Here is a 288,358-nt window from a genome sequence, read left to right on the forward strand (position 1 = left end):
ACATCTGAAACTCGTTTACACGAGATGAGGCACAGCAGAGTCGCCAATTTAGCCGATAACTGCTTACGTGAGAGGTACTGATTATCCGGCCAGGAGGACAAAAGACGCAAAACCTGGTTAACATCCCACAGGGACGAATACCTGGGTTCCGGAGGTCTGGTCAGTCTAATGCCTTTTAGGATTTTGCACACCCACGGATGTTCCCCAACCGGGCACTTATTAACCGGGGGATGACCCGCTGATATTGCGGATCGGCTCGAGTTAATCGAGCAATACGACTGGCCGGAAGCCGCTAGATCGGCTAAGAAATTTAAGACATCTGTAATCTGGGCCCCAATGGGATTGATGTGCCTTCCGACACACCAACGAGCCCAGCGGTTCCAGGCCGATCTGTACCTCTTGCAGGTACATGGAGCCCATGCCTGTCTGATGAATCTCTCAGCCTCCTGTCAAAGTCTATGGTCCGTCCAACGATCCCGGAAATCTTCCAGGCTACCAGCGAGAGATGACCCTGAAGGACCAGTGGGTGAACTTGTCCCTCTGGATTCAGCAGCATGGTCGGGCTGATCGGAAGTGGGATTGGAAGATCGCAGGAGAGCTCCGGAAGGGAGGGGAACCATACCTGAGACCGCCAAAGCGGGGTGATCAAGATCACTGTCGCCCCTTGGCGACGAATCTGTGCTGTCACTCTCGGGATCAAGAGGAAAGGGGGAAACGCATAATTCTGATCCCGACCCCAATACTGAAGAAAAGCGTCCACTACCGCCGCCCCGGGATCCGGACGCCAGCTGAAGTACTGGGGTAACTGAGCGTTCCACCTGGACGCAAACAGGTCCACGGAACAGGGGCACCACCGATCCAGAAGAGCTAGGAACACCGCTCTGTCCAGGCGCCAATCGCTGGGATCCTCCAGATATCTGGAGTTCCAGTCCGCCAGGGCGTTCTGGGATCCCGGAAGATATTCCGCTGTCACCGAGATTTGGCGTTGGAGGCAGAAGTGCCAGAAATCCTTTGCCAATTCCGCCAGAGCTTTCGAGCAGGTACCCCCCAAGCGGTTTATGTACTGAACCGCCGAGATGTTGTCCATTCTCTAGAGGATGCAACAAGAGACCTTGTCCCGCATCAGGGATCTGATCGCGAAAGAACCCGCTAGGAGTTCCAGACGGTTGATGTGGAGGCTGAGTTCCCGTTGGGTCCAGCGTCCCCCGAAAGAGACATCCCCACAGCGAGCTCCCCAGCCGTAACGACTGGCGTCCGACTCTATCACAAGATCCGGCGAGGCTCCGAAGATCGCCCTGCCGTTCCACACCTCCATATGATCCAGCCACCACTGGATCTCTGTCCGCGCCTCCTCGGGAAGAGCTACCAGCTCGGAGTAAGAGAGGCCGCGTCACAGATGATGAGCCTTGAGGCGCTGAAGGGCCCTGTAGTGGAGCGGTCCCGGGAAGATGGCCTGAATCGAGGATGAGAGGAGTCCCACCACTCTGGCTAACTGCCGAAGGGAGATTCTGTCCTGTCTCAAGTCCTTGGACAATTCCTTCTTGATCTTCGTAATCTTCGAGCCTGGGTGACTGAGGGAGGCCGCCTGGGAGTCGATGAGGAACCCCAGAAAGGTCATGGACTGCGAGGGAAGCAGTTCCGATTTCTGTGAGTTTACCACGAACCCCAAGTCCTGCAGGAGCTGAATAGTTATGTTCGCATTGGATATCAGCCGAGCGCGCGACTGGTCCATCAGGAGGATGTCGTCGAGGTAAATATTCAGGTGGATCCCTCGAGACCGTAGGTACTCCACTACTGGTTTGAGTAGCTTCGTGAAGGACCACAGTGCTGACGACAGTCCGAACGGGAGGGACGAGAATTCGAACACCTGATCCCTCCAAATGAACTGCAGGAACCAGCGGTGAGGGTGAAAGATTGGGACCGTAATGTAGGCGTCCTTGAGGTCCAAACGAACCATCCAATCCCCGTGTAACAGGAGATCCCTGAGCATGTGTATGCCCTCCATTTTGAAGTGGCGATAGACCACCCAATCGTTGAAGGCTTTTAGATTGATGACAGGCTGGAAGCCCTTGTCTTTCTTCTCCACGAGGAAGAGATTGCCCACGAAACCTCTGGGGTGAATGGTCGATGGGCAAATTGCTTCTTTTTGTAGAAACCCCTGGACCTCTGTGTCTATCAATGCCGAGTCTGACTCTGAAAAGACTAAGGGCCGCGGAGGGGAATCCTGAACCGGAGTCCCCCAGAACTCTATGTGGAACCCCAACACCATCTGCAATACCCAAGCGTCTGACGTTAGTTGGGCCCACTTGTGCGCAAAGAGCCGCAGCCTCCCTCCGAGAATACGAGGGGAAGCAATGGTAACACTCACCGTTGGCGCCTCTGGGGGCGTTAGCTCCACCTCGTGCGGCCCTTCTGGTCTTACCCCTACCCCGATTGGGGAAGAAGGCACCCTGCCGTCCATCTCTCCATCCGTTGTTCCGTGTTGGGTAGGGACTGGGAACTTGCTGGAACGCACCGCCGGAGGAGCTACCCCTGCCTCTTCCGGCCCCGCCAAAAACCTTGCCCGGGAAGATTTTCTTGATCGAGCTCTGCGCCTTATCGAGCGCTGAAAAAGTAGCAACAAACTTGCTCAATTCCTTTACAAAAGGATCACCAAACAAGTTCCCCTGGGCCACAGCCCCAGCCTCTGAGTTGGAGAGTTCTCCTAACTTAGGGTTGATTTTTATAAGAAGGGATCTTCTCCTCTCCGTCAAAAGTGCACAGTTAGCATTCCCTAACAGGCAGACCGCCCTCTGAGCCCACCCAGCAACGATATCCGTGGGCATGGGAGAATTGGTACGCTTAGCATGCTCAGCAAGCTGGATTATCTGCGTGAGGGGTCCCAGGACGTCCAATAATTTATCCTGGCACCCCCTCCAGGAACAGTCAATGCCCTTCTTGGGATCTTTAACGTATTTCCCAAAGAAAGTGCACATTTTAGGGTCTAACTCGGGTGTTGCCGCCACTTTATCTGGTAGTGTAGGGCGAGGGCATTCCGCCCGCAACCTGGCCCGAACCTCTTTTTCAAGTGGTTGGCGGATTTTGCTGGCAACATAGTCTGCCACTTTCTTGTCCGGGTGCCATTCTGAGGATCTAGGGTGATATAAGTCCTCTGGCTGAAGCATCTCCGACTCGGAGTCCTCAGCTCCTGGCGGGTCTGACAAGCTAGAAGCCGGACGCCAAGGACGCCCCGAATCCTGGTCCTCCTCTGAGGAGGTATCCCCGTCTGTGTCCCCCTCGACTGGCTTGGGGGACCCCTGATCAGGGTGCGGTATAGTGTGAACCACTTCACTGGTCTCTCCGGGTTCAAAACCCTCCCGAAAGGGTAGACGCTTCAGCGTGCGTGCACTCTTACAGAAGGCTCCAGTAAGAATACCAAAGCCTTCCAGGTGCCCCGTGTCACGCTTGCGAAATTTCTTGGGGACTGCCGTTCCCTTCAGGTCAGTGCCCGTCCCCCCAAACGTGCCTGTCCCCTTGAATACATGCTCTGACAATCTGGCCACGCTATCTTTTAATGGACCCAGGGCCCTGCTGATGGCCTGCGTCAAAAGGAGGTCCACCTCAAGGGGCAGAGTCCGCTGAGAGGAGCCCTCCCCGGAGACAAGGTGGGGAAATTCTCGTGGTCCTGAGAGGACTGCGTGGGGACACAGAGGGGAGAAATCGACAGGAAAAACACCCTTAAACACTCTCAGGGAAGGCCCCCCGCACTCCTGTCCAGATAAAAGTGCCCCCAAGGCAATGAGGCCTCGACGCTCGATCCGCACGTTGAATAGCACTGAATTCCTAATCAACCGCCAAGGGGTGTCTTGCGGGGGTTGGAAGGGTCAAAAGTGAGCAGGGAAACTCACTTGAGACCCAAAAGCGTTGTCTAAGGCGTTCGAGCGCGTTACGCGACTCGAAACGCTGAAGAAAATGCTTGGGAATACCAGAGCGCACAAAAGAGCGCCCTCTGGTGGACCCGACAGGGATGAAAAGAAATACCGCGCTCGGGGAAACAAATGCCTACCACGCATCTCGTTGCTATGCAACGACACGAAACAGCGCGCGCTCAGCAAGAAATCGATTACCAAGATCAACAGTGGTCAAATACCAATAACAGAGACTTTCCAACTCTACAACTCAGAGACAGAAAAGGGGGACTTATCTGTATCAGAGAGCAGTGAAGCAAGAGGAAGGACGTCAGCATTTATATGGACAGTCGGATGGCAGTGTGATTGGACATTGGTTACCATGGGGATGGGTCCCACGGGTGTTGTAGTTTATTTTGTTGAACTTTGAACCTGCTGTTAAAAAAAAGTGAAGAAAGATGATGCATAATCCTCGCCTCCGGTCCTGACTTAGAATTTAGTGGAATTCTACGTAGAATGTATTGGTGTTCTCGAGTATATATGATGTGATAGAATGTGGCAAGCCAGAGAAAGAAGCGGAAGCCTGCAGATAAGGCTGGCTGTATACATCCATGAATGAAGAGCAATAAATCTTTAAGAAACACGGTTCCTTCCGGAGTACATCGTTACTACACAACTCTAGGTGTAGTAGCAGCGATTAGCTCAGTTCAACTATTAACGAGAACGTGTAAAAAGTATTTCGAAGTGTTTAAATCAAAATAAGCACTTCATAGTGAAATGTTTACAACAGTGCCACCCCACCCCGCTCAATTTTTTGAAGAATTTAGTTTCTTCACAGCACCCAATCCAAAATAGGAGCAAACTATTCATGTATGTTTCTTTTATTTCCATTGTATTGACCGAAAGCCTGTCCCTCCCCCGGAAGTCGGTCCCGGAAGTACCCGTTGTGTTGCTGGGAGAACTCATCTCCCGTTTTGAACGAAATGGCTGAACCCCCGGTTGCCACCCGCTCGCAGTGGGTGAGGTTGAACGTGGGAGGCACTTGCTTCATAACCAGCAGAGAAAGCCTTAACCGAGAACCGCGCTCCTTGCTTAGCCGGCTGTGCCTCGAGGGGGCGGGTCCTCAGGTAAGGCGGGGCTGCTGGTGAGGGTGGTACTACGCAGTGGGGATGGGGCGGGGCGATTTTTTTTAACTCAAAAAAGTTAAAGAGAGAAATTAGAGATGTGGGAAAAGGGATAGGTACAGATGAGCAGCTGAGGTGGCTAGGGTGTTGAGGTTGCTACTCGGTAAAGAATGCAAAAGAGAAAAAACCACCCTACATGGCGAGAATGCAGTCTTCCCATAGGAAGCCTTGCCCAGAGAGATGCCAGCAGAGCGCAAGTTGGGGGTAAACCCAGTTGCCCCCCTATTTTAGAAAGAAGCCCCCTTTTCCCGAGGTGGCAACTTGTGGTCACAGCACTGCAGCTGCTTGGATTTCAGAGCATTATGCTTGTACCCTGGCTTCAGGAAATTTGAAATCCCTCTGTTGCTTTATTCAAAGCAAGTCTTGTGTTTTCGAGATGGATTATGACAGCCAACAGGAAACAAAAACGCTTTAACAGCAAAGTTAAATGTGTTTAAAAATACATTCTGCTCATTTTGTCAACTCAACGAACAATTTGAAAATGTAATTTGCAAGATCTACGTGTCTGTTTAAAATATTGTCACTTTCAGCCGTTCCCGAGCTCAGTTACAATTGATATATGATATGTTTAGAAGGTATAACCCAAAAAGTTCCTTTCACAATTATTTGTGATTGTTCAAATGTTTTTGTAAAATAGGTTCTTGATCTTTTAAGTGAGGAATATCATCAAGGCATCTTGACACTTTTTTTTTGCGATATCATTGTGAATTGCATATAATAATTAGTCCTCCCACCCCCTATTTCATTAGGATTTGTATTCCCGATCCCAGTCGGATTAGCTCTCCTGGACAAACCCTCTAAATAAGGGTTGAATCAATTCCCTCAGAATTACCCACGCAGCCTCCTCGTACAACTACCTCTTTCACTGTCTTCAGTTACTGGACAGGTGCCTTTTCTTCACCACGCTCCAGCCATTGCCTTTACATAAGATCAGACGCATACGAGGGAAGTAATCCAAAAGTGACCCTTGTACCCAGGACCTTCCTAACTTTCTTTATATGTTTGAAAGTAATGCAAACGGGTATTGGAATACGGGTACAACAACCAGAGGGAAGGCCTAGTGTGATACTCCTCATAATAGTCCATATGCATATGATGTTAAAACGATCTCTGTTTTCTTCTCTGATTTTGAGTTATGCTGGGAATCTATAACTTTATCAGCCCCGAGCGACGTGTGTATATATTTTGTACACAGCACCAACACACAACCTTTCACAAAAGTCACTATTCACCTTCTCTGCGTTTTTTGGTGCACTTGCGATGTGATACATGGTGAAAAGAACTTTATTTAGTGAATACAATTAGCTGTAAAGTCACAATTTATTGTTTTTTTTATTTCTACTACTCTGCATAGGAGATTTAGGCTTAAATCCTCCCCGAAGAAAACAATTGTTTTCTTTTGCATTTGTCAGCCCAGGTTCCCAGGATTGCCCCATAATAGTTTGTTCATTCCCATTTCTCATTTAGCACCAGAAAAACATCTAGGGCATTAATGACTAAGGATCTGTGGATTTGTGATATCCCTCCTTTACCCAGTGGACCCATCAGAATTTTGGCTTCCAGGTGTCTGTGTTCTGGTGGCTCAGACAGGGAGACTTGGTGGAAGAGTGTCCGAGCTGATGATATTTGCAAATTTGATGCCTGCTGAGTTCAGACTGTGACTTGAGGTCCTGAAACAACATATGCCAACCCTGCCAGACATCACTTAATTTTGTGATCCTAATGAGGTCTCTCCTGTTAAAGCTCTCCATATGGGCACTGTGTCTGAGCTGTTTCCCTTTCCATAGGGGAGTATCCATTGTAAGCTTTTGGTCCCATGTGATCCAGTACAAGACCGACCGCCAGGCCAGAAGAACTACTGTAGTTGCTTCCAGAAGTAAGCAGGTGATTGGGAACCCATGTAACAACCCCATTCTATTCTCTTGAGGATTAGAGAAACTTCGTCCTGGAATGCTGGGCCTTCTCATCCACCACTCAGATAGACATTCAGCCCAAGGATTTGACATGCACAGTAATACAAGCACAAATCAGACACGGCCACACCGCCTCCATAGTTATATTGCTTACATTTATTAAATGTCATGCATGGGGTTTGGTTTACCCATAGGAAGGAACACACACTTACCAGAGGACCTGGCCATTAGGTCTTTAAACAACTTTTGGGTAATTATTAATGGAAAGATTTGTAGGGTGTAGAGGAATCATGACAGAACCATCATTTTGAAGCGGGCCGCTCTATCCAGGATATTAGGTGGACGCTTGGTCTTTCTAATAAGGTCTCTTTGTACTGGCCAGTAGTGGGGTAAGATTAAGGCTCTACTTAAGGTTAGCTGCCAAGGCGATGTGCATGCCTAAGTATTGAATGTTAAACCTACTTATTGGAAGACAAGATTGTCAATCTGTAATGTCCTTATCTCATTTAGGATGGACCAAGAGAGTTTTGGACCATTTAACCAATTGCTTCACTGTAGAGGTCAAGCATTGTTTAAGTATTTAGCAGTTATATCTGACATTCACAGGTTCTTCATGCTGGCCGTAGACCTACATCTTAGCAGGAAATGTAGAACGTGCAACAGACCTAAACAAAATATCGTACCTTTTAAAGAGAGCAGTGGCACTGGATTTGCTAAAGAAACATCCATCCAGTCTACTAGGTGCTTCTAAAGCAAATGCCTAAACAACATAAGTGTGCCCCCTCTGTACAAAGGTATCAGTTTGTCACCAGTGTAGTGAGGAAAGCTTTAAAATGTACGTGAACTACTAGATCCTTTCTTTCTACTAAATTTCCCTGAATTCCTTTTTGATAATTACTGCGAGGGATCCCTGTAGCTTATGTTTTTCCAGCCTCCACCAAAATTATTTATCATTGGAGATTATCTTCGGGTTACTATCAGAATAAATGTTTTTAGCTAACAGGAGAATATTTAGGGGGCCCAGAAGTATTATACAGAAAAAATATTTCTAGTCACCAAATGTTGTAATATAGTATTACTCCTCATCACAAAATCCCTTCTAGGTGCTTTGATATAAATACCTAAACACAAACAAGTGCATGCTTTTGTGCAAAGCAAGCAGTTTGTCACCCATGCAATGAGGGACCAATTCTCTGTCCTCTTTATGCTGAGTTTCCAGGATTACTTTTGACATTGGCAGTGAGCATTTCCCTCTAGCTCATGATAGTTGAGTCTCAAGAGTGGCTTGTCTGTGTGGATAAACTTGACCACAAATCGAAATGAAAAGGTGTTTGTTTAGAGGAGAATGGTCAGGGGTACCCTGGAGCATTAGTGAGAAGAAGGTGTTCAAGTAACTAGATTTGTGAAGTTAGTATGAGTCCTCCATCATCAAATACTTGTGGTCTTTCACAGCTTTATTTCGTACAGTTTTGTGTACGATCCTGTGCACCATGATAACGTATTCCAGTTTGTACATCACATAAAATCATACACTTTGATACAATTCTAGCAGTTGGAATTCTTAGGTTACAATTGAGAAAGAGTGGTTGGTATGTGATGTTATGTGATGTGCATTTAACCCTTCAACTCCTACATAACAATGTAGATTTTCCTAGTAATTTATGACGGAAAGTCTTAATTTTATTAAAGACACGGAGGCGAGTATTATGCTTCTCTTACTTGCTTTAATTTAAACAGCAGCAGTCAAGAAAACTACAACTCCCAGAAGGCTCATAACACAGAAGCCAATGGGAGAACAAAACGTAACAATTCATACACCAATCAGAGACCGTAGATGGTATGTGTAACCAAGCTTGACTGCGACCAGCCCTCTTTCTTGATGCGAGAAGGCTAGGAGTTACTAGAAAACAGTGGAAGAATTGCAAAGATGATAGCAACTGCTAAAGTCAGAGAACAAAAGTCCTGAATCAAAGATAGACAAAACTGTAGCGAAGCAGGTATTCTGGTGGAAACCAAGGAAAAACTTCTAAGGAAGTCCGATCGACCATCTGCCAAGTTGGAATTTGACCCAAACATCTTCTGATCATGTCGAAGGTTGAGCTGGAGTGGAGTTAACTGCAAGGGAGGGAAAAAACAAGAAAAATCAGAGATATCCCCTTGTTGAGGCGGGATAATACTCGCCTCCGTGTCTTTAATAAAATTAAGACTTTCCGTCATAAATTACTAGGAAAATCTACATTTTATGTCAAGAACGGAGGCTCCTATTATGCTATTTTAAAGCATATTAATCACGATTGATGTAGCAGTATGAACTGGTTTACAATAGAATGTTCTGAACACATTATCATTGGACCAATCAGCAGATCTCAGAATGTCCTCTAACCTGGATCCAACCCAAAAGGCCTTGGAGGCCATTGCACCTCTAACTGAGTGAGCTCCAAAAACGGAGGTATCAATACCTGCAAGGGACATAACCCATCGAACCCATCTGGCAAGAGTTGCTGCAGACACGGGATTGTGAGGTTTCTGAAAGGAAATCAATAGTTGGGAAACCGAGGACTTTCTGAGATCAGCTGTCCGTTCCTCATAACATTTGAGACATTGTCCTACACAAAGCTTAGGTTGATCTGGAAAATATGGATAAAAGACTGTTCGTAAATTAGTTTTGGTACGCTTATTAATAGAAAACAAGACCCCAGTGGGGGCAAACTGACGGGAAGTAACCTCCAGTGCTCTAACATCGGACAGACGTTTAATAGAAACTAAACAGAGTAACATGGTAAGTTTTGCGGAAAGCATTTTCAAGGACAAATCGACATTGTCTTGCCAAGACAAAAATAAATTCAGTACCAAGTTAACGTCCCCTAATTTAGAGTATTTAGGTAGAGGGGGAGATGAAAAACGTACTCCCTTCAACAGTCGACAAAGTAAAGGGTGTTCACCAATCGGTTTTCCGTTGACTTGGGCGTGATACATGGAAATAGCAGATCTATAAAGATTAATCGTCCTGTAAGACTTACCTGCACTGGCTTGCGCCGCAAGAAAGTTTATTACATAATTTAAATCTGCTGAAACGGGATTGAGGTCCCTTCCCATACACCAGCTAGACCAAAGAGACCAGGCGGAAGAGTATGCTTTCCTGGTGCCAGGAGCCCAGGCCTTATTGATGAAGTCTGAAGCTTCATCCGAAATTGGGATGGAAGGTGGGGCATCCCTGAGACCTTCCACCCAGAAAGGGTGAGAGAGTTGTTGAGAACCAACGGATGAGGATTCCCGAAGGGATCCAACAAAAGGGAAGGAAAAGAGGGGAGGAGGATGGGAAAGTCGATTGCCAGTTCCAGAAGAGGAGGGAACCAAATTTGAGATTGCCAAAAGGGTACCACTAGGACGAGAGTCGCTTTCTGGCGTCTGACTTGGGCCAGCACTCTGGTGATCATGAGAAAAGAAGGAAAGGCGTAATTGATTGCTTGGGACCAATCCTGAAGGAATGCATCGGAATCTAGCGCAGAGGGATCTGGGCGCCAGCTGAAGAAGAGAGGAAGTTGGGTGTTGAGACGGGAGGCAAAGAGGTCTATACTGAAAGGGCCCCATTTGTGAAGAATAGATTGAAACGCTGAAGGATGAAGTCTCCAATCGCTGAAGTCCCTGAGGAAACGAGAGTGCCAATCCGCTGTCTGATTTAAGGAACCGGGAAGATATTCTGCTGTGAGCGATATTTCGTTGTTTAGACAATATTCCCATAGACTTTTTGCGAGGTCTGCCAATGGTTTTGACCTGGTGCCTCCTAGATGGTTTACGTATCGGACAGCCGAAACATTGTCCATACGGAGGAGGATGGAACACTGAACTCTGCCTTTTGCTAGACTCTTTATTGCAAAGGAGCCTGCAAGCATCTCTAAATAATTGATGTGCAATCTGGACTCCCTTAACGACCATGTACCGCCAGTCGAGATTGGTCCACATCGGGCGCCCCAGCCCGTCAGACTTGCATCGGACTCTAACACAAGATCTGGGGCTGACGGAAAGATAGTTCTGCCATTCCAGGCATCTAAATGGTCTATCCACCATAGAAGCTCTAAGCGGGATTCCTGATCTAGAAAGATCAAATCTGAATATGCTAGACCTTTTTTGAGATGACGTATTTTTAATCTCTGAAGAGCCCGATAATGTAAAGGGCCGGGGAATATGGCCTGAATTGAAGAGGATAAGAGGCCTACAATCCTGGCCAGGGATCTTAGGGAGATCTGAGTTTTCCGAAGTGTTCTCCGAATCTCCGATTTGATGGAGTTCACTTTTTGAAGGGGAAGGTGAAGGGAGGCGGAAGAGGAATCTATTTCGAACCCCAGGAACTGGATTCTTTGAGAGGGAACCAAACATGATTTTTCTTCGTTGACTTGGAACCCCAATTGGGAGAGGAGAGAACAAGTCAGTTGTAGATGGGAAAGAAGAATGTCGCGATTCTGGTGTAAAATGAGAATATCGTCTAGATAGATCAAAAGTCTGATGCCTACAGACTGAAGGTGTGCCGCAATTGGCTTCATTAATTTTGTGAAGCACCAGGGTGCTGACGAGAGACCGAATGGAAGAGAAGAAAACTGGTACGTCAGGCCAAGCCACTGAAATTGAAGGAACTTGCGATGATCCTGGTGAATGGAAACGGAAAGGTATGCGTCCTGAAGATCTAAACGTACCATAAAATCCAATGGGAGGAGAATATCTCGTAAATGGAGGATAGTTTCCATTTTGAAATGTCGATAAACGACAAACTGGTTGAAGTATTTGAGGTTTATGACTGGCCTGAATTTTTTTTTTCTTTTGGACTAGGAATAATGAACTGAGGAAACCTGATGGATCTGGGGAAGAGATTTGAATAGTGTCCTTGGACAGAAGGGACTTTACTTCGTCTGAAATAAGAAGACACATTTCCGCTGAGAAAACAGGTGGAGGGGGTAAATAAACTTGGAAGGGTTGAGAATAGAATTCTATTTGATACCCCTGAACCGTATTCAGAACCCATGGATCGGTAGTTAGAGAGTGCCATTTTTGAAGAAAAAATCTCAGTCTGCCCCCTATTGGTAGAGGGCCAGAGGTAAGGCTTACCTTGGGTTATGATATGTCTAGCTCCACATTGTCCACGACCCCTGAATCCCCTGCCTCTTTGAGGATAGAACTGGGGTCTGTAAGGCTGATACCCGTAGTTGGAATATGAATATGAGGAGCCTCGGAACCCCTGTGGATGGGAGAAGCGGCCGGTAGAGCGGCTCCTGCCTGTACCGGCCCTGCCAAAAACCCGTTGATTAAAGACTTTTTAAATATTTTGTTGGGCTTTGTCGATCGAAGAGAAAGTTGCCACAAACTTTCCCAAATCCTTAATAAAAGAGTTCCCAAAAAGCTGACCTTCGGCTTTCAAACCAGGATCCCTGGACGCAAGATTAGACAATTTGGGGTCTAATTTGAGCAATAGTCCCTTTCTTCTCTCATGGATAATGGCAGCATTAGCATTGCCCAATAAACAGAATGCTCTCTGAATCCAAAGGGATAGTTCTGAAGGATCAATGTCTGTGTTATCTGATTTGGCTGATTCTGCAAGATCGAAAATACGAGCAAGAGGACCCACCAAATCGAGGAGCTTATCTTGGCAATTAGACCAGGCCTTATCAACCCCTTTCCGGGGGTCCTTGCCAAATTTAGAAAAGAAAGTCAATAATGATTCATCGATTATAGGGGTAGAAGTAATGTTGGCAGATAAAGAGGGTCTGGGATACTCGGAACGTAATTTGGCTCTTGTTTGCTTGTCTAAGGGCAGCCTTAATCTGGCCGCAATATATTGTCCCACATGATCTGCCGGCGTCCACTCTGTCGAATTGGGATGATGAAGGTAGGAAGGGTCGAACATAGGATTACCTTCTGAATCTAAAATGATCTTAGCGGAGAAGGGGGTAGGTTTCCCCAATTTAGGCTTTTTTAAGGGAGAGGCTTGAGAGAACGAACCCCCCGTGTCGGACTCATCATCGTCCTCGTCCATATCACCGAAATCATCATCGGTATCAGAAACATGTGTATTTGTAATTTGTTTAGGTGCTGAAAGAGAGTTCTTTAATTTGGACTTTCTTTTTCCAGAAACGTTATAATTATTACTATTATTATTCCCCTCCTGAACAGGAGGCCTGGGAGGAATAACATCCTCAATCAAGGGTGAAGAAATTTCACCAGTCAAAGCACCTTCTTTTTGCATTATTAAATCCTTGTTTTTTCTTTTTCTGCTATCCCCCGCAGAATGGGCCAAAAAGGATTTAAAAACCATATCTTGTACTGAATTTTCAATGTTCTTAGACATTTTGCTCATAGTGGCTGACATAGCCTTAGTAACAGCCTCATTAATAAAGGCTCCAATTTCCTTAGAATTAGGTAAGTCTGAAAAAGGGTCCTGCCCTTCCATAGCCCTGTAACAAGGAAAACAATGAGCACGAAAAAACCTGCCAAGAAGGGGTTAAAATATGTAGAAGGCTGAGGGAGGAAAGAACACGCCCAGGAAAGGCGTGTCCTAAAGTCGTCTGAAGACCGGAGCGTTTCTGCCTCGTAATGCGAGGTCGGGAATACCGGAGTGTTTCTGCCTCGAAATTCAAGGTCTACGAAGGAGGAGGAAAGCGGTCTGCCGCAGCACCAAAAGCCGACACCCAGAAGGAGCCGGTAAGCGTCGAGACTGTGCAGCTGAACCCGTTCAACGGACGCGTCTTGAGAAGAACGCGTCCGTTAGAACGTTCAGAATTCAACTGTGCAAACGCGCGCTAGCACAGAAAAACCGCAACCGGGACCCCCGACTCGGGGAAAACAACAGCGCGCCGCCGGGCACACAAAAGGACAATAATAATACAGTCAAATACACTAATACAAAATACTGAACAGTTATGGCAAAACAGTCACCGCAATATAAATAAAATTGTAAGGAAAGAAAGACCGTGACTTATCTTGACTGCGAGCAGCAAGAAAGAGGGCTGGTCGCAGTCAAGCTTGGTTACACATACCATCTACGGTCTCTGATTGGTGTATGAATTGTTACGTTTTGTTCTCCCATTGGCTTCTGTGTTATGAGCCTTCTGGGAGTTGTAGTTTTCTTGACTGCTGCTGTTTAAATTAAAGCAAGTAAGAGAAGCATAATAGGAGCCTCCGTTCTTGACATAAAATTAGTTCTTGCTATTATACATTGATGTGTTATTCCTTTTGCCATGTTATCTTCTTGTTTCACTTAAGTTGAATTTTTAAATTCATTTTGTAAACTTTGCTTCTTTGTATGATATATAGGATGAGACGGGAGCTTACCTGATTGATAGAGATCCTACCTACTTTGGGCCAATCCTCAATTACCTGAGGCACGGGAAGCTGATCCTCAACAAAGAACTGTCTGAAGAAGGTAGGCAGTGCAACGTCGGGTACAATCCTTATTTAAATGAGAAAGCTTTGCGCACAGGGTACAAACACACATATTTAGGTGCATAATGTTGTGATATTTTCAGCCGCTGACAATAACAAGTACAGGAATCAGTAAGATGAACTTGTTTATTCTTGAAAGATCGCAATGTCGAACAAGTAGTTTCCTTACGAAATAATAGCCCCAGCTGCACACGGACCTGCCACCTCTTCTCCAATCGTTTCCGTCTCAACCACCCACGAATTTTCCCCTACATTCATCCCACAACATTCACTCCTCAACATTCTCCCGTTCGTTGGCTCGCGCTTATTGCGCGCGAGCCTAATACACACAACAAGGATTTTATTTACAATACAACACATAAGTGCAAACTAACATTGTTTTCCTACTTTCTTTATATGGCACTCGTCCCCACAGTCTTGCAGCTTAGTAGAGCTGCTAAAATAGTTGTTAAAATGCCTTAGGTTTTCTGAAATACCTGTAAAGTCATGTCACACATCTTTTTTTTATTAGAAGTCAGTTACCATTTCAGAACTCAGTTGTAATAAATGATTACAGGTTATTTTGACGTCACAGTATCCTCTAGCGCACACCTCCCCCTTGCCTGTTCCCTCATTAATTTAATGGGGAGTGACGTCAAGGGGATGATTAATCTTCCTTTTTACTTTAATTTTCCTTGGAAACTGCAGCTGTTAAACTGGGCACGATTCAGAAATATTTTCTATGACCAGGTGCGGTGTGCACTTGAATTCCAGGAATAAGCTATGCCTGCTCATGCTGAAAAGATTTCCGTATCGGGCCTCATGTCTCTTGCTACTGTGTCTCATTGTTTTGGTCTGACTTTCAAGCTCATGCTGAACATATTTAACATATTAAGAAGCAGTGGTACTCATGACCTTAACCCTTTCGCTGCCAGGCCTTTTCCCCCTCAGGTGCCAGGCCTTTTTTTGGCTATTTGGGACAGATCGTGCTTAGACCCTCATAACCTTTTGTCCACATAAGCTACCCACGCCAAATTTGAGTCCTTTTCTCCAACATCGTAGGGATTCTAGAGGTATGTAGTGAGTTCCCCTGTGGGAGCCCAAGAAATTAGCCAAAAAACAGCTAAAAGTTCGTTTGTTTCAAACAAATGGGTAAAAAGGGCTGCAGAAAAAGGCTTGTGTTTTGTCCCCCAAAATTGGCATCAACAAAGGGTTTGCAGTGCTAAAATCACCATCTTCCCAGCTTTCAGGAACAGGCAGACGTGAATCAGAAAACCAAATTTTTCAACACACTTTTGGCATTTTACTGGGACATACCCCATTTTTAATATTTTTTGTGCTTTTAGCCTCCTTCCAGTTAGTGATAGAAATGGGTGTGAAACCAATGCTGAATCCCGGAAAGCTAAACATTTCTGAAAAGTAGGCAGCATTCTGAATTCAGCAAGGGGTCATAGTGTAGCGCCTGCAAGGTTTTCCTACAGAAAATAACAGCTAAAATAAAAAAAATATTGAAATTGAGGTGAAAAAAACAGCCATTTCTCTCCACGTTTTACTCTGTAACTTTTTCCTGTGGTGTCAGATTTTTGAAAGCAATATAACATTAGGTCTGCTGGACTCTTCTGGTTGCAGGGATATATTGGGCTTGTGGGTTCATCAAGAACCCTAGGTACCCAGAGCCAATAAATGAGCTGCACCTTGCAATCGATTTTCATTCTTTACCGGGTATACACCAATTAATGTGCTTAAATATAAAGAGTGAAAAATAGGTATCAAGGAAACCTTTGTATTTCCAAAATGGGCACAAGATAAGGTGTTGAGAAGCAGTGGTTATTTGCACATCTCTGAATTCCTGGGTCCCCATACTAGCATGTGAATTAAAGTGCATTTCTCAAATAGACGTCTTTTTTACGCACTGTCTTACATTTGGAAGGAAAAAATGTAGAGAAAGAAAAGGGGCAATAACACTTGTTCTTCTATTCTGTGTTCCCCAAGTCTTCCGATAAAACTTGTACCTCACTTGCGTGGGTAGGCCTAATGCCCACAACAGGAAACGCAACGTGGACACATCACATTTTTACATTGAAATCCAAAGTATTTTTTGCAAAGTGTCTCGCTGTGGATTTTGGCCTCAAGCTCAGCCGTCACCTAGGGGAAACCTAACAAACCTGTGCATTTTTTAAAACTAGACACCTATGGGATTCCAGGATGTGGTGACCTGTGGGGCTCTCACCAGGTTCTGATACTCAGAATCCTTTGCAAACCTCAAAAGTTGGCCAAAAAAACACTATTTCCTCATATTTCTGTGACAGAAAGTTCTGGAATCTGAGAGGAGCCACAAATTACCTGCCACCCAGCGCTCCCACAAGTCTCCCGATAAAAGTAGTACCTCACTTGTGTGGGTAGGCCTACTGCCCATGAAAGGAAATGCCCCAAAACACTATATGGACACTTCAAAATTATCAAATACTAAACTACCTGTGTTTGCAAGGAGGGGGGCATGCATTTTTGGTCCTGGGCTCAGCAGCCATATAGGGAAATCTACCAAACCCAAACATTTCTGAAAACTAGCACCTGAGGGAGTCCAGGGAGGTGTGACTTGTGTGGATGGATCCCCCAGTGTTTTCTTACCCAGAATCCTCAAATTTAGCTAAACAAAATCAAATTTTTCCCACATTTATGTGTGGAATCACTGCCCCGGGACACATTTCCTACCACCCAACGTTCCCCTCCGTCTCCTGGTAAAAATGATACCTCACTTGTGTAGGTGGGCCAAGTGCCTGTAACAGGGAAGAGCCAAAAACATGTCGAAATTGAGAGGTAACCAAAGGGGGGGTCCAAAAGGCCAGTTTGAAAACAAAACACTTTTAGGCTGACAAGTAGGGCAGAATTGTTATCGGTATAGATGAGACAATGCTGGGTGGTAGGAATTTTGTAGATTCCTGCAGATTCCGGAAGGTTCCATCACAAAAATGTGGGAAAAATGTGTGATTTCCAGCAAAGAAAATTGTGCGGGTGCATGTGAAGCACACCAGCCTGTACCCACCCAGATGTTTAGTTTTCAGATGTGTCTAGGTCTTGTGGATTTTTCTACAAGGCAGCATCCCAAAGTCCAAAAAATGCAGCCCTCACCATTCCAAGTGGGATGATTTTGAGAGTTAGACAAGCTCTCATGGCCCGAATGTAAAACCAAAACACAAATTAATCAAATGTCCTCTTGCTTGACGTGGGATAAGATGTTTTAGTGTCCGGGGGGGGAGAGCTGAAAGACTGTTAACCCCTTCACTTGTGGTGGGGGCATAACCATGCCCATAGTGGTTGGTAGCCACAACCCCACTATTTTGTTTTTTATATTCCCTGGCATCTAGGAGGTTTTCTGCCCCTCCCCAGGGAGTGAATTGGGGGTAATTGCCCCATCTGCCCACCGGTGGGCAGAACAACTTTGGCCCCATTTATTTGGGATGGGTGTATGGCCATACCCCACCTTCGTTATTTTGAAGAAAAAAAACCTTCTCTGGTTGGCTTTCTGCCCCCCTTGGTGGCAGATGGGCCTTCCAGAAATAGGCCGATCTGGCCAACAGTAATGTGCCCTAATGGGCAGTGACCCTTGCCCAAAGAGGCTGCGCCCCCAAACTAAACACACACACCAATCCCTGGTGCCTAAATGGTTTCTGCCCCCTTGGGGCAGATCGGCCTAATAGCAATAGGCCGATCTGCCCCAAGGGGGACAGAAATGGCCTAATTTAAATCCCTCCTCCCCACCCCCCGGGGAGTGAGCCTAAGGGGTCACTCCCCTTGCATGAAATTGGTGCAAAAAAAATCCCTGGTGCCTAGTGGTTTCTCCCCCCCTTGAGGGCAGATCGGCCTAATAAACATAGGCCGATCTGCCCCCAAGAGGGGGCAGAAAAGGCCTAAAATAAATTTGTCCCCAAGGGGAACGACCCTTACCTAAGGGATCGTTCCCCTTGTGTGAAATTGACGATAACAATAAAAATCCCTGGTGTCTAGTGGTTTCTTCCCCCCTTAGGGGCACATTGACCTAATAAAAATAGGCCGATCTGCCCCCCTTGGGGGCAGAAATGACCTAAAATAAAATTGCCTAGGGGAGCGACCCTTTCTGAAGGTGTTGCTCCCCATGTGTAAAAAAAAAAAAAAGAAGAAAAAAATCCCTGGTGCTTAGTGGTTTGTACCCACCTTTGGAGCAGATCGGCCTAATTAAAATAGGCCGATCTGCCCCCAAGGGGGGGCAGAAATGGCCTAAAATAAAATTGCCCCCAGGGAAGCGACCCTTGCCTAAGGGGCCACTCCCCTAATTATATATATATATATATATATATATATATATATATATATATATATATATATATATATATATATATATATATATATATATAAAAATAAGCTGATCTGCAAAAATAAAAAAATCCCTGGTGCGTATGCCGATCTGCCCCCAAGGGGGACGGAAATGGCCTAAAATAAATTTGCCCCAATCACCCTAGGGGAGCAACCCTTGCCTAAGGGGCCACTCCCCTAATTATATATATATATACATATATATAAAAATAAGCTGATCTGCCCCCAAGGGGAGCAGAAATGGCCAAAAAACAATTTCGTCCCAGGGGAGTGACCCTTGCCTAAGGGGTTGTTCCCCACACGAAAAAAAACAACAACAAATTTTCCCTGGTGCCTAGTGGGTTATGCCCCCCGGGGGCAGATCGGCCTAATTTAAATAGGCTGATCTGCCCCCGGGCAGAAAAGCACCCAGTAAGCTACATTGTGCTTCGAATTTAGCATTGTACTGAATTTCATATTTTTAAATGCATTTAATTAATGTTAAAACAGATCAAGACAGTTTGCTGAATTAACTGTTTTACCTTCACAGAATACTCTTTCTTTACTGTTTGTACTGGAGATGCTCCTTTATCAATTGTTATACTTGAATGTGTCCTAAGATTGTGAGTTTATCTGTGTGAGTTTTCATACTGCATCTAACCTTTTTAATTGAGAATTTGCATATTTCATTGTCTCGCATTCTTTTCTATGTATGATCGTATGGTATGGGTTGTGTAGAAAGCATTGGATTTTTGTACACAGAAGAGGGTATAAGGTAGAGTTTTATAGAGAACGGGCATGAGCGAATGTATGCAGGGTTTATTGTTAACAGTTAAGCAACCTTATTGATCTTACCTTCACCTGGCAATGCACCAAAGACTATTAAACCCGCAGTGGCTTGTCCCTGAGCTTAGGCACAAGTCACCAATGAGCCCCACCATACACCTGCTTGTATCTTTCATAAAGAAAGACTGCCATCACAAACTGCATCACCAAACCAGTGATGTCTCCTATACTTGCAGTTGTATGGCTAGCACACCTACCCCAATGAGCTTTCTCCAAAGGCATTTCTGTGAGCAGCATATTTCGAGTAAACATGACCATGATACAGAAGATTGGCACGTTGCTAGATGATAAGAAGCTTAATGCTCTTGTCACCTCGTTCATCATTGTTAGGTGGCAGATTCTAGTTGTGGTAATTTCGCTAGTACCAGTTGCTACACTGAGTGGGCTTCACTGTTTATTTCATCACAGCATGAGAACACCAAGGGGCCATTCGGTGCCTATGTACAATGCCTGATTCTACAGGAATACAAAGAATATTAAGAGGAAACACCTCACCTGCAGCTGCCCCTGGCCCTTTTTGTAGGGTGATCCCCAATCTTTTTGCCTCCTTCCTCCTAATTTTTCTGACCAGTTTTCGTTGGCTTTAGGACTCTGGGCACTTTACCACTACTAATCAGTGCTAAAGTGCATATGGTCACTGTGTATATTGTATAGTTGATTGGTCTATTCCTTATTGGCATATTTGGTTTACTAGTAAGTCCCTAGTAAAGTGCACCAGAGGTGCCTAGGGCCTGTAAATCAAATGCTACTAGTGGGCCTGCAGCACTGGGTGTGCCACCTACATTAGTAGCCTTGTAAACATGACTCAAACCTACCACTGAAGTGTCTGTGTGTGCAGTTTTAAACTGCCAATTTGACCTGGCAAGTGTACCCACTTGCCAGGCCCAAACCTTCCTATTTGGTACATGTAAGGCACCTCCAAGAAAGGCCCTAGGTAGCCCCATGGGCAGGGTGCAGTGTATATAAAAGGTAGGACATGTACTGGTGTGTTTTACACGTCCTAACAGTGAAATACTGCCAAATTCCGGTTTCAGTGTTGCAAGGCGTATTTCCCTCATGAGTTAACATGGGGGCTGTCTTTAAATAACTTTAAAGTGCAGATTCCCTTTGAGGGCGGATAGAAATATGGAGTTTGGGGTCTCTAAACAATTTAAAAATACATCTTTTAGTGAAGTTGATTTTTAGATTGTGAGTTTGAAAATGCCACTTTTAGAAAGTAGGCATTTTCTTGCTTAAACCATTCTGTGACTCTGCCTGTTTGTGGATTCCCCATCCGGGTCAGTTTAACAGTTGGGCTGTTCACATTTCTCCTCTAGACAGTGACACAAAGGAACCTAGGGTGTAGCCTGCATATCTTGATGAGCCATCTGAGCTAGAGTGGAGGGAAGAGTGGTCGCCTACACCTGAAAGGACTGTGCCTGCCTTCACACAATGCAGTCCCCAACCCATTGGTCTGCGTCTGGGGACTGGCCTGGACAAGGAAGGGTCTTGCAAACACTTGAGACTTTGCTTTAAAATTTGCCAACTTCAAAGGCAGAAGGGGGTATACGAAGAAGACCTAAAACCCCAGACTTATAGAATCTTTCTGGAATCAAGAGGAACCAACATCTGCCAAGGAGGAGAGGTGGAGGAGGAGTACTGTCCCTTTGCTGTGCTGCTTTGCTGGACTGGCCTGCAGTTGCTGTTTCTGCCTGAAAGGAGTGCAAAGGGTGAACTTTGCTGTGTGTCCTGCTTGAGAAAGTTCTACAAGGGCTTGGAGGAGAGCTTGCCTCCTGTTGGACGTCTCAGGGACACCAAAGACTTCAGTTTCCTCAACCTGCAGCACTGGAAACTGTGTGTTTTGTGCTGTTCAAGAGGAGAAACCACCACAACGCCGGCAACGATGCCGCTGGCCTGCACCGTGACTTGCCGATGCTGCACCGAGTTGCATTGCCCCACTTCGCACCGCAGCCCTGGTCTCAACGACGCCGTCATCAGACGACTTCACTGAGCCGCTGCTCGCACCGCAACATGTGGGCCCCGCACTCCGGCATTGCCTGCTCACACTGCAGCCTAGGCATCCCAGACGCTACCGCTCCTGCTGACACCGGCGCCGCTGCCTGCACCGTGGCCTGTGGACACCACTCGTGAGGAGAACGAAGCACCGTCCTGCACCACAGCCCCAGTCCACCGACACTAGCACCATCGACTCCAGTGTCGTCACCAGGTATCCCTGCTCGCACCGTGGCCTGCGGACACCGCTCATGAGCCTTGGGAAGCACTTTCCCGTCCCGCACAGCTGGCTTTGGCCTACTGAAGACATCGCTTCAGCAACAACGCCGCCGCTGCCTACACCGTGACCTGTGGACGTCGCACCGCCCCGCTTCACACCGCAGCCCTGGTCTCACCGACGTCGCTGGATGACCGTCACTGAGCCGCTGACTGCACCGTGACCTGTGGGCACCGCACGTTGCACCGTCTGGCTTGGCGCTGCAGCCCCGATGCCATCCACACCAGTGCTCCTGACTTCATCAGCCCGGAGTTCGATCTGCAACGCGTGTGACTTCAAGGGCCTGACAACTCCCGCACTGACTCCAGGACCAACACCGTGACACGAGCGACGCCGCTCTCCAGGGCTCACTGCGAGGATCATGACGCCCTGTAATTTCAAAGATACTGTTTATGAGTCTCCCGACACCGTAGCTGGCCCGCGACGTCGCGGCCGGCCTGAACTGTTTGTTTTGTTGATCACTACGCCATGATAGCCCCAGCTGGAGCTATCGACTTCAAGGAATTGTATTTTTGAGTAAACCTTGCAAAATTCATATCTTTAACACTGTAGGTTAGATTTTTATCGTTTTGGTCTTATTCTACACAGATAAATATTGGCTATTTTTCTAAAACTGGCGTGGTGTCCTGTAGTGTTTTCACTTATTACTGTATGTTATGTGCAAATGCTTTACACATTGCTTCTGAAATAAGCCTGGCTGCTCGTTCCAAGCTACCAGGCGGTGAGCAGGGGTTATTGGAGCGGAAATCTCCCTTATCCATACTAGAGTGAGGGTCCCTACTTGGACAGGGTGCAAACCCACAGCTACCTAGAGACCCCATTTCCAACACCCGCCAAATGGTGGCATGCTTCATCATTGGTGTTTCCTCTCACCCTGGTAGGACATTACCACCTAGGTGGGCTCAACCAAGACTGGGAGGTCTTCTATATGTTGTTTTCTGGACAGTTAAGGTGATCCAGTTGGTTATGGGCAGGCCCTACATTTCTTTATTTAATTGGAACCCATACCATGACTAAAAACGACTTTTTGGGATGCCAATAGGAAAATCCATGTTTCTAGCATGCTAATCCAGCCTACATGTTTCATAGGGCTTCAAAATGCCTTGTCGGTCACTGCTATCGTCAGGGCTTCTAAACCTTCCTACCTGCACTTATTCTAAAAAGGTGTGTGAAAAGAGGAGGCAAAAGGCTCCTCTACCTTAATACTGGTGTAAAAAAAAAAAACATTTTCACAGTTTGCCACCAATCTCTGGAATCAGTGATCAGACTCTGTTTATTATCTAACAATGCCAGTAACATCCTTGAACTCATTATGGGCCCCTCATTCCACCTGCTGGTCAATACGGAGACCTGGTTTTCTGAAACTGAAATTGCCATCATCTCTGATCTCCACTCTTAAATACCCTGTATATAAAAAAAATGCCTCAGGGAGGGAGTTTGAATAGAGCTGATCGTTTGCACATGCCATCACTTACAGGGAGATCCCTGGCCCAGCTATGAATCTTTTGAGAACACTGGTAAAATGTATAAATTAATAACCATACTTGCTTGCTCTAAAGCTAGAGATGATTATGGTATAGATAATGCACATTTGAGGTGTTGCCCTTCAGAGGTGTTTTCTCTGTGGAGTCAGTTTGATAATGATTGCCCAAAAAAGCAGACCCTCCAATTAGCATCCACTTTTTGTTAGATAACTCTCTAGAAAAATGTTGAATTCTTAAAATACATTTGCCATTGAATGAAGAGCTTTGTGGTTGATACTATGTTCATCAAGATTATGGTGTCTACAAAATTCTCTATAAACATAGTTTTCCCTGGTCAGTAGCCTAGTACAAAACAACCGCCATGTCGGTTTAGTCAGTCACACCTTCTAGGGGACAATAATTAATACATAAATTAATGAATTAGTATCTTAGCTACCCCAATAATTTGCAAAATTGTTGGTCTGTGCTGATGTAGAATATGGTTTGTTTCATTCCTCCAGATACCAAAGATCGCAGTGTTGTCATCAGCAACTGGGTATGCAAAACCACCTTTATCCAGCTCAGATTTTCTTTCCAACATGTCTTTATTCTCAGACAATTCCACCATATATGAAACATTGTTCCATGCTCCTTCCCATAACTTGCCGGGGATGTCTCAAGGGTGGTTTCCCAGCATGTTTGTTACTTCTAGTTCCAGTTTGCTAACCTTTTGTCTAGTATCTTATGTATGTCTTAAATTAAGCCCTTTTTAGTGGTGTAAGTTTCCTTTCAGCTGTCTCCTTGTTTGGTGGGAGCAGTGGTGCATGTCTTTTCTGGATGTACATTTTTATTTTGGATTTGTGGATCAGGTCTAATAGTTATACGCCTCTACCCTTCCTCAAGCATCTGATGTGTTCCAGGTGTAGAACAGGAGTGAAGTGTGGGTTATGTATCAAAGGGTTTGATGATGGGAATGTCTTGTGTGCCCCCCCTCCCTCCTTTGGTGAACTGATTCTAAATATCTAGAGCAGTTTTCTGAGCAAGTGTGGGGTGGTCGCAGGTCCTTGGTTAACCATGCTAAATCCCACAGTGACCATTTCCCTAGTGCCTGGTCCACAAAGGGTCATTTTTTTATCTGACTTTGCTATCCCTTCAGCGATGATTATAAGATGGGCTGGATAGTTTAAAATATTGGTGCATGCCAGTCCTCTCCTTTATATAGGGGCCACAAAATGTGTTTATTTACTCATGTCCTTCCCTCTGCCCATACATAGCTTATTACTTTCTTTTATAAACTGTATAATTCGTCTTTTGATATAGATTCAGGTAGACCCTCAAGAAAGTATAGTAGTCAGGCAATATGTTCACTGTAATACAATTATTCTTCCTATTCAGAATATCCCTAGTTTTTGTCACTTTCTAAGGTGTTTTAGTATTTGGTATCTTGGTATAGACCAGTTCATTGAGGCCTAGTTAAGTTTATTCATAAATATTTTATTGAAGTGTTTACCATCGGAATGGTATTTCTTCAGCGTGTCTGTGACAGAAAAAATAACCTTACAGATTTCCCGATATTTCTTCAAATTGTTCTCGTTTGTTTGCAAGAATCTTGGTGAAAATTGTTACTATGGAATTTTTGAAGGCGATGGAACTGTATGAGGTACATTCAGTTGAGTTCTTCCCTAGTTTCAGAATCATGGTTATGTCAGCCTCGGCCATTTTGGGGGTAACTGTTCCTGTGAGGGTAACTTGATCGATGAGGCCAACTAAGTGTTCTTTGATTTGTGAGAGGAAAAAGTTATAGAAAGGCAAGGGAATGCTATCCGGGCCTGGAGTTTAATTTGAGTGCGTTTCTTTTATTACATTTATAACCTCGTCAATAAGTTGGTCTAAATCTTCGGCCCAGTTAGGAGGGAATCACATCAGTTGGCCTGTGTCTAACTATTCCTGTATCTCTTTATTTCTCTCACCTCCTGGGGAGTGTATTTTCATAGTCGCATTTAAAGATCTCTATGTTGTCTGCTTTTCTAGCAGCCCAATTACCAGTTTGGGCATTTAACTTTTTGCTACACAATTTCTTGTTCGCTGTGCCTGTAATCTGTTTGCTAAATTAGTTCATATTTTATGTCCTTTTTTCATAGAATTGTTGTCCTCATTTTAACATTGTCAGTTAAACTTTGCTAGTTCTGATGAGGTTAAGTTGCCCTCTTGAAAACTGCAAGTTGTCATTTAGTCCGTATAGCGTTTTTGCTTGTTTACGGTTTCTAAGCTTGACTGTTAATTTAGATATTTGTAGTCTTGTGTTCTGCACTATTCTAGCTGAAATGGACAAAGCTATCTCATATTACTGCCTTTATGGTGTCCTAGTGTATATTTGATGAGATGTCAGTGAGTTAATTCTACTCAAATTATTATTTTATGGCTTTTATCATTCAAGGCCTTTTTGCCGGCTCCTGGAATGGTCTAGTATTCAGTCTCCAGCACACGATATTAGGCGGGCTTCGTGATGTATTGGACATACTGAATGAACTTCTTCTCTTATACTATTTTAGTGACCTTGATATAATAGTGAGTTTGAGAAGGATTGCAAACATCACCCTTTTTTGTGGGCTGAGGCGTAATTGCACAAAATGACCTCGATTGTGTGAAATTGAGTGTAATTATGCGAAATGCATGTTACACTTCAAAAATTACCGAAACGGTCCGTGTATAAATTCAGCTCGAAAATGTAATTTGGAGTTGATTTCTGATTGCTCACATTCAGATTTATAGTTTTGCGCTCAACAAGTACTCAAATGATCTGCTTGGGTAAAAAAAATCTACCGGAGAGGTCACTCACATTAAAAAATTACCTCAAGGGTACATCTTGCATTCTCCCCGAAATCACGTAATGTGTCACAATGCAATAATCTTGGCTATCTTGCATAATTACACCAGCCTAATTAAATTTTTTCGAAGCGTAGCTCAGAACCAGTATTGTCTTGGAAAGTGTCAATGTTTCATGCAGCACTGATTGCTTGGTAGTAAGTGTGATTCCTGTAGGCATATTATGTATGGGTCCTGAGGGGTCAGATGGTGCCATATTTTGTTTCTTTTATTTGGGACTTTAAGCCTCTTAACATTGAGGAAGATAAGCTTGAATTGTGTTTTTTGAGTTGTGTGCTCTGTATTGCTCACCATTTTGAGTCTTTGTTGTTCACAGTCGTAAGCTAAGTGGTGTCTCTCCCTCATCCCCCTTAATGTATTGTGACTTGTAACTAAGTGTGATGGCTAACTGGCTTGGGCAGAACGTTCTATGTGCACCTCTGAGTGAGTTTGCTCTTTTGTGCATATTTCTCTTATCTCTGGTGCCATATGGCTTTTACTTGTGTGGGCCTTTGAGCTCATCAGGTCTAAAGTGTGTTTTTAGTATTTTCTGGCATCTCGTCCCCCTGCCTACTCGCTCCCCCACTCCCCTCTTACTTGACTCTTTGTTGCCCTGGATTATGGTTTGGCTTGTTCTATGTAGTTCATGCAAGGCCTTTCCACAATTCTGCGTGGTTACTTTTTGTATTTTCTGTTAATGTAGGGGACATGTTGCTAGATGGAGCGTTTAGGGCCTGTTTGCTTAATATTGTTGCAGTGATTGTAAAGTATTTGTTTGTCCCCCAGTGTTTGGCTGTTCCTTGGCTTATTTATGGCCTTACTGCTGTGGGCATGTCTTCTGGGTCACCACAGGACTGGAATGATGGCGGTTTTCTGGCAAGCTAACCTCCCTCTTTAACCAGGTATGTACTCCTTCAGAGTACACAAGCATATACTTTTTTCACATTGCTGCTTCTGTGGGATGGATTGTGCCTTTGCTCTAAAGCCCCAGTTCAGGCTCTTACACCCATCTGGGTGCATTTTAGGGCGGGTCACCCCTTCCTTCCACCCACTACACAAGCTTCTTATTACTTATCTTCCGGCTGATGTGAATAGGTCTCCAAGCATCTCTAGTACTGGTGGTTGGGGGGTGGGGGCGTGTGGTCTGAGGGGTTCACCGAATAAGAACAGGGCCTTTGTTTACATGCTTGTTATGGGAGCTTTCTATTGTCCCTCGCCTGCAGGCCCATACAGAGGAGGTGGCCGCCATGTTGTCAGTCTGTACAATGTCCATCTGTGGCATTTCAGTGGTGTTGGGGGTGCCTTTCTGTGGGGTTCAGGGTATAGTGTTATCCTAAGGGCTCCTTAGATCTGCTGCATCACTTTTACCTGATCCACATCGGCAAATGTGTTTGTATTTGTCCAAATGGGCAGGTGGAACAATGTACTAGAGCTAAAACAATTTCACCATCTTGGCCAGAAGACCATGTTGTCTATTTTAATAAAGTAAGCAAATGGATTAACAGGAGAGTAAAACAAAGTATTGCTGTTGTATGCACTCTTTATAAATGTGAATGAATGAAAAAAATGTATGTGAAGGCCTTCCTCACAAAAAAGACTGTACACCCTATAGGTAGGGGCCTTTGTAGGAGTCCTAAACAGTCATTGGTTGTACTGTAATTTGCCGCTGTTACAGAAGGCCTTTTGTACCATGGCACAGTAGTACTCCACTTAACTCTGTAAAAGTGCTGTGATCTACTCCCAGAGGTGGCAGGGGATTAAAACTTGGATACTGTATGGCACAAGTAATTATACTCCGTCTCAATATCCAGTCACAAACTTTGAAGAAGAAGAAATCTTGTATTACATACAGGAAAGGCAATTAAACTTAAGAACGATACAAGAAGCCAGAGTCTGGACACATTTAGCATCAAAGATACAACCGCAAATACAATCAGAATTTCGAGCTGTAAGACGCCATAATTGAAATAACCTTTGCACTGTTACTAATGTTAATAAACGGGTAGAAATTTGGCCGTGCTCTTTGATGTTTTCAAGTTTAACATAAGCAATGTTTACAGTGTTTAGTGAGCGGGACAGAGATGTTGAATAGAATGTTAAAGTTTATTCAAATTTCTATAATACCTCTCTCCCCAGGAGTGTGAGAATCCATAAAAAAGTCCAGAAACCCAAATCATCCAAAATCCCACCACTAAGGGAAACAGGAGTTCCCCCAAGTCCTGGATGATAATACAGGGTGATAAAGGCCTTTTTCAGAGTTTCAGTTTTTTGTTAAAAGGCGTACTAGTGATCCACTGGCTTTTCAGTTATGCTGGATACAGTTCTTGGGGAATCCAGCCATGAGTCAAAATGATCTCGTAGTCAAAGTTGTGCAAGTCAACTACTAGAACAAACCGAAAATGAGATTGTTTATGTAGTTCTGTGAGATTTTTTTTATGTTCACTAGCAGTTTAGCCTGGGCCCTCATTGTGATGACCCACTGTTGATTCCTCTAACATACAATACCAAATTCATTTTGCTGTGTCACGATTCATTTAACCTGTCTGGTGTCCCCCAACACATAGTACTCCCAGACCACGTATAGTCCTACTTAGTGGTGTGAATAATGTGCTAAGTAACATAAAATGGTATGAGCATAGATCTGCTCACCTCAGCTAGCTTTGTACAAGAGGAGAAGTTTGGGTTGGATGAAAAAAGAGAGCAGATGAGGGCTTTTTGTCATGGGGGTAGACATTTGTCACAGCCCAGTCCATATGCCACTATTTCTCTAACTGCATCAATGTAGTCTACTGAGCAAAAGAGGAGATGTAGTAACCAAACTTCATTGTGGATATTGCATTTCTTATGTTATACTCGGGGTGCTGTGTCATTATAACACACATAATGGCAGGCAGCTGTTTTGTCTGGATTTAACAACACAATAATAGAAGGCCTATGAGTGCAGGAAGGCTCAACATCCAAGAAGAGGAATACTCCAGTGTTGGGTCATAGAGCAAAAGCAGAAGCACTGACTTAGTGCTGGACAGTGGTCCCCAACAACCAGCAAACCTCAAGTGTACACCATTGTCTTTGCTGATTGATGCTCCTTTGTTCCTCCTGACCATGGTTTTACTATCCACACCATTCATAGATATTTCTTTTAGGTGTCCTTTGTACCTCTGACCATGGTTTTACTATCCACACCATTCATAGATATTTCTTTTAGGTGTCCTTGAGGAGGCTGAGTTTTACAACATTTCCTCACTCGTCCGACTGGTCAAGGAGCGGATACGAGACAATGAGAACAGGACCTCTCAGGTGAGACACAATAACAGCCAGAGGCAATGTCTAAGATCGGTGTGATGAGTAGTGAAAAGAATGTATATTTTATTTACATGTTTTTCTGCTGTGCATACCAGGACTTGTGGGCATCAGAACGCTGCACAGAAACAGCATTTGTAGTGCATAGAAGACAGTGTAGTGCAAAAAAAGATCTTTGCAGACAGGTGTGCAATAAATACGGACAGGTAATAGCGGAAAAACATGTACCAACAATAAAGGATCAGTGAAATGTAAAGGCAAGCATGTACAGTTGCCCTAAATTACGTTGTGTCACTGACAGTAATTCTTTGAGTTCAAGGATGTCATCACTTTTCTATGCCTTTGGTGTTGTGATGACATACACGCATTATGATAATCTTGTTGGGAGTCTCAATGTTATCTCCATTTGTTGCACTAAACGGTTTGAGTAATTGACTATTAGCTCATAAAAATCCACCAGTAAGGAATAATGGCAATAAGAAGACACTGAAATGATAGCTCATTAACTGTGCCTCTACTCTCTCAAAGGGCTGCACTTCTCAGAATCAGGTCTATATTTTTGCACTACTTTGTTTGGGACCATGATGGGAAGTGAAGTACCAGACCAAAGGTATCCCTTTGCTAAAATATGTATTTTCCCAAAAATCTTGTTGCGGATGTGGGTTTCATTTTGTTTCTGAATACAGGACAAAGCCTGAAACACACATACTCTTTTCTGTGCCCTGCATACAGCTTGCTGCTTGCATTGTGGGAAATGCTCTGAAACTGGAATTTAGGAATTCAAGTTTTGTATCAGCATAAGCTCACTCAGTGAATATGGACAACTCCCTTCCTGCTTTCAGCCTAAATACCTAGGGTTGGCATTGGAGATGCATGCGTCCAGTGGCCCCATTATTCATTACTTTGTGTATTTTCAAGGCACTCTGCTATAGAATGATCAAAGATGGCCATTTGTTATGCCTTTCATTTTATATAAAATCCTGTGCTCATCATGCTGCTTGTGGGTCATTGCAAGTAAAATATAACTGCAGCATTCTAGAAGAAGGTTCGCTCTTGTATCATTGCTAACAGATGGTTCCCCCCGTTCTCATCAGGGACCGGTGAAGCATGTGTACCGGGTTTTGCAGTGTCAGGAGGAGGAGCTTACACAGATGGTCTCCACAATGTCCGATGGGTGGAAGTTTGAGCAGGTGAGTGAACCATATATTTGAATATGGCTGCGTGCTTGATCCTAAGGGTCTTTGAGTACACTTTTCCATTTTAAACGTTGTAGTTGCATGCAAAATGTAGAAATGCTTCAAACCTGCTTGAAATCACTTGACCTCTTTTGCCTTTACACCATACAGTAGACCTTTGTTTAAGACTACACAAACCTCCATTTTCTATTTTATTACATTCTCCCTGATTGAGAAGAGGAAGATAATTGAGACAAATAATCAGAGTACAGTTAACATAAGAATCCTTCATTTTGTAATGTTGGTAAGTGAGCCTGACCTGCTGTTGGAAATGGCCCTCTCTACCAGGTCACCCCAAACTTTTCACCTTCCTCCTCCTACTTTTTGCTGGATTTTTGCTTATTGGCCTTAGGACTCTGTGCACTTTACCAAAGCTAACCAGTGAAAAATCCCTGGTACTCACTCCCCTAAACATGGCTTGATTGCCAATATACACAATTGGCATATTTAATTTACATGTAGGTCCTTTGTACAGTGGTATACCATATACCCGTGGCTTGTAAATTTAATTCTACCAGTGTGCCTGCAGCACTTATTGTGCCACCCACTTAAGTAGCACCTTAAAACTTGTCCCAGGCCTGCCATTACAGCCTGAAGAGAGTGTCCCATTGCTATTTCGACTTGGCATTTAAAACCTCTTGCTAAGCCTTAAACTCTCCTTTCATTACATACAAGTCATCCCTTAGGTAGGCCCTAGGTAGCACGTAGGGCAGGGTGCTGTGTAATTAAAAAGGTAGGACATGTACTCTTTAGTTTTTAGTTTTAGTCCTAATTTGTTTTTTTCAGTACTTTGAGGCCTACCCCTCCCATAGGATAACACATGGGATTCCTTATTAAATTTAATAATTTGTAATTCCTACATTAGAGGTGGTAGATATGTCATGTTTGGTATCTATGAACTTGTAATGATAAACCTTCTCTCAGGGTAAAGTCAGATTTATCATTGCAAGTTTGAAAATGACACTTTTAGAAAGTTGGCATTTTCCTACCCTTAGCCCTCTGTGCCTGGACTCTGCCTTTGGTCACAAGACTGGTTGTAACCGACAGTTAAACAGTAGTGGGATTAGCAGAGCCTGGATGGGCCATTAACTGACTTGATGGAGGAGCAGAGCTGAGTACAGCCCGACTTACACCTGAATAGGCTGTGCCCTGCTGCAACACAATAGATTTAGCAACCCTGTATTGTCAGTGCAGCCAGCTAGGAGTCATGGCAGGGGAGGCAGGAAGCTCCTGGAACTTCAGAGAACTCATCTGGAAACTTCTCCCATCCTCTAGGAGCAGGGCACCAGGGTATAAAAATAGGGCTCTCAGACCTACTTCTTAGTTCACTACTGGACCTGCGGAAAGACTCTCAGAGGACTGCCTGCTGCTGTGACCTCCTGTGCACTCTACCAGACAACTGCTGTACCTGGAAGGACTGTTTTGCTGCCTGGAGCCTGCCTTGAACCGTCAGAGGCCAGCCCTGCTGTGGACCCCTACATCTTCACCTGCACCCAGTACTTCAGTAGTGACTCCAAGAGATAGTTTAGCTGGCCTCCTGTTTAAAGTCACAGGGACAAAACAGGCTCCCACCATCTTGAACCCGCACCTGGACCCAGCCCAATTAAATTTTTGAACCCACAAGAGGTCATGATCCACTCCTGGACCCTTGGTTGTGGTGCTAAAAGTGCCCAGGTGGCCATTCTCTGAAACTGAGGACTTGCTAATTATTGGATTTTGATGATTTTGGTGTCAAATAATTAATTTATTAAAATGTCCTCTATTTTTCTAAATTGGTTTTAGATTTTAATTGTGTTATGTTCTCACTGTATTGCTGTCTGTATGCTGCATAAATACTTAACACGTTGCCTCTAAGTTTAGCCTGACTGCTTTTTGTGCCAAGCTACCCAGGGTTAAGCACAGGTTAAATGAGTGACTTTTTGTGTCCACCCTGCAAGGGATTGGAGCTGTTGCTTGACCAGGGCTCACACCCTAGTCAACCAACAACCAAATTTCTTACACCTGCCTTCTGAATTATCCATAAAAGCAAAATTATTTCGGGTGATTCACAATAATATGTAGCAGCCAAAACCACCCAGGGAGTCAAATCACACCTTCATTGCACCTGACCTGCTCCAAATCTCGAAGTCACTCCACTTTTGTTTCTGATCCACTCTACCTCAGAATTGGATTCCTGCTGTTATTTAATCTCAAGATCTTCCACATTGCCTTTGTGGGTTATCTCTTACCTTACTTTGTGCTGAAACCCTCCGTTTTGGAAAGCCTTTTTTTCACCTCTTGCACTTTCATTTCTGTAATGACTGCTGCTGAGTGTAGATTATTGTAGTATTCTAATTCTCATCTGTTTGGAACCTGATTTTTTGCCAGTATTGCATATTGGTGATTTTTCATCCGTTTTCATTCCTAGTCTCTTGAAGGAAGACTGAATTGCCCTCTGTCCCGGGATACGTATTGAGAATTTGAAACCAAGTTGCTAGGTGATCCATTTGCAGACTTTCTTTTGGGTTGAAGACGTCTTCATTTTTGGCTCTTTTGCTAGACCTATGAACCCACACTATGGGTGTTATTATAGACAGGGACCAGGGGTTTGGGAGGGTGCCCAGCCCCATTGCGCATTCCACTGCCCTAATTATGGGCAGTGGAATGCACGACGTGTGCCACTGCACTAGCACATTGCAGCCGGCTCCATTAGGAGCCGGCTGCAATGTTAAGGCCCAACGGGGAAACCATAATAGGGCCGATGGGGTTCAGGCCACACAAGCGGCCTGATGGCGGTATGGCATTGGCTGGCGGCCAATGTCATAAAGAGGGCCTATATCTTTTTTGCTGCTTTTTCTTTCTTCGGCTAATGTGGATTCAATGCAAGGGGTCTTTCTGGGTTCAGTGGCAGGATTGCAAAGCTTTAGTTGTGCTACTGTAGTCTCCCGCCTTTCCTATCCTGTCATGTTACAACATGCCTATATGTTCCACCAAGGTCCTCAGCCCTAGACCGACAGGGTTCTCTCTCATGGCCGCAATCACTTTTCTGCACTACTAGGAACGTCTGTGGCTAGCAGGCTCACTGATTGTTATGAAACAGAGCCATGCCTTGACTAGTGCTGCAGGAGCTATCTCCTCTTTTGGAATTGCAGTGGGAACTTTCCTTGTTTGTCTGCTTTGTGACAAACATCAAAAACTCGATTGTTAAAAATGATATTTTGAAAAACCTTTTTATTGAAATCTTTCATGTGGAAAAAGTGTTTCAAAAATTATTTACCTAATTTTGAATTTTTTGAAACATGTAGAATTTTTAAGTTATTGTGCCTTTTTAGGTCTCACCTAAAATTGGACCTATTGTGGACAACACTAATGCTTAAAATGGTACATTCCATTGCTTATTATTGGTTGACTTTCGTGTCAATCTTATTTGCTTACTTAATATTCAGTAGGTTCCTTCCTCTCGTATATGTTCTTCCCCAGGAGCACACCTTTGTTACCCTGCTTTTAATTAGATTACTTGTATCCTTCTTCGACTGACTCTGGGGAACTACTTTCTTTACTTCTGTTTCTGCACTTCCTGGGTGTGCATGTCTTTTCTTGCTCTCCCTCCCCCATGTGCTGCTTGCTTCCCATTGAATACCACCATGTGGATTGTGTTGCACCTGTGGCTCATCTGATGTTTCCCCCACATTCCTTCCCACCCTATCACTTTTCTTGTTCCCTCTTGTCTGGCAGAATAAACCATATTCAGGCAGCTTTCAAGTAATATGAACCTGTGTGGTAAAGTGAACAGCCTGGTCACTTTACTTACAGAGAAGGAAAGAACTTTCCTACTGCTGTTTTCCAGGCTCCTGCTGCTGAGCTAGCAATTTGACAGTTGGCATCCTGCAGTAATTATATGTTTGTTTTCCTTTTATTTTCATGCAGAATTATTGTATGAGACACGTGTGCCATTTTTAGGTTGAGCCTCCAAGGAGCGCACATTTTTAGGTTGCGCCTCCAAGCAGCGCACATGCGCTTTTGCTTGGCGATGTATTGTATTTAAAAGGGGGCTTTTACCCCACCCACTACTTACCATTTGTTAGCATCATAATCATTCTGTTTGCTGTCTTCTAATTCGGCAGGGCATGTGAGACGCCACTTCCATCTCTCCCTTTCCCCCTCTCACCCTTTCTCCCCCCCCCCCCACCTTATTAATAACATTTTTCAGCCACTGCCTCAGGTGTGTGGGCAGCCGTTCTCCCTTTCTAGGAATGCTTCTCGGTGCTTAGATCCCATACACGCTTTCCTTTAATTTAGAAATCACTCGCTGTCCCAGCCTTGCAGGATACGCCACATACAGTAGTTAAGCGGAAACTTCTTTCAAGCGCATGGGTATGACTGGGAATAAAGGATGAGAGTGCCAATGGTAACTGCCCACGGTTGTTAGTTTTGTAAGAACAGGTTGTTTTATTTTCTGCTAGCCATAGGTAGTTGCAGTGTCAACAAGGAAGCAGCAGTTGAAGGAAACAAGGAGAATAATTAGATTATTACATGTACTGGTGCACTGCTCCGAAAAAGAGCTCATCCAAGTGATTTTTCTCTTTCTTTTTTTTTAATATCAGAAATCTTTTCACCCAGATATTAAATCCTCTGTACGGAGAGGGTGGGGACAAACTGCTGCACCCTCTTTTGCTTAGAACACATCTTCACTGCAGCAGGCTGAACCCCCCCACTGTTGCAGATTACAGTTTCTAGGAAAGCAACAATTAACATCAGGTTGAGTCTGTGACAACCAGCAGTCACTCTGCAGTATTATCATTCTGTAGCCAGGGAAGAGGATGTAGAGTAACGATCAGAGCTGCCTGCTTTGGGGCCGGGGAACCAAGTTCCAGTCCCGGCGCGTCAGCTCAAAATCCTGTGATTCAGGTCATACTACTTAAGCGCACCATGCATTAAAAAAACGCAGAACGAAAGTGAAGATGTCCTTGTGTAATGTAACTTGTGCTCATGTAAAGTGCAACAATTGGGACTGAGTTTGCACTATATGAAACTACTGCAAAAAAAAAAAAATAAAGAGAGTTCACTATCGGTGTGAATAAGTAAGGCTGTGTCTGAGAACAGGAAGCTTGACGCCCACCCTGCTACAGGAAGCCATATATAGAACTGTGACATTAATCAAATACAGAAAATAATACACACCACTCCTCACAGGAAAATGAAACCTACCCTCCCAATCATTAAATTAACATTTAATGATTGGGAGGGTAGGACTGGCTCCTGGATTCAAACCACTGAGTCAGAGTCTTGCATAGTGTCGGGCAATCTGCTGAATTTACTGTTTAAATTCTGAATGTGTGTTTGTAACCCTTCTCTTTTCCCTGCACCCTGCCATTCTTCTCTGGTCCCAGTAGGTTTTGTATTTGCACAGACAAGATTTTTAGAAAGAAGTAATGCGTTAGCACCATGACAGCTGTCTTCAAAACTGAGGTTCAAGTCCTGACATCCGCTCAACATCCTGTGATTTTGTGCACATCACTTGCTCTGTAAGCATGAATGTGGCCTTGTCTGTAAGCATGAATGTGGCCTTGTGTAATGTAACTGGTGGTCATGTAAAGTAAAGGTCATGTAAATTGCTGATGTAAAACACTCCAATGCCTGTGCGCAAAGTTTGCGTTGTATAAACACTGCAAAAAAACACAAACAACCATTTGTAATGCAATTAGTCTTGCATTTGCTAGTTAGAGCTATTGACGTTGTAAACTCAGAACTGGACTTTTCTTGCCACATAAATTGGTCAACCCCGCCTCATAATTTGGTATTTTCCTTCCGCACAATTCCAGTGGCCTTGCATATAACTAAAGTACTTCCATTTACCTTCTTCCTCTATCTGTAGCCAAAAATTAAAATGTTGCCATTTAGCATCCTAATTTAAATCTGTCTTGCTAATTCCAATAGAATACCACTTTCACCACCCCACCAAAAGAGTTGCTGGCTGGGTAACACAATTCCTCAAACAAGACAGCCACGGGGGAGTAACAAGAGTAATAAACTAGAAGGGTCACTCAAATATATCATGTGTTCAGTCATAGTGTAAGAAGGATGTTAAGTTGGCCTAAATCGTGGTCATAATTGCAATAAGGAGAGATTAATAAAACATATAGAATTATCATATAAACACAATAAAAACCTTTATCAGAAATAAACGTTTGGCATTAGACTCTAATACTCAGAATAGCCCCTAGAGGACACCACAATGAAAATAGCATTTGTAAGAAACATGGTAATGTTACCATGTAGTTAGCCCCTAGAGGGAATAACCACGTAAAAAAAAAATGTAACTATACATTTAGACCCTAAAGGGCATCGTGCATTGCACATTTTCAAGACGCAATGATTTTACAAACAAGACCCTTGATACACAAACTACTCTCAGCTGTAAAACAAACGTTTCAGCCATGAGAGAAGTGAAAAAGCCACTGAATGGAGGGAGGAGTTATTATTTTGTAGTCCCCACTAACCTAGTGTGAGGACCCAGAGATGATCTAGAAAGAAACAGTAGGTTGTGGTGAAAGGTTTGAAGGTGGCCCCATTGCCTAGGGCCACCATGGGCTGGGTTATGAGCAACAATGTTTTGTAAAAGAATAAACTGCAAAGCATTATGGGACGACTGAATGCAGCAAATATTGTAGTATGTGTACTGTAATGCTCAGAACATGCCCTTGAGGATACCACAATAAAAATATAATTTGTAAGAAACATGGTCATGTAACCATATAATTAGCCCCTAGAGAGCATAACCAGATGAAAATAGAATGCCTCAAAGTAATGTAGTGCAACCATATATTTAGTCTCTAGAGGGCGTAGTGCCTTACACATTTTCAGGCCTAGCAGACCTACTGCAATACCAAGGCCCTTAGAACACAAACTACTCCAGGCTGTAAAACAAAAGTTCCAGCCATATGAGAGCTTAAAAAGGGACTGAATGGTGGGAGGGGTTATTATTTTGGGGGCCCCATTAACTTAGTGTGGGGACCCAGAGATGACCTAGACAGAAAGAGTGTGTCACACTAACGTTTTGGTGGTGGTCCCATTGTCCTAAGACCACCACAGACTGAGTTATGGGAAAAATGTTTTAAAAAAAGAATGCTTGCAGAGCATTAAGGGGCGACTTTTCCTGAGTGCAGTGAATATTGTAATAGTATTGGCCCTCCCGCTGTGCCAGGAGAGCCGCATTGCAGATTTCTATATTTTTTAGTAAAGCATTTATCAATTATAAGTGTGTTTGGGAAAGCTATGGAGCGTGAAGTGGAGAGCCAAAAGAAATTACTGTGATTGGGTAACAGTGTGAACAGTGTGACCAGTGCTCCAATACTGCCAATGGAGTTTGCACTGTGAGGGTCATAGCTGCAGTGGAGCACGAAGCGGAGAGACAAAAGTAAAAAATAATTCACCCGCGCTGAAGTATATTGGCAATCATGCAATAATCCATGCAACAGGGTCAGTCTGCAAGGCGGTAACAAATCCGCCCTAAGGCGGGACAAACGTAAAGCAATTACCAATGACACTAAGGGATTTTTTAAAGGCAAGCCCCCGAATGAATGAAAGTGATGGATGTCAGGTGGGTGTGGTTAAAAGCCCACAATACTTACAAAAGGTCAAAGCGCTTGCCTATGTGTGATCTATTGACTTAGTCACATTTTTTTTTTTTTACCATGTTGTACAGCATGGCTAAAAGTACAAAATAAGTGCTATGACGTGGTCAACGCTGGCCTCTATATAGCACTTTTTAAAAAAATTTACTTACAGCCGTGCTGCACAGCAGCCACACAGCTGTGCAACATGGGAAAGAAAAAATTTCTTAGTACTTTTTACCACGCTATAATGCAGCTGCGCTACTGTACCACCTGTATTAAAAATTGACACTCTTTCGTGCTGGACTCAAACCGAACTCTGTGTGGTAGATGCCTCTACTCGCCAGCGGACTTCTTTCACATGGCATGGTCATGCCCCAGGATCCAACGATACTGGACATGCATCCTACATGAACTCTCCACTTTGTTGAACATCAACTTGACGGCCTCCCCCAGGGTCCCTTTACTAGGGATGATGGAGGACATTGGGGGTACCCGGGTGACTCGCACACTGGGGGGCACGGCCTTGCTTATTGCAAAAATGGACATTGCTAGATGCTGGGTATCCAAGACCCCTCCCTTGCTACAACAATGGAGAAGGGGATGGATTGGTGTGCTTAAATGGACCGATCCGTTTACCAGGCAAGGAGTTTTGAAAGCAAATAGCATAGGATTTGGGACATGTGGTTGGGCGCTACTCATCCATGAGCATTTAAACCTACCCAAGTGCTGAATGGCCTTGTTCATCCGGGAGTCTGTACCTGAATGTATTAATATGATAATGAAATGTGCCTTCTACCTTGCAACCTGGTGTTATGTTCATAAATCAATAAAAGTTGGTTATAACAAAAAAAAAAAAAAATTGGCAAAGCCAATAGATCTCACCTAGGTGAGACCTATTGGCTTTGCCAATCCTTGTAATTTTTAAATAATGGTACTTTGCTAGGTTGGTTGCTACTGTCTAGGCTCCCAACAAAGACACTGGTGCCATGTCTTGACTCTTCCTTGTTTGTGTTTCTCTAAATGAAATTAGCGCAGCAAGATAATATCATACAGCGTTAACAACACATTTAAGAACATTAAAGTAATAGCAAGAACAGCACCGTGGGGGGGGGGGGGGGGTTGAAGAAGGAAGTGGGGCAAATCTACTGCATGTGTCACTCAAATAATGTGAAGATAAATAATAAAATCTCAAAAATTAGGAATACGAATTACAAAAGTGGGGAGTGCAGAATAAAATTGGTATCAAGTGGATACTTCATGAGGAGGGCGGGGGCTAGCGCAGTAATATAAAGTGCTAATGTGGTCCCAGGTATAGGGGGAGGGCCAGATGTGTGTGAAATGTAGAAGGGTTGGGTTGTCTGTGTTCTAGCATGGGTGAGTATCCCCTCAGGGTGGGAGATCATCGTTAGCTACCATCTTTTTATGAGTAAGGCATCCCAAAGATCAGCGTTTGGGATTTGACAAAGCCCTTATTTCCTCTCTCCACAAGTGCCTTTCTCCTGCACCCTCAGTTGGAGTTCATTATGCCAAGATGACAGAGAGGGAAGTGCAGAGGACTTGCAACACCAGTTGATGGCTCAGCACGCCATGAAGAGGGCAAGGTCTATAAATCTCGTGTTAAGGTTAGCCCCTTCAGGGCTAGGGTAGCCACCCAGGAGGGTAAAATTGCAGAAGCAGTGAAGTGGTCGCCATGTGTGCCAGGTGAGTGTAAAGAATATTTCAGACTAGAAGTGACTGGCTTTCCACCAGACCAAAGCATGTGATTCATGTGGGCTGGTTCCGCCTGGCATTGGGTGCAATTCAGGGAGACTTTTGGGAATAGTGTGTGTAGTTTCATGAGAGTAAGAAATGCTCTGTGTAGTATACTAGTTTGTACATATTTAAACTAGACATTGTAGGGAATGTGTAATGGATACTGTAGCACTGCCTGCCAGTATCTGCTGTTAAATACAACCTGAAGTTCCTCTTTCCAGCTATGTCGGAGGGATTGTAAGGATATTTCGCATGTGTCTGAAGACCACTATACAGCTAGGTTATCAATTTTTTCCCGTGGTCGATTGTGTGAAAGGTTTGCAATTAAGTATATGTTCAGGGGGAGGGGGATCTGTGGGTGATCAAATGGATCACCCACAGAAGTTAGGCCAACAGGATCACAGGAGGCAAGTGGCCCAGGATGGGTCAGGAAGCCCAATACCAGAATAGCTGGTGCATAGGAAGGTGTAGGAAGCTGGCCTGGTATGTGGTGAGCACCTATGGTGTTATCACCTTATACCAGGTCCAGGTATCCCCTATTAGTGAGGTGTAGACAGTGTCTAGGAAGCCAGGGCTTTCTAGAGTTAGCTGTTGATGAGCAGCCAAGACTTATCTAGGAGACATGCAAAGCTTATGCAATACCACTACAGTCACACAGCACTTACACACACATGAAAGAACCACACAGTGTTACAAACATAAAGGTACTTTGTTATGGTAACACAAATACTGAAATACTGTATAGGCTATACACCATTAGAAGGTGAGTAAACACACTATTTTGTACACTTTAGAAGTCAGTGATTAGCATAGAAAGCAATACCAAATAGTAAAGCAATAGAAAACAGTGAAGGTCCTGGGGGAGAACAAACCATATACTAAGTAAGTGGAATGTAAAAGGCAGTCCCCCACCCAAGGAAGTGAACTCCAAAAGGTAAGTACCAGGGTGCCCCCTAGCGACCAGGAGAGAGGAGGTAAGTACCTGGCTTCTCCCCCAAACCCACAGGAGAACTTTGGAAAAGGACTATGCACGACCCAGACAAGACCGGAAGAAACCAAAGGTGGATCCTAACAGACTTGCAAAAGAAAGGAACCAAGTCCAGTTTAAGTTGGAGTGTCCACCTGTGGCAAGAGCCACTACCCACCCTTCTGTGGATGCAGGACCAGGTCGATGGTGGAGGAAGAAAGTTAGCATTGCAGCACAGGAGCAGAAGAGGAGTTCCAGAATTGATGCAAACGATGTCCCACATGGGCGGTCATGATTCAGTCAGTCAGTGGTGCTGGAAAACGGAAGAGTCAGTGAAGAAGGTTTTGCAAGGCTGAAGAGGCCCAGCAAGGCACAGGGGACTCGACCCAAAGGAGGGGAGTCCGAGGTGGCTCTCAGCAGCTGGGAGAGTCACAGGAAGAGGAGGCAGCCCTCACAGGCGACCCACAGGCAGCAAGCACAGAAGTCGCAGTGAGGCACACTCGGCACACCTGGAGAGGAGTCCTACATCGCTGGACCAGCAGGCAGGAGACAGTGCTTTGCAGGGACGACCAGGGCTACACGGAGTCTGAAGATTCTTTGGAGGAGAAACAAACAAGCCTTGGAGGCTGCAAGAGTAGCAGTGCACAGGGGTACTGTCCTGCAAGGAGAGGCAAGGGCTTACCATCTCTCAAGTTGAGCTGGAAGAGAGGACCACTCCAGACTACCACCTGTGGTGCAGGATCCACGCAGTTCCGGAGAAGAGAAGATCCACCAAGCCAGTTGTCGTTGCAGTTGGTGGCTGCGGATGCGGGGGTGTGACTCCTTAACTCCAAGGGAGATTCTTTCTTGTGCAGGCTGAAAACTCATCACCCTCAGAGGATGCACAACCAGGGAAATTTTGCAGTTACTGGAAGGAGTCGGAGAAACAATGTTGCAGAGCTGAGTCATCCCTGGAGTTGCAGATTGTTGGTTTCTGGAGGGTCCAGTTGCAGTCCCAGTGGCCAGAAGATTAAGTAAACGATGCAGAGGAGTCCTGCTGGAATCTTGCACGTTGACATGAAGACCCAACCTGGAGGGAGCCCCTAAGGGGGATTGGTCACCTAGCAGGGTGACCACCTATCAGGAGGGAGCTGTGACATCACCTGCCTGACCTGGCCACTCAGATGCTCCCAGGGGCCTCTGCCCACCTTGGATTCAAGATGGCAGAATTAAGTGGCCACCTGGGGGAGCTCTGGGCACCACCCCTGGGGTGGTGATGGACAGGAGAGTGATTACTCCTCTTTCCATTGTCCAGGTTGGCGCCAGAGCAGGGACCGGGGGTCCCTCAACTGGTGCAAACCAGTTTATGTAAGGAGGGCACCAAATGTGCACTTCAAAGCACACCAGTGGCTTGGCGAGACTACCCAAGCCATGTAACACCTATTTCCAAAGGATGAGGGTGTTGCCTCCCTGTCCCAAAGGAAATCCTTTGTTCTGCCTTCCTATGCTTGAGCTGGTCAAGCAGCAGGAGAGCCAAAACCCAAGAAGACTGGTAGGAGCATTGATTGCTGGGTGTCCCCTAAGGAGCCCCCAGAGTGCATAGAATCATACAACCAATACAAGCAACATTATTGGGGTATGATTCCGACATGTTTGATTCAAAACATGCCCAGGTTCAGCGTTACCATCATGTAGCTGGACATAGTCCAGGAAAATGGAGCTAGAGTTCATAGCGGCACATCTGCTCCTGCAGGGGTGCTCTCAAAAACAAATATGTGCACCCTGCCCTCTGGGCTAGGAGGGCCTGCCTTTGGGGCGACTTGCAGTGACCTGGTGCAGTGACCTTTAGTCTAAGGGTGCATGCACCTTTTCAAGCAGGCTGTAATGGCAGGCCTACAAGCACATTTTTATGGGCTCCCATGGGTGGCACAATAAATGCCGAACCCTTGGTGCCCTAATTCCTTGGGTACCATATACTACTTATATGGTGGCACCAGTATGCCAATTGTGGGGTGTGTTCTTAGTAATGAGCAACCAAATTTAGAGGGAGAGATCACAGTCATTGGGGTCCTGGTTAGCAGGATCCCAGTGAACACAGTTGGAACACACTGACAGCAGGCAAAAAGTGGGGGTAAGCATGGCAAAAAGAGGGTACTTTCCTACATAAGGGACAACTTTGGTGTACTTCAGAGACTTACAAAATGCAGGTGCATACCACTTCAACAAGTGGGGTGCAGATAAAAGGAGTTTTAGCCTACGGAAACAGTGCTGTGTGTAGTGCTCCAATTTTAGGCTTCAGCTAGACAGCGCATATACTTTGTATATACTTTGTGGGATTCTGCACATCCACAAGCTTACTATTTGCTGGCTCCATCGTCGCTCTCCTAATCTTTCTCCTCATTTGTCCAGGGCGTGCATTTGTCATGCCTCTTGCTATGTTTAGCACTCCCCGAGAGCACCAATCAAGTACTATATCGATACACTGGTCACCATTTTAATATCTGCTTAGGAATTACTTTTCTCTGTCATCTGAACCACTTGAGAGGAGTGCTTGTGGTTTACCAATCTCTGCTGTAAACAGAGATGTAAATCTTGTTATCTTGTCCCATTTGCTCTGTATTCAAAGACCGAGATCAAATGTCAGACGCGGTTTTCTGTCCCAGTGTTGCTTGTTTTTTTTTGTGTATTTTTTATGGTGTAACTCTGCCCTCTAGTGGTAGAATCTGGTTATTTTAAACCAGACTTCAACTGATGTCAACTGGACAACCACTAACTAAACCCTTAAACCCACAATGCTGCTTTCCATCATCTTTGCTTGCCTCCCCCTCCAGACGTAGCTTTATAGCCACCACCCTTCGACCCTACTTGCTTGTTTAACGAAGTGATAATTGCTCCCTTTGTAGTGACAAGCCCCTGTGAAACTACACAGGCAAATATCATGTAATGTGTGGCAGAAGCATGGCAAAGCTGTGTCATGTTCAACATTTATTTTTATAAAATAATGCTTTAATATGTATTGAGCACCGGGTAAAATAACATAGCCTCACTTCCAAACTCTCCTCTTCAAATGAATCATGGCACTTCCAGCTATTTCTGTGACTAAAGTGCACTTCCTTTTCACTGTGGTGTCCCTCATTGAAAGACCTGCCCAGTCTGTTTTTGTTGCATCCATCCACTGATATAGCAGAATATCCCCTGTCAGATGTGGCTATTTAATTCCCGCAGAGAAAGTTTTCACCCCTGTGTTCTGCTAATTGTAGACTTGCATTTGTTGGACCTGGCCCTGTTTGCGGGGTCATCTCCAAACTTTTTGCCTCCTTTCTCCTATTTTTTTCTGATTACTTTTTGTTGGCTTTAGGACTCTTGGCACTTTACCACTGCTTACCAGTGCTAAAGTGCATATGCTTTCTGGGTAAATTGTATTGGTTTATCCCTGATTGGCATATTAAATCTGCTGGTAAGTCCCTAGTAAAGTGCACTAGCGGTGCCCAGGGCCTGTAAATCAAATGCTACTAGTGGGCCTGCAGCACTGATTATGCCACCCACATGAGTAATACTATAGACATGTCTCAGACCTGCCACTTCAGTGTCTGTGTGCAGTTTTGCACTGCCAATTCGACCTGGCAGGTGTACCCACTTGCCAGGTACAAACCTTCCCTTTTTGTACATGTAAGGCGCCCCTAAGGTAAGTCATAGGTAAGCAATAGGTAGCTCCATGGGCAGGGTGTAGTGTATTTAAAAGGTAGGCCATGTTCTGGTGTGTTTTACATGTCCTGGTAGAGAAATACTGCCAAATTCGATTTTCACTATTGCAAGGCCTATCTCTCCCATAGGTTAACATGGGGATTGTATTTAAATTCCTCTTGAGTGTCATTTCCCATTGGGAGCAGATGGAGACATGGAGTTTGGGGTCTCTGAACTCACAATTTAAAAATACTTCTTTTGGTAGAGATGGTTTTTAGGTTGTCTGTTTCAAAAAGCCACTTTTAGAAAGTGGGCATTTTCTTGCTTAACCATTCTGTGCCTCTGCCTGCCTATGCAATCCACGTCTGGGTCAGACTGACAGTTGGGCTGTTTGTGAATTCTCTCGAGACATTGACACAAAGAGAGCTGAGGTGTGGCCTGCTTATCCTGATGAGTTTCCTGGGCTGGAGTGGGGAGGGAGGAACTGACACCGGCACCCGAAAAGGCTGTGTCTATCCTCACACAATGCAGTTTTCAGCCCCTTGGAGTGTGTCTGGAGCCAGGCCTGGGAACCGCAGGATCTTGAGAACAACAGAGAATTTCCTTTGAAGTTTGCCTACTTCAAAGACCAGAACTGGTATAAGTAGTGGACCCAAAACCCCAGACTTTTAGAAAACTTCTAGTTTAAGAGGAACCTCTGCCAAGGAGAAGAGCTGGAGGAGGAGTACTGCTCCTATGCTGTGTGTGCTTTGCTGGGTTGGCCTGCAGTTGCTGCTTCTGCCTTAACCCCTTCGCTGCCAGGCCTTTTCCCCCTCCTGTGCCGGGCCTTTTTTTGCCTATTTGGGGCAGTTCGCGCTTAGGCCCTCATAACTTTTTGTCCACATAAGCTAACCAAGCCAAATTTGCGTCCTTTTTTTCCAACATCCTAGGGATTCTAGAGGTACCCAGACTTTGTGGGTTCCCTTGAAGGAGGCCAAGAAATTGGCCAAAATACAGCGAAAATTTCGTTTTTTTCAAAAAAATTGGAAAAAGTGGCTGCAGAAGAAGGCTAGTGGTTTTTCCCCTGAAAATGGCATCAACAAAGGGTTTGCGGTGCTAAACTCAGCAGCTTCCCAGCTTTCAGGAACAGGCAGACTTTAATCAGAAAACCCAATTTTTCAACACAATTTTGGCATTTTACTGGGGCATACCCCATTTGTGCAATTTTTTGTGCTTTCAGCCTCCTTCCAGTCAGTGACAGGAATGGTCATGAAACCAATGCTGGATCCCAGAAACCTAAACATTTCTGAAAAGTAGACAAAATTCTGAATTCAGCAAGGGGTCATTTGTGTAGATCCTACAAGGGTTTCCTACAGAAAATAACAGCTGAAAAAGAAAAATATTGAAATTGAGGTGAAAAAACCATCAATTTTTCTCTACGTTTTACTCTGTAACTTTTCCCTGCAATGTCAGATTATCGAAAGCAATATACCGTTACGTCTGCTGGACTCCTCTGGTTGCGGGGATATATAGGGTTTGTAGGTTCATCAAGAACCCGAGGAACCCAGAGCCAATAAATGAGCTGCACCCTGCAGTGCGTTTTCATTCTATACCGGGTATACAGCAATTCATTTGCTGAAATATAAGGAGTAAAAAATTGCTATCAAGAAAACCTTTGCATTTCCAAAAAGGGCACAAGATAAGGTGTTGAGGAGCAGTGGTTATTTGCACATCTCTGAATTCCGGGGTGACCATAGTAGCACGTGAATTACAGGGAATTTCTCAAATAGATGTCTTTTTTACACACACTCCTATATTTGGAAGGAAAAAATGTAGAGAAAGACAAGGGGCAATAGTACTTGTTTTGCTAATCTATGTTCCCCCAAGTCTCCCGATAAAAATGGTACCTCACTTGTGTGGGTAGGCCTAGCACCCGCGACAGGATATGCCCCAAAACACAACGTGGACACATCACAGAAAACAGAGCTGTTTTTAGCAAAGTGACTACCTGTAGATTTTGGCCTCTAGCTCAGCCGCCACCTAGGGAAACCTACCAAACCTGTGCATTTCTGAAAACTAGAGACCTAGGGGAATCCAAGGAGGGGTGACTTGCGGGGCTCGGACCAGGTTCTGTTACCCAGAATCCTTTGCAAATCTCAAAATTTGGCTAAAAAAACACATGTTCCTCACATTTCTGTGGCAGAAAGTTCTGGAATCTGAGAGGAGCCACAAATTTCCTTCCACCCAGCGTTCCCCCACGTCTCCCGATAAAAATGATACCTCACTTTGGTTGGGTAGGCCTAGCGCCCGCGACAGGATATGCCCCAAAACACAACGTGGACATATCACAGAAAACAGAGCTGTTTTTAGCAAAGTGACTACCTGTAGATTTTGGCCTCTAGCTCAGCCGCCACCTAGGGAAACCTACCAAACCTGTGCATTTCTGAAAACTAGAGACCTAGGGGAATCCAAGGAGGGGTGACTTGCGGGGCTCGGACCAGGTTCTGTTACCCAGAATCCTTTGCAAATCTCAAAATTTGGCTAAAAAAACACATGTTCCTCACATTTCTGTGGCAGAAAGTTCTGGAATCTGAGAGGAGCCACAAATTTCCTTCCACCCAGCGTTCCCCCACGTCTCCCGATAAAAATGATACCTCACTTGTGTGGGTAGGCCTAGCGCCCGCGACAGGATATGCCCCAAAACACAACGTGGACATATCACAGAAAACAGAGCTGTTTTTAGCAAAGTGACTACCTGTAGATTTTGGCCTCTAGCTCAGCCGGCACCTAGGGAAACCTACCAAACCTGTGCATTTCTGAAAACTAGAGACCTAGGGGAATCCAAGGAGGGGTGACTTGTGTGGCTCGGACCAGGTTCTGTTACCCAGAATCCTTTGCAAACCTCAAAATTTGGCTAAAAAAACACATGTTCCTCACATTTCTGTGGCAGAAAGTTCTGGAATCTGAGAGGAGCCACAAATTTCCTTCCACCCAGCGTTCCCCCACGTCTCCCGATCAAAATGATACCTCACTTGTGTGGGTAGGCCTAGCGCCCGCGACAGGATATGCCCCAAAACACAACGTGGACATATCACAGAAAACAGAGCTGTTTTTAGCAAAGTGACTACCTGTAGATTTTGGCCTCTAGCTCAGCCGCCACCTAGGGAAACCAACCAAACCTGTGCATTTCTGAAAACTAGAGACCTAGGGGAATCCAAGGAGGGGTGACTTGCGGGGCTCGGACCAGGTTCTGTTACCCAGAATCCTTTGCAAACCTCAAAATTTGGCTAAAAAAACATGTTCCTCACATTTCTGTGGCAGAAAGTTCTGGAATCTGAGAGGAGCCACAAATTTCCTTCCACCCAGCGTTCCCCCACGTCTCCCGATAAAAATGATACCTCACTTGTGTGGGTAGGCCTAGCGCCCGCGACAGGATATGCCCCCAAACACAACGTGGACATATCACAGAAAACAGAGCTGTTTTTAGCAAAGTGACTACCTGTAGATTTTGGCCTCTAGCTCAGCCGCCACCTAGGGAAACCTACCAAACCTGTGCATTTCTGAAAACTAGAGACCTAGGGGAATCCAAGGAGGGGTGACTTGCGGGGCTCGGACCAGGTTCTGTTACCCAGAATCCTTTGCAAATCTCAAAATTTGGCTAAAAAAACACATGTTCCTCACATTTCTGTGGCAGAAAGTTCTGGAATCTGAGAGGAGCCACAAATTTCCTTCCACCCAGCGTTCCCCCACGTCTCCCGATAAAAATGATACCTCACTTGTGTGGGTAGGCCTAGCGCCCGCGACAGGATATGCCCCAAAACACAACGTGGACATATCACAGAAAACAGAGCTGTTTTTAGCAAAGTGACTACCTGTAGATTTTGGCCTCTAGCTCAGCCGCCACCTAGGGAAACCTACCAAACCTGTGCATTTCTGAAAACTAGAGACCTAGGGGAATCCAAGGAGGGGTGACTTGCGGGGCTCGGACCAGGTTCTGTTACCCAGAATCCTTTGCAAATCTCAAAATTTGGCTAAAAAAACACATGTTCCTCACATTTCTGTGGCAGAAAGTTCTGGAATCTGAGAGGAGCCACAAATTTCCTTCCACCCAGCGTTCCCCCACGTCTCCCGATAAAAATGATACCTCACTTGTGTGGGTAGGCCTAGCGCCCGCGACAGGATATGCCCCAAAACACAACGTGGACATATCACAGAAAACAGAGCTGTTTTTAGCAAAGTGACTACCTGTAGATTTTGGCCTCTAGCTCAGCCGGCACCTAGGGAAACCTACCAAACCTGTGCATTTCTGAAAACTAGAGACCTAGGGGAATCCAAGGAGGGGTGACTTGTGTGGCTCGGACCAGGTTCTGTTACCCAGAATCCTTTGCAAACCTCAAAATTTGGCTAAAAAAACACATGTTCCTCACATTTCTGTGGCAGAAAGTTCTGGAATCTGAGAGGAGCCACAAATTTCCTTCCACCCAGCGTTCCCCCACGTCTCCCGATCAAAATGATACCTCACTTGTGTGGGTAGGCCTAGCGCCCGCGACAGGATATGCCCCAAAACACAACGTGGACACATCACAGAAAACAGAGCTGTTTTTAGCAAAGTGACTACCTGTAGATTTTGGCCTCTAGCTCAGCCGGCACCTAGGGAAACCTACCAAACCTGTGCATTTCTGAAAACTAGAGACCTAGGGGAATCCAAGGAGGGGTGACTTGTGTGGCTCGGACCAGGTTCTGTTACCCAGAATCCTTTGCAAACCTCAAAATTTGGCTAAAAAAACACATGTTCCTCACATTTCTGTGGCAGAAAGTTCTGGAATCTGAGAGGAGCCACAAATTTCCTTCCACCCAGCGTTCCCCCACGTCTCCCGATCAAAATGATACCTCACTTGTGTGGGTAGGCCTAGCGCCCGCGACAGGATATGCCCCAAAACACAACGTGGACACATCACAGAAAACAGAGCTGTTTTTAGCGAAGTGACTACCTGGAGATTTTGGCCTCTAGCTCAGCCGCCACCTAGGGAAACCTACCAAACCTGTACATTTCTGAAAACTAGAGACCTAGGGGAATCCAAGGAGGGGTGACTTGTGTGGCTCGGACCAGGTTCTGTTACCCAGAATCCTTTGCAAACCTCAAAATTTGGCTAAAAAAACACATGTTCCTCACATTTCTGTGGCAGAAAGTTCTGGAATCTGAGAGGAGCCACAAATTTCCTTCCACCCAGCGTTCCCCCACGTCTCCCGATAAAAATGATACCTCACTTGTGTGGGTAGGCCTAGCGCCCGCGACAGGATATGCCCCAAAACACAACGTGGACATATCACAGAAAACAGAGCTGTTTTTAGCAAAGTGACTACCTGTAGATTTTGGCCTCTAGCTCAGCCGCCACCTAGGGAAACCTACCAAACCTGTGCATTTCTGAAAACTAGAGACCTAGGGGAATCCAAGGAGGGGTGACTTGCGGGGCTCGGACCAGGTTCTGTTACCCAGAATCCTTTGCAAATCTCAAAATTTGGCTAAAAAAACACATGTTCCTCACATTTCTGTGGCAGAAAGTTCTGGAATCTGAGAGGAGCCACAAATTTCCTTCCACCCAGCGTTCCCCCACGTCTCCCGATAAAAATGATACCTCACTTGTGTGGGTAGGCCTAGCGCCCGCGACAGGATATGCCCCAAAACACAACGTGGACATATCACAGAAAACAGAGCTGTTTTTAGCAAAGTGACTACCTGTAGATTTTGGCCTCTAGCTCAGCCGGCACCTAGGGAAACCTACCAAACCTGTGCATTTCTGAAAACTAGAGACCTAGGGGAATCCAAGGAGGGGTGACTTGTGTGGCTCGGACCAGGTTCTGTTACCCAGAATCCTTTGCAAACCTCAAAATTTGGCTAAAAAAACACATGTTCCTCACATTTCTGTGGCAGAAAGTTCTGGAATCTGAGAGGAGCCACAAATTTCCTTCCACCCAGCGTTCCCCCACGTCTCCCGATCAAAATGATACCTCACTTGTGTGGGTAGGCCTAGCGCCCGCGACAGGATATGCCCCAAAACACAACGTGGACACATCACAGAAAACAGAGCTGTTTTTAGCAAAGTGACTACCTGTAGATTTTGGCCTCTAGCTCAGCCGGCACCTAGGGAAACCTACCAAACCTGTGCATTTCTGAAAACTAGAGACCTAGGGGAATCCAAGGAGGGGTGACTTGTGTGGCTCGGACCAGGTTCTGTTACCCAGAATCCTTTGCAAACCTCAAAATTTGGCTAAAAAAACACATGTTCCTCACATTTCTGTGGCAGAAAGTTCTGGAATCTGAGAGGAGCCACAAATTTCCTTCCACCCAGCGTTCCCCCACGTCTCCCGATCAAAATGATACCTCACTTGTGTGGGTAGGCCTAGCGCCCGCGACAGGATATGCCCCAAAACACAACGTGGACACATCACAGAAAACAGAGCTGTTTTTAGCGAAGTGACTACCTGGAGATTTTGGCCTCTAGCTCAGCCGCCACCTAGGGAAACCTACCAAACCTGTACATTTCTGAAAACTAGAGACCTAGGGGAATCCAAGGAGGGGTGACTTGTGTGGCTCGGACCAGGTTCTGTTACCCAGAATCCTTTGCAAACCTCAAAATTTGGCTAAAAAAACACATGTCCCTCACATTTCTGTGGCAGAAAGTTCTGGAATCTGAGAGGAGCTACAAATTTCCTTCCACCCAGCGTTCCCCCAAGTCTCCCGATAAAAATGATACCTCACTTGCGTGGGTAGGCCTAGCGCCGGCGACAGGAAACACCCCAAAGCGCAACGTGGACACATCCTAAATTTTGGAAAAAAACAGAGGTGTTTTTTGCGAAGTGCCTACCTGTAGATTTTGGCCTCTAGCTCAGCCGGCACATAGGGAAACCTACCAAACCTGTGCATTTCTGAAAACTAGAGACCTAGGGGAATCCAAGGAGGGGTGACTTGCGGGGCTCGGACCAGGTTCTGTTACCCAGAATCCTTTGCAAACCTCAAAATTTGGCTAAAAAAACACATGTCCCTCACATTTCTGTGGCAGAAAGTTCTGGAATCTGAGAGGAGCTACAAATTTCCTTCCACCCAGCGTTCCCCCAAGTCTCCCGATAAAAATGATACCTCACTTGCGTGGGTAGGCCTAGCGCCGGCGACAGGAAACACCCCAAAGCGCAACGTGGACACATCCTAAATTTTGGGAAAAAACAGAGGTGTTTTTTGCGAAGTGCCTACCTGTAGATTTTGGCCTCTAGCTCAGCCGGCACCTAGGGAAACCTACCAAACCTGTGCATTTCTGAAAACTAGAGACCTAGGGGAATCCAAGGAGGGGTGACTTGCGGGGCTCGGACCAGGTTCTGTTACCCAGAATCCTTTGCAAACCTCAAAATTTGGCTAAAAATACACATGTTACTCACATTTCTGTGGCAGAAAGTTCTGGATCTGAGAGGAGCCACAAATTTCCTTCTACCCAGCGTTCCCCCAAGTCTCCTGATAAAAATGATACCTCACTTGTGTGGGTAGGACTAGCGCCCACGAAAGGAAAGGGCCCAAAACACAACGTGGACACATCACATTTTTTTATAAAAAGCAGTGCCTACCTGTGGATTTTGGCCTATAGCTCAGCCGACACCTGAGGAAACCTAGCAAACCAGTGCATTTTTGAAAACTAGAAACCCAGGGGAATCCAAGATGGGGTGACTTGCGGGGCTCTGACCAGGTTATGTTACCCAGAATCGTTTGCAAACATCAAAATTTGGCCCAAAAAACACTTTTTCCTCTCATTTCGGTGACAGAAAGTTCTGGAATCTGAGAGGAGCCACAAATTTCCTTCCACCCAGCGTTCCCCTAAGTCTCTCGATAAAAATGGTACATCACTTCTGTGGGTAGGCCTAGCGCCCACAAAAGGAAATGGCCCAAAACACAACGTGGACACAACATATTTTTTCACAGAAAACAGAGGTGTTTTTTGCAAGGTGCCTACCTGTGGTGTTTGGCCTGTAGCTCAGCCGGCCCCAGGGGGGGGGGGGGCAGAAATGCCCTAAAATAAATTTGCCCCCCCAACCCCCACCCTCCCCCGCCGGGAGCGACCCTTGCCTACGGGGTCGCTCCCCCTGCGTGACATTGGCACCAAAAAACAAATCCCCGGTGCCTAGTGGTTTCTGCCCCCTTGGGGGCAGGTTGACCTAAACTCAGCCAATCTGCCCCCAAGGGGGGCAGAAATGGCCTAAATACAATTTGTCCCCCAGGGGAGCGACTTTTGCCTGATGGGTCGCTCCCCATCTCTAAAAAAAAAAAAAAAAAAAAAGAAGAAAAAAAAGAAAAATTCCCCTGGCGCCTAGAGGTTTCTGCCCCCCCCCCCCCCCGGGGGGCAGAAATGGCCTAAAATAAATTTGCCCCCCCAACACCCACCCCCCCCCCGGGAGCGACCCTTGCCTACGGGGTCGCTCCCCCTGCGTGACATTGGCGCCAAAAAACAAATCCCCGGTGCCTAGTGGTTTCTGCCCCCTTGGGGGCAGGTTGACCTAAACTCAGCCAATCTGCCCCCAAGGGGGGCAGAAATGGCCTAAATACAATTTGTCCCCCAGGGGAGCGACTTTTGCCTGATGGGTCGCTCCCCATCTCTAAAAAAAAGAAACAAAAAAAAAAAAATACAAAAAAAAAAAATTGCCCTGGCTCCTAGAGTGTTCTGCCCCCCCCCCCCCCCCCGGGGCAGTTCGGCCTAATAATAGGCCGATCTGTCCCCCGGGGGGGCAGAAATGGCCTAAAATAAATTTGCCCCCCCAACCCCCCCCCCCCCCCCCGGGAGCGACCCTTGCCTACGGGGTCGCTCCCCCTGCGTGACATTGGCGCCAAAAAACAAATCCCAGGTGCCTAGTGGTTTCTGCCCCCTTGGGGGCAGATTGACCTAAAATTGGCCAATCTGCCCCCAGGGGGGCAGAAATGGTCTAAATACAATTTGCCCCCACAGGGGAGCGACCCTTGCCTGATGGGTCGCTCCCCATCTCTAAAAAAAGAAACAAAAAAAAAAAAAACAAAAAAAAAAAAATTGCCCTGGCGCCTAGAGTGTTCTGCCCCCCCGGGGGCAGTTCGGCCTAATAATAGGCCGATCTGTCCCCCGGGGGGGGGGCAGAAATGGCCTAAAATAAATTTGCCCCCCCAAACCCCAACCCCCCCCCCCGGGAGCGACCCTTGCCTACGGGGTCGCTCCCCCTGCGTGACATTGGTGCCAAAAAACAAATCCCCGGTGCCTAGTGGTTTCTGCCCCCTTGGGGGCAGATTGACCTAAAATTGGCCAATCTGCCCCCAGGGGGGCAGAAATGGTCTAAATACAATTTGCCCCCCCAGGGGAGCGACCCTTGCCTGATGGGTCGCTCCCCATCTCTAAAAAAAGAAACAACAAAAAAAAAAACACACAAAAAAAATTGCCCTGGCGCCTAGAGTGTTCTGCCCCCCCCCGGGGGCAGTTCGGCCTAATAATAGGCCGATCTGTCCCCCGGGGGGGCGGAAATGGCCTAAAATAAATTTGCCCCCCCAACCCCCACCCCCCCCGGGAGCGACCCTTGCCTACGGGGTCGCTCCCCCTGCGTGACATTGGTGCCAAAAAACAAATCCCCGGTGCCTAGTGGTTTCTGCCCCCTTGGGGGCAGATTGACCTAAAATTGGCCAATCTGCCCCCAGGGGGGCAGAAATGGTCTAAATACAATTTGCCCCCCCAGGGGAGCGACCCTTGCCTGATGGGTCGCTCCCCATCTCTAAAAAAAGAAACAACAAAAAAAAAAACACAAAAAAAAAATTGCCCTGGCGCCTAGAGTGTTCTGCCCCCCCCCGGGGGCAGTTCGGCCTAATAATAGGCCGATCTGTCCCCCGGGGGGGCAGAAATGGCCTAAAATAAATTTGCCCCCCCAACCCCCACCCCCCCCCGGGAGCGACCCTTGCCTACGGGGTCGCTCCCCCTGCGTGACATTGGTGCCAAAAAACAAATCCCCGGTGCCTAGTGGTTTCTGCCCCCTTGGGGGCAGATTGACCTAAAATTGGCCAATCTGCCCCCAGGGGGGCAGAAATGGTCTAAATACAATTTGCCCCCCCAGGGGAGCGACCCTTGACTGATGGGTCGCTCACCATCTCTAAAAAAAGAAACAACAAAAAAAAAAAACACAAAAAAAAAATTGCCCTGGCGCCTAGAGTGTTCTGCCCCCCCCCCCCCCCCCGGTGGCAGTTCGGCCTAATAATAGGCCGATCTGTCCCCCGGGGGGGCAGAAATGGCCTAAAATAAATTTGCCCCCCCAACCCCCACCCCCCCCCGGGAGCGACCCTTGCCTACGGGGTCGCTCCCCCTGCGTGACATTGGTGCCAAAAAACAAATCCCCGGTGCCTAGTGGTTTCTGCCCCCTTGGGGGCAGATTGACCTAAAATTGGCCAATCTGCCCCCAGGGGGGCAGAAATGGTCTAAATACAATTTGCCCCCCCAGGGGAGCGACCCTTGCCTGATGGGTCGCTCCCCATCTCTAAAAAAAGAAACAACAAAAAAAAAAACACAAAAAAAAAATTGCCCTGGCGCCTAGAGTGTTCTGCCCCCCCCTGGGGGCAGTTCGGCCTAATAATAGGCCGATCTGTCCCCCGGGGGGGGCAGAAATGGCCTAAAATAAATTTGCCCCCCCACCCCCCCCCGGGAGCGACCCTTGCCTACGGGGTCGCTCCCCCTGCGTGACATTGGTGCCAAAAAACAAATCCCCGGTGCCTAGTGGTTTCTGCCCCCTTGGGGGCAGATTGACCTAAAATTGGCCAATCTGCCCCCAGGGGGGCAGAAATGGTCTAAATACAATTTGCCCCCCCCAGGGGAGCGACCCTTGCCTGATGGGTCGCTCCCCATCTCTAAAAAAAGAAACAACAAAAAAAAAAAACACAAAAAAAAAATTGCCCTGGCGCCTAGAGTGTTCTGCCCCCCCCCCCCCCCCCCCCCCGGTGGCAGTTCGGCCTAATAATAGGCCGATCTGTCCCCCGGGGGGGCAGAAATGGCCTAAAATAAATTTGCCCCCCCAACCCACACCCCCCCCCCCCCGGAGCGACCCTTGCCTACGGGGTCGCTCCCCCTGCGTGACATTGGCGCCAAAAAACAAATCCCCGGTGTCTAGTGGTTTCTGCCCCCTTGGGGGCAGATTGACCTAAAATTGGCCAATCTGCCCCCAGGGGGGCAGAAATGGTCTAAATACAATTTGCCCCCCAAGGGGAGCGACCCTTGCCTGATGGGTCGCTCCCCATCTCTAAAAAAAGAAACAACAAAAAAAAAAAACACAAAAAAAAAATTGCCCTGGCGCCTAGAGTGTTCTGCCCCCCCCCCCCCCGGGGGCAGTTCGGCCTAATAATAGGCCGATCTGTCCCCCGGGGGGCAGAAATGGCCTAAAATAAATTTGCCCCCCCCAACCCCCACCCCCCCCGCCCGGGAGCGACTCTTGCCTACGGGGTCGCTCCCCCTGCGTGACATTGGCGCCAAAAAACAAATCCCCGGTGCCTAGTGGGGGGCAGATTGACCTAAAATTGGCCAATCTGCCCCCAGGGGGGCAGAAATGGTCTAAATACAATTTGCCCCCCCCAGGGGAGCGACCCTTGCCTGATGGGTCGCTCCCCATCTCTAAAAAAAGAAACAACAAAAAAAAAAAAAACACAAAAAACAAATTGCCCTGGCTCCTAGAGTGTTCTGCCCCCCCCCGGGGGCAGTTCGGCCTAATAATAGGCCGATCTGTCCCCCGGGGGGGCAGAAATGGCCTAAAATAAATTTGCCCCCCCCAACCCCCACCCCCCCCCGGGAGCGACCCTTGCCTACGGGGTCGCTCCCCCTGCGTGACATTGGTGCCAAAAAACAAATCCCCGGTGCCTAGTGGTTTCTGCCCCCTTGGGGGCAGATTGACCTAAAATTGGCCAATCTGCCCCCAGGGGGGCAGAAATGGTCTAAATACAATTTGCCCCCCCCAGGGGAGCGACCCTTGCCTGATGGGTCGCTCCCCATCTCTAAAAAAAGAAACAACAAAAAAAAAAAACACAAAAAAAAAATTGCCCTGGCGCCCAGAGTGTTCTGCCCCCCCCCCCCCCGGTGGCAGTTCGGCCTAATAATAGGCCGATCTGTCCCCCGGGGGGGCAGAAATGGCCTAAAATAAATTTGCCCCCCCAACCCCCACCCCCCCCCCCCGGGAGCGACCCTTGCCTACGGGGTCGCTCCCCCTGCGTGACATTGGCGCCAAAAAACAAATCCCCGGTGTCTAGTGGTTTCTGCCCCCTTGGGGGCAGATTGACCTAAAATTGGCCAATCTGCCCCCAGGGGGGCAGAAATGGTCTAAATACAATTTGCCCCCCAAGGGGAGCGACCCTTGCCTGATGGGTCGCTCCCCATCTCTAAAAAAAGAAACAACAAAAAAAAAAACACAAAAAAAAAATTGCCCTGGCGCCTAGAGTGTTCTGCCCCCCCCCCCCCCCCGGGGGCAGTTCGGCCTAATAATAGGCCGATCTGTCCCCCGGGGGGCAGAAATGGCCTAAAATAAATTTGCCCCCCCAACCCCCACCCCCCCGCCCGGGAGCGACTCTTGCCTACGGGGTCGCTCCCCCTGCGTGACATTGGCGCCAAAAAACAAATCCCCGGTGCCTAGTGGGGGGCAGATTGACCTAAAATTGGCCAATCTGCCCCCAGGGGGGCAGAAATGGTCTAAATACAATTTGCCCCCCCCAGGGGAGCGACCCTTGCCTGATGGGTCGCTCCCCATCTCTAAAAAAAGAAACAACAAAAAAAAAAAAAAACACAAAAAACAAATTGCCCTGGCTCCTAAAGTGTTCTGCCCCCCCCCCCGGGGGCAGTTCGGCCTAATAATAGGCCGATCTGTCCCCCGGGGGGGCAGAAATGGCCTAAAATAAATTTGCCCCCCCAACCCCCACCCCCCCCCCCGGGAGCGACCCTTGCCTACGGGGTCGCTCCCCCTGCGTGATATTGGCGCCAAAAAACAAATCCCCGGTGCATAGTGGTTTCTGCCCCCTTGGGGGCAGATTGACCTAAAATTGGCCAATCTGCCCCCAGGGGGGCAGAAATGGTCTAAATACAATTTGCCCCCCCCAGGGGAGCGACCCTTGCCTGATGGGTCGCTCCCCATCTCTAAAAAAAGAAACAACAAAAAAAAAAAAACACAAAAAATAATATTGCCCTGGCGCCTAGAGTGTTCTGCCCCCCCCCCCCCCCGGGGGCAGTGCGGCCTAATAATAGGCCGATCTGTCCCCCGGGGGGGCAGAAATGGCCTAAAATAAATTTGCCCCCCCACCCCCCCCCCCCCCCCCCCCGGGAGCGACCCTTGCCTACGGGGTCGCTCCCCCTGCGTGACATTGGTGCCAAAAAACAAATCCCCGGTGCCTAGTGGTTTCTGCCCCCTTGGGGGCAGATTGACCTAAAATCGGCCAATCTGCCCCCAGGGGGGCAGAAATGGTCTAAATACAATTTGCCCCCCAGTGGAGCGACCCTTGCCTGATGGGTCGCTCCCCATCTCTAAAAAAAAAAAAAAGAACAAAAAAAAAAAGACACAAAAAAAAAAATTGCCCTGGCGCCTAGAGGTTTCTTCCCCCCCTGGGGGCAGATCGGCCTAATAATAGGCCGATCTGCCCCCAGGGGGGGCAGAAAAGGCCTTCCCAAAAAATTGCCCCCCCTGGGAGCGACCCTTGCCAAAGGGGTCGCTTTGTTGCGTGACATTCGCGCGCAAAAACAAACTCCCTGGTGTCTAATGGTTTCTGCCCCCCTTGGGGGCAGATTGGCCTTATCAAAATAGGCCAATCTGCCCCCAAGGGGGGCAGAAATGGCCTAAATATATATTGCCCCGTAGGGGAGCGACCCTTGCCTAAGGGATCGCTCCCCACCTAAAAAAAAAGAATTCATCACAAAAAAAAAAAAAAAAAAAAAAAATGGTCCCTGGTGCCTAGAGGTTTCTGCCCCCCCTGGGGGCAGATCGGCCTAATAATAGGCCAATCTGCCCCCAGGGGGGGCAGAAAAGGCCTTCCTAAAAAAATGCCCCCCTGGGAGCGACCCTTGCCCAAGGGGTCGCTCCCTTTTGCCAATTTCAAGAATGAAAAAAATAATCCCTGGTGTCTAGTGGGGTTTCAAAAGCCGGATTGCAAGCAATCCGGCTTTTGAAACCTGTGAGAGACTTCAAAGGGAAGGAAATACATTTCCTTCCCTTTGAAGCCTCTCAGGGCCTCCCCCATGGGATTGAAAAAGAAATGCAAAAGCATTTATTTTTCAATCGCGCTGGAAGCTCTGCTTCCAGCGCGATGGGGGAGACCCTGTGACTAATCAGCGCGCGCTCGCGCGCTGACGTCACAGGGGGGGTTGGGGGGGTCGGGGGTGGGAGGGGAAGGGCTTCCCCTTCCATCCCTGACTTGGGGGGGGTGGGGGGGAACCCCACAGAGGGAGCGAGAGCGCTCCCTCTGGGCTCTGTGCACAGGACGTAATGGTTACGTCCTGGGCACAGCAGCACTGTGCCTCAGGACGTAACCATTACGTCCTGGGCACAGAAGGGGTTAAAGAGGGCAAAGACTGGACTTTGCGGTGTATCCTGCTTGTGAAGTTTCTCCAAGGGCTTGAAGTAGAGCTTGCCTCCTGTTGGAAGTCTCACAGATATCACATTCTTCAGATTCATATGCCTACAACGCTGGGAACTGTGTGTTTCGTGTTGCAACAGAAGAAAAACCACTGGGACGCCGTCAACGATGCCGCTGACTGCACAGTGACCTGATGTTGCTGCATAGAGCCATGCCCGCTTCACTTCGTAACCCTGGTCTCACCGGCATCTGATGCCATCACTGAGCCACTGCTTGCACCGTGACCTGTGGGCCCCGCACTCCGCGTCGCTTTGCTCACACTACAGCCTTGGCATCCCTGACGACTACGCTCCATGCTGACAGCAGCATCACTGCCTGTATCGTGGCTTGAGGACACTCTTCGTGAGGTACATGAGGCACTGTCCCGTCCCGCACCGCAGCCCCGGTCCACCGACGCTAGCGACTTCAGCATCGTCCACAGACGCCCCATGTTTGCACCGCGACCCATGGGTGCCGCATGGAGCCCGCCCCACACCACTGCCTTGGGATTACCGACAACATTGCTTCAGAAACCACAACAACGGTGCCTGCACCACGACCTGGAGACACTGCACGTCGCACCATCCCGCCCCGCTTCACACCGCAGCCCTGGTCTCACTGACACCACAAGACACCATCAAAGAGCCGCTGCCTGCACCGTGACCTCTGGGAACGGCACATTGCATCGTCCCGCTTTGCACTGCAACCCCGACGCCTTCCACACCTGTGCTCTTGACTTCGTCATCAGCTCAGAGTTCGATCTGCAGCGCATGTGACTTCAAGGACCCAAAGACCCCTGCACCGACCTCCGGAACCGACGCCAGTGATGCCACACTCAAGATCTCATGGTGAGGATCATGGCGCCCTACATTTCCAAGGTACTATTTGCGGAGTGTTCCTGACACCTTAGCTGGCCCATGACGCGGCAGCCAGCCTGAACTGTTCGACGGAGCTATTGACTTCAAGGAACTGTATTTCTAAGTAATTCTTGCAAAATTTATATCTTTATGTGGGAATTTTCTAGTTTTGGTCTTGTTTTACGTAGATAAATATTGGCTATTTTTCTAAAATGGCGTGATGTCCTTTTGTAGTGTTTTCACTGTTTTGCTGTGCGTTATGTGCAAATGCTTTACACATTGCTTCTGGGTTAAGCCTGACTAATTGTGCCAAGCTACCAAGTGGGTGAACAGGGGTTATCTGAGCTGGGAATCTCCCTTAGCCTGACTAGAATGACAGTCCCTACTTGGACAGGGTGTAAACAGACTGCCAACTAGAGACCCCATTTCTAACAGCATTTATATTGCATTTATATTAAGTAGGGGAATAGAGGAAGTAAAATTGCTGTCCATAATTGTAAAGAAAATTGCAGGGCCAGGTGAACTACTCAGACCCACCATATTCGTTTTGCGGTTTTATATGCACATGGTAACATGCTAGTGTAAGTTTAACCTTGTATGAAAATATTGTCGTCTTTCTGTTTAAATTATTGATTGGAGGGGATCTTTCATATGTACATGACCCGAAATAACTTGGGCTGGCATTCTAATGCGGAACAGCGCAGACTTGGGCCATCTATAAGAAGTATATTGGTACTACTTTTTACACCTCCAGTTGATTTATGTAGGTCAGAAAATCTGGTGGGAGGAAAAGTAGTTGTAAATGGTTGCTTTACTGCTGAACTTTAGTAGAATTTGGCTTTGGTGGAGCCACAGGCGTCTTAAAACTTTGGCATTACTTCAGCATTTGACAAAGATGCTTACTTCCTTTACCACAACGATGTGGCCTGGCATGATATCCAAGACCTCTTCAGTGTCTTATAAATGTATTTATGGAAAGCGGGCATCCGTTTTAGTACATATTCACTCCCGCTGTATCTTCATTCTTGTTCAAAAGCCTAGTTTAGTGGTGAGCGATACAGTACCATCCCGTGCCTATACTTGTGGCTTTGATGTGCCCTGTTTTCGTCTCTGTTTGGTTCCATGCTACAGCGCTAAAGGACTTGCAATGTGAAATGTTACCATTGCTTTCATGCTGTGCTATTTGCCTTCATGTGATGGACCGGGGCCTTGTGCAGCCCTACCTACACATCCTTCCTGCGTGGCTTTCGGGTTGTATTTAGATGTTCCACCACCAGTTGCATGGCTTCTATTTCCACCCTGGTTGTTATTACTAATATGATTGCCTCCCTGTTGTATGCCAGCAGCAATGAACCAACTGCTGAGATTTAACCACTGCCCATGGGAAGCAATATGAATGCATTTGGTGTTTTTAACAGGTTCCTTTTGAAGCATTGCTTCATATTTCAGAACTTATTTTGCTGTTTCCTATCTCCAGACCAACTTTTTAAGCACAGATGCAGATTGGTTCAAGAGATTAATGTTTTGTGCCTGTGAAAGGCCGAGAGGATTTCAACAAGAATCTGTTTGACACCTGTGTTCCATTAGGCCTCCCGGCCTTCCAAACGGTGTTGAAGTCTCCCCACAAGCGAGTCTGCGCCTCTAAAGTCTGCATCCTTTTGGTCTACATTTGTGCAGAGCCTCATAATCTGGTACTTTAGTCCAAATGCTTTCATTAAAGTATCCAGTAGGTTGACTTCCAGAACATAATAGTTAGCAATTAGGAAACCCAGTCCTAGTACGTGGTTACCCGCTGAAGAGGGTGTGAAATTTAATAAGTTTGTGTCAAGGGAATTTTAGGTCTGCTCAGTGGAAGTGCGATGTCTCTTGCGTTAGTCTCCTCGCTGCGTTTGGCCATGCTTTGGCACAGACACGAGGGTATGTAAGTAGTATAAAGGTACCAGATGCTAGTTAAATGGCTGCTCCAAGACACATGGGGAAGCACAAAATACTAGCCGAAAATTATATATTTATATAAAGTTTCATTTTTAGCATTTTTGGACAGAAGTCTTTATACTAAGCAAGAATACTCCTGGTGTTATTATGCTGGAAAATGTGTTTGGAATGAGAACATGTTGTGCATGGAATGTATGTTATGGTGTAGCATAAGCCAATGACCCGCAACATGCCACTGCCCAAGAGTGACTTTGCAGTCTTTACAATACTTCTGTGGAATATCCCTCTTTAGGCTCACAATAAGCATTTGAAGAAAGTATTTTATGGCCATTTTGACTTGGGTGTAGCTATCTTGAGTCATATAAACAAGTATTTTTGCATTAGGACTTCTGATGTGCATGAAATTAAGAAGAATCTGTCTGTTTTATAATTTTGAGAGTCTTTTGCAGCTCAGTTCAAGATGTTCAGGTTATTCTATGTTTTGGACCACAAAAATCAACATACGCCTCCTTCCAAGATGTTGAAGCAGCACCCTCAACATACTTGTACGAAATTTTCAACTTTTTTTGGGTGAAGGCAGAGTATAATCCTAAAGTATACAAAAAATGATGGATGGAAATCTTGAATTAATCTGAGCCACTTGTAATTATTCAGACTGCATCCTAGTCCATCGTTATTTTGCACACCTTGTCACCTCAGTTCGGACCTAGCTATTTGCAAATCAGTGTTGATGCTGCTCAGTTACTTTTTGATGCCCAGAAAATAATCATATACAAATAAAACAGATCACTGCCCCCTCATGGTCAGTGCTGACTCCGTCATACCGCTTTTCTTCTTAACCTTCAGCCGTGCTGTACAGCAGCTGCTCTGTTGGACAATTTAGATAAAATAAATTGATAAAGCCAGTAGCTCTCCCCTAAGTGAGACTTATTGGCTTTGCCAGTGCTTGTGAATTTGGCCTACTTTGAGGCCATTCTCGGCCAGATGGTGCCCTGCAAGCCAGTAGGTGGGCCATTGTGATTGTGCCAAACAGTAATAAGCCATAAAATCAAATCAAGGACACAGAGACCGCCAAGGTCATATGGGAGGAGAAGTTTGGGATGGGTAATCCTGCGCAAGCCCCTACTCCAGTTGAGTTCAACTAAGAGTGTTGAAGTCGCGAGAGAACTTAACCGTGACCAACAAAGTAATATTCATAAGGTACCAAAGCAGGCGCGGATGGACCACCATTTTTGTTCCTAGCTATGCATCCCATTACTGTGATCGGAAGGGTAGTCCAGAAGGCGACTTGGGCCCAAAGTGCCTATATCGTGGGCCCCAGATTGCTCTCAAGGAGGTCCGTCGGGCGTGGAAAATTGTGATACCGAGGTGTTTAAAAGGATTGCGCGGTCCCGTCTTAATGCACACATGACTGCTATTTCTTAACTAATCCCGAAAACGAGTTGATGGAATTGGGCTCATTTTACTGATCTGCCTAAACATTTTTACTACCTGTTGTGCATCTTTCCAAAAGTAGGTTAAGAAATAACCTGCATGTTCTCAGCACTGCATCCTCCATTCTGCGTTTTAATTCTTAATGATTTGTCTCTAGTTTGACATGCAGCCTTTGGTAGTTCGAATTAAGATGTGTGACACCAGAAATCTAGGCCTCCAGTACACAATATGATGTTCGAGATGTAAACATTCTGTTTGCTACCCACAGCCAAACTCTCCCTCCTTCCATTCACAAAGGAAATTGCTTTCATCAAATAATCTTACTAAGCGAAGGAGGTGTAGACAGACACCTGAACTTTTATATGTTAAATGCACATTTGACATGCACCAGGACTTAGTAATTGAGGGGACAAATTAAAACATGCCCTAAGTATTACTGAGTAATTGGACATATCTAAATGTGCAGTTAGGATTACTGAGTGATAGGACAGACCTAAACATATAAAATGATGACAATTATTGACTGTTTTGGACATTCTCAATGAAACGTTAGCCACATCTGAATACTACTTGCACGGCATCATGGTTGTAATTCATGACCTACTGTGCGGATTTTGGATACAGTTGGTCCCGATTCATATTGGCAGTCATGGCGTTTTATACATCAGTGCTACTGTTTCAGTCTCAGCCTGTAAGACTGCAGTCATATGTCTGCACTCACTTACTGAACTATTCATCAATGCACTCCTCAGTTTATCTATTCGTTCACTCGCATATGACCCTCATTATGCACTCACACCACATTCTCAAATAACTCACTCGCCCATTCACATGCCGAAAACTGCTAGATATTGACAAATCAATTTAATGTATAAAATAGTAAGCCTTTTGGCTTTTCCAGTGCTTGGTTTTTATTGTTGCCAACGCAGGACGTATATTGTCTTTTTCTTGTTGCTGCTGTCAGCATCAAGCATTGCCATAGCCAAAAGATGAGCTAAGGCCTCTAAAATGCGAGACCTAATGACTTTGCCAGTAATTGTGTTTGTGTTTTGTGTTTCACGTTTCATAAGAATTTGCAAGCATGCTGCGTTTTCTGGGTGCTTAGTTCTTGTGATGCTCTGCAGGCAGGTTATATTTCATTCAAATATTTTATTTTATTGTTTGTAATGTGTATCTTTTCGGGAGAGGGGAACGATGGCAACGTGGACTTAATTGTTTAATTTGTGTTTTTAAGGAGATTCGGATACATTCAATCGGTTTTCGTGCGCAAATCGTGTTTCTGACCTGTTTTGCACTCACTGCAAGCTTTCCCTTTTCTGACCAGGGAGTGGCAGTATCGTCGTTGCTATTTGTCTTTGACACTGGTCAAATGCCTTTTATTCTTATACTTGATCTCGTTTATACACTTGTTAGGGTCGAGCGCACAAGCGCTCTGGCCCGTTTTGTAATCTCTCTGTGGGCTTTTAACCACGCCCATATCACACCCATCAGTTTGGTTGGTTTGTGAGCTTGCCTTTTAAAATTCACTTGATTTCATTAGTGAAAGGCATGCATACGACATGCCTTTTCCGGTGTTTAGCCCTCCTCAAGAGTACCGGTAAACTATTGTAAACCTACGAGGCTCAGTGTTTTCCGAATGGCGTCTGGACTACTTTTTCTTTTATCCACTAAGCAGGATGATCTCGCTGGGCAGTAGTTGAGCGCTTTGCATGACATCGACCCTGTTACATGGATAATTGCACTTTTGCCATTTACATGGATAATTGCCCCTTTGCCAATATGTTTGACTGCAAGCGAACTTTTGTTTCCTTTTGTGTGTCTCCTACACGCTCATGGCAGCCGTCAGTTCGTTTATGTGAAACTTTTACTTTTAATTTTCAGTTTATGTGGTAAGAAAAGTCCAGTTAGTAGTTTACAATGCTAGTAGATGTAACTCGAGCAAATGCGAGACCCATTGCATTGCAAATGCTTGTTGTTATTTTGTTTTCAGTACTTCCATAGCTAGGCAGGCATTATTATTTAAACAGTATTGTCTGCAAGTCTGTTTCGCTTCTTCGTTTCTGCAAAGCAAGGAGGTCTCATGGTGCGATCCACCATTCTAAGCCCAGTACTGGAGTTCCTCTCAGGCTGACTGGACAAGGGGTGAGGGAGGGAACGACAAATACACACACCTACCTACACACACACACACACACCTACGTACACACACACCTACATACACCTACCTACCTACACACACACACACACGCACACACCTACTTACACCTACCTACACACACACACACACACCTACCTACACACACCTACCTACACACACACACCATCCTACACACACACACACACACACACACCTACTTACACCTACCTACACACACACACACACACACCTACCTACACCTACACACACCTACACCTACCTACACACACACACCTTCCTCCCCCCCCCACACACACACACACTTTGAAAGCTGTGGCTAATATGTACACACAGGAACTTCTGACTCACGGTTGCTGAATAACTCAATCCTGGCTCACACTCTTTTTTTTGTTTTTGTTTGTTTTCTTCTTTTTTGCAACTTTATTTTTATTGTCGTAACCTGAATTAACAGGGAACGACTACACAGCAAGCGGACAGAAATCAAGTACTGCTAACATTTCAACAGTCAGGTAGAAACAGCATTGATAGTTCAAATATATACATTTGGAAAAAGAGTGGTCTCCAATGGGCATTTAGGAGCAGACTATCCAGTCCTGTGGGTGGGTCACAGATATGACCGCATTAATGACCTGTGGAATGGGGGGGAGGGCTACGGGATCGCAGTGAGGAAGGGTGCTTTTACTCAGTCACATCAGAGTCTAGTCGCGCAGTGGCTGCCAGATATCTTTGGTTCAGGTCATGGTTGGCAGGAATGTGTTATATACTTCACTAGTAGGGCCTCAATATATCATGACTTTCAGCCATTGTGTTTCAGTGGGGGGTGTTTGCTGCTCAAGTGTAGCTCCAATCCCTGTTTCACAAGCAGTAGTGTAATGGCGGTAAATCTGCTGAAGCCTGTCAGGATATCTTTAACATGGCTGAGGAGGGCCACCAAGGGGTTAGATGCTAGGACAATTCCAATAATGGTAGATATCAGGGAGAGCACCTGTGTACAATACACCTGTATATGTGGACAGGTCCAGGACAGGTGAATGAAATCAGCATTATCTGCTTTGTATTCAGGGCATTGGGATGACCGGGTGGGGTCGATTCGGACCAGGCTGTGCGGTGTGGTGTATGCTCAATGCAGAATTTTATAATGCAACAAAAAATTGCAATCATGCCTATGATTAGGGGAAACAAGCTTTGTTTTGATGCAGCAGTAGCACCATGTCTTATCAGGCAATGGTGCCCCAGATCGCACTCCCATGCCGCATTAACCGGCTCATCGAGCTCTGGTTTTAATGCAGCGCATGCTTGGTACATAGCAGTCACGTCCCCTCTGTGGCGGTGATGTCAGTGGAGGGAAGTCAACCGGCGCCAGTGAGTAAGATGGCATCCTAGTACATCGCATGTTGTGCAAACGCTGGAGTATGAAATGGTACAGAGTGGAGTGGACATCGTCTCAGCGTGTGTTGACATGGCCATCTGGGAATAGGTCCCCAATGGTATGCAAGTCATGGTTTAACAGAGTATGTTGAACAAGTTTTTCTTGCATGAGGGGAAGCCAAGGGTTACATGTCAATTGAAGGGCAGGCAAATAGAGTATACTGCCGCCGAGATGACAGCAGAGTTTCCTCCCTTCCCAGCTGGTGGTTTACAGGGTCTGGCGGGGGGGGGGAGGGGACACAAACATCTGCATGATACCAGTGTGGTACTGCACCGCTAGAAAATACAACTGCGAATCTGGCATGCCAAATCTTCCCCTTTCATATGGGAGTGCCTATGGCCTGCCCAGATAAGACAGAGCAAAAGGCTCTTCAGAGTAGCAAAAAAGTTGTTAGTTAAGGAGATTAGTATGTTCAGGAATAAATAAAGCAAGGGATTTCTATCATAATAAGGGCGATGCGTCCTACCATGGATAGTGACAACTTAATCCATTGCTCAGGCTGCGTGGTCAGCTTGTCGATGGTTGGCCCATAGTTCAGCTGAATGATCATGTCTTTCTGTTAGTGCAGTATAACTCCCAAATATTTAGTAGATTTCCCACACCAGGGCAAGGAGTGATCCAGCACCCCTGATGTCGTAGCCTCTGTGAGTGGGAAAGTTCAGATTTGGCCCTGTTGATGGTGAGGCCAGATATGTCACTGAAACTAATGATCTCTTGTACGAGAAGGGCCTGATTATCCACTGGATGGCATACAAAATGATGTTGTCCACATACATAAACAGTAACAGGGCCAGTGCCAAATTGTAAACCTTGGTGGAGGTATTTATCCTGGTGGTGTCTAACCAGTGGATTTATGGCGATGATGAAGAGCAATGGTGACAGAGGGCACCCTTGACGGGGACCCCAGTCACTGAAAAATGGATCAGTAAGGAACCATTTACCCATTTACCCTCAGCCAAGTAGAGTAGCATAATGGGAGCAGTAAACCCACACAGCAACCCTAGCTTATTCAGCGTGGCCCTCAAAATAGTCCATTCTAATAAATCAAATGCCTTTTTGTCATTCAGAAGGGCAACTGCCACTGGGACGTCCGAGGAGATCCAATTCAGCACCACAAAAATAGAATGCAGATTTAGGGAGGTCGACCTGTGCGGGGCAAACCCGGTTTACATCAGTGATATACTTGGTTCTACCAGGAGAGCTAGCCATGTGGCGAAGATCTTGGCCAGGATGTTATTCTCAAGATTAAGTAGTGAAAGGGGAAGTTATGAATTACAAAGGTGGGGTGCCTTGCCAGGTATTAGGAGCAGAATAATCACAGCTTCCTGAAGCATGGGCTGGAGTACCTGAGTTTTTTAGGGCTTCGGTGTACACTTCCAGTAGATGCGGTGCAAGTAAGTTTTTATGCGCTTTATAAAACGCACTAGTGAGCCCATCGAGCCCTGGAGTGTTAGACAAATCAAGGGCTTTTATTGCCTGCATTATTTTGTCAGAGGTGATGGGTTCCCTCAAGAACTGTCTCCGCCCATCAGTTATCCAAACCATCACAATCTTGGTGAGGTACTCTGTGATCTCTGAAGTGATTTCCTCCGTTCGGGTGGAGTGCAGCTGCTTATATTATTGTGAAGCTCATTCAGTATACTCTCATTATCCATTACTCGCTCCCCACCATTTGTCAGTAGCTCAGTGATGTACCTGCTTTACCTATTAGGACACAGCAGGAGGGTAACAGTGTGGCCTGAGCGCTCTCCCACCCAGTATCGCTGGGCCTGAACATATTTCCCAAAGTAGGCCACCTCCCTGTCCACTAAATCCCGAAAAGTATCCATCAGGCCGGATCGGTGGGGCATTCGACTATCGCGGTGCAGTTGCGAATCCTCAAGATCTATGCTAAACAGTTCGGTCTCGATATGGGCCAGGCAGTTGTGTATAACGTGCAGCACAACTGCATTCTTCGAAATGCATACCCCGTGAATATACGCTTTAAAGACCGCCCATAAGGTGACCTGCATGTCGGCTGAGCTTGCATTGAGTTCAAAGTACTAAGTGATAGTCACCCACGTCTGTGTGAAAAATGTCGTCATAGAGAGTGGTATAAGGAAAGCACCACTGCTGTGCCAAGTCTCGCCCATAGGGCACACATAGCACCATCAGAACAACAAAGTGATCTGAAGGCGTACGGGAAAGGAGCGTCACACTCACCTGCCATAGGGATACGTACGCACGGTGGGGGGGGGGACCTGTAGCCAGTCCATGTCCATAGCACGTGAGGGGCGGAGTAGAACATATATTCTAAGGATGCAGCATTACATAACTGCCATGCATCCACAAAGATGTATGTACTGATAATGTCCTGGAAAATGCACAAAGCCCTCGGATTCCCCCCCCTTGTGCTGATGTGTCATGAGTGTGAAGAGGCTCGAAATGCGACATTTATGAACCATCGATGCCAGAGCTTCACAGCCAGTTGGCCATCTTTGTCGATGGCGTGGCCACGCCCCCCGCTCTCACTCTCTTAAATATATTGATGTACAGAGAGATGTGGTCGTGAATCTGTATGCAGATGTCATTCACTCTCGGCTGAGGTAGTTGTCCATGGAGGAGTGCGCCGTTTTGTTATTTGGGTGAAGTTGAAGAGTTTGTCTTAACTGCTTCAAAGGCTTAACTCTATCAAGACTGAGTTGCTTCCTGTTTCTCTTCACTTTTACCTCTTTTCGATCTAGATTGGCTATCTGCCTCTAACTGGTCTGGCATCACACTCCTATCTTCTGATCCACTTATCTGAAAATAAAACTTTTTTCATAAATTTCTACTGTGACATAGTGGTTTATTTTTCAATTATCTTCACAGACACATCAAGCCCTGCGTTTCTCTGACTTGCAGATCATCATTCATCCTTTGATTCATCCTTTGATTCATCCTACATTGAATGGTGATGTTGCTGTTTAGTTTGGTGGATTGTTTCAAATGTAGCCCTCCCTTCAGAACACAGATTGCACATCGCCTCAGTTGATAACCGGCACCCAGAAGTTTTTAGCACATTACTTTCATTTTGTTATACAAGTTGCCCCCACACCAGCGTTTTCATGTTTTCTGCATCATCTGTAAGATGATTGTCCTCAGACATCTTGTGTATTTCGACCGAAAGGTTTAGATCGGTGGGAGTCTAATTACAAATGTATGGTAGGTTATTGTATATAGTTAAACTCATAATATAATTGTGGGAAGACATTAAGAACTCAGTATTCAGCATCAGTTAACAAATTAAAAAAAGAAATACATTAAGAATAAAACTAATATTATGCATGAAAACATAAAATCACTAATTGCACTCCACTTAATGGCAACTTTTATGTTACATAATATTAAATTTCTAGTTCTGTTGAGATTTTAAGCACAAATGATGACAGTGCTCAATTTATAAATAAATAATAATAAAACAAGCATTTGCAATTCAATCGGTCCCGCATGTGCTTGAGTTAGAGCTATTGGCATTGTAAATTCATAACTGGACTTTTCTTACCACAACCAGAGTCCCTACTAACATAGTGTGGGGACCCAAATATGATGTAGACAAAAAGAGCATGTTGTGCTCATTGTCTTGAAGGTGATCCCATTGTCCTAGGACCATCACAGTTTGAGTTATGATCAACTTGTTTTGTAAAAGTATTGCCCTGCAAAGCATTATGGGGAAAGTTTCCGTGCCACAAATATTTTAGTATGTTGATGACTGTAATGCTTAGAACAGCCCCTAGAGAACACCGCAATGAAAATAGCATTTGTAAGAAACATGGTCATGTAACTATACAGTTATCCCCTAGAGGGCATTACCACTCAATAAGAAAATGGCAATAAATAATGCAGTGTACCCATATATTTAGCCCCTAGACAGTGTAGCACATTACACATTTTCAGGTATAGCAGGCCTATAGCAATGATATTACAATCAAGACCCTTAAAACACAAGCTATTCCCAACTGTAAAACAAAAGTTCCAGCCATGAGAGCGCTTAAAAAGACACTGAATGTTGGGAGGAGTTATTATTTTGGGGTCCCCACTAACCTAGTGTGGGAACCCAGAGATGACCTAAAAAGAATGTGTTGTACTGAACGTTCTGGTGGTGGAGCCATTGTCCAAGGACCACCACAGGCTGAGTTGTGAGCAAAATTATTTTGTAAAAGTAATGCCCTGTAAAGCATTATGGGACAAGTTTCCAGAGTGCAGTGAATATTGTATTATTGGCTCTCCCGCTGTGTCGCTTTCAGGATTTCTGTTTTACATAAAGCATTTACCAGTTTCAAGTGTTTTAAGGGGAAAGCCACAAGAAATTACTCTGATTAGGTAACTGTGAACAGTGTGACGAGCACTACAATACCGCCGATGAGTTCACTCTGTTGTGCCTGTTCGTGCTGTGAGCTCCTTGGCCAAAATGTAGTACAAAGGGAAGACACAAAAGAAGAAAATAGTTTGCCCACACTGCAGTATATTGGCAATCGTGCAATAATCCATGTAACAGTGGCAGTCTGCAAGGTGTGACAAAAGCAGCCTCAAGGCGGGACAAACATAAAGCATTTACCAATGACATCAAGTGATTTTTGAAAGGCAAGCCCAGGAACGAATGGAGCTGATGGGTGTGAGGTGGGCGTGGTTAGAAGCCCATACTTACAACAGGTCAAAGCGATTGGGCACTTGATCTAAAAATACGTGCCAGTACCCAAAATGTTCCTTGTAGGCTGCCACCCACTTCCATCCCTTGTACCACTGACTTTTGATAATGGTGTGGCCCACTTTCATGCCTGGTGCAAACTATTGCTTGTATGTACATCACCTAAGAACTTTGGTGCTCTGACTACCCTTTTGGCGACAATGGACTGAGGATGTGTGAGAAGGGGTGCCTTAAGTATCAGTTTGGAATCTTGAATGTTGCGCTGCTAGTTCACACTACAGATTAACACCTTAAATACCTGACAAAATGAAGTAAAGGATACTAACAAGTGAACTGTAAAATCTAGCAGCTTACTAGAGGAGTGCTGACTGCAGCAAGCCTTTACTTAGTTCTGTGGTGCAATAGCTGACATGGAAAGAACAAGCAAAGCCAGCCTCCTTCCAGCAGCCTTCAAGGGATTCTCCCCCCACAAGTAAATTTTGAAAAAAATGTCAAACGGTACATGTTGATGGGCCTGTGGAATGGCAGACGTTGAATGGTGATAATGATGCAAGTGGAATCTGAATGCCTGGATGGGTTTTGGGTAATGGGTATTCAGCTAGGATCATTTTCTAGTTTACTAAGAGAATAGGGACTGTTGCCTGTGGGACTACCTTGCAAAAGTCCCTTAAAAATAAGTGGCAATGGAGACTGCTGGCAACCATCAACACAAACTATTAGCATTTATGGTTATTAGCTTCTAAGGATATCACTCAAAGGTAGGATCTTTGTTGTATTAAAAAAAAGGGAATGTTCATTTTAAATCATGAGTGCAAGTTATACAGGCACACTAAGAGAGAGAAATTACGTTATGAGAAAAAAGAGGGAGGGAGGGTGTGGGAGAAACTGAGAGGGGGGAATGACTAAGAAGGAAGATTGTGTGAGAGATAGCATGCAATAAATTGTGTGTGTATGTGTAAGAGGGGCCGAGCAAGAAGGAGAGAGAAATGCGAGGCAGCAAGAGAACCAAAAGGAGATGGCCTGAAAGAGAGAGCATGTCTAGGATTACAGATGGAGTGAGGAGTCTGCGAGAGTGGAATGAGAGAAAGAATAACTTAGAAAGAGTTTGGACAAGGGGAAGGGGGACAAGAAGATAGCTCGCGGGCCCTGGAGACAGGTGTGGGCCGGAACGGACCAGTCAGGAGCAGTGGGCTAACGGTGGCCCTAGTTCTGAATTTGGGCGGTCACCTAAGGTAAACAGCCATTGATTGCTAGGTGATTGGCGGGTGCGCCTGGGCAGGCATCAGGGGCAGCCACACCAGTTAAATATTGGCCAGGCTACCTGACCGCCCCTTTTTCACTGCTTGCTGCCCCTGGTGACTGCGGATGCGCACCCGCCACCTTTTTCAGAACGGATTTCTTCTTTTTTCTTCTTTTGGGTTAGGTCCCTCTAGGGGCCTGCTTGAAGGTCGCCACCCGGGGGCTCCGGCTGCGGCAATGGGTGAAAAACCTTTTTCACGTAATGTTCAGAGGTGCCACTGGTTGCCATGTCGGGGACCTTGTAGGGAGGCGGCCGGTGCAGGAACAGAGGTGAGGTGGGGAAGGTTTGGCCGGGGGGCTGTATAGTTGATTGGGGAGACAGCGGTAGCGTCCCCGGGGCAGCGCAATGTTTCCTGTCGGGTCGGTGTTTTCTTTATTCTTCATTGATGCGTTGTCTTAGTTTGTATGTGCTCAAATTACTTCAGAGGGATGTTGGTTCCCTGTCTCATTTGTTCTGTTCTAGACACCATGTTATCCTTTATCCTGCCCCTTGATGGGCTATATGGTGTGAAGGAATTCAAAATGATATTGCTATCCTATTAAATAGAGGAATGGGGGGAGGGGAGAGCACCAAAAGGAGGCTATTATGAATGGTGAGTGCCACGAGTGGCGCATTGCAAAATCCTGCAGATATGTCAGGCAGCATCCCCCCTGCCTCCATATTAGTCAACACCACAGGCAGGCTGCTCACCAAATAACTTTGCACCCTTACTTAATATTGGACGGTTGTAACCCAGATAGTCAGAAACGAGGGTCAGTATGTGCGCCTTAACACAAAGTTGATACAATGGCTGCACATCAGTTATGACTTGTATTCTGTCTCTATCAGTTTTTTCCTTTAGGTCACATGGCCTACGCCAGTGCTTGGATCCTCTGTCTTTCCTTTGTTGGGAGTACAAGGTTAACATTCTCATCACCAGTTTATTAGACAGGCATGCTGTCAGGAGAATCTTAGTTGAAGCTTCGAGGAGAATGCCACAGCGGTCTAAAAGGTGTCTCGGCTTGGCCTTTGTGGGGACCCATGTCATCCCGAAGGATAGTCTGGAGGTGGGACTGATCTTCTGAAGAGCCTGAATGAATTGGATTAGTCCGGCATCTTGACCAAGCAACAGTTGTTAAAACATGGGTCGTAAAAGACGGTTTAATGGGGTGCCTCCAGGTGAGTTGTTCTTCACATAGATAGGGCGGCAAGTGGTCCGTGAAGAAATCAGTGTACATTTTTATGTTTGACATTGTCTACAATATACAGCAACATACAGGAATTTGGGGGGAGGCCTGGCTGGTAGGGAAACCACCCAGGCCTGTGGCGGAAGAGGAGTCATGTTCGGCCACAAAAACAGGTAGACAACCTTGGCATCAAGGATATAAATGCAGGCGAATTCAGGATGGAATCAGTTTTTAAGCCTTTAACTGAAGTGGTTACTGCAGTCATTATTGAAAGGCTGAGGACGTCCGCTACCGTGATTGTCCATAGCTGGCCAGGTTATTCCATTACAAGGCCCTGAGGATACTCTGGGATGTTGGGCTGCGCCAGGAGGTCCAGGTATGGCCCGGTTGACAAGGCCCATCTCCTAATGGGTGCCAGGAGGAGTCCCATGTATTGGGTTGCTCTGGCATGGTTGTTTGGGGGGACCAGCTGTCATGCTGGCCAAAGCTCCCCCTGTCTTGAGGGGACAACTGAGTTTGCCTTGTAAAGGGAAGCCTATTGAGGGACCAGCAGGGTTTCATCCCGGGTCCAAGTCAATGCAATCAGTCAATGCCACAAGTGGCCTGGGGAGTGGTCAACCATGACTCCTCATGTATTTGGTATTTGCTGGAAATTAGTCATATATTAGTACAGAATATTTGCTAGGAATTTCATGTATTAGTTATGTACACGTGATAATTACGATGCTATTCTGGACATATTGTAACTTGACATGAGAAAGAAAAATTTGTCATGTCTATGAGATGTAATAAATACGGCCGGAAAATGTATTATTCTCTAACACAATAATGGCATCTTGTATTTAGTCCTTGCAGAATCAGTCATGGATGTGTGGATGTATAATGTTTGAGTTGTTTGATATATGACTGGTCTTGTTTCGGTCTGCAACCTGTGGACAAGGGGACAAGACGGTAGCTTGCGGGCCCCGGGGACAGGTGCGGTACGGATCAGACCAGTCGGGGGCAGTGGACTAGCAGTGGCCTTGGTTTTGAATCTGGGCGGTCACCCAGGGTCCGCAGCCATTGGTTGCTAGGTGATAGGCAGGGGTACCTGGGCAGGCATCAGGGGCAGCCAAACCAGTTAAATAATGGGCAAGGCTACCTGATCGCCCCTTTTTCACTGCTGGCTGCCCCTGATGACTGCGGTCGCGCCCCCTCCCCCTTTTTCAGACCGGATTTCTTCTTTTCCCACCCTCCCATCCCTGTATTAAGTCCACTGGGGGAGGTGGAGGAGTCATGTTTGGCCACAAAAATAGGTAAACAGCCTTGGCATCAAGGATATAAGTGCAGGCGAATTCAGGATGGAATCAGTTTTTAAGCCTTTAACTGAAGCCAGGGCAGGGGTACTGCGGTCTTTATTGAAAGGCTGAGGACGTCCGCTACCGCGATTGTCTATAGCTGGCCAGGGTACTCCATTACACAGCCCTGGGGATACTGGGGGATGGTGGCCTGCGCCAGGGGACCGAGGTATGGCCCCGTTGACAAGGCTCATCTCCCAGTGGGTGCCAGGGGGAGTCCCATGTATTGGGTTGCTCTGGCATTTGTTTGGGGGACCAGCTGTCATGCTGGCCCAAGCTCCCTATGTCTTGAGGGGACAAGTGAGTTTGCCTTACAAAGGACAGCTTATTGAGGGACCAGCAGGCTTTCATCCCGGGTCCAAGTCAATGCCACAAGGGGCCTGGAGAGTGGTCAACCATGACTCCTCATGTATTTGGTATTTGCTGGATATTGTTCATATATTATCATTGAATATTTGCTAGGAATTTCATGTATTAGTTATATAGATGTGATAATTACGATGTTATTCTATACATATTGTAACTTAACATGAGAAAGAAAAATTTGTCGTGTTGATGAGATGTAATAAATACGTCCGGAGAATGTTTTATTCTCTAACATAATAATGGCATCTTGTATTGTGTCCTTGCAGAATCAGTCATGGATGTGTGGATGTATAATGTTTGAGTGGTTTGAGATATGGCCGGTCTTGCTGCAGTCCCCCACCTGAGACTGACAATGAGACTTGGAATACAGGAGACAATGGGTGTTATTGCCTTTGAATGGTCGTCCATTTGCAAAGTGTCGCCATCCGTGCACTGGAGACCTATGCTGCAGTAATTATAAAAGGTGTGTCTGGAGGAGGCTTCTGAATCTGTACAAAAGCAGACACAGCTGTACAATGGAAGACTATTCCATATGAGATTTGCCTAAACTGCCATCCACCAAATCTCTGACGAGCTAAGGTTCAATGGCACACACAAATGATAGTAGACCCTGAGGACTTGAGCAGGGACCTCGTAGATTTATCTTAGCCAGTCCTATAAGTATTATGCAGTACAGGTAGGGGCTTATCTATTGAGGCATGTAAAGCTAGGCTACTTTAAATGTGATATTGGCTCTTACAAAAGAGCAAGACAAAGGAGGATAGAAAGAGCCTTTGCTTGCTACATCTACCTCAGAGTGACGGGGCAAAAGCTACCATACTCTCTCTCCTCCTGTCAATCTCTGCTCTCTGTCTATACCTGAAAGAGAGGCAGTAGCAGAGTTGGCACGTCCCCTACCCGCCACAGGGAGTCCTCATACCCAACTCAGGAGAGGGACAGGTGCTTACAGATGCAAGCGGTTGCACTAACTACTATAGCAGTTTCTGTTGGCTGTTGTTATATTTTGATACATCCTAGGCAGACTGTTACAAAGACATTGCTCTCCTCCTCCAGCACTTTATTCTTTCCAGCAGTCCATCAGAGTAACGCCTCGTCACATCCTTTGCCCTGATGCTGTCTCATCCTCTGCATTATTGTAGACTGTCCAATCTTCCGCACACTGATACTGCTACATACTCAGCATCGTTTCACATGTTCCTAACCTCTGCACTCTTCCTGACTTTTTACACACACAGAGCCAACATATTAACAGGGAGAGCCGAGCCATCGGTCTATCTTGGATCATAGAGCTTATGCAGAAGCCAAGTCCTGAAAATATTTTCTATGTAAATCATACAAAAAAAATCACGTAAAGTATCATTAGGTCTCTTTAAAATTAAATAAAAAGTGTATTTCCTTACATATGGAAGCTTTGACAGTAATAGGACACACTGTAGCAGTGCAAGTACTTAGAAGAGTTTTTTTACAAGTGGTAGTGTGAATTCACATATTTGAAAGTGCTTTCTTAGCTATAAACGAGTTTTGGTAAAATAAAATATTTGCCTACGGTAACGCAGCTTACATGGGAAATCCACGATTTATCTAGGTTTTCTGGTATCACTTTGTACAAATCAGCCAGTAAATAGATTTCTATTTGTCAAAAGGGTTTGTTTTTACCTCTTAATGCATTTTTCTGCAGTTTTTTAAACGTCATGCAAACTCGACCCAACAGTATTGGAGCACTTTACATGAGCACCAGTTACATTACACACGGTCACATACATTGTTTATAGGTATGGGGGGGATTAAGGGCCTGATTTAGAGTTTGACTGACAGGTTACTCGTCACAAAAGTGACAGATATCCCATCTGCTGTGTTATGACCTCCATAGGCTTTAATGGGGTCATAATACGGCTGGCAGGATATGTGTCAAGTTTCTGAGTAGTAACCCCCTCTGATAAACTCCAAATCGGGCCCTAAGGGTTTTGCCCAGAATCACATGATTTTGATCTGATACCAATACTCAAACCTGATTCCCCAGTTCCATAGTCTGCAGCTCTGGCCCCAACACCACATCCTGGGAAGAGGGAGTACAGAAGGCAGAAACCACATGAAAGCCTGATTTGTAATGGGCTCGAGGTTTCAACAGGACCTCGAGCTGAGTCTGAGCTGGGCTTCAGACTCGAGCCTGGCTTGAGCTTTCAGTGGCTCGCCCAACTCTGCACATATACTGTTCTCTCCTAGACTGTCACATCCTGTACACTTTTTTAATCTTTCTTGTGCTTTGCCCGCTCTCAGGCTTTTCCATCCTCTGCAGTCCCAGGTTTTCACGTACAGTCACCTCCTGCGCTTTCACACACTTTGCACTCTTCCAGCCTTTTGCACATTCCGCACTCTTAGGCATTCTGATCCTCTTTGCTTTATCGGGCCTTCACATCCTTTGTACTCTCTCAGGCTGTCCTTGTAAAGTCACTGTACAATTGCGTTCGGGAGCCAGCCGGAGACTCACAGAACATTACTTAATATAGTGGGATGAAAAAGGGCTCTAAATGAGAGGTAGTTAAATAAACATTACTAGGAATCCTTCACTAGAGACTTGGACTGAAACCTGTAAAGCAGAATACTGACACAGTGTCACTAGACCAGTGTTTGGGTACCGCTGTCTGTGTACACCTAAAGAAGTCAGACCCATTAGCTTTACTAATGGTTCTTAACTTGTGCCATTTTTTGCAACTCGTTTCTTTCTGAAGTCGCACCATCTACACCTCACACATCAACTCCTTCCTCTCTGTCTTTTCACTCTTTTTCTGCATGACCTTCCTTTTGTCACCCCACTTCACCATAACATCCGTCACTTTCTCTCGCGCACTTTCCCTCACATACACACACACCACTCTCTCTCCCTCTCTATCTCTCTCCATTTACTTTCACTATGGATCTGTCAGTAGGTCGACAGTGTTAACTCTTTCACACACATTCTTGATTACAAGTGGCACGTATGTGCTCTGCAGAGAGACCAAACATTGCATGAGCATGTAGTTTGAACACCTTAATGACACAGTGACATACACCATGAGAAACTCGTATAGCTTACGGCCACAAATACACTGAATTTTCAGGGCACCCCATTGTGGAAAAAAGTCCACACTTTGAACTCACCGTGACATCTAGACATGACTCAGTTCGCAGTACATGCTATACAACACTCCTGTGTTTCATGAAATATAAAACTATGGAAACGGAACTAGGAAAAGGAGAGGCTCCTAGAAAAAATAACTAAAAACATGCAACATAAAGAAACGTGAAATGTAATGGATTTCGTCACGGACTTGCATTCTTTGAAGACTTCCCGCAAACACTGACACGTTTTTATACTAGGAAAGTCAAGAAGGCTGTCACGTTGGGTGAAGAGGGTAAGGAGTTAAGGCTGTCACGTTTGGTGGACAGGGTAAAAAGTGAAGAAAGCTGTCATGTTGGGTGGAGAGGGTAAAACCGAGGCCCAGCACACCACACCAGAGATAAAGCTGTATGTAGCCTGCTGCTCGACCCGTTTTGAGGAAGACTAGAGCAGGGCCAGAGCTGCACAACACTCACCTGCCTCCCCTTTCTGGACATGTGAGGCCTCCATTCCTTTGACGGTGTATCATGTAGAGACTGACTAGCGTGCCCCTTGAACTTAAACCTTGTAAGTGGCCACTCCAATTCTGAACGAAGCATTACACTTTTGGATGTGTTTGGAAGTTTTGACTGCAGTTTTTATTTATCACATGATTCACAATATGTACCCCCTGCCAAGTTTATTTGGGAGTCATAAGTCATCCTGAGTGTTCACCTGTCGTAATACAATAATTGTCACTTGTAATTGGCCTCATAAATCATGCCCATAGGCTAGCTTGTCATCGTACATCACGCCATAAACCAAAAACAAACAGGAATAATGCTGGCTAGTCATTGAGCCATAAATCACCCTGACGGTTAGCAATGTCAAATGGAACCTTTGAGCTGGAGTTTACTTTCTGTGTGTATGTGTGTGGGATGGGGTAGGTTCCATAATAGCTTAACTCGCTACCTTTGCCTACTTGGTGTGGGCCGCCATCCAGCGTACCTTGGCTGCAAATGCCGTGTTTAGTGCCCCTCCCCCACCCCCCACCGATGTCTTACTGCCCTATTGTAACTTTCTGATCCTACCAGACATATGCATGCACCAGGATGCTTCTTCTGAAGCAGCAGTTGCTCTCTACAATTATTTCTTGATTCTTTCATTCATGACTCTACTGTGAGACATCCCAAAGTAAGCAGCCTGGTCTGCCACCCCACCTTGGTCAGGTGTGGCCTTTCAAAACCCTCCTTAAGCTCAGTTTATTTATCTCCTTTACTGCCACACTACTCATAGGCTTACGTCCTCGGGCAGCTTCCTCTTTTGTTTTTTCGTTCGCTAGCAGCATCCCATCAGCACCATGCTGTAGATATGGCCCTGTCGGCTATATCGCAATAACACACAGACACTTGTCTGGTGTACTGGGGCAGAACTGCGTCAGCGCAGCCCCTTCTTTATTTATAGCCTCTGTTCCGCGCTCTGCCCGGACGCGCGGAACAGGATACAAAGTATAGGAGAGGCCGGATGGCTCTCTACATCACTCCCATGTTTTAGTTCACACGGGCAAGTAAAACAAATACACATACCAGACTATAACTAAACAAAATAGTCCAAAATGGAACACCTGAGACTCAAACAAAACGAGATAGCAATACAGAATAAAGAAAAGAATGATCAGAGAACAGAACTGACTCTTGTCCAGCATCCAACATAAGCAACCAGACATCGGATAACTGTCCCTGCTAAAGATGGGCAGCGGTTCACTCCAAACCCTGGAAGCAATTTTTCAGATTCCACCTTGCAATACCACAGGAGTGCCGTCACTGGACGATGACACCAGGACTTCACCTGTGACTAGTATAGATGACAAACAAAGTCTTTGAGTTGACAGTTCGGCATGGGATTAGGACGCAGATGATATCTTCCACCTCTTTTGGGCAACCCTTCAGGCTCGACATCCCTCCCCGATGAGTTATGCATACCCGGGATCAATACCATACCACTTTCAGCCCCTCCCGCATCACTGGGGAAGACACCAGACTCTTCATCAATCTCTACATCTTCCCCGGACGGGGTTGAGACTCCTGCTCTCCTGAAGTGTGACACATTTCTGGTGACTCTCTGCCTTCCTCGAGCTGCCGTTACCATGGCACCTTTTACACCAATGATCTGCCACGGTTCAGGTTCAAAAGTTGTTTGGAACTTTCCTCCTGGCCGATGACTTTTGACTACCACCATGTCACCTTTTTGAAAGTCTCTAAACCTACTTCGCCGTTTCTCCGTAGCTTTCTGGTTAGTGAGTTCTCAACGGCGCTGGGTAGCCTGGACATCTAGTTCTGGGGCCACCCAGTGAGGACCAGCCGGGATACAATCTCTTTGGGGAACTTTAAACGTCAACGCTACCGGGGCGCACCCAGTGGTGCTGTGCGGGGTCTGGCGATAAGCACCAAGGAACTGCTGCAAACATTTTTCACCTTCTTCTCTTTGTTCCACACCTATCCGTAGAGCTCGGTTTAGAGTTTGCATAAACCTTTTAACGTCACCGTTAGCCTGAGGCCAATAAGGCATGACCTTACGATGACGTATGGCCAGACCATCCAGATAAGACCGAAACTCTTGTCCATGGAACGGGGGTCCATTGTCGGTCCTGATCTCATCAGGTAGTCCAAGCATGGCAAACGTCCTTTGAAGTACGGGCCGTACATTCTCAAACTAAGTCGATGACACGACTTCAACAACAGGAAACTTCGTATACGATTCCATAAGGACGACTGTCAACCTCCCGTCTGGGAAGCTTCCGAAGTCCATGCTCACTTTCGTCCACGGCTTTTGACTAGCCGGCTCAGTGATGATTGGGCAGCTAAGTGGCTCTCCGGATGTGATAATGCATGAATGACACTTCCCCACCAGCTCATCAACCTGACCGTCCATGCCAGGGAACCACACTTTCGCACACAACCTCGCTTTGGTCTTGGCAGCACCCTGATGACCCTAATGGGCCAACTCCACCACTCGAGCCCACAGACTCCGAGGCAGTACAATTCTCCTTCCCCGAAGAATCAGCTCTTGACTATCCGTGGACAGCTCATCTCGCACCCTCCACATTCCCTGCATGGTCTCCTTGTTTTCCAGATTGGATACTTTTGTCTTTTCCAGGAAATGTTTCCATTTTCTGTGCTCTAAGGCTTCCCTGACCAGATTCAATACCACATCTGTTTTGGTGGCATCCACAATATCTACTACTCCAAGGGCATTAGGACATGCCGACTGCACAACCATGTTAACGAACACTTCCGTGCTCTCTTCATCCTGGTCCTGGTATTCATCGGACATTATTGGAGACGGGTGACGAGATAAGTAATCAGCTGGGTTGTTTACCCCCGGTTGATAGACCACAGTGAACTGGTAGGGTTGAAGCAAGACAGTCCACCGCTCTATTCGTGGAGGCACCAGACGCGGGCTTCCAGCAAATAAAGACACTAAAGGCTTGTGTTCAGTTACCACTCAAAATTCTTGTCCATATAAATACAAATAAAAATGTCTTCACGCCCATCGAATTGCTAAAGCTTCTCGCTCAATCTGGGCATATCTGGTCTCAACTGTAGACAACGCCCTGCTGGCGTATGCAACCGGAACCCACTCCTGATGATTCTGTTCCTGGAGGAGAACGGCACCAAGGCCTACGGGACTGGCATCAACCACGACCTCCGTCCGTCGGTGGGGATTAAAGTACGCCATGGTTGATTTATCTAACAGCGCTGCTTTGATATCTGTGAACGCTTTGTCTGCAGTCGGGCTCCACTCCCATCTATGTACTCCTTTAGTGAGTTTTCGGAGGGGTTCTGCCATGGTAGCGAGCTGTGGAATGAACCTCTCACAATAGGTTGCCATGCCTAGGAAACTTCTCACTTCCGTGGAATTCTTCGGAACCTTGGCTTGCCGAATGGCATCGGCTTTACATGGGTCTACTTGCAAACCTTCTTTAGAGAACACATAACCAAAAAACTCCACTGACGTTTGATAAAATGCAAATTTTTTCTTGTGGAGCGTCAGCCCTGCATCTGCCAGACTCTGCAGAGTGGCTCTCAAGTGATGATGGTGTTCGTCTCTTGTCTTAGAGTGTATGAGGATGTCATCACTCAGATTTATCACCCCTGGTAACCCAGACAAAGTCTCTCGAATAGCATTCTGGAAGACCTCTGCAGCCGAGGATACCCCAAAGCTCAACCTCTTATACCGCCGGAGCACCACATGCGTTGAGAACGTGGTGATGTTTCTACTCTCGGGATCCAATTCTAACTGATGATACCCAGCATTCAGGTCCAGTTTCGAAAACCACTGTGCCCCATTCAGGTCTGCTATGATGCCGTCCATGGTAGGTGTTATGTGTGTCTCTCTCTTGATGGCTTTGTTGGGTATGCGCATATCGACACACAGACGAATAGCACCAGGTTGCTTGGGTTTTGGAGCTACTACCAGAGGTGAAACCCACGGTGTTGGCCCTTCTACCTTTTCAATTACTCCTTGGCTTTCGAGCAGCTGCAACTCCTTTTCCACTGCAGGTCGCAAATGAAACGGCACACGGCGATGTCTTAAAGCAACTGGAGGGACACTTGGGTCTATGTGAAGTTTGACTTGTTTGCCTTTTAGCCGTCCCAGCCCTTGAAAGAGCTGTGGAAACTCCCCAACAAGCTGTTCAACATGGGACTCATATATTTGTCGCGCAAAGAACACCAATTCCAGCTCCTCCGCAGTGTGACACCCCAACAGTGTGCCTCGGTCTCCTGTTACCACATAAAATTTTGCTTGCGTTGAAACACTTCCACTGGCCACAGACACTTCCACCGTGCCTTAAAGCGGAAGCAGCTCTCGACCTCCGTAGTTATATATTTTAGTGGTGGTTGGGGTAAGAGATGGTGTCGGGACCAACTGTCGGAACAGGGTGTCATCCATTACGTTAACGGATGCCCCCGTATCGATGAGTACTGTTGCTGACCTGTCGTTAACTTGTATGTTGCTCATTGGTGGAGGTCACTTCTTTTGTTGTCTCCCACCGGTGAACGAGATCACAAAGATGTCTTCGTCCTCATCTTCTTCAAAGACGGGCGTCCCTTGAGTTGTGCTTTCTCTATAGTCATCATTGTCTTTACTCACACTCCTGACTTTGGCATCTTTTCCCTTCTGATCTACTGGCTTGTTTCGTCCTGACCTCCGCGCTTTAGCAAAATGGTTGTTCTTGCCACACCGGTTGCACGTTTTCCCTTTTGCCGGGCACCCCGCCGTTGTTCTGTGTTCATACCCGCAGCTTCCGCAGGTGCGTTCACTGGGCCTGAAAGAGTTTGGCCTGCGTCCAGATGGTGGACGAGTGTGAATGGCCTCTATCTGCTCCTCCTTTACTTCAATTGGACGTGTGGTTGACGCAGCTGCCAACGATTGACCTCTCACCGCCGCCATGGCATCCGCCCGCACCGCCGATAGTTCGTGTGATCGTGCCAAAACCAGTATGTCGTCAAGAGAGATGCCTTGCTGGCGTAAGATCAGTTTTCTCAGGGTGTTGGATCGGCACCCTTGGATGATCTGGGCTCTAATCTCCTCTTGCTGATTAAGCCCTACGCACAAACTTGCTAGCTTTCTCAGCCGCGCGTAAAACATGTCCACTGACTCAACATCAGTTTGTTGAGCCTGGCGAAGCTTGAAGCGTTCGTAGTCTGAGTTTAGCTGTGGGTCAAAATGTCTGTTCAATGCTACAACTGCAGCGTCAAAATCTGACTTATCACCTGTGTCCGGTTGTGAATCAAATAACTCTTGCAGCTCGTCTCCGCCCATCAGCAGCATAAGGGATCTGCGCACTGCTCCATCTGTTTCTCTTGTGGCGCAGAAGTAGTTTTCCAGACGATTCAACCATAGGCGCCATCTTGGCGCTGCAGTGGCCGGATCAATCAGTTGGCTGAATGGGGGCAGCGCGGTGACTGAGGAATGAGCACTGGTGTTCACTTGCGCAGATAGCTGAGGGTGTCTTGCTGTGGTGCACTCATCTTCCTTTTCCACTAAACTGTTGGGTCGTTTTTTTTTTTGTTTTTTTTTCTAGTGTCCTTGTTGCGGTTATGTCTCTTTAGTTCGCTCTTTTCTGCAGCTGCATTTATAGCTTGTTGTGTCCTTTTTTTTTCTCTGTGGGGCTCTAGTTCCCCTTTTCACTGCTGCTGCATTTATGGCGTGCTGTGTGTTTTTTTTTTTTTTTCTGTGTGCGCTGTAATTCCCTTTTCCACTGCTCTGTCGCTCCCCCTTTTCCTCTCTTTGTTGTTGGGGCCTATTTTGGGAATGTTTTACTACGATGTAAAATTTATTATTATTCTTTTTTTTTTTCGCGTCTCTTTTGTTTTCACGGAGCTCTTCCGCTCCTGGGAGTTAGACTGTACGGAGCTCAGGCGTTCCGAGACCAGCCAGCGCACCCCTCGCTCAGGGGAGCGCGGCCGCCCCCCATGTGGTATTTGCAGGCCTCGGATGGGAGCGCTGAAACAGACTCACCGTCCGAGGTAGGGCCGCCTCCTTCTTCCTTGGGTCCGCGTCAGCAACCCACACAGCGCCGATTAGCGAACCGGGCACTGATGGGGCAGTGACCCGGCAGGCACGCAGCGGCCCTCACCAGTGGAGCGGCGGGCCCACTCCGTTCCGGTAAGCCACGTAGCACACGTTCCTTTGTCACACGGCTGGGCCGGGGTGGGCGGAATCACCGGTCGTCACGGGCGCATTCGGGTGGGCTCCGAACTCGTCTTTTCCCCACTCCTGCGCGGCGCGGGGTTCATGGGCCCACTCGTCGCCAGTGTAGATATGGCCCTGTCGGCTATATTGCAATAACACACGGACACTTGTGTGGTGTACTGGGGAAGAACTGCGTCAGCGCAGCCCCTACTTTATTTATAGCTTCTGTTCCGCGCTCTGCCCGGACGCGCGGAACAGGATACAAATTATAGGAGAGTCCGGAAGGCTCTCTAAACATGCCTGCCAGTAGCTTGGCACAGAATACTTGAGTTCCTGCCTTCGAAAGGTGCACTCTGTCATCTCTGAAATATTACGGGCGCCTCAGGTTAATTAGGCCATGCCAAATGGCTTCCCACCCGTATGCCGTGCACTATTTGGTTACTGTCACGTTCAGCTTCTTTCAGGATTTTTTTCAGAGCCTGGGTGAACCGGTTCCCTCCTTTGTTGCCTGGGCACAGTTTCTGACCACATTTCACTGGTGTTGCCAAATAGCCTTGCAGACATAGTTAGGTCGTGTCTGATGTGCCCCAGCAGCTCCTTTCTGCCTAATTGCGCACGTTCATACCCACCTTGGTGCACGATAAGTAGGTCTGGTTCGGCTGGGTGCTTCTCATGCAGCTTCTCCAGCGTAGCCCCAGGTGTTACCAGCACAGCTACATCCAGATGTACAAGGCTTCAACCTCACCCCGTGCCTGCCACGTGTGGGTGGGTGACCCTCAGCTCATCTCTCTTCCGTCGGTCCTGAGTGGTCCAGCGATAACGTGGCTTTTCTCCACAGTGGTGGTTCTGCTCTATGTGCTGTCCATGCTCCACTCCTCTTCTGCCCGAGACTCCAGACATCTAGTGATGTCCGCAATGGCTCCCGAGCGGGCACTTCTTCTGGAACGGGATAAAACGGGCTGTCGGGGCCTCCTAGAAAAGCAGGTCTTCAGTCCATCAGACTCTACCGTCCTTCTTTTGTGAGTCGATCCTCTCCTTGATATGAAGCACGTCCTGAATCACAATGAGGGGACACAGGTGCTTGCAGCATTTGAAAAGGGCTTTGTTTACCCTGAGGGTAATCTTTGAATCTCTCCTGGCCCACGCACTGGTGGGCTGGATTTGTGCCTTGTGAGAAAACAGGGCTGATTGCAGAGGCCCCATAACTTTTTGCCCCCATTTTCCTCTTTTTGCTGGTGTTTTCCTGACTTTGATGGTGCCCTGGGTACTGCTAACCAGTCCCAGGGCCTGTGCTCTGTGTAAAATGGATATGCAAATTAGGCTAATTATAATTGGCTAAGTTAACCTACCTATAAGTCCCTAGTATATGGTAGGGCATGTAGGTTTAGGGACCACAGCATAGGTGGTGCACACCTAGGTGCACTGCTGAGGTGCCCAGTGTCATTTTAAAAGCAAGCCTGCCTTGCTGGCTGCTTTTAAATTAAAGTTACATGCAAATTCGACTTTGGAATTAAAGGTACTTCCAAAGTCTTAAACTACCTTATTTTTACATGTAAGTCACCCCTAATGTGTGCCCTATGTGCCCCTAGGGCTGGGTGCCATTTAACTATAAGCAGGGACTTTATAAAAATAGATTTATAAGCCCTGGTGAGGTAAAAACAGCCAAATTCGTTTTTCCCTCATTGAAGTAAATGGCCTTCATAGGCTAGAATGGGCAGACTTTATTTTAAATTTTAAAGTCTCCTTAAATGTTACATACCAAGAATTTGGTATCAAATTAATTGTGGTAATAAATCCCACAACTTCCAGTTGTGGGATTTAATATAACTTGTTCAGGTAAAAAGTTTAGACTTTACCTAAAAAGTTGCCAATTTCAGCTCTGCATTGTTTTTGCTGCTGTGCTCTGATTGGCCAGCCTGCAGCAGCTTCTGCCAGGCTGCCTTGATGAGGTGTGAAGTGGCCAGGCTTCACACAAAGGAATGTGCTTGGGGGAGAGAATCTCCCCTCAGCAGATGGTGAGGCAGGAAGGGGGAGGGCTGCCAAACTGGTCTTCAAAGGCAGAGAAGGACATTTGCAGCACCCAGCAACACCCCCACATCCTGCAACCCCAGACAATTAGGTGCCCCCTTGATTAGATTAGGAGAGGGCAGGAGAGGGGTGTGTTTATGATTTTTAGCCACACCAGTGGGTGGGCTCAGCCAGATGTAACCTCCAAAAATCAGATTCATCCATGTTGGATTTTTAGAGACTGTTGCCTTCTGGGATGGATTTTTGCCACACTTCCCAGGAAGTGGTCATCACAGGGGGACGACCCTGTCCCTGATTGGAGAACCAGGGCCCCCCTGCTTTTCACCCAGGAGCAAGGATAAAACTGGCAGACCTGCACCCACACCTCAGATCCCCACCAAATTTCAAGAAGAAAGAACTTAAGGAGAAGAAGGACTGCCCTGCTGGACCCCTGGCCTGCACCTGGACCCTGCACTCAGAAGGACTGCACCAGCTGCACACTTGGGCTTCACCACAAGAAGGACTTTGCCTGGCTTCAACTGGTTCAAGGAGGGACTCCCTGTTTGCTACAGGTGAAAAATTGCTAAACCAGAGTCCCCTGCACCAACTCCTGAAGAAAGCGACCAGCTGACCACTGTCCAGTGGCCAAAAAGGAGTTTGCGCCAGGTGCATTCTGGGAGTTGAAGTCCGCACCCCCCAAGGACCATCACAGAACTTCTCGACCCTTGGGGTGAGCTGTGGACCCCAAAAGAACCTTAAAAGAACATCTGGGTGAAGCCCCAGAAGTTTGGAAAAGATTGGAGAATTTTTGAAAAAAAGCTCCATAAAGTGACCGACCCGACGCGGAAATTCTAGCCGGCTTGCCTCAACCGCGACCCGGCCTGACTTCGTGGTTCGTCCCGGTAAAGAAAAACATCCAAAAAAGAGACTAAGTCCGAACGTAAAAAGTTGACCGGGACCTTCCAGCCATCGTATCCGAGAAGGGCTCCACGGACGTCGGATCAAGATCCAGGTTTACCCCGGTCGAAGGATTTTCATCTCGAAAAAACGACTAAGTCCGAAGGTAAAAATCACCACCGAGGAAACCGACTTCGCGTATCCGGACAAGGGCTCCAGGAGGTCGGATCCAACTGGCAGGTTCGTCCCGGGGAAGAAAAACATCAAAAAAGAGACTAAGTCAGAAGGTAACTTTTTAACCGAGGCCTCCCGCGACTTGTAGCCGAGCAGGGCTCCATCGCGGTCGGCCTGAAAGTTTGACTTTGCCCCGGTCCTGGTGCAACCAGATGACCCGATTGGCGCTTTTTGTTTCTAAGCGCTAGAAAATAATAATACTTTAAAAATTCATATCTCCGGTTCCCCTGAACCGATTTTAATCGTTTTTGTGTCATTTTAAAGATAAAAATATAAGCTATTTTTATAAATTGGTTTTGGATTTTTAAACTGTTTCCTGTGTTTTATTTAATTACTGTTTTGTGATATTTGAATGCTTTACACTTTGTCTCCTAAGTTAAGCCTTGACGCTCGATGCCAAGCTACCAAGGGTAGAGCTGGGATTAATTTACTGAGACCTAACTGTACTTATGTGGAGGTTTGTGGCTTGTTGCTAGGTGTAGGTACCTACCTGCCCTACCAATAACCCATTTTCCAACATGCCTGCTTTGGTGCCATTTCTCTTCACCCACCCCTTTTCCCCTTTCTTGGGGGTGCCATTTTCAGTTTTCTTTGTTCCTTCCCGGACCCCACATTCCCCGGCCTTTCCATGGTTTAACGTGCTGGCCCCTTCAAACCCCCTTTCCCAGACAGACCCTAACATGATGCTAAATGGACTGACATGTGCAAATGGTTTTCTGTCTGGGCCTCAGGCACAGCAAAGGAAGCCACAAAGATAGTCTCTTGTCTGTCAAGATGATCAGGAGGGCTGGCCTGGGGCTGATTTAAAACGTTTCGGTCCCCAAAAATAAATTCCTGTGGGGCTCACCGGCTTCCACCTGCACGTATTAAACCCTGCATAATTCCATTTACACACTTTCCCTACAATATCGCTCTGCAGTGTTCACAAGTACTGTTAGTTTAAAATGCAATTCACACTCTTTAGTCGGTCTCCCATCTAAATTTTGTTACACATTTGACAATATGTTTGATTTTGCCCATAAAACCTAGCGCAGCAGCTGATTCTTGGAGTCAAACATGATTCTTCTTTAAAAATAACATTGAAATAATGCAGGTTAAATGGCCAACATTTTCCAAGGCTTAGCGCGCAATGACAGCATAAGTGTATTAGGGGAACTAGCTATCCGGTGTATCCAACCCAAGAGAGTTGCCGTGGTAAAAGGTGGCAGATCATTACACTATATGAGGTAGGGGCTCTAGAGAGGGGCCAGGGGTGTGGGGCTTTATGGTGATATGTGTGGCCTTAAGCGTGGTGCATACAAGGGATGCACTGCTGAAGCACCAAGGTCTACATGTGCTAAAGCTTAATATCGCCGTTCAAGGAGTCCGGATATTATTTTTAGCTTTGCCCTTGATTATGAATTTGTCCCTGATCTCATGACCTGCCAAAACCAGAGCTCTGTCACTCAAGGAGTGGAATGCCTGTGACTCGGCCCTAGCCCACTGCTGCAGCACACTCAGCCACGTGTGAGGCAATATCCATTTATTAGTTGATTTCAACAAAGTGAAATCAGAAAACCTGGACGGATTGTGGCTTTCTCGCTTACATTGTGTTATAAGGCAAATTATTTATTTCACTAAAACTCTTTCCTTCATTATCACATATATAAGCACTTCCAACTATGTGAGTTAAGACTACCAGTTGTACAGAAATATAACGAGAGAGAGAGCGCACTTGAGCTTGCTGGAAGGACAACGAGAAAAAAGTAAAGTGCTGCGCCCTCCACCTGAGGGTAGGTACAGAGCACTGTTCGGGGAAGAGTCAGAGTCAGAACTAGAGGAGAGGCTTTATCGTGGGAGCTGAGCCACACTAGATCATCAGCGTAGGAGAGGGGCTGACCAGGATATAATAGACCAAGTAGCTTGGTGCAAAGTAAACTTAGATGCAGGAGAAACAAGATGGCACCGTTGCGTGTGATCGAGGGGAGCTGCGACGAAGATGTCCGCTGTTAGTGGCCCGAGAGGAAGACAAGATCTTTGTGTGGCCATTTTGTCACCTGCTAGCCTGCGAAGAGACCAGTACAAAAAACCCTGGCTGGAGGAGGCATACTTCGACCCAGAGGACATGGCCGTTGCGGAAGACTGTATCCGGCACGGAGGGGCAGATCCCAAGTGAAACTTCCCCTACACACAGGAATGTCTAAGAAGATGGGAACACTATTTTACGGAGAAACCAGTGGAGCTACCCAGAGCCAAAATGAACCCACAACTGCGGAAGGGCTCATCAGGGACCATCTAGTTGCCATTGCCTCAGATGGAAAAAGAAGAACAATGGACCAAATTGCCACCATTGTTGGATGGGGCAGGGAAATGGATCTTGTGTTTTGAGAATAACACTGTAGGAATAAACCCAGGGATAGGTGATGTCAAAAGTCTGCTAAGTAGTCTGAGCAGACTAACATGGTGTTCGTCCAAGCTCTCATCCCAGTAATCATGCCAACAAACACTGAGCATGACGGGGCCACATTTAATTCGCACAGGCACCAAATATTGACGGCCCTGAGGGAAATGTCCCCTGACTGCACAGATGTACGAGGGTTCATGTCAGAAACTATGAAGCCTGGGGAGACCATAACTGATTTTCTGGATATGATGAGGGAACGAAGGGGACAAGATCCAGGACAGCCATGGATTGACGTGGGCCCCCAGGTTGTATTCTTTTACAATGTCCTCAAAAAGGGGATGCCCTCCAAAATAGAAAGCAAATTGGACAGCGTAGTGGGCCCCAACACCATACCCTGGAGGAAATACAAGCTTACATATTACAGTCTCATAAAAAAGAAGCCAGCAAAGAACAGGGAAAGACAGGAGCAAGTCCAGAGAGATACCACTAAGTTGGTCCAACACAAATTGAAAAAGATGGCCCTTGAGGGGGCCGTGTTGGCCGCGAGCGTGTAAATCGCACCAGTTATGAAGAGAGATCCACTGTGAAACCCCTGAGAGTGTTTCAACCTAGCTACAATGGTGGAAACAAGGGAGGTTGGCAGCAGCCAGACCTTAGATAATGTTACAGTTGCCACAGAATGGGCCTCATGATCTGCAGATGGCGGCTAAAGGCATATCACGAACAGAGGTCAATGAGCCTGGGCCAATGCCAGAAAAATCTCTATCCACAAAACCAAGCCTAGGAAAACCCGAATGCACCTTACACTCAGCCGCGAGGAAGTCAGTCCACCACCACAACAGGAGTCAGATAGTGGGTCAAACATGAATCAATAGCAACCACAAACAGGGAACCCAGCCCAACAAGAACCAGGGCCACAACCACGGCAGGGACGGGTTAACTGTTTGGGGAAGTAATGCTGTCACACAAACACGGATCCCAAATGTGCAGTAAGTTAAAACCCCCAATGCAAAGCATAAATTTCACACACACCTCAAAACTCGCTTTACCAAAACTCAAAAGAAGGACCAATGAGACAACATTAGGGATTCAAGCCTATAGTTGGATTCGGGAAGCTCAGGGCTGCTGTACATGTTTTGTCGATTCAGTATCATCACTATAGTCCGCTATTCTGAGTGCCTGCTGGAACCTAGGCACGACTCTGCTGCTGACACTCCAGAGCAGTGTTGGCTGGCCACACCCCGGGGGGAGGGCAGTCTGGCAGAGGTGGGCAGGGTGGCTCTCCGACCAGTGCTCAAAAGCAGGCACTCAGGCACTTGCACCCACAAGTGAATTGGGACCGGCTGACCAGGTGAGAAAGTCCCATTCTCCGACACCCATCCCGGGGCCAAAAGTCCTTCATAGCGTCTGGTCCCAACCTTCCCCCCAGAAGCTAGTGGCCTCCAACCGAATGGAGGCCCCCTATTAGTTCCAAAACAAAGCTGTCCTGCAGTATCAGAAGCCAGCTTTCCCGTACTCCTGGCATAGTGAAGACCCCATAACCTCCACAGCACACTTACAAAATTTGACAGATTGCAAAGCACAGCATGGCGCTGAGTCAGTAGAGGGGGTTCACCAGAACAACCAGCCGTCCCAGTCCATTACCATATTTGGACAAATTTCAACAAGTTCTTGACCTTGCACAGGAATCTCCAGGCAGCGGTATTTTCCCTCTTCCTTTCCCTCAAAGATTTACAAGTAACCTAAGCTTGCTTACTGGGTCATGCCCCTCCAAAATAACGGAAAAAAACATGTCGCCGGTTAGAAGTCCATAGCCACAGCCGGGAACCACAGGTCTAATTATCTGAGGAAAGATGTGATCCGAGGGAGGCTGGGGAAAGAGAGTCCGAAAAGATCCATCAGAGCTCTGAGTGAGAAAAGAACGCAAAAATATGCTCGCCCCATATCTGGCCTAGAAATCAGCCAACTCACAAGACCTTGCACACACCGTTTGGAGAAAGCAATAATCCCAATCTCGGACAGTGCAATATCAGAGGCACATGGGGCCCTTGAAACAGCTCTCTGCCTCCCTCTGGTTCATGATAATTGAGATAACAGATCATGTGAAGATCTAGGGAAGCTTCCAAAGACCAATAAAAAGAAGCCAAAAGCTAGCCCAAAAGAAGTCTCTAGAAAAAAGGGTGTAGTGAAGGCACCTGGTGCCACTAGGGAAGGTCACATTGCACGCCACATTCCAGGATAAGAGGGGTATACACATGACCTCAGAGCATGTTGCGATCCCCAATCAACGTTTAGTTGTGACACGCCTTCTATTTATACATCGCCCCACAGACGTGTAGGTCAAACAACACCACACGCACCAATGGCATCCCCATGCACACACTATGAGAGATAGGATACTGGAGGGCTGACAACGCCCACAGAGCACTAGTTAATGAATGAAATCGCCCACATGCTCACGAGCTCCCCGTAAAAAAATGCTCTACTGCCTTACACCCAGTCAGTTACAGAAGGGAGGGGGGGGGCAACAACCCATAAAATTAATGCGTCCATAAACAATAACCCATTTTTTTCAAAATAGATGCCCCAAGTGGGGCCACTTTCCGGTGCCTCACTAAAATTGCGCAAATGAAGTGTGGAACAAACACTGCCCACCAAAGAAAAGCACAGGAACCTTTAATAAATGATTGGCAACAACGCATGCAAGGATGCAATGTTTTCTAAAATAACAAACCAAACGTAGCTCTTATCCAACAGATCTGCAATCGAGCTTCGAAGTGGACCACCTCACAGCTGACCATCACCTTTTTTCAGTGACCACATCAGTAATCCCAACAGGATCAAGTACTGCGAACTGCACAGTAAACCTTTTGTCTCAAACTGTCAAAACTAAGAAACTTCCATCACCAGAGGACTATACGCATCTCCCCTGGATTCATCTGAAGACCTGCAGTGCTCAACGAGTTATGTATTGTTGCACATTTGTAAATCCTCTGTTTACTATGGGTGCTGCATCATCCATGCATTGCCAAAGAACTTCCTAGTCATGGAGTCCACCCAGAAATTGTTACAGTGCTTGCGTAGGGACCTCTCCCATTTCATTTATAATTACTCCGAATCCATCACCAGCATTCCACATCTTCTATACAGCGTCCTCTTACGCAACACTTGGTACTAGCACATGACCACCATGGGTTCCAAGACATCAGCCAGTATATGTTACATCTGCTCGCTGATGCCGCAGGCAGTAGGCGAGGATAGGCTTTACTTGTCCCAAGAGATAGCCCCTGAAAAAGCAAATGCCTCCTTTACCTATACCTATGCATGATTAGGCCTAAGATACCACCCAACAGAGTAGAACCCAATAGACATAGTGAATCTGACTCGATATGAGACCTATACCACAGCACTGAACCTTTACACCAAGCAAAGCGATATTCAATCTGAGCTAGATAGGATGTTCAGGAGGGGCACAATAGGAGAGGATACTGTTTGGCCCAGGACTTCCCAGAACAGAGATTCAACGAGGTAGTAAAACCACCAAACCAGTGCATGAACATATCCGATCCTGCTTCCGTCTGTGGTCTCATGGTGGCCTTTAGCATATCTGGGGCTGTCTTCTTTAATAACAAAGGTACCCCAACTATGGAATTCTAGTGTAGGACCATCCACCTCGATGGGAAGAGTTGAATAACAGCATAGATACCCAATATGAGGAAATGTGGGATACTGAGGTGGATAAATATATGTGGTTAGAAGGGAAGGGACAACCCCTAATTGTACAGAAACTTACACTGTATTCCTTGTCTTTTATCGTTTTTGTGTGCTTTCCTGCAAGTGTGGGTTTCCTGCTGAAAAACGCAGCACTCAAATTGGGTAGAATGCAAGTAACTAGGGAAGTGGTCAAAACTAAAGAACTACAAGCCCCCAATAATATGATATATGAGTTAGATAGTGTACTTGAAAATTCAACTAGAGGGGAGAATGTTAATATTGAAAAAGTCAATGTCAACATGCACAATGATACATTCATATATAAAAACTAAATCGCATCACTATTATCAAATTCACCCATTATGAACTCTCCATCAACACCGACTCAGAAATACGTGGTCAGGTAGGCTCTGAGACCTAGGCCTGATTAGCAGGTCACAGGTGGGGTGGCATGTAGGCGGCAGACAAATGCACGAACAGGAAACTCAGATCAATTTCACTGATAGGCGCTGTGACACCGCAGTGGTCCGAGGAAATTAGCCCCAATAAAGCACACATGGCCAGAGGGGTGTACGCGTTCCCAAAACACCATAAGTTCAGATGCCACAAGAAGTCAGCTGCACATAGCCAATTAGAACACAGCACACACAGTAATACACAACGATCATACACCTCTCATGCTGGACATCTGGACACATTGCCCACTGGTCCTCATTGTGCCCACGCAAGGTCGAGGCCCACCTGCATTTGTTATCAGGGACCTTATCTATGACTCCAAGAAAACAACTCACATTCTTTACCTAAAAATAAATGCTGAAATTGTTTTATGATGCCCAGAGAAAATGTATAAAACACCGCTCAGATTGATTGTAGTTATAGACAGTCCTCAGACCCGGTTTCTGTAACTGTTCTCCCAGCTGTAGTGTTTAATTAAACCAACTGTTTCTGTTTTGCCAAATGCCTCTTGTCTTTTACTTTTTTCAAGGTAAATTCACATTCGAGCAACACAAGTCTAGTATATTCTGTATAGATACACAATATGATTTGGCCACAAGCTGTTTCATTGCTTTATGGGGCCAACAAAGCATGTTTTCAAAATATCTTGACTGTTGTTGATAAATAGTGCCATGGCCAGCTTTGAGATATTGTGCAATTCTCAACATGTGATAACTATTTAAAGCACTTCTAACCTCAGTCTTGCAGCTTCACGTTTTAATACTTCCCTAGTGCATTGGCTTTGGGATCCAATTACTTCTCAATTAGTCATCTTAGAATCAAAGCAACAGGAATACAATTCTTAACATTACTTCCAGAAGGCCAGTAAACTATGCAACTCAAAGGCAGATACTTCAAATGTTAAAAAGCCTAACCTTATTTAAAAAGTCTTTTGTATGAACTAATTCCATGACCCACTCTTGCTGTTAAATTTTGTTGAATCCTGTTGTGTGACAGAGGTCTTTAAAGCCACAGAGTAAAGTGTATTGAATGGAGGTTTGGTTCAATAAATTTAGTAGCAATTGATTTAATAGCAGCTACTTCAGTCACATTATTGGAATTTAGTAGTCCAAAATGCCTTTTGTGCTCACTCCCCTTTGCATCAACTCATTTTCGCACTTAGTTCTGCATTCAGTTAGACAAGTAGGTGATGCAGTGTCCCACACGTTTCCACTTCTGCACAGAGATTTGATGACTAAGTGCATGCACCTTCGGCAGCTACAAGAAACAACCAGAGCAGTACCAGATGTAACCGATCCTTGGCTGCTGCCCCCAGTCTGCTGCAACCCAGCACTTTTACTAACACCCCACTGCCACCCAGGCCAACTCGAGGTACCTGCTGCCTCAGGATAGGTGTGGTGGTGAAGCAAGTGATCTACTAGCAGCAGAAGAGGGCAAAGTGGCAGTAGCACATGCACATGCTGAGTAGTCACACCCACTTCTTGCTGCTTTCAAGGAGGAAACAGATGTGAGCACCCTGTCTCACACTCCAGCATGCAGTCAGCCCAATTGCATCATGGTAAATGCAGTACAAATTCGTTTTTACTCCATGAAGTAGTCTGTAGTTTTTCACCTTAGTAGGTGCAGCTAGTGCTGTATATCTCTGGACACGTGTTTCTGGGTTTAGCCCTTCATCAGCAGAGAGCAGCTTTTTCTGTGGGGTTGCTGGAAACGCTGCCAAAAGTCCTCTCAGGTTTCTGTACCACTCACTGGCATGCAGGTGCTTCAACCAGAGCTCGTCGACTCGCTGTCTCAAGGGAGCCTTCTCAAACAGGAAACAGATGGGAGCACCCTGCCTCACACTCCAGCATGCAGTTAGCCCAATTGCATCATGATAAATGCAGTACAAATTTGTTTTTACTCCATAAAGTAGTCTGTAGTTTTTCACCTTAGTAGGTGCAGCTAGTGCTTTATATCTCTGGACACTTGCTTTCAAGGTAATAGTGGCCCAGTGTGTCTCTCTAAAATCGCAAACACTATATGATCATCCCAAGTCTTTTCAGCTGCCACACCCACATACTGCAATTTATTACTTCACCAATTTGTCGTCGTTCCTGCCTGAGAACCATTCAAAATGTTTTGAATATATGCTGCATGTGTTCTTACCTTTTAAACAATGTTATTATTTCTTGTTTTTTTGTTGTTCTTGTTTACTGATTCCCCCCCTCCTCCTGTGACTATACATCTCTCTACCTGTCAAATGCCCGTTTCGCCCTTGAATAACCCACAAACCACCACTGTGTGACTGATCAGGTCAGATTGTCACTCTGCTAAATATTTTAAGTAAATACATGTTTTGCTTCACTAATGACGGAGCTGAAACACTCCTGCACTAACAAAAATCTCTGGAGTGCACTTCTTAGTCTAAAGAAGACATATATTAATTCACTTCGCAAGGTTCGTAACGGAAGGTCAGCATGCTGAAAGCACACGTTTTAAAATGGTCACAGCAATTAAATGAAAACATGTACAAATGCTTCTCCACTGCCATACACACAGCAAATATATGTATCCATATGTATGTGTGTATATATATATATATATATATATATATATATATATATATATATATATATACATGTTCGATGGCATGTGTAGCTGCAGATACACATGCTGTGCTGTGCACAGTCCGCCGTCTGGTGTTGGGCTCGGAGTGTTACAAGTTGTTTTTCTTCGAAGAAGTCTTTTCGAGTCACGAGACCGAGGGACTCCTACTACTTCGATTCCATTGCGCATGGGCGTCGACTCCATCTTAGATTGTTTTTTTTCCGCCATCGGGTTCGGACGTGTTCCTTTTCGCTCCGTGTTTCGGGTCGGAAAGTTAGTTAGAATCTCGGAAAAAAACGTCGGTATTGTTTGCGTTCGGTATCGGGTTAGTTAGAACAAATCGACACCGAATTTTGAAGAGCTCCGGTGGCCCTTCGGGGTTTTTTCGATCCCCCGTCGGGGCCTTGGTCGGCCCGGCCACGTGCGACTTTAAGGCTCATGGAACGGACCCCATTCCGTTTCTGCCCAAAATGCCATCACAAGTATCCGTATACGGATCACCATCTGGTCTGTAACTTGTGCTTGTCCCCCGAGCACAAGGAGGATACTTGTGAAGCCTGTCGAGCGTTTCGGTCGAGGAAGACGCTGAGAGACCAAAGAGCCAGGAGACTACAAATGGTGTCCACGCCGACAGGTCAAGATCGTTTCGAGGAGGAAGAAGAAGCTTTCTCCGTCCGCGAGTCGGATTCGGAAGAACTCGACGCCGAAGACACAACCAAAACCGTGAGTAAGACGTCGAATATCAAGACTCACGAGAAGTCTACAAAAGCCCAGGGGACGCCACCGCCAACAGGCCATGGCTTAACCCGAAAAATAGGTGACCCATCCAAAGCACCGAAAAAGGGCATGCTGGTGTCGAAGTCATCCGACTCCGGTCGAGATACCGCCACACAGCAACCTCGGAGCCGAGACGGCGGCTCCGAGAAACTTCGGCACAGAGACAGCGGCACCGAAGAATTTCGGCACCGAGACACGCCGAAAACAAAGAAGGTTTCTTCGGAGCCTAAAAAGACTTCCGGAAAGGTTTCGGTTCCGAAACAGCCAGCCTCGGAGCCGAAAACTAGTTCCTATACAGAGGAACAAGGACTAACCTCCCAATTACATCGATTTGGAGAGGAGCTTCAATCTGCAGAGCCTGACTACACACAAAGAAGGCTTCATATTCATGAGGACACAGGGAAGATAACCACTCTTCCCCCAATCAAAATAAAAAGGAACTTGCCTTTCAACAAAAGGACAAGCAACCACAGGCAAAGGTGGCAAAGAACACAACCCCACCACCGTCTCCACCACCATCAATACATGCATCACCAGCAACTACTCCACCACTGATGCACTCACCAGCTCATACCACAATGAGTCAGGATGATCCCGATGCATGGGACCTCTACGATGCTCCAGTGTCTGACAATAGCCCAGACTCTTATCCTACAAAACCGTCACCACCTGAGGACAGTACATCCTATACACAGGTGGTCGCAAGGGCAGCCGAGTTTCACAGTGTGTCCTTACATTCGGAACCAATTGAGGATGACTTTCTCTTTAACACCCTATCCTCCACCCATAGCCAATATCAAAGCCTTCCCATGCTCCCAGGAATGCTAAGACATTCCAAACAAATATTTCAGGATCCAGTTAAAGGCAGAGCCGTAACTCCAAGGGTGGAGAAAAAATATAAGCCACCGCCCACTGATCCAATATATATTACAACACAACTAACACCGGACTCAGTAGTTGTGGGGGCAGCTCGTAAGAGAGCCAACTCTCATACATCAGGAGACGCACCACCTCCAGACAAGGAGAGCTGCAAATTTGATGCTGCGGGAAAAAGGGTTGCAGCACAAGCAGCAAATCAGTGGCGTATTGCCAATTCACAAGCACTTTTGGCAAGATACGACAGGGCTCATTGGGATGAAATGCAACATTTCATCGAACACTTACCCAAGGAGTTCCAAAAAAGAGCGCAACAGGTGGTGGAAGAGGGACAAAGTATCTCAAATAATCAGATACGGTCTTCCATGGATGCAGCAGATACAGCTGCAAGGACAATAAACACTGCAGTCACAATACGAAGGCACGCATGGCTGCGCACTTCTGGGTTCAAACCGGAAATCCAGCAGGCTGTGCTCAATATGCCGTTTAATAAACAGCAATTGTTTGGGCCGGAGGTAGACACTGCCATCGAAAAACTCAAGAAGGACACCGATACAGCCAAAGCCATGGGCGCACTCTACTCCCCGCAGAGCAGAGGCACATTTCGGAAAACACCTTTTAGGGGAGGGTTTCGAGGTCAACCCACAGAAACCACAACCTCACAAACAAGGCCTACCTACCAAGGTCAATATCAGAGGGTAGGTTTTCGGGGGCAATTTAGAGGGGGCCAATTCCCAAAAAATCGAGGAAAATTCCAAGGCCCCAAAACCCCTCAAAATAAGCAGTGACTCACAAGTCACACACCCCCACCACATAACACCTGTGGGGGGGAAGACTAAGCCAATTTTACAAAATTTGGGAGGAAATAACAACAGACACTTGGGTCTTAGCAATTATCCAGCATGGTTATTGCATAGAATTTCGCCAATTCCCTCCAAACGTCCCACCGAAAACACACAATATGTCAAAACAACATATAGATCTTCTAGGACTAGAAGTTCAAGCATTGCTACAAAAGGACGCAATAGAATTAGTACCAACTCAACAAAAAAACACAGGAGTTTACTCACTGTACTTTCTAATACCCAAAAAGGACAAAAATCTGAGACCAATACTAGATCTCAGAACACTAAACACCTACATAAAATCAGACCACTTTCACATGGTCACGTTACAAGACGTAATACCCCTGCTCAAACAGCAAGACTACATGACAACATTAGATCTAAAAGATGCGTATTTCCATATACCAATACATCCTTCACACAGGAAATACCTAAGGTTCGTATTCCAAGGAATACATTACCAATTCAAAGTGTTACCATTCGGAATAACAACTGCGCCAAGAGTTTTTACAAAATGCCTGGCAGTAGTAGCTGCACATATCAGAAGGCAGCAAATTCATGTGTTCCCGTACTTAGACGACTGGCTAATCAAAACCAACACGCTAAAACAGTGTTCACAGCACACAAAATATGTCATACAAACCCTTCACAGGCTAGGTTTCTCCATCAACTACGCGAAGTCACACCTTCTGCCGCGTCAAACGCAGCAATACTTACGAGCGACAATCAACACAGCAAAAGGGATTGCCACTCCAAGTCCACAACGGGTTCAAACATTTCACAAAGTAATACAGGCCATGTATCCAACACAAAAGATACAAGTCAGAATGGTAATGAAACTACTAGGCATGATGTCTTCATGCATAGCCATTGTCCCAAACGCAAGATTGCACATGCGGCCCTTACAACAGTGCCTAGCATCACAATGGTCACAAGCACAGGGTCAACTTCTAGATCTGGTGTTGATAGACCGCCAAACATACATCTCGCTTCTATGGTGGAACAGTACAAATTTAAACCGAGGGCGGCCTTTCCAAGACCGAGTGCCACAATACGTCATAACAACAGATGCTTCCATGACAGGGTGGGGAGCACACCTCAATCAACACAGCATCCAAGGACAATGGGACATACATCAGAGACAGTTTCACATAAATCACTTGGAAATGTTAGCAGTATTTCTAGCACTGAAAGCATTTCAACCCATAATAACCCAAAAATACATTCTTGTCAAAACAGACAACATGACAACAATGTATTATCTAAACAAACAAGGAGGGACACACTTGACACAGTTGTGCCTCCTAACACAGAAAATATGGCATTGGGCGATTCACAACCACATTCGCCTAATAGCACAATTTATTCCAGGGATTCAGAACCAGTTGGCAGACAATCTCTCTCGAGATCACCAACAAACCCACGAATGGGAAATTCACCCCCAAATACTAAACAACTACTTTCAAATTTGGGGAACACCTCAAATAGATCTGTTTGCAACAAAGGAAAACTCAAAATGCCAAAACTTCGCATCCAGATACCCACAAGATCAATCCCAAGTCAATGCTCTATGGATGAACTGGTCAGGGATCTTTGCATACGCTTTTCCCCCCTCTCCCTCTCCTTCCATATGTAGTAAACAGGTTGAGTCAAAACAAACTCAAACTCATACTAATAGCACCAACATGGGCAAGGCAACCTTGGTACACAACACTACTAGACCTGTCAGTAGTACCTCATGTCAAACTACCCAACACACCAGATCTGTTAACACAACACAAACAACAGATCAGACATCCAAATCCAGCATCTTTGAATCTAGCAATTTGGCTCCTGAAATCCTAGAATACGGACACTTGCACCTCACACAAGAATGTATGGAGGTCATAAAACAAGCTAAGAAACCTACTACTAGACACTGCTACGCAAACAAGTGGAAAAGATTCGTGTATTACTGCCAGAATAATCAAATTCAGCCATTAACCGCATCTCCAAAAGATATAGTTGGATACTTACTACATTTGCAAAAATCAAATCTAGCTTTCTCTTCCATAAAAATACATCTCACCGCAATATCAGCTTACCTACAAATTACTCATTCAACTTCACTATTTAGAATACCAGTCATTAAAGCGTTTATGGAAGGCTTAAAAAGAATCATACCACCAAGGACACCACCTGTTCCTTCATGGAACCTCAACATTGTCTTAACAAGACTCATGGGTCCACCTTTCGAGCCCATGCATTCTTGTGAAATGCAATACTTAACGTGGAAAGTTGCATTTTTGATTGCCATTACATCTCTAAGAAGAGTGAGCGAGATTCAAGCATTTACCATACAAGAAACATTTATTCAGATACATAAAAATAAAGTAGTTCTGAGAACAAATCCAAAATTTTTACCAAAGGTTATCTCACCGTTCCACTTAAATCAAACAGTAGAATTACCAGTGTTCTTCCCACAACCAGATTCTGTAGCGGAAAGAGCACTACATACATTAGACATCAAAAGAGCACTAATGTACTACATTGACAGAACGAAACTAATTAGAAAAACAAAACAACTATTTATTGCCTTTCAAAAACCTCATACAGGAAATCCAATTTCAAAACAAGGCATTGCTAGGTGGATAGTTAAGTGTATTCAAACCTGCTATCTTAAAGCAAAAAGAGAGCTGCCTATTACACCAAAGGCACACTCAACCAGAAAAAAAGGGGCTACCATGGCCTTTCTAGGAAATATTCCAATGAACGAAATATGTAAGGCAGCAACATGGTCTACGCCTCATACATTTACCAAGCACTACTGTGTAGATGTGTTAACTGCACAACAAGCCACAGTAGGTCAGGCTGTACTAAGAACATTATTTCAAACTACTTCAACTCCTACAGGCTGAACCACCGCTTTTGGGGAGATAACTGCTTACTAGTCGGTGCACAGCATGTGTATCTGCAGCTACACATGCCATCGAACGGAAAATGTCACTTACCCAGTGTACATCTGTTCATGGCATGAGTCGCTGCAGATTCACATGCGCCCACCCGCCTCCCCAGGAGCCTGTAGCAGTTTAGAAGTAGATCTTGAACATTTGTACATTTGTACATATATTACTTTAACCTTTATTATGTACATACGTATTCATTCCATTGCATGGGCACTATTACTAATATACACAACTCCTACCTCACCCTCTGCGGGGAAAACAATCTAAGATGGAGTCAATGCCCATGCGCAATGGAATCGAAGTAGGAGGAGTCCCTCGGTCTCGTGACTCGAAAAGACTTCTTCGAAGAAAAACAACTTGTAACACTCCAAGCCCAACACCAGATGGCGGGATGTGCACAGCACAGCATGTGAATCTGCAGCGACTCATGCCACGAACAGATGTACACTGGGTAAGTGACATTTTCCATATATATATATGTTCGATGGCATGTGTAGCTGCAGATACACATGCTGTGCACAGTCCGCCGTCTGGTGTTGGGCTCGGAGTGTTACAAGTTGTTTTTCTTCGAAGAAGTCTTTTCGAGTCACGAGACCGAGGGACTCCTCCCCTTTCGGTTCCATTGCGCATGGACGTCGACTCCATCTTAGATTGTTTTTTTTACGCCATCGGGTTCGGACGTGTTCCTTTTCGCTCCGTGTTTCGGGTCGGAAAGTTAGTTAGAATCTCGGAAAAAATCGTCGGTATTGTTTCGTTCGGTATCGGGTTAGTTAGAACAAATCGACACCGAATCTTGAAGAGCTCCGGTGGCCCTTCGGGGTAATTTCGATCCCCCGTCGGGGCCTGGTCGGCCCGACCGCGTGCAACTTCAAGACTGATGGAACGGACCCCGTTCCGCTTCTGTCCTAAATGCCATCACAAATATCCGTATACGGATCAGCATCTGGTCTGTAACTTGTGCCTGTCCCCCGAGCACAAGGAGGATACGTGTGAAGCCTGTTGAGCGTTTCGGTCGAGGAAGACGCTCAGAGACCGAAGAGCCAGAAGATTGCAAATGGCGTCCACGCCGACAGGACAACATCGGTTCGAGGACGAAGAGGAAGCGTTCTCCGTCCAAGAGTCGGATTCGGGGGAATCCAACGCCGAAGACATAACAACTGTGAGTAAGACGTCGAAAATTAGGACTCACGAAAAGTCCACAAAAGCCCAGGGGACACCACTGCCAACAGGCCATGGCTTAACCCAAAAACTAGGTGACCGAGCCAAGGCACCGAAAAAGGGCATGCTGGTGTCGAAGTCATCCTACTCCGGTCGTGATACCGCCACACAGCAACCTCAGAGCCGAGACACCGGCTCCGAGACAATTCGGCGCAGAGACAGCGGCACCGAAGATGTTCGGCACCGAGATACCACGCCGAAATCAAAGAAATCTTCTTCGGAGCCTAAAAAGCCTACCGAAAGGGTTTCGGTACCGAAAAAAGCCTCGGAACCGAAAATTAGTTCCTATACAGAGGAACAAGGACTAAACACCCAATTGCATAGATTTGGTGAAGAGCTTCAAACTGTAGAAACTGACTACACTCAAAGGAGGCTTCACATCCAGGAAAACACAGGGAAGATAACCACTCTTCCCCCAATCAGGATGAAAAGGAAACTTGTTTTCCAACAAGGGGACAAGCAACCACAAGCAAAGGTGGTAAAGAAAGTAACACCACCACCTTCTCCACCACAATCAACACATGCATCACCGGCGCAAACTCCACCACTAACGCACTCACCAGCTCATACCACAATGAGTCAGGATGATCCCAATGCATGGGACCTCTACGACGCCCTATTGTCTGACAATAGTCCAGACTCATATCCAACTAAACCGTCACCACCTGAGGACAGTACATCATATGCACAGGTGGTCGCAAGGGCAGCCGAATTCCACAATGTCTCACTACATTCGGAACCTATTGAGGATGACTTTCTCTTTAACACCCTGTCCTCCACCCATAGCCAGTATCAAAGCCTTCCCATGCTCCCAGGAATGCTAAGGCACTCAAAACAAATATTTCAGGAGCCAGTTAAAGGCAGAGCCATAACTCCAAGGGTGGAGAAAAAATATAAGGCACCTCCCACAGACCCAATATTTATTACAACACAACTAACACCGGACTCAGTAGTTGTGGGGGCAGCTCGTAAAAGAGCCAACTCGCAGACATCAGGCGACGCACCACCTCCAGACAAGGAGAGCCGCAAATTTGATGCAGCAGGAAAAAGAGTTGCAGCACAAGCAGCAAATCAGTGGCGTATCGCCAACTTGCAAGCACTCTTGGCAAGATACGACAGGGCTCATTGGGATGAAATGCAACATCTCATCGAACACCTTCCCAAGGAGTTCCAAAAAAGAGCGCAACAAGTGGTGGAAGAGGGACAAAGTATCTCGAACAATCAGATACGGTCTTCCATGGATGCAGCTGATACAGCTGCAAGGACAATAAACACTGCAGTTACAATACGGAGGCACGCTTGGCTGCGCACTTCTGGGTTCAAACCCGAAATCCAACAGGCTGTGCTCACTATGCAGTTTAATGAACAGCAATTGTTTGGGCCGGAGGTAGACACTGCCATTGAAAAACTAAAAAAGGACACCGATACAGCCAAAGCCATGGGCGCACTCTACTCCCCGCAGAGCAGAGGCACATTTCGGAAGACACCTTTTAGGGGAGGGTTTCGGGGTCAACCCACAGAAACCAACACTTCACAGACCAGACCACCTACCTACCAGGGTCAATATCAAAGGGGAGGTTTTCGGGGACAATATAGAGGAGGCCAATTCCCAAGAAGTCGGGGAAAATTTCAGGGTACCAAAACCGCTCAAAATAAACAGTGACTCACAAGTCACACAACCCCACCACACAACACCAGTGGGGGGAAGACTAAGCCAATTCTACGAATCTTGGGAAGAAATAACAACAGACACTTGGGTCTTAGCAATTATCCAACATGGCTATTGCATAGAATTTCACAAATTCCCTCCAAACGTCCCACCGAAACACACAATATGTAAAAACAGCATATAGATCTTCTAGGACTAGAAGTTCAAGCATTACTACAAAAGGATGCAATAGAATTAGTACCAAGCCTACAGAAAAACACAGGAGTTTACTCACTGTATTTTCTAATACCAAAGAAGGACAAAACTCTGAGACCAATACTAGATCTCAGAACACTAAATACCTACATCAAATCAGACCACTTTCACATGGTCACATTACAAGACGTTATCCCACTGCTCAAACAGCAAGACTACATGACAACATTAGACCTAAAGGATGCGTATTTCCACATACCGATACATCCTTCCCACAGGAAATACCTAAGGTTCGTATTCAAAGGAATACATTACCAATTCAAAGTGTTGCCATTCGGAATAACAACTGCGCCAAGAGTCTTTACAAAATGCCTGGCAGTAGTAGCTGCACATATCAGAAGGCAGCAAATACACGTGTTCCCTTACTTAGACGACTGGTTAATCAAAACCAACACGCTAACAAGGTGTTCACGTCACACAAAGTATGTCATACAGACCCTTCACAAGCTGGGTTTCTCCATCAACTATGCAAAGTCACACCTTTTGCCGTGTCAAACACAGCAATACTTAGGAGCGACAATCAACACAACAGAAGGGATAGCCACTCCAAGTCCACAAAGGGTTCAAACATTTCACAAGGTGATACAGGCCATGTATCCAATACAAAAGATACAAGCAAAAATGGTATTAAAACTCCTAGGCATGATGTCTTCATGCATAGCCATTGTCCCAAACGCAAGATTGCACATGCGGCCCTTACAACAATGCCTAGCATCACAATGGTCACATGCACAGGGTCAACTTCTAGATCTGGTGTTCATAGACCGCCAAACATACATCTCGCTTCTATGGTGGAACAGTACAAATTTAAACAAAGGGCGGCCTTTCCAAGACCGAGTGCCACAATACGTCATAACAACGGATGCTTCCATGACAGGGTGGGGAGCACACCTCAATCAACACAGCATCCAAGGACAATGGGACATGCAGCAAAAGAAGTTTCACATAAATCACTTAGAACTGTTAGCAGTATTTCTAGCGTTGAAAGCATTTCAACCCATGATAACCCACAAATACATTCTTGTCAAAACAGACAACATGACAACAATGTATTATTTAAACAAACAGGGGGGGACACACTCGACACAGTTGTGTCTCCTAACACAAAAAATATGGCATTGGGCAATTCACAACCACATTCGCCTAATTGCACAATTTATTCCAGGGATCCAGAACCAGCTAGCAGACAATCTCTCTCGGGATCACCAACAAGTCCACGGATGGGAAATTCACCCCCAAATACTGAACACTTACTTTCAAATTTGGGGAACACCTTAAATAGATCTATTTGCAACAAAAGAAAACGCAAAATGCCAAAACTTCGCATCCAGATTCCCACACCATCAATCCCAAGGCAATGCTCTATGGATGAATTGGTCAGGGATATTTGCATACGCTTTTCCCCCTCTCCCTCTCCTTCCATATCTAGTAAACAGATTGAGTCAAAACAAACTCAAACTCATACTAATAGCACCAACATGGGCAAGACAACCTTGGTATACAACACTACTAGACCTGTCAGTAGTACCTCATGTCAAGCTACCCAACAGACCAGATCTGTTAACACAACACAAACAACAGATCAGGCATCCAAACCCAGCATCGCTGAATCTAGCAATTTGGCTCCTGAAATCCTAGAATTTGGACACTTAGACCTCACACAAGAGTGTATGGAGGTCATAAAACAAGCTAGAAAACCTTCCACTAGACACTGCTATGCAAATAAATGGAAAAGATTTGTTTGTTACTGCCATAATAATCAAATCCAACCATTGCACGCATCTCCAAAAGATGTAGTAGGATATTTACTACATTTGCAAAAATCAAATCTAGCTTTCTCTTCCATAAAGATACATCTCACCGCAATATCTGCTTACCTGCAGATTACTCATTCCACTTCCCTATTTAGAATACCTGTCATTAAAGCGTCTATGGAAGGCCTAAAGAGAATTATACCACCAAGGACACCACCTGTTCCTTCATGGAACCTCAACATTGTCTTAACAAGGCTCATGGGTCCACCTTTCGAACCCATGCATTCTTGTGAAATGCAATACTTAACGTGGAAAGTTGCATTTCTCATTGCCATCACATCTCTAAGAAGAGTGAGTGAGATTCAGGCATTTACCATACAAGAACCATTTATTCAAATACACAAGAATAAGGTAGTTCTAAGAACAAATCCAAAATTCTTACCAAAGGTTATCTCACCGTTCCACTTAAATCAAACAGTAGAATTACCAGTGTTCTTCCCACAGCCAGATTCCGTAGCTGAAAGAGCACTACATACATTAGACATCAAGAGAGCACTAATGTACTACATTGACAGAACAAAACAAATTAGGAAGACAAAACAACTATTTATTGCCTTTCAAAAACATCATACAGGAAATCCAATTTCAAAACAAGGCATTGCCAGGTGGATAGTTAAGTGTATTCAAACCTGCTAGCTTAAAGCAAAGAGAGAGCTGCCTATTACACCAAAGGCACACTCAACCAGAAAGAAAGGGGCTACCATGGCCTTTCTAGGAAATATTCCAATGAACGAAATATGTAAGGCAGCAACATGGTCTACGCCTCATACATTTACCAAGCACTACTGTGTAGATGTGTTAGCTGCACAACAAGCCACAGTAGGTCAGGCTGTACTAAGAATATTATTTCAAACTACTTCAACTCCTACAGGCTGAACCACCGCTTTTGGGGAGATAACTGCTTACTAGTCTATGCACAGCATGTGTATCTGCAGCTACACATGCCATCGAACGGAAAATGTCACTTACCCAGTGTACATCTGTTCATGGCATGAGTCGCTGCAGATTCACATGCGCCCACCCGCCTCCCCGGGAGCCTGTAGCCGTTTAGAAGTAGATCTTGAACAATTGTACATTTGTAAATATATTACTTTAACCTTTATTATGTACATACGTATTCATTCCATTGCATGGGCACTATGACTAACATACACAACTCCAACCTCGCCCTCTGCGGGGAAAACAATCTAAGATGGAGTCGACGCCCATGCGCAATGGAACCGAAAGGGGAGGAGTCCCTCGGTCTCGTGACTCGAAAAGACTTCTTCGAAGAAAAACAACTTGTAACACTCCGAGCCCAACACCAGACGGCGGACTGTGCATAGCATGTGAATCTGCAGCGACTCATGCCACGAACAGATGTACACTGGGTAAGTGACATTTTCCATATATCACAATGCAAAGCAGATAACAAGAATTAAAAAGTATGCATCACATCACCATGAGGCATGGGCACATCTGCTTCATCTCCCTCCTATCAGCATCGGATCGCCAGATCCCAGAATCAATCGAGGAGAGAGAGAGAGAGATCAATTATCCTCAAGGGAAGGATGACAGACCTCAGCGTCCTGAGCATGTGTGAAATCTGAATCGCTCCCCAGTCCATCTGGTCCCGGCCTCTTATACTTTGAACAAACAAGAGAGGAAAATTCTAGACACTCCCTCTCATAAGTTTATTATTTAAAAAAAAGCTGATTATTTTAGGCCAGCTTTGAAAAGAACATGTCCGGGCTTGGCCAAAATCCCAAGGTGCCCCTTCAAAACAAAACCGTTCCCTGCCATCCTAGTACATTCTTATCAGCCTAAGCCCTTGATGGGAAAGAACACCAAAACAAGCAGAATAAAAACATGACAACGTGGAAAACTACTTGCAGCTTTTAACGTGGCAGTGGCTAATGCTAAAATAAAGTCAATAGGCAAAATGAAGCTGGTGGTCACTAATGTGACGGTGTGCTGCTAGGCTAAGTGCAACATGGAATCAATTGTCAAAACACAAATATCTTTACAATACAATGAAGTTCATCTCTGAGTTTTGTATGGTGGCACCAGCTTGAACGGTACAAGTCCAAAAGAATTACCCCAGGCAGAAAAAATGCTCTGGGTTCAGATCCACCGTAGGCAAAAGCATTGACTGTATGATGCTATCCTAAAGGATCTGAAATCCATTTAAATCACTGCTCTGTCATTTTTTCAGTGGTTCACCAGACAGGGTTTGTTGGCTTGCTGCAGTTTTTCATACATAGTTCTGTCTTTTTGTAGTATTTACTTCCTTTCAAATTTTTTATCATCAGACCTAAAAACAAGCACCAGTGTGTGTTTACAAATGATCACTTATCTTGATCATTTGTAAATGCGTTAAAATGTATACTGGGCACAGGGGAGAGAGCTGTAGCTCTGTCCTTGTGGTCATTTTCTGTTTTGAAGCTGTTCCTATCAATAACCTCTGGTATATTTACCAGAATATCCACATTCATTAAACATTTCCATTTGTTTTACATAAAGGTTTGTCATTTCATACCTTAGTGGGGACTTTACTAAAATCAAGTTAGGCATATACACTGGAATGCTGCAATTGGGCAAATCTTTCACCCCACCCCTATTTTTGCTCCTCCCTTCACTGGATTTTTGTCCCCAAACGTGCCTCCTTCAGATCACTTTGCCTCATGTACCATGCCTTCTATCAGCTAGGACCCATTTATTGTTGGTGCAAATTTTCCAACATTATCTCTCTCAACTACTGTACTTGTCCTTGCACCGTTTGTTTGCTTGGGCTAACCTTTGTCTTTGGTGGACGTTCCTTTTTCTTTCTAGCTTCTAAGTTCTAGAATGCCCTTTCTTTGGACACCACTTTACTCAATGCTGTCCTAGCTTTCCACAAATAACTCAAAACCTTTCAACTTAGTGTGCCAGAAACCCAGCTTAGCTTCTCTTTAATAGCTCACTGCCTTTCGTGTGTTTGTTTACTTATTACACCTTTTTATGTAGCAATGAATGAGATAGCTTTAATAGCACAGCTGCACCAAAAATGGCCTGAATGTACTTTAGCTTGGAAGACTGTTGGGCTGCAAGTATTTGTTTGCCTTATGAGTTACATTTTCATGTCTGAGGTATACTTAATGAAGACATTTGCTAGCTTAAGTGACACTTAATCACTTCAATTTACCCTACTGTGATTATTGTTTGATAGATCCCACAAGTCTCTTAGATCAGGACGCAAACGTCATGCCCGTCATTGTCTTTAACTTCCTTCAAAACAACCTCTTCAGTAGCTATGGGTTGTAAGAGCGATACAGTGGCTTCACTGTACAGCCTAAAATTGCCCCATTGCCCACAACCTTGACTGCGGTGTCCTGTATGAAGGAGCGTTTATCTTCTGTCTACTCATCAGGTCCCTTTTCATATGCCACCCAATCTTCTGGAGCATACTTCCGACATTCTTCCTCAACAAGTTCCTCTATGACAACATTTCCACTGTTCTTATAGAACACTGCCCGTAATACTTTTAAATCTCTAAAACCTTCCCAAGTTCTCCTAACATGCTAAATGCAAGTCTATAAAGAGATATCACAGGTGCAGGAAGAAAACAACAAAGAAGAAAATGTAGGTAGATGACACACTGGAAAGAGATTTCAGATTGACTATGACAAAGTTTGCTTTTTTAGATCTCGCTAAGACCTACTGTTAGCTGTCCATGACCACCAACTGCTTACCATTGGTTGGCTTTGTCCATTTCACTTGCTTTCTTTTTATTTGTTAACGTGTGGTCTTCCCGTCCTCTTCTCCTTCTCCTAGAGAATGGCCTTATTAGGAGTGTCATTCTACTGCTTACTTTTCATGCACTACTTTTTCTCATTTGTTAAGCACTCCATGAGAATGCATATGTTTTACGTCGGTTTCCTTTGTGTATTTCTCTTCCTCCTCTCCGCCGGACACCGTGTTGTCCGCTCTCACCCTTGTGCTTCTCCCCAACCTGACTCCATGGTGAGCTCACCCTCGTGTGTTTCTCGTTGTTACTTTCATGCCCCTTTACTTCTGTCACCCAGCTCCTTCCGCTTCAGCCATGCTGCATATCATCACTAAAAACTATTGGCAAAGATGAGTCCTACTGGCTTTCCCAATGCTTGTTCTTGTTTCAAATAAAATTAATTGACAACCTTGTTTTGGCTTTCAAATGGCATTAGCTGTGAATTTTGACTAAAATGTAAATGTGCCTTCCCTGTGCTCAAAAGGACAGTAGCGTTTGACACTGATCCTAAACTAACAGGGACCACTTGATATAATGCTACTACTGACAAAGCTGTAATGTGTGGTCACAGCATGAAAATGAATGTGGGTTATATTTTTACTAATCCTAAAGGAAAACTAACCTATTGCTTTTCCAAATAAACTAGTTGTGTCTCCCTGGCTTCAGCTACAAGATGATTGCACCAGAAAAGTCTAACTTACTTAATTTGTATCATGCACTGCTTTACAGAGTCCGAGGTTTCTCCACTGATATTCCCATCCATATCAGGAAGTAGGTAGTTTCCACGTCCCTTTGTATGGTCTGGCTTGACAGCGCAGCTGTCGTCAGACAACTATGTGAGCATCACTGGAGAGGGGCTTTGGTTCCACCTACATATCGTGAGCCAGGAGTACATGTTTTGATTGGGCATCAGTTTGTGCTTCCACAAAAAGTGCTTGCCCTCCACACAGCTGGGATAATTTTGTTTATCTAACTGCCAGAGGATGAAGTTTATGGGGAACACAAATAATGTAATGCTATTTAGGTGCCATAGATAACTAGATAATTTATGGTGTTTTTCCTCTGACAGCAGCACAGATGGGAGGAGGGCAGTCATTAACCTATATTTATTGTTAGTTCTGGCTAAATTGTGCTTTCATAAGCTTGACTTATTGCCATTGCTTGTTCTAATTCACCCTGATTACTGGAGTCTCTTTGCTTAGCTTACATTACAGTTTTTTCCAGAACAGGTGAGCAGCTCTGCTGGTGTGTAGGAAAACAAACACCTTTGCCTCAAAGCAGCTATAATGGAAAAATGTTGTAGCTTTCGTAACATAAAGTTTCTATTCTGTTAAGGACACGGAGACAAGGATTACACATTTATCTCTCCGCTTTATTAAACAGCTGCCAAGCAGAGGTGCATAAACTACATTTCTCATAGGCACTTGGGAAATAAACAGAAACAAAAAGCAGTCAACATTCCAGTCCTGTCTTCAACCAATCAGCAGTCCATCTTCTCCACGAAGTCTGTCCTCGCTGTCTGCAACTCCTCCTTCTTCCTGGGACTTAACTCAGGTGAATTCCTCTTCAGTCTTGTTTGGACCCTTCAAATTCTGCAAGAAACCAGACAACAGGAATCATATATCTATAATCCCCAACTCACTGAACAATTTCAAATTGTAACTTTACAAGTTGGTAATAGAAAACGTCTCCACAGATAATCATCACAACAATACTATCACCAAAACAGAGGATGCTCAAGTTTACGATGAATAATCAGACAGGAGGGGGGGGGGATCTGAAAGTCATTCGCGAGGGGAGGGAGCAGAGAGCGGGAGGAGGGAGAGGGGGGTTAATCCTTGCCTCCATGTCCTTAAAAGAATTCAAACGTTCCGTTATGAAGGCTAGGAAAGTTTTAGTTCTATGTCCTGACCTGAGGTGAGGATTATGCTAGTTTAAAGCTTCCCCACCACCAATGAGGCCATATGGGAAATAGGTTTGAAGTAAAAGCCCTTAAATGTCAAATCAGAGGACCAATCAGCTACATTAAGTTTGTTCTCTAGGCGTGCCCCTAATGAAAAAGCTTTGGAGGCCATGGCCCCTCTGAATGAATGGGCTCCAAAACCTTTTGTTTTCGTTTCCTGCATCACCCATCTCGCAATAATTGACGCCCGGGACATCTTGTTTGGGGTCAAGGGCAACAAGTTTTTATGTTCACTTTGTCCTTGGGACAAGTAGGCCCAACCCTCTGCAGCACAAACCCTTTGGCTGCCTGTTTACAGAGAGTAGAACTCTCTGCAGTTGAGGTAATGTGTTTCCAAAAGATAATGCTGTTCGAACTTGTATTTATGGTTCATTATTTGAAAACCTTCATTATTAGGGTGAGTGCTGTAAATAAATATTTTAAGGTCACACTTCACTACGGACGTTGGTTCCAATACAAAAAAAAACAAACGTTTATACACATGTTTGAAACGTTTAGGCTATGAGGCTAAGTATAATGCTCCCAGAATGCTCTCTGATTAGATGCAAATGAAGTGTCATGTAGTAAAATGTTTTGATGCATGCTAGTATTTCCCAAAAATATTTCTAATGGAAAATCAGTGTAACCATTTTCAACAAGATTATGGGAAGCATGAAAATAAACAAACACTGACAAAGCCAACTGATCTGACATATTTTTATAAGTCTTTTAGTTTCATCAATGCGTGTCTTGTTTTGACATGGCTTTTGTAACACTTTATTGTTGTGGGAGCTACCAGGCCCTCAACATTGTAACAAACACTGGCAAAAAAAACCAAAACGTTTTTGAACTCTAAAAGCACACGTTGCCACCAGTGGCATAACAAAGGCCCCGCAGCCGCCCTCCAGGGGGCCCCTTCAGCACAGCACCTGCCCTGAGTGAGTCTGGAGAGGGGGCTCCTCCATGGTCTTTGCAAAGGGGCACCCTCCAGTTTCGTTACGTCACTGATTGCCACTGTTGTTCCTGACACTGAACAAAACTACTTTGTGTGCCAATATGCTCCTTGTGGAAGAGAAGAATGCGATCACTCACAGTAAAGCCAGCCAAAAGAGAGAGAAATAGAAGTTTAATAAAAACAAAATGTCTTTGTTAACACCAGACCTAATTAGGGACCAAGACCCACATGTAGGTAGCTTTTTGCATGTCGCAAACAGCGACTTTCGCTGTTTGCGGCGTGCAAAAAGCACATTGCGATGCACAAACCCAGTTTTGCGATTCGGTAACCTGGTTACCGAATGGCAAAACGGGTTTGCGACTCGCAATTAGGAAGGGGTGTTCCCTTCCTAATTGCGACTTGTAGTGCAATGTAGGATTGTTTTGCGAATGCGGGCGCAAACCAATCGCAGTTTGCACCCATTTCAAATGGGTGCTAACACTTTCACAAAAGGGACCCCTTCCCCATTATGAATGTCACTGTAAACATTTTTTCAGAGCAGGCAGTGGTCCTGCGGACCACTGCCTGCTCTGAAAAAATGAAACGAAAACGTTTCATTTTTCGTTTTTGTAATGCATCTCGTTTTCCTTTAAGGAAAACGGGCTGCATTACAAAAAAAAAAAAAAAGCTTTATTGAAAAGCAGTCACAGACATGGGGGTCTGCTGTCTCCAGCAGGCCACCATCCCTGTGAGGCCGCCATTCGCAAGGGGGTCGCAAATTGCGACCCACCTCATGATTATTCATGAGGTGTGCATTTGCGAAGCCCTTGCGAATCACAGATGGTGTCAGGGACACCATCCTACATTCGGATTTGCGACTCGCAATTTGCGGGTCGCAAATCTGAACCTACCTACATGTGGCCCCAAATTCTTAAAGAAAGTCACAAAAGTGCACCCATGGTATATGTCGTACCCCTATAAAATATTTGTGAACTGTATTTTAGCATGGGTAAATACGCATGTGTAGATTTTCTCATGTGAAAATCTATTGAGCGTTTGCAAGTTCATTTTCCCTCCAGCCACTTTCTTCCCAACCCTGGAAGAAGTTCTAATTCTGCCATTGTCAGGAGTAAATGTCCAACCTTTCTTATTATGGGAAAATATTAGAGAGAAGCTGGTGAAAATCTTTAAAACGTGCAGGTTAGTAGGTTTGCAGACTCAAAGGCATTCCAGCCCTGGAACTATTGCTTACTGCTTCCTCCAGCCACAGTATGCAGATCTGCAGAAAGGTGGAAAAATAGGGAAATTGCTACAGTAGGGATTGAAACTGCAAGTATTCAACCCCTACTATGGTAGTAGCCCTGGCATAATCAGAGAGGCTATTATCAGAGCTCTTACATAATGGGATTGCTGCCATAATTTGGCGCCACACTACATGGCACTAAAGGGACAAGTAGATCTTTTTACAGGACAAGTACATTTGAGAAGCAGCCTGTCCCGTGGACAAGTAGATATTTTAATAAATTCCACACCCCTGATACCCTTATAGCTCTTAATACATCACACTACACATAATTTTGGGGAATCTGGAAAGTAAGGAAAAGAAACCACACGAGAATTAAATTTGGTTTGCCTAGATATGTGAAACGTCACTCCGTCCGGGGTGAATACTCTACCTGTAAAGTCCAAAGACTGTATGTCAGAGACTCGTCTACATGACACCAAGCACTGGAGAGTGGCCAGTTTAGGAACAGGTTTAGAACCTTGTTAGCATCCCAGAGCGCCGAGTATCTGGGTTACGGTGGGAGCGTAAGTGGATTCCCCACATCAGTTTCCTCAGTAAGGGGTACTCCCCCACTGGTGCATGCCCACCTGAAATAGAGGATCTAAAGGTGTTTATTGTCATGTAGGCCAAACCCTCAGAGGCCAGTTGAGCTAGAAAATTCTGGATCTGGACAGCATTGGCCCCACTAAATCCAGGTGTCTGCTGTGACACCAGCCCAACTATCAAGCCCAAGTGGAAGTATAACGTTTGGTGGTGTTATCAGCCAACGCCTTGGACAAGAGAGGCAGCTTGCGATTAAATGCCCGGGACATTTCATTGTTCCCGGAAATCCTCCACCCCATAAGTCGCAGCGAGCCTTGTACCACCAGAGGGTGTGGCTTCCCTTCAGTAATACCATGAAGTTAGATTAGTTACTGATTGATACTTTTTAAGTATACACAGTAGCCATTTTAGGGCAGCCCCCTAGGTGGTGCCCCAGGTATACCTTAGGTCCAAACAAATGACCTCTGACCCACCTAGGGGTAAGGAATTTAATTTTGCCACTGTAGGCTGTCATGAAGTGAGCCAAAAAAATGTCCACCACGGGCAAAACTGAATTTCACTAATGCCCCTGTTTGTAGGGAGACCCTACTATTTATAGTTTTCAGGTGGGTCCCCGAATATTAGGTAATGTAAGCCGTAAATATTTGTATTGGCTCACTATCTCAATCTGTGTCCGGTCAAGGTACCATTTTAAATTCTTTGCTTTTTTCCCCCAAAGGGCAATGTCTTTGTTTTCTCCATGTTTATTTTTAATGTTGGTTACTGGGAACAGTGCATGATCTCATTTGCCTTAAATGATTTGTTGGTTATTTGCACAATGAGTGTTTGCTTGTCATGGTGAGACTCTGTCACAATCTTGTTGGGATTCACTCACTGTTGGATCAGCAAGGAGGTGGGTTGTGGAGGGTCACAGACATGAAGTTCTATTATTGGTGAGCAGAGAGGCGAAGTGATATTTCTGTTTTTGAGAAGACCATCTGGTCCAGTCGAGATATGTATCTTCAGATTTCCTTTAGTTCTTTTAGTTGTTCAAACCTGACTACTTGGCATTCTCATTCTTATTTCATCATGTATGCATTCAATATGGGTCCTATTGACTTTGCCTCCACAGTGCAACACAGATGCCAAATATTTCCTGTAACTTTGCTGGCTCCTAGACATTTTTAACTGATTCTTTACTTAGCTCCTTCAGTTATTTTTCTTTATGCATTTGTAGGCGATTGTTTTACTCACTAACCCTTTCTGACGAACACCCCGGCCATCCGACTAATTGTTCATTGTATCGTACCAAACCCACACTGTTCTCTCTTGATAAATCTTGGTCTTGTGTTCGTGCAGCAAACGAAGTAGACACATGTAGTACGTTTCTATGCATCCTCTTAGCAAGGGAAGCACATTAAGGCTAAGATATGGGGTGCAAAGCACACCACAAAAGTGAAATACAAAGATTAAGAATATATATGGTATTTTTCAGTCTTGTTAACATATTTTGTCAAAATCCACCTTATTGCAGCTGACATTAATTGATCGTATTTCCCAAAGACTTATATTACGATTGTAAACTGAATTAATTTGTATCACTAACTCATGATGCCTTTTACGTCAAAATGTGCTATTGTTTCATCTTGTACAAAAGTCTAAAAAATCGAATTTCCTCTGCTAATATTTACTTCTCTTCGATGCCTACATTTTCCTCTGTTTAGCCTATGAACATTAGTGGTGCATGTAATGAAGTACTTTGTTCATCTATATGCAGACCAATAAACCCAGCCGTAATTTAGTCAGTGTGTTCGTGCAGTTATGGATATTTGTTCCAGTAACTTGAAATTAATCACCTTCTCCTGGCTTATTGGTCCATTGCACATCCATATTGACTTTTTATCTTTTTGCTGTTTTATTCATCCGCCTTAATACAGTGCCACAATGAGATCCACTCTTCTTTAGTGTTGTGTTTTGACTGATGAATCCAATGGAACACATATTATTTCCTCCCTTACTGTCTAATCTGATGATTGCGTTTTATACCCACATTCTTGTTATTCCTTTCATCTTAAGTGTTGTGTTTTCCTACTTTAGAACAGTTTTTCTGTTCCACTCCAGTAGCACATTTGAATGGACATAAATATAAAGTACCTTTGCTGCTTGTTTTAGTATTTAGGGTGTGTTTTCACCCCTTCTTATACTTTCAACTCACACACCTCTTAATTATTATTCATCTCACATCCCTTCTATTGTGATGATTCCAGCAGAGTGCCCCAATATGGTTAAAGAAATAGTTCCACTGCCTCCAGTATATGCAGTGGCACCATGATGTTGTTTGGTTTCAGTTAGCTTGTGTAAGAGAATGTCGATGTAGGAGCTTCCTACAGTCCGGAGTAAAGGAATGGCTTACCAGCCATTAGGTGTGAGGTGATCTCAGTTCATTTCTGTCTGTAAGCAGGCTGTTCAAACACAGCTACTCGCAGTTTGGCACATCTTTGCTTCGACTGTCAGCCTGACAATTAATATATACAATAGTCCCATAAATACATACATTTAAAACAGATACGGACAACATCCACCAACATATCAACCTGCAAGTGCTTTATATATGTTACAATAAAAAACATGTTTTAGTGTGTATCTAAAATTCATTACAACAGAATTTAACGTTTGAAAATTGTAAAAACATAAATCCACTGTCTTTTTATTGATACATATTTCCACCATCAGTATAAGCGACACCAGCAGGTTGGGACAAGTAGATTAGACTTGTTACCGCAATATTCAAAGCACAGCTTGGCAAGTTTATATACAAATTTAAAAGCCCCTCCTTACTGGATCACGATTAGTCAACTAAACAATACCATGTAAGTTTGTTTATGCTGATAGATGGTAATTTGTTAGTGCCATATGTACAACTGCTATACATTTAGGCCTGTCCATCTTCCCCCAGTTAATTTTTTGCGACAGCTAACAATTTTTTTCATGCATGGGAAAACTGACCATAAAAACGAGGCTAGAGAGTTCAAAGTAAATTGATCATCTTTCCTAAGGCAGAACGATGGTACAGACCCAATGGATCTACTCTCATACAATCTAAACAAGGGCAGAAGCCACCTTTTGCTTGTTTGTACATATTTTGTGCACAAAAACAATAAGTGCAATAAATTGTCCTTTCCCCCAAACATAGTAATGAACTTCTCTTTCTTTAACAAGCATTGCACATTTAACAAGATATTCTCTGGTAGGCAGGATCCCAAACCTTGACTTAATGTAAAACGTATGTTTCTGCTCAGGATGAATCAAATCCAGATATAGCTTGCTACCTGTCCATTGTTCATATTCTAAGTAATCTCCCGATATGGTGCCTGCATTTATTAACGAGAGCGTCATCTCCTTACACATAACAGCACTCCTTTGCAAGGCAGCACCCCAGCCTACCATGCTTGGATCAGCCCATAAGTGTCCTAGTTGGATCCCAGTCCATGTACTGTTCACATGAATCAGCCATCTCTTCCGACTCTTGCAACCGGAACTAGCAGCATCTTCCAGATAAGTTTTGTCTTTGGGTTTCTCACTAACCTGATCCAAAACAGCACTTGTTTTAAGGCTGCTTGTTCTCTAATTGACATGAAGCCAAGTTCTGCATGTAGTGCTAATAGGGGAGGTACCAGGGCTCACTCTTAGCAGCACTCTTAGGAAGTTGTTTTTCGCTACCTGCAGGGGGGCATACATTGAAGTACACCAGAGCCCAGCCCCATAAAGGGCAGCCGCTATTGATTGCGGTAGATTTGAAGTGTGGTGTTAATGCTTTGTGCACCTGCCTTGTGTATACATTTTGAGACCGCCCCAGAGGACTGTGTCAAAACCGTGCATGTTTTCAGTATCTGGTCTCTCCAGTTTAGTTGTTCTGTGAACCGTATCCCCAAGTAATCCTCTTATTTGACACTCAGTATGCTCACCAGTTATCATTAATCTTCTCTTAAACCTAGGGAATGTTTTTAACACCACGCCTTTCATATTATTACAATTAATGGTCAGCACCTTCTTTTGGCTGTGGTCAACATATTTTTTGAGCAGCCTACGCAATGTGTTTTCTGTTTGAGCCAACAGGTCTGCATCAATCCGCAAAAAATAAAATTGGAACCTTATGTCCAGGAATGATAGGGACATCAATAGGTTCCACCATTACATGAACTACAACTTCATTTAAAAAGAGTAACAAGTGGGGGGCTAACACACAGCCTTGTCGCACACCTTTTGTGACAGGGAAAGTCTTGCTGCATTCAACGTCCGAACCACACCTGACTAGCTGTATTGTTGGTGTGGAGTGCCATTATTTCTTGTACAACAGAGGTCTCTATCCCTTGCTTTACCAGTGAACTCCATAACTTTGTTCCATCCACAATGTAAAAGGCTGATTCGAAATCAACGAAGATTAAATATAACAATTATTTCCTTTTGATTACATACTTATAGCAAATGATGTATGCGAACTGCTTGGTCTTTAATTCCAACCTAGATCTAAAACCAGCTTGAACCTTGGTTAGAATGTTCTCCTTGTCCACCCAACCTTGCAGTTGATTTAATATGACTTTACCAAGGATTTTTCTGGTTCCATCCAGGAGGGAGATTGTCTGTTTATTGGAGGGACAACTCCTATCACCCTTTTTGAATAGGGGGACTAGCTGAGCGCCAGCGGATTGAAGGCTATTATTTACCAGAGAAGAATTTAACACTTTTGTAAAAACTCTAGCCCACAACTGTGGATTTGCCTGGTAGAGATCAATTGCCACTAAATCTGGACTTGGTATTTTATAGTTTTTAATACTGGTCAGTGCCCTTTCTACTTCTGGTCCTAGAACAGTCATTACACAATTATTTTTGCTGGGCACCTGTAATGACATGCACCATTAATGCCATCCTTTCATAGGTTCCCAAAATGTTTCACCCATACTTTTGGGCCAATGTGGCACTCTTGCTTACTTACCGACACTCTCTCTAAACAGGTGACCACTTTGCCTAAACATTCTATCTTGGAGCATAACTGGGCTAGTCGGTAGATTGGAGGATGGTGATTGGATACCATTTGTTAATAATTGTGCAATATGGTTCTTCCAGGAAACCTGGGCTCTGTCTGAAAGCAATGTAAATGAGTTTATGGACTCAACATCTACTCATAAAAGGTGTGTGTAATGGAGGGAATGAGTCTATGGACTCCTGACATTAGTCCTTACTACTAAAGTGGACTACATTCCCAAAACCCACTTTTACAGAGGGTTCTCCCCTATCTACCTTTGCATGCCACATTACCTGATTCAGCCCCTTCACCATGTGCAGTAGGTACCCTGTTAACACAGTCCAAAACCCAGGACCAATTTGTCTTTACAGTTGTAGGTTACTATCCCACAGTCCAACACAACACAATAGAAATACAACTCATCCACTACAGTGAATACGCACCACACATTCCCATTCACTTCAGTGACATTTACTACTACAGTGCATACCATAACACATTAAAACTCACCATAAATGTATTTAAATTTACTTACACAAATGTGTGTGTGTGTGTGTGTACGTATGTGTATATATATATATATATATATATATATATATATATATATATATATATATGTTCGATGGCATGTGTAGCTGCAGATACACATGCTGTGCACATCCCGCCATCTGGTGTTGGGCTCGGAGTGTTACAAGTTGTTTTTCTTCGAAGAAGTCTTTTCAAGTCACGAGACCGAGGGACTCCTCCCATTTCGACTCCATTGCGCATGGGCGTCGACTCCATCTTAGATTGTTTTTTTCCGCCATCGGGTTCGGACGTGTTCCTTTTCGCTCCGTTTTTCGGGTCGGAAAGTTAGTTAGAATCTCAGAAAAAACAGCGGTATTGTTTGCGTTCGGTATCGGGTTAGTTACAACAGATCGACACCGAATTTTGAAGAGCTCCGGTGGCCCTACGGGGTTTTTTCGATCCCCCGTCGGGGCCTGGTCGGCCCGGCCACGTGTGACTTCAAGGCTGATGGAACGGACCCCATTCCGCTTCTGTCCAAAATGCCATAACTAGTATCCGTATACGGATCAGCATCTGGTCTGTAACTTGTGCTTGTCCCCAGAGCACAAGGAAGATACTTGTGAGGCCTGTCGAGCGTTTCGGTCCAGAAAGACGTTAAGAGACCGAAGAGCCAGAAGACTGCAGATGGCGTCGACGCCGACAGGACAAGAGCGTTTTGAGGAGGAAGAGGAAGCTTTCTCTATCCACGAGTCGGACTCGGAAGAGCTCGAGGCCAAAGAAATGCCGAAAACCGTGAGTAAGACGTCGAAACATAAGACTCACGAGAAGTCAACAAAAGCCTAGGGGACGCCACCGCCAACAGGCCATGGCTTAACCCAAAAAATAGGTGACCGATCCAAGGCACCGAAAAAGGGCACGCTGGTGTCGAAGTCATCCGACTCCGGTCGAGATACTGCCACACAGCAATCTCGGACCCGAGACATCGGCTCAGAGAAATTTCGGCACAGTGACAGCGGCACCGAACAAATTCGGCACCGAGACACCACCACGCCGAAAATTACAAAGGTTTCTTCGGAGCCTAAAAAGACGTCCGAAAAAGTTTCGGTTCCGAAACATCCAGCCTCGGAGCCGAAAACAGGTTCTTATACAGAGGAACAAGGATTGTCCTCCCAAATGCAAAAACATAGATTCGGAGAGGAACTTCAAGCAGTAGAGCCAGACTATACTCAAAGGAGGCTCCACATTCAACAAGACACAGGGAAGATAACCACTCTTCCCCCAATTAAAATAAAAAGAAAACTTGCCTTTCAAGAAAAGGACAAGGAGCCACAGGCAAAGGTGGCAAGGAAAACAACTCCACCACCGTCTCCACCACCATCAGTGCACACATCACCAGTAGCAACTCCTCCACTGATGCACTCCCCGACTCATACTACCATGAGTCAAGATGATCCCGATGCATGGGACCTTTACGATGCTCCAGTATCGGACAACAGCCCAGACTCGTACCCTGCCAGGCCGTCCCCACCTGAGGACAGTACATCTTACACACAGGTGATCGCAAGGGCAGCTGCTTTCCATAACGTCACCTTGCATTCCGAACCAATTGAGGATGACTTTTTGTTTAACACGCTATCCTCCACTCATAGCCAATACCAAAGACTACCTATGCTCCCAGGAATGCTAAAACATTAAAAACAAATCTTTCAGGATCCTGTTAAAGGCCGAGCCATAACTCCAAGGGTGGAGAAAAAGTACAAGCCACCGCCAACAGATCCAGTTTATATTACAACGCAGTTAACACCAGACTCAGTAGTTGTCGGGGCAGCTCGTAAGAGAGCAAACTCTCATACCTCGGGGGACGCACCACCTCCAGACAAAGAGAGTCGCAAATTTGATGCTGCGGGCAAAAGGGTTGCAGCACAAGCAGCAAACCAATGGCGCATTGCCAATTGACAAGCACTTTTGGCAAGATATAATAGAGCTCACTGGGATGAGATGCAACATTTGATAGAACACTTACCCAAGGAGTTCCAAAAAAGAGCACAACAAGTGGTGGAAGAAGGACAAAGTATCTCTAATAATCAGATACGGTCTTCAATGGATGCAGCAGATATGGCTGCAAGGACAGTAAATACTGCAATAACAATAAGAAGGCACGCATGGCTGCGCACGTCAGGGTTCAAGCCGGAAATTCAACAAGCCGTGCTAAATATGCCATTTAATGAACAGCAGTTGTTTGGGCCGGAAGTCGACACTGCTATTGATAAACTCAAGAAAGACACTGATACAGCAAAAGCCATGGGCGCACTCTACTCCCCGCAGAGCAGAGGCACATTTCGCAAAACACCTTTTAGGGGAGGGTTTCGAGGACAACCTACAGAAACCACAACATCACAAACAAGGCCCACTTACCAAAGCCAATATCAGCGGGGAAGTTTTCGGGGGCAATATAGAGGGGGACAATTCCAAAAAAATAGAGGAAAATTCCAAAGCCCCAAAACTCCTGAAAATAAGCAGTGACTTACAAGTCACACATCCCCATCACATAACACCTGTGGGGGGAAGACTAAGCCAATTTTACAAACATTGGGAGGAGATAACAACAGATACTTGGGTACTAGCAATTATCCAGCATGGTTATTGCATAGAATTTCTCGAATTCCCTCCAACAGTCCCACCGAAAACACACAGTATGTCAAAACAACATATAAATCTTCTAGGATTAGAAGTTCAAGCATTGCTCCAAAAAGAGGCAATAGAATTAGTACCAAAACAAGAACTAAACACAGGAGTTTACTCACTGTACTTTCTGATACCCAAAAAAGACAAAAGTCTAAGACCTATACTAGATCTCAGAATATTAAATACATACATCAAATCAGACCACTTTCACATGGTTACATTACAAGAAGTAATCCCACTGCTCAAACAACAAGACTACATGACAACACTGGATCTAAAGGATGCATATTTCCATATACCAATACATCCTTCACACAGAAAGTACCTAAGGTTTGTATTCCAAGGGATACATTACCAATTCAAAGTGTTGCCATTCGGAATAACAACTGCGCCAAGAGTTTTTACAAAATGTCTAGCAGTAGTAGCTGCACATATCAGAAGGCAGCAAATACATGTGTTCCCGTACCTAGACGATTGGTTAATCAAAACCAACACGCAAATACAGTGTTCACAACACACAAATTATGTCATAGAAACCCTACACAAACTAGGTGTTCGATGGCATATGTTGCTGCAGATACACATGTTTGGCACAGTCCGCTGCCTGGTGTTGGGCTCGGAGTATTACAAGTTGTTTTTCTTCGAAGAAGTCTTTTTGGTCACGGGACCGAAGGACTCCTCCCTCCTCGGCTCCATTGCGCATGGGCGTCGACTCCATCTTAGATTGTTTTTTTCCGCTGTCGGGTTCGGACGTATTCCTTTTCGCTCCGTGTTTCGGTTCGGAAAGTTAGTCAGAATCTCGGAAGAAAGCGTCGGTATTGTTCCGTTCGGTATCGGGATAGTTAGGTACATCGACACCGATCATCGGAAGACTTTGGGGTAGTTTCGATCCCCCATCGGGGCCTGGTCGGCCCGACCGCGTGCGACATCGAAGCCGATGGAACGGACCCCGTTTCGTTTCTGCCCAAAATGTCACAGTAAGTATCCTTATACAGATCAGCACTTGGTCTGTAACTTGTGCTTGTCCCCCGAGCACAAGGAGGATACCTGTGAAGCCTGTCGAGCCTTCCCGTCCAGAAAAACACTCCGGGACCGAAGAGCCAGGCGTCAACAAATGGCGTCCACGTCGACAAAACAACGTTTCGACGAGGAAGAGGAAACATTCTCGGTTCCGGAATCAGAATCCGGAGACTCCGACGTCGAACAACAGCAACAAACTGTGAGTAAGACGTCGAAAAGTAAATCCATCGACAAACCGAAAGCCCAGGGGACGCCACTGCCAACAGGCCATGGCTCGACCCATAAAACAGGCGACCCGTCGAAGGCGCCGAAAAAGGGCACGCCCATAGCGAAGACACCCGACTCCGGTCGAGGGACCGCCATGGAGCAACCTAGGAGCCGAGAAAGCGGCTCCGAGAGACAAAAACAAGATACCGGCACCGAAAAACATCGGCACCGAGAATCCATGCCGAAAGGAACAAAAATTCTGTCGGTGCCGAAACCGAAAAAAGATTCTCTCTCGGCGCCGAAAAATACCACACCTTCATCCTACTCAGAGGAACAAGGAATAAGTGGCCAAATGCACAGATTTGGACAAGAGCTCCAAAGTGTAGAATCGGACTACACACAAAAGAGACTGTACATCCAGCACGACACAGGGAAGATATCAACCCTTCCCCCAATCATGAGGAAAAGAAGGATATGACTTCCAAAGGATGACGCACAACCACAAGCCAAAGTGGTTAAAAAAGTCACGCCTCCGCCCTCTCCACCACAGGCATCGCCGGCACAAACACCGCCACAAATGCACTCACCAGCGCAAACTACCATAAGTCATGACTATCAGGATCAAGACGCTTGGGACCTGTATGACACCCCAGTGCCGGACAATGATCCCGAGTCATACCCCACAAAGCCGTCACCGCCAGAGGACAGTACCTAATACTCGCAACTGGTGGCTAGGGCAGCAGAATTCCACAATGTCCAACTGCATTCCGATCCTATAGAGGATGATTTTTTATTTAACACCCTCTCGGCTACACACAGCCAATATCAATGTCTCCCAATGCTACCAGGGATGTTACGGCACGCAAAACAAATTTTTGAAGAGCCCGTAAAATCAAGAGCCATCACCCCAAGGGTGGATAAGAAATACAAACCACCACCCACAGACCCAGTGTTTATTACTTCGCAGTTACCACCTGACTCCGTGGTAGTAGGGGCAGCTCGCAAGAGAGCAAATTCACATACATCTGGCGACACCCCACCTCCGGACAAAAAAAGCCGAAAATTTGATGCGGCAGGGAAAAGAGTAGCATCACAGGCAGCCAACCAGTGGCGCATCGCAAATTCACAAGCGCTGCTGGCCAGATATGACCGCGCACACTGGGACGAGATGCAACTTCTCGTAGACCATCTTCCCCAGGAATACCAAAAAAGGGCGCAGCAAATAGTGGAAGAGGGACAAACGATCTCAAACAATCAAATCCGCTCTTCACTAGACGCAGCCGATACTGCAGCAAGAACAGTCAACACTGCTGTCACCATAAGGAGACACGCTTGGCTACGCACTTCAGGCTTCAAACCTGAAATCCAGCAGGCTGTCCTTAATATGCCCTTCAACGAGAAACAACTTTTTGGCTCTGAAGTGGATACAGCCATTGAAAAACTTAAAAAGGACACAGACACGGCCAAGGCCATGGGCGCACTCTACTCCCCGCAGAGCAGAGGCTCTTTCAGAAAAACTCCATTTGGCCAACCCACAGACACCACCAGCCAACAAACAAGAACCACACCATATCAGGGTTCCTTCCAAAGGGGAGGTTTCAGGGGATATCGGGGGGGTCAATTCCCAAGGAGTAGGGGAAGATTCCAGACTCCAAAAACACCTCCACCTAAACAGTGACTTTCAAGTCACGCAACCCCTTCACTCAACACCAGTGGGGGGAAGACTAAGCCAATTCTACCAATCTTGGCAACAGATTACAACAGACAATTGGGTATTAGCAATAATCCAACATGGCTATTGCATAGAATTCCACAACTTCCCACCAAACATCCCCCCCAAAACACGCAAAATGTCACCACAACATTTAGAACTTTTAGGACTAGAAGTTCAAGCACTACTGCAAAAGGATGCAATAGAGTTAGTACCAGTACAACAAAAAAACACAGGAGTTTACTCCCTGTACTTTCTAATTCCAAAAAAAGACAAAACATTAAGACCACATTAGACCTAAAGGATGAATACTTTCATATACCAATACACCCTTCTCACAGAAAGTACCTACGGTTCGTATTCAAAGGAATACATTACCAATTCAAGGTGTTGCCATTCGGAATAACAACTGCAACAAGAGTGTTCACAAAATGTCTAGCAGTAGTAGCAGCACACATCAGGAGACAACAGATACATGTGTTCCCTTACCTAGACGATTGGCTAATCAAGACCAACACAGTAAAAAAATGCGCAAACGACACCACATTTGTCATACAAACCCTTCACAAACTGGGGTTTTCTATCAACTATACAAAATCACACCTAGAACCGTGTCAAACACAACAATATCTAGGAGCAACCATCAACACATCAAAAGGAATTGCCACTCCAAGTCCACAAAGAGTGCAGGCATTCCACAAGGTAATAAGTGCTATGTTTCCAAACCAAAAGATACAAGCAAAACATGTGCTAAAACTTCTAGGCATGATGTCATCATGCATAGCCATTGTCCCAAACGCAAGACTACACATGCGACCCTTACAACAGTGTCTAGCATCACAATGGTCACAGGCACAGGGTCAACTTCAAAATCTGGTGTTGGTAGACCGCCAAACATACCTCTCGCTTCTATGGTGGAACAGCAAAAATTTAAACAAAGGGCGGACATTTCAGGACCCAGTGCCTCAATACGTTATAACAACAGATGCTTCCATGACAGGGTGGGGAGCACACCTCAATCACCACAGCATTCAAGGACAATGGGATATACACGAAACAAAATTTCATATCAATTACCTAGAACTGTTAGCAGTATTTCTAGCGTTAAAAGCCTTCCAACCCATAATAACACACAAATACATTCTTGTCAAAACAGACAACATGACAACAATGTATTATTTAAACAAACAAGGAGGAACACACTCAACACAATTGTGCCTCCTAACACAAAAAATTTGGCAGTGGGCGATTCACAACAACATTCGCCTAATAGCACAATTTATTCCAGGAATACAAAACCAACTAGCAGACAACCTTTCGCGAGACCACCAACAAGTCCACGAATGGGAAATTCACCCCCAAGTTCTGAACAAGTACTTTCAAATTTGGGGAACACCCCAGATAGATTTGTTCGCAACAAAAGAAAACTCAAAATGCCAAAACTTCGCATCCAGGTACCCACACCGCGAATCACAAGGCAATGCTCTATGGATGAGTTGGTCAGGGATATTTGCGTACGCTTTTCCCCCTCTCCCTCTCCTTCCATATCTAGTAAACAAGTTGAGTCAAAACCAACTCAAACTCATACTGATAGCACCCACATGGGCAAGACAACCTTGGTATACAACTCTACTACACCTTTCACTAGTACCGCATGTGAAACTACCCAACAGGCCAGATCTGTTAACACAACACAAACAACAGATCAGGCATCCAAACCCAGCATCATTAAATCTGGCAATTTGGCTCCTGAAATCCTAGAATTCGGACACTTAGACCTCACACAAGAATGCATGGAGGTCATAAAACAAGCTAGAAAACCTTCCACTAGACACTGCTATGCATCTAAGTGGAAAAGATTTGTTTACTACTGCCATGCCAATCAAATACAACCATTACATGCCTCTACTAAAGACATAGTAGGATACTTACTACATTTGCAAAAAGCAAATCTCGCTTTTTCATCTATAAAAATACACCTCGCAGCAATATCTGCTTACCTACAAACTACTCATTCATCGTCTCTATTTAGAATACCAGTTATTAAAGCATTCATGGAAGGGCTAAAAAGAATTATACCACCAAGAACACCACCAGTTCCTTCATGGAATCTTAACATCGTCTTAACAAGACTCATGGGTCCACCTTTCGAACCCATGCATTCCTGTGAAATGCAATATCTAACCTGGAAGGTCGCATTTCTCATTGCAATCACATCCCTCAGAAGAGTAAGTGAAATACAGGCATTTACCATACAAGAACCATTTATTCAAATACACAACAATAAAATAGTTCTAAGAACAAATCCAAAATTTCTGCCAAAAGTAATCTCACCATTCCATTTAAATCAAACAGTAGAATTGCCAGTGTTCTTCCCACAACCAAATTCTGTGGCTGAAAGGGCACTACATACATTAGACATCAAAAGAGCACTAATGTATTACATTGACAGAACAAAGCTAATCAGGAAAACAAAACAACTGTTCATAGCTTTTCAAAAACCACACATAGGAAATCCAATCTCTAAACAAGGCATTGCTAGATGGATAGTCAGATGCATTCAAACATGCTATCTTAAAGCCAAAAGAGAATTGCCTATTACACCAAAGGCACACTCAACCAGAAAGAAAGGTGCTACAATGGCCTTTCTAGGAAACATTCCTATGAGCGAAATATGTAAGGCTGCAACCTGGTCTACGCCTCATACGTTTACTAAACACTACTGTGTAGACGTACTAAATGCACAACAAGCTACAGTGGGCCAAGCTGTACTAAGAACATTATTCCAAACTACTTCAACTCCTACAGGCTAAACCACCGCTTTTAGGGGAGGTAACTGCTTTATAGTCTATGCCAAACATGTGTATCTGCAGCAACATATGCCATCGAACTGAAAATGTCACTTACCCAGTGTACATCTGTTCGTGGCATTAGTCGCTGCAGATTCACATGTACCCTCCCACCTCCCCGGGAAGCCTGTAGCCGTTTAGAAGTAGATCATAAATCTTAAACATCTGAACATTTGTAAATAATTATTAGAAACTCTTAACGTACATACATATTCACTCCATTGCATGGGCACTATTTATACCAAACAACTCCATCCTCACCCTCTGCGGGGAAAACAATCTAAGATGGAGTCGACGCCCATGCGCAATGGAGCCGAGGAGGGAGGAGTCCTTCGGTCCCGTGACCAAAAAGACTTCTTCGAAGAAAAACAACTTGTAATACTCCGAGCCCAACACCAGGCAGCGGACTGTGCCAAACATGTGAATCTGCAGCGACTAATGCCACGAACAGATGTACACTGGGTAAGTGACATTTTCATTCTCAATCAATTACTCAAAGTCACACCTTCTGCCGTGTCAAACACAGCAATACCTAGGGGCAACAATCAACACAGTAAAAGGAATTGCCACTCCAAGTCCACAAAGAGTCCAAACATTTCACAATGTAATACAAGCCATGTATCCAAACCAAAAGATACAGGTCAAATTGGTAATGAAACTGCTAGGCATGATGTCTTCATGCATAGCCATTGTCCCAAACGCAAGGCTGCACATGCGGCCCTTACAACAGTGCCTAGCATCACAATGGTCACAAGCACAGGGTCAACTTCTAGATCTGGTGTTGATAGACCGCCAAACATACATCTCGCTTCAATGGTGGAACAGTATAAATTTAAACCAAGGGCGGCCTTTTCAAGACCCAGTGCCACAATACGTAATAACGACAGATGCATCCATGACAGGGTGGGGAGCACACCTCAATCAGCACAGCATCCAAGGACAATGGGACATTGAGCAAAGACAGTTTCATATAAATCACTTAGAACTGTTAGCTGTGTTTCTAGCGCTGAAAGCATTTCAACCCATAATAACCCACAAATACACTCTTGTCAAGACAGACAACATGACAACAATGTATTACCTAAACAAACAGGGAGGAACACACTCGACACAGTTGTGTCTCCTGACACAAAAAATATGGCATTGGGCGATTCACAACTACATTCGCCTAATAGCACAATTTATTCCAGGGATTCAGAATCAGTTAGCAGACAATCTCTCTCGGGATCACCAACAGATCCACGAATGGGAAATTCACCCCCAAATACTGAACACTTACTTCTGAATTTGGGGAACGCCACAAATAGATCTATTTGCAACAAAAGAAAACTCAAAATGCCAAAACTTCGCATCCAGGTACCCACAACATCAGTCTCAGGGCAATGCACTATGAATGAACTGGTCAGGGATATTTGCGTACACTTTTCCCCCTCTCACACTTCTTCCGTATCTAGTAAACAAGTTGAGTCAAAACAAACTCAAACTCATACTAATAGCACCAACATGGGCAAGGCAACCTTGGTACACAACCAACACTACTGGACCTTTCAGTAGTACCTCATGCCAAACTACCAAACAGACCAGATCTGTTAACACAACACAAACAACAGATCAGACATCCAAATCCAGCATCGCTGAATCTAGCAATTTGGCTCCTGAAATCCTAGAATTCGGGCACTTAGACCTCACACAGGAATGTATGGAGGTCATAAAACAAGCTAGAAAATCTACCACTAGACACTGCTATGCAAATAAGTGGAAAAGATTTGTTTATTACTGCCATAATAATCAAATTCAACCTTTACATGCATCTGCAAAAGATATAGTAGGATACTTACTACATTTGCAAAAATCAAAACTAGCTTTCTCTTCCATTAAAATACATCTTACTGCAATTTCAGCTTACCTGCAAACTACGCACTCAACTTCATTATTTAGGATACCAGTCATAAAAGCGTTTATGGAAGGCCTAAAGAGAATTATACCACCAAGAACACCACCAGTTCCTTCATGGAACCTCAACATTGTCTTAATACGACTCATGGGTCCACCTTTTGAGCCCATGCACTCTTGTGAAATGCAATACTTAACGTGGAAAGTTGCATTTTTAATTGCCATCACATCTCTAAGAAGAGTGAGCGAGATTCAAGCATTTACCATTCAAGAACCATTTATTCAAATACACAAAAATAAAGTTGTTCTACGGACAAATCCTAAATTTTTACCAAAAGTAATCTCACCGTTCCACTTGAATCAAACTGTAGAATTACCAGTGTTCTTCCCACAACCAGATTCTGTAGCTGAAAGAGCACTACATACATTAGACATCAAAAGAGCACTAATGTACTACATTGACAGAACAAAACTAATTCGAAAGACAAAACAACTATTTATTGCCTTTCAAAAACCTCATACAGGAAATCCAATTTCAAAACAAGGCATTGCTAGATGGATAGTTAAGTGCATTCAAACCTGCTATCATAAAGCTAAAAGAGAACTGCCTATTACACCAAAGGCACACTCAACCAGAAAGAAAGGTGCTACCATGGCCTTTCTAGGAAATATTCCAATGAACGAAATATGTAAGGCAGCAACATGGTCTACGCCTCATACATTTACCAAGCACTACTGTGTAGATGTGTTAACTGCACAACAGGCAACAGTATGTCAAGCTGTACTAAGAACATTATTTCAAACTACTTCAACTCCTACAGGCTGAACCACCGCTTTTGGGGAGATAACTGCTTACTAGTCTATGCACAGCATGTGTATCTGCAGCTACACATGCCATCGAACGGAAAATGTCACTTACCCAGTGTACATCTGTTCGTGGCATTAGTCGCTGCAGATTCACATGCGCCCACCCGCCTCCCCGGGAGCCTGTAGCCGTTTAGAAGTAGATCTTAAACATTTGTACATTTGTAAATATATTACTTTAAACTTCATTATGTACATACGCATTCACTCCATTGCATGGGCACTATTACTAGCATACACAACTCCTACCTCACCCTCTGCGGGGAAAACAATCTAAGATGGAGTCGACGCCCATGCACAATGGAGTCGAAATGGGAGGAGTCCCTCGGTCTCGTGACTCGAAAAGACTTCTTCGAAGAAAAACAACTTGTAACACTCCGAGCCCAACACCAGATGGCGGGATGTGCACAGCATGTGAATCTGCAGCGACTCATGCCACGAACAGATGTACACTGGGTAAGTGACATTTTCCATATATACATATGTACACACACACACCCACATATATATATATATATATATATATATATATATATATATATATATATAAACAAAAGAACAGAGATTATGAAGCCCAAGTCCAGTGCTGCATAGCATTTTATTCCATCATGTTTAAGCAGCATTCTCTGTATCCTTTTATCAAACAGCACGTTTCATTTCCAATCTTATTATCTTATTTCCTGACGCGTTTCAGCTCCGTAGAGCCTTGTTCACAGGTGATTCTATTTTTATAAAGTGATTGCGTGCTGGTAACCAAACTGTCACGTGATAGTAATATTAAAGCATACATCTCCCATAGTGCACTGCCAAGCATAATCGGATATATCTTTGAAGGCAGAATAGATTTTAAATACAGCATTATTGCGTTTCAACATCCTGCATGATGTAAAAGTTTCATATTGTTCAGTGCACCAATATGTGGTAGATGCATCTCGTGATTTCATAAATAAACAGTCCGGTTAAAACATTTTCTCAGTCTATTAGGTAAAATGCTGCAAATGTAATATCTCGGAATGCTAGCAGCCTGGAAAAGTCGAAAAGAGAGTATTCTCCTCTCATTCCCTTTCTCACCTCCACGCTATCAATCACAGGGTAAATCCTTTTCACTGCGTGAAGGCAAGCGAGTCATGCTCCCAAAGTTAATTCCAAAAATAACCTCCGAAAAAGGGAGCCCCCAACTCTGCAGGGCGGCCTCATCATATGGGTACGGAGCAACCCATAAATTCACAAACAAAAGAACAGAGATTATGAAGCCCAAGTCCAGTGCTGCATAGCATTTTATTCCATCATGTTTAAGCAGCATTCTCTGTATCCTTTTATCAAACAGCACGTTTCATTTCCAATCTTATTATCTTATTTCCTGACGCGTTTCAGCTCCGTAGAGCCTTGTTCACAGGTGATTCTATTTTTATAAAGTGATTGCGTGCTGGTAACCAAACTGTCACGTGATAGTAATATTAAAGCATACATCTCCCATAGTGCACTGCCAAGCATAATCGGATATATCTTTGAAGGCAGAATAGATTTTAAATACAGCATTATTGCGTTTCAACATCCTGCATGATGTAAAAGTTTCATATTGTTCAGTGCACCAATATGTGGTAGATGCATCTCGTGATTTCATAAATAAACAGTCCGGTTAAAACATTTTCTCAGTCTATTAGGTAAAATGCTGCAAATGTAATATCTCGGAATGCTAGCAGCCTGGAAAAGTCGAAAAGAGAGTATTCTCCTCTCATTCCCTTTCTCACCTCCACGCTATCAATCACAGGGTAAATCCTTTTCACTGCGTGAAGGCAAGCGAGTCATGCTCCCAAAGTTAATTCCAAAAATAACCTCCGAAAAAGGGAGCCCCCAACTCTGCAGGGCGGCCTCATCATATGGGTACGGAGCAACCCATAAATTCACAAACAAAAGAACAGAGATTATGAAGCCCAAGTCCAGTGCTGCATAGCATTTTATTCCATCATGTTTAAGCAGCATTCTCTGTATCCTTTTATCAAACAGCACGTTTCATTTCCAATCTTATTATCTTATTTCCTGACGCGTTTCAGCTCCGTAGAGCCTTGTTCACAGGTGATTCTATTTTTATAAAGTGATTGCGTGCTGGTAACCAAACTGTCACGTGATAGTAATATTAAAGCATACATCTCCCATAGTGCACTGCCAAGCATAATCGGATATATCTTTGAAGGCAGAATAGATTTTAAATACAGCATTATTGCGTTTCAACATCCTGCATGATGTAAAAGTTTCATATTGTTCAGTGCACCAATATGTGGTAGATGCATCTCGTGATTTCATAAATAAACAGTCCGGTTAAAACATTTTCTCAGTCTATTAGGTAAAATGCTGCAAATGTAATATCTCGGAATGCTAGCAGCCTGGAAAAGTCGAAAAGAGAGTATTCTCCTCTCATTCCCTTTCTCACCTCCACGCTATCAATCACAGGGTAAATCCTTTTCACTGCGTGAAGGCAAGCGAGTCATGCTCCCAAAGTTAATTCCAAAAATAACCTCCGAAAAAGGGAGCCCCCAACTCTGCAGGGCGGCCTCATCATATGGGTACGGAGCAACCCATAAATTCACAAACAAAAGAACAGAGATTATGAAGCCCAAGTCCAGTGCTGCATAGCATTTTATTCCATCATGTTTAAGCAGCATTCTCTGTATCCTTTTATCAAACAGCACGTTTCATTTCCAATCTTATTATCTTATTTCCTGACGCGTTTCAGCTCCGTAGAGCCTTGTTCACAGGTGATTCTATTTTTATAAAGTGATTGCGTGCTGGTAACCAAACTGTCACGTGATAGTAATATTAAAGCATGATGAACAAGGCTCTATAAAATGCTATGCAGCACTGGACTTGGGCTTCATAATCTCTGTTCTTTTGTTTGTGAATTTATGGGTTGCTCCGTACCCATATGATGAGGCCGCCCTGCAGAGTTGGGGGCTCCCTTTTTCGGAGGTTATTTTTGGAATTAACTTTGGGAGCATGACTCGCTTGCCTTCACGCAGTGAAAAGGATTTACCCTGTGATTGATAGCGTGGAGGTGAGAAAGGGAATGAGAGGAGAATACTCTCTTTTCGACTTTTCCAGGCTGCTAGCATTCCGAGATATTACATTTGCAGCATTTTACCTAATAGACTGAGAAAATGTTTTAACCGGACTGTTTATTTATGAAATCACGAGATGCATCTACCACATATTGGTGCACTGAACAATATGAAACTTTTACATCATGCAGGATGTTGAAACGCAATAATGCTGTATTTAAAATCTATTCTGCCTTCAAAGATATATCCGATTATGCTTGGCAGTGCACTATGGGAGATGTATGCTTTAATATTACTATCACGTGACAGTTTGGTTACCAGCACGCAATCACTTTATAAAAATAGAATCACCTGTGAACAAGGCTCTACGGAGCTGAAACGCGTCAGGAAATAAGATAATAAGATTGGAAATGAAACGTGCTGTTTGATAAAAGGATACAGAGAATGCTGCTTAAACATGATGGAATAAAATGCTATGCAGCACTGGACTTGGGCTTCATAATCTCTGTTCTTTTGTTTGTGAATTTATGGGTTGCTCCGTACCCATATGATGAGGCCGCCCTGCAGAGTTGGGGGCTCCCTTTTTCGGAGGTTATTTTTGGAATATATATATATATATATATATATATATATATATATATATATATATATATAAAGAGCAAGCATGATCTATATCTGTATGTTATTATAAGATATAGATATGCTGGAAAAAAAGGTTAAAGTAATTTTATAGTTAAACATAGTAGTGCGATCTTGCATTAAAACAGAAAAAAACAGAAGTTCACTGAAAATAACAAAGGTTAAAGTAACATTATACTTAGGTGTTGAAATGACATACAAATTAATGCTTAAAAACAAAAAACTCACAAGTTGAATTTTACTGAGCTACTACTTGGTACCACCACAATGAATGCACTGCTTATGATATTACATCACTCATGACATGTTAAATGACATCACTGATGACCTCATTGATAACATCATAGTCACATACAGCACAAAGTTGCAATGTGTGCATCTGTGGGTGCATAGAGTGGAAATGGTGTTTAGCCCTGGAGAAAAGTGTGGTTGTGCATGTTGAAAATTATATAGTTTGCCTTTTACAACCCAGTAAAGTTTGGGAAGCAAGAAGTATTCCATGTTAAACAAGGTAGTGTGCCTACTGTGGGCTGCAGATGCATGTTTTAAAGTGGGTTGTGGCTTAAAGCCTAAGCCTGATGCAAAGAATCTGTGAAAATGCCAATACCTCTGTTTACAATATATTATCCCCAAGTGAATGTAAAATAGTTGTAATACAGTGCTATTGACTAATTCAATGTAACAAAAATGTTTGAGGTGTGGATTTTTATTTCCAGGACTTCGCTAAAGATTATGAGGCATTGCAGATTGCTGAATAATGCAGAATATGGGGGTGATTTAGAGGTAGTTTAACTTACATTGAGATTGTAAGCATGACTACAGGGTTATATGCCATGGGGCTCATCTCAGGATTGAGTGTAGTGTATTTTACCACTCTATGGTCAGGCAGAAGGTGTCTTGTCAGTGGCAAATGCACACCTGTCAACCTGTTATCTTAAAAACGTCACACGATCTGCAATTTTAAGAAGGGGATCCTGTTCAGGTGAATAGGATACAAACACTTTTTGGAGCATTTCCAAGGTTTTAAAAGGGAGGGGTGACCCTATGAAAGTCTGTTTGTTAGGTTGGCGAATACCAGTAAAAGGAGGATAACATCCAACAAATGTGTGTAAATTGAGAGTAATTCTGCATGTCCAGCATGTAGTCAAAGGTTGTGCCCATTATCACTTGATTGGTGATAGCAAATTGGGCACCGGTGTAGCTTATTGACCTACTTAAAGTTCATAAACCCTATAGGACGGTGGTTCACAACCTTTTAACTTCTGTGGACCCTCACTTCATCATTACAGGAACCTGAGGACCCCCAGTGAATCTTTATTGGAATCTGGGGACCTGCCACTGAGTCAGTACTGGAAGCCGAGGACCCTGGCCTAAACATTGTTGATGATTTGAACCACAAAACTCTACAGAAACAAGCATTCCATCAAACACATACACAAATTGTAACACATTTTATTTAATTTGCAAACAAATCAAATCATAATTTTTTATTTATTTTAATTTTAATATGGAAGCTTTTCTAAATTAAATTAAAGCTACGCATCGTCCACACTGCATTAAGTTTGATGCACCTGCACTGCTCCCACAAATCCAAGTGAGGATATTCATTTAAATTTTAGCCTCCTATTTCAAATTCCTTGACATTTACAGTATGTGTTAAAACTGTACATTTAGCCACTTCATTTATATACACTTTATCAATCTGTAAAAATTCATTAATTTTATAGGTAGTCACGGTCCTCCTGAGGAGGACTTGCGGACCCCCAGGGGTCCCTGGATCATGGGTTGTGTAGAATGCTGTCACAATCACCGCATGATGTCATTAATGATGCCATCAATAGTGTAATGTGAAATGTCATTATTAATTTTATTTAACATCTCTTGAGTGATGGAATATGAGAGATGATAAGCAGTACATGGCTTGGGCGCTAGTTACAGTTAATTTACCAAACTATTGCTGACACATTTCAGTGTTTTTAAACATTAGTTCATATTTCATTTGTGTTGTGATATGTTATGTAAAATTGTAGAGGACACTATCACCCGAGAGGGTATCCTGGCACTGAGTAGATGTGAATCTTGCCAAATCTATGGCCTAGTAGGACTACTCGAACACCAAGTCTTCAGCTTCTTGCGGAATTCAAGAAGTGAGGAAAAGGCTCTAATGTGTAGTGGCAGGTCATTCAACGCTTGCTTTATAAGGGATGCAGGAGAAGGCTCAGCTTGCAAATATGGTGTTTCGTATGTGTGGGATGTGTGCAAGTAGGAGTCTCGACGAGTGGAGGTGTCTGGAATGTTGGTGAAAGCAGATATGATTGTTGAGTTTTGCTGGGCCAGTGTTACATAGTTTCTTGAAAGTGTGGGTGTGGAGTTTGCATTGTGCTCTTCGTATAGATGGAGTCAGTGGAGCTCCTTCAGGTGTGGTGTGATGTGAGTGCCACATGGGAAGTTCGTAGTCATTCTGGACACCAGGTTCTGAATGCTCAGCAGCCTTTGGGTGAGTTTTTATGTTGATCTCAGCCTGATCGGTGTTCCCGTAGTCCACCTTGCTTGTAATGAGGACATGCATGACTGTTTTCCTCATGCTGATTGGAAGCAGTTTGAAAATCTTCTTTGGTATCTTCATGGCATAGAAACATGAGGTGTTGACTTGTGTGGCCATGTCAGGTTTGTTGCTGATGATGATCACGGGTTTCTTAGCCTGGGTACTGTGGGTGGGAGTCTGTCAGAGCTCTGAAGACAGATGAAGTCCCACAATGACATGCTCTTCCCAAAGATCATGATTTCGGTCTGGTCAGTGTTCAGCTTCAGACAGCTGATCTTCATTCGTTGTGAAATTTCAGTCATGCAGGCTTTGAACTTGATCCGGGGAATGGATGTGTTGCCCATGAGGAATGAGTTGTGTTTCATCAGAGTCAGAGAGGAAGTTGATGTTGTTGGAGATTATGATGTTGGCTAGAGGGCTCATGTTTGTATTGACGAGGGTTTGGCTTAGGAAGGGTGCTTTCAGAACTTTGCAGATGAGGTTGCGGGTGTACGGTGCCAGACTAAATGACTGGGTCCTACCAGTCTGAGAATCTAACTATAACTTTACTTTAACTCCTGTTTTTTCTTTGAATTTCTGGGGTTTATTTTAATGTAAGCTAAGATCTTATTAACCCCTTTGCTGTCAGGCCTTTTCCCCATCAGGTGCCAGACCTTTTTTTTGGCTATTTGCGACAGTTTTTTCTTTGAATTTCTGGGGTTTATTTTAATGTAAGCTAAGATCTTATTAACCCCTTTGCTGTCAGGCCTTTTCCCCATCAGGTGCCAGGCCTTTTTTTTGGCTATTTGCGACAGTTTGTGCTTAGGCACTCATAAGTTTTGTATTTACATACGCTGCTCACGCCAAATTTGTGCCATTTTTTTCCAACATCCTAGGGATGCTAGAGGTACGCAGAGTTTGTGGGTTCCCCTGGAGGAGACCAAGACATTTGTCAAAATACAGCAAAAAGTTTTTTGTTTTTAAAAAAAAAAGAATTGGAAAAAGGGCTGCAGCCGAAGGGTTGTGTTTTTTCCTCTGAAAATGGCATCAAAAATGATTTCCAGTGCTAAAATTACCATCTACCCAGCTTTCAGGAACAGGCAGACTTGAATTAGAAAAACACATTTTTCAACACAATTTTGGCATTTTATTGGGACATACCCCATTTTTACTATTTTTGTGCTTTTAGCCCCCTTCCAGTTAGTGACAGAAATGGGTGTGAAACCAATGCTACATCACGGACATCTAAACATTTCTGAAAAGTAGACTAAATTCTGAATTTAGCAAGGGGTCATTTGTGTACATCCTACAAGGTTTTCATACAGAAAAAAACAGCTGAAATTAAAAAAACAATTGAAATTGAGGTAAAAAAAAAACAGCCATTTCTCCCCATGTTTTACTCTGTAACTTTTTCCTGCGATGTCAGATTTTCTAAAGCAATATACCGTTACGTCTGCTGGCCTCTTCTGGGTGCGGGGATATAGGGCTTGTAGGTTCATCAAGGCCCCTAGGTACCCACAGCCAATAAAGGAGCTGCACCTTGCAATAGGTTTTCATTGTATACTGGGTATACAGCAATTAATTTGCTGAAATATAAAAGTGAAAGAAAGGTATCAAGGGAACCTTTATATTTCCAAAATGGGCACAAGATAAGGTGTTGAAAAGCAGTGGTTATTTGCACATCTCTGAATTCCGGGATCCCCACACTAGCATGTGAATTGCAGGGCATTTTTCAAATAGACGTCTTTTTTATACACTGTCCTACATTTGGAAGGAAACAATGTAGAAAAAGACAAGGGGCAATAATACTTGTTCTTCTATTCTGTGTTCCCCCAAGTCTCCCGATAAAAATGATACCTCACTTGCGTGGGTAGGCCTAATGTCACGACAGGAAACGCAACAGGGACACATCACATTTTACATTGAAATCTGAAGTGTTTTTGGGAAAGTGCCTATCTGTGTACTTTGGCCTTCAGCTCAGCCAGCACCTAGGGAAACCTACGAAACCTTTGCATTTTGGGGCTCTAATGCGACAGGAAATGCAACAGGGACACCTCACATTTTACATTGAAATCTAATGTGTTTTTTGGAAAGTGCCTACCTGTGTATTTTGGCCTCTAGCTCAGCCAGCACCTAGGGAAACCTACGAAACCTTTGCATTTTGGGGCTCTAACCAGGTTCTGTTACCCAGAATCCTTTGCAAGCCTAAAAAAATTGGCAAAAAAAAACACTTTTTCCTCGCATTTTGGTGCTAAAAAGTTCTTGAATCTGACGGGAGAAACAAACTTACTTCTACCCAGCGTGCCCCGAGGTCTACCGATAAAAATGGTACCTCACTTTTGTGGGTAGGCCTAGTGCCCGCGACAGGAAATGCCCCAAAACACTATGCGGACACATCAGAATGATCAAATACAAAACTACCTGTTTTTGCGGGAGGGGGCACTGGCATTTTTGGTCCTGGGCTTAGCAGCCGTCTAGGAAAACCTACCAAACCCAAATATTTCTGAAAACTAGATACCCGAGGGAGTCCAGGGAGATGTGACTTGCATGGATCCCCCAGTGTTTTCCTACCCAGAATCCTCAGCAAATCTCAAATGTAGCTAAAAAAAAAAAATCAAATTTTCCCACATTTCTGTGTGGGATCACCGCACCGCACAAATTTCCTACCACCCAACGTTCCCTTCAGTCTCCGGGTAAAAACACCTCACTTGTGTAGGTGGGCCAAGTGTCTGTGACAAGGAAAAGCCAAAAACATGTCAAAAATAAGGGGGAACCAAAGCAGGTCCAAAAGGGCAGTTTGGAAAAAAAAACGTTTTTAGGCTGATAAGTGGGGCAGAATTTTTATCGGTATGGATGTGACAGCACTGGGTGGTCGGACTTTTGTGGATTCCTGCAGATTCCGGAAGGTTCCACCACAAAAATGTGGGAAAAATGTGTGATTTCAAGCAAAGTTGGAGGTTTGCCAGGCATTATGGGTAAGAAAATGGTGCGGGTGCATGTGAAGCACACCACCCTGGACTCACCCAGATGTTTAGTTTTCAGATGTGTCTAGATCTCGTAGATTTTTCTAGATGGCAGTGTCCCAAAGTCCAAAAAGTGCAACCCTCACCATTCCAAGTGGGACACTCTCATGGCCCAAATGTAAAACCAAAACCCAAAATAATCAAATGTCCTCTTGCTTCCCATGGGATCAGATGTTTTAGTGTGCGGGGGAGAGCTGAAAGACTGTTACCCCCTTCAGTTAGGGTGGGGGCATAACCATGCCAATACTGGTTGGTAGCTACCACCCCACTATTTCCGGGGAGTGGATCGGGGTAATTGCTCCATCTGCCCACCGGTGGGCAGAACAACTTTGTCCTCATTTATTTGGGGTAGGGGTATAGCCATACCACCACCCTCTTTATTTGCAAAAAAATCTTCCCTGGTCTCTGGTGCGCTTACAAAAATAGGCTGATCTGTGCCCGGGGGGGGGGGGCAGAAAAGGCCTAATAAACAAATACCCCCCTGGAGAAGAGACCCTTGTCTAAGGGGTCGCTCCCCTCATCAATATAAACAAAAAAGAAAAAAAAATCCCTGGTGTCTAGGGACTTCTGCCCCCCTTGGGGCAGATCGGCCTAATTAATGTAGGCCGATCTGCCCCCAGGGGAGGTGTTGGTGGAGGGTGCAGAAATGGCCTTAGAAAAAATTGCTCTCCTTGGAGAGCAACCCTTGCCAATTAAAAATAAACAAAAAACCTCTCTGGTGTCTAGTGGGCATTCCTGCAGCACAATAACTTTCCGATCATGCTGTAGGAATGCTCAGAGAGACATGGAAAGGATAAGCCTTTCCTTTCCTTTCCTTTTCCTGCCTCTCTGACCTCCCCTGCCCCCATACCGAGGAGAAATTAATCTGTTTCTCCTAGGATCCCGCAATCGCACGCTAACTTCATCTGACGTCCATTTGGGGGGGGGGGGGGGGGAGGACGGGGTTGGAAGGGGAAGTGGTTACATCCTGGGCACCCGAGTGGTGCTGCCCAGGACGTAACTGTTACGTCCAGGGCACCGAAGTGGTTAATAAAACTATTTGTATATATTTATATGTCTATATATTCACTGAAAAAAAACAAAGGTTAAAGTGGAGTTATATGTAGGTCTCCCAGAACAAAATAAAATACTGTAGTTCATCAGCTATATGTAACTGATCTAAGTATAACTTGCAGCACCATAAATTTCATGATCGATTAAATATGTGAGTTTGTATGCAGAGCATAATGGCAGTGTTAGTTATACATAGTTCAGTTGAATTTCACATTTTTTGGTCTAAAACTTTTTTTTATTATTAGATAACCTATGTATAACTCTGCTTTAACCTTTGTTTTTTCCATGAATTACTATGCTTTTTAGCGTAAAGTAATGTCTTATTACTATATGACTGTGCCTAACTTCCCACTGTGCATGGCCTTAATTTTGGCTCCGCGTTCATGAGCATGAGCGCGAAAGAGAGACACGAGGAAAAATAAGTTTGCTTACAGTAAAATATATCGGCACTCGTGCAGTGATCCATGTAACGGGTCAGTCCTCAAGGAGGGACACACGTAAAGCATTTACGAATTACTTCAAGGGAATTTTGACTTGGACTGCTGTCCCCCAGCATCTCTCGCCCGTCTCTAAGTTTCCTGTTCATGCCTGTCTGTCCCCGCTCCCATGGTATTGCTTGTTTCCTCTGGCAGGGAGGCGGCCTGGTGATTAGTTCCTCACTTAGCCTTGTATTCTTTACTTGGCTTCCGGTCCTTCAGTGCCCGCCCCAGATTCTTGGGAGTTCACCAAGCGGCCCAACTACATGCCACTAAACCACACCAACCATGGTGCCTCTTCCACTCGCTCGGTGATCACTGATTATACATTTGGTCATGCGGAGATGTTTAGTGCTTGAGTTCTGCTATATGGCTTCCTTTCTTTTTTTGATTTATGTGACTAAAGGACCCGTTTCTACATGATAGTATCGCTTCTTCATTTAGTGTACGGCGCTTCATACTAAGTCCTGTCTTAAAAACGCATTATGAATAAATATCTCTTTTGTAAATTGTGTTATCTTTTACAAATGCAGGGGAAAAGCAGAGCAGTTCTTCATAAAGTGTATAATTGTGCGTGTTTTCCTATTGGTCGACCTAGATAGGAAGCCAACTATAATTTTGTTCCTAGAGTACTTGGTGTGAAGTGCCTCTTGAGCCCTTATTCCTTACTTTAGACATTTCTAACCAGTTTCTCTTTCTTTTGATCAATTGTTAATATTTTTATAGGCCAGAAAATGACTGATGTAATTGTTAGTATGTCTTTTTTTTATTTAATTTTAATTTAAGAACCCATTCCGGGGTGTATCCAACAACAGTAAGATTGTAGATTTGTAGATGTTTGCTTTTTGTTATGAAGTTAGGAATGAATTATGATGGCAGATAATACTGTGCTGCTGGAGACTGACTAAATTTTTTGGACCACAAAATGCTTGCATTCATTTTTGTAAATGTTTTTTTTTTTTTTTTTAAATCTTTGAGCGAACGGGTGGAGGGATATGCGCCTAAACCAAAAGCAGCTGACGGGAGACAAGGCCAAATGAATTTGAATGAGTGCCCCCCCACACACACACACCCCCACCCTCTCTTTTGTTCTCAAATTTCAAAGGGTGAACTGAGCAAAGTATTTAGAGGGCGTATTTAATATGCATTGTTGTAGAGGTTTCGGAGAGGTGTGGCAGAAAAGCAGAGGGGTCTGCCCATATGTCAGTGTTTTTTTTCAGAAATGTAAATCGAATTTAATGCTGGAACAACCCTTCTCCCCATCCCCCTCGTCTTAAATGTGATGAGAACAGTTTATTTAAATGAACAAATTTGCTTGCTGCTTTTTCATCTGTTTTGATTATTAAATTTTCATCATATTCTAGAACTGATGGGATGGTTCGAGCTTCTGTCTCTATTGGCTATATAATAGCGTAGCATTCCAGTCTTGTTTCCTGGTTCATGAATCTTGTGGCAGGTGACCGTTCAGGCCACCCTCACTGTGTCCATCAGTTTCTGATTGTCTCACTGGTTGGGTCAGGCTGCCTGAAAGTGGTATTGTTATCCAAACAGACCCACTGTTTTTCTAGTTTATCTATGCATTCATTGAGCACCTCCATATCCCGTGCCCTGGCCCTGGCTTCCCCTTTACAAAGGACAATATTCATCCAGAAATTGTCTTCTTAAATGAGACCAATGAAGAGGTTTGGTATTGCAATACACTGACTTTAAGCTCAAACTATTCAGTTACTTCTTCTTGGAAGTAGCCAGCTAAATATTGTTTGTCTAGCCACCACACATTTAATCGCCCTGGGCATCTACAGTAGTGATCCAACCGGATGATCTTTATTTCTACAGGGGAATGCTTTTATAAACCTGGGAGCATTTGCACACCCAGCAGATTTGGCTTACTCCACCACCAGGACAGAGATAGTATATTCTAGAAGAATGAGGCAGAGCAGAATAAGCGTATTGTTTGTCTTCCAGGTCACACTTCTACCAAGTCATCACCCACTTGGATAAAGCTGCCATTCTACTCATGGACACAGAACTACTAACACCCAATGATGAGACCCTCCCGCTGCCCCGTAGACTGACACCGCCCCAGGACTTATAACTAACATGCGCCCTCCCCTTTGATTTCCCTCCGCCCATCCCCCAGCTGCCCCGTGGACCACCACCTCCCTGGGACTTTTATTATATATGGTGCTGGAGGGGCTGCACTCCCCCCATTGCCCTGGGTACCACCACCTCCCCAGGGCTGTGTACAAATATGCGGGGGGCTGCGTATGCCTCCTCGAACCCCCCACACCCTGCATCCCCAGGGACCACCATCTCCCGGGGCAAATGGGGAGAAAAAGTAAGGGTGTAAAATTAATGCGGGGGCCCGCACAGCCTCCCTGCAGCCTTTGGGACTGCCACCTCCCCGAGGCAATGAGTTTGTTACATGAGCCTCCCAACCCTGGAAACCAGCCTTCCCACCACCTTCCCAAGACAATTTATTCCATTGAAGGGGGAATGCGCAGCCCTAGGGACCACCTCCTCCCGGGGGCTGAAATAAATTTAATGTAGGGAGTCCAGCATGGACCCCCTGCCCTGGGACCACCAACTACCTGGGGCTAAGTACTACGATGGAGTGGGGGCTGCACGGCCCCCCTCATAGAGCCATTTATAGCACTGGGGACCACCCCTCCCCCCAGGGCTTTGATTATATATGATGCATGTGCGTGCCCTCCTGCTGCCACAGGGGCTACCACCTCCCTGGGGCTTTTATTATATATGGTGCCGGAGGGGCTGCGTGCCCCTGCTACCCTGGGAACCACCACCTCCCCGGGGCTTTGTACTAGTATTATGCAGGGGCTGCGCACAAACAGCCCCAGGGACCACCACCTCCTCGGGGCAAATAGTGAAGAAAAAAAAAAAAGAAAGGGGTCTATTTTGGCCCTCCAAGCCCCGGAGATAATCACCTCCCCTGAGCTGTGCACGTTTGAGGGTGGCCACATGATCCCCTTTAGAAGCCACTGATGGCCCTGGGGACTGCCATCCAGTGCTGGCTCCTGCTATGTCCCGGGGTGCCCACCCTCGGGAGATAGCTGTTTGGTTTGCTTGGTGGGAGCTGACAGCTGCCACCAAGCAAAAGCAAGCATAACTGCTTTCTGCAAGTGGGAGCTGTTTAACAGCAAATATGCGTACAGGGAAACAGATGAAACATTGCTCCTGCAAGCCCTGCTTGTGGGAGCAATGCCATCTTCTGCAGGACGTGGGAAACCGGCTAAGACCACGGGGCCTTCAGGCTCCCCGCGGTTCTGTCAGGCTCTCTCTTATGGGATGGAAGAGAGAGTTATTCATATTGCAGTGGTCTCTCCATGCAACAACTTCAAACTGTCACAGTAGCAAGATTTTTGGTTTGAATGTTATAATTATGTTTTGATGCCCAGCAGAACATAGTCACTTGTGGCCTACTGGTGAAGCTTATGGACCGTTGCTCAGTAGTTTGAAGGTTCAAATACTGGTATGTCATGTTAGTTTATTTGCTTATATTTTGAATGTTAAACTTTCCTAGTGATGGAACATTGAGGTATTTTTCCCATCGAAGTCTTTGGGTTGCATGTCATAGTTATGTCTGGACACTGCACCGTGCGGAGCCACCTGAGGCCTAGCCGTTAAGGTCTCACACTGAAAATTGAGGTTTCAAGGCTATGTGTGGCAGTGGTCTTTTCCCTGCTTTACTTTCTCTTCAACTTCAAATATGTAAGGTACATACCGAAAGGTCATCAAACTCTATTTACTTGACAAATGCATTTTTCAATTTATCAGAAAATATCTCATTTTAAGTATATCAATCATCAAAGCCTAAAAAGTCTCTCTCCCACTCTCTCTCTCTCTCTCTCTCTCTCCCTCCCCTTCCTCTCTCTCCTTCTCCCTCTCTTTAACCCTTTCTCCCTCCTCTCCCCTCTCTCTCTCTTACACACTTTCTAGTGACTCCTGATTGGGTGGTTATAGGGGCTTGGCGGCAGGCTAGGCCCTGTGACCAGCCCTTGCTGCTCACAGCCAAAGGCCATGCTGGGTTGTGTGGTTATAAGGGCTTGCGGTGCGGCAGTGCTTGGATTAACGTTTAGTAATTAAAATTACTTTATGTTAAAAAACGTAGGAATTCACTGAAAAAAATAAAAGTTTCAGGGATGTTACTGTAATGAAACAGAATTGTAAAAGAACATAGAAATTCACTTAAAAAAACAAAGGTTACAGGGACATTATAGTTAGGTTCTGAATTTACTCACACAAAACCATAGAAATTCAGCAGTTTTAGTTAGTTATTTCAAGTAACTATAACTCTCAGCCTAAGGTAACTTTAATTTGCGCCCTCGCCATGCACTGCTAATTGCCCCAGATATTACAGCACTCGTGTCAACTTCTATAACGTCAGTAAAATTATAAATGAAACATCAGCAGTCATATTATTAAAGAAAAACAGTGCACAGCGGGGGCATGAGTTTTTGAGTTAACACACACATATATATATATTTATATATTTATATATATATATATCATATCATCCCTAAACCATAATGCCACTTTATAACCCATTTCCACTACCCCTTACTAAGCCCTTAAAACCTCTTATCACTACCCATCCCTTGAGCCCTAAAAAAACCCTTACTACCCCTTACCACTGCCCATCCCTGAGTCCTACTAATGTATTCTGTCTCTTACTACTACTCATTCCTGAACCCTTAAAACCATTTGCTATCCCTTAACACTACCTGTTCATGAACTCTAAAAACCTCTCTGAACATCACCAACCATCAAGCACCCAACCTTAACATTTCTAATTGTGTTATGAATGTAATCTGTTTTAAGTTACTTAATTGTAACTTAACATGCTGTAGAGGTAAATATGTGGTAGTGCTTACAATGTAGCGGTCCTTTGTACTGGATATGTGGTAAAGTTGGGCTACTCTCTGTACTGAAGAAACTTTGTTGTTGGCTGCCCATTTCTAAGTAACTTCAAAGTGCTGTGCCTATGTCATATCATTGAACATCGGGGACTTTCTTTTCTTTAAAAGAAAATTTATATATTACAAAATGTTGTGAGATCAGCCTCTGCATAGTTCTTTACCGTCCCATGCTTTCTGTAGGTGAGATGTCAAACTGTTTTAGTGGTTGAAGTTAAGCTCTGAAACACCTCTACGAGCTGCAACTACCTTACGTTGTTAGACTAGAGGCCCTATATATTTTCCTGAGTTGCAGGCCCTAATCAGAAAGGCAGTACTCTAGAAGAGAGGGGAAGTGAGCATGCTAGAGTTTGATATGGCTTTGGGATCCAATATGAAGAGTAGGGTTCAGGTGTGTGTGTGTGTGTGTGTGTCTGTCTTGAGGTATGATTATTTTCCGGTTTGATCTAATGCTGTTTATTGTTCTTCCACAGCTCATCAGTATCGGCTCCTCCTATAACTATGGAAATGAGGATCAATCAGAATTTCTGTGTGTCGTCTCCAGAGAGTTAAATAACTCAACAAATGGTCTTGTGATAGAACCCAGTGAGAAAGCCAAGGTGAGAAACTGGACACTGCTCCCATGGTGGCACATTAGAGTATGTGTGCCTCTCTCAATGGATGTATCTGCTGAAAGAGTGGCTCCTGTGTCTGTTAAATAGAAGATCTGCCGTATGGAGAGCATGCAACTTAGATTTGTGTGGAAGTGTTGGATGATCCTGGTGTTAGTATTCCTAGAAAAGCTATGTACATCTGCATGTAAGTTGTGGATGATGATAGTGTAATCAGTGGTTATCTTGCTGATCCTTAACCCCTTAGCTGCTGGGCCTTTTCCCCCCCAGTGCTGAGCCCTTTTTTGGCTATTTGGGGTAGTTCGCGCTTAGGGCTTCATAACTTTTTGTCCACATAAGCTAACCACGCCAAATTTGCGTCCTTTTTTTCCAACATCCTAGGGATTCTAATGGTACCCAGAGTTTGTGGTTTACCCTGGAGGAGACCAAGAAAATAGCCAAAATACAGTGAAAATTTAGTTTTTTCCAAAAAAATGGGAAAAAAGGGCCGCCGAAGAAGGCTTGTGGTTTTTTCCCTGAAAATGCCATCAACAAAGGGTTTCTGGTGCTGAAATCACTATCTTCCCACCTTTCAGGAACGGGCAGACTTGAATCAGAAAACCACATTTTCCAACACAAATTTGGCATTTTACTGGGACATACCCCATTTTTACTATTTTTGGTGCTTTCAACCTCCTTCCAGTAAGTGACAGGAATGGGTGTGAAACCAATGCTGGATCCCGGAAAGCTAAACATTTCTGAAAACTAGACAAAATTCTGAATTCAGCAAGGGGTCATTTGTGTAGATCCTACAAGGTTTTCCTACAGAAAATAACAGCTGAAATAAAAAAATATTGAAATTGAGCTGAAAACAACAGCCATTTTTCTTTATGTTTTACTCTGTAACTTTTTCCTGCGATGTCAGATTTCTGAAAGCAATATACCGTTTTGTCTGCTGGACTCTTCTGGTTGCGGGGATATAAAGGGCTTATAGGTTCATCAAGAACCCTAGGTACCCAGAGCCAATAAATGAGGTGCACCCTGCAGTTGGTTTTCATTCTATACTGGGTATACAGCAATTCATGTGCTGAAATATGAGGAGTGAAAAAGAGGTATCAAGAAAACCTTTGCATTTCCAAAATGGGATCAAGATAAGGTTTTGAGGAGCAGTGGTTATTTGCACATCTTTGAATTCCGAGGTGCCCATACTAGCATGTGAATTGCAGGGCATTTCTCAAATAGACGTCTTTTTTACACACTCTCTTATATTTGGAAGGAAAAAATGTAGAGAAAGATAAGGGGCAATAACACTTGTTTTGCTATTCTATGTTCCCCCAAGTCTCCCGATAAAAATGATACCTCACTTGTGTGGGTAGGCCTAGCGCCCGCGACAGGAAATGCCCCAAAACACAACGTGGACACATCCCATTTTTTCACAAAATACAGAGCTGTTTTTTTGCAAAGTGCCTACCTGTAGATTATGGCCTCTAGCTCAGCCGGCACATAGGGAAACCTACCAAACCTGTACATTTATGAAAACTAGAGACCTAGGGGAATCCAAGATGGGGTGACTCGCGGGGCTCTGACCAGGTTCTGTTACCCAGAATCCTTTGCAAACCTCAAAAAGTGGCTAAGAAAACAAGTTTTCCTCACATTTCGGTGACAGAAAGTTCTGGAATCTGAGAGGAGCCTCAAATTTCCTTCCACCCAGCGTCCCCCCAAGTCTCCCGATAAAAATGATACCTCACTTGTGTGGGTAGGCCTAGCGCCCGCGACAGGAAATGCCCCAAAACACAACGTGGACACATCACAGAAAACAGAGCTGTTTTTTGCAAAGTGCCTACCTGTAGATTTTGGCCTCTAGCTCAGCCGGCACCTAGGGAAACCTACCAAACCTGTACATTATTGAAAACTAGAGACCTAGGGGAATCCAAGATGGGGTGACTCGCGGGGCTCTGACCAGGTTCTGTTACCCAGAATCCTTTGCAAACCTCAAAAAGTGGCTAAAAAAACAAGTTTTCCTCACATTTCGGTGACAGAAAGTTCTGGAATCGGAGAGGAGCCTCAAATTTCCTTCCACCCAGCGTCCCCCCAAGTCTCCCGATAAAAATGATACCTCACTTGTGTGGGTAGGCCTAGCGCCCGCGACAGGAAATGCCCCAAAACACAACGTGGACACATCACAGAAAACAGAGCTGTTTTTTGCAAAGTGCCTACCTGTAGATTTTGGCCTCTAGCTCAGCCGGCACCTAGGGAAACCTACCAAACCTGTACATTTTTGAAAACTAGAGACCTAGGGGAATCCAAGATGGGGTGACTCACGGGGCTCTGACCAGGTTCTGTTACCCAGAATCCTTTGCAAACCTCAAAAAGTGGCTAAAAAAACAAGTTTTCCTCACATTTCGGTGACAGAAAGTTCTGGAATCGGAGAGGAGCCTCAAATTTCCTTCCACCCAGCGTCCCCCCAAGTCTCCCGATAAAAATGATACCTCACTTGTGTGGGTAGGCCTAGCGCCCGTGACAGGAAATGCCCCAAAACACAACGTGGACACATCACAGAAAACAGAGCTGTTTTTTGCAAAGTGCCTACCTGTAGATTTTGGCCTCTAGCTCAGCTGGCACCTAGGGAAACCTACCAAACCTGTACATTTTTGAAAACTAGAGACCTAGGGGAATCCAAGATGGTGTGACTCGCGGGGCTCTGACCAGGTTCTGTTACCCAGAATCCTTTGCAAACCTCAAAAAGTGGCTAAAAAAACAAGTTTTCCTCACATTTCGGTGACAGAAAGTTCTGGAATCTGAGAGGAGCCTCAAATTTCCTTCCACCCAGCGTCCCCCCAAGTCTCCCGATAAAAATGATACCTCACTTGTGTGGGTAGGCCTAGCGCCCGCGACAGGAAATGCCCCAAAACACAACGTGGACACATCACAGAAAACAGAGCTGTTTTTTGCAAAGTGCCTACCTGTAGATTTTGGCCTCTAGCTCAGCCGGCACCTAGGGAAACCTACCAAACCTGTGCATTTCTGAAAACTAGAGACCTAGGGGAATCCAAGGAGGGGTGACTTGCGGGGCTCGGACCAGGTTCTGTTACCCAGAATCCTTTGCAAACCTCAAAAAGTGGCTAAAAAAACAAGTTTTCCTCACATTTCGGTGACAGAAAGTTCTGGAATCTGAGAGGAGCCACAAATTTCCTTCCACCCAGCGTTCCCCCAAGCCTCCCGATAAAAATGATACCTCACTTGTGTGGTTAGGCCTGGTGCCTGCGACAGGAATAGATCACACAACGGTCAATGTTGGTCCTTACGTGAGGCAGCTGTTGACCCTGGGGTGATCCATTCCTGACACAGACACTAGGTGTAGGCACTCAAGTGGGGTAGTGTTTTTATCAGGACAGGTGAGGAGTCACTGGGTGGTAGGAATATTGTGGATCCCAGCATATTCCTGTAGTTTGTGTGACAGAAATGCGAGAAAAATTGAGTTTTTTTTCAACATTTCAGCTTTGCAGGGTATTCTGGGTAAGAAAACTTTGGGGAAGCCACACAAGTCACACCTCTGTGGACTCCCCTGAATGTCTAGTTTCCAGAAATGTTTGGGTTTAGTGTGTTTCTCTATATGGCCGCCGAATCCAGGACCAAAAACACAGGTGCCTGCCTTACAAAACCAGTTTGTTTTTGCCATGGATAATTTTGATGTCTCCACAATATGATTTGGGTGGTGGAATTTGGGGCTGAACTAAATTGGGGAGCTCCCAAGAGAGCACTCTCTCTCTGCTTGCCGCCGCATTCACCTGCTCTCTGGGTTGGCCTAACCCACTATTACCCAGTTGCACAAACAGCTTGCGAAGGGACAGCAGGACTGTCCTCATCACCTCCCTCATAATGTACTGGAAGAGGAGTTATCGAATGGGACTCCTCTGACTGAAAAATCACTCCCAGAGTCTGCGCCATTGTCCTATCCCTCAGATGCTGTCTCAGTATCTGATGTCTCAGTCTCTGATCCTATGTCAGAGCGGTCCTCTATAACCCGAGTGTAGGCAGCAGTCATCCATCAAGATGCCATCTCTGCTATTGGCTAAACTGTTGCTCTAAAACACTAGCCTACGTAGACAGTCACAAAATCGATGGTGTGTGAGATACGTGCAACAGTAGAGGCCACCTTACCTGCGCTTCTTCCCTCAATCAGCACGTACTTTCAAGACACTCAAAAAACACCTTGTCACATACCATTCGTCACAGTCTTTAGCACCTCCTGCGCCCAGTCCAACAATCATTATTGGTGCTCCCACTCCCTCCTCCTCGGATTCCCTCATTACCACCCAGCAAAAGTGCCCTTCATCTCTCCATAGACTTTGCTAATGTACTCAGCTATTTACATAAAATACAGATTTGCTCTTTGCAGTAGGCATATAAACCTTCTGCGCTTCTTTATGGCACTAAAACTGCCACTAGACAAGTCAGACCCTTTTCCCCCCAGGGAAACCACACACATATTGACAAAAGTGATATATATATGACAGCCAATCACCTGAAACTCAACTCAAGCAAAACCAAAATAATCCTCTTTGGCCCACACAAAAACACCTGGGACCCCTCATGGTGGCCCACCACGCTAGGCCCTGCACCCACCCCCGCCAACCACGCACGCAACCTCAGCATCATCCTAGACTCCTCCCTCTCGATGACCCAACAAATCAACGCTCTCACCTCCTCATGCTTCAACACACTCCGTATACTGAAAAACATTCAAATGGATCCCCACAGAGACCAGAAAAACTGTCACTCACGCACACATCAGCAGCAGGCTTGATTACGGAAACGCCCTCTACGCCGGCACCACTCTAAAACTCAAGCGCAAACTACATGCATCTAGAACTCAGCAGCACGACTCATCCTCGACCTCCGCCGACACAAACACATCTCTCCACACCTCAAATCCCTCCACTGGCTCCCCATTGACAAAAGGATCACCTTCAAGATCCTCATCCTCGCACACAAATCACTCCACAACACAGGCCCTGCCTACCTCAACGAGAGTCACCTTCCACACCCCCACACGAAACGTCCGCTCAGCTGACCTCTCTCTCGCCTCTGTCCCCCGCATCAAACACACCACCACCGGGGGCAGATCCTTCTCCTACCTTGCACCCAAAACCTGGAACGCCCTCACAACCCACCTTCGCAAGACCCAAAACCTACTTCTTTTCAGGAAGGGCCTCAAAACCTGGCTTTTCGAACAGTGAACCTCCCAGCCCCTTTCCCTCCCCCCGCCCCCCCCCACAAGCGCCTTGAGACCCTCACAGGTGAGTAGCACACTTTATAAATCTCTTTGGTATATATAGATCTACCTCTATATATATATATATATATATATATATATGTACATAGATATATCTATAGATATATCCATGTACATAGATATATCTATCTACATAGATATATAAATATAGATCTATATATAGATCTATTTTTTTTAGTTGTTGTATGGTTTCCTTGGGGGCCAAAATGGCCCCCAGGGAAACCCTACAACATCTAAAAAAAAAATTGCCCCCACAGGGGGTCACCCTGCCCACAGGCGACCCCCTGTCATTTTTTTTTTTTTATTATTATTTAAAAAAAACAATCCCGGGGGGGGGGGGGGGGCGCGATCGGGCCCCCCACCAGGGGGCACCTACCTTTTTTTTTTTTTATTAATTATGCCCCCGGGGGGGGGGGGCCCGTTTTCCGAGGGGGCCGCCCCCCCAAAGTGAAATCCCTGGCGTCTAGTGGTGTTTCCTGGCCCCCGATCGCAGCTGTGCTGCGATCGGGGGCCAGAAACAGTTTGAGAAGGCCTCGTAAGAAAGGGGAGAGTCTCCCCTTTCTTACGAGGCCTTTTCAAAGTGTTTCCTGGCCCCCCGATCGCAGCTGTGCTGCGATCGGGGGGCCAGGAAACCTGAAAGTGTTTCCTGGCCCCCGATCGCAGCACAGCTGCGACCGGGGGGCCAGGAAACACTTTCAGGAAGGCCTCGTAAGAAAGGGGAGACACTCCCCTTTCTTACGAGGCCTTCCCGAACGTGAGAAAGGCCGTTTTCCCCATCAAAGCAGGAAGCGGCCGCAAGGCTGCTTCCTGCTTTGATGGGGAAAACACCTTTCGCGGCGCGCTGACGTCACAAAGGGGCGGGGGGAGACACGGAAGCTTCCGTGTCTCCCAGGGGGTGTTTAAAAAAAATAAATAAATCCTCGGGTGCGACGCACCCGAGGATTTATTGCTACCCTTCCTGGTGTCGGCCACTGGTCGTGACCCGCACCAGGGAGGGTGTGTGGGCGTCGGCCAGTGGCCGACGCCCGCACCTAAGCGGTTAATGGGTTTTTTTTTTTTTTCGGTGTTAGACCCCCATCTTTCAACATCTGGTTTATAGTTAGCACTACGTCATTTACTAATACCTAGTTGTAAGTTCTTTGTACAAATAATATCATCCTTTACTTTTGTTTTATTTTGTGTTTTTGTGTGTTGCTTACACTGTTGCATGTAAAATTATAATGACTTGGAGGGAGCTGTCAAAGAAGACTTACCAGCATCCTTATAAGCACAGGAAATTACTTTGTCTAGTGTGTACCTTTGGCACAAGATGAAGGTCTTCAAGTGCTCTTGATATTGTCTGAAATCCATCTTGGATCAAAATTTGGTCAGAGCAATAGTGGCTTTACCAAGGAATGAAAAATAACAGACCATTCTCCTTCCATTGTTAAAAGGAACAAATATGGATAGTTCCAGGGTAACTTAAAAAATAAAAAAGAAAGACAAACTCCTCTTGGCAATCTAAAAACAGCTCTTCAGTGTTGGGACAGGAGGAGTGGCAATTCCACACCAGTAAATAGCTAGTCTTAATTTGCTGCTTCACAGGCAGCTTGTTTTATACAATCAGACAATACTTTCTACATAACTATTCATAGGTTGTGGAAAAACATCATGACACCTGTGACCCTATAGCTCTAAACTTTAACCTAATTTACTACACATCCTTTATTGTAGGTCTAACAATGCTTAACAAACTAACCATTCTTTATGCCTCAACACATATGTATTTATATATGTGCTTTATCATTCTGCTCTCAAGAACTTTTATCAGATGTTGTGTACCCTTTGGCTAATTCAATCCCCCTGTTCCTATTCTTCAGTCACCTTCAGTCACATTCCTGTTTAACTAGGGTAACAGAGTACATGCCTGTGTGCTAGGGCCATAAATCCTGTCACACTTGCCACACACGTGTTTTCCTTTACCTACAATCTTGTCAGTCATGCATTCTACTTTCAAGTAAACTCTTCACCTTTCTCTCTTTAACACTGGTTTGTGACCTGCACTGTTCTTTCACTACGTAGAGCTGTGTGACACTCTGTACTGTTGTCTACTGTTGCACCATGTTTTCATATTTCACATTTGCCAAAACAGGATGGCTTACAAAGGTGCAAATGTCACTGAAAAATAACACAGTTTGAAAAATATAGGCAATATTAATACCACTCAATACAGAAATGAACATAACATCCTCCATGTTTCATTTGTGAACATAAGATTTTAGTCAGTTTGACTTCAGTAACTCATTTGAGGTTCATGAACGGTCACTAAAGGGGATCGTTTTTTTGTGAAACCTTTACAGCTTTACACTCCACTAATGGCCAGTGAGCTAGATAATCTAAAGTTCTGGTGTGAACTTAGCAAAAAATACTATAGTCCACTGAATCAGAGGAGATTTAGTTCTCCTCTTGGCCTCAGCTAGGACATTCCCCACAATGGTTGGAACTGCATCTTTGAAGAGCGCTGCACCTTATGCTTTTACCATTGCTGTTTAATGAACTTTCAAGAGATGGAAGTTTGTACAGATACAGCATGATTAGCTATCTACATTTACACAAATAAGAGTGTGTAAAGTACATGACTGGTCTTCAGAGCACATTTTTCCAACCACTGCATATCTAGTACATTTGTTGACTGAGGTGGTCCACCTTTGTAACTCTCTACTCCTGCCATTTGCTTAACCCTGATGAGGATACTTTTGATATTGCGCCTTGGGATGTTAGCAGACCCTTACAATGGGAAGATCAGCAGCTAGTTACATATACGGCACTCTTCCTGCAGTGGCTCCTCTTTCTGCAGTTCAAAATACGATGAAAGTGAAAGTAATTCCGGCATGACATAATCCATGTGATGTTTGCAGGTGTTGTTTCTTCATGTTGAGATTCAAGTATGTTTGCAGCTTATATGTTTTCGTAATTATTATTGTAATTATTTCAAGTTAAAATCTATTTGTTTTTTTTAAATCTCTTAAAAAAAGAAACAGCAATTGAAATTTTAAAAAACTGCTTTTGTGTTTACATATCGGTATCTTCTGTTTGATTATTAATGGCAGGACTGAATTCTCCCTTCACCAGCGTCCTCGGTCCCTCCTATCTTCAGGTGCCTTGTTTTCCCCCTCTTTTACCATTGGCATTCCTTCTCCAATGCTTCTTCTTTTCTTAGGCTTGAAAGTGAGTTAACTTGGACTGGACGGTTTCCGTCGAAGAAGGACCTAGTCTATGCATATTGTTGGTCCAGTAGCCGAGAATGTTTCAAGCATTCCACCCATCACTGTTGTGTTTAATGAAAGGCAGAGTGTGCCACATTCTAGTCCACTCTCCTCCCTCTCATCTTTGTCCCCCTTGCTCCACTGCTTCCTGTCACTCATCCCCAGCCATAAATCATCCATTGTGAATAGAGAAGCAATGCTGCACCTACATTTGAAGAAACTACAACTGGATGTAGAGGCACATTACAGTTTGGCAATAAAATTGTGTCTCAACGATTCTTGTGCCAAAAGCAGGTGAAAGCCAAAATACATATTATCAATACAGTATTAGCCTACTAAAACCAAACAATTGTTTGTGCAATGATTGTATGAGTAATTCAGTATTTATCTCATTCTAGGTAGAAACTTTAACTGCCTACTACTTTATACAGTATCAACAAATATGAGTGTTATCTTTGTGTCTGAGGAATCCAAAAGTGTGCTGGAGAATGTGGAGGTTCTGTGTGAACACAGGAGGATATGAGATTGATGAACAAGACGTTTATACTCCTGGCAATAACCAGTTGCAACTCGTTGACAAAGGTTGACCACTTTCTGTTCTTAATGTGCAGATTCTTCAGGAACGAGGATCTCGGATGTGATCAAGGAGAGCATTGGAATGTCCTGTTCTCACTGAACAGCTGAGGCACATTTCAGAATTCTACACTGGACATCCATATTTCAGGACTGACCACATTAACGCTGTGTACCATGGGATCGCCTTATCTTGCCTTGCACCTATTATTGTGCAACCAAAGCACTCTGCCTGGGGAATAGACTCTTGCTTCTTCTCTGGGTTGGAGCCTGGTTTCACTTAAAACTGTTGGTCCTTTGAGTAGAGTGAATAATGTACTTGCTGAGGATTGAGAATGGGTCTGAAGTATGTTCAATCTCTTAACTCACATTTCTCTCAAATCGTTGGAATTCCTTTCCCATCTCCACCCAGAGAATCCCAATTTTGCTACTTGGTGCTGTTGCCTATTTTGCATTATCCATGCCTACTTTGTTTTGTATTGTTGCATGGACATCCTTTTTTATGCTTTGTGCTGTTGCTCCTGATATATGAACCTATCATCTTTCTGATTTGTCCTACTGCACTGCACTTGTTGCACAAGGTTCTGGACTTTGTGGATGTTCCTGTTTAGATGTTTAATCTGCTGTAATTACCAACTGTCCTCTGCATGTCATCTACAGGATTCTGTTCTGTAGGATTCTGGAGCAGAAAAGAGGAAGCACTCTATAAGAGCACTGGACAGCCATTACCCCTCTGATATAAAAACATATTTCTCTATTGGAGTACTTGTCCGCCCTTCACCTGAAGCATGGGGTTTGTACGCATCATCCCTGATTCTCGATTCTCCTGAAGCAGGTCCTATGTTGGAGCACTTTCTTCCTCACTGCTCTCCCTCTAAACGTGGTGCTTTTTGGGAATACTGCTTCTCTCTTAAGGCATGCACTGTGTCAGTAGACACACTGTTTCTCTTCATTTTCTGAAACCAGGGATCTCTTGCAGCACTTTTCCCCACTCTGGAACCTGCGCTTTCCCTTTGGAAGATTTGTTCCTCACTATCCGTCATGTCAAGCAGGATCACTGTTAATGCTCTTTTACCATGGATTCTCTGTACCTCCTTTAACTCATGAAGCAGGAGTACCTTCCAGATTACTGCTACTTCCTCCTCCCTGACTTAGGCTCTGTCTCTGGCAGTGAGCACATCTGCTTTTCCGTTAAACACTGCTTAAGGTTGTCTTTTTTTTCCCACCACCAGCCCCTCCGGTACCCTTCTCTATTATTTGTTTTTACCCCATCTGCCACCCAGACGCTTCTCCTTTAGCTGGGCCAAGTACACAAGTGCTGTAGCAGTTTCTTCTCCTTTTGAATCATTAATGATGCCAAAACAGATTTCTGTCCAAAGTGTTGTATTTACTCCTGTTTGTATGTGGCATTGGATCATTTCTGTGTGCTTTACTTTGTGCCTAGCTTCCTAATTTTGTCTGAACCAAAGTGGACCTGGCGTTTCTCCAGTGGTGCAGTGAGCTAGGGTTTGCTCACACTACTAGCAAGCCCTGTATTGTAAGAAAATGAATAGAAGGGCACAGCGGAAATCCTTGAAGTAAATCAACTATATGAACTTGTGTTTAGGCAGCACTCCTAGTTCTTGTTGTTGTAGGTACCACTGCCCCACTACTCCTTTCCACCTTCTTTGAATGGAATGTGTAGATTACTTTGCTCTGTGCACTCTTTTGCTTGCCTTGATCAAAATTGTGTTGTATTTTAATTTTATAGATTTGGATGTGGATTTGTCTCTGCTCAATTCAGACAATGACTAGGTCTTTCCTTACTCCCTCCATTGAATGTTTTGCACTGTGGATTTTCAGCTCTCCCTCCTGCATTGAAGTTAAAGAGATATGCATGTTTGCTATGTTGGAGCAACTTCTTGGTCTACCATTGGTAATTTGTGGTCTCTTCATGCATTTGATATGCAGAATTATTTTGATATATGCCCCCTTGGTACCTCCTCTAGTTTTTTAAAATTCTGGCTAGAGCTGAAGTGTAAGGTTCGGGGGTCAAAAAAGGGTTTTCCAGAAGGTGTATATTGGGCAGCTTCGGGTGTAGCTGCTCAAACTGATGCAGCTGTTGCTTCCAAATTATCATTTGGGCCTTCTACCTCTTGGTAGGAGCTCTAGTTGCTAAGTTGCGATGCCGGAGATTGTCTTCTGTGCACCACAATTGCTTACGTTCTTAGAGAAATGCTGTCTCTAACAGTGGTCAGTGGTGAAACCAGGACCTGAAGTTAAAAGCTTCTTGAATTCGGACAAAAACTCAGAAATAAAAAAGAAGGGGACACAACTCGTTGTAACCCCCTGCAGAAGAGGAAACCAAATAATCATCCAAGAAGTGCTTGAAAGCAGTAGCCATCTTTCTTTATTTAGCTAAACATCTTAGAGGTTGTACAAGGATGCAACCCGTAAGGATACAGAAACTGACTACTGTGACTAAGGGAGCTGGGTTGGAAGGCTTATCAGATAACTTTCCTTTTGCTAGACCCTCAGGGTAGGCTAGACTACAATATCTCTTCCATTAACATTTCTGGGATGGGCAGCATGTTCCCATAGTCCAAATTGTTTGTAACTAATAGCCTTTAATATATTCCCAGAATGAGACTGCGCATAGCCTTAAGGTGAGTTTTTTTAAGCACACGGCCATCTCCACTACCAACCTCTAATGTGTTTTCCACCATATGATATTTGAATGGTTCTTATTTCCAGGACCTAGTTTGTTACTGTTCTAAAGCTGTGCTTGGGAAATGTGAGAAAGTTGCACTGTCTGCCCAGTCTGCTGGTAAACTCTGTTTCAACAGCTGTGATAATGCTGTGATTGCCTTGTCTCAATAAAATGTGGAATGTGTTATTGAAAAGCCAACCTGTGTGTTTATTGTCCTAAGTTACAGAGCACCTTTTCTGAAATAGGAGTCCGTAGCCTCTTGTTAGTAAAATAGAACGTATCACAGCAAGCCACCTGATTGAGTTTCATTCGTTATGTATCTACTTTACTAAGTTAGAATTGCTTGCCTGTGTGTGCTAGAGGCTCTTGAGTCTGTCACAGTACATTTGTGTTCTCAGCATGCTTCTATCTTTTATGACATTGTTTAGAGATGTCGGACCTTCCCCTTTTCGTAGAGTTATTCTCATGTGTTTTGCCTTCTTCCTCCTATTTTTTCTGACTTGTTTTGGTTGGCTGTAGGACTCTGGACACTTTACCACTGCCATCCAGTGCTAACGTGCATATGCTCTCTGTCTAAAATGTATTGATTGGTTTATCCATGATTGCCTTATCTAATTTACTAGTAAGTCCCTAGTGCAGTGCACCAGTTGTGTCCAGGGTCTGTAATTCAAGTGCTGCTAGTGAGGCTGCAGCAGTGACTGTGCCACCCACATGAGTAGCCCTACAAACATGTCTCAGACGTGCCATTGCAGTGCCTGTGTGCAGTTTTACCCTGCCATGTCGACCTGGCAAGTGCACCCATTTGCCAGGCCCAAACCTTCCCTTTTACTACATGTACGTAACCCCTAAAGTAGGCCCAAGGCAGCCCCATAGGCAGGGTGCAGTGAATTTAAAAGGTGGGACATGTACTTGTGTGTTTTACATGTCCTGATAGTGAAATACTGCTAAATGTGGTTTGCACTATTGCAAGCCCTATCTCTCCCATAGGGTAACCTGGGGATTACCTTAAAATATCTTTTAAGTTTAATTTCCCATTGGGAGCAGATAGAGACATGGAGTTTGGGGTCTCTGAACTTACAATTTAAAAGTGCATCCTTTGGTGAAGTTGGTTTTTGAATTCTAAATTTGAAAATGCCACCTTTAGAAAGTGGGCTTTTTTGCTTATCCATTCCGTGCCTCTGCCTTTCTGCTGAATTCACGTCAGGGTCAGGATGACAGTTGGGCTGTTTGTGTATTCATTCTGACAGTCACACAGAGGGAGCTGAGGTGTGCCCTGCATATCCTGATGGCCCATCACTAGGCTGATGGGTCTTCCTTAGCTAGAGTGGTGGAAGGAGCTGACACTTGCATCTGAATAGGGCTATGCCTGTCCTTACACAAAGCAGTCTCCAGCCCCCTGGAGTGGTGTCTGGGGCAAGGCAGCAAAGGCAGGGTCTTGTGCACTATGAAGACTTTTCTTTGAAGTTTGCCTACTTTAAAGACAGAATGGGAATAAGTACTGGACCTCTGACCCCACAAACTTGGAATCCTTCTGGACTGGGGGCATTCTGCCAGGAAGAAGTGCTGGATGCTGTAGAAGGGACTACCACTCTGCCTGTTGCTTTGCTGTGCTGGCTTTCTGCTTCTGTCCTGGCAGTGAAAGAACTAGACTTTGCTTTCTACATCCTGCTTCCAAAGTTTCTCCAGGGGCTTGGATCCACATTGCCTCCTGTTAAGAAGTCTCAGGGACATCAAAGACTTCATCTGCCAGCACCTCCTGCGAGAGTCCTGACTTACCAAGTGGTGCCAAATCCAGTTCCTAGGCCCTTTGGAGTGAGTTCTGGTGAAACCAAGAAAAAAACAAGCACATCGACTCTAGAGCGACTTTGGAACCGGCACCGCTGTCCAGAGCCGTGGTCCCCACTGAGTAAAACAACCGTGACTGACCTTCGGCCTGATGCCACCCCAGCACCTTCAAAGTCCCGCCACAGCCTGAGTCCAGAGCACCGTGTCACCGACCTTCGTGGCACCTGACTCCACCTTCGCTGCAGTGCCTGCGGCCCTTGGTGTGATCGCAGTACTGCAAAGCGCTGCCTCATGTCTTGACCTACTGGATTCCTCGACACTGCCTTGTCGTAAGAAACCGCCACCAATGCCACATCACCTCCCCTGCAACCGTAAGGAACCAGTGCCTCACCTCCCCTGCCTAGCAGTTAGGACCGATTACTCACCTCCCCGGTAGCAGTAAGGAACCGACGCTGCATCGACCTCATCGCTCCAGCGACGCCTCACCTCCCTAAGTTTGTTTCCTCATCTTTTTTCCCAAGGTACTGTACTTGGGGTCCGTGCAACTACGTGACCGGCTCACACGCCCTCATGAGTGGCTTCGGACTTTTGAAAGTGACTAAGTCAACACACGATGGTACCCCCAGTTGGAGCTATTGTATTTCTAAGCACTATACTAGGTTTTAATCTTTGAAAAGTTCTATCTTTACTTGTGTATTTTGGATTTTTGTAGTTTCATCTTCTTTTACTCAGATAAGTATTGGCTATTTCTAAACTGGTGTAGAGTACTTCTGTGGTGTTTTCACTGTGTTACTCTGTGTGCGTACAAATACCTTACACATTGCCTCTGAGATAAGCCTGACTGCTCGTTCCAAGGTACCAAGGTGCAAGCAGGGGTTATTATAGCTATGTGGTTCCCTTACCCTGACTTAAGTGAGGGTCCCTACTTGAACAGGGTGCAAACCACTGCCAACTAGAGAGCCCAAGAGATATGTGAGTGATTGTAGGGTTAGGAAGTGGTAAGTAGCAACTCCTACTGTTTGGGGAAATGTGGGATATGAAGGTTTTGTGCATTTTGGGTTCTCCAGCAAAGAATCATGCTAAGTCTCAAAAGGTTAGGAACAATTTCTACCTTCATTTTTTTTACACTTCACATTCCCAGTTTTTTTAATTACAAAACTCACTAGAGGAACCTATTCAGAAATGGACCTTTCTTAAATTTAACACTGGGCTCAATGCCTAGTTTCGAAGGTGCTTTGGCATCTGGATAAAGCCAACAACACAGTTTCACACTCAAGCAGACTGGGGACTAGATCCTCTATCAAAACTGGTAAAATGGGGTTTGGCGTACTCTGGAACATAGTGCAGGATTTGCAAAAATAATAAATAAAAGTCTGAAAAATACCAATAATTTTGGCAATATACTAGTTCTTTCTCATTAGTTTTAGGTAAGAGTATTAGATAACTGGGTTTCACTGTCATTAGAGCAGTAGAGCAGAGTATTGAAACAATATTATTTTCAATCAATTTTTCAGCCTTTGCGTGACATTCCTTTTTTAATACTCATCTACATGATTTGGTAAATGTAGGGCAAAAGTGAATCATTTCTCTGGAACTAGTTGGCTGTTTAAAATATCAGTATTATGTGGTGTATTTTGCATCAAGTACTTAGCTTCTTTGATAAGGCACATAGTTGATGTAATACACTATTCCAATTACCTACTTTTTAGCACTACAATTTTCCGTTCGTCAGTATTGAGTGGTCTATGTGTCTATGTTTCAGACCCCTGAGATTTGAAGTTGATCTTTGTCAGGTCATTGAAAATTGAAGCTGGAGCAGAGAAAAAGAAGAATCAATATTTCTTTCACTCAGTAGATAGTTGAGAAAACTATAAGCATGTTCTGTAGCTTTTTGGTTTGTCCAATTGCTGTGGGATCTGAACGTAGATTAAAATACATCTCCTTCATAGGAATTGGTCAATTAATTGAACACTTCATAACATATAAGGAAAACTATAAGCATGTCCTGTAGCTTTTTGGTTTGTCCAATTGCTGTGGGATCTGAACGTAGATTAAAATACATCTCCTTCATAGGAATTGGTCAATTAATTGAACACTTCATAACATATAAGGGAAGGCAAAGGGTTTAGGAAGATAAAAAATAGAATGCCAGTGACGAGGATAGCAGCTGTCTCAGAATGAGTCACTAATAGGAGGCGGAGTAAACAAGAATGGGGCAAGCTTAGCCTATGCAGATCTTCTAATGGATAAGACAAGTATAGAGGATTTATTTGTGCATTTTATGTTGTGTGCATCCTAAATAACGTGCAGAATGTAATTTCACACTTGATTATACAAATGCATACCAATATAGTGCCATTACCTTTTAAATAAATTTCATTCGATGTGTAAAGGTGCATTTTCCTGACTTTTGTCAACTAAGCCTCAATTAGGCCCTCACGGTGATCTTGTTCAAAATGGATGTCACCCTTGTCACTCCTGTTCCTTCCCCCTGCACATCTCACCGTCTGTCATTCCTGCATCCCATAGTCGAGCAGACTAATTGTTCATTTCCATTCTCCATGCTTTTCTCAATTACCTTCCCTGGCTCAGTCACAAAACTGCAACTATTAGGGTCTTTCCACTAGTTCACTGTGCCCTGTTCATTCATATAACACACTGTTGTTCACGTATTTTGTTCGTTCCACCATCTTTGCTTGACACTGGCAAAGAGGGGACAGGGATATTCATGTAGTGGGATAGTGCTTGGGTGTTAGGGCAACATAACATTTTATAAGACTTTGATTTGCTATAAATGTAACATTTTTGATCATACCACAATGATTCTACAGTTATATAAATTTCATTAGCAAAAATTATTCATAAAAACCCTTGATTTTACACTTTAGACAAATACGTTCCTCTTCTACTAGGGATGCTGTCTGTTTCTCTCCCGATCGTGCTGCCCATTTGGGACTTAAACTAATTATTGATTTCACATTTCTCTGTAATTGTCCTATTAACTTAGAGCCTTCATCGCACTGACTCTGTATCACCCTACTTTAGAATTTTGTAATAAAACCCTTAAAGTAATCTGCTGATCTAGAACTAATGTATTGAGTGTGCCCTTTAAGTTAAATAACTGTGGCCCTCATTACAGCCCTGGCGGTCGGTGTTAAAGCGGCGGTAATACCGCCAACAGGCCTGGAATCACGGCCAGGGGGGAAACCGGCAACATAGACAGCCACTTAAACACTCAGACCGCCACGGCCGTAGAAACAAACACCACGGCGGTAACCACCAACAGACAGGCGGAAGACTGGCTTGGCAGTTCGGGCTGGACTGTTCCCATGAGGAACAGGCTCAAGACTGATTTGCATATGGCTGGGTCCAAACTGGGGTGGCATGGTGAGCAAAAGAACGATGGATTAAACCCAGATCTGTGACTGGGGGTGAGTGTTTGCATTGTTCAGCACTCCGTCCATCATCCTTTTGTGTTGCTAAAGTTGCCCTAAGTGAGAAGGGTATGCCCAGACGTGGGTCCCGTGCTCACTGGATTCAAGCTAGCCTGGCTGATGAGGGGTGAAACCCTGAAACCAGTCCTAGGATGCTTGTTTCCGGTCCAGGGAGGACCTGGCTTGGCAGTTCGGGCTGGACTGTTCCCATGAGGAACAGGGTCAAGACTGATTTGCATATGGCTGGGTCCAAACTGGGGTGGCATGGTGAGCAAAAGAACAATGGATTAAACCCAGATCTGTGACTGGGGGTGAGTGTTTGCATTGTTCAGCACTCCGTCCATCATCCTTTTGTGTTGCTAAAGTTGCCCTAAGTGGGAAGGGCATGCCCAGACGTGGGTCCCGTGCTCACTGTGCCACTGGATTCAAGCTAGCCTGGCTGATGAGGGGTGAAACCCTGAAACCGGTCCTAGGATGCTTGTTTCCGGTCCAGGGAGGACCTGGCTTGGCAGTTCGAGCTGGACTGTTCCCATGAGGAACAGGGTCAAGATTGATTTGCATATGGCTGGGTCCAAACTGGGGTGGCATGGTGCGCAAAAGAACAATGGATTAAACCCAGATCTGTGACTGGGGGTGAGTGTTTGCATTGTTCAGCACTCCGTCCATCATCCTTTTGTGTTGCGGAAGACAAAGTACTGCCCACCCTATCACAACAGGCCTATCCGCCACCTTTTCCGGGGCGGAACCAACGCGACCAAAAGCACGGCGTAAACAGTACACAGAAGGGAAAACACTCACCTCTCGACACCCAACGAGGAACCAGTACGCCCTGGACCCCGAACTACAGGTCCTGCCTATGCTGCTGTTCCTCCTGCTCTATCAGGAGCAGGACAGATGCCGTCGACGACCACCGTGAGTACTGCACCTACAACACAGGGGAGGGGGGGAGGCAAAAGAGAGTGACACACACACGCAATACCCCCACCCTTACCCACAACAACATACACACAAATACATGCAGCAACATTACATATACACCCCCTCTCACCCCGGAAGAACGCAAGGACAAAATTAAATGATTGTAACGATTGTAATCATGACAAATCTGATAGTCAGAGTTCAAAATCCAGTATATACAAATATGTACACCAACTACACAAGTCCGGATAGTGTACCAATCATTGTCCGTGGACCACTGGTCCCAAAATGCATGGGCGAAGCCCACACAAGATACCTGACTGAAAACGGAGAGAACACTGCTGGGGCATCAGATCGAAAATAAACAGTCATCTCAGGGGGAGGGGGGCACCTCAGCCAGATGAACGCACAACGTCACTGCTGAACAAGGGGGCTCCATGCCCATTGCTGCATCCTGGGGAGTGCAAAGCCACAGTCTCTCAAGTCTCTCCAGTGGGTGGTTTGCCCACTGCTTGGTCCTGGGGAGTGCAAAGCCACAGTCTCTCAAGTGGATGTCATTTTCCCACTGGTTCTGGAGGGAGCCTGCTGCCCAGAGTGCTTCATCCTGCCAAGGACTGAGGTAGTGGATGTGATTCTCCACTGGTTCTGGAGGGGGCCTGGTGCACTGAGTGCTTCATCCTGCCAAGGACTGAGGTAGTGGATGTGATTCTCCACTGGTTCTGGAGGGGGCATGGTGCCCAGAGTGCTCCACGTGCAGTGTGGCCGGTACCATTCCCTCACCTGGGTGTGTGTGCCACGAGATTGCCGAGGAACAGGTAGTATGATACGCCATGGAGGCAGAGACATACCCCACACTGCTGCGGCTTCGCCTTCCACCTGCAGGTGAAACAGTGATGGAAGTCATTCCTCATGGAAGCTGGCCAGCATCCAGGAACTCTCCTCCAGCCTCGGATGACTGACCATTGGGTATGGTAGCCATGTCAGCAGTGGTGCCACTGTCCGAGCACGTCGCGGGGCCGGTGGCGGTGCTTGCGGCGGTGTCTGTGGCGGCGGTGCTGGCGGTGGTGCATGGGTCAGCACCTGCTGAGGGAAACAGCAGGACGTCTCCTGCAGCCTCGGACGGCTGCCCACTGGGGAAGATGCTGATGACTGTTGCTGAGGCTGCAGACGTGCAGGTGGTTGTGCATGTGGCGGTGCAGCTAGCGGTGACACTGTTCCCTCAGTCGGTGCCACCGTGCCCTGTCCTGATCTGCTCTTCTGCTTTTGTCCTTTCAGACTTGATCATGCAACAATCCTGGAACTGTGTGCCCAGTTGGAGCCAAACCTGATTTCAGCTATCCGCCACCCCACAGGAATCCCCCCTCTAGTGCAGGTCCTGTCTGTACTCCATTTCCTGGCCAGTGGGTCTTTTCAAACAACAGTGGCCATGGCATCAGGGATGTCCCAGCCAATGTTCTCTAACGTGTTGTCCAGAGTGTTATCTGCCCTGCTGAAACACATGCACAGCTACATCGTTTTCCCTCAGGTGGAGGATTTGCCCACAGTGAAAGGTGACTTTTATGCCCTGGGACATATCCCCAACACTATTGGTGGCATTGATGGAACACATGTGGCATTTGTCCGTCCGTCTTCCCCTATCCCCCCCCGCATGAATGAACAGGTGTACAGAAACCGGAAAAGCTATCATTTGATGAATGCGCAGATGTGCAGATGGTGTGTTTGGCAGACCAGTACATCTCCCATGTGAATGCCAAGTATCCTGGCTCAGTGCATGACGCTTACATTTTGAGGAATAGCAGCATCCCTTATGTGATGGGGCAACTCCAGAGGCACCGTGTGTGTAGGTGAGGCCAAGGTCCCAATACAGTTGAGATAGGTGTCTGGGTATGGGGTTCTCCCTAAGGGTTAGTGTGTGTCTAACAGTTGTTGCTCTACATTTGCAGGCGACTCTGGTTACCCCAACCTGTCATGGCTACTGACCCCAGCGAGGAATCCCAGGACAAGGGCAGAGGAACGCTACAATGAGGCACATGGGCAAACTAGGAGGATTATAGAACGCACCTTCGGCCTCCTGAAGGCCAGATTCCGGTGCCTCCATCTGACAGGTGGCTCCCTATACTACTCACCGAAGAAGGTGTGCCAGATAATCGTGGCCTGCTGTATGCTGCACAACCTGGCTTTGCGACGGCAGGTGCCTTTTCTGCAGGAGGATGGGTCAGATGGTGGTCTTGTGGCAGCTGTGGAGCCTATGGACAGTGAAGAAGAGGAGGCAGAAGAAGAAGAAGATGTCGACAACCGAAACAACATCATCATGCAATACTTCCAGTGAGACACAGGTAAGAAGATGTAACTGCTTCCCACATCTCATACTATTGTTGGAGCTAGCATAAGTCTGTCTTTTTCACTCAGTGTATGGACACTGACTTGTCACTTTGACTTTCCATTTCACTGATCTGGCTCCCACTTTGTGCCCACTGCTATGCTTACTGCTGGCCTACAGCTGTGTTACATTGGTATGTGAACAAGTACATTGACATTGCTATATTCCATAGATATTGCAATTACAAATTTGTGAAAGCACAGACTGACTCCAGATTGTTTTGTGATTGAAGTTTGTTTATTCCTGTGCAAATAAGTGGAGGGGGTTGTAAAATGGGCTGGGGTGATGGTGGGAGAATGTCCATGGCAGAGTCCAGTCTATTTGTTTCACAGGTACATTGTCCAAAGGGGCATAGGAAGTGGAGCAATGGCAGTTGTAAGTGGACAGGGTGACAAAGTGGGACAGAAGGGGGGTCTTATTTCCTGGCGGGGGTCTTGGCAGTGTTCTCTGTCTTGTTCCTGGATCTCAGGGATCGTTTGCGGGGTGGTTCTCCATCTGCAGGGGGTGGGGTGCTGGTGGCCTGTTGGTCCTGTGGCGGTGCCTCCTGTCCACTAGCACCGGCGGAGGTGGAGGGCTGTTCATCATCCAGGCCAGTGTCAGGGGCCTGTTGGTATGCCACTGTGTCCCTCCTGGTGTTGACAAGGTCTGCCAGCACCCCTGCAATGGTGACCAGGGTGGTGTTGATGGACTTCAAGTCCTCCCTAATCCCCAGGTAGTGTTCCTCCTGCAGCCGCTGGGTCTCCTGAAGCTTGACCAGTACCATGCCCATGGTCTCCTGGGAATGGTGGTAAGCTCCATTGATGTTGGAGAGTGCCTCGTGGAGTGTCGGTTCCCTGGGCGTGTCCTCCCCCTGTCGCACAGCAGTCCTCCCAGCTTCCCTGTTATCCCGTGCCTCTGTCCCCTGAACCGTGTGCCCACTGCCACTTCCCCCAGGTCCCTGATCGTCCTGTGTTAGTGGGGTTGCCTGGGTTCCCTGTAGTGGTGGACACACTGCTGATTGACGTGTCCTGGGGACCGAGGGATGGGCCCGCTGGGTGGGTGCTGTGGTGGTGTTTCCTGAGGGGGGAGGTTCAGTGGTGGTTTGTGACTGTGTCAGGGTAACCGACTGTCCCAAGGTCCCTGATGGGCCGGGCTGGTCATCTTGATCCAGGCGTGAAGAGCTGCTGTCGTCACTGTGGGCCTCTTCTGTGGGGGGACTGGATATGTATGGCACCTCCTGTCCGGTGACGTTGGGTAGGGGTCCTGTTGGGGTGTAAATGCATAGTTATTGTATCTGTGTGTACCATCTTGTGCAATGGGTGAGTGACCCTCTAATCCTGTGCTTGCATTATTGCCGTGGCCCTTGTGTGATTGGTGATTTTGGGGCATGAGTGAGTCTCTCTTCTGGACATGCTTTAGTGATGGGTGTCCATGCATTGGTGTTACATGCAGGGCTTGGTTTTGGGATGTGTGGGTTGTGTTAGTGGGGTATCTGGGTTGTTGGAGTGATGGGAGTGAGGGTAAGGGTGGCGGTATGTGATGGCATGTAGGTGGGGTGGGGGGGATAAAGTAGTTAAGATATGACTTACCAGAGTCCATTCCTCCTGCTACTCCTGCAAGTCCCTCAGGATGCATGATCGCCAAGACTTGCTCCTCCCATGTTGTTAGTTGTGGGGGAGGAGGTGGGGGTCCACCGCCAGTCCTCTGTACAGCAATCTGGTGTCTGGATACCACGGAACGTACCTTCCCCCGTAGGTCGTTCCACCTCTTCCTGATGTCATCCCGTGTTCTTGGATGCTGCCCACTGCGTTAACCCTTTTGACAATTCTGCGCCATAGCTCCATCTTCCTTGCAATGGATGTCTGCTGCACCTGTGATCCGAATAGCTGTGGCTCTACCCGGACGATTTCCTCCACCATGACCCTGAGCTCCTCAGAGAACCTAGGATGTCGTTGAGGTGCCATGATGTGGTGTGGGTGATGTGTGAGGTGGTGTCTGTTGTGATGTGTGAGAGGATGTGTTGGTGTGTGTTGTTTGAGGTGCGTGGATGTTGTGTAAGTGATGGTGTTGTGTGTCTGTGGATGCTGGTGTTGTTTTAGGTAGTCTCTGGCCTTCTTTCAAAATTTTGGTTGTAAGGATTTGTGGGTGATATGGGTGTGTGCTTTATATTGGATTGGGTGTGTGGGCGTGGTGTGTGCATGTGTATCAGGTGTGTGTGTTTCGACTTGTCCAATGTGGTTGTGTTTTGTAAGTGTGTGTATATTTTGAGTGCGGCGGTGTGTACCGCCAATGGTTTACCGCGGTTGAATAACTGCTGCGTTGATTCGTGGGTCGTGATAGTGTGGGCGTATTCCTGTTGGCGTGACGGTGGAGATTTTGGTATCACCAGTTTATCACTGACCTTTGGTGTGGCAGACTCGTGTGGGTGTCTGTATTGTGGCGGATTACGGGATGTGGGTCGTAATACCTGAAGCGGAATTCCGCGGCCGCAGCAGTAGGTTGGTGGTCTTCTACACGGCGGAAAGCAGGATTTACCACCAGGGTTGTAATGAGGACCTGTATTCCTTATCATTTTATGTTTTGGGAGGTGCCTTAGGTCGAACACATATTGCCTCATCAAATAGAGGTTTAGCACCATCTCAGATTCATCGAGTTGTGGGTATTATGATTGAGGTAAATTTTGGGGTGTCAAGGTCTTGGGGTTCCCCACACCCACAAAAGTGAATTGTCTTTTCTGAAATTGCAATCCAGAACTGGTACAGTGACACTGCGGCATGTGGCATCAACACTAGTATCATTGTAAGGAGACATGCCTGACTTAGATGCTCAGACTTTCAACCTGAGGTGCAACAAGCAGTGCTAAAGATTCCCTTTGATAAGGAGCATCTTTTCGGCTCTTAAGAGCCCTCCACCCTTGAGAAGCTGAAAAAAAGACACTGATACAGCAATTGCAATGGGTGCGTTACAGTCCCCCTCCCAAAGAGGTACTTTTCGTTCCTCCACATTCAGAGGTGGATACAAATCACCATCCTCAGAGAGACCGCCACCTCTCAGTCAAGGCAGCCTTGAAGCTCCTATTCACATGGCTCCTATAGAGACACCAACAGAGGTAACAACACACGAGGGAGCATTGAGAGGGTGTAAAGAAATGGCTCCCTGTTGCAGTTACCCCCCACTTTTTGCCTGATACTGATGCTGACTTGACTGAGAAGTGTGCTGGGACCCTGCTAACCAGGCCCCAGCACCAGTGTTCTTTCACCTAAAATGTACCATTGATTCCACAATTGGCACAACCCTGGCACCTAGGTAAGTCCCTTGTAACTGGTACCCCTGGTACCAAGGGCCCTGATGCCAGGGAAGGTCTCTAAGGGCTGCAGCATGTCTTATGCCACCCTAGGGACCCCTCACTCAGCACAGACACACTGCTTGCCAGCTTGTGTGTGCTGGTGGGAAGAAAATGACTAAGTCGACATGGCACTCCCCTCAGGGTGCCATGCCAACCTCACACTGCCTGTGGCATAGCTAAGTCACCCCTCTAGTAGGCCTTACAGCCCTAAGGCAGGGTGCACTATACCACAGGTGAGGGCATATGTGCATGAGCACTATGCCCCTACAGTGTCTAAGCAAAACCTTAGACATTGTAAGTGCAGGGTAGCCATAAGAGTATATGGGCTGGGAGTCTGTCAAAAACGAACTCCACAGCTCCATAATGGCTACACTGAATACTGGGAAGTTTGGTATCAAACTTCTCAGAATAATAAACCCACACTGATGCCAGTGTTGGATTTATTAAAAAATGCACACAGAGAGCATCTTAGAGATGCCCCCTGTATTTTACCCAATTGTTCAGTGTAGGCTGACTGGTTCCAGCAGCCTGCCACAACCGAGACATGTTGCTGGCCCCATGGGGAGAGTGCCTTTGTCACTCTGAGGCCAGTAACAAAGCCTGCACTGGGTGGAGATGCTAACACCTCCCCCAGGCAGGAGCTGTAACACCTGGCGGTGAGCCTCAAAGGCTCACCCCTTTGTCACAGCACAGCAAGGCACTCCAGCTTAGTGGAGTTGCCCGCCCCCTCCGGCCACGGCCCCCACTTTTGGCGGCAAGGCTGGAGGAAACAAAGAAAACAACAAGGAGGAGTCACTGACCAGTCAGGACAGCCCCTAAGGTGTCCTGAGCTGAAGTGACTCTAACTTTTAGAAATCCTCCATCTTGCAGATGGAGGATTCCCCCAATAGGATTAGGGATGTGACCCCCTCCCCTTGGGAGGAGGCACAAAGAGGGTGTACTCACCCTCAGGGCTAGTAGCCATTGGCTACTAACCCCCCAGACCTAAACACGCCCTTAAATTTAGTATTTAAGGGCTCTCCCTGAACCTAGAAACCAGATTCCTGCAACAACAACAAGGACTGCCTAGCTGAAAACCCCCTGCAGCGGAAGACCAGAAGACAACAACTGCCTTGGCTCCAGAAACTCACCGGCCTGTCTCCTGCCTTCCAAAGAACTCTGCTCCAGCAACGCCTTCCAAAGGGACCAGCGACCTCTGAATCCTCTGAGGACTGCCCTGCTTCGACGACGACAAGAAACTCCCGAGGACAGCGGACCTGCTCCAAAAAGACTGCAACTTTATCCAAAGGAGCAGCTTTAAACAACCCTGCAATCTCCCCGCAAGAAGCGTGAGACTTGCAACACTGCACCCGGCGACCCCGACTCGGCTGGTGGAGAACCAACACCTCAGGGAGGACCCCCGGACTACTCTACGACTGTGAGTACCAAAACCTGTCCCCCCTGAGCCCCCACAGCGCCGCCTGCAGAGGGAATCCCGAGGCTTCCCCTGACCGCGACTCTCTGAAACCTAAGTCCCGACGCCTGGAAAAGACCCTGCACCCGCAGCCCCCAGGACCTGAAGGACCGGACTTTCACTGCAGAAGTGACCCCCAGGAGTCCCTCTCCCTTGCCCAAGTGGAGGTTTCCCCGAGGAAGCCCCCCCTTGCCTGCCTGCAGCGCTGAAGAGATCCCTTGATCTCTCATTGACTTCCATTGCGAACCCGACGCTTGTTCTAACACTGCACCCGGCCGCCCCCGCGCCGCTGAGGCGGAAATTTCTGTGTGGGCTTGTGTCCCCCCCGGTGCCCTACAAAACCCCCCTGGTCTGCCCCCCGAAGACGCGGGTACTTACCTGCTGGCAGACTGGAACCGGGGCACCCCCTTCTCTCCATTGGAGCCTATGCGTTTTGGGCACCACTTTGAACTCTGCACCTGACCGGCCCTGAGCTGCTGGTGTGGTAACTTTGGGGTTGCTCTGAACCCCCAACGGTGGGCTACCTTGGACCAAGAACTGAACCCTGTAAGTGTCGTACTTACCTGGTAAAACTAACAAAAACTTACCTCCCCCAGGAACTGTGAAAATTGCACTGTGTCCACTTTTAAAATAGCTATTTGTAAATAACTTGAAAAGTATACATGCAATTTAAATGATTCAAAGCTCCTAATGTACTTACCTGCAATACCTTTCAAACAAGATATTACATGTTAAATTTGAACCTGTGGTTCTTAAAATAAACTAAGAAAATATATTTTTCTATACAAAACCTGTTGGCTGGATTTGTCTCTGAGTGTGTGTACCTCATTTATTGTCTATGTGTATGTACAACAAATGCTTAACACTACTCCTTGGATAAGCCTACTGCTCGACCACACTACCACAAAATAGAGCATTAGTATTATCTCTTTTTACCACTATTTTACCTCTAAGGGGAACCCTTGGACTCTGTGCATGCTATTCCTTACTTTGAAATAGCACATACAGAGCCAACTTCCTACAGAGGGTCACCACCTGTGCCTCTACGACAACATCTAAACAGTGACTACTTAAGTCTCTCCTTTTCCCTTCTACACCAACATGGTTAGTGTATTGAAGTCATTACAATTCCTCCAAACATTCACCCTTGCTCTCACAGGCTCTCTCAAGAACACCTTCTTCTCAAACAAGAAGTACAATCCCTTCTTCTCATTGGAGCCATCAAGCCAGTTCCACTACGTCACCAAGGAATAGGAGTATATTCTCTATACTTCCTCATTCCCAAAAAAGTACAGCCCTCTCAGGCCCATTCTGGACCTACGGCCCTTAAACCATTACAATCTTTCCGAACACTTTCACATGGTCACTCTTCAAGACATGATTCCTCTCTTACAACAGGGTGACTTCATGACCTCCCTCGATCTCAAGGACACTTACTTCCATATTCACACCCACCCTGCAGATCTGAAATATTTCAGATTCGTGGTTGCAGGAAATCACTACTAATTCAGAGTTCTTCTCTTCGGGATCGCCACGGCTCCCAGGGTCTTCACAAAGTGCTTAGCTGTAGTGGCAGCACTTCTCAGGATGCAAAACTTAAACATATTTCCTTACCCAGATGACTGGTTCATCAAAGCCAGCATGTTGGCACAATGCTAACGTCATACTCAGATGACAGTGGACCTTCTCCACAAGTTAGGTTTCACACTCAACTTTCTCAAATCTCACCTTCAACCTCTCCAGAAACAGCCCTTTCTAGGAGCTATACTCGGTGCACAGCTGGGAATAGCATACCCCAATCCAGCTCATGTTCACAACTTCCAGTCTCTACTTCGTCCGTTTTGAGAGCACTCTTCAAACACCATCAAGTCTGTGATGTGCCTGTTAGGGATGATGGCCTCTTGTATTGCCATCATTCCCCATGCCAGACTTCTCATGCTTCCCCTAAAGCACTGTCTGTCTCGTCAGTGGACTTAATCAGAGGGTCACTTGGACGATCTAGTGTTGTTAGACCGCCATACTCACTGCCCTCTGCAATGGTGGAACACCACCGACCTATTGAAAGGGCGGCCTTCTCTGGAACCTGTTCCCCTAGATCATTCTGACGACGTTGGGATCGTCATCATCTATCTCTACACATCAGCTTCTTAAAGCTTCAGGCAGAATTTCTAGCTCTGAAAGGATTTGTTTAGTGCCACTCTCACAAAGTTGTACTAGTCTGTACAGACCACGACTGCAGTGTACTACCTTCAGAAATGGGGGGACACAATTACTCCAATTGTTATAACTTTCTCAGACAATATGGAAATGGACTCTCTACCATCACATACATCTAGTGGCAGAGTATCTCCTGGGAACAACAACGACTTTGCAAACCTGCTCAGCAGGATGCATTAACAAGACCACAATGGGAACTTCACCCACAAGTCATTCTAAAATACTTCCAGAAGTGGGGCACACTTCAAATCGATCTTTTTGCCACTGCAGAAAAAACAAAATGGCTGAAGGTATCTACAACCTCTATCCAAGGGCATGGATTTATGGATGGACTGGTCAGGGATATTACGCTTTTTCTCCTTTCCCTCTCATTCCCTTTCTAGTGCAATGGATCAGTAAAACATCTCTCAAAATGATTGTTGTAGCTCCCACATGGGCACGCCAGCCCTGGTTCCCCACACTATTGTATCTCTCAGTAGTTCCCCACAAAAGGCTTCCCAACTGGCTGGATCTTCTCACGCAAAACCAAGGTCAAGTTAGGCATCCAGATCCCAAATCAGTCAACATTGTGATATGGCTCCTGAGGGCATAGCGTTTGTTTACCTGGACCTCCCTTCAGAATGTATGGACATTCTCAGAGAAGCTCGTAAACCCACTTCAAGGGCATGCTATGATGCAAAGTGAAAACGCTTTGTTTGTTACTTTCAACCCAAGCACATTAATCCGATTAAAGGTACTGACCAAGACATTGTCTGCTACTTGCTTACATCTCGCAGCTATAACTGCATAGTTACAGAACAGACAACATACATCCCTCTTTAGAGTTTCGATAATTAAAGCATTTATATAAGGTCTTAAATTGGTCATTCCACCAAGATTGCCCCCTGCACCATCTTGGAACCTACACATTGTTCTTTACAGGCAGAGGGGTCCTCCTTTTGAAGCACTTCTTTCATGTCCTCTTCAGTACCTCTCATGAAAAGTGGCTTTTTTAGTCGCTATCACATCACGCATACGTGTTAGTGAGCTCCAGGCCCTAACCTTGGAAGAACCTTTCTTCCAAATACATCGGTGGTTCTTCCTACCAATCCAAAGTTCCTCCCTAACGTGGTCTCTCAATTTCATATTAATCAATCGATTGAGTTACCTATCTCTTCTTCCGCAACCTGACTCAATTGCCGAAAGAACCCCTCCTACTTTAGGCGTTAAACTTGCATTTATGTTCTAAACTGATAGAACTAAAGAGTTTAGAAAGACTAAACATTTCTTTGTTGCTTTTTCCCTACCACATGAAGGCAAGAAGCTAGGTGGATAGTAAAATATATTCAAAACTTTTATGCTAAAGCAAAAGGTCAACTTCCTGTTTCTCCCAGAGCACACTCTACCAGGAAGCAGGAAGCCACCATGGCTTTCCTTGGAAATCTACTCATAGCTGACATTTGCAAGGCAGCTACATGTTCTACACCACATACATTTACAAAACACTATTGTGTAGATGTACTTGCACCCCAACGTAGGCCTAGCAGTGCTAAGAACACTTTTACAATCAACTGTAACTCCCACAGGCTGGCACCTATTTTCATGGAGGAATTGCCTTACAGTATGTGCTGGCCATGTGTATCTACAGTCACACATGCCATAGAACGGAAAATATTACTATCCAGTAAGCATCTGTTTGTGGCATGTATTGCTGTTGATTCACATGCGCCCTACCTCCCTCCTCCCCCCCATACGCCTGTGGCTGTTTGATATTTTATACTTGTACATATATAGTTACATTTGCATGGACATCTTTCTCTATACTTCTTCTACGCTCCTTTTCTCGCCCACCTGCGGGGAAACAGTCTAACAAAGGAGTCGATGCCCATGCGCAGTATCACCAAGAAGGAGTCACTCGATCCCATGACGTGAAAATGCTTCTTGGAAGAAAAACAACTTGCAACACTCCAAACCAGGAGTATGCAGAGCATCTGAATCTAAAGCACTACATGCCACGAACAGATGCTTACTTGGTAAGTAACATTTTCCTTCTGTCATTTAGCCCTATGTTAATATATTTAAACTAAATGAAATAATTACTTGGGCCTTGATGAGCCATCTTTTCCTGTGACATAGCCTGCCCTTATCAGTGGTGTAAACCTTCAGAATTACTTACCACCCAAGGAGCATTAATTCATGGAATGTGGACTCCATTTTCCCCGTACGGGCTAGCTTTGCCGCAGTCCTCTAGACTTTGGCAGGTGAGGGTGGGGGGGAATGAGGAGGGAGTGCTCACGGATGTTTTAAGCTGGCAAATGGGATTTATGTCAAGCGCATCTGATAGAGACATCTAGCTGCAGATACCTTACTTTTGAATTTCCCAGGCATCAGACTGGATCCTGAAGATTTTTGTGTGAGAAGTACCCCTGCTTGCCATTAGGTGGCGTTGATAGGTTCCAGGTGGCATCACCGCATCTCACCAATCCTCGTCTTCCAGTGTTCCCAGCCAGCCCTCCCATCGGGCCCGAAGTTGTTCCAGCGTGTCAGGCATTGATAACCAAGGTGCACTATATATCTGGGAGATTAACCCCTTTCCCAGCCCAACCATCAGGAGATTAGCCTCCAGGCGATTAAATTCAGAAAGAAGCGTGTCTTGTGCTTTGTGGGTATGCAGTGCGTGTCGTAGTTGCAGATATTTGTAAAACTGTGATGTGGATAGTGTGTGTGCGGTTAGGAGTTCTTGGAAGGCACACGTGTTCCAGACCATATATCACCAAGTTGTGTGATGCCAATGGCATCCTAGCAGGCAAATCCCTCCAATGCTGCCACCTCCTTTAGACATGTACCCTGCCACAGGGGAGTCTGTAGAGGGAGCTTAAAGTCCCATCTAATGTGACAGAGCGCTGCTCACAGGGCCAGGAAGACCACCCAAGTTACCTCCGGCATTGCAGTGTGTAGGAAACTGCCCCTTTTTGATGAGGTCACCCCCACGTTTTGCCTGGTATTTGATGCGATTTTGACTGAAAGTGTACTTGGTTCCTGCTAACCAGGTCCCCAGTGCCAGACCTCTTTCCCTAAAACTGTGCAATTGTTCCCCAATTGGCAATACCTTTGCCCCATACGTCCCTAGTAAATGGTACCCCTGGTACCTAGGGCATGGTTACCAAAGAAGGTCCCGAAGGGCTGTAGCATGTATTGTGCCACCATCAGGGAACTCCCCACACTGCACATGCAGACTGCCATTGCAGGCTGCATGTCTTAGTGCAGCTAAAATTCAAAACACGACTTGGCACACAGCCTGTGTCCTCTAACACTGCATGCAGGATATGTCAACCCTACAGCTGGCCTTATAGCCCTAATACAGGGTATATTATATTACATGTGAGGGCATATTTGCATGAGCAGAAATGCCCCTGCTTTGTCTTTGTCAATTCTTAAACATAGTAAGTGAACAGGAAAGCCATTTTAAGTACATGTGCTGGACACTGGTCAATACGAGTTCCCCATCTACATGATGGCTTCACTGAAGATAGGGGATGTTTGGTATCAAACATCTCATGTTGATAAACCCTCACTGATGCCAGTGAAGGATTTATTAATACTTGCACCCAGAAGGCACGTTAGTGTTGCCTTCTGAAAAAGCTACCAGTTCTCATTAGCCTGCCACCACCAGACACGTTTCTGACTTTGCTCTCAGATGGACAGGAACAAAATCCTGCTCTGGCAGGGGTGTTAGCACACCCCACCCAACAGAATGACCTGCAAATATGCATTCCAAGGCGGGGGGCTTCAAAGGAGCCGATCGCCCTTGGTATGCAGATCTGGCTTCACACAAAGGAGCTATGCCGACCCCCCCTGTCCCAGAGCCCATTTGGCACCTGGACAGGCAGGAAATTTAGTATTCAGAGAGGTGTATCCATCCCTCAGGTCAATCCCACTCCTAAGGTGAGCTGCCTGATGTGGACACAACATTTAGAAATCTTCTGTCTTGGTGCTGGCAGAATTAGGAAGTCTAGGACAGGGTTATTCCCACTTCTCACAAGGAAGTGGTCATATAAAGTGTATAGTGACCCCAAGCTATTGGCTACTACCCCACACTCCCCTACATATCCCTAAATTCAGAATTTTGGGGAGTCCCTGGCACCAAAAAAAGCAGATTCCTGCTGACCTACAAAGAAGAGCTGCAAAAACAAAAACAGAGGAAGAAGCACCTGACTTGGCCCCAGCCCTGCCTGTCCGCTTTTCCTGCAGATTTGTGCCAAAGTCGACTCGTCCTGCAAGCTGTTGTGCCTCCAAAAGCCTGTGTGGACTGCCTGTCTTCAACAAAGACCCCAGAACTCCAGTGGAGCAGCAGAGCTGCTTCTTTGCATCTTGTAGGCCCCCCAGAGAACTGCGAGGACTCTGGACTGCTGAAAACCCAACACCTGAAAGCACCCCTGCACCAGTGCCGCCTAGCCCGAGCTGAAGTGGGCCAACAGTGCCAGCTTTGTCCCCGGCCCTCCAGAGACAAGGCTCTTGGACTTGCCCACTGTGGACTCACCAACGCCTCCAGCCTCTGTCCGCAGGCCCCCTAAACCACAAGGCACCTCTGCACCGGTTGCCTCTGGCTAGTGGAGAAGAGGACCTATGGTGTCCCCACTTCCCAAGCATCTCAGGATTTGAATCCACCTGTTGGTTCACCTCGACTAGACTGTGTCCAAACCTGCAACCTCTTTTCAGCTGAACCAATCCCCATTGACTAACACTGGACACCCAATGCCATACTACACCTCTGCACCCAACCACCCCAGTACTGCCTGGTGTGGCCTGTTGGCGTGGCCTTGCCCCTTGCCCAATATTTACTGCAAGTCTGGGAAATTGGTCCTGAAAGTTGCTGTACTATACCTGTATGCAGTACTTGTTTTTCCTCCATAAGATAACATTGCCGCTTCTAAAAAATGCAGTGTTGACTTTTGAAACCTGAAAGTATTTTACCTGCAAAACATACTTACCTGATTGTATTGATTCTGGTGCCTAAGTGTATATAAAGATACTTGTTATTTGTGTAAATTGGCGTAGATCTCCTTTTTGAGTTGTCTCATTTATCGACTGTGTGCCTAAGATAAATGTCTAACACTCCTGTCTGACAAACCTAAGGTTGCTCGGCCACACAACCCCCTAAAAGAGCACCTTGGGATTCTAGAGCAAGAATGTCGTTTAGCATAGCCTTGACTCAAGGGAACCCCAGTGAACCCTCTGCTCGATAGGCTGGATCAGTCCAAGTCCAGCACAGGGGCTACTGTAAAGGATAATTTCCCGCTACCATTGCCCCGCACCTGGGGACCCAAGTTTCCTCACCCCTGAGAGCTTGGTGGCCCAAGCCTCTACCTCGCATTAATCTGGCTAGCTTAGGAAAGAAGATGATTTCTTCCACCAGCCTTGCATTACTGTCCGTGTACACCGCATGCTTTTTGGGTCGCTATTCCCACACACTGGGACACAGTTGAGCAGGTGCTGCCACAGGTCCTGGAGGAGGCCGGGGCCATCGTCTCTCACTCAGTGATGGACGGGAGAGATGCAGAGAAGCTCACTATTAGGTGTGATTTGAACACGACTAACTCTCTAGACAGAGTGATTTTGTAGACGGTGGCACTTTGATGCCACGCCGGCTGAGAACACCTGGCTTTTCGAGGGATATCTAGGCTAATCTCATGGACATGCCCTTCAATGGTACCCATCTCTTTGAAGAAAAGGCAGACTCTTGCTCGATCGCTTTAAGGTATCCAGGGCTATGGGCAAGTTCTTGCACCTCTCAGTCTACCTTTCACCCCTTTCATGGATACAAAAGCAGCATTCCGCCACAACAACCCTATACCAGCCATCTTCCTGCTCTAGTTCCCCAAGCTATGCATGGGTGCAGTGCATACAAGCCCAGATGGTCAGGTAGGCAGAGGCCTGCTACAACCACCATTCCCCTGGCAGCTGCAGCCTCCAAGCCCTCCTAATCTTGCCCTACAAGATCATGGGTGTCCAGTTGGTAGCTATCTCGATGATTAGCTATTGTCGATGAGTGGCTCATCCCAGGCTGTTGTCTCCCACCTCCAGACTAAGGAGGACCTCCTGCATTCACTGGGGTTCACTATAAACGTGCTGAAGTCATACCTGACTTCCTCTCAGAAGCTCCCTTTCATCAGAGCTTTTCTGGGCACAATGCAGTTTCGGGTTTATCCTCCCGACCAGGGAGTTCAGGATATTCAGCCTATGATACCGATGTTTCAGCCTCTATCCTGGATTTCGGTGAGTATGGATATGAGGCTGTTGGGCCTCATGCATCCAATTAGTGACATGCTGGATGGCATAGGCAGGCTTTGCAGTGGGACCTGAAGTTCCAGTGCGCGCAGCATCAAGGGAATCCAACTGACATGGTCCAGATCTCAGAGGAAACTATAAAAGATTTCCAGTAGTGGCTAACAAATTGCGATTGAGTTAGAGGCAGACTCCTGTCACTTCCCCAACCAGATCTGACAGTTGTGACAGATGCGTCCTGGGATGGGTGGCCATGTGGGAGAGTTGGAGATTAGAGGACTCTGGTCTCTGGCAAAATCAAGACTTCACATCAACTTGCTGGAGCCCCCAGCGATTTGGTTGGCATTGAAAACCTTCCTACCTTCCATCAAGGGAAGGCTAGTGCAGGTGTTCATGGGCAACTACACTGCCATGTGGTATTGCAACAAGCAGAGCGGGGTAAGTTTGTGGAGCCTTTGTCAATAGGCCCTGCATCTATGGTCATGGCTGGAACAGCAGGGCATTTCTCTAGTGGTTCAACACCTGGCAGGTTCTCTGAACGCCAGAGCAGAAGAACTCAGCTGTCGATGTCTAGCGAGAATCATGAGTGTCATCATCATCATCCGGAGTTGGTGCAATGTCTCCTTCTACAGTGGGGAAAGCCTTGGTTAGATCGGTTTGCCTCTGAAGAAAAGGCGCAATGTCAGCAGTTTTGCGTGCTGGAGTTTCCAAGGTGGCTATCGCTCTGAGACTCTTCACCTGGAGTAGAGCTCAGGCCTTCTGTACGCCTTTACACTCATACCACTCCTGCTCAGAGTTCTCAAGAAGATCAGGAACGACCGGGCCCCAAGTCCTCCTTGTGGCTCCGGACTGTACACGAAAACCAGTATCCTGAGCTGCTGCAATTGAGCATCAATTCTCCGATCAGGCTGCGTCTTCGGGAAGGATCTTCTGTTGCAGCAGGAGGGAAAGGTTCTCCACCCGAACCTGTCAACTCTCTGCCTTCTCGTGTGGAGATTGAGCTGTGAAAGTTGACAGCTTTCGACCTTTCTCACGAAGTCTGTAATGTCATTCTGGCAGGCAGGCGTCCCTCTGCTAAGACGGTATAGCCCTGCTGGTGGAAGAAATTTGTAATATATTGTACTGAAAAGTCTATTGACCCTCTTTCTGCTTCCCATTTTGATATCCTTCTTTTTATTCTTACCCTTGAGCAGCAGGGCTCTGCTCTGTGCACTCCAAAGGGTTACCTTTCTGCTCTGTAGGCTTCTTTCGGTTGCCTGACCAACCATCCTTATTTAAGTCCCCTATTGTAGATTTCTCAAAGGACTTGTACATATATTCCCCCCTTCATCTTTCATTATGCGTCAGTGGGACCTTAATTTGGTTCTCACTTTCTTAATGTGTGCTCCTTTCAAGCCTCTTCATAATTGTCCCTTCCGTCTGCTCACCATCAAGACAGCCTTTCTTGTGGCAATAACATCTGCCCAGAGGGTGAGTGAGCTGCAGGCTTTGTTACCTAAGCTTTTTCCCAGACATACTGGTGCTTTGCACTAGGGCCTCTTTCCTCTGTAAAGTGGTAGCTCCTTTCCATGTGGGCAAATCGGTCACCTTGCCCACCTTTTATGCTTCTCCACATCCGTCCAAAGAAGAGGAGTGACTCCACCGCCTGGACCCAAACTTGTTCTACCTTGCCCGCACAAAAGAGTTCCGGGTGGACAACCAACTCTTTGTGCGGTATGTTGGAGTAAAGAAAGGTCCGGCGATGCAGAAACATACGCTTTCGGGCTGGATCATTCTCTGCATAAAAATCTGCTATGCAATGGCCAAGAAGCAGCCCCCTGGGAGCTTGCGGGGCTCATTCCACCAGAGCCAAAGCTCTGACCACTGCATTGGCTTGTGGAGTCCCAGTCGTGGACATTTGCTAAGCAGCAACCTGGGCATCCCTGCACACTTTTACCAAACACTACTTCCTGGACAGTCCGGTCTGCAGGGATGGGCATTTCTAGTTTCTAGTTTAGGAAATTTGTCCAGAGCCCACCACTGGGGATGGTATTGCTTGAATATCTATTAAAAGGTAGGGAATCTTCGGCTATATGTCTTTATCAGATGAACAAGTTATTTACCTTTGGTAACGCATTATCTGGTAGAGACGAAATCTAGCCGCATCAATCCACCCATCCTCCCTGCTCTGCGGACAGATTTCTAGGGTCAGGAATGATCCCTTTCAGGGCCTTAGTGTGGACACACCAGTGTTAGTGCACTTCTCGACTCATTGCTCCTGGTGTGGAAAGTTGTGATAAAGTAACTTATGTCCGGGTGCCGAGCTGGTGCCTATATAGGAAACCGCAACATCACGTCCGGCGCGGACTTCGCACCCAGGCAACTGATTAACACTACCGAACAGCGCGCAGGGGTACTGCTCACACAAAAAATCTTCTGAATCCAGTCTGACACCCTGGAAGTTCAAAGGTAAGGAATCTGTGGCTAGATAGTGTCTCTACAAAATAATGCGTTACAGAAGGTAAGCAATTTGTTCCTCACGATCAGATCCAGGCATACCCCGGGTTCTGCTATGGGGAGGACTTTCTGGGCAGAAATGAATGAACAGTCCTGCTGCCTTTCAGATCGTTAAGATGCCACACCAGCCTTGAGAACCAGAAGAACTATCAAGGGACCTTGGGCTCCATCCTTCTGTCCACAAGTACCCCCTTCGTGATTAGTAGAGCTTCCTTTCAATGAGTGGTCCTTACGTCAACAATCGGCTCAAATTTCTTCTTGCCCAATACTTGCAGACTGCTCCTGCCTACAAACATCTGTGCCTCATTCTAGTGTGTTTTCTGGGTGGGAATGCTACTAAATGTTTGAGGATTCAATAGCTTTTAGTTCAAACTAGTCTCCTGTTAATATACATCCCATAATGAACCCTCATTAAGGGCACTTCACATTGGAGACCAAGCCAGGAGTGCATTAGTACATTTTCTGCTACCAAGAGACAACAAGGTATTTGAGAGGCCTCCGATGGTCCTGACCTCTGGGCTAACAGCACTTTAAAGCAACATTACACCAACAAATTTGTGGTTAACAAAAAAGATAACTGGCCAACTGTGCTTTACATGACTGTGGGCCACTTTGCAGCTATGTAGATGGATATAACTTTCATGGACAAATTCTGTCATACCCCTAAGATGGTGCATAGATCTGTGTGAACTCCTGGACATGGCAAGTCAAAATCGTACTACTTACTAAAAATAATGTCTACATAGAGTATTGAGTATTTTACATCAGTAATCATTACATCGTGGTGATCACATCGTAACTACCTTTACATTACATTAAATTAATTTTGGGAGCACTTTACTTCAGAGATAAGTAGTACTTCTACCTCGTATATTTAGCCAGCTAGATGGATACATAGATAGATTGATCGATCTTACAGAGTGACAGTAGACACTCCGTAGTTATAGTTAGGATTCCCTGCTATAGGAATTCCTCAGAATTTTTCTTGTTTGACAAATCTCCACAAACTTTTCTAGACCTAAAGCTTTTTAGGTCGAGCGCACAAGCGCTCTGACCTGTTGTAAGTATTGTGGGCTTTTAACCAAGCCCATCACTATCACTCGTTCATGGGCATGCCTTTAAAAAATCCTTTAACATTATTAAATGCCTCACGTTTGTCCCTCCTTGTGGGAGGTTTTGTTACCGGCTTGGACACAGCCCTTGTTACATAGATAATTGCACAATTTCCAATATGTTTCACTGCGAGCTAACTTCATTTTCTTTTTGTGTCTCTCCTACAGGCTCATAGTGGCTATGGCGCTTTGAATTGGCTCGCTTATGTCAACTGTTTTACTTTTCATTTTCAATTTATGTGGCAAGAAAAGTCCAGTTAGGAATTTACAACGCTAATAGCTCTAACTTGAGCAAACACAACACCCATTGCATTGCAAATGCTTGTTCTACAACGGCGGAGGATGGAAGGTTTTGCAGTGATTGGTCAATGGGGTGAAAAGATAAAAGGGGGGGGTTCTAAAACATGCTGTTCCATCAGTGCATTTTAGATACACTTTTGTATCTCGCATAGCACAAACAAGCTGAACAGATTTACATGAAACTTGGCAGGATTAAACATTATGGTATGCAGACAATCCTTTTGGGTTCTATATGTAAGCAGGGTACCAAACAGATAAGCAGGGGAAGTGTTTTTTAAGTTATAAGGCATTTAAACTTAGTGTATTATCAGCTGTATTTTCACAAAGTTTCACAGTATTTCTCTGAAGTATGTGGCACATAGCAATAACATGGGATTGTGGGATTGAATAATGACTGCCTTTACAAAAGTTAAAGGCAGCCATGTTGTTTTTAGATATACTTTGGCTGTGTTCCATGCTTCACCCTTAGTTATAGATAACTATTAGATTAGTTCTCTTCCAGGGGATCCTCATCAATAGTCATAAACATTGAATATTCCCGCCCTTGTGCGGGGACCCCGGAGCATATATCAAATATACACATATTATACATGTGTAATAAATAATCATGCAGACTATCATGTTAAAAACAGGCTAAAAATGCTTTATTTCTATGAAGTTTTTTATTTTTTATTTTTTATATTAAATACTACAATAGAGCATAAATATGTGCCCAAGCTCCTAAAACTAGGATTAGTGAAGTGAGCAGTAGCAAACTCTAGAGAGAAAATAGAAAAAACTGCATTGAAAAACACTGAAGCATTCTTAGCCAATAGGCTGCATGCAGGTTAACACAGGAGAACCATAAAAACTTTGGCACCGTGCCTTTAAGACCCTGAGCACCTCCAGTATCCCACCATGCCTCAGGGGTGAAGGAAAGGTGACAGTTGGTTCACAGTTAGGTCAGTTCTTTTTTCCGGCTTCTTCTGAGAGGATCCTGGAGCATTGAGCTCTCAGTTTTTCTGAGTTTTTTTATTTAAAAAAGCGTTTTTCATTTTTCACTCGACAAATAACATCTTTGTCTGAGCTAGGAAGGTTTTTTCTGACAGAAAAATGCCTTCTCTTTTTGTCAAATGCCCTGCTTGTGGGAAGAAGAAGGCCCAGTCAGATCCCCACTCTCTGTGCATAGTGTGCCTGCCTCAGAGTCACTGCCCTGACACTTGTAAGTACTGCAAGAACATGTCTAGGAGGACTCTGAAAGACAGAGAGAAGATCCGGCTTCATGGGCTTCATGGGCTTCAGGAGAGGAAAAGAACATCGTCCTCCTCACTTCCCAGACATCCAGAAGGCCATTCTCAGGAGAGGAAAATACCTGTTTGTTCACCGTCGACGTCGTCGCTACCACCGTCTCACCGGCATAGATCGCCGTTGACGGCGACACACCCGACGTCGAAGGGAACGGCGTCGAAGGGACATCAGAGCAGGGGCAGGTCTCCGTCGACGGCAGCCCGCCGATCGACGTCGAGCCATCGCCGGCGTGCCCGGTCGCCGCCAAAGGCTGTGCGCCCCCCGACGTCAGGACACACGGCGTCGTCATCACCACGACGGCACGAGAAACATCCGCCGCCAACCTCCCATCGCTCCACGTCGAGGCACACGACGGCGAGCAGGTCGAGGTCCAAGGAACGTCGTTCGACGTCAAGACATTCAACGTCGAGGCACTCAACGGCGAGACAGGAACAAACGGCTGGGCGCCCCTCGACGTCGAAACAGCCATCGACATCGATGCAGGTTTTACCTGTCCCACAGGGAGCAGAACATCGCCCCACGCCAGACAAGGCACCATCTCCAGTGGTCTCCATACCGAGCGGCTCTTCTCGGTCTAGAGCGGCATCATCTGGGCATGTCTCGCCCATCAATCTATCTCCGAGATGGCTGGAGAGCCTCAACAGACCAGGGGCATCCCCAGATTCGCAGTATTCGCGAATGTATTCACCTACTGCCTCCCTGCCAAGAACGCCATCACCGACAGCCAGGGCAGAACGGGCTCGTTCAGCTCCTCGCCAACCGACCGCGAGGCCTAGACGCTCTGCTACAGCGTCTCGCAGCAGATCTCGCTCTCAACGGAGATCCAGGTCGCGGTCAAGAAGAAGATCACCCTCTTGGTCTTCATCAGGTTCTTCTGTCGGGCGTTACTCACCCACCCTTACAGATTCACCACCTGCTAGAGTCTCACTGGTGGATGATATTACCACATTCAACGAGGTGTTGCTAAGAGGAGCGCAGAAACTCAACATTGAGGTTCCAGAACCATCTACCTCCTCATCGATTATCTTTGAGACTCTACAACAGAGATCAGCGTCGAAAAAGTTGCTGCCTCTGGTGCCTGGCTTGCTGCAGCCAACTATGGACACTTTTCTGGCCCCAGCCTCGCTTAAGTCTGCACCGGCTAGGATTCTCAAGAAATACAAGGCTCCAGAACAAGACCCTTTATTCCTTAGAAAAGATCCGCCACCGGACTCGGTGATCATAGCTGCCGCCCGAAAGACCCACTCGGTGTCTTCTTCATCCACGGTACCCCCGGATAAAGAGAGCAGGCATTTAGACTCTCTAGGGAGAAAGATATGCGGGACGGCGGCTTCAGCAATGAAGGTCTCCAGTGCGTCTGCGCTCCTGGGCAGGTACGATCGTTCTCTGTGGGATTCCCTCAGTAGATTTACGGAAAAATTGCCCAGAGAAGACAGGCAAGATTTCCAGGAGATACTACAAGAAGGATGCCTGGTATCCAACCAGGTTATCAGCGCGGCAGCGGATGGGGCAGATTTGGCTGCTCATGGGTATGCACATGGTATCTGTGCGAGGAGATCTTCCTGGCTGAGGCTCACAGGCTTGAAACAGGAAGCACAGCAACGCATCCTGAATCTCCCATTTGCCGGGAGCTCTCTATTCGGTGCCCATGCAGACGAAGAGATGGCCCGCATGAAGACCGAGGTGGATACCTTGAAGGCGGTGGGCCTCGAAAGAAAGAAAGATTTCAGGCGGAGGTACAGGCCGTATGATAGGCGCCCTTTCCAGCAGAGGGTTCAAACCCCTCATTGGTCGCAAAGGTCACAACAGCGACAGGGACGCCCTCTCTTTCAACGAAGAAACACAAGGGAGCGAGGGTCAAGCAGACCTCAACAGTCCACTCCGAAAGCACCCACCAAGCAATGAAATCTTGCTTCCCTCGACACTGTACACCACTCCGGTGGGGGGAAGTATTACGGCTTATCTTCACGAGTGGCACTCTATCACAAGAGACAAATGGGTGCTCAATATTGTCGAACATGGCTATTCTTTTCTTTTCAAACAGCCTCCACCACGCTTGTCACCAACCAGAGACAATCCATCTCACCTCAGCTTGCTACGCAAGGAGGCTCTCGCCCTCCTGAGAAAGAACGCCATAGAAAAGGTTCCACCTGCACAAAGAGGACAGGGGGTCTACTCCCGTTACTTTCTAGTGGCAAAGAAGGGTCGAGAGGGCGTTTTCAGGCCAATTCTGGATCTGCGGCTGTTGAACAAATACATAAGGAAGCAGAGGTTCAGAATGCTAGCGCTTCACCAGATTTTCCCTCAACTGCATCAGGGAGACTGGATGTGCTCCATCGACCTGCAGGATGCGTACTTTCACATCCCAATAGCTCCAAAGCATCGGAAATTCCTGCGCTTCCGAGTAGCGTTACAGCATTACCAGTTCAGAGTTCTACCCTTTGGCCTGAAATGTGCCCCAAGAGTTTTCTCGAAATGTATGGCAGTGGTGGCGGCGCATCTCCGAAGACAAAGGATATACATATATCCATACCTAGACGACTGGCTACTAAAGGCTTCTTCTCCGGAGCAGGCGAGAAGCCATCGGGACATTGTACTAAGAGTTTGCGAAGCCCTAGGTCTTCAGGTCAATTACCAGAAGTCAACATTGACGCCAACGCAGAATCTTCACTATCTAGGAGCTATCATAAACACAGAAATACAAAAAGTGTATCCTTCGGAGGAACGACTATCCTCAATAAACAAGAAGTGCCAGGACTTGTTGAGAACCAGTGCACCTACGGCACGTCAGGTGACATCACTACTAGGCTCCATGGCATCGTGCATTTTTATTGTCCCAAATGCCAGACTCCACATGAGACCCCCTCCAAGAGGCATTGGAGACCAACTGGAGCCAAAGAACAGGTCGCTGGGAGGACACGGTGCGGCTACCGGAGGTAGCACTTCAGTCATTGAGATGGTGGATGCACAGACCTCACCTGTCAGTGGGTGCTCCGTTTCACCAGGTGCTTCCATCCGACACCCTAGTAACGGATGCATCTCTTCAGGGATGGGGGGCTCATCTGGGTCCTTTTCAAGCGCAGGGTCTGTGGTCAGACAAGGAAAAGCAGTACCACATCAATCTGCTAGAACTCAGAGCGGTCCATCTCGCTCTCAAGTCTTTCATACCGCTAATTCAGGGGAAAACTCTCTTGATACAGACGGACAATACAACCACGATGTATTACTTGAACAAACAGGGGGGAACGAGGTCCCTACCCCTATCGCAAGAGTCCCAAGCGATATGGCATTGGCTCCTTGCCAGAGGAATGTCAATTACAGCAGTTCACCTGCCAGGTCAGCAGAACGTGGAAGCAGACTTTCTAAGCAGACACCTGGAGGACGTTCACGATTGGGTCCTGCACGGCGAAGTCGCAGAATACATCTTCGCGCAATGGGGTCGGCCCCAACTGGACCTCTTCGCAGACGAAGTAAACAAGAAATGCCCAGACTTCGCATCCAGGTTCTACCGTCCGGGATCTCGAGGGAATGCCCTGTTGATCGACTGGTCAGGGATATTTCTTTACGCTTTTCCGCCGATTCCCCTCATTCCGGCAGTGATCAGCAAACTTTACAGATCCAGGACCAGAATGATTCTTATAGCGCCGCAATGGCCCCGACAATTCTGGTACACGGATCTCCTCAACCTGTCGGAAGAACCTCACAGGAGGCTGCCGTGCAGACCGGATCTTCTGAGCAGAATGGAGGGCAGGATTCTACATCCCAACCTACCCTCTCTGAGCTTAACAGCATGGCTCCTGAATTCCTGCAGTATGGGCACCTAGGGCTCTCACAGGAGTGCATGAGCATCTTGAAAGAGTCCAAACGACCTTCCACGCGGCGTTCCTACGCTTTTAAGTGGAAGAGATTCTACATATGGTGCTGTCTGCAAGGTCATAATCCCATACAGGCGCAGGAGGATGTCATACTATCCTATTTGCTTCATCTAGCGAAGTCAGGTCTGCAGGTATCATCTATTAAGGTACATTTGTCTGCTATTACTGCCTATCGCAAATCGCCTTCTCAGGAATCCTTCTTTACAAAACCTGTAGTCAAGGATTTCTTAGAAGGTTTGAAGAAAGTTTTTCCGCCAATTCGGAGGCCTTCTCCTCCGTGGGAACTGAACATAGTCCTGGCAAAACTTATGGGCCCTCCTTTCGAGCCTATCCATAAGGCCTCTTTACAACACCTTACGTGGAAGGCGGCTTTTCTAGTGGCCATTACTTCAGCGAGGAGGGTCAGTGAAATCCAGGCCTTGTCGGCAAAAGAACCGTACACGGTTTTTCATGACAATAGAGTGGTTCAACGAACTCACCCATCTTTCCTTCCGAAGGTGGTGTCAGAATTCCATATTAATCAGACCATTACTTTACCGACGTTCTTTCCCAATCCGGAGACTCCGGCAGAGAAAGCATTGCACTCATTAGACTTGAAAAGAGTGCTAAAATTGTATCTGGACAAGACAAAGTCGATTAGACACTCAAACCGTTTGTTTGTAAACTATGGTCATTTAAGGACAGGAGAGGCAGCATCTAAACGTACAATATCAAGATGGATAGTTTCTTGCATTGTTAATACTTATCAGCTAGCCAATAGACAATTGCTAGCGCGGCCTAAAGCGCATTCCACAAGGGGTAAAGCGGCTACTGCTGCTCTCCTTAACAATGTTCCAATATCTGAGATTTGTAAGGCTGCTACATGGAAGTCTGTCCATACGTTTACAAGACATTATTGTTTAGACTCAGATGCAAGAGCGGATGCCCAAGTGGGGCAGGCCTCTCTAAGAAATCTATTTGCGTAATACCTATCTATTCCTGCACTTCTATCGGACAGTCCGCTGGGTTTAGGGATGGGCTTGCTAATCTATTCAATGTTTATGACTATTGATGAGGATCCCCTGGAAGAGAAGGATAAGTTACTTACCTGTAAATCCTAGTTCTCTTCCAGGGGTATCCTCATCAAAGTCATAAACAACCCACCCTCCTCCCCGGACGCACGTCTCCTAGAAGTGCAGGACAGACTGTGTTTTGAATCAGTTATGAAAATTGTCACCGTAAAAAGAACTGACCTAACTGTGAACCAACTGTCACCTTTCCTTCACCCCTGAGGCATGGTGGGATACTGGAGGTGCTCAGGGTCTTAAAGGCACGGTGCCAAAGTTTTTATGGTTCTCCTGTGTTAACCTGCATGCAGCCTATTGGCTAAGAATGCTTCAGTGTTTTTCAATGCAGTTTTTTCTATTTTCTCTCTAGAGTTTGCTACTGCTCACTTCACTAATCCTAGTTTTAGGAGCTTGGGCACATATTTATGCTCTATTGTAGTATTTAATATAAAAAAAAATAAAAAAAAATTCATAGAAATAAAGCATTTTTAGCCTGTTTTTAACATGATAGTCTGCATGATTATTTATTACACATGTATAATATGTGTATATTTGATATATGCTCCGGGGTCCCCGCACAAGGGCGGGAATATTCAATGTTTATGACTTTGATGAGGATACCCCTGGAAGAGAACTAGGATTTACAGGTAAGTAACTTATCCATATCTCCCCTACCTAGTACCACTTTATTAAAGTGGTAATAGGTATGGAAAACTATTTCTAAGTTTCTAGATATTGAAAAGAAATGTACTGAGTACTGCAGTATCACCTCTGGAGTACTGTGGTTACCTAAACTAAATTAAAATAAATAAATGTCAAAAAAGTAAAAGTACAAATACTGTCCTGCTTTTACAATTATAGTGTACTAAGGTGTATTTTCTATTTTTGACATATTTAAATCCACACAAAAAGTCTATACAGAACCACAGTAATACCTACAAATTACTGTGCTCCTTACACATTTAAAAAATGTGCAGTTCTCCTTAATCTGCTAGTAAAAAAAATATATGCAAAAGTGTGATCATTCTTGAGTTGATGGGGCTGGAAGGGGGCCTGGTCTCCTTTCTAAGATGACTTCACTGGGATCTTTCAGCTGCCGTTAGGTTTTGGAATGCAGGTAAGTGTGTCCCTTTTTTTTTAAAGTGAACCAAGTTGCTTGCCAAGGTTGCATACTTTCCCCCATTCGGTTTCTACTTTATATCAACAACCTGGAAAGGACCTTGGAGTCTGCTGGTGCTGATGTACCAGGTGTAGGGGGAAAGGCTGTACCTACCTTACTATAAGTGGATGACGCAGTACTCCTTATCAGGACGGCTAACAGCCTCAAGATCCTAATTTCAAGCTTTGTGATATTTATGAAGGGTCTTGATTTGAATACCAGCTATACAAAAACTTTTACAATGGTGTGCGGCCCTAGGAGCACTGAAACCCATATATTTTTCATGGGTGGAAGGAAGTTGGATAGGGTCGGTTCTTTTCCATATCTTGGCTTGGACTTTGATGATACTTGTACTTAGTCCTCTTGTCTTATCTTAGAAATAGACTGGTTTGTTTTCCTCTGTCTTTCTGTACTACCTTTTCACTTGCTTCCTGTATTAGCAGAAAACCAGGTGCCCCTATCCTGGACATTTGTAACAGGAAATGCCACATGGTATGGGTATCTGGGACTACAGTGATGCTGGGATGATTCAAGTGGAAGAGAATAGATTTTGTCAGCGCGTGCTCGGGGTTCTCCCTTCGACATCACACTTTCCTTTACACCGAGAATTAGGCTTGGAGTATGTCCAAGGCCTTAATAATGTAGATTCTGTGGTCCTTTGGTGTTCAATATGGACGAATAAGGAAGCTGAGTTCAACCGGGCTGTTATCACTGCCTTATTTGCAATTATGGAATGAATATCCCCTGGCTGGTTGAAGTACATTAGAGACAATACTCTGGCCTTGGGTTGTGAATATCTATTGGTGAATCCAGATATCACAAAAAAAGACAACATTTGGATCCATACATGTTTCTTTAACCCCTTCGCTGGCCGGTCTTTTCCCCCTCAGGTGCCAAGCCTTTTTTTTGGCTATTTGGGGCAGTTCGCACTTAGGCCCTAATAACCTTTTGTCCACATAAGCTGCCCTGGCCAAACTTGCATCCTTTTTTTCCAACATCCTAGGGATTGTAGCGGTACCCAGGGTTTGTAGGTTCCCCCTGGAGAAGACCAAGAAATTAGCCAAAAACACAGCTAACATTTTGTTTAAAACAAAATGGGGGAAAAGGGCTGCAGAAGAAAGCACGTGTTTTTTTCCCCCCGGAAAAGGCATCAACAAAGGGTTTGCAGTGCTAAAATCACCATCTTCCAAGCTTTCAGCAACAGGCAGACTTGAATCAGAAAACCACATTTTTCAACAAAATTTTGGCATTTTACTGGGACATACTCCATTTTTACTATTTTTGTGCTTTCAGCCTTCTTCCAGTTAGTGACAGAAATGGGTGCAAAACCAATGCTGGATCCCAGACAGCTGATCATTTCTGAAAAGTAGACAAAATTATGAATTCAGCAAAGAGTCATTTGTGTAGATCCTTCAAGGTTTTCATACAGAAAGTAACAGCTAAAATAAAAAAAAAATTGAAATTGAGGTGTTTCCAGTTATGGCAGTTTTTTTTAAAGCAATACACTGTTACGTCTGCTGGACTCTTCTATATATGCCCGCAGCCAGGGCTTGTAGGTTCATCAAGAACCCTAGCCAGCGCCAATAAATGAGCTGCACCTTGCAAAGGGGTTTCATTGTGTACGGGGTATACAGCAATTCATTTGGTGAAATATAAGGAGTGAAACATAGGTATCAAGGAAACCTTTGTATTTCTAAAATGGGCGCAAGATAAGGTGTAAAACCAAAACCCAAAATAATCAAATGTGTCTTGCTTGCTGTTGGGATAAGATCTTTTAGTGTGCGGGGGAGAGCTGAAAGACTTACCGCCTCCAGTTGGGGGTGGGGCATAACCCCCATACTGGTTAGTAGCAACCACCCCACTATTTATTTTTATTTAATTCCCTGGCATCTAGCAGGCTTTCTACCCCTCCCAGGAGTGGATAGGGGGTAATTGCCCCATCTGTCCACTGGTGGGCCGAACAACTTTGTCCCCATTTATTGGAGTTGGGGGGTACGGCCATACCCCCACCCTCTTTTTTTATGTATTTGTTTTATTTAAAAAAAGTCTTCCCTGGTGTCTGGTGGCCTTTCTGCCCCCCTAGGGGGAAGATGAGCCTTACAAAGTAGTCCGATCTGCCCCCAAGTGGGGCAGAAATTGCCTAAAATAAATGTGCCCCCCAGGGGAGCGACCCTTGCCTAAGGGGTTGCTCCCCATCTTTAAAAAAAAATCAAAAAAACCCTGGTGCCTGTTGGTTTCTGCCCCTCAACGGGGGCAGAAATGGCCTAAAATAAATTTCCCCCCAGGAGAGCTAGACCTGTTTCAATTACCAGATTTCACTGTGCCACTGTACTGTATGCCACTGCACTTTTCACCACTCTGCTCTACACTGTGCGCCACTCCACTCTAGGCCACTCCACACCACTACATTGTATATTGCTAAACTGTACACCACTCCACTTTATCACATTCCAGTGTACGCCACTTCACTGTATGCCCCTCCACTCTATACTACTTCACCATAGGCTATTCCACTGTTTGCAACTCTGTACCTTACTCCACTATGACTCTACACTATATGTTGTTCCACTCAATGCTACTCCACCGTACGCCACTTCAGTGTACAACATTGCACTGTATGCTGTTCCACTGTATGCCACTCCAGGACAATTCACTGTATGCTTTTACACTGTACATCACTCCATTCTTTGCCAGTCCACTCTACCCTACTACACTCTAAGACAGTCCACTATATGCCACTCTGCTCAATGCTATTCCACTATATGCCTCTCCACTCTGTCACTACACTGTACGCCAGTAACACTCAAAATTATGCCACTCTATGCCACACCATTCTACTCTATTCCACTCTAGGCTATTCCACTCTATGCAACTCCACGCTAAGCTTTTAAACTGTATGCCACAACAATCTACTATGCTTTTGCACTCCACTTTACAACTCTCCACGGTGTTCCACTCTACTCCACTCCACTGTACGCCACTCTCTATGCTATTCCACTGTACGCCACAACACTGTACCTTACTCCACTGTACACCACTCTACTCTAATGTACACCACTCCACACTATTCCACTCTATCCACTCCACTCCAGGGTGCACTGTTCCACTGTATGCCACTCCAGTGTACGTCACTCCACTGTACCTCACCTCACTCCACTCTACGTCACTCCACTCTACAGTACTCCACTCTGTGCCACTCCTCTTTATGCTATTCCACTGTATGCCAATCCACTCTTCAACACTCCACTCAATGCTATTAAACTGTACTCCAGTACAATCTACCCCACCATGCTTTTGCACTCCACTTTACAACACTATACTCTACGGTATTCCACTCTACACTACTACACAGTATGCCCCCGCAATGTACACCACTACACTCTATACTGTTCCACTGTATGCCACAACAGTGTTCCTTACTCCACTCTACATTGCTGTACTCCTATGCACACCACTCCAATCCAGTTTTCACCATGTTATGTTATAAAGGTTATGTTATGTTATAAAGGTTTATATAGCGCCTAACTGCCAACGGCCTCGTAGCGCTTAAACAGCCATAACGGTGACATACTGTTTACATTTATTCAAGGGATTTAGGTTTTAAATAGCCAAGTCTTCAGTTCCTTTCTGAACGACATCTCTTGAGGGTTTGCTCTCATCTTGAGAGGAAGATTATTCCAAAGCAAAGCGCCTTGATATGCTACCGATCTTCCTCCCCATCTGGCTTTCCTCGTGGTTGGAATTATGGCCAGGTTAGCTGAGGAGGATCTAAGTGGCCTAGCTGGAATATAAGCCTGGGCCAGGGTTTTCAGCATTTCAGGTCCCTTATCAAACATGGATCTATGAAAGTGGCACTGGGTCTTGAACTGAATCCTTTCAACTACCGGGAGCCAGTGTAGGGAAACAATTCCCGGCCGTATTGAATATTGTTTAGGAACATTCAATAGCAGACGAGCCGCTGCATTTTGTACCCTTTGCAATCTCTGAATTACATATTTCGGGGAGCCAATGAACAAAGCGTTACCATAGTCAATCCGAGCACCAATCAGTGCCTGGACAACCACTCTTCTAGCTGGGAAAGGTAAAATAGTTAGAACCTTCCTCAGGGTCCTTAGCAGAGCAAAAGCAGTTCCTGCTATTCTATTCGCATGTTGGGCCATTGAGAGAAGGGGGTCCAGCCATACCCCTAAGCTTTTAATGAGGCCTTTAGGGGGGGGAGGGTCGATACTCCTCTCAATAGGCTGGAGTTTGCCACTCCAGTGTACGTCACTCCACTCTACATTATTCTACTCTACTCTACTCCACTACACTGTACCTCACTCCACGCCAGTCCACTCTACAAAACTCCACTCTATGCCACTCCACGCGACTCCTCTCTGTGCTAGTCCACTCCACACTACTTCACTATATGCTGCTCAACTGTACAACACTCCAGCATACGCCACCCTACTGTATGGCAATCCACTCTACACTATTCCGCTCTGACACTCCACTCTACTCTACTCTATTCTATTCTACTCCAGTCTGTGCCACTCCACTCTCTGCCACTCCAGTCTATGTCACTGCGCTCTACGCTACTCCACTTTACGCCACTCGACTGTATGCTACTCAACTGTACAGCACTCCACTTAATGCTACTCCACTGTATACTATTTCAGTGTATGCTACTATACTGTACACTAGGGGTCTCCAGCCTTTTCTATAGTGAGAGCTACTTCTGATCAGTGAAAATCATTGTGAGCTACTCAAGTCTAAACAACTTGTGCATTGCTATCAGACAACCCCAGGGCCAGCTTCATTGGCTTCAATCCTAATGTCAAAAGAGCCTCCTACTATGGTTTGAATAAAATACCTTGCCTAGGGGCACTATGACAGGGCTGCCATGAGCATCACTGGCTGTTTTTGGGGATGTATGAACATAAAGCATATAAATGGGATTTATTTGTATGGGTGACTTTTGCAGTTGTAGCACAGGACATACATGTTGCCATATGTGGAACCGTTATACATATAACACAAACATACAATCCTTTTTTATGGGAGAAATGTAAAGTGCAGAAAAATGTTCTGCAAAAATGTTCATAAAATTGAACTTTTTTCTGCACTTTAAATTTCTCTCATTTAAAATAATGACCGTTTTTTTCAGTTATACTTATGCCACAGTGTCCACTGGTCCTTAGGAGTAAGAGGCATGCTGTCTGTAAATGCCACACTTTGAAATGGGAGAAAATTAAAATGAAGAGTTAACTTAAACATTAAAGGAACTTTTTATTTACATTTTCTCCCATTTAAAAGCATTCATAATTATCATTTTGTTCACGGGCTCCAATACTGAGTTGACGAGGGCTTTTTTTTTTTATACCTCAGTGCTTCAGTTCTGCACCTCTGTGCCGTGGGTTCTAAATCTGACTCCAGCACTGCTTAACTGGCCCTGCTATCCGCAGTCTGATAATAATATTGGAAAATAAATACAGCCTTCCTTTAACTTCAAAAGGGAAAATTGCCCCTGTGCTTATTTAAAAATGAACACCAGGCTGTGAACTACTATGAAGTGGTCTGGGAGCTACTGGTAGCTCATGATCAACTGGTTGGAGACACCTGCTGTACACTATTCCACTGTATGCCACTCCAGTGTATATCACTCCACTCTATGTTATTCCACTGTATGCCACTACACTATACCTCACTCCATTCTACGCCAGTTCACTCTACAATACTCCACGCCACTCCTCTCTGCTATTCCACTGTACACCAATTCACTACACACTGTTCCACTATATGCTGCTCTGCTGTAAGACACTCTACTGTGTGCGACACTGTACAGCAGTCCACTCTACACTTTTCCACTGTACGGCATTCCACTGTATGCCCCTCTACTCTGTGACTCTAATCCCCTCTAATTTACGCCACTCTACTCTACTACAATCCATTCTGCCTTACTACACTATGCTATTCCACTGTGAGACATTTCACTCCACGCTACTGTACTGTATGGTATTCCGCTATATGCCACTTCATTCTCGGTCACTAAACCATATGCCAGTAACACTCAGCATTTTTCACTCTACACCACTCCAATGTACGCAACTCCACTGCATGCCGCTCCACTCTACGCCACTCCACTGTACAACCCTCCATGCTATGCCACTCCGCAGTATGCTATTACACTGTATGCCACTACAATCTTCCCCCTACACTCTGCCTACTCCACTTTCTAAATTTCCACTCACTGGAATTCCAGTCTACAACACTCAACTATACACCACCACACTGTATGTCACTGCACTCTTCCACTCCAGTCTACACTATTCCACTGTATGCCGTCACACTGTACCTTACTCGACTCTACTGTATGTCACTCCACTCTATTCCACTCTACCTTACTTCAATGTTGCTATTTCACTGTAAGGTACTTCACTATATGCCACTGAACTCTATGCTATTCCGCTGTAGCCCACGACAGTGTACGTCACTCCACTCCCACTCTACAATACTACTCTGTATGCCATTCTACTGTACGCCACTCCACTTGAATACATTCCACTGCATGCCACTGCACTGTACATCACTCCACTGTATGCTATTCCATTGTATGCCGCTCAACTGTACAAAACTCCAGCCTGCGCCACTCTACTGTATGGCAATCCACTCTACATTATTCCACTCTGACTCTTCACTCTGACCCTCCACTGTACGCCACGCAACTGTACCCCATGCGACTGTACACCACTCAACTTAACGTTACTCCACTGTATGCTACTCTACTGTACACAATTTCACTGTATGCCCGTCCACTCTACCCCACACCTCTCAATGCTGCCTCCTTGTACGCCACACATTACAGTATTCTACTCTACCCCACTCAACTCTACAGCACTCCACTGTACGCTATTCCACTCTATGCCACTCCCACTGTAATTGCACTGTATGCCAATTCACTTTATGCCACTGCACTGTACGCTACTCCATTCTACACAACTCCACTGCGTGCCACTCCTCTCTAAGCCACTCCACTTTACCCCATTACACTCCACTACACGCTTTTCCACTGTATGCACTACGCCCTATGCCACTCAACTCTACGCTGTTCAACTCTATGCCACTCCACTCTTCACTAGTCCACTCTATGCTGTTCTACTGTACACTCCTCCATGCCTTTCTACTGTACCTCAATCCGCTCTCCACCACTCCACTATATGCAATTCCACTGTAAACAACTACACTATGCCACTCAACTCCACGCTATTCGACTCTATGCCACTGCACTCCGTCACACTCCATTGAACGCCACTCCACTATATTCCATTCCACTCTGCCTTTCCACTATACACCGCTCCACGCTAAGCCACTTCGCGCTATTCCAATCTATGCCACACCACTCTACAGCAGTCCAGTGTACGCCACTCCACTCATTGTTATTTCAGTCTATGCTACTATATGCTATTTCACTGTCTGCCACTCCACACCACTCCTTTCTACACCACCCCACTGTACACTATTCCATTGCATGCCACTCTACTCTGTGCCACTCCGTGCCACTTCCGTTTGCACCACTCCACTTTATGCTATTCCACTGTACACCACTCCAGTATACGTTATTCAGCTGTACTCCGGTCCTCTCTACGCCACTGCAGTCAATGCTACTCCACTGTATGCCACTATACTCTTTGGCACTGTACTCTACGCTATTCCACTGTGTGTAACTCAACTCTATCCCACTCAGCTCTACGCTGTTTCACTCTGCCACTCCACGCTGCTCCATGCCACTCCACTCTGTGCCACTCAACTGTATGCCACTCTAAACCCCTCCACTGTACAACACTACACTCTATGCTCTACTCTACGCTACTCCACTCCACTGCACGCCACTCTACACCACTCCACTATATGTTATTCCTCTGTACGCCACTGTACTCTATGCCACTCAACTTTACGCTGATCAACTCTATACCACTTTTCCAAATCTATTCTACAGCACTCTACTGTATACTATTTCAGTGCATGCTACTATACTGTACTCTACTCCACTGTATTGTACTCCACTGTACATCGCTCTCTTCTACACCACTCCACTGTACGCTATTCCACTGTAGCCCACTCCACTCTGTCACTCCCCTGTACACCACTCTACTTTACAATATTCCTCTCTATATCACTCCACTGTACACCGCTCCACTCTACAGCATTCTACTGTATGCTATTCCAGTGTTTGCCATTCCACACGACAGCTGTAAACGCCACTCCATTGTACACCACTACACTTTACAATACCATACTCTATACAATTCTTCTGAACGTGACTCCAATCTTCTTCACTATATGCTATTCCACTCTGTGCCACTCCACTATATGCCACTCTACCCCTGTAAATTTCTAAATGTATACTTACACCTTTTAATTTCTAATTTACGCAACACCTTCAAATTATTACAACTAGAGCACCCCCATTCACAGTGTATTGACCTTAGTAGTCACACTACATTAACTATAACTTGCAAATCTACCATGCACTGTTTTCTAACAAAAGATTTAATTTGCAATGTCATAACTGTTCTTATAAATGCTATTATTTTTGATGGTTTGAGTCAGATAATATAAAACGGTATTGGCAGTACATGGAGAAGGCTCTAGTTATTTTTAATGTAGTGTGGCTACCGAGTTCAATACACTGCATATGGAGGAGCATGAGTTATAATAATTTCATGGTGTTAGGTAAATCATAAATTAAAGATATTAGTAGAAGTTTAGAAATTAAAATGTTTGTGTTTGATAAGTTTAGTTTGTAAATAAAGAATATATAAAGTTATATGAAAGGTGGTGTGTAAATTTAGAATTTAAGGTATATCTGTAACTTCAGCATTAGTAATGTTTGTGTATTTTAAGTTTGGTTTGTATAGCGAGAATAAATAAAGTTTTCCTAACTATATTAAAGGTGTAACCTTTTCAAAGCTTCCCACCAGGTAGGAACAGACTTCTGTTCCTCTATGTCCTGGGGATGAGCTAACCCTTGACACAGTGTTTGAGCTGGGCCCGGAGGATGGGGTCCCCGGGGCTTCTCTCCAGTTTTTTAGTTCATTTTAGTTTGGCCCTGGGGAATGTGGTCCCCAGGGCCTTTTAAGGCTTGTGATGCAGGGGAGCAGGCATGCTGGCGTGCACAGTGTTGTCATCAATTATGTCATTTCAAATGTTGCAGTGATATCATCAATGATGTCATAGAACATGTCATGAGTGACATAATATGTGAGGTCATAAGCAGCGCATGGCAAAGACGTGAGTTACAGTTACTGCAGTTAACTAAAACTGGTTAATTTCAGTTGTTCTTACAGTTTAAAAGGTTACTTTTCACCCAACTATAAGGTCACGGTACCCTATGTTTTTTTCAATGAATTTCTAAGTTGTTTTGGAATACATAACAATAACTGCCATTTAGCCTTTGTGTTTTTCAGTGAAGTTCTGCTTTTTTATGTAAGTAAAACTATAAAGGGGTGTCATTTTAAGTAAGATAAACCTACTGGCTTGGTCAAAGGGTTAGTGCAGCAGAATATAAAAGGCAGGCCTAGTGGCTTTATCACGAGGTGAGTGCATCAACACATGTAAAGCAAACCTATTGCCTTTGTCAAAAAGTAGTATATATTTTATGAATATACACATTGAAATGTTTAATAATAGTGATTGTCATAACATTTTATCAATAAAGTGTTCTTTAAAAAGAAACATGTAGGAGTCCTTTTATCACTATTCAGGCCACAAAGTACAGCCATACAACCAACCACAAGCGCTCCATGGATTCCAGCTGAACAGCATACAGCTGGTAAGCTCTCCTAGGGTCATGGATTCAATAACCCAGGAGACCTAATGCGTTTTTTTAAATGTTTTTTTTAAATGTTGCTTTGTGGGGGGGCTGCTACGCCCTCCTCAAACCCAACCCCCACCCACAAAATCATTGAAAAAGAATGCTTGGTTATGCTCCTAGCCCTTCTAGGGGTACCACAAGGACTGAAAAATATTAATCTATCTCATGGCAGTATGAGGCGCATCTTGCTTAGGAGCAGTGATTAGTAAATGAGCAGCTCCTGCAATTCTTTTATTATTCTTCATAAAAAAAATTGAGGGTGATCAGGTCCTACCTGGGATACCCACAGGTTGCTAAATTGTTAGGGTCCCATGATCCCAGCAGCCCCATCAGCTCGCCAGCCTGCACTCATCGTGGCATGCTGCATGAACAGGCAAAAGCATTTTTTTTGCTGCTTTTTTTTATAAGGCTAACCCAGTCCCACCTGGGGCACCCACAACATTTTTATACGTTGGGGGCTGTGGGACCACTGGCTCACCTGCCAGCACCAATCTCGAGTGCTAGTGGGAGGCGACTTTGCTCCCGACCGGCTGTGAATTGGTTTTTGTTCTCCTCCAGCCAGACAGGTAAAAAAACAAAAAACTGTTCTTTGCCTGCAAGAGCGCAGGCAGTGAGTTGAAGTTCTCCCAGCCTGCACTCTTGTGGGCAGGGAACAGCAGTGCCCTGGCAGATGGATGCATGATGCAAAGAAGAGTGACAGAGCGCCTAAACCCATCAGTGACACAAAAGGCACTTTCATTCATAAGCCAGGACTTTTGGTACTGGAAATTCTTTTTGCTTGTGTTTTTCATTCTTCAAAATAGCTATTCACAGCAATATGTGCCTTCAAGCACACAAAAAACGAAAGGCATGTTTGGAAAAAGACTAATGTAATATTGATTGTAAAATGTCTGCATTTTATGCTCTGCAAATGGTCCCTTCATGTCACTATTATTTTGGAGGTTGATTAGTCAGAGCCTGAACGTTTTATGAACATCAGTTGTATTCCTCAAAAATGGACTTACGGATTTTCAGCTTTTCCCAGTGCACCCTGAAATCGGCAAATCATCACTTATCTTTGTAAATGCTTGACAACTACGCTAAATGCTTAAATGGAGCAGTCTCATCGATAGCGTTGTGAAATGGGCAACTATCTTTTATTTTGGTCACCTGTTTCTAGGCCTGCAATTTATGAATGAACGGTTGGGTATGCTCAAACAGTGTCTTTACAAATGTAGATGATTTGATTTTAATCGTATTCCACAAAGCTCGCATCGTTCCCTTTTCTTATGCATGAAGATTTGTATTTCTTAATATTACTAATGTGGCCGCCCCTTCGCGATAACAAACTTTTCAGAAGTAAATCACAGGAGCATAATTGCTGGAGACTGTCTATGAATGAATCCTCTTCACTGTAGTAACAGGCTTTTCTGTCACATGTCTCTTAAGGCGTTGAGAGATACAACGAGTTCCAGAGGCACTGAAAGCAGCTAGCTTCACAATTTGTTCCACACAACAGTAAAATCATGGAGTGGTGCGGAGTGATGTAGAATGTTGTAGGGTGTAAGGGCATAGAGTGTTAGAGTGAAGTGGAGTCATGTAGAGCAGAGTAGAATGACGTATAGGGTGTTGCGTAAAGTGTTGTAGAGTGGCATAGAGCGGAGTAGATTGTCGTGGAGTGGCATACAGTGGAGTAGTGTAGGAGAGTGAAGTGGTACAGAGTGGAGTAAAGTGTTGTAGAGGTCAGTGGAGTACAGTAGTGTGGAGTGGCATAGTATGTCCTGGAGTGGAGGAGAGTGTTGTAGAATAGAATGGAGTAAAATGGCATGAAGTGGCATAGAGTGAGCTGCGTATAGGGACATGTTCTAGAGTGGCATAGAGTGGGGTAAAGTGTTGTGGAGTGTCACAGAGGGGAGTAGAGTGTCACAGAGTGGAGTATCGTAGAGTGGAGTGCCACAGAGAGGAGTGGCCTAGAGTGAAGTGGTGTAAAGTACTGTGGTGCCGAGTAGACTGGTGTAGAGTGCAGTGTCTTAGAGTGCATTGGTTTTGTGAAAAGTGGTGTAACGTGCAGTGGTGTAGAGTAGAGTGATGTGGTGTACTGTGCAGTGATGTAGAGTAGATTGTTTCAGAGTAGAGTGAAGTGGTATAGAGTGGTGCAGGATAAAGAGGCATAGAGTAGAGTGGTGTGGAGTGTATTGGTGCAAAATAGGTTAGAGTGGAGTGATGCAGTGTTTAGTGGCGTAGAGCCCACTGGAGAAGAGTGCAATAGAGTGGTGTTTTGTTGAATGGTGTAGAGTACAGTGCAGTGGCGTAGAGTACAGTACAGTGGTGCAGAGTAGAATGTTGGAAAGAGCAGTGGTGTAGAGCACAGTGGTGCAGAGTAGAGGGCTTTGAGTGCAGTGACATAAAGTGCAATGGTGGACAGTGACATAGCATGTAGTGGTGCAGAGTAGAATGGCGTTGAGTTCAATGGTGAATAGAGCAGCCTTGCAGAGTAGAGTGTGATGTCATAGAGTGCAGTGGCGTAGAGTACTTTTGTTATTTTCCAGGCGTGAGCATCTGTTATTGAACGTCATGACCTCTCGTGGTAGTTCCAGAGAGATGCCTGGTAGGCTCGGAGAGTTGGGAAGTGTTATTAGCTGCTTTGTATATTTGTGCCTATTTAAATTTCATTTGTGTTAGACTTTAGGGCTCATTTTACATTTTGCATGCACTTTGTTTTTGCTCTGTGCATCTCATTATTTCGTTATTTGTATACGTGCCTCCAAGCTTCTTTCTGTTTGCATTTTGTTGTAACACTACGGTAAACTCAACTGTGGGCGAGTACACTTGCACATTCGATTCGATGCAATTACTTTATTTGGCAAGTTAAGAAAAGCCCTAAAAGCACATACAAAAATATAATTGATACATTTACCTACAGAATACAAATCACAGAAGATTATGACATTAGTAAAACAAAACATCCCTGACTCCGACCATACTTTTCCTCAGGAGGATAGCACACGTAATAAAAAGTACAACGTTAAAACACCCAAATGGATCATCGAGTGCAAACAGGTAACATCGCAGATTTGTAGTCTCTAATGTTCTGTACAAGAAGAATTGGTTTAAAGTAATATCTTCTTAAATCCCTGTAGTGATCATAGAATAATATAAAGTGCTGGGTGCTTTGCTTTGACCAACCATCACATTGGCATGGCATAATATGTGGTGGAAAGAAATACTTTCATTTCTGGGAAGGTGACTCAATGATGTACAGTGGCCATACATAATCTGGGCCAAACAACACAATGCTGAATAATGTTCACATAGGATAAATAATATTGACAGCCGTCTTGCAGAATGGTCGAAATGTGATAAGCATCTGTCCGCTTCCTTAATTCCTCATATATTCTGCAGTCCAGCCTATATTTAGGAAAGGATGCCTTAATGAAGCATTTAGTGAGGGACAAATATTTAAGTGGATCCTGTTGTACAGAGCTATTGAATAATGTACTGTAAGATGTGCTTATGTAGGAGAACCAAGGTATATTAGAAACATGGTCCAAAGCGAGACAGCCTAAGATAACAGATTTGGTGAAACTTGTTTCATTTTTGGACCAAATAGAGAACCAAAGTAATAGGGGATTTAATAAAAGCAAATTTTCCACAAATAGCAAACCGACCTCTCTATGAATAATCACTGACGATACTGAGGCTGGTAAACATAACAAACACTTTAAGAAAGTATTCTCCTCAACCTAAAGGTGGCTACTAGATTTATAACCCCACAGCCCTCCTCCAAATGTAGCGGTCAACAGACCCCTTGCTTTATAAATATCTACCATCTCCTTGACAGGTTGGCTACCTACTTATGGAAAAACCTAAACATCCCCAGGCAATTTCTACTCATCTTGTATCTAGCATTTGCAACATGTTGGGACCATGTGCTGTTACTCACGAAAAGAATCCCCAAATAACAAAAGGAGTTACCTCTTGCTATTGGATAATACCCAGTAAAGAAGCATCCACATTGCTTCACCTTTTTCCCCACACACTATAGTGTAGGTTTTTAATTTGTTAATCACCATTTTCTTGGAGTCCATGAAATCCCCAAATGCATTCATCGATTTCTGCAGGCCGATTGGTGTCCTAGACAGTAAAACAGCATTATCAGCATATAACAACAGAGGGACAGACCTACCAGTGATGCTAGGCACATCGGCCTGCAGAACTTGGAGATCACCATCAACCCGCACAGTCATCATGTTTTCTTGGTCAATGACACTGATAATTTTTGCAAGCTCCAAACCTTAGAACTTGGACTCGTTCTTTTCCGAGGATGATGGTTGTCTGGAGTAATTTCTAAAGTATAGCAAAGATGTGTGGGAGTTCACTAGAGCTCATGGTAGCTGTTGTAGGCATTTATGGGTTTCCTTCAACATAAGAAGTAGAGCTTTCATCATGTGTGCAGGTCTGAGTTCAGTTCCAACGTGTGTCCCAATGTGTGAGTTCAGCCTGACGAGTTTGGAAAACTCAGTGTGCCTCAGGTGGCCACACATGCTTTAGTTTTGGGTTCATGTGCGAAGACACTAAAGGTATATTTAAGGTTTTGTCATATTTTATCGTTTCCTGCATGCTGAGTTGGAACACTGTCAGCAATTTGTTTATATTTGTTAATTACACCAAGCTTGTTGATTTCACTGCTTTTGAGTCATCGAAAAGCATAACCAAAAATATATATATATATATATATAGATTTCTGTTATCCATACAGACAACACAAACAAAATAGAAAGTGACATTTCCTAATAGGCATGATATGAAGCAAAAATCTTGCGCCTCGATCTGAATGTTTTACACACATTTGTCTGATTTTCCTCTGTTTCCCATTTGGGCTCGGCAGACCTGATTATACAGCCTGATCATATTATCCCTTGGGTAACCGGGGTTTGTAGAAGACACGGAGAGCAATAACCAAGCAGTAAAATGTCAACAGCAAATTCACAGTGGAAACAAATCAATCTCAAATCTCACATGTGAAGTGCGCACTTCTTGAGGTAAAAGGCACATGTGGCATGAATATAGTTAAAATATTTGTTTTCACCACATTTCAGAACTACAAAATAAATGTGCTATATTTCTACAATTCTCATTCTGATGTATTCTGAAATATCAGCACAGTTCACTTTTGTTGTGCGCTAGAAAAGATAACATCCTATATATAGCCTGTCGTTTGGCCTAGGTACTCAGCAGGATGGATTTTCACATAAATTTCCCACTTTGAAGTCAGCAAAAGAAAAGTAAACACTGAGTTCCCTGGGAATACAAAGCTTGACATTTGACCCCTGTCTTTGAATGCACAGCAAATGAGACAAGATAAGAACAAGATTTAAAGGACTGTTTACAGATAGCAGTACTGGGGAGGATACAGTGAACAAGGAATGCCCACTGGAGAGACTAAGGTGGTCATTCCAACCCTGGCGGTCGGTGTTAAACCTGCGGCCAAACCGCAAACAGGCTGGCGGGGAAAAAAAAGGAATTCCGACCCTGGCGGAACCCGCCAACAGAGACCACCACATTACCCCACCGCCCGCCACGGCGGCACAAACAAACAGCGCGGCGGTCACCGCCAACAGACAGGCGGGAGACAATGTACCACCCACTGTATCACAACCTACCAATCCGCCACCTTTTCCGGGGCGGTAGCCCCACCGATAAAAACACGGCGGAAACAGCCATTTCGAAGGGAAAACGCTCACCTCCATACAGCCCACGAGGAATAAGGACAGCATGGAACCCGAACTCCACATACTCCCAGCGATTGTGTTCCTACTCCTCTACCAGGAGCACGAACGCCGGCGCAGAAGACAACGGTGAGTACTGCACCTACGACACAGGGGAGGGGGGTGGAGAAAATATTGCGGGTACACACATACGCAACACACCCACCCTCACCCACTACATCACACACATCAATGCGTATCAACACATCAGAGTGACACCCCCCAAACCCCTTTGAAGAATGCAAACACAAAAGGAAAAGATTCTAAACATAGGAATATATTGTATTACTGGCTCAAAAATATAAATCTACATCATAAACTGTTATATACATAAATGTACAAGTCCGAGCATTGTAGCATGTATTGTCCGTGGACCACTGGGCACAAATCACATGGGCAAAGCCTACACAAGATACCTGACTCCAATGGAGAGAACACTGCAGGGGCATCAGATAGCAAAACTACAGGCACCTCAGGGGGAAGGGAAGGGGGGGCACTTCAGCCAGATGAGTCCACGACACCAGATCCACGAGGGGCCTCCATGGCCACTGTTCAATCCTGGGGAGTGCAAAGCCACAGTCTCTCAAGTCCGGACAGTGGGTGGGTTGGCCACTGTTCAATCCTGGGGAGTGCAGAGCCACAGTCCCTCAAGTGGATAACAGTCTCCACTGGTTCTGGGTGGGGCCTGGTGGGCAGACTGCTTCGTGCAGCCCTGCCCGACTAAGATGCGGGCCAGCCCCTGGCGCTCATGGTTCAGCGGTGCTTGAGACGGCGGTGCCCAGTTCAGCGGTGCTTGAGATGAAGGGCCCAGTTCAGCGGTGCTTGAGATGAAGGGCCCAGTTCAGCGGTGCTTGAGACGGCGGTGCCCAGTTCAGCGGTGCTTGAGACAGCGGTGCCCAGTTCAGCGGTGCTTGAGATGAAGGGCCCAGTTCAGCGGTGCTTGAGACGGCGGTGCCCAGTTCAGCGGTGCTTGAGATGAAGGGCCCAGTTCAGCGGTGCTTGAGACGGCGGTGCCCAGTTCAGCGGATCTGACCATGGAGTGGAGCTCATTTGCCACCTGTCCTGTGGCTGGCGGTGCCTTCCTGCCCATCTGTCCTGTGGCTGGCCATGTTGGTGGCCTCCTGCCCACCTGGGATGGGGCTGGCGGGGCCCTCCTGGCCAGCTGGGCTGATGCCGGTCTTGTCGGGCGTGCTGCCCTTCCCGGCCTTCCCTGATCGCATGTGGCCCTTCCCCACCTTGGGCGGTGTGACAGCTGTCTCCACACCTCCTGCCGGAGCCATGGTAGGGGTTTTTGTGCCTGGTGTCTTCACCCTCATGCGCCGGCCACTGCCTATCTTTGATTGTTTCTCCGGGGGTGGGCTGCCCGTGCCTTGGCTCCGTACTGAACTGGCTGCCCTGGAAGGTGGGGGACTCCATAGTCCATGGCAGACTGTCATGACAGGGCCCGGTTTTGTGGTGGCTGAGGTGCTGACTGGAGTCCTATGACATGGACGGGGTGGGGGAGTTGGTGGAAAGAGGTTAAGTTTGGACAGGAAAAACTTTTTAGGAGCAATGGGAGGGGTAGGTGTAGTGGGTATGGGAGTGGAGGAAGAGGATGTGGTTGTAGGAGTTTGAAGTCTGGTGTCTTTGGATGCAGGTGCTTGGGCTGGAGGCTGTCGTGAGGTGGATGGCTGTTGGGTGGGTGGCTGCCTGCGTTTGTGTATCTTGGAAGAGGGGGTCACAGACACACTGGGAGAGGACACAGAGGACGTGTAAATGGCAGTGGGGGTGGTGACTGCACGTGTGCGGGGGGTTCTGGTGTGTGTGCTGGTGATGGACGTAGTGGCTGAAGATGTAGTGCATGCAGGTGTGAGTGGAGAAGTGACAGGGAAGGAGGAGGGAGACGAGGAGGAGGGGGACACAGTGGAGGCAGTGGGTGTTGGTATGTCTGTATGTGGATGTTGCTTGGGTGAATGCCTGTGTGATGTGTGGTGCTTATGTCTGTATGAGCTTCCCTTGGGTGTTGAGGTGTGTGCAGGCTGGTCTGATGGTGTGTCTGGGATAGGTAGAGGTACAGGTGATAGGGTCTGGGTGGAGGAAGTTGGAGGGGGGAGGCTAGAGACAGGGACAATGGCTGCCATCAGTGCTGAGGCCAGAGTGTTGAACGATCGCTGAAGGGCAGCCTGACCAGAAGGAATGCCCTCCAGGTATGCATTACTCTGGTGCACCTCTCTTTCGACACCCTGGATAGCATTCAATATGGTAGACTGCCCAACAGTGAGCGTCCTCAGGAGGTCAATGATCTCCTCACTGAGGGCAGCAGGGGTGACTGGGGCAGGGCCTGAGGTGCCTGGGGCTAAGGAGATGCCCACCTTCCTGGGTGAGCGGGCACGGAGCAAACGCTGAGGGGCTGCTGGGAGGGCAGTGCTGGTGCGCTGGGTGGCGGCTGTACCTGTTGTTGCAGGGGGCACAGATGTTGCCGCCACCACAAGGGAGCTCCCTTCAGAGGATGAGTCCGTGTCACTTATGTCTGCCCAAGTCCCCACTGTGGAGCTCCCCTCGCCCTCCGTCCCACTGGTGAAATCGGAATCCTTTGCATGGCCCTCCATGCCCATGTGGGATGCAGCTCCCTCGTGCTCCGATGCCACTTCTCCTCCGCCTGATGATGCTAATACACAAATGAACAGGAAAACCACAAAAAAGGGGGGGGGGAGAAAATAAAGACATGTTGAGTGCATGCATTGGCGACACCGTTGGCGGACAGGACAGACACAGAAGCCCCCTGCATTACGCCGCGCACTTGGGGTCCACTACTCAATCCGTGGGACATGGCCTACAAGCCTATGGACGACATCTGCACACATAGATGACACAGGGCCATGAATAGCTGTACTTGGCACCCTACAGAGGTGGGGGGCGGGGGCACAGGGCCATGCCTTACGGAGGGGCCTAGCCTACAGAAATCGCCCTGGCCTAGGAATACCCACAGCCCCCTCCCCCACCCAGACACCTCCACTGTGCGCAAAGTCACCAGAATAAGAGTGTACTCACCCCCTTGTGTCTGCTGTGATGTCCTCACGCGCCCATCCAAATCGGGGTAGGCCACCGCCAGGATCCGGAACATCAGGGGGGTCAAAGTCCGACTGGCACCCCTCCCACGTTGGGAGGCCATCCCCAGCTGAGCCTCCGCCGTCTTCCTGCTCCAGCGTTGGATGTCCTCCCATCTCTTCCGGCAGTGGGTGCCCCGTCTCTGGTGGACCCCCAGGGTCCGGACGTCCTTGGCGATGGCACGCCAAATATCAATCTTCTGGTGGGCGCTGACCTATGTGAAATGTACAGGGGGAGAAAAAGAGTCATCACCTTCTGCACCCTCAATGTGAGTGGCCCCCCATCCCTACCCTTGCCATGTGGCACATGCTCTCATCCGTCGTTTGATGCATGCCTCAATCGCTCCCCTCACCACCATCTTTCGTCCACCCCACTACACACAGGCATTGGCCACTAAGCATGGCCCCAGTGTACTTACCTGTTGGTCTGGAGTACCGTAGAGTAGCGCATACTGGGGGAGGACCCCATCCACGAGTTTATCCAATTCCTGAGCAGTGAAGGCAGGGGCCCTTTCCCCAGTCGCATGAGCCATTGTCTCTTCCAGACCGAGGTCACAGCAGCACTTGCAGTGTAGGTCCTCTCCTGTCGAAGATCAGGTATCGAGTGATTAAGCCAATAGAAAATGGCGGTCACGCCCGCGGCGGTGTGTACCGCGACCGCCGGCGCACATCGTCATTGACTCCTGAGACCCATAGGGTTCAATGTTAACCAATGCTGCTTAGCGCCGCGGTCTTTGACCGCCTACCGCCACGGTGTGCCACGCCAGCGCATTTACCTCACATCCCATTGTCGCACTTCACAGGTCAGGCAGCCGCCATTTCAAGGGCCCACATGGCTTACTCTTTTACTGCGTCACACATACCTAGGCCTTGCATCAACACTCATACAAGCCATTCAATGCATTGGGAATCGTGTTTTGTGCAAGCTGTGGTTACGTACCTGTGGGTTGATTGACTCTGCTCGCTGTTGTCCTTCATAGGCACCGTCCGCTGGGACATGCGAGGAGATGGAGGAATCTTCCCGTGTACAGACCGCTGGTAGACCTGTCGACAATGGAGGTAAGACATGTCTTACTGACATACGGGCTTGACCGAGCCACTATTCATGAACTGTGTGCCCAGCTTGAGCCAGACCTGATGTCACCAATCCGCCAACCCACAGGGATCCCCCCTCTAGTGCAGGTGCTGTCAGTACTCCATTTCTTTGCAAGTGGGTCATTTCAAACAACAGTGGCCATAGCATCAGGGATGTCCCAGCCTATGTTTTCCAAGGTGTTGTCCAGAGTGTTGTCTGCCCTGCTGAAACACATGCGCAGCTACATCGTTTTCCCTGAGGTGTGGGATTTGCCTACAGTGAAGGGTGATTTCTATGTCCTTGGTCATATCCCCAACATCATAGGTGCCATTGATGGGACCCATGTGGCTTTAGTACCCCCCAGCAGGAGTGAACAAGTGTACAGAAACAGGAAGAGTTATCATTCTATGAATGTACAGATGGTGTGTTTGGCAGACCAGTACATCTCCCATGTTAATGCTAAGTTCCCTGGCTCAGTGCATGACGCGTACATCATGCGGAATAGCAGCATCCCTTACGTGATGGGTCAACTCCAGAGGCAACGTGTGTGGCTAATTGGTGACTCGGGTTACCCCAACCTGTCATGGCTACTGACCCCAGTGAGGAATCCCAGGACAAGGGCAGAGGAACGGTACAATGAGGCCCATGGGAGAACTAGGAGGGTGATCGAGCGGACCTTCGGCCTCCTGAAGGCCAGGTTCAGGTGCCTCCATATGACAGGTGGATCCCTATTGTACTCACCAAAGAAGGTGTGCCAGATCATCGTGGCCTGCTGTATGCTTCACAACCTGGCTTTGCGACGCCAGGTGCCTTTTCTGCAGGAGGATGGTCCAGATGGTGGTGTTGTAGCAGCTGTGGAGCCTGTGGAGAGTGAAGACGAGGAAGCCGAAGAGGACGACATAGACAACAGGAACACAGTAATACAGCAGTATTTTCAGTGACACACAGGTAAGAATCCACACCGGCATATTACATATACTTAACCACTACTACGTCTCTACTGTCTGTCCTTTTCCCCCAGTGTATGGTAACCGAGTTGTAACTTTCCCTTCCGATTTCAGAGATGTGGGCCCCACTGCGTGACATCTGCTTTGTTTCCCCATGGACTACAGCTGTGTGACAGTGGTATGTTGGCATCACAATGTAAATATGCATTTTGGCACAGTAATCTCTAATACATTTGTAATAAATCACAGCCAGACTCCAGAATGTTTTGTGCAATGACTGTGTTTATTTCTGTGCTCTATATTGGTGGTGGTTGCAGATCGGTGAGGGGTGATGGTGGAGGATTGTCCATGGCAGAGTCCAGACTAGTATTATCACAGGTGCATTGTCCAAATGGCTGTGGGAAGTGGAGCAGGGGCAGTTTAAGGATGGACAGGGTGACAATGTGGGTCAGTGGGATGACAATCAGGGAGGTATCCTTTGCTGGCGGGGGTCTTGGCATCTTACTCTGTCTTCTTCCTGGATCTCAGGGCCCGCTTGCGGGGTGGTTCTCCTTCTGCAGGGGGTGGGGTGCTGGTGGCCTGTTGGTCCTGTGGCAGGGCCTCCTGTCCACTAGCGCCGGCAGAGGTGGTAGGCAGTTCTTGGTCCATGCTAGTGTCAGGGGCCCTTTGTGGTGCCACAGTGTCCCGCAATGTGGTGACTACCTGATTCAGAGCCCCTACAATGGTGCCCATGGCGGAACTGATGGTTCGTAGTTCCTCCCTGAACCCCAAATACTGTTCCTCCTGCAGGAGCTGGATCTCCTGAAACCTGGCCAGGACCGTCGCCATCGTCTCCTGGGAATGATGGTAGGCTCCCATGATGGAGGAGAGGGCCTCGTGGAGAGTGGGTTCCCTGGGCCTGTCCCCCCCCCCTGTCGCACAGCAGCCCTCCCAGTTCCCCTGTTTCCCTGGGCCTCTGTCCCCTGGACCGTGTGCCCACTACCACTGCCCCCAGGTCCCTGTTGTTGTTGGGGTGGTGGGTTAACCTGGGTGCCCTGTAGTGGTGGATACACCGCTGATTGACGTGTCCTGGGGACAGAGGTATGGGCCCGCTGGGTGGGTGCTGTGCTGGTGTTCCCAGAGGGGGGAAGGTCTGCTGTGGCCTGTGGCTGTCTGAGGGGAACCGACTGTCCCGAGGTCCCCGATGGGCCGGGCTGGTCATCTAGATCCAGGTCGACAGAGGTGCTGTCATCACTGTGGGCCTCTTCTGGGGGTGGAGTGGACATTTGTGGACCCTCCTGCGCGGTGACATGGTGTTCGGGTCCTGCAGGGGTATAAATGGATGGTTATTGCATCTGTGAGTGCCATAGCGTGCAATGGGTGGGTGCCCTTGTACCCCAGTGCTGGCATTCCTGTGTGGGGGCTTTTGTGACGGTGGTTTTGGGGGGGGGATAGGGATGTGCAGTGGGCATGCTTTGGTGATGGGTGTCCATGCTTTGTGGTCGCATGCAGGGCTTGGGGTTGGGATGGGTGGCTTGTGATGGTGAGACATTTGCAAGGAGTAGGTGTGATGGGGGTGAGGGTGAGGGTGGGGGTATGAGTTGGCATGCTGGTGGGGTGGGGGGGATGAAGTAGTGAAGGTGAGACTTACCAGAGTCCATTCCTCCGCCGAGGCCCTCAGGATGCAGGATCGCCAAGACCTGCTCCTCCCATGTTGTAAATTCTGGGGGAGGAGGTGGGGGTCCGCCGCCAGTCCGCTGCACCGCGATGTTGTGCCTGGATACCATTGAACGCACCTTCCCCCGTAGGTCGTTCTACCGCTTCCTGATGTCGTCCCTATTTCTTGGGTGCTGTCCCACTGCATTTACCCTGTCGACTATTCTGCTCCATAGCTCCATCTTCCTGGCAATGGAGGTGTGCTGCACCTGTGTTCCGAAGAGCTGTGGCTCAACCCGTGCGATTTCCTCCACCATGACCCTGAGTTCATTCTCAGAAAACCTGGGGTGTCTTTGCGGTGCCATGGGGTGGTGTGGGTGATGTGTGGGGTGGTTTGTGTGGTGATGTGTATTGGTGTGTTGTGTGACGTGCGTGGTAATATTGCTGGGTGAAAGTAAAATGCGCGTCTGGGTGCTCGGATCTCTATTTCTCTGTGCGTGGTCCCGATTCTGGAGGAGTGGGGGTTTGAGGGTGATGTGGGTGTGTGTTTTATATTGTGTTGGGTGTGTGGGAGTGGTGTTTGTATGTGCATCAGGTGTGTGTATTTTGATTTGTACAATGTGGTTGTATTTTGTAAGTGTGTGTGTATTTTGAGCGCGGCGGTGTGTACTGCCAATAGAATACCGCGGTTGAATGACCGCCGCATGGATTCGTGTGTCGTGATAGTGTGGGCGTATTTCTGTTGGCGTGACGGTGGAGGTTTGGTCATCGCCAGTTTCTCGCTGCACTTTGGTGTGGCGGACTTTTGTGGATGTCTGTATTTTGGCGGTTTGCCTGTTCTGGGTCAGAATGACCGTGGCGGTTTACCGCGGCCGCAGCGGTATGTTGGCGGTCTTCTGACAGCGGTAAGCTGATATTCCCGCCAATGTTGGAATGACCACCTAAGTCAAGCTGCAACACCCCAAAACAACAAGCAAACGACAGTCAGCTTGGAAAGATGCACTCTGTAGACTGGCTCAACAAAAAGAACAAGTAGTGTAGGGACACAAGTACTTGGGCAATGCTCTAGGCAAGGGTCAAATGCAAGGAGAGGGTAATGCCGAACACAGAGCTGGCCAGCAGGAAGCAAGCAGTCGAGAGTGGCTTTGAAGTCCACCAACTGTAAGTAATGGGAGGGGTCCAAACCCAGTAACATAAACAAAATGTCTTGAATAGACAGCACATGCGCTATGTGAAACCTAAACACAAACACTCTTCCAGATATCAACTCTACATTCTACATCAGTTTGTCTTTTCTCCAAATTTGTCTTTTAATGGTAGCTGGTCACGTCACAAATGTAGCCAAGATTCATTTTAATTGTGATGGAGGAAAACGGTTCTGGCAGAGGTGAGCGAAGTTGAAAACAGTTATTAGTTCATATTTATCATTAGTTATTAAACAGTCCTCTCCTGCTCATATGGACCCCCATTGTAATTCTATGATTAGATAATACTTGTAATTCATTGATCATGTTTTATGTCTGTATTCTTGGACGGAAGGAAGTTTGTACAAAGCAAATCTGGTGAGGCTGGTGAATCGGATTATATGGGGAGAGGCTTCGCTGAGCACTAGGCCTCTAGGTTTCCAGTGTGACCCCGGCTCACCTTGTGCAGTATTTATTTCTTGGCATACATCGCAGGCCTCAACAGTGTAACAATGCAATGGGGACAAAGGATAAATACCCAAATCAAAGAATTATGAGCGGAGCTCTAAACCAGTGAAGGATGTAGCTTCAAATTGGTTTCAAAGATGGCAGACCTGAACCCTCTGAAGCCGGGGCGAACACACGTATGCTGTTATCAGTCAAGTATCAAATTAATACTGTTGGGGCACAAGTCCTTAAAAAAAAGAAGTTGGGGGACTAACCAAGTAAGGTTGTATGGAACTGACATCATGGCGCATGGCATCACACTGCATGACATCATGGCATGTGACATTGCATGTGGTGGCATCACAGCATAGAAAGTGACATCACTGGGCCTCAATTAATACACTTATTTTTTTTTTAACTCTGCCACAAAGAAATTGGCAGCAAGGAGAAACATGGTGGAAGATCTGTTCTGCTTAACTGGTGGCAAAGTCTGAATTTTAAAATATCTTCTGAGGTTAGGGCACCTGCTGCAGAAATCTTTGTGAGTCCAGTAAATCTCTGGGAATAATAATGGTAAAATAACTCTGGAGGTTAGCACTTTTCCTGGAGAGATCTGTATTTTGTCTAGTCCCAGATTTGAATCAAAGTAGTACAGAAGGTTAATATGTCTCCTACAAAGCACATCATGACAGATTTTTATTCAGATGGCAGGGTTTGTATTCAGGCTCACCGGAAGAGGTTTCCTATCCATGTAAGCCATCCCTGCGAAGACATTAGGGTGGATGCGCTTTTAAGGGACTACCAAGGGTAGGGAATAAGTACAGATTCTCTACCTGACACCCCCCCCCCACAATCAAGAGGAACAAGGCAGCCAACTCTCACATTTCAGCCACAGCTCACAAAACGGCCAGTACTCCTGTAGTGTAGCCATTTTTAATATAGCCTTTGCACGTTTGCTTAAAGCATTAGGCCTCTGTGCACTTTGTTCTAGATGCATTTTATTCAGCCTCGCAATGTTATTTTTCAATAACCAGTTTCACGGTCTTGTTTTATTTTCTTCTATCACACTGTTTAGCTTACTTCGGCACTGGAGTTCTCAAACAATATATTCTTGCTCGCTCTGTGCTGCAGTCAAGGATACAGTCTGGTACATTGCCGATAGACGTGGTAGGAGTTTAGTCTTTAGGGTTCATAGAAAGTACACATTCTTACGTAGGGACGTTTCTTAGAACACCGGCGTGTTAATTTTAAAAACACTTCCTAGTCCTGGTACACGTAAGAGGGAGATTCCGACCAGGGAACCACAACTAGAAGCTGACTGCCCTGTTGCAGATGCTGATCCAGATCTCAGGCCTTTGCTCAGGTATGAGGGTTGATGTCCTCCTGGGGAACCTGAAAGGCAGGATTAGAGCTTAACATGCTGTGCTCAAAATAGAACTTAGAAGAGAGGACGTAATCTATTAGCACTATGATAGCGTTATTTCTATGTTTCACTCTCCTCGTTACTATTTCAATCCTACTGTGTTGTATGGTTCTGGTTATTGTGGCTCACGCCTTGTTATCTAAAATGCAGTTGTTTTATTAAATCAGTCTGTAAAACTTAAACTGCCTCTGTCATTTGTATATGAGACCAGACTGGGTATGAGGGAACTGGTTGGGATCTGAAGTGACCACGACTTCCCTGGGAAGCACTAAGATGTCATGCGCTCGGCTGCCCAATCATCTCTTCCCTCTGGGAGAGATGAGGCACTGCTAGTTAGCCGGAGCACAACCGGATTGGGGGTGACAAGGGTCCTTCACCGTGGGTTAGACTTAGTCCCCCACACTGTGAACGATCCTGCCACCCAAAAATCCAGTAGTCTCATTAGGATAATGAGAGCCTATGCGGCACTCCCACCTTGACAGGTCCACCACTGTACAAGGAGAATATGTTGGTGAACATGGAGAGCTCAGCAGCAGAACAATGATGCACAGCCAACTCCACAATGCTACTGAACATATATGCCCATCAGCAGTAGGACAAAACCGAGGGCCTAATGCAAACCTGCCTGAAGAACTTAGTAAAAGAGCCAAAACAGTCATCCAAAAAGGAAAGACTTTTAGCTGCTTGAAATCTGTATTGGATTCTGTAGGTACGGCAAGCAGGCAGTTTTGAACAGCTACAACTCCACGCCATCATGGGTTTCAGGCTTTAAACAAGAAGTACAAGCTTCTGTCATTAATATGCCTTTCAAGGGAGACAGTCTGGTGAAACAGTGGGTAAAGCGCTGCAGCGCAGGAAAAGAGACAATGAGACAGCAGAGGCAATGGGGGCCTTACAATACAAGGGGCCTTTTCGAGGAGGCCTGACTCAGAGGAGAAGAATACTGATGAGAAGGGAGATAAAGTCACCAAAAATAATATATAATGCCTTCGCACAACCGAGTGCTTTCACGCCAACATCATCAGAATGGCAGTGCAACTCTCCCTCACATCATGCCTTTTGAGGAAGAGGAGTTACCAAAGAGGGGGGGTTCTTCTCCACCAAGTGACTGCGCATAGCCACCCTTCTATACAAGTCAATGGTGGGGGGGGGAGAATCAGAGGTTTTGGATGGTAATGGGGAAGGATCACCCCGACAAATGAATATTAAGCCTCATCCAACATGGTTATTGCATAGAACAACTACATACATCTCTAACAATTAAGCAATAAACAAATAATATCACCAAGGAAGAAATTATGCACTTGTGACAGGAAGTCCAAAACCTCATAAATAAAAGGACCTTAGAACTGGTACCACAAAAAAGAAATACACCAAGTATACTCAACATACTTCTTAGCACCAAAGTTGGACAAAGCACTAAGACCCACACTAGATCTATAGGCACTTAACAGATCGATAAAGACACAAATGTTCAAGATGACATCACTGCAGCAGGTCATCCCTCTCACACGAATAGGAGACATAGCAACTGTAGATCTCGTGAATGCATACCTCCACACACCAATGAGCAGGTTGCACCCTAAATTCATCAGATTTGTAGTAGACAAAGTATACTACCAGTTCAAGGTGTTACTGTTTAGGATAAAGTCAGCACAAAGCATGTGTACAAAATGTCCAGCTACTGTGGCAGGCATTTCAGAAGAAGAGGATTACATGTGTATCCCTACCTGAAGGACTATCTAGTAAAGGCAAAGACGTTCAAACCAGTGCAAAAGCAAAATAAACATAGTTGTAGTGACTCTCCACAAATTGGGATCTCCATCAACTACGTCAAATCATCAACAAAACCAAAAACAGAAAAAAACGTCCTGGGTGTAGCCCTAAACTCAAAAAAAGCAAAGCACTTTCCAGGACTGAATAGTAGACCCAGGTCTCCTTTGACAGAAGGATCAATGTCTGGCAGTAAGCATAATGGGAAAGATGTTGTGCATGATGTTTTCCTAAATTCCCTTTGTACCTGAAGCGAGGTTACACATGAGACCACTACAAGGGTGGCTACAACCGTAATGGTAATAGGCAACGAGGAGTTGGGATGATCTAGTGGTTGTCATATACAAGGTAGAATATAAACAACATTACAATGGGAAGATGTTTCAAACCTCCAACTACCTTGATGACCATTACATTGGACACATCCCATAAAGCGTGGGGAGTACATATGCAAACAGGGGGCTATGGAACCCTAAAAAACAGAACAATGCACAAAAAAAGTTAGAAGACAAAACCCTCTTTTTTTATCACTGAAAGCCTTTCAGAAACAGACGGAAAGAAGGGCAGTTCTAATTCTAACAGACAACACAATGATGATCTACCTTAACAAGCAGGAGTGAACAATGGCTTGCATTCTATCCAAATAGCACAATACATTGGGAATGGTTTCTATAAAGGACGATAACAGTTATTGCATACACCTACCCTGAGAACTCGCATCAGAGGCAGACAAACCAAGCAGGAAAGAAAACGCCACACACAAGTGGGAGCTAAAACAAGGGTGGTCAAGGACATTTTCCATTGGTAGGACGCCACATGTGGATTTGTTCACAACCCACAAAAAACACAAAATCCAAAGTTTTGCCTGTAGATTTCACTACCAACAATCAATAGGAAATGATTGTGGCTGGGAATATCAAATCCCGAATATGGATGGGACAGAATATTGGTACAACAATAATGAATTTGAACAGCAATCTTGTAAACCCAATTATCTCCGTTGCTTCCCAAATAAAAACTTCAGCTCAGATGTCTGCTGAATCCAGACTAGAACATATTTTCCCAGCAAACATTTCCTTTCACACTTCTTTATTAACTGTTGTATAGGGGGCAACCGCAACCCATCACAATACTCATCATAACTCTTCCAGAGGACATTCACACACAGGTTTGTTTCCTCCCCACCACAGCAATACCATATTGTCTCCAACACTTAAAATATACCCATCTTGTTTATTACCATATGAATCACTTGTATCCCCCTATTCCAGGCATATGCATAAGCTGCCTGAAGACAAGCTGATGCTTCTGTGTGCACCAAGTATCTGCTCTGAGGTTGTCAGGGGCATCTATCATCTAGTAAGTCCTTCAGCAAAAGTACTGAAAGAGCGACAGGGTTAATGAGGCAGGCCTCAGATGACAGTAAAATCTTTTAAGACTATGCCCCCAGGCTGTTCTCTGAGGATCAACTCTGGAAAATATTATCCCTCCAGATGTCCTACCCAGCACCGTCTTCTTTCAGATGCAGAAGAGCTCTCTCACAGTGGCTAGGAACATGAAGGCATTCAGTTCAAAGCAGACCTTCCACCACTGCCGTTTGCAGGAAGCCTTTGCCTGCCCATCCATCCTGGATTCAAGTCAGAATATCAGCAACAAAAAAAAGTAATTTTACAAACATATTGTATCCAGAATATCAGCTATGTATATGTAAGTATAGATTTACTAATCGTTACTTCATATCTAAGTACCTTGAATATATGTCTGTGTCGCCAGTAGGTAGCTATCGTTAGTACATAATTCCCATGGACAAAGCATTTTTCCTTTTGCCTATAACTTTGGCGCCGTTTGACAAATTTTCACAAAATTGTCGAAACTAGTACACTACTGAGTTTGGCTTCTGCCTTGAAAATTTCAGGGAGATCCGTCAAGTGGGGGCCGAGAACAAGGGGGTGGTCCGCATGCCTACAGCCTGAACCGCTGAACGGAATGACATCAAATTTGGCAGAATGCTAGATTTGGGTCCAAAAAGATCTCTTTTTGTGATTTAGTGTAAATCCATTCAGTAGTTTTTGTCTTATTAAAGAAAAATGAATTTCTATATCTAGGGACACGGATCCTCCGCAGATATGACAGATCTCATGCTAAGATCTGATTGGTTGCCAACACTTCAACCAGTAAGCGTTGGCAGCCATCTTGGGACTCGGATTCAGCCAAGTCCCCAAAAAAGTAAATTAAGAAGAGAAGGGGGCAGGGTAGGAATACCCTGACCCACATAGACCTGGTGGTGGGTCTCCAAGGCACCCCACTGCGACCAAAAAGCCTTTCTTTTCAATTTTTGCATAAAAAATCATGGAGGATCAGCAAATCTCTGCAAACCTTTTTTTTTTTTTAAAAAACAAGCACGGTCTCCTGTGCTTATTTAAACTCTAGCCCCCGGGAGCACCAGGCCAATTTGATATATGTATACTGGGGAGGGGGAGCACTGCCCCCCTCTGAGGGCCACTTACAGCTCGGGGACTGCCACCTCCCCGGGGCAGGGCCCAACTTTACAAGGGGAGGGGAGGTCGCACTTCCTCCCTCCTGGGCCATTTTTGGCCCTAGGGGCCACCACCTCCCTAGGACCAGCCTGTGCAATTTTAATGGAGAGGGGTCAATAATGGCCCTAAGATAACTATAACTCACACCCTCACCATGCACTTCTACTTATCCCACATAGTATATCAGTAATGACAACTTCTATGACATCATTTATAATATAACTGCAACATTTCCAATAAAATTATTGTCGAGAAAACTGCATGGCAAGCGCGAGTTATAGTTGCCTTAGGGCACGAGTGATAGTTTCTTGAGATAAGTATAACTGTTAATTTCTGTTTTTGTGCATGTAAAATATGAACCCAACTATAACGTCCCTCTAACCTTTGTTTTTTGAGTGAATTTCTGTTTCCTAACTATAACGTAACCTTTGTTTTTTTCAGTGTATATATGTATATATATCAAAATATATATGTTAGGCTCACATTTTAAACGTACCAAACCATAGAAATTCACCAGTTATAGTTATCTCAAGTAACTACAACTAGTGCCCTAAGGTAACTATAACTCGCTATGCACAGTTTTTTCCTAAAATGTTTTACGTCAAATATTACATTGATGTTATCAAGGATGTTATCAAAGATGTCATGGGTGCTGTAATTTGTGGGGTAAATAGCAGTGCATGGCGAGGGTGTGAGTTATAGTTACCTTAGGGCACAAGCGCAGCGGAGGTTGCCCGCAAGACCTGGCCTGCAGCCAGACTCTGCGGCCAACCCCCCTAACCACCCAACCCCATGGTCTGCATGGCCATTTGGCTGTGTGTGGCAGAAGTTGGCCGCGGCTTCTTTGGGTGTCAGAACAGGTGTGAGAAGGTATATCGGGGGTGAGAGTGACTGTGAGCGTGTCAGTCTGGGTGTGAGCGTGTGAACATCAGTGTTTTACTGGGTGTGTCATTGTCTGCCCGGGTCTTTGGGTGTAAGAGGCTGTCAGTGGGTCTCTGAGAGGGTGTACGAGGCTTTCAGTGGGTCTGTGAGTGGTTGTGAGAGAGTCTGAATGGTTCTGTGAGTAGGTGCATGTGTGTCTGACTGGGGCTGTGTGTGTGTGCTCACGAGGCTCTGAGTTGGACTGTGAGTGGGTGCGTGAGTGTCTGAATGGGTGTGTGAGTGAGTGTGTAAGGGTCTGAGTGCGTGTGTGAGTGGGATAAATTGATTGAAAGAGAAAGAAAGTGAGAGACAGAGATAGAGTTTTTAGGCTTTGATGTATGATATACTTAGAATGAGATATTTCTGTACAATAAAAAAAAAGTATTTGTCATTTAAAAAAAATAAATTAATTTGTACTTTGAAGAAAAAAAAAAGAGGGAAGCAAGTCCAGCTAGACTGGAACCCTGAGTGCTCAGTCTGAAGGTCTGTGACCTTCACACTGAGCTATAGATTTCTTTTTTTTTTAGTTTTTTGTCAGCCCTTTATGGGCTTTCTGGCACCGCGGGGAGCCCTAGATTTTTTACGGGCTATCTGGTGAAGATGAAAGCTTCGGTTTTTGACAGCAGGACCTGCTTGACAGGAATCAAAGTGTTTGCTGTGGCTTAGCTGCAGCTGCAGAGCTGCAGCCAAGCCACAGCAAACAACTATGTCCTGAGGGTGGGCATCCTGGGACATAGCAGGAGCCGGCCCTGGGGGGTAGAGGTCCCGAGAGCCATCAGTGGTTCCATGAAGGGGGCCAAGGGGCCCCTCCTCCAATGATCATAGCCCGGGGAGGTGGTGATCCCCGGGTCTAAAGGTGGTCCAAACCGGACCCCCTTCACTATTGTTTTATGTATGCCCCAGAGAGTTGGTGATCCCCGGGGCTGTAGAACTCCACAAAATTTGGCAGAGTGCAATGTCTTGACCCAGAAATTTTACTTTTTAAATCGAAGCCTGCCAGACAGAACAGCTGGTTTACTAACAACATATTGGGGGCATTCTGAAAGCTTCCTTGGGAAAACATTTTGCCCGGTGCTTACCATTGGCTTTGGATTTTGTAACTCACATTTGCATGCTTTCTATTTGCTGATTTATTTGTTTTATGGTGTCTAGTATGTTTGAGCCCTTTCGTGGAGCATAGCTTGTTTACTGTGTTCATCCACGAGTGCTAACTTTCTGTAAACAGACCTCCCCATTTTGTTCTTATTTTGTCACATTTGCTGTGAGAAAGCTTGTCTTTACTTTTCTCTCTCTGACTTCAAAGTTAGAGGATTTATCTGACAATCTGGGGGTGTGAAAGGAAAGGATTTTTTCTAGCACACCACAAAATTTAAATGTCTATAAGTGTCTATAAATGAACTGCGCACGTTTCAGAGTATATCAGAATTAGAAAAGCACAAATTAAGCACTTTTTTGTACTTCTGAAATGTTAAAAAACAAGCAAATTAAAATACGATCGAAACAAATCACTACACTAGATGATGCCATTTCCACACATTATTGTTTGAGAGTTTATCAATAAAACTGTATGCTTGTGCAAATGAAATGGTCAATTCCACTGAAAATATTTTGCCTGTAAGGTACCAGCACACCATGCATGCTCCACGTTACGCCACGTTTCTCCACTCTATGCCACTCTACTCCCCTACACTCTACAAACTCTCCATGCCACTGCACTTTATGCCACATCACTTTACACCAGTCCACTCTACTCGACTCTACAACACTCCTTTCCACTCCACAACAGTCTACTCTACTTTATGTAGTTCCTTCTACACCAGTCTATGCCACTCAAATCTATGACACACTACTCCATTATGCCACCCAACTCTACAACACTCTACACCACTCCACTCTACACTCTACAATACTCCAATTCATGGCAATTCACTCTGTTCCATGGCACTCCACTCTGTGCCACTCTATTCTACAACACTCAGACACTTCACTCTACGACACTTCACAACATTCCTTTCCACTCTACACACTCCACAACCCTTCGCTCTATGCCGCTGCACTCCACTCTACAGCACTCCACTCCACTCTCCTATAGCCCACTTTTAGCCATGCGGAACAGCAGCCACACTGGTGTACCACATGGCTAAAACACATTGGCAAAGCCAATAGCTCTTGCATAGCCGAAACCTGTCGGCTTTGCCAATATTTGTTCTGGCTTGGTATAAATTTGTTCAGTAGTTTTTGAGAAATGAGGGTAGAAAATTCATAGATCTCTAGTCAGTTGGGTTTGCAGGAAGCTTGCAGGAGTCCCACAGACACGCAACTGTAAACAATAGAGCGATCTGATTGGCAGTGAGGGCTTGGCTGATTCGTTCTTGCTGGAGCTAAAGGCTCTCATCGAGTCACGCAAAAGCTTACATTCTGATTGACTCTTCTCTTAAAACACACGGCTGCTGCAATGAAACGTGTGAACACGGAATACTTGAGGCAGCGTAATCCTGAATCCATTTCGGGCCTCTTCAATGCATTTAAAGCCACTCCCTGCCCCTTCAGCTCATTTTTGCAGCTTTCTGCTTTCTCCAACTGTGACGCTTTTTCGTATTTCTCTTCCTCCGTCTTTTCCATATGTGTCTTTTGCTCGCAGCAAAGGCTTGAGCAGAAGAATAAGCACTGGCCCTCAAAAATAAGTGCTGGTGCTCTGCACCGGAAACAACAAGCACAAATCAAGCACTGCAGCCACTGTTAAAGGACTCGATTCCCTTATCCTGAAAATAAAAATAAAATAAGGTATGAGGGCAGGGTAGGGATACTCAATGGACCTTACCAAGGGGGGAGGTGAGTGCAGAGAATGACACATATAAGGATAGGCCTATTTGTTTTATGTGCGGAATCTCTGTAGTCGTAAAATCACTATTACAAAAATTAAGGTCGTAATCTGTGAGCACCAAAAAAATACTAAACACGTAAATATGTTTACACTTGTGAATAAGAGAATAAGCTAATGAGTGGCATATATTGATTAATGAGAAAATTTGATATTTGATTAACAGTAATTGAAAATAACGTGTATTGTGCAAAATGTGCCCACAGGGAGTGGTCACCATCTGTGTTAACAGTACTAAATATTGTGAAATGTTTAAAAATATTGTATTAATATGTTATAATTAACGTCATAATCTATGTTTTGTACTGCCATATGCTTTTAGCTTTGCCAGAGGACTAGTCGGCACTGGGCCTTGCTTGCTTAAACGTGGAGACGCGATGAGCCGCCGCAGACTGGAACTGGAGAAGGAGACCTTGAACTGTACAGAGTTCACCATGAAGCATTGCTAGTAAAATCTGCAAACTCACCGGCGGACAAGAGACGATCAGAACAAATTGTTACAATTATGTGTAGAGTAGGCTAAATGTACTTTCTCAGGACTCGAACAATGGAGCTACAGACTAAGAGCTAGGAGAAACAATTCTGTTACCTGAAGAACCGGATGATGTGCTCATCGACAAGAGGACCAATCATGTTAATGGAACTTCACTCTCAAAATAACGTAGACAAGTGGTAAACAAAAATTATAGGTTAGAGTCATAACCCCTGATAAGGTTGACCAATGGGCAAATTGTGGGACGGACTGAGAGACCCTAATAAAAAGTCATGACATGAGGGGAAAAAACCAGAACGGAGGGTAGAGAATCAAGAGGCGAAAGTGATGACGTCAGAAAACGCTGTCCGAAGTGCTGAAACTTGGGCTTGCTTTCTGTGAGCCTTGCTGATGACTGATGACTTGGATACGAAGAATGACTTGTTGCTGATCTATCTTGGATAGGTAGCTATAACCTGGCTGACTAATGAATGCCTTTTCTTTCTAGGTACCAACTGCACTGTTTTAGAATGTTTTCCTCTTCTAGATAGATTTTTTCCAAATTAATGATTTTTACTAAATTGTTTTCGCATGAAGCCCCACATGGCGATGCTAATTTGAGGATAGGCAGGCTGACAAGGGTGACTTAGGGAGACTTAGACTGACTGCCTTATATTGCTGAATTATTCGATTGCTCATGAATTACTATGCTTTGTTTAATGTTGATCGCATATTAATAAGGTGCAGAGAATTCATTACTTATGTTGCTAATAAAGATTGGTAATCGTGATTATTATTGAATAAAAAAAAATCCTGATTAGAATTGTAACTAATAGGGAATAAAGCAGAACTAACTTCCACATGAGTGATGGTGGATTTTCTGATTAGATTAGTTCATGGCATTTTAAATTGATTGGCTTGATTTAATGAAGTTTTCTTTTACTCGCTATACTTGACTAGGATACCCTATGCGATCCAAAAGATTCATCGACCAATACGCGTCCCCTTGTAAGTTTACTTACTAAGGACAAGGCGCACTAGCAAGGCCTTGGCGGACAATTTATGCATCATGTTGAGAGAGTGGGGAATCCAGATAGGAGCCAAGGTGAATAGTCTCACTCTACGTGTTTGATGCCCTCCTGTATTATTGGCAACCTGAGATGGGGGTCAGCGGATGCTGCAAAAGCTGGGGAAGTTTGAAAGGATTACTAGCTTGAATGTGAACCGCAACAAGTCATTGGCTTTCCAGTGGCCAGTTAGGCTGACAGGTCTCGACAATCACTACCAGAGCTGGGGCTGAGATAGGAAACGGACTGGTTCTGCTATCTGGGCAAACAAGTTGCCCACACGGCAGACTAGCAATATAAGCATAACATGGGGTGGGTGATTTCAGGCTTGCAGGGTTCGGTGGCTTTTTGGAGCAAACTCTGTTGCTTGTGGGTAAAAAAGCACTTGCGAAAATGGTGGTTGTCCCTGGGTGTCTGTACACATTGCAAAGTGCGTAATGCGTGATACCACAGAACACTGTTAAACGGCTAGATAGTCTTTTGATTGCTCTGGTCTGAACAGGTAAGAGACGTAGTCTGGGACTTAGGGCCTAATTATGTTTTTGGCAGTCCCACGGCAGGACCGCCAAACTTTGGGGGAGGACGCCACCACCATGCCGGTGGCGTCCCCAACGAGCATATTACAATGTTCCCGCCGGGCTGACCGGCTGGAGCATTGTAATACATGTTCCCGTTGGGCTGACTGGCAGAAGCATTGTAATACATGTTCCCTCCGGCATGACCGGCGGGAACAGTGTTACGATATTAGCCTTGGCTCCCTTAAAGGAGCAGAGGTCAATAGTGAGCGGAGGCCTATACCGTAGCACCCCAGCACCATCAGAATGCGCAGTGCCTGCATGGCCATAAGCATTGGCTTACTGCCAGCCTTTCCATGGCGGTGCAAATGCCATGGAAAGGCTGCCGGTAAGTGGGGTTGTAATCAGCCAGTCGGCACTGAGTTCAGCACCACCCTCGCTGAGTACAACCCCGACTCCTGCTACCACATCGGGAGCGATGTTCCTGGCGAGGACGGCGGTCTTTAGGTGGGTCCACCTGCCGGGGTCGTAATGTGGCAGTCGGACCACCTGGAGTGCAGCGGTCCGACTGTCACTGCGAGTGTGACGGTCCTCGGACTGCCACACTCGTAATAAGGCCCTTAATGTCTTGAAGAGAGATTTAGATGCAGGAGGATCGGAACTTCCAGACCTGGAGTTATATTATCTCACAGCGCAGCTGCAGCATGCAGCCAGCTGGTGCTCAGAGGGTGATAATTGGGTAAAGCAACTGCTAGCAGCACTCTTAGAGTGGAACATTTGCCGATCTCTTTAATGGTAGGTCCTCAACTACATAAACAGAGGTGGGGGACGTTGCTTTGCAGCAAATGGAGTAAGGCTGTGAGCTCCGGAGTTCCGGTCCTCACCGACCCTCATCCTGCTGCCGAGGTCACAAGAAATTACCAGATACGTGTTCCGAACAATTAGTGGGTCCTCAACAACAAAGATCCGACCCAGGAAAGAACGAAGAAGGGAAGAAACTGAAGCACGGACGGAGGGATCAAGACGATCCAAGATGGTGGCCATGCCCGGGACTGCTCCGGCAGCCTCACGCAGCTGAACCAGGAGCGTGGAGTAGACGATCCGGAAGGCAGAGACAGCCCACGGGAGCCGGACCGCCTCGGAGCACACCAGGGGAAAACGGCGGCACCCGGAGAGGGCACGAAGGTGAAGCAGCCGGGCGCCTGCACCGGCCTGAACCACGAGAGGCCCCGAGATGAGCACACAGCAGAGCACAGGCAGCGACTGCCGGATCAGCGAGGAGGAGCACTAAGCTGACCGTGCCTCAGAGACGCCCCGGACGAAGAGTTTGCTGGCTGGTGGGGCCCTGAAAACACTGGCCGCACATAACTGTAGGTGGGCGGCCAGCGATTAACGAAGCAGGAGAGGAGAGAGGCCCCTGCGGCACATGTTGGTGACACTGATCGGAGACACAGCGGGGAAGGCCCGGGCAGATGACAACACCTTAGAGAGAAGTGAGGAACAGCTGCTATTTTTTGGAGGGAAAGAGGTGTAGCAATGAGCTAAGACTTCATGCTCAACGGTGTGAATAGATGCAGCTAGATACCACTAGACAGATGGGGAGGGCAAGCAGCAGAAGAGACTTTGGTTGGGCCCTGGGGACCCCTCTGAATGCATTAATGGCTGAAACAAACTAAAGACTCAAGTCACAGAGTTGCCCGCAATGAGGACTGGTGCTTCGAAGGGCCTGAAGCTGACAAACGGGGTTCCTTGAGGGTCCCCAGGAACCTCAGCAAAATTGCTATTGGGGCCACATCCATGTTGCGTCACACCTGTAGCAGGGAGAGCTACCTAGCTGCGGAATTCATAGCGAGGAAGGTGAAGAAACCAACCAATGCTATATAGAATACTGCAAAGGCCACAGATCCCACGGCGAGCAAGGAGTAAACGACCTCTGAGGACTGAATGGCCACAGGAGGGGTGCAGAAGGGAAGCGGTACACGAGGCTGTACATAGTATTCTGAACGAGGGCACTCCCACAGGGTGTTGGAAGGAACGGAGAGCAGAAGGAGAACAATATACATTATCTGCCCACACAAGACTACACCATGGGTAAAGCTCTCAAAAAGAGGGATGGAGAATTGGGAGGATCTCAGCGTCTGGGCCCAGCTAGCAGGAAGTTGGAGCAAACGTTATCCGAGTCATTGGAGGCAATGCCCCCCGCCCCTACACTTCAAGATGTATTGCAAGCTATAGCGGCATCAAGAGAGGCATTAGAGGTCAAAATCGACACACTTAGTATTGATCTGGGGCTCTTATGAGTTGACCACAGGCGCCTATCAGAGAGAGTCACTGCGATTGAAAGGGAGATCTCTGAGATGATACCTACGGTGGTTGCAGTAGGGGGACGAATGGACTCTGTGGGATCTGGACTACACGCACTTGAGAGTAGAGCATGAGATGCGGAAAACAGAGTGCGCTGCAACAACATTAGAGTGGTGGGACTCTCCAAGAAAGTTGAGGGCTCCAACATGGCGCGCAACCTGGAGGAATGGATTAAGAAGGAAGTGGCCCCGGAGGGACTCTCCCCCTTTTTTGCCCTGGAGCGGGCACATAGGATACCAACTCAACAGCATCCCCCAGGTGCCTCCCCTAGACCTGTGGTGGTGAGGTTGCGCCACCTCAAGGACAGGGATTACATTTCACAGCACGCTCACGTGGACGGCGACCTTGTTGTGGAGAACATTAAGGTTTCCATATTCCCAGACTTTTCCAGGAAAGTACAGCGCCAGAAGGCTGCCTTCACTGCTGTGAAGAGATGATTAAGAGAGGCAGGAATAGTTTAATCCATGCAATTCCCTGCACGACTCGGAGTAATAACACCCACGGGAATACAATTCTTCACTACACCCCAAAAGGCCTGGGACTGGGTGGAGGGGCAGCCCAACAGAGGCCCAAGCGGCCCACCCTGATCGCAGAAGAGAAAGCGCCGTCCACATTTACGGCGATGGGAACAGGCGGCACTGACTGGATCTCCCATGGCGCAGGAAGCACGTAAAAGGCCGACAGGAGGCAGTAGCTACGGCAGCATCCTTGGGCGGATCGTCGCCAGACCCTGGATCCCCGCTCAGGGAGGCGAGTGAAGGCCGAACTGAATCGGATAGAGACTCAATAGCCTCAATACCCTCAATACCCTCCAGTGAGATCCTACCAGTGGTCACCCTGGGAACTGCGGATGACATTATCTAATCCTAACCCTGCCACTGAAGTGGATGTTCACCTGGGCAGCCTAGAGAGGACGGTACTTAAATGACTGCAAATCAGATCCTACTGCAGTAAGAAGGAGATCCTTGTGGCACGGCTTATGCTGCTTATTCCAAGATGTGTAGTTTTGTGAATCAAGTGGGTACCCGAGAGGCCCGGAGCCCGAGGCCCGAATAGACAGAGGTATCACCCCGCAGATCGTAGCCTGAGTGTTAGAGGGCATGAACATGTTTGACTATTTCTTGTTTGATTGTTTGGGTGAATGGATCACACTGTTCGCCCTGAGGCATGGGAGTTGGGAAATGTTTAAATCAGTTAAGAAGGGGTTTGTCTGCCCCCACACATACCTAATATCAACTGTGTCACTATGGGAGAGAGCCCAGATGGAGAGGAGGATGGAACCTCCTGGACACCCAAACACCACCACTTATATACCCAATGGCTGACCCCCTAGCTCTTAAAGTACTCACATGGGATATTAGGGGGATGCATTCGCTGAGTAAACATCATAAGGTATTCTCACACCTCACTAGACGAGGGATTCATATAGCCCTGTTGCAAGAGACACATTTAGATGTCAAGGAGGGAAGAGCCCTTCAGCGTAAATGGAAAGGACAGGTTTATTTTACTACATATTCAGCTTACGCAAGGGGGGTCCTTATCTGGATCAAACCCGGAGTACCTTTTGAACATGTCTGTAATAGATCCCTTGGGGAGGTATGTCATGATCACAGGAAGACTAGACAGGCAGGAAATAGCTATAGGGAGTTTTTATGGTCCTAACGCTGATCAGCTGGGATTTTTGAGGACCCTTTCTGAACGCCTGGCCTCCCACTTTATGGGACCGGTACTACTGGGTGGGGACTTTAACTGTATATCTGACACGACCCTAGATAGATCGCACCCACCCCCGGCAGAAATCCTCGATTAGTAGCACCACTAAGGCATTTCGGGAATGGCAACAAGAATGGGGGATGATGGGCTCATGGTGAACTCAGCACCCAAGAGACTGTAGTGAATCCTAGTTTGTTTTTAATGGGATGCCGGAGTTCGCTTAGCCGGTGGCTTGCAGAACTCGTGCCCCTGTCACCTTGTGACTTTTAGCCTACTTAGCCTGCTCTGTTTTAGTGCATTTATTAAATTAATTCTTTCAAGATGGCTGCCTTGTTGTGACTTAGGCCCATGTTTTGATTTCCCTTATCAGTGCCACTGCGCTAAGGCGTCAAGACCAGGTGACAAATAAAAAACAAACTGAAAGTGTCCGCGTTAGGGACTTTCCCTCTTCATGCTTTCGAGGGAATGTTTATACCAATTACAGTCCCAAGCACGCCTTGTTATCTATTGTTTGGGAACTAACCGACGTCAGGGGTCTAGGCAGATCAGTATATATACTCCTCACTTTATCAGACAGATAGAGGGATTCCGAACAGATGCCATTGCTGCTATCGCTGCGGCACGTTGCCTTGACACTGACCCAGTCTTCGTGTTCCTGAGGAGTCTGAGCCTGAGACCTCATTCCAAGGTAACAAGGGTTAGTGGCTCTTCTCATGGACATGGCATTGCCAGACTGAGGTTTAACACACCTAGCTCTCTTCTGGGTTAGAGGTTAGGCCTTTAGACTAGGGTATTAGGACGCATCACACAGGGGTCTTTGTACTAATGACTCTCATCTTTTCCATTCTATTTCTTGCATTGTTCATTATCCTAATCATTGCAGCTCATGCAACTGATCGTAGATTGCAGTTCTGATGAAATAAATATTATTGAATCTTTTACTGCATCTTCTTCTTTGCGTCGATTCCAGACAAGCAGCCTCAGGTGGGTGCGGTGATGTTGCAGGTTTTGACTCCCAATGACGATGCATGGAAAATCCAGACTCTTGGCAGCGATGAATCCGCACTGAGCTGGAGATGTGTCGATTTTACCAGCGATGTGCCAATTTTTCAGCCGCGGTGCAGGCACTGCTTCGATTTGTTTTGCTGCTCGGCTCCAGTGGGTGGAGTTTCACATTTGGTTCGGCAGCTTCTCCTTTCAAGGGCCCAGGGACTGGTTGTGGCACAACATGGCAAGGTAGGGGTCTCAGCAAGAGATCCCAGGTGCTGGCAGATGAAGTCTTTGATGGCCCTCAGACTTCATAACAGGGGGCAAGATCAGTCCAAGCCTTCAGAGAAACTTCACAAGTAGGATACATAGCAAAGTCCAGTCTTTGCTCTCTTTAAGGCAGAAGCAGCAACTGCAGGCCAACCCAGCAAAGCACACACAGCATAGGGGCAGTACTCCTCCTCTAGCTCTTCTCCTTGGCAGTGGTTCCTCTTGATCCAGAAGTGTTCTAAAACTCTGGGGTTTTGGGTCCACTACTTATACCAGTTCTGGCCTTTGAAGTAGGTAAACTTCAAAGGAAATTCTCTGTTGTTCTCCAGGCCTGGCTCCAGGCACCCTCCAGGGGGCTGAAGACTACATTATGTGAGGACAGGCACAGCCCTTTCAGATACAGGTGTCATCTCTTTCCTCCCAACTCTAGCCCAGGAGACTCATCAGGATATGCCGGCCACACCTCAGCTCTCTTTGTGTCACTATCTAGAGAGAACTCACAAACAGCCCAACTGTCAGTCTGACCCAGACATGGATTCCACAGGCAGGTAGAGGCACAGATTGGTTAAGAAAGAAAACAACCACTTTCTAAAAGTGGCATTTTCAAACAGACAATCCAAAAACCCACTCTACCAAAAGATGTATTTTTTAATTGTGAATTCAGAGACCACAAACTCCATATCTCTATCTGCTCCCATTGAAAAACTTCACTTAAAAGATATTTAAAGGCAGCCCCCATGTTAACCTATGGGAGTTATAGGCCTTGCAATAGTGAAAACCGAATTTGACAGTAGTTCACTATCAAGACAAGTAAAACACACCAGTACATGTCCTACCTTTTAAATACACTGTACCCAGCCCATGGGGGTACCTAGGGCCTACCGTAGGGGTGACTTACATATAGTATACACTTGCCAGGTCGAATTGGCAGTGCAAAACTGCACACGGAGACACTGCAGTGGCAGATCTGAGACATGTTTACAGGGCTGCTCATGTGGGTGCAACAATCAGTGCTGCAGGCCCACTAGTAGCATTTGATTTACAGGCCCTGGGCACCTCCAGTGCACTTTACTAGGGGCTTACTAGTAAATCAAATACACCAGTTAGGGATAACCAATCATCATCACAATTTATACAGAGAGCACTTGCACTTTAGCACTTGTCAGCAGTGGTAAAGTGCCCAGAGTACCAAAAAACAGCAAAAACAAAGTTCAGCAAACAGTCAAAAACACAGGAAGCAGAGGTAAAAAAACATGGGAAACCACACCAAAGATGCCAGGTCTAACATCCAGGAATTCCAGGAAGCAGAGATTATACCTCCTTGCTTGGCCTTCTGCATCCTCCACAGGTTGTCCAGATACTGTGTCTTCTCTGTCAATGTCCGGAATGACACTTCCCTGGTCAGGCTCTCCACCTTTTCCTCTATTGCCAGGGAGCGTTCCGCAAATGTGTTCACAGCAGGTTAACCTCTATCAAGATGGAATCCATTTTGTGTTCTAGGGCGTGTTTTGAACTTTCAGTGGCTGCCAGGATCCGGGCACCAGGAGGCTCAAATGTTACCGGTTGGCCCTGGCCATCCCCCTGTTCGGTCTGTGGAGTACTTCCTTTAGCAGGGCCTGTAAACTGAATTCATCCGGGTCTGCTATGACTGCTTTGTGCTCAAATTGCACCCGTGGCTATCTTTGCTGTATCAATCTCTCAAGCAGAACTGCAAAAAGAGGGGAGAGGGATGGAGGAGCAACTGTGTGTACCCCCTTTTGGTTTTAGGCACTTACCGCAGTATTGCAGAAAGCTATGTGTGATTGTTGTAGCCACTGTGGCGTTGCTCGCTGCATATTGTGAATCCTCCTGACCAGTCTTACTCCATCCTTCACTGCTAGGCGGCCGCACTGAAGCTCTCCGGTCATATAATGTGTAGGCCACCACCAAGGGATGCTGCTGGGGCATGCAGGGGAGAGCTCTGCTCCAACCAACTGTCTATGGGCCAGTTGTGGCTTTGTCTCAAGGTTTCCAGGGCCCCCAAGCACTGCCTTACTGCATCCAGGACCTCCCAGCCAGTGGACTACTGTGAACTGTTGCAGATATTGGTGCAATGTCCACTGCATACTTGAGCCCCTTCCAACCTGTCTCAGCTGCCTTTGCAGGGCCAGGCAGCCACCCGAAGGCTTCCCAGCCTCCATCAGGTGATGGTGTAAAGTGACTCAAAAGTTAGAGGTCTGCTACATTCAATTGTCTATGTGCTGGGCACAGTTGTACCCCAGGGTGACAGGATCCTCAAATATTGTGTTGTGTCTGTGTGTCACAGATTAGCCGGCCACTGCCCAAGAGCCAAATGTCACCCTCAGGGCATGGAGGCTGCTCCGTGCTGCTGCCTCAAAATCAGGTGGAACTCCAGCACCTGCGGCTTTGCGTTCCTCTGCTTAGTTGCTCTGTGATCGGCTGCCTCCCTGAGCAGCTAAAGGGCACAGTGCCCCGCTCCCACGTAGGAGTCTTACCGCATTGTGCATCATGGGGCTCTAGGTATACCTCAACGTGGTGTTAAGAGCCGGCCACCATCTTGATGCCGCCAGGGCTTGTCTCTCCTCTAACTCGGCTGTACAACGCAATCTTGTGCCCATCTCTGCTCTCAACAGTGCACTGCTGATGGCCGGGTGTCCCCCTCAACCACCCAACTGCAACAGGTCGCAGGATACTGACGGATGACAGGGGAGACTCCGGAGCTCTCCCTTAGAGTGTGCGGTCGACCATCTTGCTTGACCACACCCCGCTAGAATAGCATTTTGATGCATACAGGTTATGTCAGAAATTTCTCTAAAATTCCCCATACAAGATAAGATCGGTGGTCAACAGTGTGAAAGGCTCATCAAGTGGCCACTTAGGGAGAGGGTCCTTTGTCTAGGTTATCGAACAAGGTACTGCCAGAGATCCTGAAGGAGACCACCAGATAGCTGCACTGTCACAGTATCCAGTCCTATGCTGAGAGCTGATACTGAGCCAAGTATGAGGGGAGATGAGCTGAGCCCAGCTGAAGTTCGTTTTCCTTTCAGGGGAACACTCTCTTCTGAGTACTAATAGCTACAGTTCCTTGCTCTAAAGAGTTATGCAGTCTGTTGAATCCTAAGAAACTCTAGATGCAAGTTAAGCTACTCCATGCTCTCATAGTATAGCACACAGAAGTAGTATTTAGGGTGCTACCTTGCCAAATTACCTTTCGACTATGTAGAAATGTTCATATTAATGTCATTGTTACTGACCTGCATCAGTGCTGTCCCAATAATATTCTGTATGGTTATTTTACATGTGCTAAGAAACATGATGAGACTGGTGTAATAAAACACTTTTAAAATATAAAGGGGGTTATTCCAACTTTGGAGGAGGTGGTAATCTGTCCCAAATGTGACGGATTTACCACCAGCCGTATTACGAGTTCCATAGGATATAATGGACTCGTAATACAGCTGGTGGTATATCCGTCACTTTACCGTCACTTTTGGGACGGATTACCACTTCCTCCAAAGTTGGAATAACCCCCAAAGTGTCTTTCCCCTAGTGCAGTACTTGTGTGTGATATTCTAAAAAACAAAATTGGGTTGCAATTACCACTGCATCCCAGACCTCTTTTTAAGTGACTGTTAGTAACCCAGAAAACACAAACACCACATCAACTATGTATTAATTGGTGTTATATGGGGCTACAACAACCTGTACTTTCACGCTCAAGCGTTGGTGTACTGAACACAGTTCAGTCATCCGTGGGTGGGGAAGTCAAACCTTGTAGAGCTAAGCCAAAGCCTTAGTTTACACAACCTGGTGCCTTTGAGTGGTCTTCAAATATGCACACTCAAGAAAAGACATTATTGCAGATACACTGAGATGTCTGTAGTAACCATGGTTACCTCCTACAGGTAATATTGCTGCAGGGTTGTCCAGCTAATTAGAAGGTTATTCCCAATATGTGAGTATTCTGTGTCTTTTGAATCCAATATTTTTTTTTAACCTGTTTGGTTAAAAAGGTGGCCCCTGTTGCATTAGGCGCAAATTACCTAGAGGCAGTCACACAACATCTCAAGAATATGTGTGTCCCAGATGCGAGAGCAGTTACATTTATACTACCTGCACAAGCAGCGTATGCCTCTGAGACATTTTACTCATGGGTGGAGTACAAAGCTGTAGAGGATGCCTCAAGGCAGTTTCAGGCTTACGAACAAGTAGAAGCACATGCACACTATAGGGCATACCAAGATCTGGGAATCCTTTTGACTTACCAGCTCTGAATGTAGGTATGAAGTTAATAGGAAACTTCTCTACAGCCTTCTCAATAATCCTAAATAACATTAAGGGAGCAGCATTGGCTCTTGACATACGCCAGAGGCTTGCAGCAGTTCAGGTTCATGACTGAAAACGAGAACTACCAAGAATAATTTTGGAAGTTTATACCTCTGTGGGCCATGATGCTTTGGGTACACGAGCACTTAAATTACATTTCAAAACCTAAAAGCAACATTGACGATTCCGTTAATGAAAAGCCTGTATCGTAAGATAAGAAGAAGCAGAGTTGCGGACAGAAAAGATGGAGCAGATGTTTCCTATCCAGGGAGTCTAGCTGAGTGGGTATAATTTAAGAGACCACAACAAAATTAAAAAGCTGGAACCGTATCAGTATTGTGATATCAGCTCTTCCCATTCTTTTCCAAATGTTGACGATAAACATGCATGGAGAGAGCGTCATCACGTTAGACTGCAGTAGCACTAATGCAAACACATGCGTGCACACCCACACATCATTTCGCTATTTATTTTTTCTTTTTTGCTAATGCTGTGCAGCATCGACATAAATCTTTGGCAAAGCCTACAGGTTGCAAGGGGCGAGACCTACTTATTGACTGTGACAATGTTTGTGTTTATTTCATGTTCAATGAGCTAAAATAATAAGAGACTTTACACCTTATCGTATTCCATGTTATTGAGAGGGCTTCTTATTGTGAAGAGGAGACTCCACAAATGTCTTAGCATGGGCCCGGTAATGGGGAGAGAGGACACTACGAGTGGAGCACAAGTTGAGTGAGAGAAAAGGAAAAGAAGGGCTTCTGACAATGCGCAGTGCTAGGAGCTAGGGGGAAATCAGAGATTCATTCCATTAATGTGGCCAGGATTTTAGTGTGTTCTCATTTAAGAAGTGGGGCTAAGGGGGAGTAGAACAGATACGTCAGCATGCGAGATGCAGTTGACATGTAACAACTTTAATCAGAAATTAAATTATATGCATGCATTATAAGCTGGTTTATGTTATAAACTGTGTCATATTTTAATCACTCTATGTGACTTTGTTTATCTGTATTTCGATGGAGTTCCAGTGTGGTTAGTCAATGCAATAGCTGTACATGTTTAATACTGAAAAAATTAGTTACAGTGCAGTTATGGTTATGGATTAAAACAGTAAAACCACTGAAATTTGTAAGTTATAGATAAGAACCACAATTCACTTTTCACACAACAACCACTCAAAATGTAACTCCCATACCAAATCAATGCTCATTACTTCATGCTTGATGTGGCAGATCCAATTACAAATGAAATTATATACCACATTACCTTGAAAAAGATCACTATGAATGTACCAATATTTATTGGTTTGAGTATGTGCTGTTATTTCATTATGTGATTTAAGGTGTTGTTATTTAATAATATAACTATTGTGAGGTCAAAAGCATTGCATTTGCTGTAATTTGTAAAAACATAGACTGGTAACCCGCAGCAAGCTTTACAGGCCTTTGCTGAGAAATTCATGGGTCCACAGACATACCCTGCAAATGGCCGAACAAGAACCCATGAATCTGGATGAGTTTTTGTACCCCTGATGATGAAGTTTGCCTTGGGTTTGCAGTCTAGGTTTTGTGGATCTTGGTGGTCATGCTTGTGGCCGCAAAACTTTTCCACGAGCTTTCTTTCACATTTATTACACAGGGTGGGTCCTTTGGGGTCCCCAAATGAGCCAGTGGGTCAGGGGATGTTATCACTGTCTCTTTAAATGTCCTTTCATTATTTTTCTCATGACACAGGAACTCAATCATCGCATCCTATACTGATTTCTCCAACAATATTCAGGGTATCATTTTAAGTAAGGAACACCTACTGACTTTGTCAGGAACACCAAAATATAAACAGTGAGACTATTGGCTTTATCAAGGGGTCATTGATGGCATTAATGGTGGTCTGGCCAAGTATGTTTTTGTGCATTTGCTAAATATCCTTCTTTCGATGTTTTTGGCTAAATTTTCTATTTTTGTCCTAATTCTTCATATCGCAGTGCATTGTTTAACACAAATTCCTTTCCCAGTTTTTCATGAGAGGTTGTTGTAAGAATCATTCACCTCCAACCTCAGGTATTTGTCTTGTTTGGTTTGATCCCGTGATTGGCTCTGAAGTTGTCTCGGGCTCCCCTCCAATTCTATGTCTTCTCTATATCCCTTTAGGAGCCTTCAGTGTGTTTGACTGTGTTGTATCATTGTGCAATTAACTGTGTGTTACTTCCTCATACAAATCTTTAGGTAAGATTCAGTTTGGTTTGATTGGTGTGTCTATAAGCCTTGTCCCCTTTGTCTTACAAACCATAGGTGACTGGTCTCTGCTTTCACTCTTCTTTTTAGGTTGCTTCTTCCAAACATGTCTTCTGACACCTTGTCCTGATGATGGCCCTGGTCAAATCAACTATAGGGGCTGAAACATTGACGTCACTTTCTAATATGGACTGCTATAACAAACTGTTAAACTATTATTTAACTCCCATACTTGATACTCTTGAGTTACTTGAGAGGCCTTTTTTCACATTAATTTGTTCTTTTCATTGCAGTTTTATATGATTATTATTTTTGTGTTTTTCTCAATTTGTACACCTAAAGCTTCACTAATCCTTCACTGTTGTCACACGTTTTGTGCTGCACCATTGTTACCTGCTATGACTTTATTCTAGTAGTCTTAATCTATTCACTGATTGTTTTGATTATTCTTACTGATTTGTCATTTCAGCTATTGCAGTAAATTTGTCAATGATGTCATGAGTGATGTAATATGGGAGGTAATTAGCAGTGTGTGGTAAGGGTGAAAATTATAGTTACTTTAGGGCATGAGTTATAGTTAGGTGATATGTTATGTGGCATTTTCACCTACCTAAAGCATTTCTTTAGCCTTTGTTTTATTCAGTGAATTTCTAAGGTGCTTTTGATGTGAAGAAACATATGATTTCAGTTCCTTACTATAATGTCACTTTAAACTTTGTTTTCCAGTGAATTTCTATGGTTTGTTTGATGTATGTCAGATGTCCATCACCATGCATGGCATGGGGTTGGGCGCAGGATCTAGTCTGTGGCCAGGCCCTCAGCCCAACTTCCCGTGGATGCCCAATCCCCCTTCACCCGGTGGGTGAGGATGACTGACTATGTCATGTAACAATGTAAAGGGCATCATTTTAGGTAATGCAGGCATACTAGCTTCTTCCAAGGGTCAGAACTCCAAAATATAAAAAGCAACTGGCTTATTGGTTTTATCAAGGTATCAGCACATCAACATATATAAAGCAGACCTATTGGTGTCGTCAAAAAGTCACCAATAACTACAATAAAATGTTTTTTTTTTAATAAACTCACACATTGAAAGGTTTATTATTAGTTATTTTCACAATCTATTTTCACTAAATCATTTAAAAAAATCATCAATCACATCTTTGAGTGTTTTTAACCTTTTTCAGATCCCAAGCACAGCCATAGAACCAACCACAAGGGGTCCTTGCACTCCAGCTGAGGAGCATACGGTTCAAGCTCGAAGTGCTTTAAAAAATATGGTAAACTCTCCTGGGGTCATGGATTTGATGATCCAGAAGACTTACTGTGTTTTGTTTTTGTTGGGGGGTGCGGCACCCCCTACTCACTTGAAGTAGTGAACAATAAATGTGCAGCTTTTGAAGCTCATTCATTATTCCATTTTTTAGAATTGTTTTGTATGGGCATCCCAGTCCCACCTGTGACACCCACACTTTGTAATAACTTTAGCACCACAGGTGGAACCCCAAAGCCCCTACGGCCATTATTTTAAAGTGAATACCCCGGTGCACACCCAGGGCATCCACAAGATCCCAAATGTTGGGGGCCTCTCGGGTAGCCCCAGAACTGCTGTGGCCACTGCTGGCTCCCCCCCACCAGCACCCATAGTGCCGACCAGAGGTGGACATTATTTTAAAGTGGGTGGACCGCTGTCCACCTGGGGCACCAACATGGCCAAATGTTGTGGGCCATTAGGGGAGCCCCAACTGCCCCACAACCACTGACAACTTCACAGCCAGCACCCATCCTGGGTGCCGGTGGGAACCAGCTCCACTGTCTTGCGCCCGCCAGTGTGGGAGCAGTTTATTTCTCTGCTCCTATCACGCAAGGGCAAAGCTATGTTCCCTGTCTGGGAGAATGCGGGCAGGAAATTAAATCTGTATTCACTGCCTGCACTCACGTGTAGGGAAGTGAAGTGTCCCAGGGGATGGGTATCCCCCGGGACACTGCTTCGAACGTGCCTGAGATGATGGGGCCCCAGGGTCCAGAAGGGTCAAAGAGGGGGGCCTGACAGCCGCACTTCCTAGAAATAGATTAGCGCTTGGACATGGGGTCTCCAGGGCCTCTCTGCAGCTCGGGGAGGGGGGGCTGCATGCCCCTCCCTAAAATTAATACTTCTGCCCACGGCATGGGCACGGGGGCCTTAGGGCCACTAGGTATGTATAGTTAGGACTTAGTTTCTATAGCAAAAGCTTTTTTTGATTTACTAATAACTTTGGTGACGGTGGTCACTTCAGCTGCTAACTGGAAAGTTTCAGGGTAATTCATCAAGTGGGGGCCTAAATAAAGGGGGGGGTCCCAAAAAAAAATTCCCCACTCATTTTTCTATAGGGATTTTGAACAGCGATAGTGCCAAAACCACTGGATGGAATTACACCAAATTTTGGCAGAAAGGTAGCTCTTGATCCAGAAAGAGGCATTTTCGTTATTTGATGTAAATCCATTTAGTAGTTTTCTAGTTATTAAATGAAAACCGAATTTATATATATATAGGGACGCGGATCATCCTTGGATCCTCCACAGACTCGGAGGAAAAGCAAAGCTCTGATTGGCTGGCAGCAACTTGACAAAAAAAGCTGTGGCTGCCATTTTGTTTCTCTCATTGCCTGGGGGGGAGGGAGGCAGTGTAAAAAAAGGTATACCGGTATCCTGACCCCATAGGACACATGGAGGTGTTCCTTAGGGACCCACCATGGCAAAAGATTGCCCTCTTTTCCCCCTAGGATCCTGGGGGAAAGCAAGGTCCTGGTTGGCTTACCACAACCTGACACAAATATTAACGTGTGTGTTAAATAAAAACATACAATTTCACTGAAAAACCAAAGGTTACAGGGAGGTTATAGTTAGGTTGACTATTTACCCATACAAAACCATAGAAATTCAGCAGTTATAGTTAGACTTATAGCTATAACTTATGCAGGAAAGTAACTTTAGACTTTCTTACAATAACTATTACTTAAGTATAACTATAACTGCTGAATTTCTATGATTTTGTATGGGTAAAACATCATCCTAACTACAAAGTCCCTGTAGCCGTTGTTTTTTTCAGAGAATATAAATATATATATATATATATATATATATATATATATATATATATATACACATATATCTTGAAAACAAGTAAGTGGATTCAAAGTGTTGCCAGTGGAAACTTTATTAGAAAGCAGGGATGCGTTACTGTAACGCACTACTGCTTTCTAATAGATTTTGCATCAGGATTCAAGCTAGCCTGGCTGATGAAGGGTGAAACCCTGAAACCGGTCCCAGGATGCTTATTTCCGGTCCAGTGAGGACCTGGCTTGGCAGTTCGGGCTGGACTGTTCCCATGAGGGACAGTGTCAAGACTGATTTGCATATGGCTGGGTCCAAACTGGGGTGGCATGGTGAGCAAAAGAACGATGGACTAAACCCAGATCTGTGACTGGGGGTGAGTGTTTGCATTGTTCAGCACTCCATCCATTATCCTTTTGTGTTGCTATCTGTCTATCTGTCCATCTTTCTATCTGTCTATCTATCTATCTAGATATAGATATATTCAATGAAAATAGTGCAGAAGAATTAAATGGCGTAGACTGGTATACAGTGGTGTGAAGTGACGTAAAGTAGAGTGGCAGAGAGTGGAGTGGCATAGATTAGAGTGACGTACAGTAGAGTGGCACAGAGTGGATTGGCGTAGAGTGCTGTGGAGTGGCATGGTGTGGAATGTAGTGACGTAGAGTAGAATAATGCAGAGTGGCATAAAGTGGAGTAGGGTAGAGTGGTTTGGGGTGGGTTGGGGCAGAGTGGAGTAAAGTGGAGTAGAGCAGAGTGGCGTAGAGTAGCATGGAGTGGCATAAAGTGGAATGGAGTGGCGTAGGGTGGTGTAGAGTGGAGGGCGCAAATTGCCCTAGAGGGGCAGTGTGTGGAGTGGCATAGAGTGGTGTATAGTAGAGTGACATCGAGTAGACTGGTATGGAGTAGTGTGACGTGGCTTAGAGTAGACTGGCATATAGAGTTGAGTGGAGTGGAGTAGAGTGGCATAGAGTGGAGTGGTGTAGAGTGTTGTACAGTAGAGTGCCGTAGAGTAGAGTGACACAGAATGGAGTAGAGTTGCATAGAGTGACGTGGAGTAGAGTGGTGTATTAGAATAGAGTGATGTAAAGGAGAGTGGAGTGGCTTAGAGTGGTGCAGAGGCAAGCAGATTAGTGTGTAGTGGAGTACAGTTGCGTATAGTGCAGTGGTTTAGAGTGGCATAGAGTGGATTGGCATAGAGCAGCTTGGAGTAAGGTAAAATAAAATGGAGCGGAGTAGAGTTGTGTAGAGTGGAGTGTCAGAGTGCTGTAGAGAGGCATTGTGTGAAGTGGCGTGGAGTGGTGTAGAGTGGAGCGGCATAGAGTAAAGTGGTGTGATGTAGACTGATATATAGTAGTGAGGAGTGGCGCAGAGTAGAGTGGAATAGAGTGGAGTGGCATAGAGTAGAGTTGCGTAGAGTGGAATGGCGTGTAGTGGCGTACATTAGTGTGGTGTAGAATGGAGTGATGTAGACAGGTGTAGAGTAGAGTAGTGTAGAGTAAAATGGAGTGGGGTAGCGTAGAGTGGCACAGAGTGGAGTGGTGTAAAGTGCTTGATGTGGCATAAAGCAGATTGGGATATACAGGAGTGGTGTGGAGTAGCATAGAGTAAAGTGGCATAGAGTAGTGCAGCTGTGGATGTAAGTAACTAAAGTATCAATAGAGACAGCAAATAGGGTGAAAGCTGTGCTTAGTTTGTAGTAGAATAAGTACTGGTGCCCAAAGCTCTGCTTAGAAGCCCATGGCCAGCGCTTTTAAATGCTGCATGCAGAATACCAAGGCTGCGCGATCTTTAATCCACTGCCAGAATCTCCCTGCCCATTTATCACTCTCTGGTGGGTTCCTGCTTTCCCCATTAGTGAAGGTTCTTCTGTCTTTCTCTTCCTCCTCCTTTTCTCTTTAAGCATTTTTCCCTCTTTTACTCTTAGGAAATGTTTGATGAGGAAAAATAAGTGGCATCCCCCAAAAATGAGTGCAGGTGGCCTCCACTGGAAACTACCAACTGAAACTAAGCAATGGGTAAAAGCAACATAAATAAGAAGCCCTGTGTCTGTGTTAAAAGTAGGAAAGCACATTGCTCGTCAAGGAATAATACTTAAACGTTTATTTTTAAAAAGTAGTGCATTGCCAAAAGATGAGGAAGAACAAAGATGAGGAAGAACACATGTACTTCGTTCATGCTCCAATGGAGGAGCTAACATAACAAAGAAAGGTATGGATGCTAAGCAATCAAAATATTTAAAATGAGACTGACAACAAAAATAATGGTGTGTTGTGAGCTGGTTGTAAGCCCACTGAAGAGTAAACAATATATCTTGCACAGCGCATGTTTTGTGCAGGCGCGACCTAAAAATGATGAATAACCTTAGTTGTGTACCACAATGCTTCACATGTAAATCTACATCGCCATCTTTAGGACAGTAGTCAGCAATATATCAAAGTTAGCGTAAATATAGTCTTTCATCATGTAGTTACAATTCTCGAAGCACAATTATGTTTTTCTTGCACTGCCCCTCATTCACAAAGCAGTAGCACTTGGTCTATCTATTTTCAGAGTGGAGTGTTGCCACCAGTGTTACATCACTGAAGTCATAGGGATTGTGAAAAATCCAAGTGTCACACACACAACAAGTGTTGCAAATAGGCCACACCCATCAGAAAGAGAAAGATGTAAAGTTGTATGTAATATGTAGTTATTGTTGTATTTTGGAGCACACTGTCACAAATGTATTACAAAAGCATGGTGTGCTAGCCCGTTGCCATTTACAGACAGCACATTTGTATAGGAATGGCTGCTAATTTTGCAAGAGCATACATTTCACGGATAGTAGCTCAGCCCTTTTGTTGCTTCCCCTGTAGATGTCAGCTCTGGTTGAGTGTAGGTACACCATCATGATCTGCTATCTAAAACTGGGGAGGACAACCCTTGCTTTCCAGGCTATGAGGAAACGAATAGTTGGTGGCAGTGATTCAGTAGCCCAGAGGAAGAGACTTTTTCTCCTGTAATTTTGGAAAAGAAGCCTACAAGTTCTGTCGGTAATATAAATCACTCCCAGAAATCTGGGGTCCTCCAATATCCAGGTTGTAGGAAGTATTTGTGCATGTGTTTTCCAGTGGCACATAACAGGGAGTTAGTTGCTGTGGATAGGACTTGTTTTGTGTTTGAGGTCGTGTTGGTTTATTTCAGGATGCTGGCTCAGTATGGTCAATAGACTTTCAGCCAGCTTTGCTCAAGTCCAACTAACCTGTCCTCTGCCTCCAATGTAAACTGCATAGTAAGAATTGAACAAAGAAGACCACTGATCTGGTTGGTTGGTCAGGCAGGTAGGAGAATATGTACATGTGGTGGGTGATCCTCCACCAGGTAGGCGGAGGCCAGAATCTCTATAACCTAGTAGGATGGACGTCCACCTACTGCACAGTTAAATAAGCCCCTTGCTCATTTTAGGTTTCGCCTATACAGCGCATGCGCTGTGAGGCATATTGTTCACAATTAAGTGTGCTTACAACGTGCCTCCAGCATGCCATTAGTTGTTTTAGTTGTCACTCTCATTTGCAATCTTTCGATTGCATAGGTTCTGTAGGCTTTAGTTCCTTTCTTGTGTTAGCTCCTCCCTGGAGCATAGGTGAAGTATGTGTTTTTCTCATCTTTTTGCAACACACTTTTTTTTTTATTCAATCACCTTTTCAGTATTATTCCTGGACTTGCAACGTATTCTCCTACTTTTAATATAGGCATGGGGTTTCCTATTTATGTTGTTTTCACCATATCTGCCATCTCTAATGAATCTTTAGTTACTTACACCCACAACTGTACTACTCTACAACCATTGTACTTTACGCTACTCTACTACGTCACTCCTCTCCACTCTATGCCACTCCACTCAGACACTCCACTCTACTCTATGCCACTCGATCACCTTTCCACTCTACGCAACTCCACTTTACGCTACTCCACTCCACACAATGCCATTCTACAGCACTCTATGCCACTCTGCTCTTTGCCACTCCACTCTACACCACTCTCCCTTACACCACTCTACTCTACGCCTCTCCATTCTACGCCACTTCATTCTACTCAACATCACTCCATGCCACTCCACTTTGCTGCACCCTGTTGCACGCGACTCTACTCCACGTCACTATATTGCACTCCACCCCAACTCTATGCCACTTTACTCTACTCCACTCTATGCCACTCTACTCTAAGCCACTCCACTCCAAGCCACTCTACTCTATACCACACAATGCCACTCTATTATACCTTTCTATTATACCTTTCTAACTCTACACTACTCTACTTCACGCCACTCTACTCTGCACCACTCCACTCTATGCCACTGCACTATACTTTGTTACTCTACTCTACGCCACTCAACTCTACTCCATTCCACTCCACTCTCCCGCTATACTCTGCGCTACTCTACTCTACACCACTCCACTCTATGCCACTTTACTCTATGCCATTCTGTTCTAAGCCACTCAACTCAACACCACTCCACTCTATGCCACTGCACTATACTTTATGCCACTCCACTCTATGGCATGTCATGCTATTCTACCCCACTTCACCCCATTCTATGCTGATCTAATCTATAAAACTGTACTCTATGCCACTCCACTCTACCACACTCCACTCTGTCCCTCCACACCACTCTACTTTATTCCACTCTACTCTACACCACTTTACGCCACATCACACCATACAATGCCACTCTGCAGCACTCTATGCCACTCCAATATATGTCATTCTACTCTACGCCACTCTGCACCACTCATCTCTATGCCACCCCAGACCACTCCACTCCAAGCCACTGTACAGCACTCCACTCTTTGCAACCCCACTCTATGCTAATCCACTCTATGCCACTCCAGACTATGCCAGTCTGCACCACTTTATACCACTCTACTCCTCTATATGCCCGTCTACATTATGCCACTTTACTCTATGCCACTCCATTTCACACAGTGATACTCTATTGCACTCCACTCTACCCAACATTACTCTACACCATCCAATTTACACCATTTCACTCTATGCCACTCCACTCTACTGTGTGCCACACCAGTATGCTCCACACCACTTTACACCAGCCCACTCTATGCCATTGTATACCACTCTATGTCACTCTATTCTACACAACTTTACGGTAAGCCACTCCAGTCTACGACAGTCTGCTCACGCAACTCCACTCTATGCCACTCTACATCACTCCAACTCCACCCCACTCTATGTCACTCTACTCCACACCACTTCATTCTGTGCCAAGCTACTCTACTGTCTCTACTCTATGCCACTCCAGTCTGCACCACTCTGTGCAACTCCACTCCATGCCACTCCACTTATCTCCACAAAATGCCACTCTATGGCATTCTACACCACTCCACTCTATGAAACTCTACTTTACATCATTCTACTCTACTCCAGTCTTCTCTACGCCACTCTACTCTAAGCAACTCCACTCTACCCCACTCCACACCACTCGACTCCACTCTGTGCCACTCTACGTCACTCCATTTCACTCTATGACACTCTACACCAATATACTCTATGCCAGTGGTTCCCAAACTTTTTCGACCCATGGCTCTCTTGACCTACTGGCAGCTGGCTGTGGCTCCCCATTATGGTACTTTTTTGGCAGTTTGGGGATGTAAGCCTGGCCTCGTGAGTAGTTCATTTTCTCCCTGAAAATATTTGGGATGAACTCATTATAATCATAGATGAAACAAAATGAAAAGTTAACCGTTGTTTAATAAAAAATGAATTGGTTAAGTAATAAACAATACTCTTCTGGGGTCTGCATAAGGAATTATTTTTAACTATTCTTTGTTTTAAAAATTGTCTCTAGAATAGGGAGCTCTCTAACAGGTCATTTTAATTGTTATATCTGAGTGCTGCTCCACTAGGCTTATTAGCCATTAGTCCATTTTAGTAACGTTTTTTAGCAGTTTGTAGTCGAGTTAGAGTATGAAGAAAAACTTTTCTGATGTGATTGGTGTGCTTTGCATGGAACATCAGAAATATTTACTCATTTCAGAAACATCCAAAACTAGAAGTTCACATGGTTATGTTACAAACACATTTGCACACATCTGCATATTCTTTAGGAGTTTGTGAATTTTGGGATCACAGTCAAAAGCTTCATCACAGGACTACGTTATTATTTACCCTCTGAATGCTCTTTATTATTTTCTGTTTCCTTTCTGCTGGCCAGATTGGCTGCGTTGTAGCGACTGTATTGTTTGCTGTGCCGCCTAAAGCTTATGTCTGTGGCTTGCACATGTAGTGTCTGCGGGCCTCGTGCTGGATACCTCATAAATGGCAAGCTACAAGAGGCATTTGCATTCAGGGTGGGGGTCATGAAAATCATGATTTATAGCTTGAAAACATTGAGTAAAAATATCATGTAAATACACCTAGACCACCAAGTAGGGCCCTCGAAGATGCTGCCTTTGCTCGGTCAGTGTCCCTAGCTTCAGCCCCACTGGATCACCATCTCTTTCCTCAAGCAGAATGCTAGTCTGTGCCTCTAAAAAACTCTAGAAAAGCCCTTCTTCAAGCATGTTTTCAGGAGCCCTTCTGTCTGATGGGCAGCTCTGTCAGGCATCATGTGTTTGCAACAGTCTCCTGGATCCAAATGCTCTCTTCACTTTTTACCTGTGCCTTAATGTGCTTGGTACTGGGCCTTCTCGCCTTTGTTCTCTCGTCTTGTGTCTCTCATTTGCTCCCTGTGTTTTGGTCCCTTTCTACTCTACTTTCTCCCTGGCTTTGTGTTGAGCTCCTGCTTTATTAAAAAAAAGCTGCAAAAAAAATAACATAAATAAGCACTGGCAAAGTCAATAGGTCTCACCTATTCAAGAGCAATTGGCAATGTGTTTTAGCCATGTTGTACACCAACGTGGCTACTAGTAAGCATGGCTAAAAGTTTATGGCATAGAGTGGAGGAGAGTGTCATGGACGGGAGTGTCATGGACTGGACTTTTGTGGAGGGGAGTAGAGTGGAATAAAGTGTTGTAGAGTAAAAGAGAGTGGAGTAGTGGAGTGGAGTGAAGTAGAGTGGAGTCTAGAGTGGAGTGGTGTTCAGTGGCATACAGTGGACTAGCGTGTTGTCGAGTGGAGAGGTGTTGAGAGTCATACAGTAGAGTACAGTAGATTGTCTTAGAGTGGCGGTAAGGGGCACAGAATGAAGTTGCTGGGTACACCACCCCTTATCAATATCTTTCTATCTGTACCCCTGATATGGATCTTTATCTGAGAGTGGCTACAGGAATTACAATGCTGCAACAAAAATCAATTATTTGGTACATTAGGTCCTTAGAGACAATAAAGAGACTTTAGTAGTTCTGAAATATTTATTTTTAAAGAATTTAGTTTTGTTATTAATCAAATAATATCAAGTTTGCAGAAACACAGGTGAAGAGTGTCCTGAATCTGTCCCTACTCTATTCTTCTCTGTCCCACAAATTGTAGTATGTCTGTATAACACTGTCTCTTAGTCTGCGAAAGTTGGGAAAGAAAATGTAATATGTTACATTACACAAGATTCTCGTGGTTATCCGTCTCCTATGCTTACAGCTATTGTACTATACTGAAACAGTTTATCAACTCTCTGAATACCTAATACACTCTTTGCCAAGGAATGAATAACTCTGTTGTACCTCTGTACCTAGACAGTTCTCATAATGTTCTCTACACTTAATTCTATTTTCCTAAGTTAATGAAGTCAACTCAGTATAGTCTTTCTCAAACATTCTCAATCTCTCTGTAATGTATTAGCCTTATAGTCACCTATAGCTCTCAGCTTCAGCCACAGTAGCAGCGACGAAACAGTGGCTCGAAGGGCACAGTGGTGGTCGTTCCTCAATCTCTCTCCAACTGACTCTCCAGAAGATTTGTCCCTCTCCTGTCATCATCTGCTTTCTGTCTCTCTTATCTCCCCAACTGCTTTCCCTAGGACACCTTTTATAATTAAATTGATTGATACAGTTGTTTACAATGTTATAATATTCTGGAAATGTTGCAACAGTAGACAATGCATCGTTTTGTTACATGGCAAGGATCGGATACAGTTGCTTCCTTTCTCATGCACCTGTATTTCTGTAAAAACAATTTTGCATACATAAGTATAACTGCCACTCTATTCCCATCAGTTATGTAATGTTAATGTTTCCATTTTAGGGCAATGATACTTTCTAAATACATGTCAGCACATTTCAAAGCAGTTTAGTATGTAAATAAGGATATAAGCAATACTGGTTCTATTGTTTATAAAACGATGTGTCAGTTCACAAGTCAAGAAGGGGTTATACAAGAAACATTTTATTTTTTTTAAATTGTGCCAGCCGAGCAAATGACACAAGTCATGCAAAGTTCAGAGCATGCTTTTAAACATTTTGGCAACAACAGTTTTGGACCTAGCAGCTCATTCTCATGTTAGTGATTAGTACTTATGATTCTTAATTTTTACATTTTCGACGGAGGCTTTATCAATCTACTGTTTCAGACTCTTGTCTTTTTCGTTTTAGTTGTTCTCTTTGTTTTATTTTCTTATATTCTTCACTTACTCTTTCACTCCTTTCTATATCATTTTCATTCGTCTCTTTAATGTGTTTTCTTTGTGTTTCTTTATCAATAATGGTATTATTATACACAAGAAATAAAAGGCATTAATACAAATTATCACCAGTACAATAAGGGTTAATATATAACTAAGGGGTTCCTTCTCCCAGACTCTTTAACCATGTTCCTGCCTTGGCAAAACTTTTAGAGATACTTTCAGCTATAGTAGGAGTGTTCAAAGGTTTTAAATCTAGTTTTAAAGCAGTAATGTTGCTTGCATATGCTTCTATCATTTTACTATTATCTGGGACTTAACTGTAGCAATTTTCAATGTTTTACATTTTACAGACTCCACCTTTTTCAGTTAAAAGAATGTCTAAGACATATTGATTTTGTAAAACCATTGATCTAACTGCAATAAGCTCAGTGTTTTTTTTAATAATACAGCTCCAGATGTACTCGTTGCTAATCTGTCCACAACTGCGGATAGTTTTCTCATTTTCTCATCATTCAATGCTACTCCTTCAGCTGGAATAACTGCTCCAAATATATCTCCCATCATTTGTGTCCCTTGATTTACGCTTCTTGTATATCTCTTAATTGCAGGTATCACTGTTAGTGCATCCAAAGAATCAACATGATATTTTGGGAAAGATCAGTCCTAAATAACATATTCCTTCCCAAAAGGTAGGTAATTTAAAGTAAGCATTTGTTCCACAAATAAAATACACTCTTGGTATAGTTGGAACATCCTCCTGCAAAATTTGCCATTCACCTACTGATAATTCAAAAGTGTGTTCACATCTACTATTTCCCACTGATATTTTCTTTCCCTGTATTCATCGCTTATATACACATATTTTCCCAATCAATCTCTCATCCAACCTTAGTTTAGGTACAGTTATCTTTTTCCTAAATTCATCTTCCTCTCTTTTCCATACATTGTTTTGTACATCATTTTTGTAATTTTCAGCCTTTTTAAGCCGTTCAGTTCTTTCTTCTAGCTTTTGTATAAAAACTTTGTCTATTCATTTTGCATGTTAAATTTCTCTCAAGTCCCTTAACAATCTTTATGAAAAAAGGTAGGGTCTAAAGTAGTGCCAAGCAGTCTCCATTTCTTAAGCTTTGGGGTGTAGATTCATGTTTCTTATTAATGGTACCTTTGAAAGCACCATTTCATAGTTGGAACAATAATATTCATAATGTTGTAATCTATATACTAGGCTAAGCAATATACTACAAGAAGTAGCATAAGTAAGTGGTATGTGATGATATGAGACTTGTTCATCTGCAGAAGAGGACGTGTGTACAAACATTGCAGTTCTTAACATCTAAGGCCTTAGTCTATTTTGGGTGGGGGCACTGAAATCATGGTTTATAGCTTGAAAACTTGAAGTAAAAATATCATGTAAATATACTTTAGACCACCAAGTATTGCCCTCAAGGTTGCTGCCTTCACTCAGTCTGTGTCCCTAGCTCCAGCCCCACTGGGTCCCCATCACTTTCCTCAAGCAGAATGCTAGTCCATGTCTCTAAACACTCTTGAGAAGCCCTTCGTCAAGAATGTTTTCAGGAGCGTTCCTGTCTGGATGGGCAGATATGTTCAGCATCATTTGTGTGACCAGATGGTCTCTTACCTCTCTACCCTCCTGTGTCTTAATGTGCCAGGTACTGGGTTGTCTCGCCTTTGCTCTCTCATCTTGTGTCTCTCATTCTCTCTCTGTGTTCTGGTCCCTTTATACCCTAGCTTCTGTGGTCTTCCATTTGTTGACGTAGACCCTGGGTTAATAAAGTCTTCACTCCACCTCTTCCATTCCATTTAAGCCCTTCATTCCAGGGCACCTTGTCTATGCTCAATTCTCTTTTTTTTCCAAGTTCTAGATTGTCTGTTGTTTGGTTCGCCCATATAGCCCTTCATAGTTCTGGTTCCAGATTGCTACATTTTTGGGATAACTACGATTTTTCCTACTGCAGTTTTAAGAGTCACGAAAACACTGGACACATGAGAGCTCAGTGCTCTAAATCTAAAAGGTGCTGTTCTGGTGTGTATCTCACTGAGGACCTGCATGGAGTCCAAGACCTCTTTATTTTTGTTCCTCATTGTAACTGTTGCCATTGAGATTTTGGCGCTCTCCTTTACTGTTTGCTAAGTCAGAGATATTAACATTAAATAGTCTCCTGTCTTTCCCGACATGTGGCTTTTTTTTTCCCAAAAAAGACATTTTGTACATATATTGTGTCCAATCAAATTAACATGATACTTGTATTGACTGAATACAGTATAATAACTCTGTCATGAAATAATTGAACGAAGGGCATTGTGCTTTGGGGGGTTAGTATTCATTCAGTATCTCAACTGCGCACACAATGTGTAAACCAGAAATACTGGTTCAAACCCAGCTTCCCCACTTGACCATATTTTGACATCCTACAAGATGACTCTACTTCACTGAGCCTCATTTTGAGAGTCAAAAGTGATACCTTCCTCCAGAACTTCAGTATATAAAAACATAGTGGTTTAAAAGAGAATATCGCTAGGTTGCATAAAACCGCATTATTGGCCATTATTGGCCATATTCCATCTGCATGGCAAACTGGGCTTTCCTTAATCACTCATGACAGTGTTGTCAGGTCATCGAGTGGGGAAAAGTTTCATATTTAAAAACTATTATTTTTAATACATCTAGATGTAATGACAAAATCTAATGTTCTAAAGGAAAACACTGGAGTTCAAGAAATAACCTATTTTAAATCTGTAAGCGTCTTCATCATAATTTTATATGATGTTTATGTGATGTTTTCTGTCAGGGCCAGCTTTAGGAAAGTGTGACTGGTGCAGCTGCACCTGGCACTGACTTTGGTGAAGGGTACTGTTTTTAAAAATAACCATTGGTTTAAAAGCATTGAACTTTCTTTTGGGTCCAACAGTTTTCAGGCATCAACACAAATGTCAAGATAACTCTGGTGATTAATGTTTCTACTGGTGAAAGGCCTGAATTTTGTCTACTGGCATTTTTGAGTCATCATAAAGTAGCATGGAGGGTTAATGTGCCTGCTGCAAAGAACATGTACCATGCAGATCACAGAACTGAGTGTGAGTGAACTTTAAGTAGCGCTATAAAAAATGAAATGTATGTCAGTGAGAGCTATGGAGAGATGAGGGGCACTGTTGGAGAGTGATAGTGAGAGAATTCATGGAGAAGGAGGTCTTGGGGGAGGGACATAAAAACAGAAAAGAACTTAATTAATTTCATGTGGCCGGCAAACACAGTCCTTGTTTCTGTTTTTATGTCCTGATACACTTAAGAATGTAACATAGTTGGAGACATAATTAAAAATAACAAAATACCATTCATGGGATAATTTGGGCCCATTTTTTTGTACACAATCAGGTTTCCCTAAAATGTCTTTGAAGCAAACGCCGTGATATGGGCCATAACTATGCTGTTCTGCATGCACTTCGATATCAGTTTAGAAAGCATTTTGGATGGTCTTGCTCTTGCTTACGTCGGATTAATTTCCGTAACCGATATGAAGGTCAGTGTGGTCGCTGCAATACCACTTGATTGATGTCTAATACACACACCTTCTCAGGACTCAAGCTTCATTTCCGGTGATTTATTTGAACTCACGTTTGTACATAGCTTTTTGATTTTAGTTCTTTTGGGAACGTAGTGCTTTCCTCTCCCCCACATTTTAAGCTGCATGAATACAAGTGTTGTCCTCACCATATTACTATTGTATTATTATTATATGTATATGGCACAAGATGTATGTTTGTAAGTTAATGCTGTTAATAGGCACTTTTTAAAAATATAATGGTATTGCTCACAAGGTGAAAAATTAGAGTTGTAGGGGAACAGGGTATAAAATGACCCTAGTGGCATTATTGATAATATAGGCACCTTTAAAAGAATAAGTACTATACCTGGTATATATGTTTTATATAGGTACCACTTCCTTTGTCCTGATGAGGCCCATAGATGAAGGGCCGAAACGCATCGACCAGCAACTTGAGGAGTGTCATGAATTTAAGAACTGAAAAAAATTAGATAAAATTTTATACCCCACATACTTAGTATGAACAATTTGTTACCAGTGACGGTATAAAATCATCACTACCTTGCATAGAAGACTGCCTTTAAAAAAGTGTTGGGCAGCCCATCTCTCCGAATCACGCTGGACGTTTTGAGTGCCTATGCACTCAGTGCCTTTGTTTTGTTCGGAATTTGTGTTGTATATATATTTTTTTGTTGTGTTGGTATATGTATATATATATGTTATAGTGATGTTTATTGTGTCAGCACTTCATCATATTTTTTTTGTTTTAGGAGGAGTGAGACAAAGTGAGTTTAAAATATTAATTTGTATACACTGTGTGATTGTAAAACATAATAAATTCCCCAGTGATCAATTAATGTTTTCACTGACAAGGTGAATAATTTTGTATTTTTTTTCCCTCCTCTATACCACTGATATATTAGTTCTGTTTTATAGCCCAGGTACAGTGGGGTTACGAGGGCTTTCCCGCATTGTTTTTGACATTGATCAGTACTAAAGCCAGCCCTGTTTTCTGTACCGTTTATTGTTTATTCATTTTGCTGGCTCGGCTTCTCTTTGGGCTGCTAAGTGTCAATCCAGACTCCGGGCTCTGCACTCGTTTGGCTGTCCTCATGAATTTCCTGGCTTGCTTGCCTCTGGTTTACAGTCCAGTTCTCATGTGCCCCGTGGCTGTTCCTCCATAGGAGCGGAGGAGCGTAACACCCGACCTGCTGCCGAATGAGTGAAAAATCAAATGGTAACAAATGAATTTATTACCATTTTATGTGTTACTCTCAGCCAAACGGAGTGTGGGGGGAACAGCCAGTGCGCCACTGCTGCTGATTGGCAGCATTGAGGGGTGGCCACTTCAGTTTGAGGTGTGTTTGTAGGTTTGGTCAGCTGTCTTACTGCGTTCAGCCCGATATGCGCAATTCAAATCTCTCCCAGCTGGGTGGGGGAGCAGGTCCAGACCTCCAGTGCCTTTCGGAGCCCTGAGGCAGCCTGCTCCAGCCAATCAACGCTTTACTCATGCTGCTTAACACTGTTTACAGCATGAGAGCAGTGTCTAGATTGGATAAGGTAGCTGGCTTTGTGACTTAACCTTGCACTCAGAGGAGTCTGGAGCCAGGGACTGAAGAACTTGAGGACGTCATGCAGGATAAGGTAAATGATACTTTTATTTTTTCTTTCTTAGATGTTTTTTTAATGTAATTTTTTTAATGAATGTATTTTTTTATGTATGTAGCGCCCCATCGTTTTTTATGTCACCAACCACGACTGCATGTGCCTCTGTTCCAGGTGCTTTCTACTTCTGGTCTCTGGTGTAGAAGTGTGATTGCAGATATACAAACCCTTTGAGCTGAGGTGTGCTTTGACCTAAAGGGGTGGTGTGGAAATCTGTTTCTCCCACACTGTCCATGTTCAAGTCTCTATGTACTCCTGGCTCTAGGCTGTTTCTACTCCTATTTCTAGTTTGTTTCACCATCATTGTCTTTGCTCCATTTTCTTTACACCTATGCTTCCAGACGATGACTCTTGCACTCTATACGCAGCAGTCTCTAGACACTGCCTCTGCTTCATGTTCCAAGCTTCTCTTTTCATACTGTTGGGTCCTGGGCTGTCTCTCTTTCACTTTCCTGTCTTGTCTCTTTACAGTCCTGGTTCTATGCTCTCTCTGCTTCACTGTCTATGCCCCAGTCATTTGAGACTACAGATCTCCGATGTCTAGACTATGATCTCTGCCCCAACCTTTCTACCCTTGGTTCTAGATCGTTTCTCCCGCTCTCTCCTTGCACTTGGCTTCGGACTTTACCGGTTAGACTGTCTCTACTTTACTTTCGCGATTTGCCCCTTCATACTCCTATTGCTATGTTCTTTGTGCATCACTCACTGCTCCAGCCTCTTGTTCCGGCTGTTTCTCTTACACTCTCCTTGCTTCCGTGTTTTGAAATGCCTCTTTTTATGCTGTCTCTCCTGTCTCTACTTCATTATCTCGACTTGGCTCTTTAAACTGCCCGTCCTGTGCCGTCTCTAGGTAACTCTTTTGGGTCGTTCGCGTAATACTCATGGTTCTAGGCTCTCTCCTTTCTTTATCCTCTAGGGTGCGCCCTCTTTCGGTGAATGGTTCTAGGCTCTCTCCTTTCTTTATCCTCTAGGGTGCGCCCTCTTTCGGTGAATGGTTCTAGGCTCTCTCTCTTCGCGTCTTCCTGCTCCAGGCCATACACGCACTGTTGACTCGAGGCTATCTCCCGGGCTGTAGCGTGTCTCTTTCCTCCCTTCTGTGGGGTTCGACTGGACACTTGGTTCTAAGCTGCCCCCAGCCTCGGCGGTTCTTCGCGTGTTATATAATTGCAGAGCGTGTGTTTGCTGCAGGGCGCAGGCCAGGGCCTGTCCTCGGCTACCCTGTCGTATGTGCTGAACCAACTCAGACATCAGAGCTAAATCCAGAAGGGCGGCTATAAGCCAGCAGCTGGGAGAACCCTCCTCAGGCCTCTCAGAGGTGGGACCGGTTTATACTGGGCGGGAGAGCCGCTGGGCCGGAACATGCGTCCTAACTCGAGCAGAGCGGAGAGGAGGAAGAGACCCTGAGGGACGCAGAGGAAGTGCAGCGAGAGAGGTACAGCACATGCGAGGAGGGGGACTTTCTATTATATAGGACCACGAGAGGTCTCCGGGGCGCGGGGAGCTGAACACCTACCTTTCTCCGTCGGGGAGAGGTCCACATAGAGCTAACCCCAAGATAGTAGGGGGGAGGCTGTCAGAAAGCACTGCAAGGGGAGGGCGGAGCATACAAAAGGGGTAATTAACACTTTGACTTTGAGGATGTTGTATTACGGCCAGAGCTGTTGACTTTCCGACTGACGAAACAGGTTTGAGTCTCGGCGTAGCCTGAACAGCTTGTGATTCTGGGCAACTCACTTAATCTCCGTCTTCTTACCAAACATGAATGTGACCTTGTTTAATGTAATTGGTGCTCGTGAACCCCAAAACCTTCGTGTCTTGTTCCTGCTTTATTAATAAAATAAAAAAAAGCTGATTTTTTTTCTCGAACATAAGCATTGGCAAAGTCCACAGCTTTCACCGATACAAGAGCTATTGGCAATGTGTTTTGCCATGTTGTACACCAGCTTGGCTGCTAGTCAGCGTGGCTAAAAGTTTGTTGCATGGAGTGTCATAGACCGAATTATTGGGGGTAGGAGGGAAATAAAGTTTTGTAGAGTGAAGGATTGCATAAGAATCGTGGAGTGGCATACAGTGGACTAGAGTGCCATAGAGTGGAGAGGTGCAGAGGGTCGTACAGTGGAGTAAAATAGAGTGCCATAAAGTATAGAGTTGAGGGGTGTAGAGTGAAGTAAAGTATTGAAGAGTGGAGTGGTTAAGAGTTGAGTGTAATGGCGTAAAGTGAAGTAAAGTGGCATGGGGTGTCGTAGAGTGGCGTAGAATGGCCCAGAGTGAAGTAGCATAGAGTGGTATGTGGTGGAGTGTCATGTCATAGAGTGGAGTAGGGTGGCTTAGAGTAGAGGGGCATAGAGTGGAGTAGAGTGGTGTAGAGTGGAGTGGCGTAGTGTGGAGTGGTGTAGTGTGGAGTATGCATGGTGTGGTAGTGCATTGTCATTACAGACAACACATTTTCAGTTGAAATGACCATTATGTTATCATCTATTCCTCGGTTTCATTCTTTTCGTATGAAACCTCTCTGATTCCTTAGACCCAATCACGTGCCATCCTCTAAAATATTACTTCCTTCCCCCAAGCACCTCCTGTCTTTTTTTGTGTCCATTCTTACATGGCAGGGCCTCACTTACAAACGCAGCAATTTCCTGGGAGGAATAGTTTGATTTTGGATATATTTTTTTGTTGACAGTACCATACGTGCTGCCCGATTGACTGCTTGTGGTGCAGCGGGTATTTGGAGCAGCGTAGTGCATCCTGATGGGATCAGGAGGATCTGCTGCGGCTGGGGCACTGCTTCAAGGTCGAAGGGTCAAAGTTGTGAGAAGGATACAAGCTTTAAGAGACTTAATGATAGTTTTTATATCTTTGTGTGGTCTTCATTTCCTGGTGGGGATTGGTGGAGTGGATTCCATTTTTGATAGGTCACGGTGAAGCTGGACTAATACTATTTTAAGTGGACAGCTTCTATTGTGGCAGTATGTCGGGGAAATGACAGACTTAAAGATGTTATTTACTCCTCGTCCTTTTATGATGAAGGGCCTATTCTGACAAAATATCCCGGTAAGGTTGAGCAGAAACCAGATTCCAGTCCTCCTCTCATGCCTCAGTCAGAGGTGTAGGGCATGATTGAGGAAGCGGTGTCAGGAGCATTAGCTTCTGCAAAAGATATGCGAAGTGCCAAGCAGTCTAGTTAGCAGGATGTGTTCCCTTCTGATTCAGAAAAACCTTCCATGTGCTCAGAAAAATACCTCAGGAGAAATAAAATGTGGGACACATTACCCCATGGCATAATTTGGGTTTTCCTCCCTTTCAGGCGTAGAATGAACAGGATACACAAATTCCACAGAATGTTAGACCTTCCAATATGGCAGTGCTCTTTCATGGTGCAAGTAAAAACATGGTCATTGGAGAATGGAAAGAGGTGGATAAGGTTAATGTGCCACGGTCCCTACCAAAATTGTACATACTGGAAGATGAGATGTGCTTCCCCATACTATTAAAGTGGATGCAATTTTGTCTCCTTTAAATGGCAAGCCAACTATTAATCTAGACGATTGTGCGGCTTCTGAGCACTCGGATAAAAAGGTAGATTCGGGATTAAGGAAGGCGTTCACAGCAGAGGGTCTGGTTCTCAAAGCCAGCATGTATGCAGCATGCACAGCTCAGTCACTGGTTAACTCTTTGATGAGTTAGCACTGGCAATTCAGGTCGGTCCGAAGTGTTTGGACTTTCAGGCAGGTATAGATCAGCAGGCAAGACTGCTGGCTGATATTTCCTCTGATATGGTCAAGGCAACTGCAATGTCTTCTGGAGCTGTAATTGCTAGCAGACGTAATCTGTAGTTGAGAGAATGGAAAACAGGCCTCAGAGAAATCTGCATTGATCAAACTTCCATTCCAGGGTAAAATGCTTTTTGGAGAGCAGTTTAATCCCATGATCTCTAAAGCATTTAAAGATCGCAAATATATCCTGCCATATAAAGGGAAAGCTGATTTGCGAAGATTCTGAAATAAAAGAGCTAAATTGTCTCCCTGCAGGGATTGAAGTCTTATGGAGTGCATAAACAAAAATACCAGCCTAGAGGTTTTTCTCCTAAGAAACACTTGGGAAGGAAAGGCCCAGCCAAGAAGAGTTCCTGACAACTGCGGTTCTCTCAACAGGCACCAGTGGCAGGCCGACTGCGTTGCTTTCTCAGGGCCTGGTAGCAAGACATCAGGGATGCCTGGGTATTACACCCTCCCTGCTTTGACTACTACGTCTTTCTGGGTGGCCTGCCTAGCGCTGTGCCCCTTCCTCTGGATGTCAGGAGACAGCGTGATTCAAGGACAGATGCGACTTTCAAATCAACAGTCAAATGTGCAATCAATCTTTTTAGTCTTAGTGTTTTTACTCCTAGTTTCTCTTAAAACAAGTGGAATGTTTTGAGCACTGTTTTACCTCTTAAGTGGTGGCCTTGCCAGGTGTCTTCTGCAGGGGTTGCAGGGAGATGAATGTCCCGTGGGCTGAAGCCCTTAGTGTACCCACCAAGGCTCAGTCTGTGGAGCCCTATGTGCCTTTACAGATGCAGACTCCCAGTGTTGCAATGATGCAGCCCTGCTTGGCCAGGGACAGATGTAGCCCCCCTTGACCTCTGGTGAATCACAGTATTTGTAGCCTCTTTCAGGCCTTTATGAGATCATGGGAGGAGTAGCCCTCATCCAATTTTTACGGCAATCACAGGAATTGTGCCACCATCCAGGTAAACAACAATCATATAGCCCCAGTTGGGCTTAAGGTTATTGGATGAGAGAATAGGGGGAGCCCTCTATTGCACTTTTGAGCATCCAGTTTTTTCAGGATATTCCACAGCCACTGGGGACACACTGGGCCTCTCTCCTCCTAGACACCCACTCCTCCAGGAGGGGCAGGCACACACCTTCCGTCTCTCTCAGCAGAAATGCAGACTTCAAGGCAGATCCACAACTCCTGTAGCAGAAAGTGCAGGCTTAAGCTGATGCCTCCTCGCTTCCGGGAGACTGGTTGTCAAGCAGACACCAGCCGTAGTTGCAGAGCAGTCCTTTGACTACTCTGTAGAGCACTCCCTTCCATGGTCACAAAGGATTAGGAACCACAACACAGTGGGGTGATTCTAGACAGACACTGTGGATCCACTTCCTCAAACTGTAGAACATGTCTGGGGAGATTCTTCTTTCACATGTCTTCCTCAGGCAGTTTTCCAGACACAGCCTTTATGTACTGATGCTTCTCAGAGCTGGTAGCATGGGGGCTGCCTCCAACCATGAGCCCCCACAAGAGGGGCCGGAGGAGGTGTGAGGTTTCTGCACCTGGCTGTCATCGGATCAACTGAAGGAGAAATCAGGAACAGATAAAAGTGAAATCCTCACCTAGAAACCTCCTCGCCTGTTAAACACAAACTGCAGTCCCACTCCTCTCCTGTACCATCTCAGTGCCCAGAACTCTAATCAGCAACTCTTCGCTAACAAAAGACCTCATGGAATTTCTGAAAGTAGTTCTGTCTCTGTCCCCCTCACTCACTTCAGCATCTTTATCTCCTTCCTCCAACTACACAAATGCATTGAATACACTGCTGCTGTCTGTGAGCACAGTTCACAACCACCAACTTGTAACGAGCGTAGCTACCATTGGTTAAACCAGTGCAGCAGCACAGGGGGCCAAGAGCCATGAAGGGTCCATTGAACCCTGATATTTACTGTATTTTTAAAACCCTAAAAGCAGTCAAAGAGCCCATTTTCCTTGCTTGTACTAGGGCCCATGGCATCCTTGCTATGCTACTGCAACAGGATTCCACTGGCCTTCAATGTTCAGGCTCACTCATACAGGCAAATAATCACCACACGTGTTACACGCACACTGTACATGCACACTCTCTGGACACATACACTGGATGCCAGCTCAAAGTTATGGCCATATACATAATAGTGGAACTTTTCCCAAATGGGCCAGTGGGTCTCACTCTTAGTAACTCAGACAAAAAGGAATGGCTATACTACTGTTCTCTTCTAAAGAAAACGGTATGGTGGCACTGCCACTTAATTTGCCACTCTCAGGATAGGGACAGAAGGCCACTGCCCAAAATGAGGGCACACTTGGTGTGTATCTCCTGGTCACAGGACAGGTCCAAGTCGTCGAAAAGTCAGCAACAGGTCTAAACCTCTGTATTCACTCTTAGATTTGTGTGACAACAGGGCCAAGTCAGTATGCCACATATAAGTAATTGGGCACTCAGGGCAGGGGAACACGCCTGTATACCATGTAGGAATATTCCTGTTCCAACAGACTGCTATACAACAACATTCTAATTTAGAGTCTAGTGCATATTAACCACCTTTCTAAAATGTTATTCCATTACGATAGTACTCTTTTTGAATTGTGCTGATATTTCTGACTGGAACAACAGTCTTTTGCTCCAGGACAAAAGGTATGTCCTCACACCATGCAAGGCAAGCTGCTCCTTGGGTATCTATTGCTAGAAACCTTTTCCTATAATCCTAGGTGGCCAACTCAAGGAGAGGAAAACAGTGTCTTCTTCAGGTGTGTTTCCAGATGTAATTTGCTCACACTATTGTAACAAGCCCGTCTCACTGGCTTAAATTTAGTAAGCCACTTAGGATAGCTTTTTGTTCAGCAGATTCTGGATTTGAGTTGGTTGTGCGATTTTATTTAATTGTGGTAACTGCAGTAAACCCTACATTGTTTTACTTCGATATGTGTAGAGAATTTTACATCTAAAGATAACCTAATTTATTATGTAATGAAGGCCATTTCAAAACACCCAACTGGGTCCAACTGCAGTATCTGTTACAAGGTTTTGGTCTTTTTTTCCATCCTCATGGGCCTTTCAATTTCCTTAGACTGTCACATTGGCATTCTTACCGAAATAGATCTATTTCTGCAGCGCAAACACCACTGAGAGCACGCGTGACAATAAGCCTGCCTGGGAAGGAGACAGTAGCACTAGGGGAAACCCCTACTGCATCAGGAGCTGCGACTGCACTCTGCTCCATGTTCATCAGACTGTGTCTTGCAAAACGATCAATTGCACTGTAGCCCTTGGTGCCTAGTGACCTTAAAATGCCGGTTACTGTATGCCTCCCTGGTGTGTTTTCTGTAGGTCCTCTTATTTGTGTATGGCATGAGCAAGCTGACATTTCAAGCAGAAAGGTTGTCCAAACGGACATAGTTGGGGCATGACATAATACACACTAATGGTGGAGAACACACCCCAGGTAGATTATCTAGGCAATGTACAAAGATGCTGATTTTTTAAGAGTAATCTGTGAAACAAAAAAAAACACACAGGTTAGATTGAGTAGCTTCTCAATAGATTTAATTACAATGTAGTGCTTATGTGTGTGTTTACGTATTCTTTCTCTCCATTCTTTTCAGGTGACTCTTTCAGGTGGTTTGAACCCAGTGAGGTTTGAGACCTGCTTGGCTATCTCGGGAGGCAATGCGGTCACTGATGGGGACCTAGAAAGATTAGACTTTGAACGCCATACAGAGTGGTGTTGATGCGATCTTCAAGTTCTAATTTTCTTGGTGGACGTATAGCAGAGCATAACACGAGGTAGTGTAGGAAAATATCATGAAGAATTTTTATAACAATTGTCAATAACTTGTTGAGGGTCCTGATTTATAATGAGTCACCCAACTTCGTATTAAAAGGAAGTGGTGAGAGTTTTGTCTAGACAAGTTACATAAGGTCCTGGTAGGTAAGCATCTTGTCAATCGAAGAAGGAATATAAAGAGAGGCTCACATGCAAGCTGTTGAAATAATCTAGTTTGCTAGGCACTAAAGAAGAGATTAGAGTCTTAGTGGTGTGGAGTGTGAGACATAGCCATTTCTTTTGTGAGTTAATAACATGGTATCATGCTGATGTGACCATGGAAGTAATGAACTCTTCCAACACACATTAAAGGTTTGAAATGTACAGCTAGGTTTCTAGCCAAGAATGTGAAAGTCAGGCGGTCGGAAGGGAATTTTATACAAGTTGTTGAGGGTGCAGGAATGGAGAGAAGGTAGGGAAACAGAAGAAAATATGCAAGTGGTCAGTGTAAAAATAGAAGGTGCAGCCAATGAGGAAATATTGTCCCGACGTTTGGTAGTGTAGATAAATAATAGAAAATGACCTGGAACTGAAATTTGAGGGACTTCACAGGAAGAGCAGTCAGTGGTAATTTCATGGAATCCCACTCCGCTAAGAAAGACTGGTCAGAAATAAAGAACACTATTGAGGAGCCTTGCTATTGAAGCCAATGTTTTTCAGGAAGGAGAATAATGTGAGGTGTTGGGACAGAAAAGTCCCCTGCATAGTGATGTCCTTACCTTGAGTGCCTCAGCTACATGTATATCTGAATGATGTTTGGTCATAGGTGAATATGGGTCAATCATGTGTGCCATGACCTATGGTAGTATAATGGAAATGCAATCTTGTTAGACCGAGAGGGATGCACCAAAGCGCTTCTTTCATAATGATAGAAGGCTACTACCCTTACTAGGAGTTAAGTGACACAAACGCGTTGGTGGCACATACCCATTTTGTGTTTATTAGTGATAGGTAGTGTGAACAGGCTTTTTTTTTTTACATGTGCCACAGGTGATGGGCTTATAGTCCCACTCATCTAAAGTGTGCATATGTTTTTAGATAGCGTGTAGAATTACTGTCCTTGTTTTGCATGACGGTCTTGTCTTGCGTATATATGCACAAATATTCACAACAAGTGCTCCATGCAAATAAGTTGCCTTTATGTGTTATGGAATACATCTCCTGTTTATATTTACAACAATGTACCTCTGCTATACATGAAAAATGCTGCATATGGATATTTTAAGTAATTCCGTTATACATATCTCTTGGTACTCTTCATAGTATAGTCCTGCTTTGACATACTATACTAATCACAGTGGGGGACATGCATGTGGCTTTTCACTATTTTCACATGATCCTTTATCTCTTTCTGCCTTCACATGCATAGCGGTGCTATAAATATTGTGCGTAAATGGTCTGTAGTTTGCCCCTGTTGTACCAGGCATTTCTGGGAGTTTTTTTGCTTTGTATATACCTCTTTGCTCACTTATTAGGGTACCGTGTCATTTTATGTTTAGTACCTCACACCTAAACCAGCCTACATTACCCTTGTGTTTCCTATTACCAAACACCAGCGTTTGAACTATACAGTGACCCTTGAGTCTGACATTTTAACAACACTTGACCTCAGTATTAGGTCTTGATGTATAGCTATATAAGCCATATTTTAGACACGTAATTTTAGCAAACTAGGCCTGCTGTTGTGCACTTTAGCCCAGTTACATTTTATTCAGCATCGGTTTGTTTTCTAGCATTGGCCACATTTGCAGTGTTGTTTTATTTTCTCTATTTACTCCTTTGCCTAGGAAAGCATCATGGTCTTAACATTGCAGTCTGTGCTTTCCTCAAGGCTGCAGTCAGATAGGATTGCCGGCAAAAGTGATATTCTGTGTGACCAACATTCACAGAAAAATACACATCCTTACGTGGGGCTATTTTTCCTAGAACATCCGTTGTTTTATTATAAAAACATTTCTCTATGCCATACACGTTAGAGGGAGATTCCAGCCAGATGACCACAACTGTATGCTGATTGCTGATCGTCTTCGCTATAGATGCTTTCTTAAACTACAAAATCCCTGGCCTATATGGGGATGGTGTCTTTTTAGACAATAGGCTTCCCTGCTCAGGTATGGGGGATGATGTCTTCCCAGCGGGGAACGTGAAGGGTGGATTAGGGCTTTTCAAACTGTGCTCTAACATAGCTTAGGTACGAAAGATATATATCACTCCTAATGACAGTATGGTGGGACTGTTTTTGTGTTTCACTCTCCTTGTCACAATTTTGCTTCTGTTGTGTTTTATCATCCTAGTTATTGCAATACATGCCATTTTATCTAAGATGCAGTTACTTCAATAAACCCTTATTGAATTATATTCTGCCTCTGTTTGTCTTTGCCTGTGTGAGACTAATGTAATTGAGAGAAAGGGGTGAGATCTGATCGACCACGATTCCTCAGAGGAGTCTTTCTTGTCATGCGCCTGGTTGCCACAATCATCCCTTTTCTTGGGTAGAGATGAGGCGCTGTTAGTTTGCCGGAAAACCCGGATTAGGTCGACAGGTGTCACATGGTATGGAATTGTACTCAGTACCCTACAATTCAGGTGATTCTGCCACCCAAATCCTGTAGCCTCATTAGGATAATGAGAACCTACCAACAGTCTTATGTTCCTGAAACTGTGTTGTGGTAGTGGCACTTTTGTTTGGGTTTCCTTGTGCATAAATGGTACAGTGGTATTTCCACAACTACTACCTTGTTCTGTATGCTCAATGGGCTCACTTGACGATTCCAAGATGGCGCCAGACATTATTGTGCCTTTAAGCTCGCCTCGCCATTAACACATCGTTTGGCCCACCTTTTATTTCTACTGCAATAGTACTGAATGCTGGCCTCTCAAGCGTGTTGAACGGTGTCACTAATAGATTTCAACTACGCACAACTGCAGGTAAGGCATTTTGGTTTTTGATTATTGTTGTTAAGATCAGTATATCATGGGATGACATCCACGGTTCATGTTATTTTCTTTGTTTTGTGCTTGGTGTTTTAACAGTAATCGGGGGAGCTTATCATGGCTATCCCCCGGGAACGCCTTTCTGAATTTGTTCTACTGATACTCCTGTGTATTACTATCAGGTATGTCACAAGGCATTTTTCACTGGTCTCTTGTTTTACCTTTTTGTGCACAATAGAGTTAGGGCTTTAAGCAATCCATTTACCCTTGTCCGGTTCACCACTTTCCCCTATAGACTAAACATACATGCTGAAGCCCTTGCCGTGGCCGCGATCACTTTGATCAACAGGTATGCTACAGGGCATTTTCTCTTATTGATCTGCACATTTGCAGAGTACAAATTAGTGAGTGGCCTAAGCCAACCATTCACCATCGTCCTGCTCTCAGTTGTGTTTTAATAGATTAGACATAAACGCAGAAGCCTAATCTTTAGCCCCGGTCACTGTATTAAACAGGTATGCCTGGGGGCACCTTTTTACTGTCCCGCATTATTTGAGCACAGCTCAGTGAGAGATCTAAGCAAACCACTTACCCTCCTCCTATTTTTAACTCTTTTTTTTTATAGATTAGACTAAAAACCAAAGCCCATATCTAGGCCGTGCTTATTCTGCCAAATAGGCACATTACGTGGCACTTTTTCTTACTAGGTCTCTGTCCCTTTTGGCATACAGTTTTGAGCATAAAGTAGCGAGCTGCTCCTACAAATCACTTACCTCGCCCTGTTTCTGACTTCTCTTCTCCTTTTTCTAGACTGGAGTCAGTCGCAGAAGCCCCACCTTGGCCCTGCTTTCTCTGTCTAATACATTACGGTCTAGTCAATCTCGATACAATTCGTTGACTGCAACTGCATTGGATGTGTATTGGCATCACTTATTTTAGGTACTTGTGTGTGGAATAAATAAATCATTTTTCAAATAGTAAAATATTCTTTGTTATTCTTTTTGTCACGACGGGTCCTTTTGGCTAATGCTACACTTGTTTGCACATCTGCCTTTCCTATCTTGCTGTTGCGTACTATGTCTATTGGGTTGCATCTTTTGGATCCCTTATTTTAATCTCAGTGGTGAGAACTTATTTCCGCACACTTTTGTGGACATGTTGGGTGATTGCGTATTTAAACATATCACTGACACGGTTTTTGGTGCTGGTTTAGGACAGATATAATACAGTATCTGGATTATTTCATGTGCCCATACGTTATGTAATATTATATGTTTGCAGCCTTAAAAAAGTAATCTAAAACGAAACACGCGTCAACTGCCTGCTTCTAAATGGAATAAAACATCACAGTTTTGCTACTACACTTTCGTCTGGACTGAATTTGCTGAATATCGTCTTATAGTATATTGAACTTTTGATGTGCTCTGGGTGTTCATTGGCTTAAGTTGATGTAGGGAGTCCTTCTCGCTACATATTGCACTGGTAGGGTAGCATAGAGCTTTCGCATGCTATAAATTAAGCAAAAACAAATGTTTTTACCTTAGAGGAGTGTGGCAGTTACTTCAACCACTGCTACCATTCCTATTTTGTGACACTTCATGACTTTCATTAACACACCAGAAATTGTATTTATCTTTCGCACTTCACCGGTACAGTAATTGTGTGATCCTAGGCAAATTGTTTTGTCTCACTTATTGGAAGGGCCTATGTGTGAGTCATTTTGCATGCAATAATGCTCATTTGGCGTGAACAGTCAGTGCAGGGCAGGCTGAACAGACTCAAAAGCTTGTAGAATAAGAAAGTCAGTAAGGCACATTAGCAGATGTTTTGCATTTGTCTTACTGCATTTATGATCTTAATTTGACAGCCTGGTGCGCGAGTGTATTTTGTTGAATTATTTTAATTCTATATGCGAATACTAAAGAAACTAAAAACAGATGTGTTGTATAATAAGAACTAAAGAGTTACTGTAGCAGTATATTTCCATATTGTTTTATATTCCCATGCACAGTGATCCATCCAAACGTCTCCCTGGAAACATTTATTTGTAACTGTGATGAGATACTGCTGCTTCAAACTCCTATGCCATACAATAAAATAAAGAAGTGGAGTTTCCCAGTGCTTAATTTGTAAACAAAAAGGTGGCGGTGCCCAAAGCCCTCCTCTTAAACACGCAGCTGCTGCAATTAAATGTGCGAACACGGAATACTGAGACAGCGCAATCCTGAAGCCATCTCGGTCCTCTTCAATCCATTTAAAGCCACTCCCTGCCCCTTCAGCTCACTGTTGGAGGTTTCTACTTTCTCTCCTTGTGACGCTTTTTCGGTTTTCTCTTCCTCCGTTTTTCCCAAATGTGTCTTTTGCTCGCAGCAATTGCTTGAGGCAAAAGACTAAGAGCCGGCCCTCAAAAATAAGTGCCGGTGCTCAGCACCGGAAACAACAAGCATAAATTAAGCACTGAAGTTTCCAGATTTTTTAGTACCATACTGCATTCAGGTTATAAAATGGAGTTCATAGTACATGAAAATCCTCAGGCCAGCGATGCACAGAGCTCAGAGCTTTAGAGGCACCAGTGGCCTTCTACTATCCTGCTGCTATCCTGCTGCTTTCAGCCAATTACCTGGTTGGTTGCTTCTCCAAGACCGTGTATCACACATTCATGAATATTTCCAGCCACAGCCTAACACACGAATCTAGAACTGGGCAAGGTGGATGAGGAGAAATCTGGAGTGTGGGACGGGCCACCGGGATTCATGTTATTTCGGGTAAGTTCACTAGTGTGGAAGTTGAAGAAAAGTGCTTAAAGTCAAGAGCGTTACTAGGGAAAACTTTGTAGAAATGTGGCAGGAATCTTAAGACTGCAATTGACATTTCAGACCAGCCAATCATATAAGAACTTGGCTGGTGGAAGCCCTGGAATATGGTGAGGCTTTGGAGCACTGGCACTACCTGAGCACCAGCACCTATTCTGCAAACAACAGAACAATCAAAGCCCTTAGGAGAGAGCCTTCCATGTTTACCGACAGACCTACATCCGGAGTTATTGCAGAATATTTTTTATATATATATATATATAGATATATATATATATATATATATATATAGACACATTCACCTAAAAAACAAAAGGTTACAAGGACGTTAAAGTTAGGCTCACATTTTAAACGGACAAAACCATAGAAATTCAGAAGTTATAGTTGCTTATTTCACGTCACTATAACTCATGCCCTAAAGAAATATTAACCCGTGTCCCTCCCAAGCACAGTTTTTACGCAAATGTTGCAGTGATATTATCAATGATGTTACAAAAGATGTCATGAGTGCTGTAATATCTGGAGTAATTAGCAGTGCATGGCCGAGCACGAGTTATAGTTACCTTAGAGTACGAGTAATAGTTACTTGAAATAACTCTAACTGCTGAATTTGCACGATTAAATGTGAGTCTAACTATAACTTCCCTCTAACCATTGTCATTTTTAAGTGAATTTCTATGTTTTTTAAAATTATATCTCCTAACTATGACATCCCTGTAGCTTTTGATGTTTTTGTAGTGAATTTCTATGTTTTTTTAATGTATGATCATTTTAATTACTACACGTTAATCCAACCACCGCTGTTCACGGCCTTTGGCCGTGTGCTGTGGGAGCGGGTTGCCACATCGCCAACCCCATATAAGCACCCAACCTTGCATCATGCACGACCTTCGCCTGCAAAGCCTGGCCCGAAAGGCCTGGGCTGCAGCGGGAGTTGACCACAGTCTCTCTGGGTATGAGAACAGGTGTAAGAGGGTATATCTCGGGATGAGAGTAGCTGTGAGCGTGTCTGGGTGTGAGAGTACATGCATTAGTGTCTTAGTGGATGGGTCAGTGTGTGCGCAGGTCTGTGAGTGGGTGCATCAGGGTGTCAGTGGGACTGTGAGTGGGTTTATGAGTGTCTGAGTGGGTCCGTGAGGGTCTGAGTGGGTGCACGAGGGTCTCAGAGGGTCTGTGAGTGGGTGCATGAGTGTGAGTGGGTGCGTAAGGGTCTAAGTGGGCTTGTGAGTGCCGGAATGAGATTGAAAGAGAGAGAAAGACAGAGAGTAAGAGGGAGGGAGAGAGATTTTTAGACTTTGATGGATGGTATATTTAGAATTAGATATTTCTGCACAAATTGAAAAGAAAACTGTATTTTTCAATTAAAAAGAACAAGATCATCATTCAGTATGAGCCTTACCATTTGAATTAAAAAAAAAATATTAAAGGATGGAAACGGCCAGGAAAAAACCTGGACTCGCATCCTTAACGTTCATTGTGAAGGTCTTTGACCTTCACACTTGAGCTATTGATTTTAAAAAATATATATTTTTGTAGCCCTTTATTGGCTATTTGGGACCGCAAGGGAGCCTCACAGCCTCTCCTGCGGTCCCTGATTTAAAAAATGTTTTATTACAGGCCCTTTACAGGCTATCTGGGACGGCAGTGGGAGCCTCAAGGCCTCCCCTGCGGTTTCAGTGCTCCAGCAAGAAGGCAGCTGCTTTAAGCAACAGCTCCGTGGTTGCTGGAGCAAAGCTTTCATCTCTGTTCCCTGCATGCATATCTGGAGGTCCCGCTGTCAAGAAGCGGAGTGTTTGCTTTGACTTGGCTTGAGCTGTCAAGGCTGCAGCCAAACCATAGCAAACAGCTATTTCCCAGGGGAGGGGGGAACCCCAGGACATAGCAGGAGCCAACCCTGGGGGTTAGTGGTCTGCTGGGCCATCAGTGGGTCCTCAATGTGTTAGCCCCGGGGAGGTGGTGGTTCCCAGGGCTTTGGAGGTCTGAGTCAGCCCCCTTACATTATTTACTATTTGCCCCGGGGAGGTGGTGGTCCCATGGGCTGCATGGGTGGACCACACACCATATCTAATCAATGCCCCATGGTGGTGGTTGTTCCTGGGCAGCAGGTGGGACCGGCTGCCCCTCGGTTAAAATTTTTAAAGCTCCGGGGAGGTGCTGGTCCCCAGGGCTGCGGTGGTGCTGCATTGACCCCGCACACTATTTAAATATAGCCCCCGGAAGGTGTATTACCAAAAGCCCCAGGGCAGTGGTGATGCCCAGGGCAGTCAGGGAGACCTACGGACTACCCTCACAAAATTTAAATATAGCTCTCAGGATGTGGTGGTCCCTGGGACGTAGGAGGCACCCCCCCATTACAAATAAACGTTGCCCACTTGGGCGCTTGATAAAGATGAAGCGTGGGAGACCCCGCTTCATTTTTAATATGTTTTCCACCGGCCCCACCACTTCTTGCAGTGAATTTTTTAAAAACAAATGCCTTTTAGCCTTGGGAGGTTCCTTTTGGGCCCCCACCAGAGCTAAGGGGGTCCCAACATGGCTGACAACACTTCCTTGTTGAAGTTTTGTAAGCCAATCACATCTCAACACGAGATTGGGAGGGATCGCAAACCCTTCACGTCCCAAGATTTAGATATACAAATATGGATTTCCTTTAGTTTCTCAAAAACTATCAAACAGATTTACACCAAATAACAAAAAGGGCTAAATCCCATACCCACCCTAAAACCTAAACACCTCTTACCACCCAAAAACGCATACCCACTCTAAAACCTAAAAAACCCTTATCACCCCAAAACCCACACCCACCCTAAAACCTAAAAATGCTCTTGACACTTAAAACCCATACCCACCCTAAAACCTAAAAATGCCCTTACCATCCAAAACCTCATACCCACCCTAAAAACGACAAATTCCCCTGGCAGCAAAAACCTCTTCCCACCCTAAACTCTAAAAACACCTTACAACCCAAAAACCCATGTCCACCCCAAAACCTAAAAACCCCTTACCACCCAAAAACCCATGCCCACCCTAAAACCTGAAAATGCCCATACCACCCAAAAACCCATGCCCACATTAAAACCTAAAAAGACCTTACAGCCTAAAAAAACATTTTTACCCTAAAACCTAAACACCCCTTACCACCCAAAAACCCATACCCACCCTAAAAATGCACTCACCACCCAAAACCCATACCCACCCTAAAACCTAAAAATTCCCTTGCCACCCAAAAACCCACACCCACCATAAAACCCAAAAACCCCTTACCACCCTAAAACCCATTCTCTACAACCTAAACATGCCCTTACCACCCAAAGAAACAGTACCCACCCTTAAAACCCTATATATATATATATATATATATATATATATATATATACTGTTAGAAATGGGGTTTTTGGTTGGCAGTCAGGTTACCCTCTGTCCAAGCAAGAACCCTCACTCTAGTCAGGGTAAGTCACACACAATCCAAAATTATCCTGTGCCCACCATCTGGTAGCTTGGCACGAGCAGTCAGGCTTAACTTAGAAGGCAATGTGTAAAGTATTTGTGCAATAAATCATACAATAACACAATATAGCACCACAAAAATACACCACACAGTGTTTAGAAAAATATATAATATTTATCCGGATAATTGTAGGTCAAAACGAATAAAGATGCAATGTGAAATTGTAGAGATATCACTGAAAAGTGATATAATGTGTCTTAAGTCTTTAAAAAGCAAACAAAGTCTCTTTCAAGCACAAAGTACCTGGTTTAAAGTGGAAAATCCCTGCAAAGAGCCGCAGACGAAGAGATACGTGGAAAAATGGTGTGTGCGTCGATTTCTCCCCTGCACACACGGACTTGCGTCATTACTTTTCACGCGGGGAAGTCGTGCGTTGTTTTCCGGTGCGCAGACATTCTCTTTCTGTGGGTCGCGGGATTACCAGATGTCCCGGGGTCTGTGCGTGGATTCTTCGCCTTGTTATAAAGATGCGCATCGTTCCAGGAGGCTGTGCGTGGAATTTTCGGTCTCACGGCAGACGTTGCGTCGATTTCCCCTCTGGAAGTCGGGCGGCGTTGTCCTTGCGAGGCTGTGCGTCGAAGTTCCGGTCGCCCCGAAGGTGCCGTGTCGATCAGTGTCGGTGTGCAGTGATTTTCTCGCCGCGGAGCAAGCTGTGCATCAAAACTTTTGACGCACGAAGAGTCCAAATGAAAGAGAGAAGTCTTTTTGGTCCTGAGACTTCAGGGAACAGGAGGCAAGCTCTATCCAAGCCCTTGGAGAGCACTTTTACAGCCAGACAAGAGTTCAGCAAGGCAGCAGGGCAGCAGTCCTGAAGGGAGCAGGCCTCACAGTAGTGCAAAAACGAATTTAGGAGTTTTACACTACCAGGACATGTAAACTACACAGGTACATGTCCTGCCTTTCACCCACACAGCACCCTGCTCTAGGCGTTACCTAGGGCGCACATTAGAGGGGACTTATATGTGGAGAAAGGGGAGGTTTAGGCTTGGCAAGTACTTTTGAATGCCAAGTCGAGGTGACAGTGAAACTGCACACACAGGCCTTGCAATGGCAGGCCTGAGACAAGGTAAAGGGGCTACTTAAGTGGGTGGCACAACCAGTGCTGCAGACCCACTAGTAGCATTTAATCTACAGGCCCTAGGCACATATAGTGCACATTACTAGGGACTTATAAGTAGATTAAATAGTCCAATCAGGTATGATCCAAGGTTACCATGTTTAAAGGGAGAGAGCATATGCACTTTAGCACTGGTTAGCAGTGATAAAGTGCGCAGAGTCTAAAAGCCAGCAAAAACAGTGTGCAAAAAGTGGAGGGAGGCAGGCAAAAAAGTTAGGGGTGACCACCCTAAGGCTGTCAGGTCTAACGTGTCCCCCCCAGCTGAAAGTGGGGAGAGCTACCCGACCTCCTGGGAGCTCTCATCGCTAAGGCGGAAGTATCTGGAGAGACCATCAGCAATGGTGTGGTCAACCCCTGGGCGATGCTCCACCGTAAAGTCCATCCCCTGTAGGGAAATGGATCACCTCAAGAGTTTAGGATTTTCACCCCTCATCTGCATGAGCCATCTGAGGGGCCTGTGGTCTGTCTGAACCCGGAAGTGAGTCCCAAAGAGGTAGGGCCTCAGCTTCTTCAGTGCCCAGACCACAGCAAAAGCTTTTCTCTCAATAGCACTCCACCTCTGTTCCCATGGTAATAGCCTTCTGCTAATAAAGACTACCGGTTGGTCTAGCCCCCCTTATGTAGCTGTGCTAGGACGGCCACTATGCCATGCTCTGAAGCGTCTGTCTGCACGATAAATTCCTTGGATTAGTCAGGGGCCTTGAGCACGGGGGCCGTGCACATTGCTTCCTTCAGAGAGTCAAAGGCTTTCTGACAAGCCTCTGTCCAATTCACCAACCTAGGTTGTTTCTTGGAAGTGAGTTCTGTCAAGGGTGACACAATGGTACCATAGCCCTTGACAAATCTGCGGTAGTATCCTGTGAGGCCTAAAAAGACTCTTACCTCAGTCTGTGTTCTAGGTGGTTGCCAGGCCTTGATAGTTTCAATCTTGGCCTGTAGCGGCTGCACCTTGCCACCACCCACTAGGTGTCCCAAGTACACCACGGAACCCTGCCCAATCTGGCACTTACTAGCCTTGATGGTCAGGCCTGCCTGTTGCAGGGCCTGAAGCACCTCCTTGAGGTGGAGCAGGTGTTCCTCCCAGCTGGAACTGTAGACAGATATGTCGTCCAGGTAGGCTGCACAGAAGGCATCCTTGCCAGCTAGGACCCCGTTAACCAACCGTTGGAAGCTAGCGGGGGCATTTTTCAACCCAAATGGCATCACCCGGAACTGGTATTGGCCATCAGGTGTGAAAAATGCGGATCTCTCTTTAGCCCCCTCAGTCAGGGCGATCTGCCAGTACCCTGAAGTAAGATCAAACGTATTCAGGAACTTGGCAGCACCCCCTGTCAACGAGCTCATCAGCTCGGGATGGGGTGAGCATCAGTCCGTGTGACTGAGTTGAGACCCCGGGGGTCCACACAGAACCGGAGTTCTGGCTTCGCACCTGGGGCAGTAGCCTTAGGGACCAACACCACAGGGCTGGCCCAGGGACTACTGGATTTCTCGATAACCCTTAAAGCTAACATCTTGGAGACCTCGTCCTTGATGCTGGCCTTCACCTTATCCGATAACCTGTACATTTTGTTCTTCACAGGGAGACAGTCACCTGTGTCAATGTCATGAACACAGAGGTGGGTCAGTCCAGGAGTAAGGGAGAACAGGGGGGAGAACTGCTCCAACAGCTCATAGCAATTTCCTCTCTGGTTTAGAGTCAGGGAGTCAGAGAGAATTACACCTTTCACTGACCCATCACCTTCTTGGGCAGAGAGGAGGTCGGGGAGAGGTTCAATCTCCTCTTCCATTCCTTCATCTGTGACCAGAAGCATGTTGATTTCAGACCTCTCAAAATGAGGCTTCAGTCGGTTGACATGGAGCACCCTTAGGGGGTTCCTAGGGGTTTGGAGGTCCACTAGGTAAATGGCCTCCCCTTTCCACTCCTTTACTTCAAATGGTCCAGACCAGCAGTCCTGGAGAGCTCTAGGCTCTACTGGCTCCATTACCCACACTTTGTCTCCAGGTTGAAACTCTACCAGGGTGGCCTTCTGGGCATACCAGTGTTTCATTACCTCTTGACTGGCCTCAAGGTTACTTTTGACCTCTTTCCAGAAGCGGGTCATCTGGTTGCTGAGGGCCAACATGTAGCTGATCACATCCTGAGGGGGTGCCTTTGGAGCTTTCTCCAACCCCTCCTTGACAATGCTTTAAGGGTCCCCTGATAGGGTACCCATAAAGAAGCTCAAAGAGACTGAACCCTACCCCCTTCTGGGGTACCTCTATGTAAGCAAAGAGAAGGCATGGTAAGAGGACGTCCCACTTGCGCCTCAGGGCCTCAGGGAGGCCACCAATTATGCCTTTCAAGGTCTTGTTGAATCTCTCCACAAAACCATTAGATTGGGGGTGATATGGTGTGGTGAACTTGTAGGTTACACCACACGCATCCCACATAGACTTCATGTAAGCAGACATGAAGTTAGTGCCTCTGTCAGACACTATCTCCTTTGGGAATCCCACACGGGTAAATATCCCCCACTATCTCCTTTGGGAATCCCACACAGGTAAATATCCCCATCAGAGTTCTGGTCACCACCGGTGCAGTTACGGTCCTCAGAGGGATTGCCTCTGGGTAACGGGTGGCATGGTCCACCAAAACCAGGATGAACCTGTTGCCTAGGGCAGTTTTGGGGTCCAATGGACCAACAACGTCGATGCCCACCCTTTCAAAGGGGGTGCCAACGACAGGAAGTGGAATCAGGGGGGTCTTAACCCTTTTTCCTGTTTTACCACTGGCCTGGCAGGTAGGACAAGATCTACAGAACATATTTGAGTTTGTCCTTATTCTGAGCCAATAAAAGTGGGTGACAAGCCTGGCAAAGGTCTTGTCTTGCCCCAAATGTCCTGCCAGGGGAATGTCGTGACCCAGACCCAGTAGGAAGGTTCGGTAACACTGGGGGACCACCAGCGCACGCGCTGCCCCAATGGCCGGAACCTTAGGCTCACTGTAGAGGAGATTATTCTCTAATATATGTGGTGATCGCCAGAAGCTTCACCTTCTGCCTGGGTTGAGGCTTGCTTCCTCAGACCCTCCAGAGTGGGACATTCTTTCTGCGCCTTGCAGAATTCCTCCCTGGTGGGTCCACCCTCAACTTGCCAGCCAGCAAGCTCAGGTAGATCACCTAGGGTGGCAATGTCTTCCCCAGCTGGTTCGGGAGCCTCCTCCTCAGGAGCCCCGTCAGCCACTGCAGGAACTTCTGGGACCGGTTTCCCGCGCCCCTTGCCCCTACTCTTGGCAGTTCTCTGGGCCATTGTTCCAGGCTCCAGACACCCTTGACTTCCCTCTCGGTCAGCCATGGACCGTGTGGTCATGCAGACCCACTCAGGTAATCCTAACATCTCCAGGTGAGATCTGAGCTCTACTTCTTTCCAAGCAGTATGCTCAAGATCATTGCCTAACAGACAATGTACAGGCATGGCAGGACTCTCAAATACTTTCAGAGTACCCGAGACTCCCACCCCCACTCAAAGGGAACCAGAGCCACCGGTAGGTGACTCTCACGATTGTCAGCGACTATGACCTGGTGGAATGTATTAGGGACTATCTGCTCTGTTGACACCAGCTGACTCTTGACAGTAGTCATACTGGCTCCTGTGTCACGCAGAGCCTCCACCTTTTGCCCATCAATGGTGACCCACTGCCTGTACTTGGAAGTATTTTGGGCCATGTGGGCTTTGGGCACCATTTCTCCTTCTCCCAGGGACACTAAGGAAATCTCTACCTGCTCCCCAAAGCTATCTGGGTCCATCTCCCCCGAGCGCTACACTAGTCAACCCAGGTGTCTGTCCAGTAGTGGACGGTGCCCTCTTGGAGCACTGGGGGTCGCCTTTATAGTGACCATATTGGTTGCACTCTAAGCATTTGGGGTTGGATCTCCCTGATTTATCATAAGTCCCTGGCTTTTTCCCAAATCTGGAAAAGGAATCGTTGCCACGACCCTCCCTGGGAATTCTTTTGGGGGCCTTTGGAGAGTTCCTTATCTGTAAGTTTATCTCCCCCCTCTTTCTTCTTTTGGGAACCCTGACCACCTTTGTGGGTGTCCCCCCCAGGTACCTTTTTGGACACTCTGGTGCTAACCCAGAGGTCCGCCTCCTCAGCAAGCTTCCTGGGATCAGTCAGCTTACTCTCTACCAAGTGCTGGCGCAACTCTGTATAAGTAATATTGAGCATATGCTCTCTCAGAATCAAGTCATATAACCCTTTATAATTATCTACTTTGTTGCCCCGCGCCCATCCATTGAGTGCCTTACTGGAAAAGTCAAAGAAATCTACCCATGTTTGTGTGGTTTGTTTGGTGCTGTCCCTGAACCTCTGACGGTATCCCTCAGGGGTCTGCCCAAACTTGGCAAGTAAAGTGGCTTTCTGAAGTGGGTATGTGTTTTGATCAGGTTGATCCAATGTGGGAAGTGTGTCCCTCCCCAGTGGTGGCACATAACCCCACATAGCTACCCCCATTGCCCTTCAGGAACCTCATGAGCCCTTAGTGCAACTTCATAAGCAGCTAACCATTTATCTATGTCATCTCCCACCACAAAACTGGGCACCACATTTTTGGGTATACCAACCTTCTTTTCTCCAGCAGGTCCTGTCTGTATGCTGCCACCATTATTGCTGGATTCGGACTGTCTCGCATTGATCTCCAGCTCCTTGAGACTCAGTTCATGAGCCAACAATAGTTTCTTTTCAGCCAAAGCTCTTTCAGCTTCCACCTGTTTGGCTTCTCTCTCTGCCCTCTTGTCTTCCTGTTGGGCCTCAATTTTCAGTTTTGCCATTTGCAATTGGAACTCCCTTTCTTCTCTCCTTTCCTCTGCGGTCAGGCTTTGCACAGAGACACTGCTCCCTGGTCTGGAAGGGGGCACAATTGCAGTGGTAACATCATCCACTGATAGCAACGAATCCTCTGAGGGGCCATTTTCTGGCTCCTCTTCCTCATCATCCTCCTCTAAATGGGCTTCTGCCCAGGCCCTCAGTGCCACTTGAAAGTCCTCCTTTTTGGAGGCCCCTTGGGTGGGTACTCTCATCAACCTGCAGAACCCTCTTAGCTGTTTGACCGTATATGTATCCAACAGGGCTAGGTCAAAGTCTCCTACTTGAGACCCAGTCAGAGACATGTTGAGTAAGGATTTAGTTTTTGAAAATTGTTAGGAAAAACGAATTTGCAAAACAAGAGATAAAAATCAAGTTGATCTTCAACTGTGGGTAGGTAGTGAAATACTTAGCTACTGTATGTCGCTGCACAAATACAAGTCCTATCCTGACCGCTGATCACCAATGTTAGAAATTGGGTTTTTGGTTGGCAGTCAGGTTACCCTCTGTCCAAGCAAGAACCCTCACTTTAGTCAGGGTAAGTCACACACAATCCAAAATTATCCTGTGCCGACCCTCTGGTAGCTTGGCACGAGCAGTCAGGCTTAACTTAGAAGGGAATGTGAAAAGTATTTGTGCAATAAATCATACAATAACACAATGTAACACCACAAAAAGACACCACACAGTGTTTAGAAAAATATATAATATTTATCAGGATAATTGTAGGTCAAAACGAATAAAGATGCAATGTGAAATTGTAGAGATATCACTAAAAAGTGATATAATGTGTCTTAAGTCTTTAAAAAGCAAACAGTCTCTTTCAAGCACAAAGTACCTGGTTTAAAGTGGAAAATCTCCGCAGAGAGCCGCAGAAGAAGAGATACATGGAAAAATGGTGTGTGCGTCGATTTCTCCCCTGCACACATGGACTTGCATCGTTATTTTTCACGCGGGGAAGTCGTGCGTTGTTTTTCCGGCACGCGGACAGTCTCTTTCTGTGGGTCGGGGATTACCAGATGTCCCGGGGTCTGTGAGTGGATTCTTCGGCTTGTTTTCCGGCTGCGCGTCGTTCCGGGAGGCTGTGCGTGGAATTCTCGGTCTCACAGCAGGCGTCGCGTCAATTTCCCCTCTGGAAGTCGGGCGGCGTCCTTGCGAGGCCTTGCGTCGAAGTTCCGGTCGCCCCGAAGGTGTCGCGTCGGTGTGCGGCAATTTTCTCACTGCAGAGCAAGCTGTGTGTCGAAATTTTCGGCGCACGAAGATTCCAAATGAAAAAGATAAGTTTTTTGGTCCTGAGACTTCAGGGAACAGGAGGCAAGCTCTATCCAAGCCCTTGGAGAGCACTTTTACAGCCAGACAAGAGTTCAGCAAGGCAGCAGGGCAACAGCAAGGCAGCAGTCCTTTGTAGAAAGCAGTCAGGTGAGTCCTTTAGGCAGCCAGGCAGTTCGTCTTGGCAGGATGCAGGTTCTGGTTCAGGTTTCTTCTCCAGCAAGTGTCTGATGAGGTAGGGCAGAGGCCCTTTTTTTACCCAAATGTGCCTTCGAAGTGGGGGAGACTTCAAAGAGTGGCTAAGAAGTGCACCAGGTCCCCTTTCAGTTCAATCCTGTCTGCCAGGGTCCCAGTAGGGTGTGTGGCAGTCCTTTGTGTGAGAGCAGACCCTCCACCCTCCCAGCCCAGGAAGACCCATTCCAAATGCAGATGTATGCAAGTGAGGCTGAGAACCCTGTGTTTGGGGTGTGTCTGAGTGAATGCACAAGGAGCTGTCAACCAAGCCCAGCCAGACGTGGATTGTAAGGCACAGAAAGATTTAAGTGCAAAGAAATGCTCACTTTCTAAAAGTGGCATTTCTAGAATAGTAATATTAAATCCAACTTCACCAGTCAGCAGGATTTGGTATTACAATTCTGGCCATACTAAATATGACCTTCCTACTCCTTTCAGATCAGCAGCTACCACTTCAGTACTGTATGAGGGCAGCCCCAATGTTAGCCTATGAAGGGAGCAGGCCTCACAGTAGTGCAAAAACGAATTTAGAAGTTTTACACTACCAGGACATGTAAACTACACAGGTACATGTCCTGCCTTTCACCCACACAGCACCCTGCTCTAGGGGTTACCTAGGGCACACATTAGAGGTGACTTACATGTGGAGAAAGGGGAGGTTCAGGCTTGGCAAGTACTTTTAAATGCCAAGTCGAGGTGACAGTGAAACTGCACACACAGGCCTTGCAATGGCAGGCCTGAGACAAGGTAAAGGGGGTACTTAAGTGGGTGGCACAACCAGTGCTGCAGACCCACTAGTAGCATTTAATCTGCAGGCCCTAGGCACATATAGTGCACATTACTAGGGACTTATAAGTAGATTAAATAGTCCAATCAGGTATGATCCAAGGTTACCATGTTTAAAGGGAGAGAGCATATGCACTTTAGCACTGGTTAGCAGAGATAAAGTGCGCAGAGTCTAAAAGCCAGCAAAAACAGTGTCCAAAAAGTGGAGGGAGGCAGGCAAAAAGTTAGGGGTGACCACCCTAAGGCTGTCAGGTCTAACATACACACACACACACACACACACACATATATAAACCTTTACCATGCATGTACCTTTACCATTCATGCCTTTTGAACAAAATTTGTTATAAAGGCATGTGTGATAAAGGCATATGTGTGGTAATGGTTTTGTCGTATTGGCTGTTTCCTCATCCAGACAGAACATGTATATACTGCATATCCATACGCACACTTGTACACTCACTCAGTCACCCATGCACCACTCACACACTCACCCACTCGCACTCATACACTCACTCACTAATACACACACTCATACACTCTGCCAAACCACCATACACCACTCATGCATTCACTCCGTCACCTATAAACTACTCATACACTCACCCATTGTAAGGAAATGCCTCCTTGCCATGGTTGCCCCCTGACGTTTTGCCTTTGCTGATGCTATGTTTACAATTGAAAGTGTGCTGAGGCCTGCTAACCAGGCCCCAGCACCAGTGTTCTTTCCCTAACCTGTACTTTTGTATCCACAATTGGCAGACCCTGGCATCCAGATAAGTCCCTTGTAACTGGTACTTCTAGTACCAAGGGCCCTGATGCCAAGGAAGGTCTCTAAGGGCTGCAGCATGTCTTATGCCACCCTGGAGACCTCTCACTCAGCACAGACACACTGCTTGCCAGCTTGTGTGTGCTAGTGAGAACAAAACGAGTAAGTCGACATGGCACTCCCCTCAGGGTGCCATGCCAGCCTCTCACTGCCTATGCAAGTATAGGTCAGCCACCCCTCTAGCAGGCCTTACAGCCCTAAGGCAGGGTGCACTATACCATAGGTGAGGGTACCAGTGCATGAGCATGGTACCCCTACAGTGTCTAAACAAAACCTTAGACATTGTAAGTGCAGGGTAGCCATAGGAGTATATGGTCTGGGAGTCTGTTTTACACGAACTCCACAGCACCATAATGGCTACACTGAAAACTGAGAAGTTTGGTATCAAACTTCTCAGCACAATAAATGCACACTGATGCCAGTGTACATTTTATTGTAAAATACACCACAGAGGGCACCTTAGAGGTGCCCCCTGAAACTTAACCGACTATCTGTGTAGGCTGACTGGTTCCAGCAGCCTGCCACACTAGAGACATGTTGCTGGCCCCATGGGGAGAGTGCCTTTGTCACTCTGAGGCCAGTAACAAAGCCTGCACTGGGTGGAGATGCTAACACCTCCCCCAGGCAGGAGCTGTAACACCTGGCGGTGAGCCTCAAAGGCTCACCCCTTTGTCACAGCACCGCAGGACACTCCAGCTAGTGGAGTTGCCCGCCCCCTCCGGCCCCGGCCCCCACTTTTGGCGGCAAGACCGGAGAAAATAATGAGAATAACAAGGAGGAGTCACTGGCCAGTCAGGACAGCCCCTAAGGTGTCCTGAGCTGAGGTGACTCTAACTTTTAGAAATCCTCCATCTTGCAGATGGAGGATTCCCCCAATAGGGTTAGGATTGTGACCCCCTCCCCTTGGGAGGAGGCACAAAGAGGGTGTACCCACCCTCAGGGCTAGTAGCCATTGGCTACTAACCCCCCAGACCTAAACACGCCCTTAAATTTAGTATTTAAGGGCTACCCTGAACCCTAGAAAATTAGATTCCTGCAACAACAAGAAGAAGGACTGCCTAGCTGAAAACCCCTGCAGAGGAAGACCAGAAGACAACAACTGCCTTGGCTCCAGAAACTCACCGGCCTGTCTCCTGCCTTCCAAAGAACTCTGCTCCAGCGACGCCTTCCAAAGGGACCAGCGACCTCTGAATCCTCTGAGGACTGCCCTGCTTCGACGACGACAAGAAACTCCCGAGGACAGCGGACCTGCTCCAAAAAGACTGCAACTTTATCCAAAGAAGCAGCTTTAAAGAACCCTGCAATCTCCCCGCAAGAAGCGTGAGACTTGCAACACTGCACCCGGCGACCCCGACTCGGCTGGTGGAGAACCAACACCTCAGGGAGGACCCCCGGACTACTCTACGACTGTGAGTACCAAAACCTGTCCCCCCTGAGCCCCCACAGCGCCGCCTGCAGAGGGAATCCCGAGGCTTCCCCTGACCGCGACTCTCTGAAACCTAAGTCCCGACGCCTGGAAAAGACCCTGCACCCGCAGCCCCCAGGACCTGAAGGACCGGACTTTCACTGCAGAAGTGACCCCCAGGAGTCCCTCTCCCTTGCCCAAGTGGAGGTTTCCCCGAGGAAGCCCCCCCTTGCCTGCCTGCAGCGCTGAAGAGATCCCTTGATCTCTCATTGACTTCCATTGCGAACCCGACGCTTGTTCTAACACTGCACCCGGCCGCCCCCGCGCCGCTGAGGGTGAAATTTCTGTGTGGGCTTGTGTCCCCCCCGGTGCCCTACAAAACCCCCCTGGTCTGCCCTCCGAAGACGCGGGTACTTACCTGCTGGCAGACTGGAACCGGGGCACCCCCTTCTCTCCATTGAAGCCTATGCGTTTTGGGCACCACTTTGAACTCTGCACCTGACCGGCCCTGAGCTGCTGGTGTGGTAACTTTGGGGTTGCTCTGAACCCCCAACGGTGGGCTACCTTGGACCAAGAACTGAACCCTGTAAGTGTCTTACTTACCTGGTAAACTAACAAAAACTTACCTCCCCCAGGAACTGTGAAAATTGCACTGTGTCCACTTTTAAAATAGCTATTTGTGAATAACTTGAAAAGTATACATGCAATTGAAATGATTCAAAGTTCCTAATGTACTTACCTGCAATACCTTTCAAACAAGATATTACATGTTAAATTTGAACCTGTGGTTCTTAAAATAAACTAAGAAAAGATATTTTTCTATAACAAAACCTATTGGCTGGATTTGTCTCTGAGTGTGTGTACCTCATTTATTGTCTATGTGTATGTACAACAAATGCTTAACACTACTCCTTGGATAAGCCTACTGCTCGACCACACTACCACAAAATAGAGCATTAGTATTATCTATTTTTACCACTATTTTACCTCTAAGGGGAACCCTTGGACTCTGTGCATGCTATTCCTTACTTTGAAATAGCACATACAGAGCCAACTTCCTACATTGGTGGATCAGCGGTGGGGTACAAGACTTTGCATTTGCTGGACTACTCAGCCAATACCTGATCACACGACAAATTCCAAAATTGTCATTAGAAATTGATTTTTGCAATTTGAAAAGTTTTCTAAATTCTTAAAAGTCCTGCTAGGGCCTTGTGTTAGTCCCGGTTAGCATTTCTTTTAGAGTTTAAAAGTTTGTTAAAAGTTTGAATTAGATTCTAGAACCAGTTTAGTTTCTTAAAAAGTATTCCAACTTTTAGAAGCATAATGTCTAGCACAGATGTGAATGTGGTGGAACTCGACACCACACCTTACCTCCATCTACAGATGAGAGAGCTAAGGTCACTCTGTAAACTAAAGAAAATAACAATGGGCTCCAAACCTACCAAAGTACAGCTCCAGGAGCTGTTGGCAGAGTTTGAAAAAGCCAACCCCTCTGAGGATGGCAACACAGAGGATGAAGATAGTGACTTGGAGGGAAATTCCCCCCCTCCAGTCCTACTTAGGGAGAACAGGGCTTCTCAAGCCCTGACTCCACAAATAATAGTCAGAGATGCAGGTTCCCTCACAGGAGGGACCAACAACTCTGAAATCACTGAGGATAACTCCAGTGAAGAGGACATCCAGTTAGCCAGGATGGCCAAAAGATTGGCTTTGGAAAGACAGATCCTAGCCATAGAAAGGGAAAGACAAGAGATGGGCCTAGGACCCATCAATGGTGGCAGCAACATAAATAGGGTCAGAGATTCTCCTGACATGTTGAAAATCCCTAAAGGGATTGTAACTAAATATGAAGATGGTGATGACATCACCAAATGGTTCACAGCTTTTGAGAGGGCTTGTGTAACCAGAAAAGTGAACAGATCTCACTGGGGTGCTCTCCTTTGGGAAATGTTCA

The 288,358-nt window shown here is 45.5% G+C and overlaps 2 protein-coding genes across 6 annotated transcripts in view; both read left to right on the forward strand.

The window, feature by feature from the left end:
* The first annotated feature begins 4,810 nt into the window (after window positions 1–4,810).
* On the forward strand, window positions 4,811–228,665 carry KCTD2 (potassium channel tetramerization domain containing 2). Of its 2 annotated transcripts, none has more exons than XM_069200110.1 (6): window positions 4,811–5,014; window positions 14,287–14,395; window positions 29,372–29,463; window positions 30,561–30,656; window positions 149,742–149,867; window positions 228,544–228,665. In XM_069200110.1, exons 1-6 carry the CDS (start codon window positions 4,871–4,873, stop codon window positions 228,583–228,585), a joined length of 609 nt encoding a protein of 202 aa, XP_069056211.1. In that variant the 5' UTR covers window positions 4,811–4,870; the 3' UTR covers window positions 228,586–228,665. The 2 variants fall into 2 exon arrangements, with proteins under 2 accessions (XP_069056211.1, XP_069056212.1); XM_069200111.1 differs by lacking the exon at window positions 228,544–228,665 and adding an exon at window positions 159,011–161,859.
* A 30,153-nt stretch (window positions 228,666–258,818) lies between these two features.
* LOC138245989 (monocarboxylate transporter 6-like) overlaps window positions 258,819–288,358 on the forward strand; it is a 505,423-nt gene continuing 475,883 nt past the window's right edge. For 2 of the 4 annotated variants that reach the window (XM_069200114.1, XM_069200112.1), the window contains exon 1: window positions 260,080–260,476. The gene's annotated coding sequence lies outside the window, so the exon portion shown is untranslated. Of the gene's footprint in view, window positions 259,024–260,079; window positions 260,477–288,358 lie in introns of those variants that run through there. The other 2 variants (XM_069200115.1, XM_069200116.1) reach the window with 2 other exon arrangements.

The sequence above is a fragment of the Pleurodeles waltl genome, chromosome 7 (assembly GCF_031143425.1).
Source record: "Pleurodeles waltl isolate 20211129_DDA chromosome 7, aPleWal1.hap1.20221129, whole genome shotgun sequence".
NCBI classification, from domain to species: Eukaryota; Metazoa; Chordata; class Amphibia; order Caudata; family Salamandridae; genus Pleurodeles; species Pleurodeles waltl.

Bases quoted from the DNA above. Each gene is read 5' to 3' on its own strand.
- KCTD2 (XM_069200110.1), top strand. From the start codon at position 4,871: ATGGCTGAACCCCCGGTTGCCACCCGCTCGCAGTGGGTGAGGTTGAAC. The intron at 5,015-14,286 runs GTAAGGCGGGGC...TATGATATATAG, and splicing joins TCGAGGGGGCGGGTCCTCAG to GATGAGACGGGAGCTTACCT. The intron at 149,868-228,543 runs GTGAGAAACTGG...ATATGCTTTTAG, and splicing joins AACCCAGTGAGAAAGCCAAG to CTTTGCCAGAGGACTAGTCG.